The following is a 288358-nucleotide window of genomic DNA, read 5'->3' on the forward strand; positions in this document are numbered from 1 at the left end:
GTGCTATGCATTGTTTACTCAAAAAGGTGCGTCGAAGCAGAATAATACAAGTAGTGCGATAAGCAAAAAGTAGGACTATTTGACATGTCCCATCCAAGGGCAAGCCGAGGAATGGTATTTAAAGCAGGTATTTCCCTCGTTATCAGAGACCACCTGGGAATTCCATGATGCGACGTAGTGCCTCCTTGGTTGTTTTATCGTGTGTCCGGCAATCGTACTACCGGACGGGGTTTCCAGAGAGTAAAGTCCTGAAAGAGAGAAAAAATAATAAGGCGGGAAGCCCCTAGTGCGGTTGAGCCGCGTTTTGGGGCGTGCCGTAGTCGTGCCCCCAACCTATGCCCATGGTATTTTCAATGTGTAATTATGTACGCATGGCACGGATTTTGCCGTTTGCCGGGGACTGGGGTGGGGGCCGCATTGCTATGCGAGCTCGGAGTGTGCCAGGCAGTCTTGTTGCAGATTACTCCGGGCGCGCTTGACGGTGTCTTGGTGTTTAATCACCGAACTGGTGGATTGCCTGGAGAGGCTGCTTTATGCTTCTGCTGCGAGGGCCGCAGTGTGCTCCTCCGTGCGGAAAGAGCGCTCTATGTTTCCATTGACTGTGATGACCCCCTGAGGTCCTGGCATCTTGAGCTTGAGGTACGCATAATGCGGTACCGCATTGAATATCGCAAATGCGGTTCGCCCGAGCAGTGCGTGATAACAACTGCGGAACGGGACTATATCGAAGATTAACTCATCACTTCGGAAGTTATCCAGGGATCCGAAGACCACTCCCAGTGTGACTGAGCCTGTGCAATGGGCATCTACACCTGGTATGACGCCTTTGAAGGTCGTTTTTGCGGGTTTGATCCTTGAGGGGTCTATACCCATTTTGTGCATTGTGTCCTATAATAAAGCAGGTTCAGGCTGCTTCCGCCGTCCATAAGGACTCGGGTGAGGTGAAATCCGTCTATGATTGGGTCTAGGACCAGTGCGGCGAATCCGCCATGACGGATACTAGTGGGGTGGTCCCTGCGATTGAAGGTGATCGGACAGGAGGACCATGGGTTGAACTTTGGGGCGACTGGCTCCAACGCTTATACGTCCCTTAGCGCACGCTTCCGCTCCCTCTTGGTTGATGTGGGTTGCGTATATCATGTTCACCGTCCGCACTTGTGGGGAAAACCTCTTCGTCCTCCGGTGTGTGGCTGCCGGCTCCTCCTCGTCATTGTTATGTGGCCCCCTTCCTTGTTCGGGCAATTAACTTGCCGCCTGCTTGAACACCCAACAATCCCTGTGGGTGTGATTGGCTGGCTTTTCTGGGTGCCGTGTATTGACATTGAGCGATCGAGTATATGGTCCAAGCTGGACGGGACCTGGCGTACTTTGTTTGAATGGCTTTTTCAGTTGACCGGTTTAGAGCCTTGGATCCGGCATTAACCGTCGTATCTTCAGCTGTCGTTGTTAATGTGGCGCTTGTTTTGTTGCGTCACGCCCTGCCATTGCTGTCCTTGGTATCCGATTTACCAGGGCTTTGGTATGTTATTGCTACGAGCCAGCCAGCTGTCTTCTCCCGCGCAAAAGCGGGTCATGAGTGTCGTGAGGGCTGCCAATAGATTTCGGCTTTTCCTATCCAAGGTGCCGGGCAAGCCACTCGTCACGGATGTTGTGCTTAAAAGCTGCTAGGGCCTCTGCATCCGGACAGTCGATGATTTGATTTTTCTTTGTCAGGAACCGTGTCCAGAATTGCCTGGCTGATTCCTCTGGCTGCTGAATTATGTGGCTCAAGTCATCGGCATCTGGTGGTCGCACATAAGTGCCCTGGAAGTTGTCGAGGAATGCGGCTTCCAGATCTTCCCAACAGCCAATGGATTCTGCTGGCAGGCTGTTGAGCCAATGCCGAGCTGGTCCTTTGAGTTTGAGTGGGAGGTATTTGATGGCGTGTAGATTGTCACCGCGGGCCATGTGGATATGCAGGAGGAAGTCCTTGATCCATACCGCAGGATCTGTTGTACCATCGTATGATTCGATATTTATGGGTTTGAAACCCTTTGGGATTTGGTGATCCATTACTTCGTCTGTGAAGCATAGGGGGTGTGCGGCGCCTCTGTACTGGGCTATATCACGACGCAGCTCAAATGAGTCTTGTCCGCCATGTTTGGCCCGGCCGGATTTACTCTTACTGTATCCGGCGTGACGGTTATCATCTCGCGTAGTGGTGCGCCCTCGTGATCCGTAGATCGATCTTGCGTGTTTTGCTTTGTCCTCCAATATGTCTCGCAGATCTGGCATATTTCCCCATGCCATGACATTTTTATTTGAGTGGTGTCGGGGTGCGGGCTGAGCTTTTGGCTGAAATGCCTCTCTGTCGCGGCAACGAGGTGGCCGATTAGCCGCATCATATGCTGGAGATGTAGGTTTTAGTGCTTCCTCCTCCAGTCGGGGTAGCAACCTGCGCTTTGGGTAACTCTTGGAGGGGCGTTCGAGTTTATATTCCTCGGCCGCAAGGACTTCAGTCCATCTGTCAGCTAGCAAATCTTGATCAGCTTGAAGCTGTTGTTGCTTTTTCTTAAGGCTATTTACCGTGGCTATAAGCCGGCGTTTGAAGCGCTCTTGCTCGACAGGATCCTTAGGCATGACAAATTCGTCATCGTCGAGGCTTGCCTCGTCTTCGAGGGGAGGCATGTAATTATCATCCTCCGTCTCTCCATCTGCCGCTCTCTCGGGAGGGCTGGCTTCTCCATCCTCCTGCTCTAAATCTTGCTGGAGGGGATTGTCGTCATCTTCGGCACCTGTCCAGAGTGCTATTATCCTGATGTGCCGGTATCACGCTTTTGCTTTGGCGAGACTTAGAGCGGCGCCGCTGTCGTTGGCGCTTGGTTTGCTTCTTGGAGGGGTCATCCTCCGCTGTCCCGTCGCCATTGCCTTCTTTGTGTGTGTCCACCACATATATATCATATGATGAGGTGGATATCCAGTGCCCTGTGGGCAGTGGTTCTTGTTCGTCTCCTGCATCGTCGTCCATACTGTCAATGTCTTCGGAGTCGAAGTCGAGCATGTCGGTCAAATCGTCGACAGTGGCTACTAAGTGGGTGGTGGGTGGGGGCGAATTTCTTCGTCATCCGCATCCTAATCCTGCCGGACATAGTTCGGCCAGGACTCTCCTGACAAGGAGAGAGACCTTAATGAGTTCAGTATGTCGCCGAAGGGCGAGTGCTGAAAGATATTTGCGGAGGCGAACTCCATGATCGGAGCCCAGTTGGATTCGATAGGCACGGGCGCAGGCGGTTCGGAGTCCGTGGCCAGGGAAGAATCCAGCAGTTTGGCGTCATGACTCTCGTGAAGGGTAAGGTCGATACTCGGCTCGATCGCCGCTGAAGTGGCCTCATGGTGGGTCTATCACCCATCCATGGATGGCGCAATTGGCTCCGAATTGAGGGTCGGAGCGGTTGCCGGTGCAGTCTCCCGAACACTGTCCGATGGTAGAGCTAAATCATGCTCATCCTGACAGTACGGCGCACTCGGCAGGGGCTCGAATCCGTCGAAGATCAAGTCTCCGCGGATATCGGCCGTGTAGTTTAAGCTTCCAAACCTGACCTGGTGGCCAGGGGCGTAACTCTCGATCTGCTCCAGATGGCCAAGCGAGTTGGCCCGTAGTGCGAAGCCGCCGAATACAAAGATCTGTCCGGGGAGACAGGTCTCACCCTGGACTGCATAGCTATCGATGATGGAAGGAGCCATCAAGCCTAACAATGACGACACAGAGGAACTCTCGATGAAAGCACCAATGTCGGTGTCAAAACCGGCGGATCTCGGGTAGGGGGTCCCGAACTGTGCGTCTAAGGTGGACGGTAACAGGAGGCAGGGGACACGATGTTTACCCAGATTCGGGCCCTCTTGATGGAGGTAAAACCCTATGTCCTACTTGATTGTTCTTGATGATATGAGTATTACAAGAGTTGATCTACCACGAGATCAGAGAAGCTAAACCCTAGAAGATAGCCTATGGTATGATTGTTCTTGTTGGTCCTATGGACTAAACCCTCCGGTTTATATAGACACCGGAGGGGGCTAGGGTTACACAGAGTCGGTTACAAGGAAGGAAATCTACATATCCGTCCTTCCAAGCGTGCCTTCCACGCCAAGGAGAGTCCCATTGTCGGTGTCAAAACCGGTGGATCTCGGGTAGGGGGTCCCGAACTGTGCGTCTAGGCCAGATGGTAACAGGAGGCAAGGGACACGAAGTTTTACCCAGGTTCGGGCCCTCTTGATGGAGGTAAAACCCTACGTCCTGCTTGATTAATATTGATGATATGGGTAGTACAAGAGTAGATCTATCACGAGATCGGAGAGGCTAAACCCTAGAAGCTAGCCTATGGTATGATTGTTGTTCTGTATGTTGTCCTACGGACTAAAACCCTTCAGTTTATATAGACACCGGAGAGGGTTAGGGTTACACAAAGTCGGTTACAATGGTAGGAGATCTACATATCCGTATTGCCAAGCTTGCCTTCCACGCCAAGGAAAGTCCCTTCCGGACACGGGACGAAGTCTTCAATCTTGTATCTTCATAGTCCAGGAGTCCGGCTGAAGGTATAGTCCGGCCATCCGGAAACCCCCTAATCCAGGACTCCCTCAGTAGCCCCCGAACCAGGCTTCAATGACGATGAGTCTGGCGCGCAGATTGTCTTCGGCATTGCAAGGCGGGTTCTCCTCCAAATTCCGTGTACCTGTTGAATAAAGTCCGGTTTCTTGTAAATGTTGCGCTCCTTGGCTTCTACGCCCAATAATGGCCGTCTCCCACGTGTCAAACGAATATGAAAAGTCTGAGTGTTTTTACATCCACACCCCTAGCCGCGTAAATGAGCCGCCCATTTAAGGGGACGAGGATTTAGATCCAAACCACACCTTCTCCCCTTCGCGAGTGTTCATCAGAGCGCATCCGACAAAGGTCCATTCCACCATGGCCAGCCGTCGCAACTCCTCCTTTCGCCCTTCCAGCCCTCAGCCTGGATATTGGGAGAGATGCTCCATCCCGCATAGCGAGCTAGTGACGCTCCAGACCAAGGGATTTCTCCCCCCGGCCTATATGGTCCCGGTTCGAGCCGGTCTTGCCATCTATAATGGCGGAGAGCAAGCGGAGAGTGCCCCTAATCCCTCCAAAGGAGAGCGGGTATGCCTTGTCCCTTATTTAATAAGAGGGCTCGGATTTCCAATCCATCCGTTTCTCCGGGGGCTCCTGGAGTTCTATGGCCTCCAGCTACACAATCTTACGCCTGCCTCCGTATTGCATATCGCGGGCTTCGTAGCCCTCTGCGAGCTGTTTTTGGGTGTTGAGGCTCATTTCGGGCTGTGGAAAGAGCTATTCTGCCTTGTGCCCCGTTCTCAGAAGGGGTCAATATATCAAGTGGGCGGAGCCGAAGTGTGGCGCATCGCCGGGACCGGATATCTATCCGGAACCCCAAAGAAGGCGTCCGAGGACTGGCCTTCGGAATGGTTTTACATAGAGGACGTCCCGCTGCCGGATCCTGTCCGGATCGGCCTCCCTGAGTTCGACAGTGCTCCACTAAAGAAGCGCCTAAGTTGGCGTCCACGGAGCCCTCAGAGGGAAAGTGACAAGGACGTCCTTACCTGATGGGCCGGATAAGATTGTTAGCTCATTCCGGACTGACCATGATCGGGGTCATGGCCGCATGCATCATGCGAGGGGTGCAGCCGCTACAGTATAGAGGCCACCCCATGTGGGATTTCAACGGGGAGGACGACGCCACCCGCTACGGCCGTAAGGGACCGGATTCGGCTGCGGCTCTAACAAAGACCTTGTCCGCTTTGTACAAGGGAGAAGAGGAGGAATTTCTCCGCGTCAACCCACAGGGTGGATTTTCTATGTACAATCCCCCAAGCTGGGTAAGTGGTCCATTACTTGCCCATCCGTTTTATATTCCCATTGTTAAATATTCAGTCTAACGACTTCAACGCAGGAACTGCGCCAGGCTGTTAAAGAAATAAACAGCCCTCCTCCACAACCCGAGGACCCAGGACGGTCCCTCGACCCGGCCTCTCAAGAGGATCCGGACTTATCTGTGGAGCTGATTGATGGAGTGTTCCATCAATTGAGCAAGGACAACGCCTTGGTGGCCATTACGGCCGATTACCCAGGGCTAATCCCGGCCTCCCAGGTAACTGAGATCGAAGTCCCAGTACCCCGAATAGGGGTCCGCCCTCTCGTGTTTTCAGTTTCCTGATTACAACCGAGCTTTGCAGGGGAGGTTTTTGAGACGGGAGGCCGAACCTGCGGCGACAAGCCAACGAGGGGCCGCAGGGCCCCGTGGGCAGAAAAGAGGTGCAGTCCGGACCGAGGCGTCAGCGCAAAGGTATGGCGCGCCCCCTTATCCCAGGTGTTATACCTTCAAGGCATATTAACACTCGTGCTCTCTTCAGGACAAAGAGACCTCGCCGGACTATATCCGGAGAGGCTGCCAATCGCGCCTCCACCAGCCAGGCTCCAAAGCCTGGTCCGGAGGCGGAGGCGAACACAAGGCGCGCACCGGACGCTCCTCCGACGGAGGATGTGGACAGGTTGTCTGCCACCAACTCTGAGGTGGAGAGTGCCATGAACCACAGGCGTCGCCGGACAATTCTTCGCGACGCTTGTTTCTCCCGAGAGGCATTAGATGCCTTCAATTCGGGAGATGCGTACCTCCGTGCCGCTCAAAATGGTCTAGCCAGAGCCACGGAGCAATATGTAAAAGACATACGGGTAAGAAAATTTTGGTAATTATATATATATACCAGTAGCCCCCGAGACTTGAAACAGTTAGAATAACTGATTTAAGGATCATTTGTTATGCAGGTTCTTACAGAAAAGAATTCCCTACTGTCCCAGGAGCTGGAAGAGTGCAAAGCCCAACTTGAGGCCGCACTAGCCGCGGCAGGGGAGCCCAAGGAGACCCCCTCTGGTAATATACACTTCGAAAGATAAGTATTTTGCGAAGCACGGCATGGGTGCGAATCTGACAAATGAAATTGCAGATGGCGCCGGATTGAGTCCGGAAAGGCAACACTCCTACGCCAGCTGAAGGCTGGTGAGAAGGTGCTGACAAAGGTGAGGCGGGAGAAGAACGATCTCCAAGATGCCAACACCAAGCTGGGCGTCGACCTGAAAGATGTTCGTGCCCAGCTGTCAGACTCCGTTAAGGAGAATCAGCGGCTTCGGCGCGGCATATTTAGTAAGTGCTTGAACGAACCTTTGAAAAAAAGTTCGGCGGGGAAGTCGACTAACAGAGTAATGTCTGTAGGTGTGCTAACAGGTCGTCCTGCAGAGGAGATGCCCGGTTCTACGGGTGACCTTCTTCCCGAGCTCTCGCAACTGCTCGAGCGAGTTCGGCAGGCGATGCAAGGCGTCGCCCAGGCCTTGTGGCCATCCATCTCCATGCCCGAAGGTCTTGGAGAGCTTGCGGAGAAGCTAAAGGGAGCACGGCGGCGCTTCCGATTGTGGAAGATATCGGCCTGCCGTCAAGGCGCTAGGGAGGCCTGGGCCATGGTGAAGACGCGGTACACAAAGGCTGACCCCAACCACATGGCCGAGGTCGGTCCTGTGGGGCCCGATGGGAAGGAGATCCCTGTAAGCTTAGTATACGGCCAAGTAGAATTGGCCGCAAAGTATTCCCAGCAGGACTGTAAATTAGACAGCCTGTTAGATGGTATTGAAGAGGAATACAATCAGTCAGAATGACTATGTAATTTAATTGACATTTATAATGCCTTCTAGCCGGATTGTAGATCGTTTGTCATGGCCGACCTTTTCGCTTCAGCCTCGGGACCTGACGGTCCGGAGTGTGTCCGAATTCCCATGCGGTTATATAAGAACCGGGGAATGCATGGAGACCAGGCGTAGGGGTCATTAGTGCGTGAACAGACAAGTGCCCGACTAGTTATGTTATATTACATGGTTAGTAAGAAACATCTTCCAGGGAGAATAGTTCCGTTAGGGGTTCCTTTCCCTGGGAGGCATGCCCTAAAGTGCATGCCCATTCTGCGAAAAAGACGCGGGAAAAAGCATCTGGGGGCGCATAAATAAATAAGTGAAAAGATCATCTTTTAGGTCACCGACCGAATATTCCCTTAAGAACGCTAGCTTTCGGCTTCACCCAGTCTGAGGTACACATCCGGCTGATCCGGCAGTAACAATCGCAGAGGTGCTCCCTTTACCGCCTAGCCGAATAATCGGGAACGTAGGGGTAAGCACAGGAGCCAGGCAACCCAGCTTGGCCAAAACTTAAGTCATATCGATGCATATAATGGTGAAATAAAAGGTACATGCGGAAGTGTAACACATGTGTTGGGCATGAAGCCCGTATAAATAAGCTTCTGTTAAAAGAAGCCCCCAGGTTTAATGAGTGCGAATAGCACGTCATTTGATGAGCCTTTAAAGGCTATAAGAGAAAGGAAGGGGAGAAGGAGAGAAATGTAAGACAGACAGTATATAAAAAATGGACAGAGGAAGGAGACGAACACAGAGTCCGGCGCTAGGCATAGAATCTTCGGAGACGGGCTGCGTTCCATGGGTTCGGCTCGAGTCGGTTATCCGATGCATCTCGCAGGCGGTACGCTCCACCAGTCAGGACTTGGTCAATTATGAAGGGACCTTCCCACTTGGGCTTGAGTTTGTCCTTTTTCTTGTCCGGCAGGCGTAGAACTAATTCGCCAACGTTGTAATTTTTGGCCCGTACTTCTCTGCTTTGGTATCTTCGAGCCTGCTGTTGATAGAATGCGGAACGGGCTTTTGCCACGTCACGCTCCTCCTCCAATGCGTCCAAACTGTCCTGCCGATCGAGCTCGGCTTCTCTTTCTTCGTACATGCGCACTCGAGGTGAGTCATGAATTATGTCGCAAGGCAAAACTGCCTCTGCGCCGTACACCATAAAGAATGGTGTGTATCCGGTGGTGCGATTCGGCGTGGTCCGCAGCCCCCAGAGTACGGAGTCGAGCTCCTCTACCCAGTGCGTGTTAGATTCCTTGAGGGACCGCACTAATCTGGGTTTGATGCCGCTCATGATAAGACCATTTGCACGTTCGACCTGGCCGTTAGTTTGTGGGTGATAGACGGAAGCATAATCGAGCTTGATGCCCATGTTTTTGCACCAGAGTTTTACCTCGTCGGCCGTAAAGTTCGTGCCGTTATCAGTGATGATGCTGTGGGGGACGCCGTAACGGTGTACAACCCCGGATATAAAGTCTATCACCGGTCCGGATTCGGCCGTCTTAACAGGCTTGGCTTCTATCCATTTGGTGAACTTATCCACCATGACCAGTAAGTATTTTTGCTTGTGGGTTCCGCCTTTAAGGGGTCCAACCATGTCAAGCCCCCAGACCGCGAAGGGCCAAGTGATGGGGATAGTTTGGAGGGCGGTGGGTGGCATATGGCTTTGGTTTGCAAAGAGCTGGCAACCGACGCATCGTTGGACTAAGTCCTGGGCGTCTGCCCGGGCCGTCGGCCAATAAAAGCCTGTACGGAAGGCCTTGCTTACAAGGGACCGAGCTGCAGCGTGATGACCGCCGAGTCCGGCATGAATTTCAGCCAGGAGGTTCCGCCCTTCCTCTTCGGAGATGCACCTTTGAAGGACTCCGGTAGTGCTTTTCTTATAAAGCTCTCCCTCGTGGACTTTGTAGGCTTTGGATCGCCGCACTATGCAGCGTGCCTCATTTTGGTCCTCGGGGAGTTCCTGCCTAGTAAGGTAGGCGAGGAATGGTTCTGTCCACGGGGCGATGACGGCCATTATTACGTGGGCTGAAGGTGTTATTTCATTGGCAGAGCCTCCGATTGTGTCAGAATGTTCGGTGTCGGGCAGTGCGGTTGGGTCCGGGCTGTTATTGTTCGGCTCCCCTTCCCATACTACGGATGGCTTGAACAGCCTTTCCAAGAAGATGTTGGGGGGGACTACATCGCGTTTTGCGCCGATGCGTGCCAGGACATCTGCCGCCTGATTATTTTCCCGGGCTATATGGTGAAATTCAAGCCCTTCGAACCGAGCTGACATTTTTAGGACGGCGTTGCGGTAAGCTGCCATTTTTGGATCCTTGGCATCGAAGTCTCCATTTATTTGGGATATTGCGAGGTTCGAGTCCCCGCGCACCTCTAGGCGTTGAATGCCCATGGATACTGCCATCCGGAGACCATGTAAAAGGGCCTCATATTCGGCTGCATTGTTGGAGTCTGTGTACATAATCTGGAGTACGTATTGAACTGTGTCTCCTGTGGGGGACGTCAAAACGACGCCAGCCCCTAGTCCGGCCAACATCTTGGAGCCGTCGAAATGCATGATCCAATTTGAATATGTGCCGTACTCTTTAGGGAGTTCGGCCTCCGTCCATTCTGCGACGAAGTCGGCCAAAACTTGCGACTTGATGGCTCGCCGTGGCTTATAAGTTATGTCGAACGGGAGGAGCTCAATGGCCCATTTTGCAATCCGGCCCGTTGCGTCACGGTTGTTTATAATATCGTTAAGTGGTACTTCCGAGGCTACTGTTATTGAACACTCTTGAAAGTAGTGTCGTAGCTTCCGGGATGCCATGAATACCGCGTAAGCAATCTTTTGATAATGCGGGTACCGTGATTTGCACGGAGTGAGGACAGTGGACACATAATAGACCGGCTTTTGAAGGGGGAATTTGTGTCCGTCCGTTTCTCGTTCGACGACGAGCACTGCGCTTACAACCTGATGTGTTGCTGCAATGTACAATAGCATTGGTTCGCCAATGTTTGGCGCGGCCAGGACTGGGTTTGTTGCCAATATGGCTTTTATTTCGTCGAGTCCGGCCGTGGCTGCATCCGTCCATTCGAAGTGTTCGGTGCGCCGAAGGAGGCGGTAAAGGGGTAGGGCCTTTTCTCCCAAGCGGGAGATAAAGCGGCTTAGAGCCGCCACGCATCCGGTTAACTTTTGTATTTGTTTGAGGTCCTTTGGGATATCCAATTGTGACAGAGCTCGGATCTTGGCTGGATTTGCTTCAATTCCTCTACCGGATACAATGAAGCCCAAGAGCTTTCCGGCTGGGACGCCGAAAACGCATTTTTCCGGGTTGAGCTTGATGTCGTATGTTCGGAGGTTATCAAATGTGAGCCTCAAGTCGTCTACTAGAGATTCGACATGTCTTGTTTTGACGACCACATCATCTACATATGCCTCCACTGTTTTGCCGATCTGGTTTGCCAGACATGTCTGAATCATGCGCTGATATGTTGCGCCGGCGTTTTTGAGCCCGAAGGGCATTGTGTTGAAGCAGAATGGGCCGTATGGTGTGATAAATGCCGTTGCGGCTTGGTCTGATTCTGCCATCTTGATTTGATGGTAGCCGGAATATGCGTCGAGGAAACACAACGAATCGTGTCCTGCGGTAGCGTCGATAATTTGATCGATGCGGGGGAGGGGGAAGGGATCCTTTGGGCAAGCCTTGTTAAGGTCTTTAAAATCAACGCACAGGCGCCAGGATTTGTCCTTCTTTGGTACCATCACCAGGTTTGCTAGCCAGTCCGGATGTTTTATATCTCTGATGAATCCGGCCTCCAATAGCTTTGCTAGCTCCTCTCCCATGGCCTGTCTCTTAGGTTCGGAAAAACGCCGAAGAGCTTGTTTGACAGGTTTGAATCCTTTTAGGATATTTAAGCTGTGCTCGGCCAGCCTGCGTGGGATTCCTGGCATGTCTGAAGGGTGCCAGGCGAAAATGTCCCAGTTCTCTCGTAGGAACTCTCGCAGTGCGGCGTCTACATCAGGGTTTAACTGTGCCCCGATGGAAGCTGTTTTATTGGGGTCCGTTGGATGGACCTGGAATTTGACTATTTCGTCCGCCGGTTTAAAGGAGGTGGACTTGGATCTTTTGTCGAGTACCACATCGTCCCTATTCACCGTGGAGCGCAGCGCAGTCAGTTCCTCAGCCGCTAGGGCTTCGGATAGTGCCTCGAGGGCCAGTGCGGCTGTCTTGTTTTCGGCGCGGAGTGCTATGTCCGGATCACTAGCGAGAGTGATGATCCCGTTAGGCCCGGGCATCTTGAGCTTCATGTACCCGTAATGGGGTATTGCTTGGAAGATTGTAAACGCTTCCCGCCCTAGCAGAGCGTGATAACCGCTGCTGAACGGAGCCACATGGAACGTGACCTCTTCGGACCTGTAATTATCCGGCGTGCCGAACACCACATCTAGTGTGATTTTTCCTGTACAGCGCGCTTCCCGACTGGGGATTATTCCTCTAAAGGTTGTGCTGCTTCGCTCAATGCGGTTCCAGTCTATTTCCATTTTTTGAAGGGTTTCCTCATAAATGAGGTTCAATCCGCTGCCGCCGTCCATGAGTACCTTGGTAAGACGAAAGCCGTCCACTATTGGACTGAGGACCAATGCGGCTGGTGCTCGGGCTGTTCGGAATTTAGGTTCATCACTGGCGTTAAAGGTAATAGCCGTGTCACTCCATGGGTTTATTGTTGCTACTTGGTAGACTTCGGCAAGGCTGCGGAGTGTCCTTTTTCGCATATTATTTGATGCGAAAGTCTCGAAGACTGTTAATACCGTATTGGTGTCTCTGGGGTGGCTTTCTGTGGCCTCCGGAATTAGGAGATCTTCGCCAATTTTGGCCACCTGCCGGAGTATCCAACATGCTCTAAGGCTGTGAGTTGGTGTGGCGTCCTCTGTACTGTGAATTTTACAGGGTCCATTAAGCCATCCTTCCAGTACGGTTCCATGCCCTGTAGAGGGTTTTTGCTTTTTGGTGTTTGACCCGGGTGTCTGGCGATGATGCACCCTTTTATTTCGGACTGGGTTTGTATTCAGGGCCGGATCGTCCCAAAATTTTATTTCGGTTTTCCAGGCGCTTTCCATCGCACAGTACTTTCGTACAATGGACGCTAAGTCAGCGAAGCGTGTAATATCACGGCGACTTATGGCGTTGAGGATTCCCTTGTCCGTGCAATTATTGCAGAAGATTGAGATTGCGTCTTCCTCGCGGCAGTCCCTTATCCTGTTCCTAACCAGGAGGAATCTGGCCCAGTAATGATGTACTGTTTCATCGGGCTCTTGCCTGATTTGGGATAGATCGCTTATGTTCGGGTGGGTGGGTGGAATTAAATCCGAAGCCTCACCCAATCTGAGGCTCAGAGGCCGAGGAATTTCCGAACTCGAAAATTTGGATTCCTGGATGTTGTCAATGAATCCAGCCCGTCGCCTGACTCTAAGTTCAGGTCTTGAGTGATATCCTCCCCTCCGCGAGTATCCGGCTTGGAGGGATCGGGAATCCGGACGTAGCTAGTCCTTAAGATAGATGAAGGGTCGCCGCACTGTCCCTCTACCACGACAACATGATGGGTGACTTGGGGAGAGTTAATCTCTCTCAGATCGGGTTTAGGCCCAATCTGGTCGTAATCCGTAGGGACTCCCAGGGCGGCGATGCGATCCAAGAGCTTGTTTATGGAGGAGAGCTCCATTGGATCTAACTGCTCGGCGAGTTCCGAGCTGACATGAAGATTGTTTTCGATGGCTCGAGAGGTCATCATCGACGCAGAAGCCGAACAGGCGGTCATAAAAAAACCACCTAGCCGGAGGGTTTGGCCGACAGCCAAAGCTCCCTTAGCAATAGTGCCGTCTTTAAAGACGGGGCAAGGCATCCTTCCTGATGGCAACGACATGGAGGAACTCTCAATGAAAGCACCAATGTCGGTGTCAAAACCGGCGGATCTCGGGTAGGGGGTCCCAAACTGTGCGTCTAGGACGGATGGTAACAGGAGGCAAGGGACACGAAGTTTTACCCAGGTTCGGGCCCTCTTGATGGAGGTAATACCCTACGTCCTGCTTGATTAATATTGATGATATGGGTAGTACAAGAGTAGATCTACCACGAGATCGGAGAGGCTAAACCCTAGAAGCTAGCCTATGGTATGATTGTTGTTCTGTATGTTGTCCTACGTACTAAAACCCTCCGGTTTATATAGACACCGGAGAGGGTTAGGATTACAAAAAGTCGGTTACAATGGTAGGAGATCTACATATCCGTATCGCCAAGCTTGCCTTCCACGCCAAGGAAAGTCCCTTCCGGACACGGGACGAAGTCTTCAATCTTGTATCTTCATAGTCCAGGAGTCCGGCTGAAGGTATAGTCCGGCCATCCGGACACCCCCTAATCCAGGACTCCCTCACCCATCCATACACGGGACGAAGTGTTCAATCTTGTATCTTCACAGTCCAACAGTCCGGCCAAAGGATATAGTCCGGCTGTCCGGATACCCCCTAATCTAGGACTCCCTCAACGGTCATCACCGGTAAGTATCCCGATTATTGTCACTTCGGGGTTAACATGTCATAACACAAAATAGGTGATTATAGACTTGCAAGATAGGATCAAGAACTCACATATATTCATGAAAGCATAATAGGTTCAGATCTGAAATCATGGCAGTCGGGCCCTAGTGACAAGCATTAAGCATAGCAAAGTCATAGCAACATCAATCTCAGAACATAATGGATACTAGGGATCAAACCCTAATAAAACTAACTTTATTACATGATAAATCTCATCCAACCCATCATAGTCCAGCAAGCCTACGATGGAAATACTCACGCACGAAAGTGAGCATCATGAAATTGGTGATGGAGCAAGGTTGATGATGATGATGGCGACGGATTCCCCTCTCCGGAGCCCCGAATGGACTCCAGATCAGCCCTCCCGAGAGAGATTAGGGCTTGGTGGCAGCTCCGAATCGTAAAACGCGATGAATCCTTCTCTCTGATTTTTTCTCCCCGAACGTGAATATATAGAGTTGGAGTTGAGGTTGGTGGAGCATCAGGGGGCCCATGAGGCAGGGGGCGCGCCCTCACCCTCGTGGACAAGGTGCTGGCCCCCTGACGTAGATTCTTTCGCGAGTATTTTTTATATATTCCAAAAATATTCTCCGTTGATTTTCAGGTCATTCCGAGAACTTTTATTTCTGCACAAAAATAACACCATGGCAATTCTGCTGAAAATAGCGTTAGTCCGGGTTAGTTCCATTCAAATCATGCAAGTTAGATTCCAAAACAAGGTCAAAAGTGTTTAGAAAAGTAGATACAATGGAGACATATCAAAAAAATTATTCTAAATAACAGCAAGCAAATTCTAGAAAAATAAAATGACGCTCCAAGCAAAACACATATCATGTGACGAATGAGAATATAGCTCCAAGTGAGGTTATCGATAATGTTGAAGACGAAAGAGGGGAGGCCTTCCGGGGCATCCCCAAGCTTAGTTGCTTGGATCTTTATTGAATTTTACATTGGGGTGCCTTGGGAATCCCCAAGCTTAGGGTCTTGTCACTCCTTATTCTCCTCATATAGATATCTCACCCAAACTTGAAAACTTCAATCACACAAAACTTAACGGAACTTCGTGAGATAGGTTAGTATGATAAATTAAAGACAAATCATCCACTTTGGTTCTGTCAAAGACAAGATTCATAATTGTTCTCACACAATGCCTACCGTAGCATATCTTTTCTACAATTTATATTGATCAATATAAGCCATAGAAACTAGAAAACAAGCGAACTATGCATTGAAAATAGAATCTGTCAAAAACAGAACAGTCTATAATGATCTGGACAACAACCATACTTCTGCTACTAAATATATTCTGAAAATTTAGGAAAACATAGGGAATTTGTCTATATATCACCTGTAAAAAATTCAGATCAAAATCACGTTCCATTGAATTTTTAAAATCCTGGACTGATCACAAAAGTTTCTATTTTTGCATAGAATCAAATCAACTACCATCCACACTATCCCAAAGGCTTTACTTGGGACTTCATTGAAACAAAAGCTATAAAACATGATTACTACAGTAGTTTAATCATGTGAACACACAAAAACAGTAGGTATAAATATTGGGTTGTCTCCCAACAAGCGCTTTTCTTTAATGCCTTTTAGCTAGGCAGGATGATTTCAATCATGCTCACATAAAAGATAAGAATTGAAACATAAAGAGAGCATCATGAATCATAAGTTCCTCTCTCATAATAGTTTTCATTAGCATCATGAATAGATTCATCAATATAACCATCACATAAAGCATTCTTTTCATGATCCAAAAGCATAGAAAATTTATTACGCTCCATATAAGTAATTTTTTCTCATTCACAATAGTGGGGGTATCATATGAAACTCGAATACTATAAATTGTTTCCACATTAAAGGAGTATTTTTCAGTAAAAGGATATTCAAAATTATGACAATAATTATCACTACTTTTGTAACATAAATATCATCACTATAATCATCATAAGTAGCAACTTTGTTCTCAACATAGTCAATTGAAACCTCTTCCGGAATAGTGGAATCATTACTAAATAAAGTCACGACCTCTCCGAATCCACTTTTATCACTACAATAGGATTCAACACCCTCCAAAATAGTGGGATAAATATTATCTAAAGTTAACACCCTTCCGAACCCACTTTCATAAATATTGCAATCATCATAAATAGGAGGCATGCAATCATCATAGCAAATTTGATCTTTCGAAGTAGGCGGACTAAAAAGGTCATCTTCATTAAGCATAGCATCCCCAAGCTTGAAACAAACATTAATTGCAGCAAATAAATTCTCAAACATGTCATTCTCATCAAACATAGCATCCCCAAGCTTGTGGCTTGGCATATCATAAGCATAATCACTCTCATCATTAATAGTACGAATATCACCAATGGTATAACAATTACTATCATCATAATTTCCGAAGTTGGTGCCAAAAAGTTTTCCAATATTATAGAAGTATCATTATATTCCCAATCATAATTATCACAACAAGCAATAGGCATAACAAAATCATCATCAATAGTGCTCTCGAACATTGTGCCATGAGACAAATAAGCAATATCATCATCAAGTGTATCATCTTCCACAATTATTTTTGATACATTTTCATGAGGCACAACAATAATAGGAGCAACATTATTTGAGAGATACCTTTTTATCTCTATTATTTCTTCTTTTCTTCTTCTTCACGACATCATGTGTGGGTTTAATTAATTATTTCGAGCTTCTTATTGATGAGATTGGTTGAATAGGGAGCTCCTCCTCGTCACCTATTTCATCATGAAAGACAATAGGAGGGAAAGTGGAAATATTTACCCTTTCATTAGTATTCCTTTTATATTCTATTGGTTTTCCCATCTTTCTATAGTTGGCAATATAAACATTCTCATTGCAATTTACCATGCAAATAATATAGATATTTTTTAGATTAGTTTCAATATAGTCCGTGAGAATGAATACTTAAAACCAACTATTTTGATGTGTTAATTCTTTACTCCCCCAAAATAGACAAAGCTCATTATAAAGTTCAAGGGTGATCAAGTTATTACAATAATTGGACACGATTCGATCATGAAAAAGCATGCATTGGAAATTAAGGTGACCAACTTTATGGCAAAGTTCACAAGTAACAGGACAAAGAGAGCATAATTTTGTAGCAAATTCATCTATCACTTTGAGCAAAAAATTGGTTCTATCATGCTTATGCTTCTTACAAAATCTATCTTCCCTATAAGGCACGTCTTCACAAAGTCTTTCCACTCCACAAAAATTGACATGCCTATAAGAAACATTTTTCTCATGACTAGTGCAATAATCATTAGCATTTTGGATTCAAAGAATTCATACTGACAACATTGCAATCAGGCTCATCATTTAGGCCAAACATTTTATTGAAATCTTCTTCTATCAATTGAGCACAATTTTTCTTTCCATAATTTTCACGAAAGACATTATAAAGATGAATAATATGATGCAACCTCAATTCCATTTTTTGTAGTTTTCTTTTTATAAACCAAACTAGTGATAAAACAAGAAACTAAAAGATTCAATTGCATGATCTAAAGATATACCTTCAAGCACTCACCTCCCCGGCAACGGCGCCAGAAAAGAGTTCGATGTCAACTATGCAACTTTATTCTTGTAGACTCGTGTTGGGCCTCCAAGCGCGGAGTTCTGTAGGACAGTACCATTTTCCCCTCAAGTGGATGACCTAAGGTTCATCAATCTGTGGGAGGCGTAGGATGAAGATGGTATCTCTCAAACAACCCTGCAACCAAATAACAAAAAGTCTCTTGTGTCCCCAACACACCAAATACAATGGTAATTTGTATAGGTGCACTAGTTCGGTGAAGAGATGGTGATGCAAGTGTAGTAATGATAGTAGATATTGATTTTTGTGATAGTGACAATAAAAAATAGCAAGGTAGCATGTCACAAAAGTGAGCACAATCGGTATTGAAATGCTTGAAAACAAGGCCTAGGGTCCGTACTTTCGCTAGTGCAATCCCTCAACTGTGCTAATCTAATTGGATCATATAACCATCCCTCAAAGTGCGATGAAGAATCACTCCACAATTCCAATCTAGCGGAGAACATAAAAAGAAATTGTTTGTAGCTATTCTTTGTGATTGATCTATCCAAGAGTTCGTACTAAAATAACACCAAGTTATTCTTTCCAATCGGTCTATCAAGAGTTCATACTAAAATAACACCAAGTTATTCTTTCTGATCGATCTATCAAGAGTTTGTACTAAAATAACGCCAAAGCAAATTCAGGTTCATAATAGTCAATCCAACACAAATAACCTCAAAGAGTGCCCCAAGATTTCTACCGGAGAAACAAAAGACGAGAACGTGCATCAACCCCTATGCATAGATTACCGCAATGTCACATCGGGAATCCGTGAGTTGGGTGCCAAAACATATCTCAAGTGAATCAATATAATACCCCATTGTCACCACGGGTATTCATATACAATGAATATATCAAGTGCTCCCAAATCCATAAAACTATTCAATCTGATAAAATGAAATCTCAAAGGGAAAACTCAATTTATTACAGGAGAGGGGAAAACACCATATGATCCAACTATATTACCTAAGACCGTGACATCAAGATCATGACTGATGACCAACAAGTATATGGGATCAATCGTAGTCCTTTCGATAAGTAAGAGTGTCGAACCCAACGAGGAGCAGAAGGAAATGATAAGTGGTTTTCAGCAACGTATTCTCTGCAAGCACTGAAATTATAAGTAACGAGTAGTTTGAAAACAAGATAACTTGTAACGAGCAAGTAACGATAGTAGTAACAAAGGTGCAACAAGGAAGCCCAATCCTTTTGAGGCAAAGGACAGGCCAAAACGGTCTCTTATGATAAGCAAAGCGTTCTTGAGGGTACACAGGAATTTCATCTAGTCACTTTCATCATGTTGGTTTGATTTGTGTTCTCTACTTTGATAATTTGATATGTGGGTGGACTGGTGCTTAGGTGTTGTTCTTACTTGAACAAACCTCCTACTTATGATTAACCCCCTCGCAAGCATCCACAACTATGAGAAAAGTATTAAGAATAAATTCTAACCATAGCATTAAGCTTTTGGGTCCAAATCAGTCCCTTACGGAATAACGCATAAACTATGGTTTGAACTTCTATCACTCTCGCAACCCATCATCTAATAACTACTCCACAATGCATTCACTTAGGCCCAAATGGTGAATTGTCATGTAGTCGACATTCACATCACACCACTAAGGGAATCACAACATACATACCATCAAAATATCGAACACATATAAAATTCACATGATTACTTGCAACAAGATTTCTCCCGTGACCTCAAGAACAAAAGCAACTACTCACAAATGATAATCATGCTCAAGATCAGAGGGGTATTAAATAGCTTAATGGATCTGAACATATAATCTTCCACCAAATAAGCCATATAGTAATCAACTACAAGATGTAATCAACACTACTAGTCACCCACAAGTACCAATCTATAGTTCCGGTAGAAAGATTGAACACAAGAGATGAACTAGGATTTGAGAGGAGATGGTGTTGTTGAAGATATTGATGGAGATTGCCCTCCCCAAGATTGGAGAGTTGTTGGTGATGATGATGATGATGATTTCCCCCTCCAGGAGGGAAGTTCCCCTGGCGGAATCGCTCCGCTGGAGGGCAAAAGTGCCCCTGCCCAAGTTTCGCCTCGAGATGGCGGTGTGATACTCTCCAACGTATCTATAATTTTTGATTGTTCCATGCTATTATATTATCTATTTTAGATGTTCAATGGGCTTTATTATACACTTTTATATTATTTTTGGGACTAACTGTCGGGGAAACTGATCCACGAACACCTATGGGGCCGGCGGACCGGGCCCCTTTCGGTTCAGCGAGGGGCGGAGATCGCATGAAGAGCAGATCGAGGCGAAGCACACGAGCGGTTTACCCAGCTTCAGAGCTCTCCGGAGAGATAACACTCCTACTGCTGCTTGTCTAGTTGTATTATGTTCTTGCTCTAGAGAGAGAGAGCGTAGTGTTTTTCTGGGTTACGAATGAGTTGAAACGAACCGAACCCCCTCTACGTTGCACATGGGCCTCCATTTATACGCTAAAGGGGTCACCGACAGGTGGCAACGCAGAGAGGGGTACAAATGTAAAAAGCGAGGTGGTTGGTACAGTTATTTGTACAATGCACCCTACCTAACCCTGACGGCAGGGGACAAGGGCATTAAATGCCCGTCTGGGTCGCCCAAATAGTGCAGAAAAGGACCGTTAGGGGTGCCACCGTTCGCCACGATGGCGATCTTGTCAGCTTCGCATGCCACTGCGCACCGCTGGCTGCACAGCCTCCCGCCACGCGCGCCTGGAGAGGCCCCCAGAGAGACACGTTGGTGGATGCGCTGGAGCGTGGGCACAGAGTGGCCGCCTGCCGCGGCAAGCGCCTTGCCGCTGCTGTTATCTTGTCGGGCCCAAGCTTGTCGCTCATCGGGCCTCGAGGTACCTTGGTTGGTCTTCCCGGCAAGCTCCTCTTGCCAGGGCCTTGTTTCCTTGCCAGAGCGCGTGGCGCGTCGCGACAAGTTCCTTGACGTGCCTTGGTTGGTCTTCCCGGCAAGCTCCTCTTGTCGGGGCCTTGTTGCCTTGCCGGAGCGCGTGGCGCGTTGCAGCAAGTTCCTTGACGTGCCTTGGTTGGCCTTCCCGGCAAGCTCCTCTTGCCGGGGCCTTGTCTCCTGAGCTTAAATACTTTGTTCTTGAATGGCTCCAAGGGAACCACGGAGGATCTTGGCGTTCTCCCGGCAAGCCTTGCCGCGGGGTGCTGCAACTGCCCGTGCACAAGTTCGGGGTACTAGGGTACCCTTATTCTAGTACATCGACAGGAGCCCCCGGGCCTGGGCCAAACACGGTGCCGAGCGCTGTTGGGCCAGGCCCAAGACAGGGCACGGGCACACGCGGATTGGGCCACACCGAATCTCGCTCCGTATCCACCGCGCTCTCCCCTAACGGCACGCTTTGAACGCGGCGTCGTGGGAGAGATCGTGGGTGGTTCTTTATTTAGAAGGGCGAAACGTCCGCCCCGTCCCTCTTTATAAGCAGAGTAAACAGGGGCAGTTCGTTCCCCTTGCTGGTTGCTTCTACTCCATCTTCACGAACCTCCGGCACTCCCCCCCTTCTTCTCGAAGCCGAGAGAGCAGCGCTCCGCCCCCCATTGCCACCAGCATCACCAACACCGTCGACCTCGCCCACCACCTCCGCCATGGCTCCGAAAGCCGACAAGGGAAAGGGCGTGAAGTCGGCCGAGGCGCAACGGCTCGCGGTGCTGCGGAAGGAGCGGGCGATCTTCTCCCCCCAACTCGGCGTGCAGGAGCTGAGGGAGTACTTCTACCTCTTCTGGGCGACGGAGACGCGGGCGCATCCGCGCATGAGGGTACTCCCGGCCACTGCTTCGGAGCTGGCTCCAAACGGGTACCCCTTCTTCGCGCTATTCTTCTATTGCGGGCTCTGCCTGCCCTTCTCGGAGTTCTTCTGCGATATCATGAACACCTACGACTTCCGCCTCCTTGACTTCACCCCCAACGCCGTTCTGACCATGGTAGTTTTCGCACATTTGTGCGAAAACTTTGTCGGAGTCCACCCCAATGTTGCCCTTTTCCACCACTTCTTCATACCTCGGGTAGAGAGAGGAGAGCCGCTTGCCGGAGGGATCGCCTGGATCTCGAGAGTCGGCAAGAAGGAGGCGTACTTGGAGGGGGAGCTCCGCAGCAAGTGGGATGAGTGGAGAGCGGAGTGGTGCTGGATCGTCGAGGAGAATCTGCAGCCCTTCACCGCCGTGCGCCAAGCTCCAATAGTGCGCGGCAATGACTGGAGCAACGTGGCCCTGGAAGACGAGAGGCTGAAGATCGCCATCACTAGGATTCTTCGTCTTAAGCTTGCCGAGCTCACTGTAGGTGCTGTAGGCGCAGATTTCCTCCGCCGCCGCATCGCCCCCTGCAGGAGAGGGGGAGGCCCGCCTGGGAATTCAAGAACTCGGCGGACATCATGAGGCTGCGACCGGGCCTCAACTACAACTTCACCATCTTGGAGCTGGATGCAATGCTCCTGGAGTTGTTCAAACGCGACCCCCAGCACCCATTCACTCTGCCGAGGGGCGTTGTTCCATTGTGCAATAACTCTTCGCTTGACCGGATCCGCGCCATGATGCCGTTGTGCGATTCACACGGAATCGTTCCAACTTGGCAAGAGCCTGCGGATGATGTCGTGCAAGCGTTCTTTGATAATTTGGAAGAAGTGCCGGTTCACGCTAACGAGCAGAAGAGCCTCACCCGTGACACCACCGACGAGGAGCTGCAGCGCATCGCCACTAGGGCGGAAGAAGTTGCGGCCGCAGCTGCCGCGGGCGTGTTCGGGTTCACTGTGGAGGAGGCGGAGGCGGCAGAAGCGGCAAACCTTGCCGAGCGCGTGGAGTTCATTGGCGAGGAAGAGCCTGCCGGTTCTGAAGCCGAGCCGAGCGAGGCCGGCGAGGAAGAACCCAAGCCTTCAGAAAACTTGCCGCAGGCGGAGCCCCCGGCCCCGCCAAGGAGGCGTCTTCGCAGGGCCGGGGACGCAGCAGGGCGGCAGCCGGGTCAACAGCCGCCAAGCCGCGCGACACGCTCTACCGCGGCAAGCAATGTTGCCGCGGGAGCGCCCCACGCAGCAGCGGCAACTGGAGCGGGATCTTCCCGGGCTGCTGCCACCGCCCCCGCCAAGCGGGCAAGGGATCCTACTCCTCCGCCTCGCCGCACCAGAGGGGAGACGGACTTCGATCTTTCCGCGCTCAGCTCCGACGAGGAGGAAGAAGAGTAAGTTTCTTTGGTGCTCTTGTAGTTCTTCAATTTTGTTGTTTTTATCTTGTATCTGACTTGCTTCAATCTGGACTCCTTTCTTTTCAGGACGCTGGCCCAGAGAGCGGCGAAGAGGGCCAAGGCCGCGGTGATCGTCATCGAAGATGACCCCACCGTGTCAGCAGGGGGTGGGTCCAAGACCACCTTGACGGACCCGGCAACCACTCCTCAAAGCAGCCCCCAGCGCAGCTCCCAGCGTAAGTTCATAGTTATCTTTCTGCTGTCGGGCGCGCATGAGTGCTTTTTCCTTTGTTGATATCTTGCTTGTTGATTTGTGTAGGAGCAGAGCAGCCACATCAGGAGCGCCCAGAAGCTGGTCCTGAAGTGCCATCTGCTTCGACTACACCGCCAAGGGAGGGGTTCCCGGTAAGGGAGCGCTCTCCGGCAAGGGAGAACTCTCCGACGAGGGGCAGCACTGTCGATCCTGCGGCGGCCAAGACCGCAACTGCAGATCTTGGCGCAGGTAATTCCCTTGTCCAAAAACTTTCCCTTGGGTTCTTCTTCTTCTGATTTTCTTCTCTTGGATTTTTGATTGATTTTTCTCCCTTCTTCGTTCTTCAGACCCATCTGCGGCTGAGCCAATGGAGACAGAGGGCGCCGGCGAGGAAGGGGCTGGTGCTGATGAGGCCGCCGGCGAGGGGTCGGGCGATCGTACTGACGACCCTGAGGCCGCAGGAGCGCCAGGCGCTGCACCAACCGCCGATCCTTCTGCCACTTCTGCTGAGTCGGGCTCTGAGGAGCCCCAGCCCGGCGCCTACTTGAAGGCCGGCGACGGTATCTTCATCAAGCTACCCTGGGCGTCGAGCTCCAGGGCGTCGGTCGAGGGGGAAACTTTTGATGAGGAGGTGCTCGCCTCCACTGGGCTGTCGTTGGTCGAAGAGCCCGGCAGCAGCAGTGGCGAGCCTGAGGAGGAGCAGCTGCTGCGGAAGCTGTTGTCACTCTACCGCACCCGGCAAGCCAAGCTGGCTTCCCGGGAAGCGCTTGTCGCGAAGGCGGGAGTTGACATGGAGAAGCGCGTGGAGGAGCTCCGGGGCCAAAATCAAAAAGCTCTCCGGTCCCTGGCACAAGAGCGGGAGCGACTCGACGAGGAGCGCACGGCCTTCCTTCTCGAGAAGGCCGAAGCTGAGGAGGATCAAAGGCTGGCTGCCGAGAAGCAGTCCGCGCGAGAAGGAGAATTGGTGCAGCGGAAGGCCAACCTCGACAGCTATGAGGAGGAGCTCGCCGAGCGCGAGCAAGCACTTGGCTGGGCGCTCAAGGAAGCAAAGGACGCTACGGCAATCACGGAGGCCACCAAGAAAGAGCTGGAGGAGAAGGTGGCGCAGCTGGAGGCCAACATTGGGAAGAGCAGCGAGGAGCTTGCCGCGCTCAAGCGTGAGCGCGAGAAGGATGCTGCCGCCCACGGTGAGCTGCAAGGTCTTCTCGCTGAGAGGGGCAAGGAGCTCAGCGCCGCCAAGGATTCCAATGCAGACCTGGAGCTGAAGCTGGCCACGCTGATGCAGACGCTGGAGGCCGCCAAGGAGCGGGAGAAGACCTTGTCGGAGAAGGTCAAGGCTGACAAGGCACTGCTGGAGAGCATCGCAGTTACCCAGAACTCGTTCAGAGACGTTGTGGAGCACTGGACCGAGGGTCTGGTGAATATCGCTGCAGTTATCAACGAGGAGCTGGCGCAGCTAGGGATGGAAGACTTTGGGTATCCCTCCGACGAGAATCTCCAACCCAGCGCCAAGCTTAGCCTGTTCTTCAAGGGCGTGGCGACGGCACTCCAGCGGCTCTGGGAAAGGATCCCAAAGCAGCTGGCCGACGAGTCGCGCAAAATCTGCGTCGGGGTTCTCCAGAAGGTGCTGATGAAGGTGGCCTTCCGCAATCGAGGCCTCAGCTTCACCAACGTCCTCAAGTCCTTGCCGCCAGACGCCGATCGGGACGCACTCAAGGCCCTTGTCGCACCCATTGTGGAGAAGGTGAGCGAGATCAAGAGGGTCGAGGGCGGACGCGTAGACTAGGCCGCCCATTTCTTCTTTTCCCTTGTCGCTGCTAATCATGTTATGAAAACAGTCTGTTAGAGCTGCGACAAGTTATCTTGTAATATAACTTTATTTCTGTTATCAATTGCTATGTTATTTCCTCTACTAGATTCCTTCCTCTGTATGTTTTTACCCTACGCTTCTAGGGAACTTGTCGGCGCAGGCGCCCGAGCCGCGAGCACTGAGTGCGGAACTTCAGCAGCCTGGTGGCGGCGCTGCTTCCGACAAGAAACCTTGTCGCGACTAGATGCAGCACACTTAAGTTGTTGAGCAGACTCGAAACAAAGTAAGGGCGCAACTAGCCACGAGTTGGTTCCTCCGCGCACAGGTTTTCCATACAAAGCAGGGTCGTTCGAGGAAGATAACTTAAAAATTTAAAAATTGATTGCTCAAACTTTGGCAACTTAGCTTTTCTGTCGTTTGCTTCCCGCCAAGGCCAAACTTTGCTTGAACGATGCCTGGTCCATACCACAATCTTCTCCTCCCCCCCGGCAAACTTGTGTGCGAGGGAACCTTCTTTTCCTTTGTTGAAAAAGAAGAAAGAAGAGAAAATAATAATATGGAGCCTTTCGGCTCGTTATTGCTTACCGGATGTAGGTGCTGCACAAAGTGTCAGATAACACATGCAAGAAAGAAACTAATGCATGAAATGGACAAGTTGTGCGGAGCACATGGGGTTCTATTTATGCGCGGGATCTGCGCCCGGCTTTGTACAAAGGATTACATGCAACAGCGGCAAGACTTGTACAAAAGGTGGTTGCCGGAACGGGTTCCGGCAACCGCGCCCTACGGGAAAAACTTACGAAGATGTTCTATGTTCCAGGAGTTGCTCACTGGAATGCCATCTTCGGTCTCAAGGCGGACAGCACCGGGCCTTGTGACTCGTTTCACCCGATAAGGGCCTTCCCACTTCGGCGTCAACTTGTTGGAATTTTTGGCGGACTGAACGCGCTGAAGAACAAGGTCGCCTTCCTTGAAGCTTCTGGCTTTAACTCTGCGTCTATGGTAGCGGCGCAAAGTTTGCTGGTATCGAGCAGCTCGTACAGCAGCCTGAAGACGATCTTCCTCAAGGAGCATCGCATCGTCTTGTCGCAGCTATTCTTGCTCAAGCTCATCATAAGCGAGCACTCGAGGCGATCCGTATACGAGTTCCGTGGGGAGAACTGCCTCTGCTCCATAGACTAGAGCGAAAGGTGTCTGGCCAGTGGCTCGATTTGGCGTCGTTCTGATCGACCAAAGAACCACCGGCAGCTCCTCGATCCAGTTTCTTTCGCACTTGCGCAGCCTGTCAAAAGTTCTGGTCTTGAGCCTGTGCAGCACTTCAGCATTTTCCCTTTCTGCTTGACCGTTGCTTCTCGGATGAGCAACAGAAGCGAAGCAGACCTTGGCGCCAAGGTCTTGGACGTACTGCATGAAGGTGCGGCTCGTGAATTGCGTGCCGTTGTCGGCGATGATCCTGTTTGGGATCCCGAAACGGCAAACAATCGACCTGAAGAACTTGACTGCTGACTGTGCTGTCACCTTCCTCACTGGCTGCACTTCCGGCCACTTTGTGAACTTGTCGATTGTGATGTACAAGTACTCAAAGCCCCCGACAGCTCGGGGGAAGGGGACGAGGATATCGAGCCCCCAGACCGAAAATGGCCAGGATAAAGGGATCGTCTGGAGAGCTTGAGCTGGCTGGTGTATCTGTTTGGAGTGGAACTGGCACGCTTCACACTTGGTTACTTGTGCAGTTGCATCCTGGAGGGCTGTCGGCCAAAAGAAACCTTGCCGGAAAGCTTTGCCGGCAAGTGCTCTTGCGCCAATGTGGTGGCCACATATGCCTCCATGTATCTCTGCCAACAACTTTTGTCCATCTTCCCGGCAAATACACTTCAATTTCACACCGTTGAGTCTTCTTCTATACAGTACGCTATTGACAAATTGGTACATACTTGACTGCCGGGCTACTCTGTCCGCTTCTTCTTGCTCTTCGAGAAGTTCTCCTGTCTGAAGGAAATGGACAATCTGCTGTGCCCATGCTGGAGCTTGTAGCTCGACAACAAGGACTAAAGGCACTTCTGCTGCTGCGGGAACATCCGCTTCTACGGCAAGGACTTGCGGCCCTGCCGGAGCTTGATGTTCCCTGGCAAGTTTGCCGGAGCAAAACTTGTCAGGAGCGTTTGCTTCAACAGAACAAACCACAAGGCTTGCCGGAGCAGACTGCCCCTCAGCAACCTTGGTGTTGATCTTGGGGACTTTCTTGGCGGCGGCTTCGGGGAGCTCTGCCGGAAAGTAGTCACCAGAAATCAACTTCCTCTTCTTGCTTTGTCCAGTTGATGGTGTTACGGATGGTTGAGTCAACTTGAGCACAAAGATCCCTGGTTCCACAGGTAACTTTAGTGCGGCGCACTTTGACAGGCCATCAGCAATGTCATTCTGAGCTCTTGGGATATGCTCCATCTGTAGGCCGTCAAAGTGCTCTTCTAGCTTCCTCACTTCATCAACATATGCTTCCATCAATGGACTCTGGTAGTTCTTGTTCACTTGGCAGACGACAAGCTGTGAGTCACCCCTGACAATGAGCTTCTTGATCCCAAGGTCTGCTGCGATTCTGAGACCGGCAAGCAATCCTTCATACTCTGCAGTATTGTTGGTTGCTTGCTCCTTGGGAAAGTGCATCTGGACTACGTACTTGAGGTGCTCTCCGGTGGGCGCGACAAGCAGCACGCCCGCACCGGCGCCTTGCAGCGAGAAGGCACCATCAAAGTACATCAGCCACTCTTTGCTTGCCTCTTTGACGGGGATGCTCATCTCTGGAATTTCTTCATCTGGGGTTGGCGTCCATTCTTCTATGAACTCTGCCAATGCTCTGCTTTGGATAGTTGAAGTGCTCTCAAACTTGAGGCAAAAGCTTGACAGTTCCAGCGCCCACTCGACAATCCTGCCTATTGCTTCTGGATTTTGAAGTATCCTCTTCAGCGGAAAGCGAGTGACGACTGTGATCTCATGTGCTTGGAAGTAATGGCGCAACTTTCTCGAGGCCATGAGGAGGCCGAAAAGCAACTTCTGCACACCAGAGTACCTTGATCTAGCCCCCTGTAGAAGGGAACTGACAAAGTAAACTGGACGCTGCACCATTCTCTTCTGCATCTTATCATGCTCCTGCGCAGATCCATCTTTGTCGGGACCAGAGCTTGTCGGCGAAGCCCCCTGCTTGTCGCTAGATGCATCTGCCGTGGTTGCTGGCTCATCATCTGCCTCCCTCTCCGCCACTAACGCAGCACTAACCACTTGATTGGTTGCCGCTATATACAGCAGCAACTTCTCTTGCGGTTTAGGTGTGACAAGTGTTGGAGTGGAGGACAGGTATCTCTTCAAGTCCTGCAGCGCAGCCTCCGCCTCCGGAGTCCATTTCATTGGACCTTCCTTTTTCAAAATTTTGAAAAATGGCAGGGCGCGCTCAGCAGATCTAGAGATAAACCTGCTGAGAGCAGCCACGCAACCGGCAAGCCTTCGTACATCCTTGATGCGCTTTGGTGCTTCGATCTGCTCAATGGCCTTGATCTTGTCGGGATTAGCTTCAATTCCCCGCTGAGACACGAAGAACCCGAGAAGCTTAACGGATGGGACTCCAAACACGCACTTCTCGGGATTAAGCTTGAGGTTGATCTTGCGCAGATTTGCAAATGTCTCGTCTAAATCTTGAATCAGGGTCGCCCTGTTCTTGCTCTTGACCACTATGTCATCCATGTAGGCTTCCACATTTCTGTGCATCTGCGGCTCAAAAGTGTGGTGGACTACCCTTGCGAATGTTGAACCAGCATTCTTCAAACCGAAAGGCATCCGTACGAAGTAGTACGTGCCACACGGGGTGATAAATGCGGTTTTCTCTTCATCCTCTTCTGCCATGAAGATCTGATGGTATCCTGAGTATGCATCAAGAAATGAAAGCAAATCACATCCGGCTGTGGAGTCAACAATCTGGTTAATGCGTGGCAAGGGAAATGGGTCTTTGGGACAAGCTTTATTAACATCAGTGAAGTTAATACAAAGCCTCCATTTCCCATTAGCCTTGCGCACGACAACAGGATTGGCCAACCACGTGGGATGGAGCACTCCTCTGACAAGGCCTGCTGCTTCCAACTTCTTGATTTCTTCTGCGATGAATTCTTGGCGCTCCACTGCCTGTTTCCTGACTTTCTGCTTGACGGGCCGCGCATGAGGACAAACGGCAAGGTGGTGCTCAATTACTTTCCTGGGAACACCGGGGATATCAGACGGTTGCCATGCAAACACGTCGACATTCGCCCGCAGGAAAGCAATGAGCGCTTTCCTATTTGGGGTCAAGAGTGGCGCTGATGGTGAAGGTACCACCAGTGCCGTCCTCCTTGGTGGACACCTTCTTGGTCTCAGGTGGAGCTGCCATTGCCTTCTTACACTTGCCGGTGGAGCTCGATGGTGCGTCCTCGACGGTAGCGCAGCACTCCGAAGAGGTGCGCTTGCCGGAGTGGGCATCAGAGCTCTTGCCGGACTTGGTCTTCTTCTTCCCCCCAGGAGCTTCAGCGGCAAGTGTCTTGCGTTCTGCTGTGACTGCTGCTTCCCGGTAGATCTTGTCGGCACATATAAGAGCATCCTTCTTGTCGCCAGGGACAGAGATGACGCTTATCGGGCCTGGCATTTTTAGTACGTTGTACGCATAGTGATAGGCTGCCATGAACTTGGCGAGTGCCGGACGGCCAAGGATTCCATTGTAAGGTAATGGAAAGTCAGCAACGTCAAACGTGACCCTCTTAGTCCTGAAGTTCAGCTCGCTGCCAAACGTTACCGACAACGTGATCTTTCCCTTCGGCTTGCTTCTTCCCGGGTTGATTCCTTGGAATGTACCGGTCTCTTCGAGCTCGTTGTCAGGGATCTAGAGTTTCTGGAGCACCGCGGAGGAGATCAGGTTCAAGCCGGCCCCGCCGTCAACTAGCATCTTAGTGACCTTGAGGTTGCGGATTGTTGGTGAAACCAACATCGGCAAGCACCCGACCGCAGTTATGCGATCAGGGTGGTCTCAATATCAAAAATGATAGGCGCGCTGGACCATTTCAGAGGCTTGCGTGACTCGACGGGCGGTTCTGCTGCATTAACTTCCCGCACCCACTGCTTGAGCTGACGGTGCGAGGTATGCACAGAAGCACCACCGTCAATGCACAGGACCTCTGTGGCTTTCTGGAACTCCTGCTCATCAGTCTCCTCATCATCCATGTCTTCATCGTCGTCGTCATCTTCATCCTTGTCGCAGCCGCGAGGAGGTCTGTCTCCTTGCCGCTGCTTGGCCTTGCCGCGGCGTCCTCCTCGGCCGGGACGTTTCTTGCCGGATCACCCAGCACCTTCCTGGGCCTTCTCCTTGTCGCGCCGCTCGTATTCAGCTTTCTGTTGCTCAACAAGCTGCTCGACTTTCTTACAATTCTAGAGATCATGGCCCTTGGTGTGGTGGATCTTGCAATACTGCTTGTTGGTGCCGTCCTGCTTGTCGGCGACCGCCACCTCCGCGGCAACCTCCTTGCCGGAGTCACCAGCTTTGGCTTCCTTGGCGCTACCACCGTTGCCGGACTGCTCAACAACTAGCACTTCTTTGCTTTTCCTCCTTCTGTTGTTCCGCCGCCGGTTTTTCCTTGCCGGGGCAGCATCTTCACTGTCAGATCCTCCCGCTCCTACATTCTCTCTAGGGAGTCTCCTCCCTTCCTCAGCACGTGCACACTTGTCGGCCAGTGCATATAACTCACTGACGTCCCTGATCTTGCGCATCGCCATTTCCTCCCGCATCCTGCGGTTTTGCACGTTCTGATGGAACGCGCTGATCACCGCGGCAGGGTGGATGTCTGGGATGTTGTGCTGCACACTACTGAATCTCTGAATGTACTTGCGCAGGGGCTCTCCTTCCTTCTGGGCGAGCAGATGAAGATCACAATCCTGGCCATGAGGCTTGTGGCCGCCTGTGAAGGCGCCGACAAACTGATGGCACAGATCAGCCCAAGAGGATGTCGAGTTGTCCGGCAAGTGCATGAGCCAGGATCTGACGTTGGGCTTGAGCACCAGTGGGAAGTAGTTGGCAAGGATCTTGTCGTCCCATCCCCCGGCAGCCTGCACCGCAATGGTGTAGATGCTGAGGAACTCCGACGGATGCGTCTTGCCGTCGTACTTCTCTGGTACGTCTGGCTTGAAGTTCTTTGTGCTGGGCCACTGGACTTGCCGCAGCTCACGAGTGAACGCAGGGCAACCTACCGCGTACGGCAGATCGCCTGGTTCCCCTGGCGCATGCATGTCAACAGAGGGCCCAGCGCGCTTGTCAGATTGACGTCGCGCTTCTCTTCGGCGCTCGATGCGAGTTCGAGCGTCTTCTTGTTGTCGATCATGAAGAACTTGGTGCTGATCGCGACGAGCTTGTGGATCCGAAGATGCGGTGGAGTCGCTGTCGAGGTGGATCCGGCGAGTCGGTGATCTTGGCCTTCGTGGTGGTGATTGCATGGTAGTTGCACCTCCACCCGTTTCGTCGCCACCGGCTCGCGCCCGACAACCCTGCCGCGGTGGCGACGCGCTCGGCCGCCGTGGAGAGTCGCCGTTGGCGTAGCCGATGAGACTCTGAATGGTGGCCCTCCATTCGTCGATCTTGTCCGTCGTCGGAGGGTAATCTAGGAGAAGTTGAGCTCGCGCCAAAGCTTCTGCTGGAGTGGTGGGTGGCAGTGGCGGACGGCGTGAGGAGCGGGACGTGCTCGGACTTCTAACTATGTTAGAAGGAGCAGTATCCCGTCCAGGCAACCGTGCCCCGCTCGTGCCAGCATGCTGGCGTGCATACTGGTCTTGAGCGCCCCGAGATCCACCAGCTTGGTCTTGGCCTATCATGCGTATGGCACTGCAAGTGCCATGACGCTGTTGGTCTTGCGCCTCCTAAGAGTGGCGTGGAACATGTACAGTCGCCGAGGTTTGTGCAGCCTTGTTCTTGGACCTGGCAGCATCATGAGCTTCCTCGTCGACGTCCATTCTTCCGCCAGCGTCCATTCCACCACCCGCTTGCTCCAACGGTGGCGGAAGTGACGTGGACGGAGCGGCTGCCGCCGAAGTCTTCTTCTTCGGTGGCATGATGATGAAGGGAATGAAGATCTAGCTCGTGTGAACACCGGATCAGGTTCACACAATCTCGACGCCCCCTACCTGGCGCGCCAAATGTCAGGGAAACTGATCCACGAACACCTATGGGGCTGGCGGACCGGGCCCCTTTCGGTTCGGCGGGGGGCGGAGATCGCACGAAGAGCAGATCGAGGCGAAGCACACGAGCGGTTTACCCAGCTTCGGAGCTCTCCGGAGAGATAACACTCCTACTGCTGCTTGTCTGGTTGTATTATGTTCTTGCTCTAGAGAGAGAGCGTAGTGTTTTTCTGGGTTACGAATGAGTCGAAACGAACCGAACCCCCTCTAAGTTGCGCATGGGCCTCCTTTTATATGCTAAAGGGGTCACCGACAGGTGGCAACGCAGAGAGGGGTACAAATGTAAAAAGCGAGGTGGTTAGTACAGTTATTTGTACAGTGCACCCTACCTAACCCTGACGGCAGGGGACAAGGGCATTAAATGCCCGTCTGGGTCGCCCAAATAGTGCAGAAGAGGACTGTTAGGGGCGCCACCGTTCGCCATGATGGCGATCTTGTCAGCTTCGCATGCCACTGCACACCGCTGGCTGCACAGCCTCCCGCCACGCGCGCCCGGAGAGGCCCCCAGAGCGACACGTTGGTGGATGCGCTGGAGCGTGGGCACAGAGTGGCCGCCTGCCACGGCAAGTGCCTTGCCGCTGCTATTATCTTGTCGGGCCCAAGCTTGTCGCTCATCGGGCCTCGAGGTACCTTGGTTGGTCTTCCCGGCAAGCTGCTCTTGCCGGGGCCTTGTTGCCTTGCCGGAGCGCGTGGCGCATCGCGGCAAGTTCCTTGACCTGCCTTGGTTGGTCTTCCCGGCAAGCTCCCCTTGTCGGGGCCTTGTTGCCTTGCCGGAGCGCGTGGCGCGTCGTGGCAAGTTCCTTGACGTGCCTTGGTTGGCCTTCCCAGCAAGCTCCTCTTGCCGGGGCCTTGTCTCCTGAGCTTAAATACGTTGTTCTTGAATGGCTCCAAGGGAACCACGGAGGATCTTGGCGTTCTCCCGGCAAGCCTTGCCGCGGGGTGCTGTAACTGCCCGTGCACAAGTTCAGGGTACTAGGGTACCCTTATTCTAGTACACCGACACTAACCTATTAACCGGAGGCCCAGCCCAAATTGTTGTTTTTTTGCCTATTTTAGTGTTTCAAAGAAAAGGAATATCAAACAGAGTCCAAACGGAATGAAACCTTCAGGAATGTGATTTTCTGAACAAATGTGATCTAGAGGACTTGGAGTGGACGTCAAGCAATCAACGAGGAGGCCACGAGGCAGGGGGCGTGCCTACCCCGTGGGCACGCCCTCCACCCTCATGGCCCCTCGTAGCTCCACCGACCTACTTCTTCCTCCTATATATACCTACGTACTCCGAAAACATCATAAGAGGAGCCAAAACCCTATTTCCACTACCGCAACCTTCTGTACCCATGAGAACCCATCTTGGGGCCTTTTTCGGCGCTCCGCCAAAGGGGCATCGATCACGGAGGGCTTCTACATCAACACCATAGCCTCTTCGATGATGTGTGAGTAGTTTACCTCAGACCTCCGGGTCCATAGTTATTAGCTCGATGGCTTCTTCTCTCTCTTTGGATCTCAATACAAAGTTCTCCTCGATTCTCTTGGAGATCTATTCAATGCAGTCTTCTTTTGTGGTGTGTTTGTCGAGATACGATGAATTGTGGGTTTATGATCAAGATTATCTATGAACAATATTTGAATCTCCTCTGAATTCTTTTATGTATGATTGGTTATCTTTGCAAGTCTCTTCAAATTATCAGTTTGGTTTGGCCTACTAAATTGATCTTTCTTACAATGGCAGAAGTGCTTAGCTTTGGGCTCAATCTTGCGGTGCTCGATCCCAGTGATAGTAGGGGAAAATACATGTATTGTATTGTTGCCATCGAGGATAAAAATATGGGGTTTATATCATATTGCATGAGTTTATCCCTCTACATCATGTCATCTTGCTTAAAGCGTTACTCCGTTCTTATGAACTTAATACTCTAGATGCATGCTGGATAGCGGTCGAGGTATGGAGTAATAGTAGTAGATGCAGGCAGGATACGGTCTACTTGTCACAGATCTGATGCCTATATACATGATCCTACCTAGATATTCTCATAACTATGCTCAATTCTATCAATTGCTCGACAGTTATTTGTTCACCCACCGTAATACTTATGCTATCTCAAGAGAAGCCACTAGTGAAACCTATGGCCCCCGGGTCTATTCTCTATCATATTAATCCACCGTTACTTCTATTACTGTTTATTTTGCTTTCTTTACTTTTAGTCTTTATCATAAAAATACCAAAAATATTATCTTATCATCTCCATCAGATCTCACTCTTGTAAGTGACCGAGAAGGGATTGACAACCCCTTTATCGCGTTGGTTTCGATGTTCTTATTTGTTTGTGTAGGTACGAGGGACTTGAGCGTGGTCTCCTACTGGATTGATACCTTGGTTCTCAAAAACTGAGGGAAATACTTACGCTACTTTACTGCATCACCCTTTCCTCTTCAAGGGAAAACGAACACAGTGCTCAACAGGTAGCAAGAAGGATTTCTGGCGCCGTTGCCGGGGAGTCTACGCACAAGTCAAGACATACCAAGTACCCATCACAAACTCTTATCCCTCGCATTACATTATTTGCCATTTGCCTCTCGTTTTCCTCTCCCCCACTTCACCTTTGCCGTTTTCTTCGTCTTCTTCCCGTATGTATCTTTGTTTGTGTTTCCATGTGCCGTCTATTTACTTGCATCTTTGCTTGCTAAAAATCTATTGATATGGATCCACTTAAAGTGTTCTACTTGAATCATCTTTGATCCTTATGAGCTCGTGCTGAAAGCCCAACTAGCCTAGTTGATGGGAAATCTTTAGATGAGCATGCTCATTTTGTGCGTCACCGTTTGTCTGAAAAAGGGAGACTCTTATGGGATCAAATAAACAGATTGTTGTGTCATGCTTGGAATCTTTGTGAAATTTTTGATTTTACTTGTTGCTCTAAGAACCCTAAAAAACACCTCCCATACCTATGTGAGTTTAATGATAATGAAATCTTATCTTCTTATGCAAAGGGTGTTTATAGTTACTACAATATCGAACAAATTGAAGAATTTGTTGATTTTAAGGGTGGTTATGAAGTTGCTTCTTTGATTGAAAAGTATGATATTACTCTCTACGAATGTGAAATTTTTGACATACTTAAATATTTCTATGAAAACTATGCTCATAATGTCTATGTCAAAGAATTTATTGAAAGAATGACCGTTGCTTCGGAAGAAAATAATGATATGCATGAATCTATAGATAATTATGATTCTGATGATTTGATTGAAATATCCCTTGATGAACATGATGCTTGCTATTCTTGTGGCCATGATGCCAATATTTATGAATATGAATTTGCTATAGTTCCTTATGTTAAACTTGAGATCGTTGCTATTGCACCCATACTTGATAGTTCCTTCGATGAAAAGCATGATTGCAATGATGTTATCATAAATTCTCTTAATGTAAATTGTGTTAATGATATGCAAAACCTCAATCTTGGGGATGCTAGTTTTGCTATGAATACTATTTGTTGCAATGATCATGATTGGGGTGATTCATCTTATGATCTTGAAAATTTATTTAAGCCCCATGATGAATATGAGATTGATAATAGTGTTTGCAATAATATTGAAAGTGTGTTTGGAAGAGTGTCAACTTTAGGTCCCACATATTTGTAGAATGTTCAATCTTATGAAGTTTTTGATAAAAGTGGGTTTGGAGAGGTCATGACTTTAGTTAATGTTAATCCTACTATTTTGGAAGAGTGTCAACTTTGCACGCATGTGGGTCATGTTGAGAATATTTTATGTGATAGTTTTATTGTTGAATTTGATTATGATCCTACATGTAATTATTATGAGAGAGGGAAATATGGTTGTAGGAATTTTCATGTTGCAAAGTTACCTCTCGTTATGTTGAAATTGCTATGGTTTCTTTCCTCTTCCTTGCATATGCTAGTTTTTGTTTGCTATGATAATTTGTTTTCCTATAAGATGCCTATGCATAGGAAGTATGTTAGACATAGATGTGTTTTTCACATGCTATATGATGCTATCTTTGTGTTTCAATTCCTATGTTTCATGTGAGCATCATTAAAATTATCAATGCCTAGCTAGGGGCGTTAAACAATAGCGCTTGTTGGGAGGCAACCCAATTTTATTTTTTATTTTTTGTTTCTTGATTTTTGATTCTGTTTAGTAATAAATAATTCATATATCCTATGTTTATATGTGGTTTTATGCTTTTAATTAGTGTTTGAGCCAAGTAGAACCTTTGGGAAGACTTGGGGAAAGTCTTTGCAATCATGCTGTAAAAAACAGAAACTTTAGCGCTCACGAGATTTGCTGCCATTTTTTATTGGAGAGTGATATTTAGTTAATTATTTTTGAATATGATTAATAGATATATTCCTCACGTCCAGCTATTTATTTTAGAATTTTTGGAGTTCCAGAAGTTTGCGTTAGATACAGATTACTACAGACTATTCTGTTTTTCGTGTGTTGTTTGCTTATTTTGATGAATCTATGGCTAGTAAAAGAGTTTATAAACCATAGAGAAGTTGTAATACAGTAGGTTTAACACCAATACAAATAAATAATGAGTTCATTACAGTATATTGAAGTGGTGTTTTCTTTTCTTTCGCTAACGGAGCTCACAATAATTTCTGTTAAGTTTGTGTTGTGAAGTTCTCAAGTTTTGGGTAAAGATTTGATGGATTATGGAACAAGGATTGCCAAGAACCTAAACTTGGGGATGCACAAGGCACCCCAAGGTAAAATTCAAGGACAAGCAAAAGCTTAAGCTTGGGGATGCCCTGGAAGGCATCCCCTCTTTCGTCTTCGTCTATCGGTAACTTTACTTGGGGCTATATTTTTATTCACCACATGATATGTGTTTTTCTTGGAGCGTCTTGTATGATTTGAGTCTTTGCTTTTTATTTTACCACAATCATCCTTTATGTACACACCTTTTGAGAGAGACACACATGATTCGGAATTTGTTAGAATACTCTATGTGATTCACTTATATCTTTTGAGCTATATAGTTTTTTGCTCTAGTGCTTCACTTATATCTTTTAGAGCATGGTGGTGGTTTTATTTTATAGAAATTATTGATCTCTCATGCTTCACTTATATTATTTTTAGAGTCTTGAACAGCACGGTAACTTGCTTTAATTGTGAAAATTAGTCCTAATATGATAGGCCTCCAAGTTGAAAACTTTAAAGTGCATTGAATACTAAGAGAAGTTTGATACTTGATAATTGTTTTGAGATATGAAGATGGTGATATTAGAGTCATGCTAGTTGAGTAGTTGTGAATTTGAGAAATTCTTGTTCTAAAGTTTGTGACTCTCGTAGCATGCACGTATGGTGAACTGTTATGTGATGAAGTTGGAGCATGATTTATTTATTGATTGTCTTCCTTATGAGTGGCGGTCGGGGACGAGCGATGGTATTTTCCTGCCAATCTATCCCCCTAGGAGCATGCGCATAGTACTTCGTTTTCATAACTAATAGATTTTTTCAATAAGTATGTGAGTTCTTTATGACTAATGTTGAGTCCATGGATTATGCGCACTCTCACCCATCCACCATTGCTAGCCACTCTTGTATCGCACAACTTTCGCCGGTACCATACACCCACCATATACCTTCCTCAAAACAGCCACCATACCTACCTATTATGGCATTTCCATGGCCATTCCAAGATATATTGCCATGCAACTTACCACCGTTCCGTATATTATGACACGCTTCATCATTGTCATATTGCTTTCCATGATCATGTAGTTGACATCGTATTTGTGGCAAAGCCACCGTTCATAATTTTTTATACATGTCACTCTTGATTCCTTGCATATCCCGGTACTCTGCCACAGGCATTCACATAGAGTCACATTTTATTCTAAGTATTGAGTTGTAATTCTGGAGTTGTAAGAAAATAAAAGTGTGATGATCATCATTATTAGAGCATTGTCCCATGTGAGGAAAGGATGATGGAGGCTATGATTCCCCCACAAGTCGGGATAAGAATCCGTACTAAATAAAAAAAGAGAAGGCCCAACAAAAAAAGAAAAAAGGAAAAAAGAAAAAAAGAGAGAGAAAAAGAGAGAAGGGACAATGTTACTATCCTTTTACCACACTTGTGCTCCAAAGTACCACCATGATCTTCATAATAGAGAGGCTCTTATATTGTCACTTTCATATACTACTGGGAATTTTACATTATAGAACTTGGCTTGTATATTCCAATGATGGGCTTCCTCAAAATGCCCTAGGTCTTCGTGAGCAAGAGAGTTGGATGCACACCCACTTAGTTTATTTTGTTGAGCTTTCATACACTTATAGCTCTAGTGCATCCATTGCATGGCAATCCCTACTCACTCACATTGATATCTATTAATGGGCATCTCCATAGCCCGTTGATACGCCTAGTTGATGTGGGACTTTCTTCTCCTTTTTGTCTTCTCCACAACTACCATTCTATTCCACATATAGGGTTATGTCCATGGCTCACGTTCATGTATTGCGTGAAGATTGAAAAAGTTTGAGAACATTGAAATTATGAAAGAATTGCTTGGCTTGTCATCGGGGTTGTGAATGATTAAATACTTTGTGTGATGAAGATAGAGCATAGCCAGACTATGTGATTTTATAGGGATAACTTTCTTTGGCCATGTTATTTTGAGAAGACATGATTGCTTTGTTAGTATGCTTGAAGTATTATTATTTTTATGTCAATATTAAACTTTTATCTTGAATCTTTCGGATCTGAACGTTCATGCCACGATAAAGAAAATTACATTGAAGAATATGCTAGGTAGCATTCCACATCAAAAATTCTATTTTTATCATTTACCTACTTGAGGACGACCAGGAATTAAGCTTGGGGATGCTTGATGTGTCTCCAACGTATCTATAATTTTTTATTGTTCCATGCTATTATATTATCTATTTTAGATGTTCAATGGGCTTTATTATACACTTTTATATTATTTTTGGGACTAACCTATTAACCGGAGGCCCAGCTCAAATTGTTGTTTTTGTTGCCTATTTCAGTGTTTCAAAGAAAAGGAATATCAAACGGAGTCCAAACGGAATGAAACCTTCGGGAACGTGATTTTCTGAACAAACGTGATCCAGAGGACTTGGAGTGGATGTCAAGCAATCAACAAGGAGGCCACAAGATAGGGGGCACGCCCTCCACCCTTGTGGGCCCCTCGTAGCTCCACCGACCTACTTCTTCCTCCTATAGATACCTACGTACCCCGAAAACATCAGAAGAGGAGCCAAAACCCTATTTCCGCCGCCGCAACCTTCTGTACCCGTGAGATCCCATCTTGGGGCCTTTTCCGGTGCTCCACCAGAGGGGGCATCGACCACGGAGGGCTTCTACATGAGCACCATAGCCTCTCCGATGATGTGTGAGTAGTTTACCTCGGAACTTCAGGTCCAAAGTTATTAGCTAGATCGCTTCTTCTCTCTCTCTTTGGATCTCAATACAAAGTTCTCCTTGATTCTCTTGGAGATCTATTTGATGTAATCTTCTTTTGCGGTGTGTTTATCGAGATCCGATGAATTTTGGGTTTATGATCAAGATTATCTATGAACAATATTTGAATCGCCTCTGAATTCTTTTATGTATGATCGGTTATCTTTGCAAGTCTCTTCAAATTATCAGTTTGGTTTGGCCTACTAAATTGATCTTTCTTGCAATGGGAGAAGTGCTTAGCTTTGGGTTCAATCTTGCGGTGCTCGATCCCAGTGACAGTAGGGGAAAAGACACATATTGTATTGTTGCCATCAAGGATAAAAATATGGGGTTTATATCATATTGCATGAGTTTATCCCTCTACATCATGTCATCTTGCTTAAAGCGTTACTCCATTCTTATGAACTTAATACTCTAGATGCATGCTGGATAGTGGTCGATGTGTGGAGTAATAGTAGTAGATGCAGGCTGGAGTCGGACTACTTGTCACGGATGTGATGCCTATATACATGATCATACCTAGATATTCTCATAACTATGCTCAATCCTATCAATTGCTCGACAGTAATTTGTTCACCCACCGTAATACTTATGCTATCTTGAGAGAAGCCACTAGTGAAACCTATGGCCCCCGGGTCTATTCTCTATCACATTAATCTATTGTTATTTCTATTACTGTTTATTTTGCTTTCTCTACTTTTAGTCTGTATCATAAGAATACCAAAAATATTATCTTATTATCTCTATCAGATCTCACTTTCGTAAGTGACCGAGAAGGGATTGACAACCCCTTTTATCACGTTGGTTGCGAGGTTCTTATTTGTTTTTGTAGGTACGAGGGACTTGAGCGTGGTCTCCTACTGGATTGATATCTTGGTTCTCAAAAACTGAGGGAAATCCTTACGCTATTTTACTGCATCACCCTTTCCTCTTCAAGGGAAAACCAACGCAGTGCTCAAGAGGTAGCACGGTGCTTCATCCCGAAAGTCCTCTTCTTATTTTGTTAGTTCAAAATGACTTATATACCAGAAGAGGGGCATCAGAGGTGGGCCAAGGAGGGCACAACCCACCAGGGCGCGCCTGGGCTCCCTAGCATGCCCAGATGGGTTGTGCCCACCTGGTGGGACCCCTCTGGTACTTATTGGCTCCAATATTTCTTATATATTCCATGAAAAATCTTTGTAAAGTTCTAGCTCATTTGGAGTTGTGCGGAATAGGTAGCCTGATGTAGCTTTTTTAGGTCCAGATTTCCAGCTGCAGGAATTCTCCCTCTTTGTGTGAACCTTGCATATTATGAGAGAAAAGGCATTAGAATTACTCCAAAAGGCATTATTATACATAAAAATATAAATAACAGTAGGTAAAGATGATGTAAAATGGATGTACCAACTCCCCCAAGCTTAGACCTCGCTTGTCCTCAAGCGAAAACCGAAATCAAAAAACATGTCCACATGCTTAGAGAGAGAGAGAGAGGTGTCGATAAAAACAAAATACGGACATAGAAGCATCATGTAAGTTATTATGACAACAACAAACTTTAACATAACACTTTTATCAGAGAACTTTTATCATAGACTTCTCATGAATAAGTAACAATTCATCACAACATCGAAGTATAAAGCATAAACTCTATTGAAAACCAACAAACTATGTTCTCAATCAACTTTGCAACTAAAATTCATCATCTTTTAAGGAAGGGTCATGTATCAGAGCCTTTAGGCAGGTCCACATACTCAACCATCATTTAGTCTTCTATGATTGCTAACACTCACCACATACACATGAGCAAAACGTTTCAACCAAACACATAGAAATATAGGGGCTTATAGTTTCGCCTCCTAACGTATTTTGTCGGAGTAAATGACCACGGGTAGCCTCATCAGCCCCCATGGTATTTCAAGACATCGGGGCTGACTGCGCCCCTCACACCTCCTGGATGAACGACTGCCATCTTGGGCCGGCTGGTCCAAGCGGCCAGCTGCTAGAAGGCGGTAGAATACTAGAAGGCGGCTACGAGGCGGCCGGCTTCTAGCAGGCAGCCCCTCCTGCCCTCAAAGTTTGCATCCACATAACCGCGACAGGACGGGGCATGGCTACAGTGCAAACTGCCACCCCCAAATCCAGGGATGAGTGCGGCTATAGTACGGGCGTACCTGGCGGACGCCCCCCACCCAGCGGGGTACTGTAGCCACGCTGCCCATGACATCACCTACTACATAGGGGGCTGCGCTCCCACGACGGTGTGTCGGTACGGCCCACAGGCGGCGGGGCCTACCTGTTGGCAAGCCCTAGAAGGCGGCAAAACCCCAGCAAGCGGCAACGGGGGTGGGCCGCCTCCTAGCAGGCGGCCCCCTTCCTCCCTCAAAGTATGTGCGCCATTAACCAGAAGAGACGGGAATGGCTATAGTGAACGCCCACCAGGAGACGGTACTGTACCCGTGCTTCCCTCAACAAAGCATCCATCATCAGTAGCAAGGCAATAGTGCGGAATGATTAACCAGACCCACAAGCGGCAGACACGGCCTATCGGCCCAGTACACGACAGCTGACGGGACCCACCAAGTGGTGGGCCCCAGCAGCCGGCAGAGAAGCCGGCGTCCAGAGAGACTGACAGCCGGGTCCCACACCCGGCCAGATTACCATTGTACCCCTGGAGGGTAGGCCTATATAAACCCATAGGTTACCCATGCAAAGGGTTCAGAACCTTAGTAGACACACACACACACATAGAGAGAGTGAAGCGGGGCTAGCCTTGTTATTCTTCCTCCTCTGGCCAAACAGCTCAAGGAGCAAACTTGTAGCTACCTTGTTGATATAGTGATCATGCGGAGACCCCGTAGAGTAGGACTACGGGTGTTATCTCCTAGGAGATCCCCGAACCTTTGTAAGATTCGCAGGCGTATACGGTCTCGCTCACTCCCGCTTCTAGAGCCCGACGACGTACTCTTGACCCTCTCCATGATTAGCCATCCCTTGGCATATGTCGCTCCACAACCCCGACATTTGTCGCCCACCATGGGGCAAGGTGCACCGTCATCCGGAAACACATTCTGGACGGGAACCCTTTTCCTTCCCAGCGAACGCAGCCAGCCCGGCACGCCAGATGGCGTCTGCATTGACATGCCGTGTGGCGCAGAAGCCGCTTGTGCCGCAAGCAGTCTTGTCGACCTCGTCAGCGGGATCCGTCTCTCCGACAATCCTGCGCCCGACGTGGGAGCAGCTCTCTCCGAAAGCTGCCTCGTTGACCTCCTTGGCAAGATCGACATCGCCAATGAGCCCGCCTTCGACATAGAGTCTGTTGGCTCCACCGACCCGATGCTCGTTGACTTCAACGTGGCATCTCCTGATTCCTTCCCCGCCAATGTGGTGGTCATCGATGACCCGCTCCCTCCTGCGATCAGCGATGCCAGCACCAGCACCATCACAGAGGTGATGATCATCAGCATGATGGAGCCTCCGATGGGGCTGCTCGCGACCCGCTGCAGGCGGCAGTGCGGGGCTTATCCGCACCTGTTGTGGAGAATGCAGACGGAGCGACGTTGGAAGCCTTCCGCGTCTCACTCCTCGAGAGCGCCCAGAAGCTGGCGGCCATGAGGCACCTTAGCGAAGCCTACCAGCGCGAGATCAATCGCGCTGTCTGCGGCATGCCATCTGCCGGCGAACCGAGCCGGATGGGCACCGTTCGACAGTGTGGCGCGGCCATCACCAGCATGCTGGGAGCTGACCACCCTATCTGCGCCATGCCTTTGGAGAATCTACGTGCTTCCCAGGTGGCAACATACGAACTGGTTCACATGGAGGGTGACGAGCGACGCTGCATGACGGAGCGCATCCAGCAGCTCCTCGATGCGGCCGCACAACCAGAAGTTGGACGCCGTGTGGCAGAACCTGGCCTGCATGCCGAGGACCTCCCCCCCACCGAGAACATAGCGCGACCTCCCGGACACCGACAGGCGGCTGATACGTCCATTTTGCATCATGCTTTTATATCGATATTTATTGCATTATGGGCTGTTATTTCACATTATATCACAATACTTATGGCTATTCTCTCATATTTTACAAGGTTTAAATAAGGAGGGAGAATGCCGGCAGCTGGAATTCTGGGCTGGAAAAGGAGCAAATATTAGAGACCTATTCTACACAACTCCAAAAGTCCTGAAACTCCACAGAATACCTTATAATAAATAATGAAAAATCCTCGCCAAAGATGAAGACCAGGGGGCCCACACCCTTCCCACGAGGGTGGGGGGCACCCCCCCTAGGGCGCGCCCCCTACCTCGTGGGCCCCCTGGTGGCTCTCCGATGACCAACTTCTCCTATATGAAGTCTTTTGTCGAGAAAAAAATAGGAAGCAACCTTCGGGACGAAACTCTGCCGCCACAAGGCGGAACCTTGGCGGAACCAATCTAGGGCTCCGGCAGAGCTGTTCTATCGGGGAAACTTCCCTCCCGGAGGGGGAAATCATCGCCATCGTCATCACCAACGCTCCTCTCATCGGGAGAGGGCTATCTCCATCAACATCTTCATCAGCACCATCTCATCTCAAAACCCTAGTTCATCTCTTGTATCCAATTCTTGTCTCCAAGTCCGGGATTGGTGCTAGTAGGTTGCTAGTAGTGTTAATTACTCCTTGTAGTTGATGCTAGTTGGTTTAATTGGTGGAAGATCATATGTTCATATCCTTTATGCATATTATTACCCCTCTGATTATGAACATGAATATGCTTTGTGAGTAGTTACGTTTGTTCCTGAGGACAAGGGAGAAGTCTTGCTATTAGTAGTCATGTGAATTTGGTATTCGTTCGATATTTTGATGAGATGTATGTTGTCTAGCCTCTAGTGGTGTTATGTGAACGTCGACTACATAACACTTTGCCATTATTTGGGCCTAGAGGAAGGCATTGGGAAGTAATAAGTAGATGATGGGTTGCTAGAGTGACAGAAGCTTAAACCCTAGTTTATGTGTTGCTTCGTAAGGGGCTGATTTGGATCCATATGTTTCATGCTATGGTTAGGTTTACCTTAATACTTTTTTTGTAGTTGTGGATGCTTGCAATAGAGGTTAATCATAAGTGGGATGTTTGTTCAAGTAAGAACAACACCCAAGCACTGGTCCGCCCACATGTCAAATTATCAGAGTACCGAACGTGAATCATGTGAACGTGATGAAAACTAGCTTGACGATATTCCCATGTGTTCTCGGGAGCGCTTTTCCTTATATAAGAGTTTGTCCAGGCTTGTCCTTTGCTACAAAAAAGGATTGGGCCGCCTTGCTGCACTTTATTTACTTTTGTTACTTGTTGCTCATTACAAATTATCTTATCAGAAAACTATCTGTTACCACTTATTTCAGTACTTGCAGAGAATACCTTGCTGAAAACCGCTTATCATTTCCTTATGCTCCTCGTTGGGTTCGACACTCTTACTTATCGAAAGGACTACGATAGATCCCCTATACTTGTGGGTCATCAGCGGCGCCCGCGACCGAAGAGACCAAGAGCCGGCTGCTAGCCGCAGCCAGACACGCATCACCATCGAGCGCGACCAAGACGGCCGCCGTCGAGCAGTCGAACAGCGGGGCGATCGTCTGCCTCCCCGTGCAGGGAGAGGCCCGTGTCCCCGCTGGCTGTTGAGCACCTGACTCTGGGAGACTGGCTAGGCCCCCGTGAAGGAGTTGGAGAGAACGACGCCCGCCATCGGATTGACCGACTGGCTCGATCCCTGACGGTAGAAGAAGAATATGCAATCGACCCGCCTTGTTTCAGCCCCCACGTTCGCGACGAGCCCTTCCCCAGAGGGTTCTCGCTCCCTCGAGACACTCCCAAGTACAATGGTTCCGTGAAGCCGGAATATTGGTTGGTTGACTACTCCATTGCCGTCAACATAGCAAATGACAACAAGTGTGTTGCTGTGAAGTATGTTCCGCTCATGCTCCAGGGCACGACCCGGACATGGCTGAATAACCTCAAGCCCTACAGCGTCAACAGCTGGCTGGACTTCACCGAAGTCTTCATCCGCAACTTCACCAGCACCTACAAGTGGCCGCCCAATCCCCTCCGGCTCTCTCTGTGCATCCAAGGCCCAAACGAGTCCACCCGCGAGTACTTGACGCGGTGGGCCGAACTGCGCAACTCCTATGAAGGGGTGCACGAGGTGCAAGCCATAGAGTATTTCAGTACTAGGTGCCGAGAGGCCACCCTACTCAAGCACCGACTCTTTTGTGATGAGCCAGCTACACTCGACGAACTACTGATCATAGAAGACAAATACGCCACTGCCGACTCCTCCATGAAGTATGAGCTCCGAGTGGACGCGTCTGGGAAAGTGCTCCCTCCGGCTCCTCAGACGCCGGCTGGTGACAACGGTCGGAGATAGCAACAGAATGACAACAAGTGCAAGGCCCATCAGCCGGCTTCCACCAGCTGGAAATTGGCACTAGTTGAAGATTAGCAGCCAGAGGGTTAGCCCGGCCCAAGCGTCATAAGGGCGGCAATCCCGCTTGGTTGCCCTCCTTCTCCTATGAGCAAACCCTTGATTCTCCCTGCAAGTTCCACAGCAGCTTGAAGCCATCCAACCACACCACCGGAAGTGCCACTGGCTCACCCGAATTGCCAATGGCAAAGGACTGCCGCCTCCACCCGCCGGCCAGCCGGCTCTGTGTCCTCAGCAGCTGGCGGTCCGCCCTATTGCCGCTATCCAAGATGAGTTCCTCAAAGAACATGGAGCTTACATCGTCTTCACCAGTGTGGCCGACGACAAGCACGACCGGCGTCAGCAGCACCATGAGGTGTATGCTGTCACTTCCGAAGCCCCAGAGTTCATGCACTGGTCCGAAAGGCCCATCAGCTAGAGCCGCGCTGCCCACCCGGAGGTGATGCCTTCTCCGGGTTCCTACGCCCTGGTGTTGGATACCACCTTTTCAATGGATAGGCGAGTTGCTCGCTTCTCCCGAGTCCTGATGGACGGCGGTAGCGACATCAACATCCTCTACCACGACACCATGGAGAAGTTGTGCGTCAAAGAGAGACAACTCCAGCCCAGTTGGACTGTCTTCCATGGCATTGTACCTGGCCTTTCCTACTGACCAATCGGCAGGATCAAGATATATGTCCTCTTCGAAGACAAAGAACACTTCCGCCGCGAGCCAATTTGGTTTGAGGTAGTTGACCTAGAGAGCCCTTACCATGCGCTCCTAGGTCTGCCGGCTCTAGCCAAGTTCATGGCGGTGCCGCACTATGCCTACCTCAAGATGAAGATGCCAGGTTCTAAGGGCAATATCACCATAGCCGGCGGCTACAAGAAGTCGGCCGCCTGTTCTACTGCTAGCCGCCAGCTGGCCGAGTCCCTTTTGATTGCTGTCGAAAAGAAGCTCCTGGATTGGGTTGTGGCCATGGCTAGCAAGCAGCCGGCATCAGCGGATACTTTGATGGGTGCGAGTTCCTTCACGTGCCATGGGCCGACAACGAGCAAGCTGATGCCCTGGCACGGATCGGCTCCACCCGCCAAGAAATACCAGCCGGCATCTTCCTCCAGTGCCTCCACAAGTCGTCTATCAAGCCTTCGCTGGAATCGGAGTCCATCTTCGTACCAGCTACTCCCAGAACAGTCGGATCCGACTCGGGGGCTGCAGCAGTCGGCCCGGGGACTTCGGCAAGCGGCTCGGGGAATGCAGCAGTCGCACCCGCCTTGGGGACTTCAGAACCCGGCCCAGGGGCTGCAGTAGGCGGCCCGGGGACTTTGGTAGGCGGCTCGGGGACTGCAGCACTCGCACCCGGCCCGGGGACTTCAAAACCCGGCCCGGGGACTGCAGCAGTTGGCCTGGGGACTTCAACAACACAGCAAGTGGCGGCCGGCTCCAACCTGCCGCCTCCCAACCCAACCGCCCTGGTACCAGTGGTCGTGATGTCAGTGCTGTTGGGGAACACAGTAATTTCAAAAATTTCCTATGCACACGCAAGATCATGGTGATGCATAGCAACGAGAGGGGAGAGTGTCGTCCACGTACCCTCGTAGACGGTAAGGGGAAGCGTTATGACAACGTGGTTGATGTAGTGGTACGTCTTCACGATCGACCGATCCTAGTATCGAATGTACGACACCTCCGTGATCTGCACACATTCAGGTCGGTGACATCCCACGAACTCACGATCCAGTAGAACTTCAAGGGAGAGTTCCTGTCGGCGTTCTGGGAACGGGGGTCCCCAGACTTGCCTGCCTGCGGCCTGCGGCATGGCTCAAGGGGGGCCCAGCACGGCCCATCTTCACCAACACAAACCCAAGACCCTCGCGAGGGGCCAAGCCTCGCGGGGCGGACGACGCGGAGCTTCCTCAAGCACGGCCTTGTTAGGCTGGCTCACGAGGAGGCGGAGAGATCAAGGCGGGGTACCTCACGAGGTGCCCGTGACGCAAGCCATGACGACTCAGGGCGCCAGGCGGGTGCCAGCCCGCGTAGCGTCCTCCTTTCCTCTTCGGTGCAAAGGGGGCAAGCGCAGCCGCGGAGTACCGAGGCATCAGGCAAAGGTTGACATTTCGGTGCAACGAGACCAAGACCAGGAGGACTACGAGACGGAGGTCATCATGGAGCCCAAGACGGCGTCATCACCAGAGCTTTGCGCAAGCGAAGACTACTTTTGTCACGATAGCTGATACTTGCTGTCCCCCTTCAAATTAGCCCACCATTGTTGGCTCCCTTCCCGCTCGATATTTGGGAAGAGGACCAGGGCCTCTATAAATAGGACCAGCCACCCACAAAGCAAGGGACTCCTCGAGAAGAAAGGGGTTCCGTCGGTTGGCTAGAGAGAGAGAGAGAAAGGTGACTGAACTCCTCCGAGCAGTTCATCGCCCCAGCCAAGAACAGACCCTCGCAAGGCTGTTCTTCCTTGTATTGTTCATCATCATCAGCCCAAGAGGCAATCCACCACACCACACACTGGAGTAGGGTATTACACCACAACGGTGGCCCGAACCACTATAAACCCTGTGTCTCTTGTGTTGTTCTTTCCTTAGTTTTAGATACTAGCATGGCGGAGGGGTGCAGGTAGGTAGGAGGCGAAATCTCCATGCGCACCCCAGTGTTCGAACCTCAAGGGTCTGCCGGAACCCGAAATCCGACATTTGGCGCGCCAGGTAGGGGTGCGCCGGAATTCGTCTTCCACCACCCCGTTCTCCTCCGACCATCACGCCCATGTCTGACGCTCGTCGGGCCCACGCCGAGCGCCGGGCCGCACTCGCTTCCCGCGTCGCCCATCCCCTGTCGGCGGGCAGCCACGCCGTTCCCTGTCACCTGTCGTCAACACCGCCACCAGCCCAGCGGGGGACGAGCGGCAAGCATCGTCCCAGCATCCATCTATGCGGCAGGACGGCCGCACCGCCACTCCCTCGCTCGCCCCGGCTGGATCTTCGTCCCGCGCGCTTCGCGTGCCCACGGAGGCTCGGGCCGCGCTCATCGCGGCAAACGAGCTCCTGCGCTACCGTCCCGTCGACGACGTCTACGAAGAATGGCTCGACCACGTCGCCGAGCTCGTCCTTGCCGCAGGGGGATCTCCTACGCCATCCGTTCCACTGCACCGCACCCCGCCCCGCGCGGGCGACGAGGCTCCGGTGGCGCCCCGGCCGCCTCCTCCTCAAGAAGACGCCATGGATCCAAGGCGCGTGGCCCCTAGGTGGAACCCGCTCCGTGAGGCGCCAGCGCGGCAAGACCAGAGCTGCCAAGAAGTCCCACGCCCGCCAGAAGCTGCCCGGGCGCTCCCTGCTCCAGCATGTCGCGACCATGCTCCTGCTCCCGCGCTGCTCCCAGCTGCTGCGCGTGGGGACATGCAAGACCAAGCTCTCCGTCACCCAAGGCCTCCCGTGACCACAGCAGGCTGACGCGCCTTCGCCACCGAACTACGCAGCGTCGCGTGGCCCGGCAAGTTCAAGCCAGACTTGCCTCCTCGCTACGATGGCACGGCCGACCCGCAGAGTTCCTCCAGCTCTACGAGCTGGGCATCGAAGCTGCCAACGGAGACGAGAAGGTCATGGCGAACTGGTTTCCCATGGCGCTCAAGGACGGGGCCCGCACCTGGCTCCTGAACCTGGCCCCAGGCACAATCTCCTCCTGGGAGGAGATGCGCACCCACTTCATCGCCAACTTCCAAGGCACTCGCGACCGGCCACCCGCCGTGAGCAACATGCGCCGCATCAAGCAACAGCCCGGGGAAATCCTACAGAAGTACATCCAGCGCTTCAACAACGCACGCCTCAAGATTCCTAAGGTGACTAAGGAGGCCATCATCTCGGCCTTCTCCGACGGCGTGCGCGACGTCAAAATGAAGGAGGAGCTGGCAATGCATGAAGACCTGTGCACTTCCTTGGAGTTGTTCAACTTGGCAAACAAGTGCGCCGGGGCTGAGGAAGGGCATCTCTCCCTCCTCGAGCTGCCTGCCGCAGACCCAGAAGAGAAGAAGCTCAAGGCAAAGGATGTAAAGCGCAAGGGGGCTGCCGTGCTCGTGGCAGAACCAGACACCAAGCGGGGCAGAGATCAGCCCGAATCTTCCAAGGGCAGCCGGTACTGTGTGTACCACGACCTCCACACCCACAACACCAACGAATGTCAAGACTCCGAGCCGTGCGAGAAGGAAGGATCGGCCGTCGCCCCGACCGCGGTGACCGGGGCTACGATCGAGGAGGAGGAAGGAACGCAGGACGCTGGGAAGACCGTGGCCCACGCCAAGGGTGGCGCGACCAACATCGCGAGGATCGCTGGCAGGACCCGCCTCGCGAGAGAGGATGGAGGGGTCAGCCTCGCGAGGGAGACTGGAGGGATCAGCCTCGCGAGGATCGCCCGCAAGGCAACGCAGGCCTCCCACCGCTGCCGTTGCAGCCAAGGAGAAACGAGGACCGCCACCAGGACGAGGAGGCTGGGGGCTTCCAGGAGCCGCGCGCGATCGCCTGCATCTTGGGCGGAGCACAAGCCCCTGCCTCTCAGCGCATCTTCAAGTAGTTCGCCCGCAAAGTGAACGCAGTCCTCCCTAGGCTCGAAGCCACGCGCCCTCTCAGGTGGTCGGCGTGCGCCATCACGTTTCAGCAGATCAGCTCAAGTGTGCGGCTACAGCCGGAGTTCTCCCGATGCTTTGCTCCCCAATCATCAGCAACATGGTGGTCACCAAGACCCTCATCGATGGCGGGGCAGGGCTCAACGTCCTGTCCGTGGAAACATTCAACAACCTCCAAGTGCCCTACAGCCAACTTCAGCCAACCAAGCCCTTTCCGGTATCACCGACGGCTCCACGGTCCCGATTGGGCAGGTCCGCCTCCCTGTCACCTTCGGGGCACGCGACAACTACCGCACCGAGCTCATCGACTTCGACGTTGCCCACATTCTCCTATCGTACAACACCATCCTTGGGTACCCAGCGCTGGCCAAGTTCATGGCCGTAACTCACCACGGCTACAACGTCCTCAAGATGCCAGGAAGCGGCGGAGTCATCACGGTGCCATGTGAAGAGAAGGACGCGGTGTGTTCCCTAGAACGAGCCTTTCAGGCCGCGTCACTGGAAGACCCGGATCATGGAAGCAGGAGGCCTCCCGAGTCCGCCCCTAAGAAGAAGAAGACATCGTCCGGCCCAACCACTCAGGAGGCAGGCCCCTCTGGGCCCACGCCTGCCCAGGGGGAACCTCCCTCCATCGCATAGGAAAGCGCACCCGGCGCCCTCCTCAGGCAGGGCTTGGGGGCTCCCCCCTGGAGGGCCACCGACCTAGCTAGGGTCATGAGGGAGGCGCTTGGGCACCACATGGAGGCGTGTTTTGAAGCACATTTCCCTCGAGAAGGAGCAAGGCAAGGAGATCCAGACCCTCAGGAGTTCGTCAGCAAGGCCATTCAGGAGCTACAGGAGTCAAGAGTCATGAGAGGCGACCGTCGCCTACCAGCAGTGTCCCCCCATCCAGGCGAGGATGGCGGGCTGCGCGTTTGCATCGATGTACCAGGGCTCAACCAAGTCGCCTCCCTAGAGCACCTTTGGCCCTCGCGAGTGGGGCGCTGCGGAGGTCCACCCCACAGCTACGTTCGCATGCCTTATGGCTTGCCGAGCGCGGCTGACATGTACCAGCGCCTCATGAGGGGCATCGCGGAGGCACGAGAGGCCAGGCGTTCCGTAGCCCTGGCAGAGATGGAGATGGCCCGCGAGGAGCCTCCAGTGCCTCCGGAGCCTCCCGAGGCCCCTGGGCCTGGGGGCTCGTGAGGATCGGCTCCCGCAGCCCACCGAGTCTACTACACCAACACCCCTTCGTCCTCAACATCATCAGGTGACATCCCTCTAGTTTCACTTCCAGCTGAGAGCGCCGCCCCCAGGGCTGCATTATTCCCAGGCCTCGTGGGTCCGTCCCTGCGGCGTGTATCCCTTTTTATTCCATGTCGTTAGCTTACCTTGTTGGGGGCGCCCCTCGGGCCGCATGATCCCCAAGCCGCTCGGGCCAGGCCTAGCGGCATGTATCTCATTTGCATTTATTTCCGATTATACCTAAAACCCACCATGCATGATTATTCGATGCCAGTCCACGGCACCTCTTCTTCTCCATGCCGACCACTTGCACGTTAAAGGGGGCGTACCTGAGCATCGCGACTCAGGGCTCTTACTGGCTCTCCAGCCCTCACCCTCTGGCCTTGTCCATGGCATCCCAACCTGGCATACCAGCGACGGCTGAGACCAGCTCGAGGGCCGGGACCCGAGGACGTAGAGTGCAGGCATCTAACCATATTTGCAGGGACACATCACAAGATAAGGCCCAGTGTCAGGGGCAACTTTTCTAGAGGTAGGGCCCCGTGAGTCCCGCGCTGGCTCACGGGTGCCCAGATACACCTCGCCAGGCCCTACCGTGCCAGCCACATGTCAGGGCGGGGTTGTACATGCCCCGGGGGCTCCTCCCGGAGGGGCCCCCCCTCCCACGTACCAGTGGAAGCAACATGCTCCGCGCTGGCTGACGACACTGCCGAGGAGCGGCTATGCCCGTACACATACGGTAGCATTATGCTCCGCGCTGGTGATAAACAACTGAGGGTGGCCCCCGGGCCGCATCAACCTCAGGGAGCCCAGAGCTTAGTGTCTAGCCTCATTGTAACGCCTCCCCTCGGGAGTGCTGCGCGAGGGGGCTAGGCACGGGGGCTACGCCTGGGTCACACCTAGACGCACGCCGCCCAGTCAGGTCCCCCCAGGCTTGGTTCATCGCGCGTCTCTCCCCGAGCGGAGCCAAGGTACGAAGGCCGTTTGAGCGTCAAGGGGGACTCCTGAGCATCGTGACTCAGGAGCCTAACTGGTCACGTAGCCCCTCACTCCGTGGCCCCGTCCTGGTTTCCGATCGGGACCATCGCTGGGTGAGGCACGCGCGCGGCCGGGCTCTGCAGACGTAAAACGGTAGATCCACCCGCATCACACCTCCCTACTTGTTGTTCGTGCGCCAAGAGGGACTCCTAAGCATCGCGACTCAGGAGCCTAACTTGTCACGTAGCCCCTCACTCCTTGGTCCCGTCCTGGTTTCCGGTCGGGACTATTGCTGGGTGAGGTACGCGCGGGGCCGGGCTCTGCCGGCCTAGAACATAAGAAGGTAGGAAGGAAAAAGCGCAAATTTCAAGGAGTTCAAAAGCAAATATTACAGTCCACACTGTTATCTCAATGCCAAACGCAAGTTTAAACGCCTCCCCGAGGCATGACACATGTGCAGGAACTAAAAGCAGGACAGGAGCCGCGACGGAGTGACTTATCGACGGTGGAGCAGCGCGGATCGGGTTCGCCTCACGGAGCAGCAGGGTCGGCAGCGCCTTGCTCCGGCTTGGTGCTGAAGGCCCGGAACTTCCCCAGCAGAGCCTCCACGTGACCCTTCACGGCCTCGGCAGCGGTAGCGGCACGCTCACCACTCACTGGCTCCAGCATGCCGTCGAGGTCGACACCGGGATCGCGAAGGTAGATGTGGGTGAGGACCCGCGTCAGTGCTGCAGAAGACAGGACACACGCCTCGGCCTCGGCCGTGGGGCCAAGGCCAAGGGCGACATCTTCAAGAGCGTGAACCAGGAAGGGAAGAAGCTTGGCGGGGCCGTCCTCGACGCCAGCCAGCGGGCTCTCCAGGCCGCTGTCGTAAAGCATCCTCAGCGAGGAGCGAGCCTTCGCCTCCAACTCCGTGAAGGCCGCGCGGTCCTCGGCGAGAACCAGGGCCTTGCTGTCCAGCTCGGCCTTCCTCGCCCCCAACTCCTGCTCCAGCGCGCCTAGGCGGTCGCGGCGCTTCCTGAGCTTGGCCTCCCGGCCCTTGATGGCTGCCTCGCGAGCCTTCACGCCTTCTTCCTGCTCTTGGCGAAGGCGGACCTCTTTCGCGAGCTGATCTCGCAGGCCTTGCAGCTCGTCCTCCAGCACCTTGCAGCGACCACGGACGTCGACCACCTCCCCCAGGGCTGCATCACGAGCAGCCTTCGCCTCCAGGACGGCCTGCTTCTCCTCGTCGCATGCCGTCGAGGCCTGCACCAGCGCCGCCCGAATCGAAGCGTCGGAGCGAACCCATCCAGAAGCCAGCTCCAGGCGCCCGGCCACCAAGCGAGGGTCGGCGCCAAGAAGATCCTACCGCAGTCGGTCCAGCTCGGCAACAGCAAGATCCAGAACGGCAGAAGGAGTCAGAGAGATAGCGGCCAGTGGAGTAGGAGGAGAAGGTGGCAGTGCAGCCGCGACATCCTGAGGCGGAGTCTGCCGCGCCCCGACAGCTGTAGTGGCGGCGGCAGGCAAGAGCACCTCGGGAGCCACTTGGGCCGTGGGGGCTGACCTTGCCCCAGCCGGCTCAGCCAGGCCTCGCGAGGACAACCGGGCAGGAGAAGCCTGTGCGTCACGGTCACCCTCCTTCGCAGGCAGAAGCGCCACCACGGATGGAACCTCGGGAGCCCCCTTCGGCTTCTTTGCTGTGGGCGCCAGCCTATCCAAAAGAATGCAAACGTCAAGCCTCAGAAGTAGAGCAAGAGATAAAGACAAGAATCGAATGCTTACGGGTCGTCGCCAGTGAGCTCAAGCGGCCTCCGGCCAAATTTGAAGCCTGAAAGCCGACTGAAAGGGTCAACCTCGGGAAGCTTGGAGGCGGAAGGCGCGCTGCGGTTCGCCCCGGGGCCGGGGGAGACCCGCGGGAGATCAGCCCGGTCCTGTCCTTCTTCGGGATTGGGGGCGAGCTCCCGCTGCCCTGCCCATCGTTGTCCTCGTCGTCATCTTCATCGTCATCCTCATCGTCATCGCTCGGAGAGAGGCGGAGAGTGCGGGACCCGCGCCGGGGGAGGGGAGCCCTCGACTCTCCGTCAGTCGCCTCGGAGTCAGGCCCTTTTCCCCGCTCCCCTCCCTCCTCCTCCTCGCTGGAGTCGTCGGAGGGCACGTCCACCGGTCCCTCGGGAGGTTCCAGGGGCACGGGCCCCTTCCCGTTGAAGACGGGCATGGACTTCACCACCCGCTCCCAGTCGTCAAGGAGGAACAGGGGCGTAGGAGCACCCTCCAACCTCGCCACATTGCCCCCAACTAGAGATTGGAGAACCGCAGCCAGGTCTCCGTCGGCCAAGGCCGCGGGGCTCGGACGGGGCCTCCACATTGGAAGTGAGTACTACCGAAGCAGAGCCAGCCGGTGCTCCAGGAACTCCCGCAGCAGCGACGCACCGGTCAGCTTCGCCGCCACCATGTCGGTCAGCCTCAGATCTGCGTCCATCTTCTCCAACACCATCTTCGCGTGGGGATCCGCGAGCTCCGCTCGACCCCAGTCGCTGGAGCTCGTGGGCTGCTCCGTGGGCAAGATCAGCCGAGGGTGGATGCGCCCAGCATCCACCAAGATCCACTTGCTCCTGAAGCCCTCAATCCTCTTCCCAGAGTTTGAGATGGCAATGGCGCCGCCGTACGCGACGAAGCTTGCGCACGTGGAAGCAGTCCCGCGAGAGGTCTGGAGGTAGAAGTAGTGGCGCAGCAAGGCCACTGAGGGCTGCACCCCAACATGGGCCTCGCAATAATAAGCAAAGATTGCCAGGAGAAGGATGGAGTTGGGATGGAGATGCAGAGCCTATAGCTTGTAATGGCAGAGGACAGAGAAGAAGAACTCGGAGAAGGGAGGCACCAGGCCAGCAACAATGGCACTTACGAAGAGCGGATAGAAGGTGCTCCTTTGACCCTCAGGGGTGGCGCGGCCGGCCTTGAACACCTTTTCCCCGTCGATGCCCCATGCCATCGCCATCCGGCGCAACCAGGCAAGGCTCGCCTCCAACATGTTCGGCGAGTCCAGGGCAGACGAGTACCAAGCTGCGGCCAGGGGCTGACGAGGTGCCATGGCTCCCTAGGTCGCACGGTCAGAGCAGATCTGGAAATTTCGGAGGAAGGAAGGAGAGGCGCAAGAAAGGGGATCTGAGCAGCAACTGGGGAAAGCAGGAAGCAGGGCCTAGGCGGATGCCACTCCCTGATCAACCCGTGCGGTTGCTAAGGCGCCCACGACCAGTCAACCGCCACGTGGCGCCCAAGGCCGCAGGCTGTTAGGGCCCTCGACGCTTCGCTCTTGCCCTTCCACCTCCCTGCACAGCCAAGTCCGGGCGCGCCTTGGGCCCGGGGGCTACTTTCGGCGTTCTGGGAACGGGGGTCCCCAGACTTGCCTGCCTGCGGCCTGCGGCGTGGCTCAATGGGGGGCCCAGCATGGCCCATCTTCACCAACACAAACCCAAGACCCTCGCGAGGGGCCAAGCCTCGTAGGGCGGACGACGCAGAGCTTCCTCAGGCACAGCCTCGTCAGGCTGGCTACGAGGAGGCGGAGAGATCAAGGCGGGGTACCTCACGAGGTGCCCGTGACGCAAGCCATGACGACTCAGGGCGCCAAGCGGGTGCCAGCCCGCGCAGCGTCCTCCTTTCCTGTTTGGTGCAAAGGGGGCAAGCGCAGCCGCGGAGTACCGAGGCATCAGGCAAAGGTTGCCATTTCGGTGCAACGAGACCAAGACCAGGAGGACTACGAGACGGAGGTCATCGTGGAGCCCAAGACGGCGTCATCACCAGAGCTTTGCGCAGGCGAAGACTACTTTTGTCAGGATAGCTGATACTTGCTGCCCCCCTTCAAATTAGCCCGCCATTATTGGCTCCCTTCCCGCTCGATATTTGGCAAGAGGACCAGGGCCTCTATAAATAGGACCAACCACCCACAAAGCAAGGGACTCCTCCTCGAGAAGAAAGGGGTTCGGTCGGTTGGCTAGAGAGAGAGAGAGAGAAAGGTGACTGAACTCCTCCGAGCAGTTCATCGCCCCAGCCAAGAACAGACCCTCGCGAGGCTGTTCTTCCTTGTATTGTTCATCATCATCAGCCCAAGAGGCAATCCACCACACCACACACTGGAGTAGGGTATTACACCACAATGGTGGCCCGAACCAGTATAAACCCTGTGTCTCTTGTGTTGTTCTTTCCTTAGTTTTAGATCCTAGCATGGCGGAGGGGTGCAGGTAGGTAGGAGGCGAAATCTCCACGCGCACCCCAGTGTTCGAACCTCAAGGGTCTACCGGAACCCGAAATCCAACAATTCTGTCAGCACGACGGCGTGATGACGGTGTTGATGAAGCTACCGACGCAGGGCTTCGCCTAAGCACCGCTACGATATGACCGAGGTGGATTATGGTGGAGGGGGGCATCGCACACGGCTAAAAGATCAATGGTCAACTTGTGTGTCTATGGGGTGCACCCTCCCCCGTATATAAAGGAGTGGAGAAGGGGGAGGAGGCCGGCCTCCTAGGAGCACCCCAAGGGGAGTCCTACTCCCACCGGGAGTAGGACTCCAACCCATCCAAGAGTAGGGGTAGGAGGGAAGGAAGGAGGAGAGAGGGGGAAGGAAAAAGGGGGGCGCCGCCCCCCTTCCTTGTCCAATTCGTACTAGAGGGGGAGGGGGCGTGCGGCCTGCCCTAGCCGCCCCTCCTCTTCTCCACTAGGGCCCATGAGGCCCATTACACTCCCCGGGGGGGGGGGGGTTCCGGTAACCCCCCGGTACTCCAGCATTCATCCAAACTTGCCCGAAACCCTTTCGAAGTCCAAACATAGTCATCCAATATATCGATCTTTATGTCTTGACCATTTCGAGACTCCTTGTCATGTTCTTGATCATATCCGGGACTCCAAACTACCTTCGGTACATCAAAACACATAAGCTCATATTACCGATCGTCACCGAACGTTTAAGCGTACGGACCCTACGGGTTCGAGAACTATGTAGACATGACCGAGACTCATCTCCGGTCAATAACCAATAGCAGAACTTGGATGCTCATATTGGTTTCTACATATTTTACGAAGATCTTTATCAGTCAAACCGCATAACAACATACGTTGTTCCCTTTGTCATCGGTATGTTACTTGCCCGAGATTCAATCGTCGGTATCCCAATACCTAGTTCAATCTCGTTACCGGCAAGTCTCTTTATTTGTTCCGTAATGAATCATCCCGCAACTAACTCATTAGTTACATTGCTTGCAAGGCTTATAGTGATGTGCATTACCGAGAGGGCCCAGAGATACCTCTCCTGATAATCGGAGTGACAAATCCTAATCACGATCTATGCCAACTCAACAAGTACCATCGGAGACACCTGTAGAGCACCTTTATAATCACCCAGTTACGTTGTGACATTTGGTAGCACACAAAGTGTTCCTCTGGTACTCGGGAGTTGCATAATCTCATAGTCGTAGGAGCATGTATAAGTCATGAAGAAAGCAATAGCAATATACTAAACGATCAAATGCTAAGCTAACGGAATGGGTCAAGTCAATCACATCATTCTCTAATGATGTGATCCCGTTAATCAAATGACAACTCATGTCTATGTGATACATCTCCAACGTATCTATAATTTTTGATTGCTCCATGCTATATTATCTACTGTTTTGGACATTATTGGGCTTTATTATCTGCTTTTATATTATTTTTTGAGACTAACCTACTAATCGGAGGCCCAGCCCAGAATTGCTGTTTTTTGCCTATTTCAGAGTTTCGCAGAAAAGGAATATCAAACGGAGTCCAAACGGAATGAAACCTTCGGGAACGTGATTTTTGGAACAAACATGATCCATGAGACTTGGAACCTACGTCAAGAAACAAAGGAGGAAGCCATGAGGTAGGGGCGCCCCTACCCCCCCCCCAGGCGCGCCCTCCACCCTCGTGGCCCCCCTGTTGCTCCACCGACGTACTCCTTCCTCCTATATATACCTATGTACCCCCAAACGATCAGATACGGAGCCAAAAACCTAATACCACTGCCGCAACCTTCTGTATCCATGAGATCCCATCTTGGGGCCTGTTCTGGAGCTCCGCCGGAGGGGGCATCCATCACGGAGGGCTTCTACATCAACACCATAGCCTCTCCGATGAAGTGTGAGTAGTTTACTGTGGGGACCCCGACTCATAAGTCGTGATCACCGAATGTCTGTGTACAGTGATCCCAGAGATCAATGCTCACTGAACACACAGAAGCTGAATATCAAGAGTCTTACATGCATACATACTGTCTTACACAAATTGTGACCATTATGGCCAAGTCTTACATAGAAAAAAAAGAGATAAGGGCTGAGTACCAAATAATCTTAAGCAGCGGAAATCTTCGTCGATAAGTAGAACCCATGCCATCTGCCTTAACCCTACAGGCATTCTGATTGGGAAACGTCCTAGTTCGCATGTTCGTCTCCAAAGAACTCTTCTTCGAACTCCTGTTCTTCCATGCCTGGCTAATTAAATAACAGTGGCAAGCCAATGAGTACTTTGAATGTACTCGCAAGCAACCCATGATTGGAACAGGGCACAATAATGCAGTGATATATCACTAAGTAGGTAGTTTGCAGAAAGCAAGTTTTGAGTGCAAAGACATGATCTATCAACATGTAAAGTATGCATCATGAGAGTACGGATATATATCCGTATGAACAAGTTACAGACATCAACATAATCATCGTGTCAAGCCATCTGACTTACCCCAAATGGTTTATCAACACACACACACGGTCTGTAAAACTCTGGATGTAGTTTAAGCAGCACCGCCCAACTGTCCTTGACCGTGGACACGGCTATTCGAATAGTTTTACACTCTGCAAAGGTTGCACAGTTTACCCACAAGATCCGGGGAACTTCCGTGTCATCCAGGACCTGCGGTACCTCAAGTACCCGGGGTAAGCACCCGATCAATACCTTTCCCTAGACGACACTAACATAGAGTCCACTCAATCGGTAGCAACCCCCGTGCCCAACATTTCACATCTTAAGAATTTGGAGCCACGCTCCCATATTTCTCACATACCACTGGCACGGGGTACCAACGGTGTGTCCGGTGCCCCATAAAAATGTTCTTGGCCGCCCTACCTGGCATGACCCCGTCCCGAGAGAGCGCAACAACAAATCTCCCGTCACTAGTAATGCGGGCTCCAAGCTAGTATCGGCCTAGGTAATTAATAATGCCCTTTCCCATATAATGGTAGAGTGGTTGCGCATGTAAGGTTGGGACAGTCGACAAATCTTAAATCTAATCCATTTTCGAAAACAACACACACACACTTGCCTCGTTACTTCACTTCATCATCAAGTGGTTACCCAACTCATTATCTCCCTCGGGCATAAGTGGCACCTGACAGGGTTTTGAAAAGTCCTTGAAAACAACTTGGTTTCCTTCACCATGCATATACCCATCCCATTTGCGTAGCAGCTACTTAGCATCCTAACTACACCCACTCACATAACCCTCATAGAATGGTAGGGTCATTGAGGGAGTCCTGGATTAGGGGGTATCCGGACAGCCGGATTATATCCTTTGGCCGGACTATTGGACTATGAAGATACAAGATTGAAGACTTCATCTCGTGTCCGGATGGGACTCTACTTGGCGTGGAAGGCAAGCTAGGCAATACGGATATGTATATCTCCTCCTTTGTAACCGACCTTGTGTAACACTAGCCCCCTCCGGTGTCTATATAAACCGGAGGGTTTTTGGTCCGTAGGACAACATACAATCATACCATAGGCTAGCTTCTAGGGTTTAGCCTCTCCGATCTCATGGTAGATCAACTCTTGTAATACCCATATCATCAAGAATAAATCGAGCAGGACGTATGGTTTTACCTCCATCAAGAGGGCCCGAACCTGGGTAAAACATCTTGTTCCCTGCCTCCTGTTACCATCCGCCTTAGACGCACAATTCGGGACCCCCTACCCGAGATCCGCCGGTTTTGACAGCGACATTGGTGCTTTCATTGAGAGTTCCTCTGTGCCGTCGCCAGAAGGAAGGATGTCTCGTCTTGTCTCTAAAGACGGTACTACTGTTGGGGGAGCTTTGGCTGTCAGCCAAACTCTCCGGCTAGGCGGTTTCGTCATGACCGCCTGTTCAGTCGCCGCACCAACGATGACTTCTCGGGTCATCGAAAACAGCCTCCACGTCAAATCAGCACTCGAACAGATGGATCCAATGGAGCTCGCCTCCTTAAACGAGCTCTTGGATCGCATCGCCGCCTTGGGAGTCACTACGGACTATGATCGTATTGGGCTTAAACCCGATCAAAGGGAGATTAACTCTCCACCGGTCACCCATCATATTGCAGTGGTGGAGGAACAATGCGGCGACCTTTTCTCTATTTTGAGGACCAACTATGTCCGGATTCCCGAGCTCCCCGAGCCGGACGCCCATTCGCGGGAGGACAACATCCAATCCCTGAACTTAGAGTCAGGCAGCGGGCCAGGATTATCGGGTAACACCCCCAACCGGAACTTCCAAAATTGGAAACACCTCGGCCCCTGGATCCCATATCGGGTAAGGGTTCGGATTCTATTCCACCCACCCACCCAAACATAAGCGATCTTTCCCACATCAGGCAAGAGCCCCAGGAAACAGTACATCACTATTGGGCCAGATTCCTCCTTGCGATAAACAAGGTTAAGGACTGTCGCGAGGAAGACGCAATCCTATTTTTCGGCAATAATTGCACGGACAAGGGAATCCTTAATGCCTTAAGTCATCATGACATATCACGCTTCACCGACTTGGCGTCCATAGTACGAAAGTACTGTGCGATGGAAAGCGCCTGGAAAACCGAAATGAAATTTTGGGATAATCCGGCTCTGAATATACACCCAGTCCGAAGTAAAAGGGTGCACTATCATAAGACACCTGAGCTAGTTGTAAAGAAACAAAAACCTCTACAGGGCATGGAACCGTACTGAGGGATGGCTCAACGGACCCTGAAAAATTCATAGTACAGTGGATACAATACCAACGCATAGCCTTAGAGCATGTTGGATACTCCGACAGGTGGCCAAAAGTGGTGAGGATCTTCTTATCCCAAATACCACAGAGCACCATCCCGTGGATAACAATACGGTGTTAACAGTCTTTGAGACCTTCGCGTCAAATAATAGGCGCAAGAGAACACTCCGCAGCATGGCCGAAATCTGCCACGTAGCAGCAATAAATCCATGGAGTGACACGGCTATTACCTTCAATGCCAGTGACAAACCTAAATTCCGAACAGCCCGAGCACCAGCCGCACTGGTCCTCAGTCCAATCGTGGATGGCTTTCGACTTACCGAAGTACTCATGGACGGCGGCAGTGGATTATTCCTCATCTATGAGGAAACTCTTCAAAAGATGGAAATAGACTGGAACCGCATTGAGAAAAGTAGCACAACCTTTAGAGGAATCATCCCCAGTCGGGAAGCACGATGTGCTGGGGAAATCACACTAGATGTGGTATTCGGCATGCCGGATAATTACAGGTCTAAAGAAATTACATTCCAAGTGGCCCCATTCAGTAGTGGTTATCACGCTCTTTTAGGATGGGAGGCGTTCACAATCTTTCAAGCCGTACCCCATTACGGGTACATGAAGCTCAAAATGCCCGGGCCCAACGGAATCATCACTCTCGCCAGTGATCCGGACACAGCACTCCGCGCCAAAAACAAAACAGCCACACTGGCCCTCGAGGCATTATCTGAAGCCCTCTCGACCGAGGAATTAACCATGCTACGCTCCACAGTGGACAACGACGACGTGATACTCGACAAGAGATCCAAGTCCACCTCTTTTAAACCAGCGGATGAAATAGTCAAATTCCAAGTCCACCCAACGGACCCTACAAAAACAGCCTCCATCGGGGCATAGTTAAACCCCGCTGTGGACACCGCACTACGAGAGTTCCTGCGCAAGAACTGGGACATATTCGCCTGGCATCCCTCAGACATGCCAGGTATCCCACGCAGGCTGGCCAAGCATAGCCTCAATATCCTAAAGGGATTCAAGCCGGTCAAGCAAGCTCTTCGGCGTTTCTCCAAACCTAGGAGACAGGCCATGGGAGAGGAACTAGCCAAGTTATTGGAGGCCGGATTCATTAGAGAAATAAAACACCCAGACTGGCTAGCAAACCTGGTGATGGTACCAAAGAAGGACAAATCCTGGCGCCTTTCTGTCGATTTCAAAGACCTCAATAAAGCTTTCCCAAAGGATCCCTTCCCCCTCCCAAGCATCGATCAAATCATTGATGCTACCGCAGGACACGAGTCATTGTGTTTCCTCGACGCATACTTTGGTTACCACCAAATCAAGATGGCGGAGTCCGACCAAGCCACAACGGCATTCATCACACCATACGGTCCCTTCTGTTTTAACACAATGCCTTTTGGGCTCAAAAACACCGGCGCAACATATCAGCGCATGATCCAGACATGTCTGGAGAAAAAAATTGGCAAAACAGTAGAGGCATACGTAGACGATGTGGTCATCAAAACCAAACACGTCGACTCTTTGATAGACGACTTGAGGCTCACATTCGACAACCTCTGAACATACGACATCAAGCTCAATCCGGAAAAATGCATTTTCGGCGTACCAGCCAGAAAGCTCCTGGGTTTCATTGTCTCCAGTAGAGGTATCGAAGCTAATCCGGCCAAAATCTGAGCTTTGTCATAGTTGGCTACCCCAACAGACCTCAAACAAATCCAGAAGTTAACTGGATGCGTGGCGGCTCTAAGCCGCTTTATCTCCTGCTTAGGAGAAAAGGCTTTACCCCTTTATCGCCTCCTTCGGCGCACCGAACACTTCGAGTGGACGGACGCGGCCACAGCCGGATTGGAAGAAATAAAGGCCATCTTGGCAACCAACCCAATCCTGGCCGCGCCAAACATCACTGAACCAATGTTGTTGTACATTGCGGCAACTCGTCAAGTTGTAAGCACGGTGCTCGTTGCCGAACGGAAGCGGATGGACATAAATTCCCTCTTCAAAAGCCGGTATACTATGTATCCATTGTCCTCACTCCATGCAAATCACGGTACCCGCATTACCAAAAGATAGCATATGTGGTATTCATGGCATCGCGGAAGCTGTGACACTACTTTCAAGAGTGCTCGATTACAGTAGCCTCGGAAGTGCCACTTAATGATATTATAAACAACCGCGACGCTACGGGCCGGATTGCCAAATGGGCCATTGAGCTCCTCCCATTCGACATAACATACAAACCTCGATGAACTATCAAGTCGCAAGTATTGGCCGACTTCATTGCCGAATGGACGGATGCTGAACTCCCTAAGGAGTACGGTGCATACTCCAATTGGATCATAGACTCCGACGGTTCTAAAATGCTGGCTGGTCTAGGGGCTGGCGTTGTTCTGACGTCCCCAATCGGAGATACCGTTCAGTATGTATTGCAAATATTGTATGCAGACTCCAACAATGCAGCCGAATATGAAGCTCTGTTGCATGGTCTTTGGATGGCAGTCTCCATGGGCATTCAATGCCTGGAGGTGCATGGGGACTCAAACCTCGCAATATCCCAAATAAATGGAGACTTTGACACCAAGGATCCGAAAATGGCGGCCTATCGAAACGCCGTCCTAAAAATGTCGGCTCGGTTCGAGGGGCTCGAATTTCACCATGTGGCTCGGGAAAACAATCAGGCGGCGGATATCCTCGCCCGCATCGGTGCAAAACGTGATGTGGTCCCCCCAACATATTTTTGGAAAGGCTGTTCAAGCCATCCGTAGTATCGGAAGGGGACACCGGTAACAACAGTCCGGACCCGGCTAAAACACCCGATACCGAACTCTTTGACACAATCGGAGGCTCTGCCACCAAAATAACACCTTCAGCCCACGAAATAATGGTCATTATTGCCCCGTGGACAGAACCATTCCTGGCCTACCTAGGTAGACAGGAACTTTCGGAGAACCAAAATGAGGCACGCTGCATAGTGAGGCGATCCAAGGCCTACAGGGTCCATGAGGGAGAATTGTACAAGAAAAGCACGACCGGAGTCCTTCAAAGGTGCATCTCCGAAGAGGAAGGGCGGAATCTTTTGGTAGAAATTCACGCCGGACTCGGCGGTCATCACGCCGCAGCCAGTGCTCTTGTAAGCAAGGCCTTCCGTACAAGATTTTATTGGCCAACGGCCCGAGCAGATGCACAGGACCTGGTCCAACGATGCGCCGGTTGCCAGCTCTTTGCAAATCAAAGACACATGCCACCCACCGCCCTCCAAACAATCCCCATTACATGGCCCTTTGCGGTCTGGGGGCTTGACATGGTTGGACCCCTTAAAGGGGGAACCCACAAGAAAAAATACTTATTGGTCATGGTGGACAAATTCACCAAATGGATAGAGGACAAACCTGTTAAAACAGCCGAATCCGGACCGGTGATAGACGTCATATCCGGGGTTGTACACCATTATGGCGTCCCCCACAGCATCATCTTAATAATGGCATGAACTTCACGGCCGACGAGGTAAAACTCTGGTGCAGCAAAATGGGCATCAAGCTCGATTATGCTTCAGTCGATCACCCACAAACCAACGGTCAAGTCGAGCGAGCAAACGGTCTTATAATGAGCGGCATTAAACCCAGATTAGTGCGCTCCTTAACGGAGTCTAACACGCACTGGGTAGAGGAGCTCGACTCTGTACTCTGGGGGTTGTGGACCACGCCGAATCGTAGTACCGGATATACACCCTTCTTTATGGTGTATGGCGCAGAGGTAGTCTTGCCCTGTGACATAATTCATGACTCACCTCGAGTGCGCATGTATGAAGAAAGAGAAGCCGAGCTCGATCGGCAGGACAGTTTGGACACCCAGGAGGAGGAGCGCGACGTAGCCAAAGCCCGTTCCGCATTTTATCAGCAACAGGCTCGCAGATACCAAAGCAGAGAAGTACGGGCCAAAACTTATAACATTGGCGAACTAGTTCTACGCCTGCCGGATAAGAAAAAGAACAAACTCGAGCCCAAATGGGAAGGTCCCTTCATTATTGACCAAGTTCTGACCGGTGGAGCGTACCGACTACGGGATGCATCGACTAGTCGACTCAAGCCGAACCCATGGAACGCGGCCAGGCTCCGAAGATTCTACGCCTAGCACCGGACTCTATGTTAGTCCCCTCCCTTTGTCCATTTTCTGCATATATATTATCTGTCTTGTTTCTCTTTCTTTCTTTCTTTTATTATTTCTCTAGGCCTTCAAGGGTCATCTTGTGCCTCGCTTGCACATTATAGATGCGCTAGCCGCACTCTTCATACCTGGGGGCTTCTTTCACAGAAGCTTAAATTATTTATCTGGGCCTCATGCCCACACATGTGTTATACTTCCTCATGTACATTTTTTCACCATTATATGCATCGATATGACTTAAGTTTTGGCCAAGCTGGGTTGCCTGGCTCTTGTATTTATGCCCTACGTTCCCGTTAATTCGGCTAGGGCATAAGGGGAGCACCTCTGCGATTGTTACTGCCGAGTCAGCCGGATGTGTACCTCAGACTGGGTGAAGCCGAAAGCTAGCGTTCTTAAGGGAATATTTGGTTGGTGAACAAAAGCTGATTTTTATTTATTGTCCATATCTGCCCCCAGATGTTTTTCCTGCATTTCCTATCGCAGTCCGGACATGCACTTTAGGGCATGCTTACCCAGGGAAAGGAACCCTTAACGGAACTATTCTCCCTGGGAGATGTTTCTTACTACCCATGTAATATAACATAACTAGTTGGGCACTTGTCTGATAAAGCACTAATGACCCCTACGCCTGATCTCCACGCATACCCCGGTTCTTATATAACTGAGCGGGTATTTCGATACACTCCGGACTATTGGGCCCGGAGGTTGAAGCGAAAAGGTCTGCAACGACAAATGATCTACAATCCGGCTAGAAGGCATTATACATGTCACTTTAATTACATAGTCATGCAAAATGACTAAATTCCTCTTCTATACCATCCAACAGGCGGTCTAGCTTACAATCCTGTTGAGAATACTTTGTGGCTAATTCTACTTGCCCATAAACTAAGCTAACAGGGATCTCTTTCCCGTCGGGCCACACAGGTCCGACCTCGACCATGTGATTTGGGTCTGCCTTGGTATACCACGTCTTCACCATGGCCCAGGCTTCTCTGGCACCCTGTCGGCAGGCTGATATCTTCCATAATCGGAAGCCATGCCGTGCTCCCTTGAGCTTCTCCGCAAGCTCGGCAACACCCTCTGGCAGGGAGACACACGGCCACAAGGCCTGGGCAACACCCTGCATCACCTACCGAACTTGTTCGTGCAGATGTGACAGCTCGGACAGAAGATCACCCGCAGACCCGGGCATTTCCTCCGTGGGACGACCCGTCAGCATACCTACAGACATAACGCTGTTAGTCGGCTTCTTCGCCGAACTCCTTTAAAATGATTCGTTCAAGCACTTACTAAAAATGCTGCGCCGAAGCCGCTTATTCTCCTTCTCGGAGTCTGCAAGCTGGCCCCGAACGTCTTTTAGTTCCACGTTCAGCTTAATATTGGCGTCTTGGAGATTGTTTTTCTCCCGCCTAACCTTAGTCAGCACGCGTTTGCCGGCCTCTAGCTGTTGCATAACATTCTGGTTCTCCGGATTCTCTCCGGATTCATCTGCAACATCTGTTGTTAGATCTGCAGCCATGCCGCACGTTATATGGTAACCATCATTCTTTAAAGTAAATGTTACCAGCAGGTGACTTTTTCGGTTCCTGCAAGGCGGCCACAGGAGCCCGTAGTTGGGTCTTGCATTCCTCTAGCTCCTGTGACAGCCTAGTATTCTTCTCTGTAAGAACTTGCACAATGGAGATGATCCTTAAATCAGTTCTGCTAACTGTTTCAAGTCTCAGGGGCTACTGATACATATAAATCGTCAAATTTACTCACCCGTACATCCTTTACATTTTGATCCGTGGCTCTGGCTAGACCATCTTGAGCAGCACAAGGTACGCCTCTCCAAAATTGAAGGCATCAAACGCCTTTGGTGAGAAACAAGCGTCACAGAGTACGGCCCGGTGGCGCCTATGATTCATGGCGCTTTCCACTTCTGAGTTTGTAGCGGATAATCTATCTGCATCCTCTGTAGGGGGATTATCTGGCGCCTGCCCCATATCAGCTTCTGCCTCCATGTCCGGTCCTGGTGCCCGACTGGTGGAAGCGTGATTGGAAACATCACCGGACATATTCCGGCGAGTGTTTTTTCTGTTAAAGAAACACGGGCATCATTACATTTCGAGAAAGAGGACAACCATGGAGCGGGGTTTTTCTTATACCTTTGCGTTGGTGTCTCCGTCCTGACCGCCTTCCTTTTTAGCCTACCCGGCCTCGGTGCCTCTTGTTGGCGAGTTGCTGCGGGTTCGGCAGGGCGTCTCGAATGCCTTCCCTGTAAAAGATGCCATGTGTATATGGTGGGTGAAGTGCCTAAAAGGGGATCCTAGTTTTGGAGTTGGGATTTTTGCTTTTTCTTACTTGCGATGCAGGGAGCAGTCCGGGATAGTCGGCCGTAATGGCCACCATGGCATCGTCGCAGCTTAACTGATAGAACTGCTGGTCTATCAGCTCCACGAATATAACCGAATCTTCTTCAAGTCCGGAGTCGAGGGCCCGGTCAGGGTCCTCTGGTTGTGGAGAAGGGCTGCTGACCTCCTTTATGGCTTTTCGCAGTTCTTGCCGCAAGGTGAATACTTATGACAAAGAATGCGGGGAAAATGGGAGCAGGGAGATATAACTTACCCAGCTTGGAGGATTGTACATGGAGAATCCATCCCGTGGCTTGATGCGGGTGAACTCCTCTTCCTCGCCCTTGAACAGTTCGGACAGAATTTTCGCTAGAGCAGCAGCATTGTCCGGACCCTTACGCCCGCAGTGGGTGGCGTCATCCGCCCCGTTATAACACCACAAGGGGTGCCCACGACATTGAAGTGGCTGCACTCCCTGCATTATGCAAATCAACATAACTTCGATTATTGTCAATCCTGATTGAGCCAGTGCTTTGATCTGGTTCATCAGATAGAGGACTTCTCTGTTGTCTTCCGCCTGGGGGCTCCGTGGACGCCAACTTCGGCGCTTCTTCAGAGGAGCATTATTGAACTCAGGAAGATCCCGCCGAACAGGGTCCGGAAGGGGAACGTCCTCCATATAAAACCATTCTGAAGGCCAGCCTTCGGACAACTTCTTCGAGGTACCGGACAGGTATCCGCTATCGGTGATGCGCCATATTTCGGCTCTGCCCACTTGATAAAGTGACCCCCTCTGTGTGCGAGGGACGAGGCAAAATAGCCTCTTCCACATCTCGAAGTGAGCCTCGCAGCCCAGGAACAACTCGCAGAGAGCAACATAGCCGGCGATGTGTAGAAGGGAGGCAGGGGTGAAATTGTGTAATTGGAGGCCGTAGAACTCCAGGAGCCCGCGGAGGAACGGATGAATTGGAAATCCGAGTCCCCTTAGTAAATAAGGAACAAGGCAGACCCGTTCCCCCATAGAGGTATAGGGAAAGCTCTCCGCTTGCTCCCCGCCATTGTAGGTGGCAAGCCTGGCTCGAACGGGCACCATATACGCCGGAGGGAGAAATCCCCTAGTCTGCAGTTCGACAAATTGACTGTACGGGACTGAACACCTCTCCGAATCACCGAGGTTAGGGCTATGGGGGCAGGAGGAGGAGCTGCGGAGGTCGTCCATGCTGGAATGGATCTTCCCGAAACGCGCTCTGATGGATTCTCGCTGCGGGAGGATGGTAGGGATTGGATCTAAGGATCCCCATCCCTTTAATAGACAATTTATTTATCTGGCTAGGGGAGCAAATGTAAAAATGCCCTGGCGCCTCGTATTCATTCGACGCATGGGAGATAGCCCTTATTGGTCACAGAAGCCAAGAGGTTCAACATTTATGGGGCCGGACACTACTTACAAACACTTGAAATTGGAGAAGAACCCGCCTTGCAATGCCGAAGACAATACTGCGCGCCGGACTCATCGTCATTGAAGCCTGGTTCGGGGGCTACTGAGGGAGTCCTGGATTAGGGGCTATCCGGACAGTCGGATTATATCCTTTGGCCGGACTGTTGGACTATGAAGATACAAGATTGAAGACTTCGTCTCATGTCCGGATGGGACTCTACTTGGCGTGGAAGGCAAGCTAGGCAGTACGGATATGTATATCTCCTCCTTTGTAACCGACCTTGTGTAACCCTAGCTCCCTCCGGTGTCTATATAAACCGGAGGGTTTTTGGTCCATAGGACAACATATAATCATACCATAGGCTAGCTTCTAGGGTTTAGCCTCTCCGATCTCGTGGTAGATAAACTCTTGTAATACCCATATCATCAAGAATAAATCGAGCAGGACGTAGGGTTATACCTCCATCAAGAGGGCCCGAACCTGGGTAAAACATCGTGTTCCCTGCCTCCTGTTAGGATCCGCCTTAGACGCACAGTTCGGGACCCCCTACCCGAGATTCACCGGTTTTGACACCGACATTCATGCATCATGCAAGTGTCAACGAGAAAAAGCAACGAAGGCAATCCACCTTAAGTGGTCACCACATTATCATGACTTTGATGCAAGCAATAAAAGTGCCATATGACATGCATAAAAAGGGTTTCATAGACATGGTCAAAGGGCTGCTTACCTAGCTCAACAAAGTCTTCTGGGTCTTCAAAGTCTTCTGGTCCAACTCCCTCGTCAGCAACACAATCTATCGTCGCAAAATAATAACGACAAAATAAGGCAATAATAAAACAGAAAAACCAAAGTGCTCAGAAAAATGTCAACTCATTTTTGTTAAATACTAGGGTTAAAACTAGGAAGGAGAAAATTCTTATTTCTGGATTTGGAGCAACAGAGACAGAGCAATGGATTTTCATACAAGGATTTAATTGCTCAAATTTGAATTTAAATTTGAACAGCACATAAAAGTTGGTTGGGCATGTATGAAAGTTACACCATTAAATAGGTGGGATTTTTACAGGATTTCAGGAACTGGAATTATTGCATTTGGATTAATATTTAATCCTGTGGAATTTTTGGAAAAGGAATAGAAAAATAAAAATAAAAAGGGCACTGTGCCCGCTGGGCCAGAACAGCTGCAATGCAGCAGGCCTAGAGGGGAAAAGGCCCAGGCGAGCCAGCGCGCGCGCGTCAGATTTTCAAACCTGACGGGCGGGGCCCGGGCGTCAGCGAGAGAGAGAGAGAGAGGGGCGAGGGAGAGGTGAGGATGACAGGTGGGCTCCACCTGTCATCTCTAACCTCGTGACAGAGAGGTCGGCGAGCTCACCAGCGACTCTATAGGGTACGGCAGGTCGAGCGGGTGGCACCATTGGACTCAGGGGGATGTCGTCGTTCGGGTGGTAGTGGAGGTGGTCGACGGGTCAGCCTAGTTCATCGGCGACGAGGTCACGCGGCGGAGGCGCTTCGGGCGTCGGTGGTTCCGGCCGTTACTAGCTGCAAAAATAGTGGGGAAGAGAGGGGAAAGGGTCAGTGATGTCGCACGGTTCCAGATCGAGAGAGAACAGGGGCGGAGGAGGCCTGTACCGCGCGAACGCCGATGAGCTGAGGCGGCGGAGCTCGAGCTTGATCTCGAGCTCAGGCGGCTATGGATGCAAAAGGGTGGTGCGGGAGGTTGATTAGGAGTGTGGGCGAGCGACAAGGAGTGAGAGACAGGCTCGGGGTCGTCTTATATAGGATGGACGAGGTCCACCATAGGTGCGGCCTACAAGCATCTGCAGGACCGGCTCGGGTGGCCATTAGAGAGGAAATGGAGGGCTCGGGGGTGTTCATTGGAGTGGTTTAGGGTGCTAGGGAGAGAGAGGAGGAGCGGGACGAGCTGTGGGCGGGCCACGGGAGCGGCGCGAGCATTGGCCGAGAAGGGCGTCGCTCTGGCGTGAGCTGTAGGAGGGAGAGGAGGACGCGGGATCAAGTGGGCGGCCTGCTGGCATGGAGCGGACGTTGAGGGGCATCGACTGGCGCGCGGGGAGGCTCGAGGCGGTCGGGGGTGCAGCGTCAACGGTCGGGTGCTCTGCCAGGCGCTCCAGAGCGCGACTTTGGCTGGCATCCACGGTTTTCCCGCGTCCTCGCGCGTCCACTTGTGCCTGGAAACTACAGGGAGCATGGGCAAAAGCTGGAGAGAGCCCTAGATGCTCTGGAAAGCTGAGGGGAGAGAAGGAGGCTGAGAGAGAGGGAGGAATCCACTGTCCAGAGAAGAAAAATGGGGTTCTCCCTGCTTCATCACTGCTTCCTTGGGCAGAAAAGCACACGGGTGTTAGAGCGGGACTAGGAGGGGTCGTGGTAGAAAGTTGAGCTTACGAAGATTAGTGGAAGAGGCCAAAAATGGGATTTTGGTAAAGTGGCAGAAGGTGTTTGATGCTGGTTTGGGCAAGTAGCTGATTTTCATTTGCCATGAGACTCCACAGGGTGAAATGTCACATATAATTAGGGCCTTCCACCAATTTTGAGCTCATTTGGGCAAAGTTGCCAATGCAACTTTTGTAAACCCTAGAAATTAGCAGAAATGAACTTCTGCAGATCTAGTTGAGCACATAACTTCCCCTTGATGTTCAAATTTTAATCTGGACAGAGATGGTTTTGGGACACTTTTGTGAACCAAAACAGTTTGGATTGATCTGAAACTCTGAAATGTCATCATATTATGTATATGTGACTTGATAGAATTTTCTTGGATTTTTATGAAAATATTTCCTGTAGAAATATTTCAAATCCTTGAAATGGGAAGAAATGGTTTTGGGAGGTTTTGTCCAATATTTTGAACATGACCATGTGTTGAAACTTTTATATATGGAAAGTATATGTCCACAGAGTTTCCCTGATTTTTGTCAAATATTTTTGAAACAATAAAATAATTTTTCCCTATTAAAGACCATTTCTGGCCTTAAGAAAAAGCTTTTAAATAAAATAGGGAAATAACTTTTAAAATTATATTTTTGTGGTTTATGGGAATCCTATATCTATTAGGTTTCAAATATACTCTTTGAAATATTTTTCATTCCCTAAATCAAGTACTTGTAGTGCAAGCCTCAATTCAGGGGTTTTTGGAAAACTAAATTTTGAAAATACTTTTTGGCCAATTTATTTTTGTAAGAAAATACTATATTGCATTATAAACATGGCATGATCATTGGGCAGAAGTTTGGGGCAGGGATATGAAGTACATAAAGTGGAGTACTTGACTTTAAAGAGCACTTGAAATTCACAGAGAGAAAACCAACTCCAAATAAAAGCCAAATAATGCAAAAGTTTTTGTTGGCCCAAATTTTCATGCCTTATTAATGCAAATGACATGTTACAAAATGCAGGGTGTGACAGACCTACCCCCCTTACAAGAATCTTGTCCCCGAGATTCCCAAACTAGGCTTTAAAAGAGATCGGGAAAGTCGGATCTAAGGTAGTCTTCACGTTCCCAGGTTGCTTTTGCTTCAGTGTGGTTGCTCCACTGGACCTTGAAATACTTAATGGTGCGGCTTCGAATGCTTCGTTCGGCCTCGTCCAAAATGCAGATTGGCCTCTCATGGTAGGTCAAATTAGGCTGAAGGTCAACGGCTTTGTGATTGACGTCCTTGTAAAGATCAGGCTTGTCTGGAACTTGGAGACACTTCCGAAGTTGTGACACGTGGAATACGTTGTGCACATCGGATAGTTTAGGTGGCAGTTCCAACTGGTAAGCCACTTCTTCGCGTCATGCGGTGATCTCGAAGGGGCCGATAAATCTTGGTGCGAGCTTTCCCTTAACGTGGAAACACTTTGTTCCCTTAAGAGGAGTTACTCGCAGGTATACATGGTCTCCGACTTGGAAGTCTACTTGTCAGTGACGAGTGTTAGCATAGCTCTTCTGTCTTGACTTGGCGGTCTTTAGTCGCTCTCTGACTAGCTGAACTTGCTCTTCCACTTCACGGAGGATATCAAGCCCAAATACTAGTCCTTCTCCGGTTTCTGACCAACTGAGGGGCGTGCGGCACTTCCGTCCGTATAACACCTCAAATGGTGCCATCCGAAGGCTTGACTGATAACTGTTGTTATAGGAGAACTCGGCAAAAGGGAGGCATTCTTCCCACTTAGCTCCATATGCTAGGACACAGGCTCGGAGCATGTCTTCGAGTATCTGATTCACTCGCTCTGTCTGACCCCCGGTCTGTGGGTGGAAAGCAGTGCTGAAGGACAACTTGGTTCCCATAGCCTCTTGGAACTTCTTCCAGAACCTTGAGGTAAACTGGGTCCCTCAATCGGACACAATCTCCTTAGGAACACCATGAAGGTTTACAATTCTGTTGATGTAAAGGGTTGCCAGCTGGTTGCCATCATAGGTAGTCTTGACAGGAATGAAATGGGCTACTTTGGTCAAATGATCGACTATGACCCAGATGGAGTCATGTCCCTTGTTTGACCTAGGTAGTCCAGTGATGAAATCCATTCCGACTTTATCCCATTTCCACTCGGGGACCTTGAGTGGTTGCAGCAATCCAGCAGGTCACTGATATTCAGCCTTGACCCTTTGGCATACATCACACTTTGCAACATAGGTGGCAATCTCTCTTTTCATCACGTGCCACCAAAATCTTTCCTTCAGTTATTGATACATCTTGGTCCCTCCAGGATGGATGGAATACAGGGTGTCATGAGTTTCTTGCAAGATCAAGTTCTTGAGCTCAACCTTGTTGGGTACGCAAATGCGATTCCTGAACCACAAAATTCCTTGCTCATCCTCTGAGAATCTTGGGGCCTTGCCTGCCTTGATCTTCCTCTTGATGCCTTCAATACTCTCGTGTCCCTTCTGAGCTTCCTTAACATCATCCATCAGGGTAGGCTTGACTTCGAGGTTGGCCAAGAATCCTGGTGCAACCAGTTCCAACCCGAAGCTTTCAAGTTCCTTATACAAGGCAGGTAGCTTTTCCTTAAGCATAGCATTCAAGGAACAAGCCTTTCTGCTTAATGCATCTGCTACCACATTAGCCTTTCCAGGGTGGTATTGAACACTGAGATCATAATCCTTGATCAATTCTAGCCATCTTCTCTGCCTCATGTTCAATTCCTTCTGAGTGAAAATATACTTCAGACTTTTGTGATCCGTGTATATCTCACACCGCTTCCCTAGGAGGTAATGTCGCCATGTCTTCAGGGCATGAACCACTGCTGATAACTCAAGATCATGAGTAGCATAGTTCTCTTCTTGAGGACGTAGCTGTCTGGATAGATATGCTACGACTCTGCCTTCTTGCATAAGAACACCTCCAAGTCCAGTTCGCGAGGCATCACAATATATCACAAATTCCTTGTGAATATCAGGTGTAGCCAGAACTGGGACAGTGGTCAGTCTCTTCTTCAGCTCCTGGAAGCTCTCTTCGCACTTCGGTGTCCACTCAAACTTCTTGTCCTTCTTCAAGAGTTGGGTCATGGGTCGGGCAATGCTTGAGAATCCTTCAACGAACTTGCGGTAATATCCCGCGAGTCTGAGGAAGCTTCTGACTTATTTCACATTGCTCGGGGTTTTCCATTCAGTCGTGGTTTGAATTTTTGTGGGATCCACTAACAACCCTTCAGCAGTCAATTTATGACCCAAGAATCCAACTTCATGCAACCAAAATTCACACTTGCTGAACTTGGCGTACAGTTGGTGCTCTCGAAGCTTGTTTAGGACCATCCTCAAGTGTTGCTCGTGCTCTTCTTCCGTCTTCGAGAAGACAAGAATGTCATCAATGAAGACGACAACAAACTTGTCCAAATATTCCATGAAGACCTTATTCATGAGATACATGAAGTAAGCTGGGGCATTGGTCAATCCAAAGGACATGACTATGCACTCATACAGGCCATATCTGGTTACAAATGCCGTTTTCAGAATATCTGGTTACCCAGATCTGAGGTCGATCTTGGAGAACACCTTGGCCCCATTGAGTTGATCGAACAGATCTTCAATCTTGGGAAGTGGATACTTGTTCTTGATTGTAACTTCATTGAGGGCGCAATAGTCAATGCACAAGCGGATGGTACCGTCCTTCTTTGCCACAAATAGGACAAGTGATCCCTAAGGGGAGGCACTAGGGCGGATAAATCCCTTCCTCAACTGCTCTTCTAGTTGCTTTTTCAATTCTGCTAACTCTTCCGATCCCATTCTATAAGGCTTCTTATAGATGGGTCCTACTCCGGGTATGAGCTCGATGATGAACTCAATATCTCGGTCAGGAGGCATTCCTGGTAGCTCATCAGGAAAGACATCGGGGTATTCGCACACTACCGGCACTTGCTCCAATCCAACTTCAGTCAGACAGTTGACTTGGGTGGCTTGAGTAGAGGAGGGGTTGGAGGCAAATTTAACTTCGACACCTTGGTCATTGGTCACAGTGACAATTCGGTTGGCACAATCTAACAAGCCTTGGTGCTTGATGAGCCAATCCATTCCTAAGATCACATCCAAGCCTTGCGATCTTAAGATGATAAGGTCTGCTAGGAAGTCTACCCCATTAATGACAATCCCGATTCCTTTACATCCTATCTTGGCTCTCATCTCTGCTCCGGGGGTTTGTACCACCATAGGGTTATTTAGGGGTGTAGGGGTCATGCCACTTTTTAATGCAAACTTTTGGGTGACAAATGAATGCGTGGCTCCAGAATCAAACAAGACAGTTGCAGGTGTTGAGTTGACAAGGAACGTACCCAGCACGACGTCCGGTTCTTCCTGGGCTTCTTCTGCAGTGACATGATTCACACGACCCTTGCCATTGTTGGGTGGGTTGCGGGGAGCTTGGTTCCTTGGTGGCATCCCACGGCCTTGGCCTTGGTTCTGCGTATTGGGGCGCGGGGCATCGGGCTTCTTGTTGGGGCAATACTTGGAGTAGTGTCATGCCTGACCACATCCGAAGCAAGTGACTTGATTGGGGTTGCTGCTCTTCCCGGCATTGTTACTGGGGTTATTGAAAGCTGGCCTGGGGTTGGCATACTGCTGAGGCTGATAGTTGGTGCGGGGTGCAGGGGCTCTTGGCTGCTGATAGGTTGGCTTGACCGAGGCTGGCTGCCATGGGCGAGGCTTCTGGTTGCTCATGCTACCCTTTCTGATCATCTTGCGCTTACGAGTATCATTCAAAGCATGTCGCTTGTCCTCAAGCATGAGTGCCTTGTTCACCAGATCAGGAAAGGTTGGGCAGTCACACACAACAAGCGAGTACTGCATAGTCTGGTTAAGGCCTTCCATGAAGCGCTCTCTTTTGGCAGCATTAGTGCTGACATCTTCAGGAGCATATCTTGACAGGACACTGAACTTCTGCATGTATTCCTTGACAGTGCTACTACCTTGCTTCAGGGCTCGGATTCACGCTTCTTGATGGCCATGATTCCAGAAGGAATGTGGGCCTTGCGGAATTCTGCCTTGAAGTCATTCCAAGTGATGTTTTGCTCAGCATGCATGGCCTTGAATCCATCCCACCAAGCTCTGGCAGTTCCCCCGAGACAGTGAGCAGCATACGCCACCTTCTCACGGTCCTCAGTGCATCCCACTAGTTCCAGTAGATCCTCAATGGTGCGAACCCAGTAGTCTGCATCCAGGGGTTCAGCAGTCTCAGTGAAGGTGGGCGGTGCATGCTTCTTGAACTCCGCCAACGTGGAACATCCATTGCCGTTCGCCGCCGGCTGGCGATTGACAGCTTGAGCAATCATCTGGAGGGCTGCAGTGTTGGCTTGGTCTTCCTCTCGGAAGGCTTGGAGAAGCTGAGCCATGTCCATGTTTGGAGGCGGTGGTAGTGGTGGATCTTGTCCTTGGGTTTGGTCCTGACTGGCTCCTACTCCGGCTTCTTGCTGCTGGGTAGAGGTACCAGTACGTGTTACAACAGGCATCCTGTTGGAGCGGTCAAGGTCTCATGATTGGGAAAGATGAGGGAAAGCAATATAGATGGGATGCCTAGTAAGGGGGTCGGTATGACACTAATTGTTTTCATGCAAGGGCCAAAAGGCCAAACACATTCATTAAAATCCAAATGGGTGATATAGTCGCTTACAAGTTCCCGAAGGAAGGTACGACGTTCACCAAACACGTCAAAAACGAACAAAACACTACATGGTTTCATATGAACCATTACAAGGAATCGACTTCGCATAGGGGGTACACGACCTATCCTACCTTAAGGGTTACGAACTGGCCTATCCTAGTCCCGAATGGTGTCTAAGTGGGGGAATGCTCGGTCGCGTATTTCGGTTCCTCTGGGTCTTCCACCTCATCTTTATCTGTCTCAGTTTCTTCGTCACTTGAGGGAGTGGGGGAGTGGAGGAGCTAAACACGGCACTGCTTCGCCGGTGGCACCATGAAGAGGTTGCGATATTCCTTCACCGTCATACGGTGTGGCTGAGATGATCCCTTGGCATGCGTAACCTGTGGGGATCGCCCGCCTTGATAGGCAACAACGGACTGTCCAGGGGGTGCACCATCCTTCTAGATCTTGTTCGCCTTTGCCTGATCTAGGCAAAGGAGTTCCTTAATCTCGTGGAGTTCCTTCCGGAGCTCCATCGACTCCGAGGCCAGATGTTGTGCCAGACTGTCAGCACACAAGCTAAAGTAGGTCTGGAAACGGAGGGGAAGCCCCTCGTCCATGGGTGGAGCTGGTGCGCTGCTCTCATCATCACCCTCCTTACGATAAGGCAGGTAACGAGTGGATGGCTCACTTGCCATCTCTGGTAGAAGACCCCGAAGGCGAGTCAGCGCCTTAAGTGCAGCAGTCTCAACGGCAAGGAGCAGGGTCGCCATCTGGGGTCCTTCAAAGAACCAGCTTGTCAGAGAGTCGTTCACCCTCACGACTACCTCCATGTGATACTCCTTCTTGGCGCTATTGATCTAGTGCTCGTGATAGGAGAAGGTGGGGGCTCGAGTGAACTGGCACTTCTTGAGGCTGTCCTCAAGAAGCACGGGAAATCCAGTGGTCAGGAAGCCCTCGAGTACGACGGACATCTACAAAAGTGGAAGGGGAAGGGTCAATAGAGGGGATATGACCCATGTTTGGGATATTTTCAGATAACGTAGGTATATAGGTAATTTTGTAGATAGTCTCGCTCTAACTAACGTCCATGCTAACTAAGGCTTCCTACAGTCAGGATGGCTCTGATACCAGCTCTGTGGGGACCCCGACTCATAAGTCGTGATCACCGAATGCCTGTGTACAGTGATCCCAGAGATCAATGCTCACTGAACACACAGAAGCTGAATAACAAGAGTCTTACATCCATACATATTGTCTTACAAAAATTGTGACCATTATGGTCAAGTCTTACATAGAAAAAAAAGCCATAAGGGATGAGTACCAAATAATCTTAAGCAACGGAAATCTTTGTCGATAAGTAGAACCCATGCCATCTGCCTTAACCCTACAGGCATTCTGACTGGGAAACGTCCTAGTTCGCATGTTCGTCTCCAAAGAACTCTTCTTCGAACTCATGTTCTTCCATGCCTGGCCAATTAAATAACCAGTGGCAAGCCAATGAGTACTTTGAATGTACTCGCAAGCAACCCATGATTGGAACAGGGCACAACAATGCAGTGATATAGCACTAAGTAGGTAGTTTGCAGAAAGCTAGTTTTGAGTGCAAAGACATGATCTATCAACATGTAAAGTATGCATCACGAGAGTACGGATATATATCCGTATGAACAAGTTACAGATATCAACATAAGCGGAGTTGGACACCAATCCAACTTGATCATCGTGTCAAGCCATCTGACTTACCCCAAATGGTTTATCAACACACACATGGTCTGTAAAACTCTGGACGTAGTTTAAGCAGCACCGCCGAACTATCCTTTACTGTGGACACGGCTATTCGAATAGTTTTACACTCTGCAGAGGTTGCACACTTTACCCACAAGATCCGGGGAACTTCCATGTCATCCACGACCCGCGGTACCTCAAGTACCCGGGGTAAGCACCCGATCATTACCTTTCCCTAGACGACACTAACATAGAGTCCACTCGATTGGTAGCAACTCCCGTGCCCAACATTTCTCATCTTAAGAATTTGGAGCCATGCTCCCATATTTGTCACATACCACTAGCACGGGGTACCAACGGTGTGTTCGGTGCCCCATAAAAATGTTCTTGGCCGCCCTACCTGGCACGACCCCGTCTCGAGAGAGCGCAACAATGAATCTCCCCGTCACTAGTAATGCGGGCTCCAAGCTAGTATCGGCCTAGGTAATCAATAATGCCCTTTCCCATATAAGGGTAGAGTGGTTGCGCATGTAAGGTTGGGACAGTCGACGAATCTTAAATCTAACCCGTTTTCGAAAACAATACACACACTTGCCTCGGTACTCCACTTTGTCATCAAGTGGTTACCCAACTCATTATCTCCCTTGGGCATAAGTGGCACCCGACAGGGTTTTGAAAAGTCCTTGAAAACAACTTGGTTTCCTTCACCATGCATATACCCATCCCATTTGTGTAGCAGCTACTTAGCATCCTAACTACACCCACTCGCATAACCCTCATATAATGGTAGGGTCATGCATCATGCAAGTGTCAACGAGAAAAAGCAACGGAGGCAATCCACCTTAAGTGGTCACCACATTATCATGACTTCGATGCAAGCAATAAAAGTGCCATATGACATGCATAAAAAGGGTTTCATAGACATGGACAAAGGGCTGCTTGACTGGCTCAGCAAAGTCTTCTGGGTCATTAAAGTCTTTTGGTCCAACTCCCTCGTCAGCAACACAATCTATCGTTGCAAAATAATAACGACAAAATAAGGCAATAATAAAACAGAAAAACCAAAGTGCTCAGAAAAATGTCAACTCATTTTTGTTAAATACTAGGGTTAAAACTAAGAAGGGGAAATTCTTATTTCTGGATTTGGAGCAACAGAGACAGAGCAATGGATTTTCAAACAAGGATTTGATTGCTCAAATTTGAATTTAAATTTGAACAACACAGAAAAGTTGGTTGGGCATGTATGAAAGTTACACCATTAAAAATGTGGGATTTTTACAGGATTTTAGGAATTGGAATTATTGCATTTGGATTAATATTTAATCCTGTGGAATTTTTGGAAAAGGAATAGAAAAAGAAAAAGAAAAAGGGCACTGTGCCCGCTGGGCCAGAACAGCTGCAGTGCAGCAGGCCCATAGGGGAAAAGGCCCAAGCGAGAGAGAGAGGGGCGAGGGAGAGTTGAGGATAACAGGTGGGATCCACCTATCATCTCTAACCTCGCGACAGACAGGTCGGCGAGCTCGCCGGCGACGCTACAGGGCACGGCAGGTCGAGCGGGTGGCACTGTTGGACTCAGGGGGATGTCGCCATTCGGGTGCTGGTGGAGGTGGTCGCCGGGGCAGCCTGGTTCGCCGGCGATGAGGTCATGCGGCGGAGGCGCTTCGGGTGTCAGTGGTTCCGGCTGTTACCGGCTGCAAATAGAGTGGGGAAGAGAGGGGAAAGGGTTAGTGATGTCGTGCGGTTCTAGATCGAGTGAGAACAGGGGCGGAGGAGGCCTGTACCGCGTGAACGCCGACGAGCCGAGGCGGCGGAGCTCGAGCTCGATCTCGAGCTCAGGCGGCTCTGGAGGCAAAAGGGTGGTACGAGAGGTTGATTAGGAGTGTGGGGGAGCAATAGGGAGTGAGAGAGAGGCTCGGGGTTGTCTTATATAGGCTGACCGAGGTCCACCATAGGCGCGGCCTACGAGCGTCCGCGGGACCGGCTCGGGTGGCCATTAGAGAGGAAATGGAGGGCTCGGGGCTGTTCGTGGGAGTGGTTTAGGGTGCCAGGGAGAGAGAGGAGGAGTGGGACGAGCTGTGGGCGGGCCACGGGAGCGGCGCAAGCATTGGCCGAGCGGGGCGGCGCTCTGGCGCGAGCTGTAGGAGAGAGAGGAGGGCGCGGGAGCAAGTGGGTGGCCTGCTGGCGTGGAGCGAACGTCGAGGGGCATCGACTAGCACGCGGGGGAGGCTCGAGGTAGTCGGGGGACGCGGCGTCAACGGTCGGGTGCTCTGCCAGGCGCTCCAGAGCACGACTTTGGCCGGCATCCGCGGTTTTCCCGCGTCCACTTGTGTTTGGCAACTGTAGAGAGCATGGGCAAAAGCTGGGGAGAGCCTTGGATGCTTTGGAAAGCTGAGGGGAGAGAAGGAGGCTGAGAGAGAGAGGGAGGAATCCACTGTCTAGAGAAGAAAAAAGGGGTTCTCCCCGCTTCATCATTGCTTCCTCGGGCAGAAAAGCATACAGGTGCTAGAGGGGGACTAGGAGGGGTCGTGGTAGAAAGTTAAGCCTACGGAGATTAGTGGAAGAGGCCAAAAATGGGATTTTGGTAAAGTGGCAGAAGGTGTTTAATGCTGGTTTGGGCAAGTAGATGATTTTCATTTGCCATGAGACTCCACAGGATAAAATATCACATATAATTACGGCCTTCCACCAATTTTGAGCTCATTTGGGCAAAGTTGCCAATGCAACTTTTGTAAACCCTAGAAATTAGCAGAAATGAACTTCTGCAGATCTAGTTGAGCACATAACTTCCCCTTGATGCACCACTTAGTGTAGTGGCTTCATTTGGTCATGTGAACATGCTCACAAAAGTTGGGGTCAAGGAGAGAAAGTTGGTAGTACAAAGTTGTTCAAATTTTAATCTAGACAGAGATGGTCTTGGGGCACTTTTGTGAACCAAAACAGTTTGGATTGATCTGAAACTCTGAAATGTCATCATATTATGTATATGTGACTTGATAGAATTTTCTTGGATTTTTATGAAAATATTTCCTGTAGAAATATTTCAAATCCTTGAAATGGGAAGAAAGGGTTTTGGGAAGTTTTGTCCAATATTTTGAACATGACCATGTGTTGAAACTTTTATATATGGAAAGTATATGTCCATAGAGTTTCCCTCGTTTTTTTTTCAAATATTTTTGAAACAATAAAATAATTTTTCCCTATTAACGACCATTTCTGGCCTTAAGAAAAAGCTTTCAAATAAAATAGGAGAATAACTTTTAAAATTATATATTTGTGGTTTATGGGAATCCTATATCTATTAGGTTTCAAATATACTCTTTGAAATATTTTTCATTCCCTAAATCAAGTACTTGTAGTGCAAGCCTCAATTCAGGGGTTTTTGGAAAACTAAATTTTGAAAATACTTTTTGGCCAATTTATTTTTGTAAGAAAATACTAGATTGCACTATAAACATGGCATGATCATTGGGCAGAAGTTTGGGGCAGGGAGATGAAGTACATAAAGTGGAGTAGTTGACTTTAAAGAGCACTTGAAATTCACAGAGAGAAACCCAACTCCAAATAAAAGCCAAATAATGCAAAAGTTTTTGTTGGTCCAAATTTTCATGCCTTATTAATGCAAATGACATGTTACAAAATGCAGGGTGTGACATTTACCTCAGACCTTTGGGTCCATAGTTATTAGCTAGATGGCTTCTTCTCTCTTTTTGGATCTCAATACAATGTTCTCCCCCTCTCTTGTGGAGATCTATTCAATGTAATCTTCTGTTTGCGGTGTGTTTGTTGAGACTGATGAATTGTGGGTTTATGATCAAGATTATCTATGAACAATATTTGAATCTTCTCTGAATTATTTTATGTATGATTGGTTATCTTTGCAAGTCTCTTCGAATTATCAGTTTGGTTTGGCCTACTAGATTGATCTTTCTTGCAATGGGAGAAGTGTTTAGCTTTGGGTTCAATCTTGCAGTGTCCTTTCCAGTGACAGTAGGGGCAGCAAGGCATGTATTGTATTGTTTCCATCGAGGATAACAAGATGGGGTTTTTATCATATTGCGTGAATTTATCCCTCTACATCATGTCATCTTGCTTAAGGCGTTACTCTGTTTTCATGAACTTAATACTCTAGATGCATGCTGGATAGCGGTCAATGAGTGGAGTAATAGTAGTAGATGCAGGCAGGAGTAGGTATAATTGTCTCGGACGTGATGCCTATATACATGATCATACCTAGATATTCTCATAACTATGCTCAATTCTATCAATTGCTCAAGAGTAATTCGTTCACCCACCGTAAAATACTTATACTCTTGAGAGAAGCTACTTGTGAAACATATGGCCGCCTGGTCTATCTTCATCATATTAATCTTCCAATACTTTGTTCTTTCCTTTGCTTCTTACTTCGCTTTTTTTTACTTTGCATCTTTATCATAAAAATACCAAAAATATTATCTTATCATATCTATCAGATCTCACTCTCGTAAGTGATCGTGAAGGGATTGACAACCCCTTATCTCATTGGTTGCGAGGAGTTATTTGTTTTGTGCAGGTACGAGGGACCCGCGCAAAGCCTCCTATTGGATTGATACCCTGGTTCACAAAAACTGAGGGAAATACTTACACTACTTTGCTGCATCATCCTTTCCTCTTCAGGGAAATCCAACGCAGTGCTCAAGAGGTAGCACTATGGCTAGGAAACTTAACCATCTTTGATTCAACGAGCTAGTCTGGTAGAGGCATACTAGTGACACTTTGTTTGTCTATGTTTTCACACATGTACTAAGTTTCCAGTTAATACAATTCTAGCATGAATAATAAACATTTATCATGATATAAGGAAATATAAATAACAACTTTATTATTGCCTCTAGGGCATATTTCCTTCAGTCTCCCACTTGCACTAGAGTTAATAATGTAGATTACATAGTAATGATTCTAACACCCATGGAGTCTTGCTGCTGATCATGTTTTGCTCGTGAGAGAGGCTTAGTCAACGGGTCTACAACATTCAGATCTGTATGTATCTTGCAAATATCTATGTCTCCCTCCTTGACTTGATCGCAGATGGAATTGAAGCGTCTCTTGATGTGCTTGGTTCTTTTGTGAAACCTCTATTCCTTTGCCAAGGCAATTGCACCAGTATTGTCACAACAGATTTTCATTGGACCCGATGCACTAGATATGACACCTCGATCGGATATGAACTCCTTCATCCAGACTCCTTCATTTGCTGCTTCTGAAGCAGCTATGTACTCCGCTTCGCATGTAGATCCCGCCACAACGCTTTGCTTAGAACTGCACCAACTGACAGCTCCACTATTCAATATAAACACGTATCCGGTTTGTGACCTAGAGTCATCCGGATCAGTGTCAAAGCTTGCATCGACGCAACCATTTACGACGAGCTCTTTGTCACCTCCATAAACGAGAAACATATCCTTAGTCCTTTTCAGGTATTTCAGGATGTTCTTGACCGCTGTCCAGTGATCCACTCCTGGATTACTTTGGTACCTCCCTGCTAAACTAATAGCAAGGCACACATCAGGTCTGGTACACAGCATTGCATACATGATATAGCCTATGGCTGAAGCATAGGGAACACCTTTAATTTTCTCTCTATCTTATGAAGTGGTCGGGCATTGAGTCTGACTCAACTTCAAACCTTGTAACACAGGCAAGAACCCTTTATTTGCTTGATCCATTTTGAATTTCTCCAAACTTTATCAAGGTATGTGCTTTGTGAAAGTCCAATTAAGCGTCTTGATCTATCTCTATAGATCTTAATGCCCAATATATAAGCAGCTTCACCGCGGTCTTTCTTTGAAAAACTCTTATTCAAGTATCCTTATATGCTATCCAGAAATTCTATATCATTTCCAATCAACAATATGTCATCCACATATAATATTAGAAGTGCTATAGAGCTCCCACTCACTTTCTTGTAAATACAGGCTTCTCCAAAAGTCTGTATAAAACCATATGCTTTGATCACACAATCAAAATGTTTATTCCAACTCTGAGATGCTTGCACCAGTCCATAGATGGATCGCTGGAGCTTGCACAATTTGTTAGCGCCCTTTGGATCTATAAAACCATCAGCTTGCATCATATATAACTCTTCTTCCAGAAATCCATTCAGGAATGCAGTCTTTACATCCATTTGCCAAATTTCATAAAATGCGATAATTGCTAACATGATTCGGACGGACTTAAGCATCGCTACGGGTGAGAAGGTCTCATCGTAGTCAACTCCTTGAACTTGTCGAAAACCTTTCGCAACAAGTCGAGCTTGGTAGACAGTAACATTATTGTCAGTGTCAGTCTTCTTCTTGAAGATCCATTTATTGTTGATGGCTTCCCGATCATCGGGCAAGTCAACCAAAGTCCACAGTTTGTTCTAATGCATGGATCCCATCTCAGATTTCATGGCCTCAAGCCATTTTGTGGAATCTGGGCTCATCATCGCTTCCTCGTAGTTCGTAGGTTCGTCATGGTCAAGTAACATGACATCCAGAATAGGATTACCGTACCACTCTGGTGCGGATCTTACTCTGGTATACCTACGAGGTTCGGTAGTAACTTGATCTGAAGTTATATGATCATCGTCATTAGCTTCCTCACTAATTGGTGTAGGAGTCACATGAACAAATTTCTGTGATGAACTACTTTCCAATAAGGGAGCCGATACAGTTACCTCATCAAGTTCTACTTTCCTCCCACTCACTTCTTTCGAGAGAAACTCCTTCTCTAGAAAGGATCCATTCTTAGCAATGAATGTCTTGCCTTCGGATCTGTGATAGAAGGTGTACCCAACAGTCTCCTTTGGGTATCCTATGAAGACACATTACTCCGATTTGGGTTCGAGCTTATCAGGTTGAAGCTTTTTCACATAAGCATCGCAGCCCCAAACTTTAAGAAACGACAACTTTGGTTTCTTGCCAAACCACAGTTCATAAGGCGTCGTCTCAACGGATTTAGATGGTGCCCTACTTAACGTGAATGCAGCCGTCGCTAAAGCATATCCCAAAACGATAGCGGTAAATCAGTAAGAGACATCATAGATTGCACCATATCTAGTAAAGTAAAATTACCACGTTCGTACACACCATTATGTTGTGGTGTTCCGGGTGGTGTGAGTTGTGAAACTATTCCGCATTGTTTCAAATGAAGACCAAACTCGTAACTCAAATATTCTCCTCCATGTTCAGATTGTAGAAACTTTATTTTCTTGTTACAATGATTTTCCACTTCACTCTGAAATTCTTTGAACTTTTCAAATGTTTCAGACTTATGTTTCATCAAGTAGATATACCCATATCTGCTCAAATCATCTGTGAAGGTGAGAAAATAAAGATACCTGCCGCCAGCCTCTATATTCATTGGACCACATACATCATTATGTATGATTTCCAACAAATCTGTTGCTCGCTCCATTGTTCCAGAGAACGGCATTTTAGTCATCTTGCCCATGAGGCATGGTTCGCAAGTACCAAGTGATTCATAGTCAAGTGATTCCAAAAGTCAATCAGAATGGAGTTTCTTCATGCGCTTTACACCAATATGACCTAAAGGCAGTGCCACAAATAAGTTGCACTATCATTATCAACTCTGCATCTTTTGGCTTCAATCTTATGAATATGTGTATCACTACTATCGAGATTCATCAAGAATAGACCACTCTTCAAGGGTGCATGACCATAAAAGATATTACTCATATAAATAGAACAACCGTTATTCTCAGATTTAAATGAATAACCGTCTCGCATCAAACAAGATCTAGATATAATGTTTATGCTCAACGCTGGCACCAAATAACAATTATTTAGGTCTAAAACTAATCTCGAAGGTAGATGTAGAGGTAGCGTGCCGACCGTGATCACATCGACTTTGGAACCATTTCCCACGCGCATCATCACCTCGTCCTTAGCCAATCTTTGCTTAATCCATAGTCCCTGTTTCGAGTTGCAAATATTAGCAACAGAACCAGTATCAAATACCCAGGTACTACTGCGAGCATCAGTAAGGTACACATCAATAACATGTATATCACATATACCTTTGTTCACCTTGCCATTCTTCTTATCCGCCAAATACTTGGGCCAGTTCTGCTTCCAGTGACCAGTCCCTTTGCAGTAGAAGCACTCAGTCTCAGGCTTAGGTCCAGACTTGGGCTTCTTCACTTGAGCAGCAACTTTCTTGCCGTTCTTCTTAAAGTCCCCCTTCTTCCCTTTACCCTTTTTCTTGAAACTAGTGGTCTTGTTAACCATCAACACTTGATGCTCCTTTTTGATTTCTACCTCCGCAACCTTTAGCATCACGAAGAGCTCGGGAATAGTCTTATACATCCCTTGCATATTATAGTTCATCATGAAGCTCTTGTAGCTTGCTGGCTGTGATTGAAGAATTCTGTCAATGACACTATCATCCGGAAGATTAACTCCTAGTTGAATCAAGTGATTATTATACCCAGACATTTTGAGTAATGTTCACTGTCAGAACTATTCTCCTCCATCTTGCAGCTGTAGAACTTATTGGAGACTTCATATCTCTCAATCCGGGCATTTGCTTGAAATATCAACTTCAACTCCTGGAACATCTGATATGCTGCATGACGTTCAAAACATCGTTGAAGTCCTAGTTCTAAGCCGTAAAGCACGGTACACTGAACTATCGAGTAGTCATCAACTTTGCTCTACCAGACGTTCATAACATCTGCTGTTGCTCCTGAAGTGGGTTTGGCACCTAGCGGTGCTTCAAGGACGTAATTCTTCTGTGCAGCATGAGGATAATCCTCAAGTTACGGACCCAGTCCGTGTAATTGCTATCATCATCTTTCAACTTTGGTTTCTCAAGGAACACATTAAAATTCAACGGAAAAACATCACGGGCCATCTATCTACAACGACATAGACATGCAAAATACTATCAGGTACTAAGTTCATTATAAATTAAAGTTCAATTAATCAAATCACTTAAGAACTCCCACATAGATAGACATCCCTCTAATCATCTAAGTGATCACATGATCCACATCAACTAAATCATGTCCGATCATCACGTGAGATGGAGTAGTTTTCAATGGTGAACATCACTATGTTGATCATATCTACTATATGATTCATGATTGACCTTTCGGTCTCAGTGTTCCAAGGCCATATCTGCATATGCTAGGCTCGTCAAGTTTAACCTGAGTATTCTGCGTGTGCAAAACTGGCTTGCACCAGTTGTATGTGAATGTAGAGCTTATCACACCCGATCATCACATGGTGTCTCGGCATGACGAACTATAGCAACAGTGCATACTCAAGGAGAACACTTATACCTTGAAATTTAGTGAGAGATCATCTTATAATGCTACCGTCGAACTAAGCAAAATAAGATGCATAAAGGATAAACATCACATGCAATCAATATAAGTGATATGATAGGGCCATCATCATCTTGTGCATGTGATCTCCATCTCCAAAGCACCATCATGATCACCATCATCACCGGCTTGACACCTTCATCTCCATCGAAGCATCGTTGTTGTCTCGCCAACTATTGCCTTCACGACTATCGCTACCACTTAGTGATAAAGTAAAGCAATTACATGGCGATTGCATTTCATACAATAAAGCGACAACCATATGGCTCCTACCAGTTGTCGATAATTGTGTTACAAAACATGATCATCTCATACAATAAAATTTAGCATCATGTCTTGGCCATATCACATCACAACATGCCCTGCAAAAACAAGTTAAACGTCCTCTACTTTATTGTTGCAAGTTTTATGTGGCTGCTACGGGCTCAGCAAGAACCATTATTACCTATGCATTAGAAACTACAACGCAGTATAGGGATTGCTTTTTTATCTTCCGAAAGAACCATGTTCATTGAATCAGATTCAACTAAAGCTGGAGAAACAGACACCCACTAGCCACCTGTGTGCGAAGCACGTTAGTAGAACTAGTCTCACGTAAGCATACGCGTAATGTCGGTCTGCGCTGCTTCATCCAACAATGCCGCTGAATCAAGAATCAACTAGTGACGGCAGGCAATATGTATATACCCACGCCCACAACTCCTTTGTGTTCTACTCATGCATATGACAGCTACGCATAAACCTGGCTCAGATGCCACTGTTGGGGAACGCAGTAATTTCAAAAATTTCCTACGCACACGCAAGATCATGGTGATGCATAGCAACGAGAGGGGAGAATGTCGTCCACGTACCCTCGTAGACCGTAAGCGGAAGCGTTATGACAACACAGTTGATGTAGTTGTACGTCTTCATGATCGACCGATCCTAGTACCGAACATACGACACCTCCGCGATCTGCACACGTTCAGCTCGGTAACATCCCACGAACTCATGATCCAGTAGAGCTTCGAGGGAGAGTTCCGTCAGCACGACGGCGTGATGATGGTGTTGATGAAGCTACCAACGCAGGGCTTCGCCTAAGCTCTGCTACGATATGACCGAGGTGGATTATGGTGGAGGGGAGCACCGCACACGGTTAAAAGATCAATGATCAACTTGTGTGTCTATCGGGTGTCCGCTCCCCGTATATAAAGGAGTGGAGAAGGGGGAGGAGGCCGACCTCCTAGGCGCCCCCAAGAGGAGTCCTACGCCCATCGGGAGTAGGACTCCAACCCTTCCAAGAGTAGGAGTAGGAGGGAAGGAAGGAGGAGAGACGGGGAAGGAAAAAGGGCCCCCCTTCCTTGTCCAATTCAGACTAGAGGGGGAGGTGGTGTGCGGCCTACCCTGGCCGCCCCTCCTCTTCTCCACTAAGGCCCATGAGGCCCATTACACTCCCTGGGGGTTCCGGTAACCCCCGGTACTTCAGTATTCATCCAAACTTGCCTGGAACCCTTCCGAAGTCCAAACATAGTCATCCAATATATCGATCTTTATGTCTCGACCATTTCGAGACTCCTTGTCATGTTCGTGATCATATCTTGGACTCCGAACTACCTTCAGTACATCAAAACACATAAACTCTTATTACCGATTGTCATCGAACGTTTAAGCATGCGGACCCTACGGGTTCGAGAACTATGTAGACATGACCGAGACTCATCTTCGATCAATAACCAATAGAGGAACGTGGATGCACATATTGGTTCCTACATATTCTACGAAGATCTTTATCGGTCAAACCGCATAACAACGTATGTTGTTCCCTTTCTCATCGGTATGTTACTTTCCCGAGATTCGATCGTCGTTATCTCAATACCTAGTTCAATCTCGTTACTGGCAAGTCTCTTTGCTCATTCCATTATGCATCATCCCATAACTAACTCATTAGTTACATTGCTTGCAAGGCTTATAGTGATGTGCATTACCGAGAGGGCCCAGAGATACCTCTCCTGACAATCAGAGTGACAAATCCTAATCTCGATCTATGCCAACTCAACAAGTACCATCGGAGACACCTTTAGACACTACAAAAAAAAAGACACATCCGTGACATTTTGGGCCGAACAAGAAAAAATTTGTCATACATATGACACTTCTATGACGATAATTGTGACAAAACCCGGTATCATCATAGATGTGGTGGGCTCTTGCAAGTGCTAGTCATCGACTAGAGGGGGGTGAATAGGCGATTTTTATGAAAGTCTTCAAAACATGGAAGTTTCGAAGACAAACGATAGAAATAAACCTATTACCGTGCAGCGAAAGGTAGACTACACTAAGCAAGCCATAGTCAAGTATTCAATGAAGTGAAAGCACTATGCCTAATAGCAACTAGGCAGTATAGATCAAATAGGAAGATAGTGTGAAGCCAATCAGAACAAGCAGTCACTCAGTGAAGACAAAAAGATAATGCAATCGTACAATGACTTCACCAGGATCAACAGTAAGTAAAGGGATGGGAAGGATGAAACCAGTGACTTGTTGAAGACAATGATTTGTTGGACCAGTTCCAGTTGTTGTGACAACTGTACGTCTGGTTAGGGAGGCTGAGATTTAACTCAGAAGACCGCGTCTTCACCTTATTCCCCTTGAGCTAAGGACACCCAGTCCTCACCCAATCACTCTGGTAAGTCTTCAAGGTAGACTTCCAAACCTTCACAGACTTCGTTCACCTCTATCCACAAAGACTCTTGGATGCTCAGAACGCGATGCCTAGCCGGCTGGAGGATTCACAGTCCTCAAGTGTAATAAGTCTTCAGATCACACAGATAGGAAGACTGCAGTGATGCCTAACACTCTTTGGCTCTGGGTGTTTAGGGCTTTGTCCTCACAAGGAATTCTCTCTCAAAGGCTTCGAGGTGGGTTGCTCTTAGACGACAAAAGCCATACACTAACTCTGAGTGGCCAACCGTTTATGGTTGTAGGGGTGGGCTATTTATAGCCACTAGGAAACCCGACCTGATTTGTCCGAAATGACCCTGGGTCACTAAGGAACTGACACGTGTTCCAACGGTCAGATTTCAAACACACAAGGCAACTTTACTTGAGCTTCAAGCAAAGCTGACTCACCCAGCTCTGGATAAGATTTGCTCTCATTGTCTTCGCTCGAAGACATAGGATTTTGGTTAAGCATCACTTCTTTCATTCTGACTGGTTCACTTGGACCCCACTTAACAGTACGGTGGTTCATATGACTCAACAAAGAAGAAAAAGAACGACGAAACAACTAAGGCTTCGCCCTCCATAGTCTTCACACGTTGTCTTCTCTTGTCATAGTCTTCAATGTGAATGTCTTCACATCCCACCTCTGACTTCAATGTCTTCATACATTTTTAGGGGTCATCTCCGGTAGGACAACCGAATCAATGAGGGACTTCTACCTGTGTTATCCTGCAATTCTCACAAACACATTAGACCCTCAACCAGGTTTGTCGTCAATACTCCAAAACCAACTAGGGGTGGCACTAGATGCACTTACAATCTCCCCCTTTTTGGTGATTGATGACAAACTGGTTGAAGTTTTCAACGGGGAATAAAATATGTGAAATTGTAAAGGATAGGGTATTGTCTTCATAAGTTGCAAAGGCTCCCCTTGAAGATGTGCATATAAGTAATTTGATCTTGGAATGCAAATGCACATGGCAGGTTGTACTTGTGGAGATCCTCTTCAACCTATGATGACAATTCATCATGCATGATATGATGTAAAGAAGATAATGACATGCATAAAGAAAAATGGGCGTCTGCAAAATGATCTAAGTGCGGAATTTATCATCGCACATGCGGAAATTATCATTGCATCACAGAATAGCAAATAAGTAGCAGACGACCATCGAGTTTAAGTGTTACAACTCAAAGAACCAAATGTATCGAAAACAAGAGTTGTAAGAACTTGGAAAAAGTAGCAAAAAGTAAAGCAACCACCCATATGGACCCGCTTGAAGACTATCAACTCATATGCTTCTCCCCCTTTTGTCAGTAAGGACCAAAAAGGTTTGAAGACATAGAGCGCCTACTCGTTCCCATGAGGTGCAGGTGAGGCAGCAGGGTCGTCGTTGAGGTCCGATGGTGTAGAAGAACTTGGTGCAGTGTCGACACGCGCTGAAGTTGGAGGAGGTGAAGTTGCATCATCTTGGTCATCGATGACTCTAGCATTCATTGTCGCAGCTGAGGACGAGTAGTCAGAGTCTTCAAGGGAGGGTGTCCGACGCAAGTGAGCATTCTGGGAGGAGTTGAGTCAAACTTGAACCGCTCGGTGAAGCCATCGTTTTGTAGATCAGCTTCAGCACTAAGTAAGGTCAAACTCTTCCACAACCTCTGACAGGTTTCATGAGTGACAAATGAATTCTTGGTGGCAAGATTGCGAATGCAGTTGACATCCACCAAGAGGCTTTGCATCTGACGCTTAAGCCAGTCGTGATGTTTGTCCTGTGTCTGATGCAGCACAACAAGAAGCTCTCGGTCATTTAGGACACGAGACCGTCTTCGAGGCCTTTGCGCAATGGTGCTACCAGTGGCGTCAGTCTGAGTGCGAGGGGCACGTGTGTTACCAGCAAGAGGATAAACACGTGAAACTGCTGGAACTCCTTCAATAGGCTAGGTGAAGCTTTGGTGATCAACATTGTGAAGATAAAGGGGATCCTTAGCCGGCTCTGGGTAAATAGCTTCAACTGACAGATCAACCTCTGGCAAGAATATGAGATGATTGCGTGCAGACGGCTGATAGTTGAAGGCAGAGTGACGCTTGATAAGACGCATGACCCGTGGAGCATAGAATTTAAACCCAAAGATGTCGGAGCTAGATGCAGCCAACTTCCTGATGAAGAAGTCTTGAGCATTGAAGCTGATGCCATTGAAGATATAGAAAACCAAAGTCTTCATTGCTCCTTCAAGCTTCGCTGCAGATGAATGTCATTTGACAGGCCATAGAGTCTTCCTGATGATATGGTAAATGGTGCGAGGCAGGTACTCTAGGTCTTCAACAAAGAACTCGGATGGGTATTCAACATCGTGAGGCAGAGGCTTCATCATGCTCAGCATTTGACTCATGTTGGGTTCTGGCTTCTAAAAGATGCTTTCCAAGGCATTTGGTGTTGTTGACAACCTGGTTCATAGTGGACAGGCCTGTGAGCTCAATGATATCAAGAGCTTTAGCTTCATGATGGACATTGCATGTCATCCACTCAAGGACCCAAGTCTTTGGATCCCTGTTGTAGCCTCGAATGTGAAGAGTTGCATAGAACTATAGCAGAAGCTCTTCATTCCAATGTTCCATATCTATGACAAACTGCAACAGTCTAGCATCTCTGAAGCAATCCAACGCTTCTTCAAGGCAGGGCAGGCCAGCTATAGCTTCAGAGTCGAGGCGCATATGTGGAAATATGTGCTCTTGATTGTATAGGACGTAGGAATAGTAGCTGCGCTGCTGATAGCTCCAGAACCGATCTGATGAAATGCAAGGTCTGGTATAAGGGTTCTTGGAGCTGTTGAAGAAGGTGTTATGTGCCACGAACCATTAACATTGAAGAACCCAGGTGAAGTGGCAGGGCCTGGGAATCATGGAAGTCTTGGCTTGGGCTTTTGGACTTGAGGTCTGTGCTCGACATGATACTCAAATTGGGGACCCGCAGCAGGTGGAGGAACCAGAACGGGCCAGCGGACCATAACAGGCTGACCACGATCAAATGCCAGCTCAATTGTATGAGGTCTTGGAAGGGGAACAGGAGCGTTGGCATTGTCTTCATGGGCTTTAGGGGCCACATTGGGTTCAGGTGCTTGTACCTCAGGTGCTTCAGCACTGACTTCGGGTGCAGCAGTGGCTTCAGATGCTTGGACTTCTGGCACCGCAGTAGCTTCAGGCACCGTATTAGCTTCAGCCATGACGACGTCATTGGCTTCAACGATGATGTTGGTGGCCGCCATAGGGTTGTTAACCTCCACTTCAGGAGCTGGAGGGTCGGACACGTTCTCCTCGAGAACAACATCTTTGTGGGGCGGGGGTGTAGCAACTCTTTCAACTCTTGGTGCTTCTTCTTCATCGGCTGATGCAGCTGGAATATCTTCAGCCATTTTGGCTTTGGACTCAGACACGTGCATAGTGGGACTGACTTGGGGCCTTGGTCCTTTGTGAAGCCTGCGTAATGCTGGCGACGCTTGTGGAGATGGAGTGCGCTGGGCCTCAAAGTCATCGTCTTCTTGCACTGGTGGGAGAGCTTGGAGTGTCTTGTCGTTGTGGGTGATCAGCCCATGATGCATCCCGAGCAGTTGGCGTCAGAGGACAACCAATGCTGATGAGTTCACTGTGCGTGAGCACAGGCGATGATACCAATTGGTGCTCGATCTGAGGAAGGACTTCATCATCTTCAACATTGTTGTGAGGACCAATGTCTTCAGCTGCGGTGGGGTTAACAGCTGGATTGTCTTCAGCTTTAGGAGCCTCTAGAGAAGCAGGCTCATGAAGTACCACTTGGCGTTCTTGATTTTCAGACGCAGGACGAGCCACTGAGATTGGCTCAACCTCAAGGGGCTCTGTGGGAGCAGCCCAATTTCTCTTCTTGGTTTTGCGTTTCTTGGTTGGAGGAGCATCATTAGTGGTGCCCTTGGTTTTGTGTTTTCTGGCTTCAGCTTCAGCAGCCCTTGTTTTCTTCAGTTTAGAAGCCACTGTGGGGAGCTTAGGCTTCGAGCCTGTCATACTAGCTGGGAAGACAATTGGATGTACTTCATGCCTTGGTGCGTCAGGTTCTGTCACAGCTGGCTTCTTCTTTTTCTTAGCCGCCATTCAGGGGTTGATCCCTGGTCGCCCCAAGGCCTTGCGCTTTTCAGCCTCATTGTATCCTTGGACACATTTAGCGGCAAGATCCTTCATGCGCTCACGAGAACCCTTGGCTTCTTCGTGTTTGGTTTGGAAAGCTTCCTTAAGCTCATGCATCATGGTCTGGAAGTTCTGAATGTCTTCAACGTTGAGCTTGGCCATGTGCTTCTTGAACTGAGCCTTTTCATAATTGATCTTATGCTTCAGTTCAACAATCTTCTGAGCTAGAGCCAGCTCAATAGCAATGGCTCCGTGGAAGGTGACGCTTAGGCCAATCGGAAGCTGAAGATCATCAAAGCTGACATTTGGGCTGTCAAACCACTCATCAATGAATGTGTTGATGATTTCAACATCAAAGAGAGGAAGGTCATTGAAGATTTCTGCCTCTTGCTTGCTCTTGATCAGCTGCTCAAGAGCATCATCTCCAAGATCGTCGTCGCTGGACAGATCAATGGCGTCATTGCGCAGAATAGCAGCAGCGGTCAGTTCTTGGCTAGTGGGTTGCAAGGGCATCTTCACTCTGTAGGGCTTGGAGATGCGTGACAAATATTCAGACTGCACACTGTGTTCAGGAGGTGCAGTGGCCAGAGGCTTCTCTCGTGAGGCCTTTGCTGCTGGGGAAGGCTTCGAAGCTTGAGGTTTCTTCAGCTTCTTTGGCTTCGGTGGTGCAGGCGCTTCGTCAGTATCAGCGTCGTATGAAGGCTCATCCACGGCTGTCCCTTGAACCATGATATGAGTGATGAGACCTTCCAGGTTGTAGAAGGGCCCAACAAGATTGGGTTCAGCTTCGCGTGTGCCATCGGCAAGAGGAGCAGAGGGGCCTAGATTGAAGTCTAGTCCCCATGACTTCTTGTTTTCTTTGGCCGAATTCTTGGCAAATTGGAAGTTGCACTTGAACAGATTATCGTCAAGCACCACAATAATGAAGATGGGTCTGCATCTGCAGGCTGTGGTCCACGGACCATGCAAGGATAGAAGCCTTGTTCAATAGCTTCAGCTCTGGACCTGGGTTGAAGATTTCTGTATAGAATGTCTCCCCATGGTCGTTTGATGGCATTCTTCTCAGCATACTTCTGGGTCATGAACCTATACTTGAACCACTGTTCTGCCCAATATCTTCGAATCCATTGGATTTAGGTTTTTCGCTGATTGTAGTCCTCCTCTGGATCTGTCTTGTACAGCTCATAGAGGTCAGGAGGCAAATCTCTTGAGGTGTTTCCACGACACTGTCTGCCACCCTTCCTTGCAGATTTCTCTAGTGCCATGAAATTTAAACTAAAAGGCTTCAAAGCTGTCAAAGTCTTCCGTCTACTGGTTAGACAAGAACTGGCTTCAGGAGAATTTATATGATGCTGTAAGAATTCTGCAAATGAATGCAGACTATGAGAACCAAGGGATTCTCCCATGAACATGTACCTATGATAGCATTAAGGTGCAAGGGAAGGGGAAGAGGTCATATGCATTCTCAGAAGATTTTGAAGATAAATCAGTTTAGAAGACATTGACCTCATAGTGCAAAGACATTCACTCGTAGATAGAGAGTTGGTTCCAGATTTGTACGAATCCACGAATAAGTACAAGTGAGGAATCTAACTACTTTGTGAAGCATAAGTGAACATACTAGGCATATTATGAGATGCAGTATGCAATAGATTCAACTTGTGTGAATAGAAACTGCTTGTGGTAGAAAATGATGAATCTATAGGATCAAAAGGGCCGTAAAAAGAAGATTTTATTTACCACACAAAGAACTACTAGACGGAGTGAAGAGGAGGCCGAGCAGTTCGAATCTTCCGTTCCCTAACTTGGCGACGGATGACACCTACGGCGACGGCGGAGAAGACGATGTCCGCGGCCGGCGTGAAGACGGCGTCGGTGAGGTCGCGGCAGCGAAGCGCTTCGTCGCCGGCGTCATCGAGGGCTAGCGGTGGCACTAGGGTTTGTGCGGGAGTGGAAGAAAGGATAATGACTATGGTGAGGCGTGTATATATAGGGATAGGGATGGCACAGTGTTATTACACAGGTGCCCCTGGCGATTCACATCTGAAGGACACGTGGCTATCATGCAACCCATCAGAGGTTGTTCCATGTTCCCACGCACGCCTGGATTGTCGGGTGGTCGTTCCCACTTCTTCGGGTTTCAGGTGAAAGGATTTAGCATTGAAAACGGATTAATGTTTGTCTTTGTGTCTTCTGCTGACAAGGATGCAGAGAAGACATTTTGACAGTGTCAATAGAATGCATATGATTTGGATAGATAGACTTAGGGAAGAAGCATGTAGGGGTTTGGGTCCGATCACATTCACTTAGTTCAAAAGATTCAGTAAGAAACCATAGCTATAAGTGAATGCTGTAGAGGACGGAAACCAAATCAGTATGTTGAAGATAATCATGAGGACATTTTAACATTGAAGACAAACAAAATGCAAAGACTTTGCAAATGTAACGCCGTTGAGAAAAACACTTCAAAGGGAAAAAAATTGGTGGTGGCGTTACCCACCGTATAGGAAATATTAGACAGGGACACGGCGCACAATTATCATGGCGCTCCGAAGTCAAATTCCATGTTAATATATTCACACTCAGAATGTAAGTCTTCATTGATTGAAGATATACTTTTCTTCGTGTGTTGCACATCTAAGTCATCAACATGCTAAAGTGTTAGGATGTGTGCCTGATCACAGGACATTTGAGGATTCCAAGATATTTAGCTCACACCGTAACTTGCAAAACCTCTTCTCATCCAAGGGCTTGGTGAAGATATCTGCCAATTGCTCTTCAGTGTTGATGTGTATGATATCAATATCTTCCGTCATAACATGATCTCTGAGAAAGTGATGACGAATTTCAATGTGCTTTGTCTTCGAGTGCTGAACTGGGTTGTTGGCAATCTTGATGGCGCTTTCGCTGTCGCAGTAGAGTGGCACTTGCTTCAGATGAATGCCATAGTCTTTGAGTGTTTGCTTCATCTAGAGAAGCTGAGCGCAGCAAGATCCAGCAGCAATGTATTCAGATTCAGTAGTGGAGAGAGATACATAGTTCTGCTTCTTTGAAGACCAACATACAAGTGATCGTCCTAGAAAATGGCATGTGCCTGATGTAGACTTGCGATCCACCTTGTCACTAGCATAATCAGCATCCGAGAATCCAACTAGATCAAATTTTGAGCCCTTTGGATACCATAATCCTAGTGTTGGGGTGTGAGCCAAATATCTGAGAATTCACTTCACAGCTAAGTGATGCGATTCCTTTGGTGTCGCTTGGAACCGGGCACACATGCAAACACTAAGCATGATATCTGGCCTAGATGCACATAAATAAAGCAAGGAACCAATCATGGAGCAGTATACCTTTTGATCGAAATCTTTACCATTGTCGTCGGGACCCAGATGGTGTTTGGCTGGCATTGGCGTCATGTAGCCTTTGCAGTCTTGCATTCCAAATTTCTTCATGCAATCTTTGAGGTATTTCTCTTGAGATATGAAGATGCCGTTGCGTTGCTGTCTTATTTGAAGACCAAGGAAGAACTTCAACTCTCCCATCATAGACATCTAATATTGCTCTTGCATCATGTATCCAAACTCATCATTGTATTTCTGATTCGTGCAGCCGAAGATAATGTCATCCACATATATTTGGCACACAAACAGTTCACCATCATAGGTCTTCGTGAAGAGTGTGGGATCTAGGGAACCAGGTTTGAAGCCTTTGCTCTTCAGGAAGTCTTTGAGCGTGTCATACCAAGCACGAGGAGCTTGCTTGAGACCATACAGTGCCTTGTTGAGCTTATACACCATGTCAGGATGTTTTGGATCTTCAAAGCCAGGCGGTTGTGCAACATACACTTCTTCTTCAATCTTGCCATTGAGAAAAGCGCTCTTCACATCCATTTGATACAGAAGAATGTTATGATGATTTGCATAGGCCAGTAGTATGCGTATGGCTTCAAGCCTAGCCACGGGAGCAAATGTTTCATCGAAGTCAATCCCTTCAACTTGAGTGTATCCTTGAGCAATGAGACGAGCTTTGTTTCTGAGAACTTGACCATGCTCATCTTGCTTGTTGCGATATATCCATTTAGTGCCTATTATATTGTGCTTACGAGGATCAGGATGCTTAACCAGTTCCCAAACATTATTCAGCTCAAACTGCTGGAGCTCTTCTTGCATGGCTTGAATCCATTCAGGTTCCATGAAGGCTTCACCAACTTTCTTGGGTTCAGTTATTGAGACGAATGGGAAGTGCCCACAGAAGTTAGCTAGCTGTGTTGCCCTTGAACGAGTGAGTGGACCTGGTGCATTGATGCTATCAATTATCCTTTCAATCTGTACTTTATTTGCAACAAGAGGATGGACATGACGGAGATTTTGCTCTTGCTGATCATTGTCATCGTTAGAAGGATGTCTTCAGGCTGAGCATTGTCTTTAGGTTGATCAGGTGCAGAGATGATAAGTTCCTCTTCAGGCTGAGCTTCAGATGGTATGATTTCTCCAGTTCTCATAAGTGTGATGTGGATCCTTGATCCAGCACCTGGCGCCAAATACTCTGAAGTAACTGACATTTGGCTTCTTGCCAGTAAGGAGCTCATAGGATGTCTTGTTCAGAAGCTTGTGAAGATAAACACGGTTGATGATATGGCATGCAGTATCAATGGCTTCAGGCCAGAACTTTCTTGGAGTCTTGTATTCATCAAGCATCGTCCGGGCCATCTCAATAAGTGTTCTATTCTTGCGTTCCACGACGCCATTCTGCTGCGGCGTGTACGGAGCTGAGAATTCATGTGTGATGCCCAAAGTATCAAGATAAGTATCTAGGCCAGTGTTCTTGAATTCAGTGCCATTGTCACTTCTGATGTGCTTGATCTTGACGCCATAGTTGTTCATGGCTCGATTGGCGAAGCATCTGAAGACATCCTTAGCACCGCGTTCCATGAAGCAGTAGGTGGGAGTGGAGTAGTCCTTGTCATTTGCATCTGTGTCGGTGATGAAGTCATTATCTTCAGTGTTGAAGATGGACTTGGCAACGTATGCTATAGCCAGACTCGCAATGCCAGAATCGGACTCCTCCTCAGACTCCACCTCCGCCTCCTCAGAAGCGGACTCCTCCTCTGAATCCATTTCCTTGCCAACAAACACATGAGCCATGCCAGATGAGCTCTTCTTGTGTGATGAAGACTTTGAGGAAGACTTGGAAGAATACTTTGAGTATTTCTTCTTCTTCTTGTCGTCAGAATCATACTCCTTGCTCTTCTTTTTCTTCTTGTTCTCATTGTCCCACTACGGACACTCAGAGATGTAGTGGCCAGGTTTCTTGCACTTGTGGCATGTTCTCTTCTTGTACTCATGAGCAGAAGCTTCATCATTCCTTGAGCTTGATCGTGAAGACTTTCTGAAGCCTTTCTTCTTGGTGAATTTTTGGAACTTCTTCACAAGCATAGCAAGCTCCTTTCCAATGTCTTCAGGATCATCAGAACTGCTGTTAGATTATTCTTCAGATGAGGAGACAGCTTTTGCCTTCAAGGCACGAGTTCGCCCATAGTTGGGATCATAGATGTCTCTTTTCTCAGAAAGCTGAAACTCATGTGTGTTGAGCCTCTCAAGTATGTCAGATGGATCTAGTGTCTTGAAGTCAGGACGTTCTTGAATCATCAGGGCTAGGGTGTCAAACGAGCTGTCAAGTGATCTCAGGAGTGTCTTGACGACTTCATGCTTGGTGATATCAGTAGTGCCGAGGGCTTGAAGCTCATTTGTGATGTCAGTGAGTCGATCAAACATGAGCTGGACATTCTCATTGTCATTTCTCTTGAAGCGGTTGAAGAGGTTGCGAAGGACACTGATTCTCTGATCTCTCTGGGTTGAGACACCTTCGTTGACCTTGGAGAGCCAGTCCCAGACTAGCTTTGATGTTTCCAAAGCACTCACACGGCCATACTATCCTTTGGTCAGATGTCCACAGATGATGTTCTTGGCAGTGGAGTCTAGTTGAACGAACTTCTTGACATCAGCAACGGTCGACATCAATGGCTTCAAGATGCATGCGCATCTTATTCTTCCAATAGGGATATTCAGTTCCATCGAAGACTGGGCACGCAGCGGAGACTTTGATTATCCCTGCGGTCGACATAGCTAAAACTCCAGGTGGTTAAACCGAATCACACAGAACAAGGGAGTACCTTGCTCTGATACCAATTGAAAGTGCTAGTGATCGACTAGAGGGGGGGTGAATAGGCGATTTTTATGGAAGTCTTCAAAACATGGAAGTTTCGAAGACAAATGATAGAAATAAACCTATTACTGTGCAGCGAAAGGTAGACTACACTAAGCAAGCCATAGTCAAGTATTCAATGAAGTGAAAGCACTATGACTAATAGCAACTAGGCAGTATAGATCAGATAGGAAGATAGTGTGAAGCCAATCAGAACAAGCAGTCACTCAGTGAAGACAAAAGATAATGCAATCGTACAATGACTTCACTAGGATCAACAGTAAGTAAAGGGATGGGAAGGATGAAACCAGTGACTTGTTGAAGACAATGATTTGTTGGACCAGTTCCAGTTGCTGTGACAACTGTATGTCTGGTTAGGGAGGCTGAGATTTAACTCAGAAGACCGCGTCTTCACCTCATTCCCCTTGAGCTAAGGACACCCAGTCCTCCCCCAATCACTCTGGTAAGTCTTCAAGGTAGACTTCCAAACCTTCACAGACTTCGTTCACCGGCGATCCACAATGACACTTGGATGCTCATAACGCGATGCCTAACCAACTAGAGGATTCACAATCCTCAAGTGTAATAAGTCTTCAGATCACACAGACAAGAAGACTTCAGTGATGCCTAACACTCTTTGGCTCTGGGTGTTTAGGGCTTTGTCCTCGCAAGGAATTCTCTCTCAAAGGCTTCGAGGTGGGTTGCTCTCAAACGACAAAAGCCGTACACTAACTCTGAGCAGCCAACCGTTTATGGTTGTAGGGGGTGGGCTATTTATAGCCACTAGGCAACCCGACCTGATTTGTCCGAAATGACCCTGGGTGACTAAGGAACTGACACGTGTTCCAATGGTCAGATTTCAAACACACAAGGCAACTTTACTTGAGCTTCAAGCAAAGCTGACTCACCCAGCTCTGGATAAGATTTGCTCTCATTGTCTTTGCTCGAAGACATAGGATTTTGGTTAAGCATCACTTCTTTCATTCTGACTGGTTCACTTGGACCCCACTTAACAGTACGGTGGTTCATATGACTCAACAAAGAAGAAACAGAACGACAAAACAACTAAGTCTTCACGCTCCATAGTCTTCACACGTTGACTTCTCTTGTCATAGTCTTCAATGTGAATGTCTTCACACCCCACCTCTGACTTCAATGTCTTCATACATTTTTAGGGGCCATCTCCGGTAGGAAAACCGAATCAATGAGGGACTTCTACCTGTGTTATCATGAAATTCTCACAAACACATTAGTCCCTCAACCAGGTTTGTCGTCAATACTCCAAAACCAACTAGGGGTGGCACTAGATGCACTTACAGCTCCTACTTCTATGACAAAAAATCATGACAGAAAATGGGCTTTTCATCCTGGGCGGGCCGGAGACGCAGCTGCATGACATTCTTTGGGCCATCCATGACGGAAAAACCGTGGTAGAAGCGAGGGGGCGGAAAATTTCGGGGAGTTCCCGGTTACGGTGGGAGGTCGGGGGCCGAGCGATGCGTGTTTCTCTTGTACACGTACGTGTGTGTGTGCGAGGCGTTGGCTCGAACTGAACCCGAGCGAGGAGTTGGTCTCTAACTGAACCCGAGCGATTGCACTGCAGGATACACGTTACTGAACCCGATGGCACTGCGGGGGGAGGGGGGTTGGATGAACAGTGAGCGGTGGCGTTGCCTCTGGATGAACAGGACCCTGTGGTGTGGAGGGTTGGATGAACAGTAGACGGTGGAGGGGTGCCCATGGAGGGGTGGTCGAACAGGACCCCGTGCTGTGGATGGCTGGATGAACAGTAGACGGTGGAGGGGTACCCGTGGAGGGGTGGTTGAACAGTAGCCGGTGGAGTAGCGCGCGGTGGAGGCTGGATGAACAGGAGCCCGTGGAGGCTGGAGGAGGTCGATGGTAGCCCGTGAAGGCTGGAGGAGGTCGACGATGGAGATGAACAATATCCCGTGGAGTCCCGTTTTGCGGTACGCCACACCCCTCCCGATCAACAGGACCCCCGTTTCGACCGTAGCACTCCAACACAAGTTCATTTCCTCTGTTTTGCGGTACGCCACACCCCTCCCGATCAACAAGACCCCCGTTTCGACCGTAGGAGGTCCGTTTCCTCCGTTTTGCGGTACGCCAGACCCCTCCCGATGAACAGGATCCCGTTTCAAATGTGGCCAGTCGAACACAAGGCCGTTTCCTCCATTTTGTGGTATGCCAGGCCTCGTTTCCATCGCCTGTTCTGTCCAAGCCCTCCCAATGAACATGACCACGCATTACGTTCCGACCCAGCCGGTTGGCTCCCACGCGTTCCGATGCCTCCCGATGAACACGACGCATTTCGTTGCCTCCCCATGAACACGACGCATTGCGTTGCCTCCCCATGAACACGACGCATTCCATTGCCTCCCCATGAACACGAGGACAACGCTTTTTCTCTGTTTCGACCCAGCCATGTACACGAGCCCTGGCTGTACGTATGTACGAGTAGGCGTTCGAGACCCTGCCTGTATGTACGTACGTGGCCGTATTTTCTTTCTTGCACCCTGGCCGCTGTACGTACATGTACATGCTACGTGTGCGCCTCTACTACGACACGTACGCGCCTCTACTACGACACGTGCGCGCCTCTACATCGACCAGTATATATGTATGTACACGTTCGTGACCAGAATGACAACGCTATGTACGCTTCGACCAGGTGGGTCCCGACTGTCAGGCACTTCCTTGCCTGCGAAGATGTAGCTGGTGGGTCCAAGCAGTCAGGGGGGTGAATCGTTTTGTTTTTGTTTTTTTGCCTGGGTGCACTTCCTTGCGTGCGAAGGTGTAGCTGCTGGGTCCCAGCAGTCAGGGGGGAACCGTTTTGTTTTTTGTTTTTGCCCGTACGCACTTCCTTGCGTGCGAAGATGTAGCTGGTGGGTCCCAGCAGTCAGGGGGGCAAATCATTTTTTTTTGGACGCACTTCCTTGCGTGCGAAGATGTAGCTGGTGGGTCCCAGCAGTCAGGGGGCGAATCGTTTTTTGGACGCACTTCCTTGCGTGCGAAGATGTAGCTGGTGGGTCCCAGCAGTAAGGGGGAAACATTTTTTTTGCGAAATACGGTGGCCCGTCCGGTGGGTCCCCGTTGTCAGGTGGAGGAATAGTTATTTTGTGCGTAATAAGGAGGCACTTCCTTGCTGCAGCCGTGGACCCAGCTGTCAGTCTCTCCACGTACAGTCCACGTCCGATGGAAGCCATTCCTTGACCACGTTGACCACGCCGCGCCAAGAGCACCAGGGCGGTGGACGACGGCGAGGCCTAGGAAGGGGACGACGCGGAGCTGGGGAAGACGCGGCAGTGGATACCCACGCGTAGAGGAGTATGAGGGTTCACTAGTTCGGCTGCGGTGTGAGGCTGCCGTCGCCGCAGAATAACAGGGGGTGTGGGTGCGTATAGGGATGACCTGGCGGTGGGAGTAGTAGGGGCGATGAGGCCTCCGCGGCATCACAGCCGGCCACGGGCGGCAGGAGCAGGCGGCACGACCGGCGCTGCTTTGGGCGGCTGGAGCAAGAAGACCAGAGGTTGAAGAAACACTACGGCCGTTGGATGGACATCGTACGGTCACTGGAGCTAGAATCGTTCATATATTGACTAAAGTTGACAAAGGCCTCTGTCCCAGTCAGCTTAGTAGGCCCACAAGTCAGCCTCCCACCAAGGTGGGTCCCAGCTAGCAGGGGGTATTCATTTTTTTGTGCGTAATAAGGAGGCACTTCCGGTGGGTCCGAGCTGACAGTGGGGGAATGTTTTTTTTCGCGAAATACGGTGGCCCGTCATGTGGGTCCCAGCAGTCAGGGGGATACGTTTTTGTCGCAAAATACTAGTGGCCCGTCCAGTGGGTCCCTGCTGTCAGGTGGAGGAATAACTATTTTCCGCGTAATAAGGAGGCACTTCCATGCGGCTGCCGTGGACCCAGCTGTCAGCCTCTCCACGTACAGTACTCTTCCGATGGAAGTTGGTCCTTGACCACATTGACCATGCCGTGCCGAGAGCACCACGGCGGTGGACGACGGCGAGGCTTAGGAAGGGGACGACACAGAGCCGGGGAAGACGCGGCAGTGGAAGCCTGCGCGAAGAGGAGTACGAGGGTTCACCGGTTCGGCTGCGGTGTGAGGCTGCCGTTGCCGCAGAATAACAGGGGGTGTGGGTGAGTAGAGGGATGCCCTGGCCAGCGGTGGGAGTAGTAGGGGGCGCTGAGGCCTACGCGGCAGCACAGCCGGCCATGGGAGGCGGGAGTAGGCGGTCCCGCTGGCGCTGCTTTGGCGGCTGGAGCAAGAAGATCAGAGATTGAAGAAACACTATGGCCGTTGGATTGACATCCAATGGTTACGTCTGCTAGAATTGTTTGTTGACGTATATAATAACTAAAAAATCTTGCATACGCGTCAACTAAACAGGCCCACAAGTCAGACCACTCCCTCTTTTTTTAATAATTTATATATAGCTCATGGCAACTTCTTATGCAATTTATTGCAGTCGTTTTTTTGTTTGGCCAGGGCCAATTTCGCATATTTCTGTGGGTTCCAAACTATTTTTAATACTGAAATGTCGAGCCAGATTTAAAGTACTTTGAAGATATATTTAAATTAGGTTAATGCCCAGTGAAATAGGACTCTGAAAATGTGAAAAAAAATCAGAAATTATAAAGTAATTGCCAATTTGTCATCTGTTTTTATATTTACAACCCATTTCATATTACTTTCAAGATTTGCAGGCGTCTTGAAAGAGTTGCAGCCCATCAGGGCGTAGAAAAATAAGTAGTCCTGGATTGGATATTCTTCAGAAAAAATAAACTAGGCTCATTTTCACAAAGAAAAAATAGCTGGGCTGGTCACATGGTGAACATAAAATATAAGCCTGGGCTAGACGGGCCACAGCCCAGTTCAAACCCTGCTCCGTCTCAACAATACCAAACAAAAAAAAATACTGCTCGAGTAGCTACGTCCCAGGTGTTAGCCGATCTTGTGTTGTTCTCTTGTCTATTGACTATATACGCTCATAATGTCGTGGGTCCCAGATGTCAGGAATACACTAGGAGGAAGCATTTTATTTTTCCATACGCTGGCATGGTGGTCCACTACTGTCATCCTCTCCACGTACTTCTGCCAATTCCTGTTGTTTGTTGACCATGTTGACAAAGCGAGAGGGTGGCACCGCGGCGAGTGCACCAAAGCGCGTGGAGGACGTCGCCGTTAACGATTTAGGAGACGGTGGGGCGGCGATGCGTGCGCTGAGGCGCAGCCAGCCGTGGGAGGCGGAAGCAGGTGGCCCTGCCAACGCTGGTTTGGTTTTGGCGGCTGGAGGAAGACATGACTAAAGAAACACGACAGACTGTAAAAGCAGCAGGAGTACTTAACAACCTTAACTGAAACCAGCAGGGGCACTTAACAACCAAAGTTGAAAGCAGTATGAGTACTTATACAGGTTCAACCGTACAAAGCACGCCTCGAATAGTGCTACTTTGTCTACAGTTAACCAAGGGTGAGGCCGCCAAGCCCCAGGACAAGGCCCATGCGCCACCGCGCGCATCCACAACCTTCTGAAAGCGGCTTCATCTCGCAATGTGGTCAATAAACAGGATATTCCCTTTAGACCATGGAAAAGCATGAACATAATCTTTTGTCCTATTCTCCAAGATGGACGGGCCTTCATTATTTGACACCACCCATGAATAAGTATCTTTTCACCTCCAAGGGGAATTGAGTAGGTCGACATAAACATCATGTTGTGACCAAGCGCAAGTCTGCCCGACCATGGTCAGGCATCTGTATAGGAACAATAGAACTCAGCAGTTCCTGTTTCAAGAAGATCACAGGTGTAAAACTGTGTATAAGCAATAGTTTATGAACAACATATATAACAGAAAACAACTTGTACCATAAGTTTCTCGACACAGTTGGACCTATTCAACGAGTGCAGCAGTGGCACACATATCCCATGTGGCCTTCCACCATTGAAACACCCCACAAGGACCTCAAGACGATCAATAAAGTGTAGGAACTTGTGGATGTCGATCCAGTCAACTTCAGTGCCATTAGTAACAGCCAAGTTATTACAGAGTAACAAACGAGCATACTGCTTAACTCTAAAAAAACCTACACGTGCCACCAATTATAAGAAAATAATAGTTAGAAGTAGCATCTTCGTGAGAGATTCGTTGCTACTTCTAAAGTTAAATTGTGCTTAGTTAGACAGAATAGGTGGATTAAGAAGTAATCGAGGCAACAAGCAAGAACCAGATACAAAACTAACATGGATGAACAATTGGAACGACGTCGGGGTGGAAGATCATAGTGAAGATGAGACCAGGTTCTGCTATTTCCATCAACATTCGTGCGCCAACTTTCAGTCCATAACACTTGAGAAAGTTTACCCAAGTTTGGCCATAAAAAATCAGCGATCTTCTTGGTTCATGACCCTAACTCGGAACTTATATCCATGGCTTGTCTTCACTGTGACCATTAAACCAGTGTATTCAGTTATGGCAAGGCCGAGCATCTTGAGTACAGGTGTTCTGGTAGAGCAAATAATACACTGCAGGAAAAATAATATGAGAACACAGCATGTTCAAAAAAAACCCACCCTCCCGGATAGAAAAGAGGATTCTAGGAACATACTATGCGCGTTTCAAAATGTTGTGTTAGGATGAGAAGGAAAAAGTGTGGCGTCTCGCCGAGGGCGCAGAAACCTGTAGGGTACTCGCACTTTGAGCACTGCAAATGAAACACACTAGATTCAGTAGGAAGGAAAATGCATCAATGGCGGCGGCTGCCATCCTAGCATTACCTGCGACCAGGGGACTTGGATTTATCAGGGATGGATGAAGAATTCGTACCTGGTTCTCCATGAGAAAACCCTATGCAATCGCCGAGAGGGGGTTTTCTCTGAACAAGCAGATGAGGGAGAAGGGGATTCAGGCCCAATGAAATATTACCGCTTCGTCCGTCCAGCTTACTGCTAAAGCTGGAAAGGGGGGTTGTGATTTGACGGCTCATTGGGCATTACTGCGGCGCTACGACCGGGGTGTGTCTACCGTGAAGTTGTGCACTCTAATTTGTGCATATGGCATGTGGACCCCGTTGCCGGTTGCCCCACATATCAGCGAAAGGAAGTAGAAAGACATGAGTAACTAGTTACACATAAATATATTTTTTGACAGAGAGATACTCCCTCTGTAAAGAAATATACAAATCTTTTATATCACAGGCTCACCTTGCTGAGAAATATATTCCCTCTGCAACGCACGGGCATTATGGGGGTTCAGCTTTTTTTATGGGGGTTCAGCTGAGAATATAATACTCAGATAGGCTCATGGTTCTGGACTTTGGGCCGCAGGCCGACCCTGCATGTTTGGGGGCCCATGTGTTCTACCTCAACGCTTTTCATATTGCAAGCGATCGGTACGGCGCTGGTTTTAGATGCTGTCGCAAGGCGAATACAGAAAATTGAATAAAGCACGACAGTTGTTGGATTGAAATCGAACGATAGTTCCTAACCATCAATCAGAGTTGTAATTCTATCAACGATATACCATGTGATAAATAATACTGTCGTACTACTTATACACACAGGACACTTGTTTCACCATGCCAGATTATTACATCAAAATCTCTCGGAGGATAGATCAGTTCGGCAGTTGCGTGCTGCTACTGAAGAATTGCAAAGTTGATTTGGACCAGCTCTCCTTGCCGAGAAAGTTCGATTTTGACATCATCCCCTACCGCAAGATATGATTTAGATTTGAACCTTGACCATCCTTTAGCATCAATCATCATGCGACCATCCTTTGTACTTATGGTATATTGAGCAGGTTTATTCACACCAAGGCTGCGCATGGTAAGAGAAACATGGCCGCGGTCGCCCGGATTGTTAAACGACTCCCTCGTTGCTCTAGGAATTCTCTATTTGCAAACAAGAAGACATACCCAAACAGTTAGATCAACATAGTGAATCATGTGAAACAACATGGGAAGAAAAAAGAACGAAGCACTTGGGCGGCCAATGCTTACCAAGAAGGTGGACATGTCGGTTTTTGTAAGGACTTTGGTATATGAAGTGCGAACTGCAGCCCAGTCTGTTGCAGGGGCAACTGCATGGGCCGGAGCAGATGCAAGTGCAAGTGTTGGTGCAGGTGCCGAAGCCGCCGCTGCTTCCGGAGATGGTGCTCCTTGTAGAGCTGGTGCCGGTGTCGGAGCAGGTGCCGGTGTCGATGCCCGAACCTCTGGTAGATCAGACTGATCCGCTGACGCGGTCGGTGCCCAATCCTCAGCTGGATCAGACTAAGCTGATGTCGTTGTTAGTGCTAGAGCAACTGTCGGTGCTCGATCTATGCGAGGCAGCAGCGATCGTGTCTGGTCTGCTATGATCAGCTTTCTAACTTGACTAGGATCCATGACCGTGATCCAGTTTTTTTCTTCATTTCTTTTAAATGCGAGAAGGACTAATTGTGGCGTTTTTGTTAAACCAAACTGTAGTCCATCATAGGGATTCAGCTTGTACTCAGACAACAGACTGATCCAATTTTTCCAGTAATATAAGTGATGGACAGTGCCTTCATTACTGACACGACATAAGAAGTGAAACCTGCAAAAATATCCATCGTAGAGCAAACCAAACGGTTTATTCTGTGATGAATGTCACATGGCAAAACCTGCATCGTAAAATTGTAGGAAAAGAAAGAAAACATGACATTAAATCAATAAGATTTAGACAGGAAATCAATAAGATTTACTTGATGTGACACGGTTGAATCCTTACCTGGAAATTACTATGTTGAAGTACTAAACAGAAGATTGATCGTCCAACTACGCGTGGCATGCAGGGGCCCCACCTACTCCCACAAGCAGGACAGCCCAAAGGTCGTGACAAATCGTATGGACCGAACATCCATGGGACTAGAAATCCTGGTGGGTGCGATAAACCCTGCAATGCATACAGATATTGGAGTGTAACCATAATTGATAAACCATCCTCACAAAAAATATGATTTGGATACTTCAAAATATACAGACTAAATTGATTGGACAGACATTAACATAGACCATTCTCAGGACTGACCACACACCAAAAGCGGCAGTACAAATAAACAATACAGGGTTCACAAACACAAATCAAGTACTGAACAATAGTACTTACTATAGACAAGCAAAGTTGCACTAATTAAACTCTGCAGATTATTTCTTGCCACCGACCTACGGGATGAACCCCGCATAACTGACTAGGCCATGGAGTTCGTGTGAGATGTCTACACGCACCATCACCATCTTGTCAACCTTGGAGAACCTAACAGAGTGGTCTTTCCACTCATAAACATGATGATGAAGACATGCCGCATCAGATTTGTTGGGAAGCTTTACAAGAACCACACCCTTCGTAATCGAAGGCACAGCCAGGAAATTGTTGTGGTCAAGTACAGCCTCGAGAACACGCCTGACAACAATGCTACAGGAAAACACTAGTTTAGGACACATGGCGACAAGGACACAGCAGCTGGATAGTTCAGCAGTAGAACTCATCATCAGGTCTTCCAGTTCACATGGCATGACTTTGAGAATTTCATCTCCACCGCGGACCTGGTTCTAATTCAAACAGAAACCATATTTTATTACTACCTCCGTTCAGAAATATAAGATGATTTTTTATATTATACTCCATATATGACTACATATACACACAGAAATGAGTGAACAAAGACACTAGAACATGTCTTCAAAGGCATGAGAGCAGAGGGATTACATGCAATATCCATAACACAAGTTACTGAGGCAAATATACCCTCTTAAAAGGTAGCATTGATGTTCATAAAGTACTCCCTCCGTCCCAAAATTCTTGTCTTAGATTTGTCTAGATACGGATGTATCAAGTCACATTTTAGTATTAGATACATCCGTATCTAGACAAATCTAAGACAAGAAATTTGGGACAGAGGGAGTAGTTGAAAGTAATCTATAAGAAATCAGTGTCAACCTCTCGCATGTTTTGGTCAAAAGAGGAATTTAGAACCGTCATTTGGCACACTAAAATCACATGCAAGATCACCCATAAAGTTGTACTACCAGTACTAGTACTGAGTGTTAGATGAAAAAACACGATCAAGATTGTGAAAAAGATCGTCAACAAGAGACATTACCTGTACTTTCTTAATGAGGGATCCCAGAGAGGAGGGCTTGGACAGGGCTATGGCTTTGAGCTTGTCTGCGGTAGTCTCGGCGGGGTGCTTGCGCTTCTTCATACCATGAGCCTCGACAGTTTTGGCCAGAGCCATAGACATCACGTCGGCCGGTGCTCCGGCGTCCATCTAAGAGAGGAAGCTGAGAGAGAAGAGTGAAAGAAGGAACGAGATGAGGGAGAAGCGAAGCGAGTGGGGGTTTTCTTCAAGAGAGGAAGCTGAGAGAGAAGAGTGAAATGATGGTTGCTTCGTCCATCCAACTTACTGCTGGAAAGGAGGGTGTTTTGTGATTTGACGGCTCATTGGGCATTACTGCGGCGGTTCAATCGGGGTAGTCTACCTTCACTCTACTACGGAGTAATTTAGTGCATGGCTGGTGGACCCAGGTGCTGGCTGTCCCACACGTCGGCGAAAGTGAGTAATTTAGTGCATGGCTGGAGGAGGATCCGCATGGTAGAGCGTGTCCACTGTTTTTCTGAAGAAAAAAATGATTACAGCAAGTGTTTCCACTCTTACAACGGAGGAGTGCGAAACACGGCAGCCACATGAACATACACAGTGCTCCTACTACTAGGCATGTGCAGTGGTTCATACGTCAGTACTACACAATCTTGTTGCTAGTGTAGTAAGATATGACGACAACAAATGATGTTGTGCGCATGTCAACTACTCCTATATGTAACATGGTACCGCTTTTTCGACTGTCTGGTCGAGAATGAACGGTGAGATCAATGTTAACAGAACTAGGTCCACAGTGCACGGAGAGGACGGTGCTACAATACTCCAAGAAACATGAACCATATGAAGCACGAATAGTGTTAGGCAGGGTGTATGAAGGGTGCACGGGATGGGAGCAAAAGTTCCCTTCTCAACCCACTTTTGGGTGTTTGGCAGAGTGCATGAAGGGTGCATGAGTCCACACTAGTAGGTTGACAAAAATACACGAAGAGGAAACAACTATATTGAGATGAGAATGCAACCAAACACACCCACACGCTTTGTGCTACAGTGACTGATCTGCACCATCTGAGTTTGATCCAACGGTCATGTTGCGCCAAGACATGGACATGCCCATGCAGAGGGCGCCTAAACACCACCAAAGTCCCTCTGCTTCTCTAGGTGCACGACGTTGGTGATGCAGGGTGCAACCGCCCACAGAGCCCGCTCCCGGTCGACGGGAGCCAGTGTCAGGCGCCTCACCTCGGACTCCATGATCTGTTGCGCCGCCATGGCACCAGGTAGAAGCAATGGGGAGAGGAAGCAAAGGGGGGCGAAACGGCTGAAAGGCAATGCAATCTACGGGAAGGCGGAGGGAGCGGGGAATCTTTTGGTTTTCACCACGGTAAAACACCAGTCGACGACTTCTCACATCAGGGAGCAGTGGCTTTTATAGGCGGAGTCATCGTGACCAATTGCTGCCACACCTGCTCCCGTCAATCAAAAAATTAAAAATCCTGCCGCACCCAAACAACAGAGCAATGTCGCAGTGGATATTTAAATTTACATGCAGGCAAGTAGATAAAAAGGGGTGAAAAAACAAATGTGGTGGCGGCCTAGCTAATCGGTCGAACTAGATGTACTCGGCGGGAAAGGTGGTCTTTCGTGATTTGACGACTCATTTACTTGCTTCAGCGCTACGACCGAGGAGGACCCAGAAAACGCGCGGTAGGGCGTCCCACGTTAGGAAGAATATATGCGTGCACCACCCGGGAGGACCCCGAAACCGCGCAGTAGGGTGTGCCACGTCTCGGCACGGAGGAAAAATGTGCGTGTAAAAATATACTGTATCCGATGTAGTACCTATGGTTCGACCTCGGGACCCAGCCAGTCGGTCGAAAACACCCCACTAGCCACACAGCTTCATCATGCAAACGTGGCATGAAGGATAGATGTGGTTAGCTCCGTCTCGACCAGCCACAACGTCTCTTGTTCTAGGCGATTCTTCTATTTTCCAAGCTTTTTTAGTTGTAATAACACCACGGCAAGCTAGCGCCGCTCTTCATGTGTGCCCGTGCAAAGGTTAGATGATGGAGAGAAGAGAGATTGAGATCGCAGACCTGGGACCCACCAGTAAGTGAGACAACGATCATGCACGTGTTGACGAGGCACTCCCTCTACTCTACTCAACGCAAGTACTGTATAAAATCCAGTTATGGGACAAAGCCAACAACCGTTCGTTTTTCAGGCTATCGACTTACGCTTTGTAGTCCAGGTTGCTAGTTTGAATCTTGTCTTTCAGATTTGTTAGTTTTAGGTCCAAATTTGACTAATGACAAGTCGGACCCCCGTCTGTTGTTCCGATATTTCAATGTAGGATGGTTTTTTTTGAACAAACACTTAGCGTGGTTAGACAAGTAACGGCACCAGTTACACATATTTTGCAAGTTTATGAACAAAAATGACAGCGGCATAGAATATCACATCCACCCCGCAGCTTAGATACTATGGTGATATGAGTTTTTACACCGTTGGAAGTGAGATCCAATGGCTTGGGAGTAGTCTTTGTAATTATGCGCAATTTCCAAACTCTCCAAAGGTTTTTTTGCAAATAAAACATTCAGGCCTCGTGTGTGCCGCTGCATCTTCGATCCAACGGCTCCCCGGTGCTCATATTAGGTGCTCCCCGTAGCTTAATTACCCGCTATGGTGATATGAGCATCCAGGTTGTATGATTAGTGATCAGATGGTACATGCGTAGTACTTGTACTTTCTGCGCATTTCCCAAACTCTATTAGTCGTATATTGCAAAAGCATTCAAACCTCCTACTGTGGGCCGTTAGATCTCAGTGAACTCGTATCACCATAGAATCTACGGTGCGGGAGCACCTCATACTCTCCCATGCAAGAAAACATAAGGTGCTATCGCAGCTTGGATGCTACGGTGATACGAGCTTGGAGGTCGTTTGATCTGAGATCCAATGGCATCTGAGCAGTCTTTGTGCTTTTAAGCAGTGGTCGAACTCTTTTGGGGATTTTCTGCAAAAAACCATTCGAACCACCAAGGAGGTGTTGGGTCACAAATCCAACGCCTCTGAAGAGCTTGTATCACCAAAGCATCCAAGGTGTGGTAGCACATGATATTCTTACATACCTGAGAATATGATGTCCTCCTTCATCTTAGATGCTACGGTGATACGAGCTTCGAGGTCGTTGGATATGGGATCAAAGGGCATCTAAGTAGTTTTTGTACAAATTGTGTGCAATTCTCAAACTCATCAAGGTTTCCGCAAAAATATTAAGACACATCATGTGAGCTGCTATATCTCAGATCTACAAGCTCCAAGCAACTCATATCGGCATATAGCATCTAAGGTATGGGGGCACATGATATTCTCCCGTGGAGGAGGGGTGGGGGTGCACAACCAATCGGTGGTTGGGAGGGTGGGGACAAATATAATCTAAGCAACCCTAAATAGAGCTCCACAATGTTATCGAAGGTCGAGGGGTTGACCCCCGACAATCATAGCTCCGCGTAAACACAACATTTGCATGTACTGCGGTACTAGACTTAATATTCATGTTTAAGTTTCATGTTCATTTTAAACATTGAACTGAGGACCATGGATGTCTTACATTTTACTCCCTTCGTTCCTAAATATTAGTCTTTTAGAGGCTTCAAATGGACTGGCACATACGGATGTATATAGACATATTTTAGAGTCTAGATTCACTCATTTTGCTCCGTATGTAGTCACTTGTTGAACTCTCTAAAAGACTAATATTTAGGAATAGAAGGAGTATTTTTGAATTCGTGTCATACATGCATGGTTTGGAAAAATAGATGCACTATACTTATTGGATTGTTGTTGTGTTCGTGCGTGTGTGTCTCTGTGTGTGTGTGGTCATATGCTTGATACATACAAAGTTTTCTCACCTCCATATTGTTCATCTTTTAAATTTGAATTTGCATTGGAAAACTTACTAGGGATACCATGAAATGTGAAATCCACGTTGAGATCACTATATCACAAACTCACTCTAATTCAACAACTCGTCATAAATCAATTACCACGTTGAGATTAGTATTTGCAAGGAAAATACGGGTATTGTAATACACATAGATTTGTTCGGCAATTTAAAAGGTTCCTTTCATATTCTCGAATGGTAGGACCCAACGGCGTACCAGCCAGACCTTGGCTCATGTTGATCCTAAAAAAACCGAGCTCGTGTCCTTCAGTGGCGTGCGTGGTACGCACATTAGGCAACCCCAACCAGTCGAGCCTCGGCGTTTCAAGTCGAAATATCTGGCGGCCAGAACTCCAGCCCTAGTAAATTCCCGTCATGTACCTGGTCCATAATGACTACCGATGAACAACGGAGGGATGCTTTAGTAACTGGACAACATTACCTACCGTGCCGAGCACAGTTCAATTCCCTCGGTCGCCGCTCGTCAAGGTCACCCGTCAACTGCATTGCCTAGAACTACTACTACTACTGCACCAGGATGAGCATAGAATTGAGCCCTTTTGTTTGTGCCTAGTACTTGAGTTAATATATCAGGCAATGCACTGGTACAGAGGGATTATCCTTTTACTCTACATATATAACTTGTCTGAAGTCTAACTAAGGAAAATGTTTGACCAAATCCATTCTTAAGAAATACAACAGGACAGATCTATGGCTTGAAAATTTATTGCATGATGCAGGTTATGATATTGTTTCAAATCCTTGATCTTAAATTTCAAAAAATCCAAAAGTGAGCATAAATTCTTGAAACTAAGCATGGTCACGTGATATGGCACAAATATTACTTCATAAGTTTTTTCTTCAATTTGAGACAAGTTGCTTATGACAAGTTGCACAAATGAAGAGCCAAGATATTTTGGAACAAAGACCTGTCACGTTAAGGCAAAGGCTTTCACTATTGAAACCGTGGGCGTTTACGTGCCGTCACGAGTCCCCGCTTCTCATTGGCAGGTGCCGTCCAAGCAAGCGTGTGAGTCGACGGGAGGCGTGCGAGCAGACTGCTGCACCGGCTGTCAGGGAGGCGTGCGAGTAGACCGCTGTGCAGGCTCACCAGGAGGTGAGCCCTTTGACCAGGCTCCGCCGCCCACCGTCGTCCCAACTGCTCCCACTTTTAATGCCACTGGCGCCGCAGTTTAAAATCAACCCCGCACTACCCAGTATCGCTACAATCCTCTCTCTTACTCTCCGATTCTCCTGTCGTCTACCTCCAACTAGCCTGACCTAAACGTACTCCATGCCGCATCACGATGGTCTGCCCTTAGTGTTCTAGTTTCCTGAGGAAGACACCCAGTCGGAGTCTCAAGAACATAAGGCGCTTTGGGACGATCTTGAACTGGCCTTGCGGAAAGGCGTGGCGCCTGTCCCCGCTCCCGTTCCGGCTCCCGTCGCCCCGACTGCGCTAGCACCCATCCCCGTGGCATTGATGGGCTGGGAGCCGTACATTGTCGCCGAGCTTGATCCCACGAGGTCCCTGCCGACTTTCACGCGCCCGTGCACCTACCAGCGCATGCGCCTGCGCGTGCACTGACGCGCACGCCCGTGCCGGTGCCCGTGCACCTGCTAGCGCATGCACCTGCACGTGCATTGACATGTGCGCCCGTGCCGATGCCCGTGCACACGAATGTCTTCGCCGCGCCGTTGACAGCGCCTGTCCCCGCGCGGGTGCCAGTGCCCCCCTCAGCGGCATGGATGGCCGCCGTCGACCGCTTCCTTGCACCAACGCCAGTCGCCTCCTCCCACCAGTTGACTCGCTCCGAAGTCTAGAACATTTTGGCCTTCCTTGAAGCTAGGCCAACGTCCAGGAGTACGCCAACAACGGCGCAAGACGCCGCCATCGCCGTCGGTCAGTGGCCCGACGACACAAAGAGCACGACAGCGGAGCCGCTTACCACCGCAAGACGCCCCCCCCCCCCCCCGCCGCCGCGTAATCTCAATTTGCCATGAAAAATGTTCGGATTGCCATGCTTAAAATCCGAACGTTTATCATTTCTATTTATTTTATATCGATCGTCGTATAATTTAAAGTCGGAGTCAGACTGAACGAAATGTATGGTTTGATCGATTGAATGTTCTGCTAGAGCCGTATCAAATTAAATATAAAATGTCTTCAAGCCACATGTATTCCTTGTCATCAAACGACCTAGACTGCTTCAATGTCGAGCGCTCAACACATTTAGCATGCAGTTAATTTCATGCCAAAAATAGTGCTAATCACATGACAACACGCAAATAATATCCTAGTAGTTAATATCCGCATGCACTTAATATACTTCCAAATTAACGTGCATTGCACGTACACACTGACTAGTGCTGCTAGTACGTGAAACTAGTGTCGTGACTTGTGAACACGTCCAGGTATGGTCAACGGCAACATCGCCCATGAGTTCTTCCTCTTTGCCCGTGCGTCTAAACGCAGAAGGGGAGGAGAGAGAGTACACATGGAGCCCACCAGTAAGTGAAGGCGAATAGTACTAAAAATAATATTACATGTTATCCATTAATTAGGCTGTGGTAATATAAAAACATTATGTGAAGAAAGGGGGTACAACAAACATTGCTATTCAACGTATGTTGCCTATTGACGTGCGGCTTGAAGGCCCGGTCGCATGTTCGATCCTCGTCCTTTATTTTTTAATTTGTATATGGGTCCAAATTTGTTTCATGACATGTGGGCCCCTCGGTGTGTAGTTTGTAGCACTTTTATTTGTGGGTTGAAATTTGTTCCATTCCAAGTGGACTATCGGTGTGTAGTTTTGTAGCTTATTTATAATAATTAAAGAGAACAACATAGTTTTTTCAATAATACCATGGTGCGACGTTGAAGGCGAGAAAGGACGTGTGAAAGAGCGATGACCGAGCCAGACGGAAATCAACTAGGGGAGTTGCATGGGTTGCAACGGTGTTTGGAGTAGTTGTGGGCCGAATGCTACGAAAATATAATCTAAACCGACCGGAATAAATGCCTACACAAATTAATCCAAGGTTGGAGTGCCCCTCGCAATGTAAATAGCTCCGGCTTTGCGAGGGATGGAGAGGTAGTAGTTTCAATGCATGGAAGATACGGTGTGAGAAAGCGAGGTTAATCGAGAGACATATAGATAGAGAGACAAAGTGAGTGTGGTCCGACATTCATTGAACAAATATATATGCTCTGGAGAGATATTGTCCGATTGAGCTTTTTGGCAAGGGTGAGGGCTGTAAGATAGAGCTTCAGAGATGATCTAGTCACATACGTGTAGATATATTTTGTGCGTGGGAGGAAGCAAGGTCAACCGATCACATAGGGTCACCGTGCGATCGAAAGAGTGAGACGGGTTGGAGAGAGTGACCTAGATAGACGATGTGCGTGAGAGAGTATACAATGCGAATAGGTCGAATTGGGCTCAAACATGGTGATATGTCGTTTTTGTCCGAGAAAGAGCGAGGTCAATCGAGACATACACACACACACACACACACACAGAGAGATTGAGTGAGCATGGCCCACCATGAGGTCGAAAGAGTGGCGGCGGCTTGGATGGACTGACCTAGATAGACAATCTGAGTGAGAGAGTATAGAGTGTGTCGATCGAGGCCCAAACAGGGAGATATATCATTTGTGTGTGAAAGAAAACAAGGTTAAACGAGACTCAGATAAAGAGAGCGAGATTGAGCGAGTGTGGCCCGCCGTGCAGAAGAAAGAGTGAGACAGTCTCGAGGGAGTGACCTAGATATACAACGTGCGTGCGTGCGCACGAGAGGTTGGGGGCTAGATAGGCAATGCATGTATTTAGCACGAGAGGGTGAGAGGGAGAGGGGGGAGAGAGAGCTCGGCATGGGGTGCAATGGCGGGTGTGTGAGGTAAATACATTTGGTAACAAAGTGGAAAAAGGGGTTGTGTAGTTGAGATACTTAGAGATCGAAACATGGAGAGAAAGAATGAACGTGTGTTGGAAACTGATAGCTTTCTAAGGTGGCTAGGAGACGAAGATTGACCGATACTGGAAGTATGTAGTGTTTGTGCGGGGGGGGGGGGGCTAAAAACAACATTTGAATGTACATAGTATGAGACTTAATATCGATGTTTCAATTCGGTGTACATTGTAAGATTTGAACCGAGGACCAGGCATACGGGTAATTATTTCAAATTCGTGCCATACTAAGTTTCGAAAAGTTGACATTGACTCAGTTTGTTGTGCTATTTTGTAGGTCATATGTTTGAATCCATCCAAAAAATTTCTCACTACCATGGTGTTCATCATATACATATGAATTTGTATTAAAAAGTAGCGTGGATACACTGAAATGCGAAATCCACGTTAGAATTGGAGATCGCTACATGACACACACTCTAATTCAAATAACTAACTACGTGACACACAATCTAATTAAAATAACTAATTATGTGACACACACTCTAATCCACGTTAGCGTGGGTACCGTTTTGATTTTTTTTCAAATAACTCCTCATTAATTAATTTATGGTACTCCCTCTGTTCACTTTTATAAGACCTTGAAGACATTTCAGACAATGTGCAAAACAGTTCATTTTAAGTTGTCTGAAACAACTTACAAAAGTGAACTGATGGAGTATCTCGTTTCGAATGACTAATTATTGCAAGGAAAACACGGGCATGGTAATACATACAGATTCGTTTGCAAATGAAAGAAGATTCGTTTGCATTCTCAAATGTAGGCGCACCAGGCAGTCCAGGGTCATGTCGGGGTGGACGCTGCTTCGGTGCCTTAAAGGCAACTGCCTTTGGGTCACTGACATGTGGGCCAGCCACCTGTTGGGCCCACATGTCATGGACATAAAGGCAGGTGCCTTAAGGCACCGAAGCATAGTCCTGTCGGGGTGGTGGCGTGTGTCGAACGGACGCGTAGCACCCAGCCACCCACCCCCCTCCCCCCAAAAAAGGACGACGACAATATAAGTTTGCGCTTCCACGTTTCGGATTGAAATATCTGGCGGCCCCAATTCCAGCACTGCAAAATCTCTCCTCTCCATCGTCCCCTTCCGCGCCCAGATTGCTCAAATCCCAAATTCGCCACCAACCCTCGAATCGCCCCTCATCTCGTCTCTTTCCCCACCGTTCCCCACCTTTGTGCCGGACGATGACGACGAAGATGACGGTCGCGCTTCACCAGTGCACCGGAGCTACCTCAGCTACGCCCTCGTCCACCGCACCAGGTGGTCCACCGACAACGTCGGCCGCCGCAACCGACGTGCCTCATAGACACCGAGTTCCACCGCATCAGGTGCGCTTCACCGACGTCATCTCCCAGCTCACCGAGGCTACTTCACCGAGCACATCATCGCACCTCCGCCCCCCGAGGCCGTTGGGGCTTCACCAATGGTCTCGTCCACCGCATCGTAGCGCTCTGCTGCCACTCAAGATATGCATACGTGCGCGGCCAGCCAACGCCAGCGCATCACCCTCAACGGCTCTGAAGTGACCCGCACTCTAGTTAGGCGAGCATGCCCAAACGCCGGCCCGAATAAGGTATCCACATATCACTCCCTTGTGCACTATTCCGATGATGTTTGGATATCCTTTCACTACTCTCTTAGCTTACACACCTATGCAACTCTGGCTTTAACTCTTATTTCTTCTGGAGATATCATATGAAACAAGCAAATCCATTTTTTAGCAAAGCATGACGGCGCTACGGGATCTAGTACACATCATGCACACCTGTATAACCTTGTAAGTATCTGTCCTCCGATACAACATCAAGGTTGATTCCTCTTATTTGATCAACCATTCGTCGTGTCAAAAATGTAGAGGGGGATGCAAGGAGCACAAGGCCTGCACATCCAAGCAAGTGGTAACATGGACTTGTACATGGAACATCCCAAGCACAAGCAGAGCTGCAGTGAGCCTATACAACAAGCTAGTGTAAGTCCCTGCATTTCATTTAATTCGTATTGGCATTCGTGTATGATTTGTGTGCAGTGGCTGATCCACCAATTCAAGTTACCAGGGGCGAACATTTAACTTAAAAAATACGAAGGCACTTGCACTCCGGAAATCAACATAACTTGAGAAATGTGAAGCTACATGCACTTTGAAAACCAGCTAACGATCCAAAGTAGTTCAGATTATAAACACTAAATGATGCAAGCACCAAAAAACACAAAATGCAACATGGTGTACAAGGACTACAAACATGGTTTGTACCTGCTTGAATTATTCATTCTCTGGCTGAAAATATCGAAGTGTAATTGCACGTATAACTAGTGCGCAAACTGCATATCAATATATCTATCCTGCACAAGTATGCCAATAGTTTCAAACAACAGATTAGAAAAGTATTTATGCTATGTTGTCATGATACATGGACTTTCTGGTAGATGGCCTCGACGTTTCCTCAAGCTATGAAAATGCACTATAATTTGCTTGTCATCAATGCCTGCAAATCTCTGTCTCTCTCAATATAGTAGATCATCATTAGACACTAAATCCTTCAATGAGCTTGCAAAATGCTTGCATTAGATCCCACATTAGACACTATATGTTCATCACCAGGAGCATGTAAAATGTTTGCATCAAATCCTTCATTAGCAGTCTGTTCATTAGACACTTCAGGCTCAAGAACAACATGATCTTGTATGTTTGCACCGGAAACTTGATTAGATACATCAGATTTAGTCTGTTCAGTATTGATTGTGGGAGTTATAAAATAAGTAGAAATTGGTTTCATTTTCTCATAGATACCCTACGTACAAGCAGTTTTACAACACCGTAAGGTTTAACTATTGGCCAGAAATTGAAGAGTTGAATTAGATATAATCAGGGATGTGATGTACCTGCTCGTTGCGCATGCTACTCTTGCAAGTTGCGACTGTCCGTTTGCGCAAGCTCGATGCCATGCCTGTGCTGCCGCCGCTGCCTCCCACGTAGGCTACACCCAGGGTTGGATCTTCATCTTCTTGTCCTTCCATTCGCTTGAAGCCCGGCGACCGCCCTCCAACAAGGGCACGAGGAAGTGTTGTGTCGGTCTGTCCAGCGGCGGCTAGGTTAGGAGCGAACCATGCTGGAGGCTGGAGTGAATGAATTGGGATTTTTCCTGCTGTCGATCGATATGGGAGGCGCTTGTTTGGGTCGCGAGCCTGCTATAGGGCCTGCCTTGCACTTATGTTATTAGCCCATCCAAATTGAAACATTTTTCTTCATTTTTTACTTTGCCTGCTCGTGCGTTGGGACGAACAAAACTAGCATGGGCCAACCTGGACGACTCAAACTAGGTGCACACTTTCCAGCCACCTGAGGCGGCCGCCCATACCAGCCCCTATGGTGGCGTCGCCCCTTTTTGCGTGTATGATTGGATAGTGAAAAATATTCTAGTGGCGCTTTTGATTTACCGACAGAATGGTTGAATTGCTTGTTTCTATGAACTGAGTTCGCCAATAATGTGAAGGATGCTAGTATTTTCATCCTATTGTAGATTGCTTAGATCTCGATATGCCAAAAGTAATCGCATGAAATATACAGTAAAAGCCAGTGTGATGTGTTTGGCTACAACTAGTCTGACTACACGTCCTCATATAACATATCAAGGACGCACCATCTTACCAGCTTAACCATTCGACTTACCCATGTAGTGTGGGAAGAAAGAAGTATTGGGACTGCGTATCCAAGCAATTGATGCCATGGACTCCTTCGTACAACCTTGTAAGTGAAAAAGAAGTTCTAGTGTGCCTGTACAAAGAACTAGTGTAAGTTCAGTTACCTGCTTCTCGGTATTTTAGTTAGCCACTTATTGCAAAATTGTTCTATTATGTTGCTTGGCTTAATTTAGTTTGCTACTGATTACATAATGGCACAGCCTGTTAATCATATTGTAGATTGCGCCTATCTATGTGTTTGATACTTACTGTTAAGAATTACTTGTTTGCCTTAACTTAAATATCTACTTGTTTGTTTAACTGCTTTGCTGCTGCAACAACGGGTTACAATGATGTTAATAACTACTTTTCAGCATCCAATTGAAACTCTTTAATTCCTTGTTTGTTTAACTGGTTTGCTGTTATAACTCCCAGTTGAGATGTTTTGCTAACTTCAACTTCTCTGAATCCAGTCGGAACTTTAATGGCAAAACAGGTTAGCCCAAGATCAAAGAGCGTGGTCCCCATGGACGTTGCATCATCCCACAGCAGTGGCATCGGCCCAATCGTGCATTATGAATTGCCAACTGTTGATGCTCTAGAGGCTAAACTAGTGGTAGAAAGAGATTTTGCTTCTGCACTTAGAGATGAAGTTGACATGTTGAGGAAGCAAACAGCACAATCACAAGCAGTACTCAAGACAACCATTAAATATTTGGTGGATTCAAAACGAGGCAAGCTGAGACTGACCAGATTGTTAAGGTCCTGAAGGAAAAAAGGAAATTAAATTCCTACTTGGTAAATCATAGGTGAATTGTGCTTTCCATAGTTGAATAACCTTTGTGTTGTCTGTTCATGTAATCAATCAAACCATTTGTTTTAGATATCATGTAATAATTGTTTTTTTGGTTTGTAATTTTATTTGAGCACAAGTCTATATTAATAGATAAGACTCGGAGACATTTCACTTGGATTGCTGTGCCAGACCTACAAATATGCCAATCGGGCTGAATGTGCATTCAGCAATAGTAGTACTATAGATGGACCATAAGTGTCATGCATCGGAAAGGGCCAAGATGCTGGCTAAAAAAGGATGTTGTTGTAGCCAAAAAAAGTACAACGGCCTGGCTTATGTATGTTAGTTGATATTATTGATCCATATACTCTATAAGTGTTTATATGTCTGTTAGTTTTGTACATTCTTGGTTGATTGACTCGGTATTTGAATCTTGATACATCGCTTGTGTACATATCTAAATGGGAGTACACATTATGCTGCTTGTGACATTTGAGTTGGACATGAACTGTTCCAAATATTCGAATTCACCTTAAACTGGATTCTAGTTTCTAAATTTGAGTATCAGCATTTGTAAACCATATTCATATATGACAGTGGAATACATCTTTGTCGTCCTTTTGAAGATATATAAAAACACATAGAATGATTTCTAAGATTCATATATGAATACAAAATGGATTCGAATTTAGTTGCCAGGGTAAACGTGGATGCTTATTGTCCCAAAATTTGAAAGAAGCAGCAAAATGTCCACTCCCACGTCGGCTGCCCGAAGCCAAGTGTTTGTGTGATGGAAATTACTGTCTACCCATTACACGGACAATCCATCGGCCCGATTTCCACTGCTCTAAAGGGGTAGGTTCGTAACTTCAATTAGACATGACACGACCGCCTCTGAGCCCATTCCGACACGGTGGGCGTCAAACATGCGTGGCAAAACTCATTTGATTCAAGCTCGTCCGAAAGACCTCTGTTTCTCCCTCCATTCCCCATTCATACAAGGTGGGCGGCAAAACAAACTCGACTTGGCCAAAATCGATGTAGGCAAATATTTTCCATAGGGGCAGGTTTGTAACTTCACTCAGACATGACACAACCACCCTACCTGTTAGCCCCGTTCATACACCGTGGGCGCCAACCACCCTCTCCTCGCCCGAAATCGCTCTGGGCAAATATTGGCGAGATGCGAGATTACCGTCCTATCCCCAACCGACGAGACGTCCAAATTTTAAGCGGGGGCTAAGTTCGTAACTTTCCCATATTTCAGACAGGCGCGTCCCAAAAACATGGTTCCCCGTACCTCTCCCTCCATTTTCCCATTCATACACCGTTCGCGCTAGAACACCCCATCCCCACACCAGCCTCCGTCCGCCACCCCATCCATCACCGCTGTCCTCCACCACATCCATCGCCACCGTCCTCCACCATGCCGGAGCACCTACCAAGACCGCGTTGTCCACTGCTAGAGATGGATGTTTCTCATCCATGTTGATGGACCAATAGCCTTGCATCGCGTCCTCTCGCTTCATCGGCGCCGTCGTCCTCTTTGCCGGGGCCACTCACACGACCTTCTCTTCCACCGCAATGGGACTTATCCCCCGATGCACCCTTCTACCGTCGCAGATCTGCTTCAATGCCACCGACAGCCATCGCACGCCCGATGCCTACACGGCGCTGCAAGAGAGGTGGTACTTCATATCTCCTCAACTTTTGATCTCAACCAGGAAATAGATCTTAACTTGGTTACTCTACTTTCTTTTCAGCTCTTAGAATTTAGTTCTTAGTTCGAAGCAAACAATGGATGCTAAATATCATTTCTCCGATTTGCAGCTTCAAATCCGCCATGGCACAGCCATAATACGGTTTAATTGATCATGCTTAGGGTTTAATTGACCATGTTGGTTCCATGGTGGTTTCTTTAATAGAAATCGAAGGGGAAACCCTCTTTTGCTAAAAAAAATATGCTTAGAGTTTCCCCCTTTTGTGATCACTATACGATCAGAATACGTGCTTCGTGTCATAATAACACTGCTCCACCCATCAAGCTAAACAAGCTTAGTTGTTCAAATACAAATCTGATATTATTAAAATAGAGTTGTTTAATTGGTCAGCTAAATGTTCCTAAATTAGTTTCGAAAATGCATGTTCACCGCTCGGGTGTGTATCTCTACAGGGTGCCCACAGTGGGCCGGCCCACCCTGGGATTTTGGGTCGTCCCAGGCCCCGATTCCCCTCCGTTCTGCTACGCGCTTCCGATCTCTACTCGCCCCCAACAGCCTACCTCGCCGGTGACTTTCCGTCCCCAGACGGCATGACTCTAGGAGGAGACGCCGGACTAACATGAGGCCAGGAGCCGCTCGCCCAACAGCGTCACCGCCGCCCAGGCACACCGTCGTGCCTACCTCATCACCCAGCAACCACTCCTCATCACCCATTTTCTAATTGATTCATTACTAATTAGGAAGGACTGTCATTAGGGTTTGTTGTGTGCTTAGTGCTACCTACACTTAATTGTTTAGATGTATTTCGGTAATCTTTAGTACCTCTAAAGTTCACAAGGTTTTCAAAATTCCGGCCCTCGGAACAGAAACTAGTCATTTTGGATTGTTGGTCGTAGTGACATTGACCAAGATTACTACTGCAAGCCAGGTTTGTTGACAATTTTACTTGTCTTTCTTACTCATTCGATATAATATCCAATTTTTCACGTCGATTAGTTGCAAACAATAAGTGCTAGACAAACTACTTCATTCAGATTTTGGATGGTCTCTTACTCCAGTTACAATTCTGCATACTTGTCCTAGTAAGCTCACAAGTAAATGCTTGATTCACTAAATCTATGCTTGCCTTGTCATATTTGTTGTCAATATTCTTTTAGGGTGGACCACCCTATTTCTAAATACTGGAACCGTAGACATGAGTGAATAGTATTTCTCTATGTGATCTCTTCCATCATGTGTGGGTAATGAACACTGCATTGTATAGAAAGAAAGTGCCATTTCCAGCTTTTACATAGGTTTCGATCTTTTACATGGAATACAATCTGCCTACTTGCTTTGTGTCGCACTACCAACACTCCACCCTTGAAGCTAAACATTACGCCACTCATAATTGCTTAGTTTATTTGTTCAAATACGAATTTCATATGATTCTAATGTTCCTACTTCAGTTTTGAAATGTGTGCCTGCCTGTTATAGAGACATAAGGGGTTTGTATTTCTGTGTGTGGTCTGGTCAGCACGGTTGGGGAGGTGAACTTTGCATATGCAGGTGTTTATAGGGAGACACTCTCAATGTATTCCATAGATAATCTGACTACTTTTTATGTTTTCATGAATCTCAGATTCTGAATAGCATCATAATGATTATGAGCTTGTGCGCATGAAAAGAATAAAGCAGAACCATGCCATGGCTGTCAAACTTGGCATTAACGGACTGAAATCAAGTCTGCATGCAATGCATTGCAAACACTCTCCACCTATAGATTCATGCTCAGAATATGATCCTAACAATGATTCTGAGCTAGAGGGAGATCTAAGTCAATGTAGCTCCCTAGTGGAGGAGTCAGAGGAAGATGCCCTATCTTATTCACCCATCAAGGTACTTGCTCTAACTTTCCAAGGTTACATTGCTCGCACATATCTTGCAACTGATGCTTTGCATTGCTTCTACTTTGTTGAACTGTCATTAGCTTAGTTTACACATCGTGTATGTGAATACGCCCTGCCTATCCATTTTCAGTACATATTCCATCTGTCATCATACCATATTTATCCATTCAAATGTTGTTCTTGTGTATCAGACGTTCAAAAGGAAGAGGGCGATTGCTAATTGTGGAGGATCACAAGAAAAGTATTTGGAAAAGGTAGTGGCACCTGATAAATCAAATAGCCCATTAGGTGTAGTTGCAATATCACCTGACCCACAAAATACCCCAACTCTAGCAGACTCTAGCCCTACTACACTGGTCATTTCTGATGCCCCAACTCAGCAGACCCCAACTGCAGCAAACAGTATGATTATGCCAGTTGACATAGCACCATCTGTACAACGCAAAAAACCCATTCCAACAAAGAGTACACCAAATCCAGTTGCCAAATCCCTTTTCGAACCAGAGAGAGCCCCAATTGCAGCAAATAGGACCCCTGTTCCATTTCTTCCCAGTTTAGAAGACGAAGCTTATGTTGTTGTTAGGAACTTTGTGCGCATCTTTCCTTCATGGAAAGATTATACCGCAGACACAGAACAATTCCCAGTCTTCCTCCGCAACTTACGCGTAAGTAATGTACTAATGTTATTCATGGTCATTACTGCAGATGTTTCTGCTGACAGAAGACACAAGATTTCACTCTTTTAAATAGGCGAGGAGCAAACTGGATTGTGATGATGAGCAAGGGTTGGTTGCGCTTTTCAAGCACTCCTTGATGAAGTATCATTCCTACCTAAGGCAAGCGCACTTCGATGGCAAGCCTCTAAATGAAATTTCTGTAAAGTCTCCGGTGCTACATTTATCCGACGGTGACTGGAATAATCTTGTTACACATTGGTCTCGGCTGTAGCATAAGGTACTGTCTATGATATCACATCACAATTTGAACTACATTTCTGCATTTGCCTTAATGTCTCATTTGTACGAAAACAGTTAGCAGAATAACATTCATTCTCAAGGGACCACAGAATCTCGCAACCATACTGCACACTGCATTGCTCTTGTGAGTACCTCTTGCCCTGTATGACCATACTTACTTTCATAGATGTTTGATTATGTAGGATCACTTCACATGTTAGCCTCGTGATCGTCCATTTGCTGGACATTATAAGATCCGTATGGACTCTTACATAAATTTAGAATCAACCCAATGCTTTTGAAGAGGTTTAGCTCTGCAGTCCACTTGTAAGGACTGAATGTGGTCTATCACTATACTTACATTAACAGCTACTCCCTCTGTCCCACAATATACGTTTTGTACAGTACACCAGTGTTCAAAACACTCTTGTATTATGGGAAGAGGGATTGGTTCATTTTGTAGCATTCTGCATCTTATCTCCCTCGCCCACCATTTACCAACAAGTAGAATACGTAGACAATGCCAATGTTGTCGGTGTTCTGGGAACGGGGGTCCCCAGACTTGCCTACCTGCGGCCTGCGGCGTGGCTCAAGCGGGGGCCCAGCGCGGCCCATCTTCATCAGCTCAAGCTCAAAGACCCTCGCGAGGGGCCAAGCCTCGCGGGGCGGACGACAGGAAGCTTCCTCAGAGGCAGCCTCATCAGGCAGGCTCGCGAGGAGGCGGAGAGATCAAGGCAGGGGTACCTCGCGAGGAACCCCTGACGCAAGCCATGACGATCGGGACCAGGCGAGCGCCGGCCTGCGCAGTGTCCTTGTTTCCCCTTTGGTGCAAAGTGGGCAAGCACAGGCCAAGGCATCAGGCAAAGGTTACCATTCCGGTGCAATGAGACCAAGACCAGCTGGACGGCAGGACGGAGGTCACCGTGGAGCCCAAGACGGCGTCATCACCAGTGCTTTTGGAAGCCGAAGACCACCTTTGGTCAGGATAACTTGTACTAGATGTTCCCCTTCAAAATGGACAATTGTTGGCGCCATTCCCGCTCATTATTTGGGGAGAGGCCTAGGGCCTCTATAAATAGAGCTAGCCACCATAGAGTAGAGACATCTAGACACCCCAAGAGACCCCGGAGAGATCTGGTAGAACCCCAGCAGAGAGAGAGAGAGGCGACTGAACTCACTTTAGCAGTTCATCGCACTAGCTCAAGAACACCTCTCGCGAGGCTGTTCTTCCCTTGTACTGTCCATCATCAGCCCCAGAGGCAATCCACCACACCACCCACTGGAGTAGGGTATTACACCACAACGGTGGCCCGAACCAGTATAAACATCGTGTCTCTTGTGTTGTTCATCATTTTCATCTTAGTTCGCACGAGAGGATCGGACGTAGATAGGTAGGGGAGAGATCTCCGCGCGCACCCCAGTGTTCGAACCTCAAGGGTCTGCCGGAACCTGAAACCCGACATTTGGCGCGCCAGGTAGGGGTGCGCCGGAGTCCTCCTTCCTAACGACCCGCTCTGCCCCGACATCGCATCCCGCCCTCATGGTGGACAATGCGCCGCCCGCTCCAGCAACGGATGCCGACACTGGGGCCAGGGGGCTCCGAGCCTTGGCCCTCGCCTTGCGGCAAGTGTAGTGGCCGCGCAAGTTCAGGCCCGAGATGCCGCCGCGCTACGACGGCGCGACGGACCCGATGATTTTCCTGCTGGCATACGAGGAGGCCGTCCTTGGAGCCGGGGGCAACGATCGGGTGATGGCCAACTGGTTACCCATGGCCCTCACCGGCATCCCGCGCGCGTGGCTCCTCGACCTGCCGACGGCCTCTGTCACCTCCTGGGAGGAGCTGCGCAACCTCTTCCTCACCTGGTTCGCCGCACCAGTGCCGCCCGTCGTCGCAGCTCTCTTGGGTGGCTCCCAGGCACGACCCTCGAGTCATCACATCAAGCCGTTCGCCCGCCGGATCAGCACCGCCTCCAGGCGCCAAGAAGCCCCCCCGGGCTGGGTGGCGCCCGAGGCCGATCTAACCTTCGACTCGGAGGACCACCCCTTCAACCCCATTGGTTCGGGCGCGCTCCCGATGCTGTGCACCCCCACCATCTGCCAGGTAGCCGTCACCAGGACCCTTATCGATGGTGGTGCCGGCCTCAACGTGCTCTCGGTGGAGGCCTTCAGCCTACTCCACGTGCTGCCGGAGCGGCTCCAACCCAGCAGGCCTTTCTCGGGCGTCGGAGCCGGTTCCACCGCCTCCTTGGGACAGATCCACCTCCCAGTGACCTTCGGCACCTCCGACAACTTCCGCACGGAGCTGATCAACTTCGACATCGCCCCTATCGGCCTCCCCTACAACGCCATCCTGGGCTATCCGGCCTTGGCTTGGTTCATGGCAGCAACTCACCCGGCGTACAACCTCATGGAGATGCCCGGGAGCAGTGGTGTCCTCATTGTGTCAGGAGACACAAGGGATGCGCTGCAGGTGCTCCGGCTTGTTTTCAGTGCGGCTGCGGTGGTGCAGCCCACTAGCACCGACGCCCTTGAACCCAAGGGGGCTGCGCCAGCTAAAAAGAAGCAGTTGTTCACCCAAGACAAGGCGGAAACCAAGCAGGTACCAGCCGATGAGGATGGGTCCACTGGCGCCACCTTCACCATAGGGGCCAACCACGAGCCCGAGCAGGAGAAGGCCCTAATCAGGTTCCTGCGTGCGAACAAGAAGGTGTTCGCGTGGGAACCAGATCAGTTAGCGGGGGTCCTAAGGGAAGTGATTGAGCATCACCTCAACGTGTGCCCCAATGTACGCCCCGTGAAGCAGAAGGCAAGGTGGCAGTCTACTGAGAAACAGGCTTTCATCATTCAAGAGACCCGAAAGCTGGAGGCGGCAGGGGTTATCCGCGAGGTCCGCTACCCCGATTGGCTAGCTAATCATGTTGTCGTGTCGAAGAAGGGGGGAAAGAGCGCATGTGCGTCGACTTCACCAACCTCAACAAGGCCTGCCCGTAGGATCCATTTCCGCTCCCCCGCATCGACCAAATAGTCGACTCCACCGCAGAGTGTGACCTATTGTGCTTCCTAGATGCCTTCTCGGGCTATCACTAGATCAAGATGGCGGTAGAAGACATGGAGAAGACGGCCTTCCTGACCCCGTGTGGAGTGTACTGCTATACGTGCATGCCGTTTGGGTTGCGCAACGCAGGCGCGACCTTTCAGTGGCTGATACACATCGCCTTAGGCCGGCAGCTCGGGACGAACACAGAAGCTTACGTCGATGACATTGTGGTGAAGTCTCATGAGGCAAGGACCCTGATACAGGACCTGGAAGAAACCTTCGCGAGCCTCAACGAGGTGGACCTATGGCTCAACCCGGAGAAGTGCGTGTTTGGAGTCCCCTCAGGCAAGCTCCTGGGTTTCCTCGTATCCCACAGGGGCATCGAGGCCAACCCGAAGAAGGTCAAGGCAGTCGAAGACATGAGCCCACCAAGGACCCTCAGAGAAACGCAGAAGCTCACCGGGCGTGTAACTGCGCTGGGGCGTTTCATCTCCAAGCTGGGGGAACGAGCACTGCCCTTCTTCAAGCTGATAAAGAAAAAGGGCCCCTTCAGTGGACTAAAGAGGCCGACAAGGCATTCCAAGACCTCAGGAGGTACCTTACCAGTCCACCAGTGATGGTAGCTCCGCGTCCTCGGGAGCCCCTGGTGCTCTACCTTGCGGCCACCCCCTACTCCACTAGCGCAGCTCTGGTAGAGGTCAGGGAGGAGCGTTGTGCCAAGGCCGCATCAACCGTCCGAACTGAAGCGAAACAGAGCTAGGAGGGCCTCGCGAAGGCCGCAACCACAGACGGAAAGGAACAACCGCGGCAGGAGAACGCACCCGGAGCAGGAGAGGCCCCCTCAGGCGACCAAGCACTGGGAGCTCCGTCGTCTCAAGAGACGCCTCGACCTCTGGAGGACACAAGTAGTGCCAGCACCCTCAACCTCGTCGAGCACCCCGTATATTTCATCAGCACAGTGCTAGGGATGCGAGGGCATGGTACCCCATGCCTCAAAAGCTCCTCCTCGCACTATTGGTGGCCTCACGCAAGCTGCGGCACTACTTCCAAGGCCACCCCATCAAGGTCGTCTCGGCATACCCCTTGGAGATGGTACTCAGGAGCCCCAACTCGGCTGGAAGGGTTGCTGAATGGAACATCGAGTTGTAGGCATTTCAGCTAGAATTCAGTACAACCAGAGTCATCAATGGAGCCGCGTTAGCAGATTTCGTGGCAGAATGGGCAGAAGCACCGGGTCTTGAGGCAGGCGAAGACCAGTCACTTTCCTCGGGAAGTGAAGCACCAGATGGCTAGGTCATGTACTTTGATGAGGCGTTCTCCCGACACGGTGCGGGAGCTGGCGCAGTGCTCGTATCTCCTACCTAGGACAAACTCTACTACGCCGTGCAACTTTGCTTCCAGCATGGAGAAAAGATCTCCAACAACATAGCGGAGTACGAAGGCCTAATAGCAGGCTTGAAGGCCATAGCCGCTTTAGGGGTGAAGCGCCTCATCATCAAGGGCGATTCGCAGCTCCTCGTCAACTTCTCCAACAAGATATACGAGCCAAAGGATGAGAACATGGAGGCCTACCTCGCTGAGGTCCGCAAGATGGAGAAACAGCTTTGGGGACTGGAGTTGCAACATGTGCCTCACGGCACCAATCAGGAGGCTGACGACATTGCCAAGAGGGCATCTAGGCGGCTGCCTCAGGAGCCCGACGTCTTTGAGGAATGGCTCTTCGAACCCTCGGTGGTGTCGTTGCTGTCTAGCACGGCACAACCAAAGGAGGAGCTCCCTCAACCGCCTGCCTTGGGAGCTCCGGTCTGCGGCCCGGCATCAGGGGCACGCCTGCTCCTGGCGTTGGAGCCTCAGGAGGGATGTTGGATCCCAAAGCTCAAGGACTACCTGATGCAAGGGATTCTGCCGGAGAACAAGGAGGAGGCGGAGCGTGTGGCACGGCAGGCCACGGCTTATTGCATCCAGGATGGCGAGCTCTATAGGAAGTGGCCAAATGACGTGTCCCTACATTGCATTTCCAAGGAACAAGGAAAGGAACTGTTGGCGAACATACACAGCGGAGACTGCGGACACCACTCATCGTCACGAACCCTCGTCGGCAAGGCGTTCCGCAGCAGGTTCTACTGGCCCACAGCACTCGGCGACGCCGTTGAGCTGGTGAAGGCTTGCGAGGCCTTCCAGTTTCACGCTAAACAGATCCATCAGCCTGCGGGGGGTCTGCAGACCATACCCCTCTCCTAGTCATTCGTAGTTTGGGGGTTGGACATTCTGGGCCCGTTCCCTCGGGCGCCAGGGGGCTATCTCTACCTCTACATCACCGTGGACAAGTTCACCAAGTGGGCCGAGGTGGAAGCTGTCCGCACAATCCCAACAGGCTCGGCAGTCAAGTTCATCAAGGGCCTCATGAGCCGGTTTGGGGTGCCTAACTGCATCATCACTGACAATGGTTTACAATTCACCAGTAATCTCTTCAAAACGTACTGTGCTAACCTTGGAACGCAGATATGCTACGCTTTGGTAGCACACCCCCGGAGCAATGGCCAGGCTGAACGAGCCAATGCGGAGGTCCTGAGGGGCCTCAAGGCTAGGACCTTCAAGAAGAAGCTGGAGGCCTGTGGCAGGGGCTGGCACGACAAGCTCCAGTCCGCGCTATGGTCAATCCGCACGACAGCGACCAAGCCGACTGGCGAGACCCCGTTCTTCCTCATCTACGAAGCGGAGGCTGTTCTCCCTCACGAGGTCAGACGTCGCTCCACACGGGTCCTGGCATTCGACGAGGCTCAGCAGGACGCCATGCGGGGGACGGATCTCGTGCTGGGGGAGGAACACCGTCAGGAAGCCGCACTGCGAGCGGCAAGGTATCAACAGGCGCTACGACGATACCACAGCCGCAACATCTGCCCCAGGACCCTTGAGGTAGGGGATCTCGTACTCAGAAGGGTTCTCTCCAGGGAGGGGCTGCACAAGCTCTCTCCCATGTGGGAGGGCCCGTTCAAGGTTGTTCATGTTTCCAGGCCTGGCTCCGCACGCTTGGAGACTCCGGAGGGGAGTGCCCATCCAAAACCCATGGAACATTCAACATCTCCGGAGGTTCTACCCCTGAGTGAAGCCGCTGCGTTTTGGAAAAGGCCCGATGCCTGTGAAGAAGGCAAATGCCTGTGAAGCCGCTGTGTTTTGGAAAAGGCCCGGTGCCTGTGAAGAAGGCGAATGCCTGTGAAGCCGCTGCATTTTGGAAAAGGCCCGGTGCCTGTGAAGATGCATTTTGGAAAAGGCCCGATGCCTGTGAAGAAGGCGAATGCATGTGAAGCCGTTGCGTTTTGGAAAAGGCCCAGTGCCTGTGAAGAAGGCGAATGCCTGTGAAGCTGTCGCATTTCAAGAAAGGCCCGATGCCTATGAAGAAGGCCAACGCCTGTGAAGCTCGCCGCCCGTGACACTCTCATGTAATAATGAGTGGGGCTGTACATGCCCCAGAGTCGTCGGAGTGCCGCCCTCGGGCCTCGGGGGCTCCTGCCCATGCCCAATGGCAGCACTTAGCTCCGCGCTGGTGAGAAGACATCGAAGACTAGAATAGGCGCCAGACGTGACTTTCCCGTTTGCTTTCTACAGTTGGCTTGTTTATTCCCGTTTGAAGTTTTTATTGGAGTTGCTGACGTTCCTGGCTTGTGGCTCTTTGTCTTTCTTGCTCGCTCACCTCGTTTTCTCTCGCGAAGTCTCGCGAGGGAGGATCGCAAGCGCCCTCGCGAGTGTTTTCCTCCCCGATCGTTTGGAGCTTTCCTATCCGAGTGCTCTGCGGGAGCACCCCTCCCAGTCCGTGCCCCATGGGCGTCGCGACACGAGCGTAGGACCTGGGCCGATCGCCCCCACAGCTAAGACCATAAGTTACCCCTACTACTGATCCTTGCAGGGCACGAAGCGCACGAGGAGGCCACGGCCTCGGGAGGCGAGGACCGTGCCAAGCCCCATCGAGCTAAAATAGTTCCCACACATGGGAGCGCGGCGCGAGAACACGGCGCAGAAATAGCGAAAATGACGCGATGGTTAAACAGCAATAGTTCTAATACGCCCCCGCGGGGCCCTACATTACTTACTATTTTTGCGCAGGATAAGAAAGAAAACAAAACGGGCGTGATTCGTCATGCGCCAACCCACAGTGAAGACTCGAGCTGCTCCTGGGACTCAGGCGGATCCCTCCTCTCGCTTCACCGGGGCGCGACGGCGGGCTGACCCGCTACCTTCACCCAAGCGAGCGCAGCGGCGAGGAGGCTGGTCGGGGCCACCGCTGGAGGAGCTGCTGCCTGAGCGGGGATTGCTGAAGCTCGGTGAACCCCGAGCACCGCCGCCTGTACGCCAGTCGCCATCTTCATCCTGGTCAGAGCCAGGGCTGGGCAGGCGGCCACGGTCGTCGTCTTCAGGGCAACACCCGGCACGGCGACCGTCTTCCCCGAACACCCTCACGTAGAGGGTGGCATCACCATCAAACTTGAAGTACAAGGTGCACCACTGGCTCAGCACACGCATGCGGGCAAACGTTTGCCAGCCGCATGTCAGAGCCCCGTTCCCAGAAACGGAGACCTCCAGCGACGCCCAGGAGGCCCTGCTGCAGCACCCGTCTTCCTGGAGCCAGAAGCCGCACCGGGCGCTGGCCGGTAGTTCATCTACGAAGAAACGGGGGAGCTGGACCTAGTGTTGGATGGGTCTGCCGACCACACGACGAACTCCGGCATCACCTCCGCCGAGCAAAAGTGTGGCCTAGGGAGCGCACACCCATGGCGTGCCCCCTGTCGGCAACCTGGCGCTCACCACCGCGCCGGGAACCACCTCCATGGCCGCGGGAGGCCACAACGGGGACCGTGGTATACTTGCGAGGGCGGCCTCGGCCATGCTTGGCCAGGGGGGAGTCAGGCCCAGCCTAGGGGGCCTTTCCTTTCTCCGCGGCCGAGAATCTCTTTGGAGCCATGGGAGCGACGAGTAATCGAGAAGAAGGAATGGAGCAGCAAGGAGGGACGGGCCGAAGGGGGTCGCCCAGCCCCGTACTTATAGCCGGAGGAGGCCAACCACCATGCACCACGATCGCAGGTAATCATGACCGGTTTCTCTGCATGCAGGGACTTACCAAGTCATGCGGTCGCCGAGGTGTCGTGGGGAAGCGCAGTCGCCCACGTCCAATCAATCGACATGCGGTGCCCAAGGCCACAGGCTATTAGAGCCCGCGGCGCTTCATGCTTGCCCCTTCGCTTCTCTGCTAAGCCAAGCCCGCGCGCGCCTTGGGCCCGGGGGCTACTGTCGGTGTTATGGGAACGTGGCTCAAGCGGGGGCCCAGCGCCGCCCATCTTCATTAGCTCAAGCTCAAATACCCTCGCGAGGGGCCAAGCCTCGCGTGGCGGACGACAGGAAGCTTCCTTAGAGGCAGCCTCATCAGGCAGGCTCGCGAGGAGGCGGAGAGATCAAGGCAGGGGTACCTCGTGAGGAACCAGTGACGCAAGCCATGACGGTCGAGACCAGGCGGGCGCCGGCCTGCGCAATATCCGTGTTTCCCCTTTGGTGCAAAGGGGACAAGCACAGGCCAAGGCATCAGGCAAAGGTTACCATTCCGGTGCAACGAGACCAAGACCAGCCGGACGGCAGGACGGAGGTCACCGTGGAGCCCAAGACGATGTCATCGCTAGTGCTTTTGGCAGCCGAAGACCACCTTTGGTCAGGATAACTTGTACTAGATGTTCCCCTTTCAAATGGCCAATTGTTGGCGCCCTTCCCGCTCATTATTTGGGGAGAGGCCCAGGGCCTCTATAAATAGAGCTAGCCACCACAGAGTAGAGACATCTAGACACCCCAAGAGACCCCGGAGAGATCTGGTAGAACCCCAGCAGAGAGAGAGAGGCGACTGAACTCACCCTAGCAGTTCATCGCACCAGCTCAAGAACACCTCTCGCGAGGCTGTTCTTCCCTTGTAATGTCCATCATCAGCCCCAGAGGCAATCCACCACACCACCCACTGGAGTAGGGTATTACACCACAACGGTGGCCCGAACCAGTATAAACATCGTGTCTCTTGTGTTGTTCATCATTTTCATCTTAGTTTGCACGAGAGGATCAGACGTAGATCGGTAGGGGAGAGATCTCCGCGTGCACCCCAGTATTCGAACCTCAAGGGTCTGCCGAAACCCGAAACCCGACAAGTGTAGAAGTGTAGCCAATTGCTCTTGTCAGTACATTTTGTCCTGTAATGCTTGTACTTCCAGGGATTGGTAGTTGATTATGTAGCATCAATCTGCAGCTTATCTTCATTATCCTCTATCCCTTCCAGTATTATCATATCTATAATTACTCTCTACAAAATGTAGAGTACAGGCAATGCTTATGAAGATTCTATGCTGAAATTCTTGAGTTATCCTTCCCTTGACATGGAGAAGGGCATTATAAAGCCGGTGTTAACTGTTAATGTAAGTCGGTCCTTCTAAAGCCTTTATCCTCAACTGCTGTTTAATTTGCTCATACTCCCTATCATTTACTGCTATTTAGTTTGCTGTTTCTACCAAAATGCATGTTCGTAAGAACCGTAAGTTCTAAGTTTTACTTGTAAAACCAAATTCCTTATTCATACCATGCACATTACTTAATACTCCCTATATGTATGCTTGTTTTTGTGGATCTACAATCCAGTGTGTGGTGAAGCAGCCCACGTTTGCACCTTGTCATCTCCTGTTTTATCTTACTGATGTGGCTGATGATATGAACAACATGTCATGCACATTATCCAAAATAGATGCAATAATTTTCTTTGCCCTTCATCTATGCTTGTTATGTTGACATGGTAATCCAGTAGTGTGGTGAAGCTCCCCGCATTATGAACAATGCCAAATTATGCTATTGATATTTTGAACTTACTCTTTATTTTCTAATTTGAAATTGGATAGAATTGACATAACAGTTATCATCTTTGTTTATACACATGCAAAACATGTCATCTCTCTGCTTTGTTTCAAGGTGATATGCCTGATGGCATGTACAAGTCTGCTGAAGGCTATGAGACAAACCCAACATATATTGCAGCAAAGAAGGCAAAACATCTTGAAGATAGTGAGACAACCCCAAAGTCTTGTCTTGATGCAGTGTTCAAGTTACTTGAGACTAACAGTCAAACAAGCTCACAGAATTCGTTGTCTGAATCAGTTCGACTTCTTCAGTCCCAAGTTCTAGCAGAAAGGCATTTTGCAACTCAACTTTGACTTGAAGTCCTATCTCTAAGAAAGATTGCGGAGAACACCAATGAGAACCTCATCGCTAAACAGCTACACCTAGAAGCTATGACCGACATGCTAGGCAAGTCTCACAGCCTTGCTCAGCAACTTGCGCAGCAGTTCCCCCGCAAGGCTAACCTTTCTTGAACTATCTTGGGAGTGGTCTTGGTTTAGTATTATTTTGTTACGCTGCAATGGTGCCTAGTTTTTGTAATTTGTTTCTTCGTTGCGCTTTATGATCACTGGTGGCGAACTTCGATGCCTAGTGGATGTAATATACCTTAAATCCTTTATTGTATAGTGTAGGTTTATTCTAAGTTACTATGTCGTAATTTCTTTATTGTATAGAGTAGGTTTGTTCTTAATTCCTACTAGTTACTACCATCATTCACTATCTAAAAAAATCAGATGTAGTCGACCGGACCGAAACATTCGACTCTAACAGGCCAGGTTTTTAGCGGCCCACAATTGGGCCGGCATGCGTCTTTCTCGGGCCCGAATGATTGGGGCCTTCACACATTGCACCAGGCCCAAACTTACACTGGCCTATATTTTAGTTGGGCCTTTTGTCGACCCGGTGCTTAGTTTGGCCCAGGTAGCATTGGGCCATTAATAGGCTAAATATTGTACTGCCCTATTACGGCCGAGATGAAACCACGGGCCTTTAGCAGGCCAAAATGCATGTTGGGCCTCAATTTTCACTAGTCGTCGACGGGCCTTCAGCGGGCTGAAATGTAGACCGGGCCGTTTTGGGCCCAGTTAGCTCACGGGCCGTTACCAGTCCAAAACATATTTCGGGCCTTAGTTGGCCCACTGATATCATGGGCCTTTAAGAGGTCGAAAGCTTAGCAAAGGCATCAACGGGCCGAATTACGCGACAAGCCTTTAACAGGCCCAAAGTCACGTTGGGCTTAACTGTAGCCACCTTTAGCACGGGCCGTTAGTGGGCCCGATGTCCCGTCGGACCATATATGGCCTATGGGCAGCATGGGCCATTCCTAGGCCGAAAGTTACACCGGGCTGAAATGGGCCCATGTCTACATCAGGCCTCTAACAAGCCGAAAGTCACTGGGTTGTAGTTGGGCCCAAATATTCGGTGAACAATTAACGGGCCAGATCTGGCTTCGGGCCGCAAATGGGCCCAAATATTGGGCAAACAATTAACGGGCCAGATCTGGCTTCAGGCCGTAAATGGGCCCAAATATTGGGTGAACAATTAATGGGCCAGATCTAGCTTCGGGCCGTAAATGGGCCGTTATTGGGCTGGCCCACTAGTACCTGATTAAGTTCTACGGGCCTTTGATTGGGCCGGCCTTTTTAACCTATATGGGCCTCTGTTGGGCCCAGCCACGTGTCGACGTATCATAGGCATGTCTCCTCCAATGGACGGGCGACATCTGGCCCACTGACGAGCTGACAGGTGTTCCCTTCGGCCAATTAGAATTTTACACGTGGAAATTTCCCATTGGTCAGGGCTGTTAACGGGTTATCGGATCCAAAATCCGACCCGATAGCTTAACGGTGTTCCGTTACGGTGGATGCCACGTGTCGGACACCCTTGACGAAAGCACTTCCGTGACGCGTGATTTATCGTCATGGAAGTGGACACTTTCCGTGATGATAATTTTGGTAATGTCATGGAACACTTCTATGACAGCACAAGTATGACTATCTTGATTCTGTCATAAAATCGTCATGGATGTACATGCATGACAAAAAACGCGACCTACTGTGACAAACACGTATCATCACGGAAGTGTATTTTTTGTAGTGAGAGCACCTTTATAATCACCCAATTACGTTGTGACATTTGGTAGCACACAAAGTGTTCCTCCGGTACTCGGGAGTTGCATAATCTCATAGTCATAGGAACATGTATAAGTCATGAAGAAAGCAATAGCAATATACTAAACGATCAAATGCTAAGCTAACGGAATGGGTCATGTCAATCACATCATTCTCTAATGATGTGATCCTGTTAATCAAATGACAACTCATGTCTATGGCTAGGAAACTTAACCATATTTGATTCAACGAGCTAGCCTGGTAGAGGCATACTAGTGATACTTTGTTTGTCTATGTATTCACACATGCACTAAGTTTCCGGTTAATACAATTCTAGCATGAATAATAAACATTTATCATGATATAAGGAAATATAAATAACAACTTTATTATTGCCTCTAGGGCATATTTCCTTCAAGTGGTCGACTAGTGTATTCCAGCTGATGAGATCCTGGCCTGGCAAGTGCAACGCCGGGCAGCGGCATACATGATAGTAAACAAAGAGCTCGTCCGGCGTAGTGTGACTAGTGTATTCCAGCACTGCGTAGAGCCAGAGAAGGGCAGAGCAATACTCAAAGATATTCATCAAGGCGAGTGCGGCCACCTTGCGGCCTCCAAATCCCTTGTCGCCAAAGCTTTCCACCACGATTTGTTCTGGCCGATTGCTTTGGATGACGCCAAGGATTTGGTCAAGAAGTGCACCGGATGCCAACGTTTTAGTTCCAAGCAACACATGCCGGCTTTTGCACTCAAGACCATCCCCCTCACTTGGCCATTTGCTGTCTGGGGACTGGACATGGTGGGCCCATTCAAAACAGCACGCGGCGGCATGACCCATTTGCTAGTCGCCATGGACAAATTCACCAAATGGATTGAAGCGAAGCCAATCAAGAAACTGAATGGTCCGACTGATGTGCCTTCATTGCAGACATCACCGTTCGGTACGGTGTACCACACAACATCATCACTGACAACGGCACCTACTTTGCCAAAGGAGCATTGGCCCGTTTCTGCGCGACGCAGGGCATCCGGCTGGACTTAGCGTCCGTTGCCCATCCGTAGTCAAACGACCAAGTGGAGCGGGCAAACAGCCTCATCTTGTCCGGCATCAAGCCCCGACTGGTCGAGTCACTGGAGCGCTCAGCCGGCTGCTGGATCGACGAGCTGCCGACCATCCTTTAGAGTCACCGGACCATGCTAAACAAATCAACCGGCTTCCTCCTTTCTTCCTTGTGTATGAGGCCGAGGCCGTCATCCCAACTGACATCGAGTTTGACTCACCTCGTGTCGCCATGTACACGGAGGTGGAAGCAAAGGAAGCACGAGAAGACAGCGTCGACCAGCTATAAGAGGGCCGACGCTAGCACTCAGCCGGTCCGCCATCTACTAGTAGGGTCTGCGCCGCTACCACAACCGGAAGGTCAGGCCTCGATCTTTCTGAGAGGGAGACCTTGTGCTCCGACTGATCCAGTGAACAGCCAACCAGCACAAGCTTTCAGCCCCATGGGAGGGCCCTTTTGTCATCAGCAAAGCCTTGGGCAACGACTCCTACTACCTCATTGACGCGCGGAAGCCTAGGGCATGCAAGAGGGGAGATTCTGGCAAGGAAACGGAGTGTCCATGGAACGCAAATCTCCTTTGAAGATTTTACAGTTAATGCAGTATGTACCACACTACCTTTTGTATTAAGAGTAAAGACATCGGGTCCCTCGAGGAGCACTCGGGGGCTACCCTTTTATCTATATGATAAGATTATTCCTATGATTGTGCTATTCTTTTCTTCTTTCCGCTTGGCACCGGGTCCGACCAGTCGGCCCGGGGGCTCGCCGCCTTGCCCTATGTTGATAATACCTACAGCCGGACAAGTAGTGTGACGACATCTAAGCCCTCTCTTGCCATAAGCCGCAGCTCGCAGAGCGACTGTCCAGCTGGCAAGAGCTAAAGGTGGGAAAATGTGTCCACACAAAAAATGACTAAGGAAAAAATCGGCATAGGCCAAGCCGGCTCCTTACCTCATCATATGGCTGCTGAGCAGCCAGCCGGCCGGCTTCTCACTTGAATTGCTACGTTCTAGGAGGCCAAAGCACTTGTCTATCCTAAAAAACTGCCAAGTCCCCGACCTAGCCACAGACCGCAGAGTAGCTGTCCGGCTGACAGGGCAGCAGCCAAAGGGAAGACGGCAAAGGAAAAAGCCAAGACAGAATAGAAGAGCAAGGCAAAGTGGAACCCGGCAAAGCACAAACTTGTGTGAATAAATTAATTTACATAAGGCCCTCGGCCAGCATTCAACAGAGTTTGAGAATACACCCCCAGCGGGTGGAATTGCGTAAAACTAACTTGTTCAAAAGATTACAAGAACATGAAAAGATAAGATAAATTGGCCCTCTAGGCCAAGGGAGCAGCAGGCGGGTCCGACATGTTGGCGGAGGCAACGGCGCCGGATGGTGGAGCGGCTGACTATGAGGTCTTAGCCTGACCAGCTCCGGCAGCAGTCAGCACGGTAACGTGTGGCTCATTGGTTGAGACTTGGTCAGGTTGAGTCCGGTTGTCTGCTCCGTCGTCTGGTGCATTGTCTTCGCCGTCCTCATCCTCCTCGTCTTCACCCTCGTCGCTAGAGGCGATCTCCTCCACCGAGTCCTCCCCGTACTCTGTGTTCAGCCTGAACCAGTTGGGAGGCACTTTAGCACCCTCCTCGTCCAGCTTAGGGATGAACATGGTGGTGTCGGCATAGTCGGCGATTGCCGCCGCATGTTGAGCAAGGTCACGGCTCGCCGCTGCCAGCTCTAGGGCGGCCTCTTACCGGAAGGTGGCCAGCTGGGCCAGGTCCAGGCCCGGGTACCACGCCTTGGTGAATTCCAAGGCCCTCCGGGCGCTAGCCCGAACCGCGGCGCCCTTCCAAGCCTCGAAGCAGCCGACTGCTACCTCCAGCCAGTTGGCGGTCCGGCTAGGGGTGCGTGGGATCTAGGCATCTGGACAGAGGGCAGTCAGCACCTGAGCCCCGATGCACTTTAGACGGTGGAGCATCTGATGTGCCGGCTACAGGCGCGCCTGGACGGCGAGAAGCTACTCATCGAGAGTCCGGGGCATGTTGGGTGCGATTTCTGCACTAGCCCTTCTTCGCCCGTCGCGGCGCGCCTCGATGGCCTGGCTGACGGTGACGGATTGACCGGGATAGAATTCTGCACAAGAAAAAAGAAGTTAGAAGCCAGAAGCCGGCTCTTACAACAGTCGGCAGCTTAACGAAAGGAAGAAGCAACTCACCATCGATCATATCCTCGATCTTGCCGTAGCCGGCGAACAGGGCCTTCTCCTTCTCGGCCCAGTTCGAGCGAGAAGTCTCGAACTCGGCCTGAAGGTTGGCTTCGCTCTCCTTCAGCCTCTGGAGCTCTGCCCTGTGCCGCTCCGCCTGGTCCGCCAGCTCCTTGGCCAAGCGGTCGCATTCCCTGGCCGCCTGGCTGCGCTCCTCCTCCTTGGCACGAAGCGCGGTTTAGGCCGCACCCAGGTGCTTCTGCAGATCTGCAGCAGCCTCTGCCAAGACAGAGAAGAATAAGAACATCAACACCAAAGACAGATTGTTGCCGGAAGATCCGACATGACTGCTCAGTAGTCGGCTCGAATCTCGGGGGCTACACCCAGCGGGTGCGCTGACGCGCCCCCATGGGGAGAGAAATAGAGTACTTACTACGGCTGGTGTTGAGGTCGGCGGTCCGTGTGGCCAGCTCATGGACTTGGGAGTTGTAGGCCGCCACGCGAACATTGTGATAATCCTGCAGCAAAAGCAACAAAAAGAAAAACAAGTCAGCACTCAGAACTAACTTAAAGTTTCGAGCCGCCTGCTCAGCAGCCAGGTCGGAACTCGGAGGCTACACCCAGTGGGTGCGCTGGCGCGTCCCCATGGAAGATTACAAGGAATCAAAGCAAAAAAGCAAGAAACCTACCCGGACGGCTTCTCGCGTCACCAGAAACTCCTGTGTGTACTGCTGGAGGGTGGCGCCTTGGGTGTTGAAGTAGGCCTAGATGTCTTGTGCAGCCAAGTTCAAGACAGCGGTGCCGCCCCCAGGCGTCCAACCCGGTGGGGCGACACTGGTGGCCTCAGTGTTAGGGGCCGACGAGCTGGCAGCCCTGGCCTCCAGTGGCCGCGGCGCTGAGACCGCCTTCTTCGGATGCCGGCGCACTGGAGAGCGGGCCACAGGAGTCGACCCCACTACAAGTTCGCCGCCAGATGGCTGCACCGGCGGCGCCTCAGGCCGACTGCCCACCGCGTCGGCAGTCGGCGTGTGCGGGGGCACCTCCGCCCCCAAGACAACGGGGTCTCCCCCTTCATTCTCCAAGACCGGTTGGTCGGTGCCAGCTTCTCCTGTAGGCGCCTGGCCCTCCGGCACCGGTGGGTCCGCGTGTTGCGGGCCGGTGGGCTCCGGAGCTTGGCTGCAAGACGCCTCCTCTGCCTGCGCCTTGGCGGTCGCGTCCTCCTGCGCCATGGCTGCTGCGTCGGCTTGGGTCTTGGCCGCGGCATCAGCCTTTGCTTGTGCCGCCTTGGCCGCCTCAGCTTTCGCCCGCTCCACCTCCTCCCGCTCCTCTCCGTCGCCTCCCAAAGATTGGTGAGCGGGTCCACCCGGCAGGGTTCCTCAGAGCCGCTTGCCGCCCCAATCACCGAGCCAGATGGGGCCCACGAGAGAGAGAGCGGGGCCCTGCTCGACAAGATAAGGGAAAGAGAAATAAGAAGTTTTGCATGGAGAAGAAAAGCAAGTGCAAAGCAGAAACACAAAAAAGACCGAGACACTTACCCAGACACGAGTGGGAGCCGCCTTGGGGCCTTCTAGAATTGGGCCGCCTTCACGGCGACCTCCTACCGCTTGGTCGCGGCAGCCGTGTTCTTGGGCTTCTTGGGCCGTCTGCCATACAACCTGGCGTCGGTCCGACGCTTCAGTGCGCTGCCTACGGCAGTCAGCGCGCCAAAGAACCTGCACCCGCCCTGTCGGCGCCGCGGCTGTGCCACGGCTCGTTGTCCTCCTCCTCGTCGTCCGGCCATTCCCCAAGGCCGCCTCCTGAGGAGCCGCCTCCTCCATCGCCACCACCGCCTGTGGTGTCGTCCTCTTCCATGGCGGCCGCCCCCAAGTCAGGGTCGGCCACGTCGCTCTCTGACCGGTCCGGCAGGTGCTGACGACTTGGCTCCAGGGCATCGACTGTCGGTTGGCTCAAAAAGATCTCAACCATGGCCGACTGGTCAGGCGGCAAGAAAGAACCCAGACAAATGAAGGGAAAAAGAATTTTAAAACTCACCGAAAGCGGCAGGTGTGCGTGGCTGTACAGTAGCTTGCCGAACCGCCACTCCTTCTCCAAGAGCTTGTAATTGGAGAAGTAATTCACTGGACAGACCACATCCATGTCCGGCAACTCCTTGGTGCACATCCGTCATGGGTCCCGGTGCCCGCTCATGCGGCTGATGATGTGGGGCCGGGCTTGGAGGGGAAGCACTCGGCACGCCATGAAGGCGGTCAGCAGATCCGAGGCCTTGAGGCCTTCCGACTCCGTCCTCTCCTGAAGTCGGGTGAGGGCGGCGGAGGAGGTGGCCAACGGGTTCTTCAGTCTGATTGCCAATTGGTGCGGGGCTCGACCGGCGGGCTGGCTGTATAAGCCGGTAGGTTGATGTAGTCCATCGTTGGATGGATGTTCTTGATGTAGAAATAAGATCTCTGCCACAGCTTGGCCGACTATAGTAGGGAGAGGTCTGGGAAGCGGACCCTGGAACCCGAACGCCGCACTGCGACGCAGGCTCCGCACTGGGCCGCCTTGTCTTGGCGGCAGTTCCAAGCTTGAGGTGGAAGAACTCCCCCAAAGCTCAAGGGTGGGGAGTGTGCCGAGGTAGCCTTCGCGGAGGGTGACGAAGGTGGCCAGCAGCACCACCGTATTCGGCATGAGGTGGTCCAGCTGCACTTTGTAGAAAGAGAGGAAGGAGCGGAAGAAGCCGCTCGTCGGCAGACCGAAGCCGCGAAGAAAATGCGACCCGAAGATGACGTGTTCGCCATCCTCCGGCACCGGTGATATCTCGGCCTCGGGAGGAACACGCACCTTTACGTGTGTGTTGCGAGGCGGCCGCCGCGTCTGGTGAAGGAAGGTGAGGTGGTCTTGATGGATGTTGGAGCCATCCCAATCGCCGGCTCGTTCGCGCGCCATGGATATGGGTGCTCGACGGAGGCGTGGCGCGATGACGAATGGGCAAATCCGCGGTGAAGCAAGAAAGTCGCGGTGCGAGGAGGCCCGACGACGGCAAGCTGCTGCAGCGCCTCGGCAAGAGGAAGGGGCGTGGCGGCAGCAAGGTGAAAGACAGAGATGAAGGGAGAGGAGGGCGCACGCGCGTCTGCCGCCCCCTAGCGGCGGAGGCGAGGAGGCGAGATGTGGGGGTCGTGGGATTAACTGCGCCCACTCCCTCCACGACCCTGCATCTTCTACGCCTCAGTGACATGCGGTTAATGCACCACAGAAGCCCAACCGCCTGCCTCGGCCGCAGCGGATCCGCGCGTGCCGAGGCCCTGTAGTGGCGGGACTCGGCCTGTGGCAATGTCCTGTCGCGTGCGTGGGCTGACAGGCCCGTCTGGCCTACTGGCGCCATGTGGTGGGCGAGCAACGGGCGGCAAGCCTGTCATTTGGCTGGTATACCACCCAGCCCCCATCACGACGTTTCGAATTCACCAGGCGGCCAACCTGGTCCCGGCCGGCTCCTCCTAGCTATCAGCGTCCCCAGAAGACGGATGAAGCAATGCTACCCAACAACTCAGAGTAGGAAGCTACTGAGGCTCCTCGCTTCTTCAGCCACGATGCCCCACCAGCTTTGGGGACTACTATCGGAGTAAATTACCACGGGTAGCCTCATCAGCCCCCATGGTATTTCAAGACATCGGGGCCAACTGCACCCCTCACACCTCTCGGGCGAATGACTGCCTTCTTGGGCCGGCTGGTCCAAGCGGCCGGCTGCTAGAAGGCGGCAGAATACCAGAAGGCGGCTACGAGGCGGCCGACTTCTAGCAGGCGCCCCTTGTTCCCTCAAAGTTTGCACCCACATAACCGCGACAGGACGGGGCGTGGCTACAGTGCAACCTGCCACCCCCGAATCAAGGGATGAGTGTGGCTACAATACGGGCGAACCTGGCGGACGCCCCCACCTGGTGGGGTACTTTAGCCACGCTACCCATGACATCACCTGCTACATAGGGGGCTGCGCTCCCCTGACAGCCTGTCGGTATGGCCCACAGGCGGTGGGGCCTACCGGTTGGCGAGCACAAGAAGGTGGCAAAACTCCAGCAGGCAGCGACGAGGGCGGGCCGCCTCCTAGTAGGCGGCCCCTTCCCCCCTCAAAGTCGGTGCGCCATTAACCAGAAGAGACGGGGAATGGCTACAGTGAATGCCCACCAGGCGACGGTACTGTAGCCATGCTTCCCCCGACAAAGCATCCATCATCAGTAGCAAGGCAACAGTGCGGAATGATTAACTAGACCCGCTAGCAGCGGACACGGCCTGTCGGCCGAGTACACGATAGCCGGCGGGACCCACCAAGCAGCGGGCCCTAGTAGCCGGTGGAGAAGCCGGCGTCCAGAGAGACTGACGGCCGGGTCCCACACTCGGCCGGATTACATTGTACCACTGGGGGTAGGCCTATATAAACCCCCAGGTCACCCATGCAAAGGGTTCAAAACCTTAGTAGATACACACACGTAGAGAGAGTGAAGCAGCGCTAGCCTTGTTCTTCTTCCTCCTCTAGCCAAACAACTCAAGGAGCAAACTTGTAGCTACCTTGTTGATATAGTGATCATGTGGAGACCCTGCAGAGCAGGACTAGGGGTGTTATCTCCTAGGAGAGCCCTGAACCTGGGTAAGATTCGCAGGCGTATGCGGTCTCGCTCACTCCCACTTCTGGGGCCCGGCGACGTACTCTTGACCCTCTCCATGATTAGCCATCCCTTGGCATATGTCGATTCACAAGCCCGACATATTTGATGTTGCTTGAAGTTACGTCTGTATTTCCCCAAAGAGGAAGGGGTGATGTAGTAGCGGCGGTAGGTATTTCCCTAAGATATGAAACCAAGGTTATGGAACTAGTTGGAGAACCAAGCAACACAACGTAAACAACCCCTGCACACAAATAACAACTTCTCGCAACCCGACGTGTTAAAGGGGTTGTCAATCCCTTTCGGGTAATGGTGCCAGAAATTGGCAAACAGACGTGATATAAAATTGCAGATATTGATAGATCGAATGCCAAATAAAATAAATAAGAATAAATTGTAGATGGTATTTTTGTATTTTTGGATTAATAGATCTGAAAATAAATGGCAAAAAAAGTAGATCACAAAGGCAAATATATGAGAAAGAGACCCGGGGGCCGTTGATTTCACTAGTGGCTTCTCTCGAGAAAAATAGCAAATGCCGGGTAAACAAATTACTGTTGGGCAATTAATGAAGGAAATATGCCCTAGAGGCAATAATAAAGTTGTTATTTATATTTCCTTATATCATGATAAATGTTTATTATTCATGCTAGAATTGTTTTAACTGGAAACTTAATACATGTGTGAATACATAGACAAACAGAGTGTCACTAGTATGCCTCTACTTGACTAGATCGTTGAATCAATGATGGTTATGTTTCCTAACCATAGAAATGAGTTGTCATTTGATTAACGGGATCACATCATTAGAGAATGATGTGATTGACTTGACCCATCCGTTAGCTTAGCACAATGATCGTTTAGTTTGTTGCTATTGCTTTCTCCGTAACTTATACATGTTCCTATGACTATGAGATCATGCAACTCCCGAATACCGGAGGAACACCTAGTGTGCTATCAAACTTCACAATGTAACTGGGTGACTATAAAGATGCTCTACAGGTGTCTCCGATGGTGTTTGTTGAGTTGGCATAGATCGAGATTAGGATTTGTCACTCCGAGTATCGGAGAGGTGTCTTTGGGCCCTCTCAGTAATGCGCGTCACTATAAGCCTTGCGAACAATGTTACTAATGAGTTAGTTGCGGGATGATGCATTATGGATCGAGTAAAGAGACTTGTCGGTAATGAGATTGAACTAGGTATTGAGATACCGACGATCTAATCTCGGGCAAGTAACATACCGATGACAAAGGGAACAACGTATATTGTTTTGCGATTTAACCAATAAAGATCTCCATAGAATATGTGGGAGGCAATATGAACATCCAGGTTCTGCTATTGGTTATTGACCAGAGACGTGTCTCAGTCATGTCTACATAGTTCTCGAACCCGTAGGGTCCGCACGCTTAACGTTCAGTGATGATCGGTATTATGAGTTTATGTGTTTTGATGTACCGAAGATAGTTCGGAGTCCCGGATGTGATCACGAACATGACGAGGAGTCTCGAAATGGTCGAGGCATAAAGATTGATATATTGGATGACTATATTCGGACACCGGATGAGTTCCGGGGGTCACCGGATAATTATCGGAGTGCCGGGGGTGTCGGTGTCAAACCCGGCGGATCTCGGGTAGGGGTTCCCGAACTGTGCGTCTAAGGCGGATGGTAACAGGAGGCAGGGGACACGAAGTTTTACCCAGGTTCGGGCCCTCTTGATGGAGGTAAAACCCTACATCCTGCTTGATTTATTCTTGATGATATGAGTATTACTAGAGTTGATCTACCACGAGATCGAAGAGGCTAAACCCTAGAAGCTAGCCTATGGTATGATTGTATGTTGTCCTACGGACTAAAACCCTCCGGTTTATATAGACACCGGAGGGGGCTAGGGTTACACAAGGTCGGTTACAAAGGAGGAGATATACATATCCGTATTGCCTAGCTTGCCTTCCACGCCAAGTAGAGTCCCATCCGGACACGAGACGAAGTCTTCAATCTTCTATCTTCATAGTCTAATAGTCCGGCCAAAGGATATAGTCCGGTTGTCCGGACACCCCCTAATCTAGGACTCCCTCAGTAGCCACTGAACCAGGCTTCAATGACGATCAGTCCGGCACGCAGTGTTGTCTTCGGCATTGCAAGGCGGGTTCGTCCTCCGAACACATCACAAAAGAGTTTGAATACCAGGATAGTGTCCGACCCTGCAAAATAAATTCCACATACCACCGTAGAGAGAATAATATTTCCACAAATTTAATCTGCTGACACATTTTGGCAACATGACGTTATGTCATGGCCCGGTGATTATTCCAACCGTTTCCTTTAACTAACTCCGCACATAACGCGAGGCAGTTTAATGACACGTCTTGTCAAAGCAGGGATCGTGCCCCCCTTATTACGGGATTCTCATCAATACGGGCGTGGGTAACCCAACCGTGCCATCGATTACTCCGCTTGGGGAATAAGCGAGTTTTACCAGGCTAGTTGGGGCACATGGCTTCGGCCGCCCTTATAAAGGGATAAGGTTTAACCTTTTTCTACCCACGCCTTCTTCCTCCTTGCTCATCCTCTCTTGCGCACTCGAGCTCCAACGCCCAAGCCTACATCCTTCCCTTCAACCTTCTCCAATCATGTCCGGAGCGGGAGGCAGGTGGATGGCTTCCTCCGTTACAGAGGAACACATCAAAAAGTTGCGCGAAGTCGGATACTTAGCCGTGAATATCGCGCATCGGCTGCCCGCTGCGGGGCAGATCGTCCCTATCCCAGAACCCCATGAGAGGGTAGTTTTCCTCCACCACTTCCTCCATGGACTGGGGTTTCCCCTTCATCCATTCATCCGCGGTCTCATGTTCTACTACGGGCTGGACTTCCATGATCTGGCCCCGAACTTCATCCTCAACATTTCGGCGTTCATCGTCGTCTGTGAGGCTTTCCTCCGCATCCACCCCCACTTCGGCCTATGGCTAAAGACCTTAAATATCAAGCCGAAGGTGGTGGGCGACCAACAATCAGAATGCGGCGGAGCCATGGTGGGCAAGATGTCCAACGTTATATGGCTTGAAGGCTTGAAGGCTCCTTCATGGAGACCATAAAGGGGTGCAATCGGCGTGGTTCTACATCACCGAGCCGCGCAACACCAGATGGGTGGCTGCCCCCAAGTTTAGATCCGGATTCCCTACACGGCTCACTTCCTGGAAAGAGAAGGGCTCGTCGTGGGGTTCATCGGTGGAGCTGGACGGACTCCAAAAATGTATCCTGAACATGACAAGCAAGAAGCTCAAGCTTGTTAACATAGTCCAGGTCATGCTCATCCGCCAGATCCTCCCGTGCCAACAATGGGACTTCAACTTGTGGGAGTTCGACCCGGCCCAGCACCAGACTCTGAGCGAGCTCTTCGACACGATGCATAAGGACGTCTGGAAGGTGCTGTTCAAGGGCGCCGAGGTCCCTCCCTCTCTCACAGAGGACCGCGGGCTAAGCGCGAAGCACCGAGCGCATTCGGTGAGTTCTATACATCCGGTAGGATATTTATTTCCCATAGCTTAACCATGTGCGGGTTCTGATCTCCATGCCTTTGACAAGACTGGGTGGAGACGTCAGGGTAGATTAACTATCCGACCCCTCTGCCCGAAGACACTGCGGACGCTCTCCTGACAGAGATGCTGACTCCGGCTCCTTACAAGGTGCCGGAGAAAACCAAGAAGGCCAAGGGAACCCGGCGCCAGGTGTTATCGGACTCATCGTCCAATAACTCCACGACGCACTCCTCCCCCGAAGACGAGGAGGAAGATGAAGATGTTCCCCCTCCAGTCGGGGGAGACAAGAAAAGGAAGGTCGCCCCTACTGGGGGGGCCGAAGGGTCCAAGAAGGGAAGGACTCTCCTTCCGGACTACTCCACCACCGCCGCCGAAGGCGAAGACGAGTGGCTGCTCAGGGCCAAGCCCCTAGCGAAGCCGTAAGTATTCGGATACCAGAGTGACTCTTAGCATTCCTTTGTCGCACCGCTTCTCCTAACGCCGAATTATGATTATGCAGACCGCCACGAGCCTGTATCGATGTATCGTCGGATGGCTCCCTGGGCTCGTCGGATATGGATAGCGATCCACTTCCGACCGCCACCTCCCCTTGCCCTATGGAAAATGCTGAGGTATTGTCTCAAGAGGCACCGGGTCGAGGGGAGACAGTCCCGGAGGCGCCTCAAGGCGACCTTCCGGACTCCGGGAGCAGAGGGAGCAAGGCTCCCGAGGGCTCCGAGTTCGGCCCTCAGCCGAACACCGCGCCGGAACCTCCAATGGTTCCGGACTCAGGCAGGCGGCCTCCTTCCAAAAGGGGCAAGACGCCTGTGCCGGTGACCTCTGTCCATCCAGAGGCACCGGACAATCTGCTGGGAGCGCTTCGCAGCGCTTCCATCGACGAAGAGCACCGCACTATTATGAGTGCGGTGGTCCAGAAGGTTCAGTCCGCCAAGAGCGGATTGACTGAAGCCTGTGCCAGCCTTCTAACAGGCTTTGAGGTAAGTGTTTGAAATATAGGAAAAATATTACCACATAGACAGTAGCCCCTGATGCTCTATTCGGTGTTCAAAAAGAAAAGCCGAATAGAGGATCAAACAATATCGCAGGAGTCTAACATAAGTATGTCTATATGCGTATGCAGGCTTCGCTGCTAGCCTCTGCCGCACAGACTGCGGAGGTTGCCGCATTGAAGCAGGACCTCGAGGGGTCCAAGAAAGAGCTCGGCCTTGCCAAGAGGCAGCTCGAGGAAAACAAGGGTAAGTAATACCCTGTCTATAGATATGTATATATAAAAGAAGACGCGATTGCAAAATGATAGGATCATCGTAAATTTACCAAGGACCAGGACCGAGGTGGCGACCCTGAAGCAAGCGCTATCCGAGGTTGAAGACAAAGCGGCCAAGGAGCGCACTGAGCGGGAAAGGCAGGAGGCACGGGTGGGCGAGGTGCAGCAAGAGTTCCAAGCTCTCGTGTCGAAGCATGAGGCGTTGGAGCGTGACTCGAAGACGCGAGAGTCCGAGCTTACCGCGGCCCTCGAAAGCGCGAAAAATGCCAAGGCTGAAGCCCAAAGTGCCCTCCAGGAGATTGAGGCGATGAAGAAAATAGCGGCGGGTAAGGCATTCCTTATGCAGAGCAAGCATGTGAAAGTAAATTAGGTGTTACTTACCTGAATCCGGAGCTCTCCAGGAGCGTTCGCAGATTTGCCCCGCAGCATGTCGGATGCCGCACAGTTTTACCAGGCCGAGGAGGGAAGCTTAACGGAGAAGTTGTTCTGGTTTCAGTATACTGGGGTTGAACACCCGGTGCCCATGAGCGACCAGCTAAAGCAGCTGGTCGAGCTACACAAGGCGGCCGAATAGGCCATGAAGGGCGTTATAGTCCGGATGTGGCCTGGCGACGCCCTTCCCAATAGCTACTTCAGCCTGGTGAGGCAGCTTGTGGATGCCTGCCCATGGCTGGAAGTCGTCAAGCGGTCCATCTGCATCGAAGGTGCACGCTGGGCTTTCGCCCATGTGAAGGTGCAATGGGCCAAGCTGGATGCAGTGAAGCTGATTAAGGAAGGGCCACCGGTGGGCAAGGAGCATCGCCACCCCGAGATGTACTATGAGGGTGTCCTGAAGGGTGCCCGTCTCATAGTGGACAAGTGTACGAAAGGTGTAATATTTGAGTAAACTCGCTCGTGTAATCCTGTAGTTATGAAAACTTGTTCATATGCGCTATGCAACGCTTGTTTGAATTTAAAATATTACCTTCTGTTTGGTTGTTTATCAAATCTGAGAGATGGCTAGTCGTCGGCTTCTGCCCCCATGCCACGAGTGCTGGGGTGTTCGGGATAAACCTGAGCACTCTTGTTCCCATTGTTGGGTCCTTCAAGGGAGGTGCTCAGCACAACGAACAAGGCAATCGGACTACAATGCGTTATCACTCTCACTTAGCCATAGAATTCTATAATTTTAAATTTCGGTGAAGCCCCTAGTATTCGAAAGGCCGAATTCGGGGCGCGATACACGCCTTAAGCCGGACTGGGCCGACTCCTCGCTCTAAGCGGCATAAGTCTTTAGGGACTCGAAAACCTCTCGAACAGCGACCAGTCTCTCGCCTTATCATGACAGTCAGTTTTAGCTTTCTCTACTGAGGTGCTTAGCCCAGCTGAACCGGGGCACAATCGCAGTAGTTCTCCCAGTGCTACCTTAGCCGATATAGTGGAACGTAAGGTACCAAAACATGGGAGCCGGGCAAACCCAACTATTGACCAAAGACATGATTCGGAGCTGATGCATATAATGCTATAAGTTCGGGGTGCCGCACTTGTGAAAGTGTTCGGACTTCTCACGCCGTATTACGGGTATGCTTAAGCCCCTAGCGTATTGGCCGTACCAGAGTGTACGGGTGCTGGATGTCATGAATGAACATATATATATATATAAAGAAAGAATGCAATAATAGTCTTAATGTTATGCATTGTTTATTCAAAAAGGTGCGTTAAAGCAGAATGATACAGGTAGTGCGATAAGCAAAAAGTAGGACTATTTGACATGTCCCCTCCAAGGGCAAGCTGAGGAATAGTATTAAAGCAAGTATTTCACTCGTTATCGTAATCCACCTGGGAGTTTTGTGGTGTGACGTAGCTTTCTGCCTCCTTGAGTGCTGCATCATGTGTTCGGCAATCATGCTGCCGGACAGGGTTTCCAGAGATTAAAGTCCTGAAAGAGAAAAATAACAAGGCGGGAAGCCCCTAGTGCGGTTTAAGCCGCGTCTTGGAGAGTGTCGTAGTCGTGCCCCCCTCCCTACCTGTGCCCATGGTATTTTCAATGCGTAATTATGTACGCGTGGCACGGATTTCGCCGTTTGGCTTGGGCCGGGGTGGGGGCCGCATTGCTATGCGAGCTCGGAATGTGCCAGTCGGTCCTATTGCCGATTACTCCAGGCGCGCTTGAAGGTGTTCGAGTCCTTAATCACCGAACTAGTGGATTGCCTTAAGAGGCTGCTTTGCGCTTCTGCTGCAAGGGCCGCAGTGTGCTCCTCCATTCGGAGAGAGCGCTCTATATTTCCATTAACTGTAATGACCCCCCGAGGTCCTGGCATCTTGAGCTTGAGGTATGCATAATGCGGTACCGCATTGAATCTCGCAAATGCGGTTCTCCCGAGCAGTGCATGATAGCCACTGTGAAACGGGACTATATCAAAGATTAACTCTTCTCTTCGGAAGTTATCCGGGGATCCGAAGACCACTTCCAGTGTGACTGAGCCTGAGAAATGGGCCTCTACACCTGGTATGACGCCTTTAAAGGTCGTTTTTGTGGGTTTGATCCTTGAGGGGTCTATACCCATTTTGTGCATTGTGTCCTAATAAAGCAGGTTCAGGCTGCTGCCACCATCCATAAGGACTCGAGTGAGGTGAAATCCATCAATGATTGGGTCTAGGACCAGTGCGGTGAATCCGCCATGACGGATACTAGTGGGGTGGTCCTTGCGATCGAAGGTGATCGGACAGGAGGACCATGAGTTGAACTTTGGGGCGACTGGCTCCAACGCATATACGTCCCTGAGTGCACGCTTCCGCTCCCTCTTGGGGATGTGGGTTGCGTATATCATGTTCACCGTCCGCACTTGTGGGGGGAACCTCTTCTGTCCTCAGGTGTTCGGCTGCGGGGCTCCTCCTCGTCATTGCTATGTGGCCCCTTATCTTTGTTTTCGGCATTTAACTTGCCGGCCTACTTGAACACCCAACAATCCCTGTTGGTGTGGTTGGCTGGCTTGTCGGGGGTGCCGTGTATTTGACACGAGCGATCGAGTATATGGTCCAAACTGGACGGGCCCGGAGTGCTTCTTTTGAATGGCTTTTTCGGCTGACCGGGTTTAGAGCCTTTGAATCCAGCATTAACTGTCGTATCCTCAGTATTTTCGTTGTTAATGTGGCGCTTATGTTTGTTGCGATGTGACCTGCCGTTGCCGTCCTTGGTATCCAAAGTACCATGTTTCTTTGATATGTTATTGCTGCGAGCCAGCCAGCTGTCCTCTCCCGCACAAAAGCGGGTCATGAGTGTCGTGAGGGCTACCATAGATTTCGGCTTTTCCTGGCCAAGGTGTCGGGCAAGCCATTCGTCGTGGATGTTGTGCTTAAAAGCTGCTAGGGCCTCTGCATCTGGACAGTCGACGATTTGATTTTTCTTTGTTAGGAACCGTGTCCAGAATTGCCTGGCCGATTCCTCTGGCTGCTGAATTATATGGCTCAGGTCATCGACATCTGGTGGTCGCACATAAGTGCCCTGAAAGTTGTCAAGGAATGCGGCTTCCAGATCTTCCCAACAGCCAATGGACTCTGCTGGCAAGCTGTTGAGCCAATGCTGAGCTGGTCCTTTGAGTTTGAGTGGGAGGTATTTGATTGCGTGTAGATCATCACCGCGGGACATGTGAATGTGCAGGAGGAAATCCTCGATCCATACCGCAGGATCTGTTGTGTCGTCGTATGATTCTATATTTACGGGTTTGAAACCCTCTAGGATTTGATGATCCATTACTTCGTCTGTGAAGCATAAGGGGTGTGTGGCGCCTTTGTACTGGGCTATATCGCGACGCAGCTCAAATGAGTCTTGCCCGCTGTATTCGGCCCGGCCGGATTTACTTTTACTGTATCTGGCATGACGATTATCGTCTCGCCTAGTGGCGCGCCCTCGTGATCCGTAGGTCGATCTTGCATGTTCTGCTTTGTCCTCCAATACGTCTCGCAGGTCTGGCGTATTTCCCCATGCCTTTTTATTTGAATGGCGTCAGGGTGCAGGCTGGGCTTTTGGCTGGAATGCCTCTCTGTCGCGGCCACGAGGTGGCCGATCAGCTGCGTCATACGCTTCCTCCTCCAGTCGGGGTAGCAACCTGCATTTTGGGTAACTCTTGGAGGGGCGTTCGAGTTTATATTCCTCGGCCGCGAGGACTTCAGTCCATCTGTCAGCTAGCAGATCTTGATCAGCTTGAAGCTGCTGCTACTTTTTCTTAAGGCTATTTGCCATGGCTATAAGCCGGCGCTTGAAGCGCTCTTGTTCGACGGGATCCTCTGGCACGACGAATTCGCCATCGTCGAGGCTTGCCTCGTCTTCGGAGGGGGCATGTAATTATCATCCTCCGCCTCTCCATCTGCCGCTCTCTCTGGAGGGCTGGCCTCTCCATCCTCCTGTCCTAGATCGTGCTGGAGGGGATTGTTGCATCTTCGGCACTATCCGGAGTGTTATTATCTCCTATGCCGGTATCACCACTTTTGCTTTGGCGGGAATTAGAGCGGCGCCGCTGACATCGGCGCTTGGGTTGCTTCTTGGAGGGGTCATCCTCCGATGTCTCGTCGCCATTGCCTTCTTTGGGTGTGTCCACCATGTATATATCGTATGATGAGGTGGCTGTCTAGTGCCCTGTGGGCAGTGGTTCCTCTTCGTCTCCCGCATCGTCGTCCATACCGTCGATGTCTTCGGAGTCGAAGTTGAACATGTCGGTTAAGTCGTCGACAGTGGCTACTAAGTGGGTGGTGGGTGGGCAGCGAATTTCTTTGTCATCCGCATCCCAATCCTGCCGGACATAGTTTGGCCAGGATCCTCCTGACAAGGAGAGAGACCTTAATGAGTTCAGTATGTCGCCGAAGTGCGAGTGCTGAAAAATATCCGCGGAGGTAAACTCCATGATCGGCGCCCAATCAGATTCAATAGGGACGGGCGCAGGCGGTTCGGAGTCCGTGGCCGGAGAAGGATCCGGCAGTTTGACAACACGGCTCCCGTGAAGGGTAAGGTCGATATTCGGCTCGATCACCGCTGAGGGTAAGGCCTCCGTGGCGGGGTCCATCCACCCGTCCATGGACGGTGCAACTGGCCCCGAATTGAGGGTCGGAGCGGCCGCCGGTGCGATCTCCTGAACACTGTCTGATGGTAGAGCTAAATCATACTCATCGCGACTGCATGACGCACAAGGCAGAGGCTCGAATCCGTCGAAGATCAAGTCTCCATGGATATCGGCCGTGTGGTTTAAGCTTCCAAACCTGACCTGGTGGCCAGGGGCGTAACTTTCGATCTGCTCCAGATGGCCAAGGGAGTTGGCCCATAGTGCGAAGCCGCCGAACACAAAGACCTGTCCGAGAAGAAAAGTCTCACCCCGGACTTCATCACTATCGATGATCGTAGGAGCCATCAAGACTAACAGCAACGACACAGAGGAACTCTCAATGAAAGCACCAATGTCGGTGTCAAAACTGGCGGATCTCGGGTAGGGGGTCCCGAACTGTGCGTCTAAGGCGGATGGTAACAGGAGGTAGGGGACACGAAGTTTTACCCAGGTTCGGGCCCTCTTGATGGAGGTAAAACCCTACGTCCTACTTGATTTATTCTTGATGATATGAGTATTACAAGAGTTGATCTACAACGAGATCGGAGAGGCTAAACCCTAGAAGCTAGCCTATGGTATGATTGTATGTTGTCCTACGGACTAAAACCCTCCAGTTTATATAGACACCGGAGGGGGCTAGGGCTACACAAGGTCGGTTACAAAGGAGGAGATATACATATCTGTATTGCCTCGCTTGCCTTCCACGCCAAGTAGAGTCCCATCCGGACACGAGAAGAAGTCTTCGATCTTGTATCTTCATAGTCTAACAGTCCGGCCAAAGGATATAGTCTGGCTGTCCGGAGATCCCCTAATCCAGGACTCCCTCAGGGGGGTTATCGGAAACCCCGGGGGAACTAATGGGCCAACATGGGCCTTGTGAGAGAGATAAGAGGGGCCATAGGGCTGGCCACCCCCCTTGGGAGTCCGAATTGGACAAGGAAGGGGGGTGGCGCCCCCTCTTTCCTTCCCTCTCTCCCTCTCTTTCCTTCCCCCTCCTTCTTCCTAGTTGGACTAGGAAAAGGGGAGTCATACTCCTACTAGGAGGAGGACTCCTCCCACTCCTTGGCTCACCCCAAGGCTAGCCTCCCCCCTTGCTCCTTTATATACGGGGGCAGGGGGCACCCTAGAACACACAAGTTGATTGTTTCCAGCCATGTGCGGTGCCCCCTCCACCATAATCCACCTCGGTCATATCATCATAGTGTTTAGGCGAAGCGCTGCGCCGGTAGCTTCATCATCACCGTCATCACACCGTCGTGCTGAGGAAGCTCTCCCTCGACACTCAGCTGGATCAAGAGTTCATGGGATGTCACCGAGCCGAACGTGTGTAGATCGCGGAGGTGCCATACTTTCGGTACTAGGATCGGTCGGATCATGAAGACGTACGACTACATCAACTGCGTTGTCATAACGCTTCCGCTTACGGTCTACGAGGGTACGTGGAGAACACTCTTCCCCTCTTGTTGCTATGCATCACCATGATCTTAAGTGTGCGTAGGAATTTTTTTGAAATTACTGTGTTCCCCAACAGTGGTATCGGAGCCAGGTCTATGCGTAGATGTTATATGCACGAGTAGAACACAAAGGAGTTGTGGGTGTGGGTATATGCATATTGCTTGCCGTCACTAGTTGATTCTTGATTCAGCAGTATTGTTGGATGAAGCGGCCCAGACCGAGATTACGCGTAAGCTTACACGAGACTGGTTCTACCGACATGCTTTGCACATAGGTGGCTGGTGAGTGTCAGTTTCTCCAACTTTAGTTGAATCGGATTCAATGAACATGGTTCTTTCTAAAGATCAAAAAGCAATCACTGTACCATGTTGTGGTTTTTGATGCGTAGATAAGAACGGTTCTTGCTCAGCCCGTAGCAGCCACGTAAAACTTGTAACAACAAAGTATAGGACGTCTAACCTATTTTTGCAGGGCATGTTGTTATGTGATATGGTCAAGACATGATGCTAAATTTTATTGTATGAGATGATCATGTTTTGTAACGGAGTTATCGTCAACTGGCAGGAGCCATATGGTTGTCGCTTTATTGTATGAAATGCAATCGCCATGTAATTGCTTTACTTATCACTAAGCGGTAGCGATAGTCGTAGAAGCAATAGTTGACGAGACGACAATGATGCTTGGATGGAGATCAAGGTGTCAAGCCGGTGACGATGGAGATCATGACGGTGCTTTGGAGATGGAGATCAAAGGCACAAGATGATGATGGCCATATCATATCACTTATATTGATTGCATGTGATGTTTATCCTTTATGCATCTTATTTTGCTTAGTTCGGCGGTAGCATTATAAGATGATCTCTCACTAAATTTCAAGGTACAAGTGTTCTCCCTGAGTATGCACTGTTGCTACAATTCGTCGTGCCGACACACCACGTGATGATCAGGTGTAATAAGCTCTACGTTCACATACAATGGGTGCAAGCCAGTTTTGCACACGCAGAATACTCGGGTTAAACTTGACGAGCCTAGCATATGCAGATATGGCCTCGAAACACTGAGACCGAAAGGTCGAGTGTGAATCATATAGTAGATATGATCAACATAGTGATGTTCACCATTGAAAACTACTCCATCTCACGTGATGATCGGACATGGTTTAGTTGATATGGATCATGTGATCACTTAGACGATTAGAGAGATATCTATCTAAGTGGGATTTCTTAAGTAATTTGATTAATTGAACTATAATTTATCATGAACTTAGTACCTGATAGTATTTTGCATGTCTATGTTGTTGTAGATAGATGGCCCGTGTTGTTGTTCCGTTGAATTTTAATGCGTTCCTAGAGAAAGCTAAGTTGAAAGATGATGGCAGCAACTACACGGACTGGGTCCGTAACTTGAGGATTATCCTCATTGCTGCACAGAAAAATTACGTCCTGGAAGCACCACTAGGTGACAACCCCACTACAGGAGCAACGCCATATGTTGTGAACACCTGGCAGAGCAAAGCTGATGACTACTCGATAGTTCAGTGTGCCATGCTTTACGGCTTAGAACCAGGACTTCAGTGACGTTTTGAACGTCATGGAGCATATGAGATGTTCTAGGAGTTGAAGTTAATATTTCAAGCAAATCACCGAATTGAGAGATATGAAGTCTCCAATAAGTTCTACAACTGCAAGATGGAGGAGAATAGTTTTGTCAGTGAACATATACTCAGAATGTATGGGTACCACAACCACTTGACTCGGCTGGGAGTTAATCTTCCTTATGATAGTGTCATTGGCAGAGTTCTTCAATCACTGCCACCAAGCTACAAGAGCTTCGTGATGAACTATAATATGCAAGGGATGGATAAGACTATTCCCAAGCTCTTTGCAATGCTAAAGGCTGCGGAGGTATAAATCAAGAAGGAGCATCAAGTGTTGATGGTCAACAAGACCACTAGTTTCAAGAAAAAGGGTAAAGGGAAGAAGGGGAACTTCAAGAATAACATCAAGCCAGTTGCTGCTCAAGTGAAGAAACCCAAGTCTGGATCTAAGCCTGAAACTGAGTGCTTCTACTTCAAAGGGACTGGTTACTGGAAGCGGAACTGCCCCAAGTATTTGGCGGAGAAGAAGGATGGCAAAGTGAAAGGTATATTTGATATACATGTTATTGATGTGTACCTTACTAATGCTCGCAGTAGTGCCTGGGTATTTGATACTGGTTCAGTAGCAAACATTTGCAACTCGAAACAGGGGCTACGGATTAAGCGAAGATCGGCTAAGGACGAGGTGACGATGCGCGTCGGAAATGGTTCCAAAGTCGATGTGATCGCCATCGGCACGCTACCTCTACATATACCTTCGGGATTAGTTTTAGACCTAAATAATTGTTATTTGGTGCCACCGTTGAGCATGAACATTATATCTGGATCTTGTTTGATGTGAGACGGTTATTCATTTAAATCAGAGAATAATGGTTGTTCTATTTATATGAGTAATATCTTTTATGGTCATGCACCCTTGATGAGTGGTCTATTTTTACTAAATCTTGATAGTAGTGATACACATGTTCATAGTGTTGAAGCCAAAAGATGCAGAGTTGATAATTATAGTGCAACTTATTTGTGGCACTGCCGTTTAGCTCATATTGGTGTAAAGCGCATGAAGAAACTCCATTCTGATGGACTTCTGGAATCACTTGATTATGAAATCACTTGGTACTTGCGAACCAAGCCTCATGGGAAAGATGACTAAAACTCCGTTCTCCGGAACAATGGAGCGAGCAATAGAGTTATTGGAAATCATACAAACTGATGTATGTGGTCCAATGAACATTGAAGCTCGCGGCAGATATCGTTATTTTATCACATTCACAGATGATTTAAGAAGATATGGGCATATCTACTTAATGAAACATAAGGCTGAAACATTTGAAAAGTTCAAAGAATTTCAGAGTGAAGTGGAAAACCATCGTAACAAAGAAAATGAAGTTTCTGCGATCTGATCATGGAGGTGAATATTTGAGTTATGAGTTTGGACTTCATTTGAAACAATGCGGAATAGTTTCGCAACTCACGCCACCTGGAACACCACAACGTAATGGTGTGTCCGAACATCGTAACCGCACTTTATTAGATATGGTGTGATCTATGACGTCTCTCACTGATTTACCGCTCACGTTTTGGGGTTATGCTTTAGAGACGGCTGCATTCACATTAAATAGGGCACCATCTAAATCCGTTCAAACGACACCTTATGAACTGTGGTTTGGCAATAAACCCAAGTTGTCGTTTCTTAAAGTTTGGGGCTGCGATGCTTATGTGAAAAAGCTTCAACCTGATAAGCTCGAACCCAAATCAGAGAAATGTGTCTTCATAGGATACCCAAAGGATATTGTTGGGTACTCCTTCTATCACAGATCCGAAGGCAAGATATTCATTGCTAAAAATGGATCATTTCTAGAGAAGGAGTTTCTCTCGAAAGAAGTGACTGGGAGGAAAGTAGAACTTGACGAGGTAATTGTACCTTCTCCCTTATTGGAAAGTAGTTCATCACTGAAATCAGTTCCAGTGATTCCTACACAAGTAAGTGAGGAAGTTAATGATGATGATCATGAAACTTCTGATCAAGTTACTACCGAACCTTGTAGGTTAACCAGAGTAAGATCCGCACCAGAGTGGTATGGTAATCCTGTTCTGGAGGTCATGTTACTTGACCATGACGAACCTACGAACTATGAGGAAGCGATGATGAGCCCAGATTCCGCAAAATGGCTTGAGGCCATGAAATCCGAGATGGGATCCATGTATGAGAACAAAGTGTGGACTTTGGTTGACTTGCCCGATGATCGGCAGGCCATAGAGAATAAATGGATCTTCAAGAAGAAGACTGACGCTAACGGTAATATTACTATCTACAAAGCTCGGCTTGTTGCAAAAGGTTTTCAACAAGTTCAAGGAGCTGACTACGATGAGACCTTCTCATCCGTAGCGATGCTTAAGTCCGTCCGAATCATGTTAGCAATTGCCGCATTTTATGATTATGAAATTTGGCAAATGGATGTCAAAACTGCATTCCTTAATGGATATCTTAAAGAAGAGTTGCATATGATGCAACCAGAAGGTTTTGTCGATCCAAAAGGTGCTAACAAAGTGTGTAACCTCTAGCGGTCCATTTATGGACTGGTGCAAGCCTCTCGGAGTTGGAATATACGCTTTGATAGTGTGATCAAAGCATATGGTTTTATACATACTTTTGGAGAAGCCTGTATTTACAAGAAAGTGAGTGGGAGCTCTGTAGCATTTCTGATATTATATGTAGATGGCATATTATTGATCAGAAATGATACTGAATTTCTGAATAGCATAGAAGGATACTTGAATAAGAATTTTTCAATGAAAGACCTCGGTGAAGCTCCTTATATATTGGGCATCAAGATCTATAGATATAGATTCAGACACTTAATTGGACTTTCACAAAGCACATATCTTGATAAAGTTTTGAAAAAGTTCAAATTGGTTCAAGCAAAGAAAGGGTTCTTGCTTGTGTTACAAGGTGTGAAGTTGAGTCAGACTCAATGCCCGACCACTGTAGAAGATAGAGAGAAAATGAAAGGTGTTCCCTATGCTTCAACCATAGGCCCTATCATGTATGCAATGCTGTGTACCAGACTTGATGTGTGCCTTGCTATCAGTTTATCAGGGAGGTACCAAAGTAATCCAGGAGTGGATCACTGGACAGCGTTCAAGAACATCCTGAAATACCTGAAAGGGACTAAGGATATGTTTCTCGTATATGGAGGTGACAAAGAGCTCATCGTAAACGGTTATGTCGATGCAAGCTTTGACACTGATCCGGATGACCCTAAGTCACAAATCGGATACGTGTTTTTATTAAATGGTGGACCTGTCAATTGGTGCAGTTCCAAGCAGAGCGTCGTGGCGGGATATACACGTGAAGCGGAGTACATAGTTGCTTCGGAAGCAGCGCATGAAGGAGTCTGGATGAAGGAGTTCATATCCGATCTAGGTGTCAGGACCCCGACTCAATGCCACATCGATCTAGCATGTAACACCTCATATCACTTTGCGGCCTCACGCACGGTATTCCCACGGGTGTCGCCTTACCTTTGCCCGGGACCGTTTGCGCCTTTTGGCACATGTATATGACAGTGTCGCTAGCATCCATCTGATAAGGAGCCCGGGCTGACATGGCTAGTCGTAAACCCAAAGTGGCACAGACTTACAGGGACAGGCATCCATGACCCAGCATCGAACGTGTCGGTCAGCAGCGAGTGAATCCAGGCTGTAGCACTGGGCTAGCAGGACTCCGGTGAACCGGGCTGTAGCGGGCTAACAGGACTCCGGTATTCATCGCGTGATATTTCCCCGAAGGGACAGACACAGGAACGAAGAAGGACACATGCCGGCCAGCCTAAGTGTTCCGGAGCAGTAGCAAGCTACCATGGCTCAGTGGAAACACTAGGAGACATTTCCCGGTAAGAGAGGCTACTAAAGATAAACAACTAGATAGTCAGATCCCACACATACCAAGCATTTCAATAACATACACACAATATGCTCGATATGTGCAAATACAACATGGCATCACAACATGACTCTACAACTCAAGTATTTAATTAGGCTCCAAGGAGCGAGATATTACAAACAGGGGTTTCATGACCCAACAATCCGAGCATACAAATTAAGCACAAGCGGAAGCTATCATGTATGAGTACAGACAACTCTAAATGAAAAAGGCTGAGAAGCCTGACTATCTACCAGATACTGCCGAGGGCACAAGATCGTAGCTGAGGTATCAAGCTAAACGTCAAAGACCACGCGGAATTACTAGTGAGACTGAAGTCTCTCTGCAAAAACATAAAATAGGCAAACGTGAGTACAAATGTACCCAGCAAGACTTACATCAGAACTAACTACATATGCTTCATTATCAACAAAGGGGATGGTGGGGTTTAACTGCAGCAAGCCAGCTTTGACTCGGTGGCTATCCTGAACTACGACTGCAATGTAACTCTTTTGAGGTGGCGCACACGAGTCCACATATTCACCAACCAATACACCACTATGGAACCGCTCTCGTCTCCCTACGAGAACGCCATCCATAGCACTCATGCTTATCTTGCGTATTTTAGGGTATCCACTTTCACTTGTCTATGAACTGATATAAGCAACCCAGAAGTCCTTTACCGCGGACACGGCTATTCGAATAGATGATATTAACCCTGCAGGGGTGTACTTCTTCATACATGTTTCCACCACTTAGCGTCTGCACACGACATGTGCTCGGCAGACTTCAAGCGAAAGCCGACGTGGGTGTAGACCACGACCTACCTAAACACTCAAGTCTCTAGTCCAGGTTTATCGCCTATTCGGGTTCCATCCATGAGGAGATCCGGCCGGAGTTTCGCTCACAGCCCCAAACGATGTGAACAGGGTTCCGTGACACCAAACGGGCGCCCGGTATACCCGGCCACGTGCCTACCGCATCACAGCCCACCCCTACGGTCAGCGCTGTCCACGGCCTCCAGCATACTACAAACACCAGAAACTACTTGCAACTCCTGGAAAGAGGACTTGGGTGAATAAGAAGTCGAGCGGGGCCATATTTCAGGGCCCAATGTATGGTAGTAGCTGAATCATGGATCACAAACACAGAACTCAGTTCCTGAGGACGGCTTCAATGAGACAACCCACCATGTACTCCTACATGGCCTCTCACCGATACCTTTTACCAAATCGTGTTCACACACTTAGCTCACACATAGTAGGACATGTTCACACACCTCTGATTCATCCCCGATGAATCAGACCTGACTCAACTCTAAGCAGTAGCAGGCATGACAAACAAACATGAATGAGTAGGAACAACAGGGCTCAAACAACTCCTACTCATACTAGTGGGTTTCATCTATTTACTGTGGAATGACAGGTCATGCAAAGGATAAAGGGGTTCAGCTACCGCAGCAAGTAACAGATGAATCGGTGTTGTCCTAATGCAGTAAAAGAGAGCAGGAGCGAGAGAGTGGGATTGTATCGGAATGAACAAGGGGGTTTTGCTTGCCTGGCACTTCTGAAGATAACATTGAGTCTTCATCAGTGTCAACGATCACATCATCGGTACAACGTCTACCGAGGGAGAACAACACCGGCAAACATAGAAGAAACACGATCAATGCAATGCACAATATGATGCATGCTATGACATGGCAATATGAATGTGTTTTGGGCTAATGCATCTAGCAACAAATTAAATGGGGTTGGTTTGAATACAAGATTCAAATTCAAACTCCATATGTGATTATTTAAATGCCATTCACTTCATTTGTCCTAAACAGTAGTGATAAGTTGTTCTAACATGCATGGAAATGGTACAGATGGATTCCTTGAATTTTTCTGATAATTTTTCATATATAATTTATTTAATTTGGAGTTACGGTTGAATTTCTATGAATTTTAGAAGTTTATACAATTTTCTGGAATTTCAGAATATTAATAATTCCAGTAATTCATTATTGCGTCAGCCTGACGTCAGTGTGACGTCAGCAGGTCAACAGGTCACTGTCCAGTCAAACCTGACAGTGGGTCCCGCGTGTCAGTGAAATTAGTTTAGTAAGAATTTAATTAAACTAAACTGGGTTAATTAACAGGGCTGGGCCCCACCTGTCAGTGAGTCAGTGGGTTAGCTAAAATTTAATTAGCATCTAAACTAAATTAGCAGGGCCTCAGGCCCACATGTTAATGACCCAGGGGGGTCAAATCCCTGGTCAACCGGGGCTAATCCACCGGCGTCTAGCCGCCGGCAACGACCAGACGCGGCGGTGGCTCGCCGGAGTTGCGCCAGAGACGACGGATCGACGCGCCAAGGGCACCAGGAGGTAGCCCGTGCCCGTGCGCATCTAGGGGGACCAACGGGAGGTGCGGGGGTGGCCGGGGTTCGCCGGAGTGAAGCCCGAGGCGGCAGCCGGAGCTCGGGGGTTCGCGGGACCAGCGCTGCGGTGCACGGGAGGACGAGTGGTTAGGTGCTTTGGGTTCCTAAGGTTGCGGTGAGCACGCTGGTGGGCTCGGAAGCGAGCTGCGGTGGTTGTGGCCACGGCCACGCCATGGCCGGCGGCGAGGAGCAATCGGCTCCGGTGAAAGGGGCAGCTAGAGTACGGGAACGAGCGCGAGGAGGAGGGGGAATGGAAGAGTAGCTCACAGCGGATCCGGTGGAGGCAACGGCGAGGCCGAGGAGGGGCTGGAGCTCGCGAATCCTCGAAAGTTCGTCGGCGGCCAAAGGTTGGGGGCGAGCTTGAGGGCGACGCTGCAGGGCTTCCGGAGGGCCGTGGATCGGTGGGGAGGAAGAGGGGGTCAGGGCGGAGCTTCCTGGGGCGTCGGTGAGGCGTGGGGTGGCCGGTGGCCACGGTGGTTCTCGTCGGCGGTGGCGGGCGCGTTCGGTGAGGAGAACAGAGGAGGGGGAGAGTGTTCCGGGGAGAGAGAGGAGAGGGGCACGGGGAGAGTAGGAGAGGGTCGAGGGGGCCGCGTGGCGTCACCGGGGCGTCGAGGAGGAGCCAAGCAGGCTGGGAGGGAGGAGGTGGCCGGGGCGCATGGCCGCGCGCGCCGGGCGCGTGCCCGTCCTCCTGGCAGAGGAGGAAGGCGACAGGGGGGGTAGCGGTGGCGGGCTGGGCCGCACAGGAGCTGGGCCGGCTGGGCTGAGAGGTGAGCGCCAGGTAAGTCCAGGTGGGTTCTCTCTCTCTTTTCTTATTTCTGTTCTTTTTTTGTATTTTGTTCTGTGTTGTTTTAGTTTAGTAAAATACTAAACCATTTAATAAAATCCTGAAAATAGTTATGTGGCTAGAACTAAAATATACCAAACCACATAAAATGTTCCAGTAGTATTGGACATATATTATTTATATGTCAAATATATATCCAATGCCAATAGTTATTTATTTAATTCAAAGGCCCAAAATAATTAACTCTGAGATACCAAAAATATTGTTTTGAGTTTTACCTCTTTGCAATATTTTCAGAGACTGAGAGGAACATTTTCTTGGACTTCTTTGAGAAGATTTTAATGCTGATCATTTTTAGAAGGTTTCTGAGGCTTTGAAAATCCCTCAATTCAAATTTCATTTGAATTAAAACATGATGCTCACATGAAGCTAGCCTAGAGCACTACCAGCAGCTAGGGATGTGACAACTCACCCCCACTAAACAAGAATCTCGACCCAAGATTCAAGTGTAGGGTAAGACGAAGGGGAAACGCAAACTAGTAAAATCTTCACGATCCAGGGTGCATTTCAAATGAACGTTGATTCAAACACCATCATTGTCTCGAAGTCTTGCCTTGAGAACTCCAACTATCATGACAATGAGGGGAAAGGAAAGACCCTAAAAGAATTGTTCTTCTCGAAGGTCGAACAACTCAGGATTAACTCTCGGAATGAGACATAGCAACATCTCTCGAGCTGAGAGAGGAAGCACACCTCTAGCGGAATGGAGTGGAACAGATGACGAGGGTTCACTAGGTAGACTACAATTCCTCACCTAAGAGGGTGGTGAACGGTTGTCAACGTAGCGAGGAGTTAAGTTGACATGACACCATAATGATGCACCTTAGGGAAGGTGACTCGAAGATATATCCCCTTAAGTGGCAAAAAGAATTACCTTTGATTCAGAGATCATTGAAACTCTTTAAACCAGCCTAAGGCAATTCTCGAGCGATCGTTTGGAGGGGGTCGGTAGAATGGCATACTCGGACTTGGATAACGTGGATTACCTTGTTGAAGACAACGTAATGGATGAATTTGCTTATCACCGGAAATGGAAGAGACCCATGGTAGAATGGCCCATTGGCGGTGCAAGCTGGGAACAAAATGCAAATGCTAGGAATGATTCTGGTAACTGGGGAAGGACCCAACAATAGAGAGTGAATTCACTGTTTGAAAGGTCATAGCATTGCCGAGGAAACTGAGAGGAATCCCAGTTAGAGCCGATGATAACACGTAGCGCTTGTGCGTGCTCTCAAGAACTTGAGCATTTCCACAATCATCAAGGTTTTATCAACAACCGCGTCAAGGGTGCTGACAACACAACATACTACCATGATGAATAGCGATGGACGATGCAGATGCAAAGGAAGATAACACTTCCTCAGATTTCACTTTAGCGAGGCCAAGGGGACAAAATCTGGATGATCGACCGAGAGACATTTAGCACTCCGCTTCTAATGTTCTCCTTGATGTGCTAGCGTAACCCATTCATAGATATGGTTTGATATCTAGAACATCAAGTAAAAAGGTCGAACTTCGGAACACAGAAATCCATAGGGGCAACTAGGGAGTAAATCCTACGAAATCCCTATGGGGAGGTGGCCAACTTCCTCAAACAAGATATTACAATAACAGGTCTTCCGGCTGGGTGTGTTGGCCACGACATCCACTTTACCGGTTATAGAGGGACCAATATTGTAGTTCTTGGGAAACATTCCAACCATCATATCTGCCTGAGATTCAGATCCGGTTGGTGTCAGAATATTCTAGACTCATCGAGTCTAGGAAGAGAAATGAAAGTTTGCAACACAAATCGAAGAGACAATGTTGCGAGATTCTCGGGAGATGAACTACGATAGCAAGCTCCAAAACATGAGCTGGTTCTGCTACAAACATGTGATCACGTTGTCCCAGACAAGCATGGCCACGTAGTAGTCTTATAATTAAACACTACCGAGTTCAGGTGGGGAACCATAATCGAGGATATCGAAGTCTTTACGCAAGTCCATGGATTAGATCCCAAGCATAGACTTCTTTTCCTTGAACAAGTCAATCAGTGGCTTAGTGTGCTAGGGACACATATAGAATGAAGGTTGCAAGTCTCCAGACTACAGAATACTTCGCACGTGTGCATGACTGATTTGGGATGATTCCAAAGGAAACAAAACAATCTTCCTCGAATTCACGACGGCAACTTACATCAAATGCACGTGAATCAAAGGAAGTCACTTCTTTCATCCAAACATATACTTCATGATCGGGGCATGAAGAAAATGCTTACACAAGTTTCCAACACTAGGTTGATGTTCAACATGATTCATGGGGGGGGACAAAATGCTACTGATGGGCTCAACAACAACTCATCGGAATTTCCATATCACTAGACTTCCACCATCATGTGAACACGGTGATAGCATTGGTCAGACCAAAGATGTAATGGTGTATGCTCGAGGGATCAACCACGAGTAAGACAACATTACGAGCATCGTTGGTACTGATTTGATTTGACGATAGCCCACACTCAAATCAAAGGATTGATAAGACAATAGGTCCAGCAACTGATCACAGGGACCAATCGATGAAGATATCATCTTTCTTCAACACACACTACACAAGAATAACCCTTTGGGACGAACTAAGTCAGGCAAGCTTTTATCTTCCAACTCTCCAAGTTGTTGTCTAGCTTAACCAACTAGCTCAGGGATATTTAACACCGATTCTTGGAGAGAGGGTGGTTCACAAGAAACCAACTTGATCACGAGCTCAACACAGCGGTCAGGTGACAACCTGGCAATACTTCCTAGAAGATCTTCGGAAAATCACGAACCACCGATATGTTACTATGATCGAGAACAATCTTGCTTTTCAGGGCAAGACGATATGATCAAATGAGCGAGGACTTGACAAAATCCTAACTCATCAATCGAAATGTGCACCAGGAAGATGGACAAGGTAGCACGATCAATCTTAGAATGATGATTCAAGAACCAACACGTTAAAAATGAGGTTATTGACCATTTAACTACCAAGCAACAAGGTTGCTAGGAGTATTTATTTCACACGCCATGATTCACTTGTCGGCATTCCGGTTACAATAACACAGGAACCGAGAAATGAATAATGATGGAGAGAAATATCACTGTGTCAAGAATTCATAAGAGGGTGTGCAATTCTCACGATACTCTTGTGATGAAAGAGGGTGATACTCCGAGGTGGAACAGAACAAAAATTGGATTGGCATTTTGATCTGTGGAATACAACTGCTTTGACCAAATCCTAGATATGGATGAGGTACTGGAGTTTGTTTCTCCTAGTCGTTCCGGAATAGAATGGCTTGACGGACCACAAGAGTAATAGGTATCGATGAACGATTGCACGCATACTCTTGACTATCAATTGATAGGCGAGGGTCAGAGGACAACTAAAGAGGGACAACTCAAAGGAACATACGATTTTCTGAGTTGTTGATGCATGGATTAGCATGTCGAACGAGTTCAACATATTTCTTCCGGACAATCCATGCGGAAAGGTAGAACTGGCAGAGTCACAATATATAATGGAGAACTCATCGAGAGCACTCTGGTTGTGATCTTTTGATCCAATAATATCTGCCCTAAAGGGGTTCATAGTATTTGGAAGAAGGAAATACCACGAACTTCGAGGACTATCGCAAAGTTACTAATATCCTAAAGGCACTAGCAATTACTATCAACATGAAGTAGGTAGAGTGAATCTCGGGTTCAAGAACCCAGGAACAGAATACCTATTACTAAGTAGCATCACGGGATGCTTTCGAGAATGATGGCCAGAATCATCACACTGGGTACACAAATCATGGCTAAATTACTAGATGATCCCCTAAGACACCTAGGGTCATAATAATATCTCCAACATATATGTCAAGGTAACAAAGTACCTCAACTCACTGATTAGTGTGGTTAATCTGGCCCAAAGGAACATTGAAACGGGAGGAAGGAATTTGCAAGTGCATCAGACTGTTTAGAGACCTGAGATGACTCGGACAGCATAACGGCTGTAAATGCTCAAAAAGATTTGAGACATGCTACAAAATGGTGGCATAACCACTCAGAAGCACAATATCAAGGTTTCGAGATCAACAGTTAACATACAGAAGTAGTAGGAACTGAACTCAAGCTTAAATCCAACAATCTTATAAGTCTACGGATTAGTAACACGTGATCCTGATAGAAAGAAGAGATAGCCTAGTTCCTTAATCCCCGTAGGAAAGATAAGATGACTCAGATCAGAAGGGCATAAGTATAAGGAGTAAAAAGAGCCTTACGTTCCATCCCACAATCAATTCCCTTATATAACTAAAGAATTTCTAGACTCAACTTCGACCAGTTTGGCTTGGTAATCCTACAGGCAGTCAAGCTCTGATACCAACGCTGTCAGGACCCCGACTCAATGCCACATCGATCTAGCATGTAACACCTCATATCACTTTGCGGCCTCACGCACGGTATTCCCACGGGTGTCGCCTTACCTTTGCCCGGGACCGTTTGCGCCTTTTGGCACACGTATATGACAGTGTCGCTAGCATCCATATGATAAGGAGCCCGGGCTGACATGGCTAGTCGTAAACCCAAAGTGGCACAGACTTACAGGGACAGGCATCCATGACCCAGCATCGAACGTGTCGGTCATCAGCGAGTGAATCCAGGCTGTAGCACTGGGCTAGCAGGACTCCGGTGAACCGGGCTGTAGCGGGCTAACAGGACTCCGGTATTCATCGCGTGACATTTCCCTGAAGGGACAGACACAGGAACGAAGAAGGACACATGTCGGCCAGCCTAAGTGTTCCGGAGCAGTAGCAAGCTACCATGGCTCAGTGGAAACACTAGGAGACATTTCCCGGTAAGAGAGGCTACTAAGATAAACAACTAGATAGTCAGATCCCACACATACCAAGCATTTCAATAACATACACACAATATGCTCGATATGTGCAAATACAACATGGCATCACAACATGACTCTACAACTCAAGTATTTAATTAGGCTCCGAGGAGTGAGATATTACAAACAGGGGTCTCATGACCCAACAATCAGAGCATACAAATTAAGCACAAGCGGAAGCTATCATGTCTGAGTACAGACAACTATAAATGAAAAAGGCTGAGAAGCCTGACTATCTACCAGATACTGCCGAGGGCACAAGATCGTAGCTGAGGTATCAAGCTAAACGTCGAAGACCACGCGGAATTACTAGTGAGACTGAAGTCTCTCTGCAAAAACATAAAATAGGCAAACGTGAGTACAAATGTACCCAGCAAGACTTACATCAGAACTAACTAATATGCTTCATTATCAACAAAGGGGATGGTGGGGTTTAACTGCAGCAAGCCAGCTTTGACTCGGTGGCTATCCTGAACTACGACTGCAATGTAACTCTTTTGAGGTGGCGCACACGAGTCCACATATTCACCAACCAATACACCACTATGGAACCGCTCTCGTCTCCCTACGAGAACGCCATCCATAGCACTCACGCTTATCTTGCGTATTTTAGGGTATCCACTTTCACTTGTCTATGAACTGATATAAGCAACCCAGAAGTCCTTTACCGCAGACACGGCTATTCGAATAGATGATATTAACCCTGCAGGGGTGTACTTCTTCATACATGTTTCCACCACTTAGCGTCTGCACACGACATGTGCTCGGCAGACTTCAAGCGAAAGCCGACGTGGGTGTAGACCACGACCTACCTAAACACTCAAGTCTCTAGTCCAGGTTTATCGCCTATTCGGGTTCCATCCATGAGGAGATCCGGCCGGAGTTTCGCTCACAGCCCCAAACAATGTGAACAGGGTTCCGTGACACCAAACGGGCGCCCGGTATACCCGGCCACGTGCCTACCGCATCACAGCCCACCCCTCCGGTCAGCGCTGTGCACGGCCTCCAGCATACTACAAACACCAAAAACTACTTGCAACTCCTGGACAGAGGACTTGGATGAATAAGAAGTCGAGCGGGGTCATATTTCAGGGCCCAATGTATGGTAGTAGCTGAATCATGGATCACAAACACAGAACTCAGTTCCTGAGGATGGCTTCAATGAGACAACCCACCATGTACTCCTACATGGCCTCTCACCGATACCTTTTACCAAATCATGTTCACACACTTAGCTCACACATAGTAGGACATGTTCACACACCTCTGATTCATCCCCAATGAATCAGACCTGACTCAACTCTAAGCAGTAGCAGGCATGACAAACAAACATGAATGAGTAGGAACAACAGGGCTCAAACAACTCCTACTCATACTAGTGGGTTTCATCTATTTACTGTGGAATGACAGGTCATGCAAAGGATAAAGGGGTTCAGCTACCGCAGCAAGTAACAGATGAATCGGTGTTGTCCTAATGCAGTAAAAGAGAGCAGGAGCGAGAGAGTGGGATTGTATCGGAATGAACAAGGGGGTTTTGCTTGCCTGGCACTTCTGAAGATAACATTGAGTCTTCATCAGTGTCAACGATCACATCGTCGGTACACGTCTACCGAGGGGAACAACACCGGCAACATAGAAGAAACACGATCAATGCAATGCACAATATGATGCATGCTATGACATGGCAATATGAATGTGTTTTGGGCTAATGCATCTAGCAACAAATTAAATGGGGTTGGTTTGAATACAAGATTCAAATTCAAACTCCATATGTGATTATTTAAATGCCATTCACTTCATTTGTCCTAAACAGTAGTGATAAGTTGTTCTAACATGCATGGAAATGGTACAGATGGATTCCTTGAATTTTTTTGATAATTTTTCATATATAATTTATTTAATTTGGAGTTACGGTTGAATTTCTATGAATTTTAGAAGTTTATACAATTTTCTGGAATTTCAGAATATTAATAATTCCAGTAATTCATTATTTCGTCAGCCTGACGTCAGTGTGACGTCAGCAGGTCAACAGGTCACTGTCCAGTCAAACCTGACAGTGGGTCCCGCGTGTCAGTGAAATTAGTTTAGTTAGAATTTAATTAAACTAAACTGGGTTAATTAACAGGGCTGGGCCCCACCTGTCAGTGAGTCAGTGGGTTAGCTAAAATTTAATTAGCATCTAAACTAAATTAGCAGGGCCTCAGGCCCACATGTTAATGACCCAGGGGGGTCAAATCCCTGGTCAACCGGGGCTAATCCACCGGCGTCTAGCCGCCGGCAACGACCAGACGCGGCGGTGGCTCGCCGGAGTTGCGCCAGAGACGACGGATCGACGCGCCAAGGGCACCAGGAGGTAGCTCGTGCCCGTGCGCATCTAGGGGGACCAACAGGAGGTGCGGGGGTGGCCGGGGTTCGCCGGAGTGAAGCCCGAGGCGGCGGCCGGAGCTCGGGGGTTCGCGGGACCGGCGCTGCGGTGCACGGGAGGACGAGTGGTTAGGTGCTTTGGGTTCCTAAGGTTGCGGTGAGCACGCTGGTGGGCTCGGAAGCGAGCTGCGGTGGCTGTGGCCACGGCCACGCCATGGCCGGCGGCGAGGAGCAATCGGCTCCGGTGAAAGGGGCGGCTAGAGTACGGGAACGAGCGCGAGGAGGAGGGGGAATGGAAGAGTAGCTCACAGTGGATCCGGTAGAGGCAACGGCGAGGCCGGGGAGGGGCTGGAGCTCGCGAATCCTCGAAAGTTTGCCGGCGGCCGAAGGTTGGGGGCGAGCTTGAGGGCGACGCTGCAGGGCTTCCGGAGGGCCGTGGATCGGTGGGAAGGAAGAGGGGGTCGGGGCGGAGCTTCCTGGGGCGTCAGTGAGGCGTGGGGTGGCCGGTGGCCACGGTGGTTCTCGTCGGCGGCGGCGGGCGCGTTCGGTGAGGAGAACAGAGGAGGGGGAGAGTGTTCCGGGGAGAGAGAGGAGAGGGGCACGGGGAGAGTAGGAGAGGGTCGAGGGGGCCGCGTGGCGTCACCGGGGCGTCGAGGAGGAGCCAAGCAGGCTGGGAGGGAGGAGGTGGCCGGGGCGGGTGGGCGCGCGCCGGGCACGTGCCCGTCCTCCTAGCAGAGGAGGAAGGCGACATGGGGGGTAGCGGTGGCGGGCTGGGCCGCACAGGAGCTGGGCCGGCTGGGCTGAGAGGTGAGCGCCAGGTAAGTCCAGGTGGGTTCTCTCTCTCTTTTCCTATTTCTGTTCTTTTTTGTATTTTGTTCTGTGTTGTTTTAGTTTAGTAAAATACTAAACCATTTAATAAAATCCTGAAAATAGTTATGTGGCTAGAACTAAAATATACCAAACCACATAAAATGTTCCAGTATTATTGGACATATATTATTTATATATCAAATATATATCCAATGCAAATAGTTATTTATTTAATTCAAAGGCCCAAAATAATTAACTCTGAGATACCAAAAATATTGTTTTGAGTTTTACCTCTTTGCAATATTTTCAGAGACTGAGAGGAACATTTTCTTGGACTTCTTTGAGAAGATTTTAATGTTGATCATTTTTAGAAGGTTTCTGAGGCTTTGAAAATCCCTCAATTCAAATTTCATTTGAATTAAAACATGATGCTCACATGAAGCTAGCCTAGAGCACTACCAGCAGCTAGGGATGTGACACTAGGTGTCATACCTAGTGCATCGGGTCCAATGAAAATCTTTTGTGACAATACTGGTGCAATTGCCTTGGCAAAGGAATCCAGATTTCACAAGAGAACCAAGCACATCAGGAGACACTTCAATTCCATCCACGATCAAGTCAAGGAGGGAGACATAGAGATTTGCAAGATACATATGGATCTGATGTTGCAGACCAGTTGACTAAGCCTCTCTCACGAGCAAAACATGATCAGCACCAAGACTCCATGGGTGTTAGAATCATTACAATGTAATCTAGATTATTGACTCTAGTGCAAGTGGGAGACTGAAGGAAATATGCCCTAGAGGCAATAATAAAGTTGTTATTTATATTTCCTTATATCATGATAAATATTTATATTCATGCTAGAATTGTATTAACCGGAAACTTAGTACATGTGTGAATACATAGACAAACAGAGTGTCACTAGTATGCCTCAACTTGACTAGCTCGTTGAATCAATGATGGTTATGTTTCCTAACCATAGACATGAGTTGTCATTTTATTAACGGGATCACATCATTAGAGAATGATGTGATTGACTTGACCCATCCGTTAGCTTAGCACGATGATCGTTTAGTTTGTTGCTATTGCTTTCTCCATAACTTATACATGTTCCTATGACTATGAGATCATGCAACTCCCGAATACCGGAGGAACACTTGGTGTGCTATCAAACGTCACAACGTAACTGGGTGACTATAAAGATGCTCTAGAGGTGTCTCCGATGGTGTTTGTTGAGTTGGCATAGACCAAGATTAGGATTTGTCACTCCGAGTATCGGAGAGGTATCTTTGGGCCCTCTCGGTAATGCACATCACTATAAGCCTTGCAAGCTATGTGACTAATGAGTTAGTTGTGGGATGATGCATTACGAAACGAGTAAAGAGACTTGCCGGTAACGAGATTGATCTAGGTATTGAGATACCGACGATCGAATCTCGGGCAAGTAACATACCGATGACAAAGGGAACAACGTATATCGTTATGCGGTTTGACCGATAAAGATCTTCGTAGAATATGTGGGAGCCAATATGAACATCCAGGTTCCGCTATTAGTTATTGACCGGAGACGTTTCTCGGTCATGTCTACATAGTTCTCGAACCCGTAGGGTCCGCACGCTTAACGTTCGATGATAATCGGTATTATGAGTTAAACGTGTTTTGATGTACCGAAGATAGTTCGGAGTCCCGGATGTGATCACAGACATGACGAGGAGTCTTGAAATGGTCGAGACATAAAGATTGATATATTGGATGACTATATTCAGACACCGGATGAGTTCCGGGGGTCACCGGATAATTATCGGAGTGTCGGGGGGTTATCGGAACCCCCGGGGGAACTAATGGGCCAACATGGGCCTTGTGAGAGAGAAGAGGGATCATAGGGATGGCCGCATGCCCCCCCCCCCCCCTTGGGAGTCCGAATTGGACAAGGAAGGGGGGCGGGGCCCCCTCTTTCCCTCCCTCTCTCCCTCTCTTTCCTCCCCCTCCTTCTTCCTAGTTGGACTAGGAAAAGGGGAGTCCTACTCCTACTAGGAGGAGGACTCCTCCCTCTCCTTGGCGCGCCCCAACGCCATCCAGCCACCCCCTTGCTCCTTTATATATGGGGGCAGGGGCACCCTAGAATACACAAGTTGATTGTTTCCAGCCGTGTGCGGTGCCCCCTCCACCATAATCCACCTCGGTCATATCGTCGTAGTGCTTAGGCGAACCCTACGCTAGTAGCTTCATCATCACCGTCATCACGCCGTCGTGCTGATGAAGCTCTCCCTCGACACTCAGTTGGATCTAGAGTTCGAGGGACGTCACTGAGCCGAACGAGTGCAGATCGCGGAGGTGTCGTACTTTCGGTACTAGGATCGGTCGGATCATGAAGACGTACGACTACATCAACCGCGTTGTCATAACGCTTCTGCTTATGGTCTATGAGGGTACATGGACAACACTCTTCCCCTCTTGTTGCTATGCATCACCATGATCTTGCATGTGCGTAGGATTTTTTTTGAAATTACTGTGTTCCCTAACAATTGATAGAAATTCAAATAATCATGACGATATCCACGCAATGATCGTTACATAGGCATCACGTCCAAGATTAGTAGACCGACTCCTGCCTGCATCTACTACTATTACTCCACACATCAACCGCTATCCAGCATGCATCTACTGTATTAAATTCATGGAGAAACGGAGTAATGCAATAAGAATGATGACATGATGCAGACAAGATCTATCTATGTAGAGATAGACCCCATCATTTTATCCTTAGTTGCAACGATACATAACGTGCCAGTTCCCCTTCTGTCACTGGGATCAAGCACCGTAAGATCGAACCCACTACAAAGCACCTCTTCCCATTGCAAGATAAATAGATCAAGTTGGCCAAACAAAACCCAAATATCAAAGAAGAAATACGAGGCTATAAGAGATCATGCATAAAAGAGATTAAACAAAGTCAAATACTTTCATGTATATAAAAAGATAGATTTGATCATAAACTCAAAGTTCTTCGATCCCAACAAACACACTGCAAAAGAGTTACATCATATGGATCTCCAAGAGACCATTGTATTGAGAATCAGCGAGAGAGAGAGAGGAAGCCATCTAGCTACTAACTACGGACCCAAAGGTCTACAAAGAACTACTCACGCATCATCGGAGAGCACCAATGGAGGTGGTGAACCCCATCCGAGATGGTGTCTAGGTTGGATCTGGTGGTTCTGGACTCTGAGTGGCTGGATCAATATTTCGTCGACTCCCCTAGGTTTTTCGGAATATTGGGGTATTTATAGAGCAAATAGGCGGTCCAGGGGGCACCCGAGGTGGGCACAACCCACCAGGGCGCGCCTGGGCCTCCTGGTGTGCCCTGGTAGGTTGTGCTCTCCTCGGAGCACCCTGCAGGTGCAGCCAGGGCCCATTAGATGTCTTATGTTCCATAAAAAAATCTCCGTAAAGTTTCGTGGCATTTGGACTCCATTTGGTATTGATTTTCTACGACGTCAAAAACATGGAAAACAACAACTGTCACTTGGCACTATGTCAATAGGTTAGCACCAAAAAATGATACAAAATGAGTACAAAATGATTATAAAACATCCAAGATTGATAATACAACAGCATGGAACAATAAAAAATTATAGATATGTTGGAGACGTATCAGTATTCACCTGAAGGGTGATGTCAACAATAATAACTCATGCCACCCATATCCAACTGGGTATATGTGCCTAGATCTTGATACATCTCCAACGTATCTATAATTTTACATTGTTCCATGCTATTATATTATCTATTTTGGATGTTTTATATGCATTATTATGCTATTTTATATTATTTTGGGACTAACCTATTAACCTAGAGCCCAGTGCCAGTTCCTGTTTTTTCCTTGTTTTAGAGTTTCGCGGAAAAGTAATATCAAACGGAGTCCAAATAGAATGAAACTTCCACAATGATTTTTCTTGGACCGGAAGACATCCAGAGGACTTGGAGTACATGTCCGGAAAGCCACGAGGTAGCCACAAGGACAGAGGGTGCATCCAGGGGGTAGGGCGCGCCCCCACCATTGTGGGCCCCTCGTGACTCCACCGACCTATTTCTTCCGCCTATATATTCTCAAATATTCCCAAACCAATGAGGAGAGCCATAATAACACTTTTCCACCGCCGCAGTCTTCTGTACCCGTGAGATCCCATCTAGGGGCCTTATCCGGTGTCCTGCTGGAGGGGGATTCGATCACCGAGGGTTTCTACATCAACACCATTGCCTCTTCGATGAAGCGTGAGTAGTTTACCACAGATCTACGGGTCCATAGCTAGTAGCTAGATGGCTTATTCTCTCTCTTTGATTCTCAATACCATGTTCTCCTCGATGTTCTTGGAGATCTATTCAATGTAATACTTTTTTGCGGTGTGTTTACCGAGATCCGATGAATTATGGATTTATGATTAGCTTATCTATGAATAATATTTGAATCTTCTCTGAATTCTTATATGCATGATTTGATATCTTTGCAAGTCTCTTTGAACTATCGATTTGGTTTGTCCAACTAGATTGTTTTTTCTTGCAATGGGAGAAGTGCTTAGCTTTGGGTTCAATCTTGCGGTGCTTGATCCTTGCGACAGAAGGGGAACTGACATGTATTGTATTGTTGCCATCGAGGATACCAAGATGGGGTTTTCATCATACTGCTTGAGTTTATCACTCTACATCATGTCATCTTAGTTAATGTGTTACTATGTTCTTCATGAACTTAATACTCTAGAAGCAAGCATGAGTTGGTCTACTTGATACAGACGTCATGCCTATATTCATGATCATTGCCTTAGATATAATCATAACTTTGCGCTTTTCTATCAATTGCTCGGCAGTAATTTGTTCACCCACCATAATATTTTCTATCTTGAGAGAAGCTTCTAGTGAAACCTATGGCCTCCGGGTCTATTTTCCATCATATAATCTTCTACTTTCCATCATACAAGTTTCCGATCTACTATTTTAGTTTCCTATTTATTTCCTTTGCAATCTTTTACTTCCAGTTCCATAAACCAAAAATACAAAAATATTACTTTACCGTTTATCCATCTCTATCAGATCTCACTTTACCAAAAATATGACAACCCCTTTATCGCGTTGGGTGCAAGTTGGTGTTTGTTTGTGCAGGTATTCGGTGACTTGTGCGTTATCTCCTACTAGATTGATACATTTGTTCTCAAAACTGAGGGAAATACTTACTCTACTTTGCCGCATCACCCTTTCCTCTTCAAGGGAAAAACAAATGCAAGCTCAAGAAGTAGCAGGTCTTTCCTCACCACATGATGCTTGCAAAATAGAAAATGAAAAGGAATAGAGATAAATGTTTTGACTCTTTCATGAAAGTAAATACATAAAAGCAAAAGATAGGCCCTTCGCAGAGGGAAGCAAAGGTTTCCATGCGCTTTTTTTGTATGCTCAATCCCTTAGTGCAAAAGAACGTCACGTTATATTGCCCCTTATGATAGCAACCTTTATTATGCAGCATGTCGCTTTTATTCTTTGCCATCACAAGTTCGTACAACGCTCAGTTTTCCCTTACACTAAATGATCTAACACTTTTAGAAGCAATTTTTATTGCCTTATGATACATCTCCAACATATCTATAATTCCTGAAGTATTCATGCCATGTTTACAAAAAAATTATATGGTTTTGGTATGATTTGCATGGAACTAATTCGGACTGACGCTATTTTCAGCAGAACTACCATGGTGTTGTTTTTTGTGCAGAAATGAAAGTTCTCCAAATGAGGTGTTGTTTTGGGATTATGTTTGGTGATAGTTGATTTGATCTTGCTGAAAAATAGAAACTTTTTCGCCCACTAAAATAATTTTAGTTTTTTACAGAAGCATGATAAAATCCTGATTCTTTCTGCACAAGATAGATACACAAATTCCCAATGTTGTCCTAATTTTTCAAAAAAAACTGGAGGAGCAGAAGTATGGTTGGAGTACAGATTACTACAGACTATTCTGTTTTTGACAGATTCTGTTTTCAATGCATAGTTCACTTGTTTTCTAGTTTCCATGGCTTATATTGATCAATATAAATTGTAGAAATGATATGCTACAGTAGGCATTGTGTGATAACAATTTTGAATCTTGTCCTTGACAGTGCCAAAGTGGATGATTTGTCTTTAATTTATCATACTAACTTATCTCACGAAGTTCCGTTAAGTTTTGTGTGATTGAAGTTTTCAAGTTTTGGGTGAGATATCGGTATGACGAGAATAAGGAGTGACAAGAACCTAAGCTTGGAGGTGCAAAAGGCCCCCCCAAGGTAATATTCAAGGAAGATCCAAGAAACTAAGCTTGGGGATGCCCCGGAAGGCATCCCCTCTTTCGTCTCCAACATTATCGGTGACCTCATCGAGCTATATTTTTATTCGTCACATGATATGAGTTTTTCTCGGAGCGTCATTTTATTTTGTTTTTAATTTCTTGCTGATATCTATAATAATGTTTTGTATATTTTTATTTCAATGAAAATGTCAAGTATAGCCTTTACCACGCTTATTTTGCAAGTCTACATGTTGTTGTTTGAAAACAGAAAGTTTATCGCTGTTGCAAAAATTCCCGAGAAAATTCAGAATGTGATAAAATGTTGAAACTTTTTGAAGAATAAGCTATGATAAATTTTATACAGTTTGCCAAAATTTCAGAATTTTTGGAGTTAAAGAAGTATTGATATTCATGCATTCTTTACATACTATACTGTTTTGACAGATTGTTGTTATGTTTGCATTGTTTACATATGTTTGCTTGTTTAATGATTCTATTTGAGGATAGGACTATTAATATGAATAGGCATTTAGTATGCAATGTTAAATAATAATTTTAGTGATTTTCTACATTAGATAATGATAACGTGTTGCATTGATTTATACTAACGTATCTCACGAGTTCTTGTTGAGTTTTGTGTGGATGAAGTTTTTAAGAATTAGGGAAACCATAATATAAAAGGAATTAAGGAGACACAAAAGCTCAGGCTTGGGGATGTCCAACGCATCCCAAGACAACATTCCAAGAAGTCTCAAGCATCTAAGCTTGGGGGCATCCCACCTTTCTTCATCAACAATTATCGGTTAGCCTTGGCTGCGCCTAAGTTTTTACTTCTTCACATGAGTTGTGCTATTCTTGGAATGTCATTTTGCTTTGTTTTGCTTGCTGTTTTAATAAAGGACTATCTGAAAGTTTTTAAATAAGAGAGAGTCCACAACTAGCTATGTATTTACTTAACTACTCGCTTGATCTTCACTTATATCTTTTTGGAGTAGCTTGTCATTTACTCTTGTGCTTCACTTATATCCTATGAGTAAATTGTTGAATGAATTGAATATCATGAAGTTGAAATTATATGTTCATATCATGCCTAGTGGTAGCTTCACATTGGGTTTAGAAAGGGAAATCTTTTGAAGCTTGACAAACACAATATTGGTCATAAAAGCAATTCATGAATGATTACTATAAGGAAGAGAACTTTCACATGCAAATATATTATCTTGGACATCTTCTATGATTGTGAATACCCATTAATTATCTTAAAACTTGAGAAAATTAGTTGAAGTTGGATAAGGAAGACAACGTAATGAGTTATGGTTGTGTATATTTGCATAGAAGTTATATTGGCATGGATCCTCCAACATGTGGTGTTTGCTTAGGATTTTTTGCTAGCCTAAAAATTCATACTATGTAGAGATACTACTTGTGCATCCAAAACCCCCTTAAACCCAGTTTCTTGCCATGAGTGTCCACCATACCTACCTATGGATTGAATAAGATCCCTCAAGTAAGTTGTCATCGGTGCATAAAGCAATAAAAAATGCTCATAAATATGTTTGATCTTTTATTGTAAGGGAAAATTGAGCGTTGTATGAACTTGTGATGGCAAAGTAATAAAAGCGACGGACTGCATAATACAGGTTGCTATCATAAGGGGGAATAGAACATGACGTTCCTTTGCATTAAGAGCTTGGGCATCCAAATAAAAAGTGCATGACAACCTCTGCTTCCCTCTATGAAGGGCCTATCTTTTACTTTTTAGTATTTACTTTTATGCAAGAGTCAATAGTATGCATTCCCATTTCAACCTCAATTACTCTCTAGTTGGCAAGCATAATCTGGTGGGGAAAGATCTAGGCACATATGACCAGTCAAATATATTTGATCATGGTTTATTATTGTTGACAATTATCTCTATGATAAATGAGTTGGGAGGCAAAATATTAAGCCCCTATCTTTCTCTGTGTTCGATGGATGCCATTTTTTCTAAGAATATGCTTTGAGTAGTAGCAATCATGGAAGACTATATGATGATTGAGTATGTTGAGCTCTTACTTAGACTCTGTTGAATAAGTTGAATTGGAATTGTTTGGTGACTAAGAATATAGGTTGTTGAGTTTCAAGAGAATTAATGGTTTGAATCTTAACATGTGAATAGGTTGCTACTTTATCATGACGAGTTTTATGAGAAAGAGTTATTGTTATGATGCTAGGAAAAGTGATTGAAATTATCATTGATCAAACTTATGCACTATGCTAGCATTCACACTTCATAAATTATCTCCTTTATCATTTACCTACTCGAGGATGAGTAGGAATTAAGCTTGGGGATGCTGATACGTCTCTAGCGTATCTAAAATTTATGAAGTATTCATGCCATGTTTACAACATTTTTATATGGTTTTGATATGATCTGCATGGAACTAGCCCGGACTGACGTTGTTTTTAGCAGAACTACCGTGGTGTTGTTTTTTGTGCAGAAATGAAAGTTCTCCAAAAGAGCTGAAACTTTTTGACACTTTTTTTGAACAAAAGAGACCCCGAAGCTTCGTGGAAGGACCATAAGGTGAAGGAGTAGGGCACAAGACACCGGGGCGTGCCACAGGGCCCAGGCGCGTCCCGGTGGGTCGTGCTCACCTCGAGGCCCATCTTTGTGTGAAACCGATGCCAAAAATCCTATAAATAGAGAAACCATTAAAAATAACCCTAGATCAGAAGTTCCACCGCAGGAAGCCTCTGTAGCCACAAGAAACCAATCTAGACCCTGTTCCGGCACTCCACCGGAGGGGGAAATCATCACCGGCCATCTTCATCATCCCGGAGCCCACCATGATGAGGAGGGAGTAGTCCACCCTCGGGGTTGCGGGTTTATATTAGTAGCTATGTGTTTAATGTCTCTCTCTCTCTCGTGTTCTTGAGATGTCACGATCTTGATGTATCGCGGAATTTTTTAATATAGTTGGATCATATGGTGTTTTACCCTCTCTATCTTGTTGTGAACTCAGTTTTCCCTTTGAGATTTAGTTCTTATCGGATTTAATACTTTATGGGTTTGAGAACACTAGATGTATCATATTGATTCACTTGATATGTGTTTTGGCACTCAACTCGCGGATTCCTGAGGTGACATTGGGGTAATCTATGCATAGTGGTTGATGCACGTTCTTGTCTTTTGTTTCTCTAGTAGAAATCTTGGGGCACTCTTTGAGGTTCTTTGTGTTGGATTGAGTATTATGGATCTGAATTTGCTTTGGTGTTCTTTTAGTACGAACTCTTGATACATCGATTGGAAAGAATAGCTACATGTTATTTTAGTATGAACTCTTGATAGATCAATCGGAAAGAATAACTTTGTGTTATTTTAGTACGAACTCTTGGATAGATCGATCGGAAAGAAGAGCTACAAACAATTTCTTCTGATGTTCTCCACTAGATAGGAACTTTGGAGTGATTCTTCATCGCACTTTGAGGGGTGGTTATATGATCCAATTAGATTTGCATTGTTGAGAGATTGCACTAGTGAAAGTACGGACCCTAGGCCTCATTTGCAAGCATTGCAATACCATTTGTGCTCCGTTTTATCAGTTGCTACCTTGCTGTTTTTATTGTTCTTCTTACAAAAATCAGTATCTACTATCCATATTACACTTGTATCACCATCTCTTTGCCGAAGTAGAGTGCACGTATACAAATTACCATTGTAGTTGGTGTGTTGGGGACACAAGAGAGTTTTTATTATTTGGTTGTAGGGTTGTTTGAGAGAGACCATCTTCATCCTACACCCCCACGGGTTGATAAACCTTAGGTCATCCACTTGAGGGAAAATTGCTACTGTCCTACAAAATTCCGCGCTTGGAGGCCCAACACGTGTCTACAAGAATAAAGTTGCGTAGTAGACATAACCTTATTGCACCGATGACAACTTACTTGAAGGACCTTACTCAATCCATAGGTAGGCATGGTGGACTCTCAAAATAAGATTTGGGTTTAAGGGTTTTTGGATGCACAAGTAGTATCTCTACTTAGTGCGGAATATTTGGCTAGCAATGATAGGGGCAAGCACCATATGTTAAAGGATCTATGACAATATAACTTGTATGTGGATATGAATCAACATAAATCATTATGTTGTCTTCCTTGTCCAACGTCAACAATTTTGGCATATAATAATTTGATGGGGGCTCACAATCACAAAAGATGTCCAAGATTGTGTATTTGCATGTGAATATTCTGTTCCCTTATTAATTCTTTCATGAATTGCATCATTAACCAATGCTATGTTTGTAAATCTCCAATAAACTTTTCTACTTATACTCTTCCTTATGTGATGTCATTACTTACCATAAGATTAGCATATGATCTTTTTCATTTATTTCCTTTTTATTGAACATGAAAGTAAACAAAACAAAACTCAAACTAAACTTTATTATATATCATATATATCACACATGATTACAAGGATACATCACTAAGCAAACTCTCAGAAAGAAAGGATCGAACTAAAATTTTATTCATCTAAAGCAAAAGATAACTATGGGTCAAACTAAGATAAGTAAAGGCAAAAGATAGTGGAGGTGATACGATACCGGGGCACCTCCCCCAAGCTTGGCACAAGCCAAGGGGGAGTGCCCATACCCGATACTCAAGTTTCTTTCGGTGATGAAGAAGGTGTTGAGGAACACAGTATTTCAAAAAAATTCCTATGATCACGCAAGATCTATCTAGGAGATGCATAGCAATGAGAGGGAAGAGTGTGTCTATGTACCCTCGTAGACCAAAAGCGAAAGCATTAAGTAACGCGGTTGATGTAGTCGAACATCTTCCCGATCCAACCGATCAAGTACCAAACGCACGGCACCTCCGCGATCTGCACACATCCAGCTCGGTGACGTACCTCAAACTCTAGATCCAGTTAAGGCCGAGGGAGAGTTTCATCAGCACGACGGCATGTTGACAGTGATGATGAAGTTACCGACGCAGGATTGTGCCTAAGCACCAACAATATGACCGAGGTGGAAATCTGTGGAGGGGGGCACCGCACACGGGTAAGAAATCAACTTGTGTGTCTATGGGGTGCCCCCTCCCCCCTATATAAAGGAGTGGACGAGGGGGTCGGCCGGCCTCATAGGGCGCGCCCCAAGGGGGAATCCTACTCCTACTAGGAGTAGGTTCCCCCCTTTCCAAGACCAGCTAGGAGGGGGAAGGAAAGGGAAGAGGGGAAGAATGAAAGGGGGGCCGGCCCCCTCCCCAATTTGGATTGGGCTTGGGGGGCATGCCCCTCCTCTTGGCCACCTCCTCTCTCTTCCACTAAAGTCGATGAAGGCCCATTAACCCCATGGGGGTTCTGGTAACCCCCCGGTACTCCGAAAAATGCCCGAACCTATCTGAAACCTTTCCGGTGTCCAAACATAACCTTCCAATATATCAATCTTCATGTCTCAGCCATTTCAAGACTCCTCGTCATGTCCGTGATCGCATCCGGGACTCCGAACAACCTTCGGTACATCAAATCACATAACTAACAATACATATCATCATCGAACGTTAAGCGTGCGGACCCTACGGGTTCGAGAACTATGTAGACATGACCGAGACTCATCTCCGGTCAATAACCAATAGTGGAACCTACATGCTCATATTGGTTCCTGCATATCCTACGAAGATCTTTATCGGTCAAACCGCATAACAACATACGTTGTTCCCTTTGTCATCGGTATGTTACTTGCCCGAGATTCGATCGTCGGTATCATCATACCTAGTTCAATCTCGTTACCAGCAAGTCTCTTTACTCGTTCCATAATGCAACATCCTGTAACTAACTCATTAGTCACATTGCTTGCAAGGCTTATAGTGATGTGCATTACCGAGAGGGCCTAGAGATACCTCTCCGACAATTGGAGTGACAAATCCTAATCTCAATCTATGCCAACTCAACAGACACCATCGGAGACACCTGTAGATCATCTTTATAATCACCCAGTTACGTTGTGATGTTTGATAGCACACTAAGTGTTCCTCCGATATTCGGGAGTTGCATAATCTCATAGTCATAGGAACATGTATAAGTTATGGATAAAGCGATAGCAATGAACTAAACGATCATAGTGCTAAGCTAATGAATGGGTCATGTCAATCACATCATTCTCTAATGATATGATCCCGTTTATAAAATGACAACTCATGTCTATGGTTAGGAAACTTAACCATCTTTGATTAACGAGCTAGTCAAGTAGAGGCATACTAGTGACACTCTGTTTGTCTATGTATTCACACATGTACTAAGTTTCTCGTTAATACAATTCTAGCATGAATAACAAACATTTATAATGATATAAGGAAATATAAATAACAACTTTATTATTGGCTCTAGGGCATATTTCCTTCAGAAGGTGGTGGTGATGAAGTAGCGATCTTATTCTTCATGATCAAAAGATTCTCCAATCTACGGATAACGCTCTGGAGGGCAATGATATGCTCTTGCAACAGAATATTTTCACGAGTGAGATATTTATTTTGCACACGAACCGTTTCAATGATCCAAAAAGCTTCAATCTCAGTAGGATAAAGATGAGCATAGTAAGGTTAAATGATATCTTCTTCTTCCTCCTCGGCCGGCAGGGCTTGCTCGACCACTAGCGCTTGATCTCCGATGACCTCCTTGCCCTTGCCCCCTTCGAGAGGTTCTTCAGGCTCCTCTCGCTTCAGCTCGATCTTCATCAACCAAGCATCCTCTTCTATGTTGTTGGAGGAGGGAGAAGACATGATGCCTGGCTTAAACAGATTTGACTGAAAACAACAAGAAAAGAAAACAGAAGATTTCTCCATGATACGGTGGTCAATAGGTTCGGGGGGGAGTATGTAAATATTTTTTATCTTGGGAAACAAGGAAATGAAAAACGGAGTCCGCAAGGTACCCGAGGTGGGCACAACCCAACTGGGCGCGCTTGGCTCTTGTGCCCACCAGGGTGACCTTCCTGGTTGTTTCTTATTTTCCTAATTTTTTAAATATTCCAAAACTGACAAAAAATATTTTTGCGGATTTTTCGGAGTCCGTTTACTTACTGTATCACGTGCCTCCTCTTTTTTCACGATTCTGGAGTGTTCTAGAAGATGTCCTTTATGTGTTCTGGAGTGATAGTAGCACTTAAATTGTGGTTAGTCTAGCCACGGGTGAGTAAGTATCAAAGAAGTCTTCACCTTCTTAATGTGTTTTCATAATATACTTGCAACAAGATTAATTTCTCCGTGACCTCAAGAACAAAATTAACTACTCATAGATGATAATCATGCTCAATATCAACGGGTTATTAAATAGCATAATGGATCTGAACATATAATCTTCCACCAAATAAACCATATAGTAATCAACTACAAGATGTAATCAACACTACTAGTCACCCACGGGTACCAATCTGAGGTTTATGTACAAAGATTGAACACAAGAGATGAACTAGGGTTTGAGAGGAGATGGTGTTGTTAAAGATTTTGATGGAGATTTCCCTCCCCGAGATGGGAGAGTTGTTGGCGATGATGATGACGATGATTCCCCCCTCCGAGAGGGAAGTTCCCCCGACGGAATCGCTCCGCCGAAGGGTAAAAGTGCTCCTTCCCAAGTTCCGCCTCGAGACGGCGGTACTCCGTCGTGAAAGTCCTCCCCTTATTTTTTTTCTAGGTCAAAATGACTTATATACTAGAAGAGGGGAACCGGAGGTGGGCCGAGGAGGGCACAACTCACTAGGGCGTGCCTGGGCTCCCTGGCGCTCCTAGGTGGGTTGTGCCCACCCGGTGGGCCCCCTCTGGTAGTTGTTTGCTCCAATATTAATCATATATTCCAAAACAATTCTCCGTAAATTTTTAGCTCATTTGGAGATGTGCAGAATAGGTAACTCTGACGTAACTTTTTCAGGTCTAGAATTCCAGTTGCCGGCATTCTCCCTCTTTGTGCAAACCTTGCATATTATGAGAGAAAAGGCATTAGAATTACTCCATAAAGCATTATTATACAAAAAATATTATAAAAAGCAGTAGGAAAACATGATGTAAAATGGACGTATTATTACCCCCTTGGGGGCGGCGTCTTGGAGCCATTGTCCACTTTTGGCTGCTTTCTCATCTCAGCTCAAGCATGGTTGGTCAAACAGGAGGCGTGGTGGTGTCTGGTGGTGGCGGTGGAAGTGATCTATGGAGGCGGTCATTGCTTGGGTCATCCTAGTGTTGATGGTCGACCCCTTGATACGTCTCCAACGTATCTATAATTTTTTATTGTTCCAGGCTATTATTTTATCTATTCTGGATGTTTTATATGCATTAATATGCTATTTTATATTATTTTTGGGACTAACCTATTAACCTCGAGCCCAGTGCCAGTTTATGTTTCCTTATTTTTGAGTTTTACACAAAAGGAATATCAAATGGAGTCCAAACGAGCTAAAAATTTACGGTGATTTTTTATAGATCAGAAGAGACCCACGGAGCATCGTAGTTGGGCCAGAAGAGTCCCGAGGAGACCACAAGCCTAGGGGCGCCACCTAGGGCGCGCCCCTGGCTTTTCGGCCCCTCGGGACCCCCCCCCCAACTTGTTTCCGACGCCAAAAATTCTTATAAATATAGAAACCTCTTAAAAGAACCATAGATTGGAAGTTCCGCCGCTAAAAGCCTCTGTAGCCATGAAAAAACAATCGGGAGCCCGTTCCGGCACCCTGTCGGAGGGGGAAACCATCACCGGAGGACATCTTCATCGCCGTGACGATCTCCATGACGAGGAGGGAGTAGTTCACCCTCAAGACTGAGGGTACGTACTAGTAGCTATGTGTTTGATCTCTCTCTCCCTCGTGTTCTTGATTTGGCATGATCTTGATGTACCGCGAGCTTTGTTACTATAGTTGGATCTCATGGTGTTCTTCCCCCTCTACCTTCCTGTGATGAATTGAGTCTTCCTCTTTAAGGTTTTGTTATGCTGGATTGAGTATTGGATTTGAGAACACTTGATGTATGTCTTGCGATGGGATACCTGTGGTGACAATGGGATGTTCTATTGATTCACTTGATGTATGTTTTGGCACTCAACTGATGGATTCCCGAGGTGACATTGGGGTATAATGTCTACTACGCAACCTTCTTCTTGTAGACTCGTGTTGGGCCTACAAGCGCAGAGTTTTGTAGGACAATAGCAAATTTCCCTCAAGTGGATGACCTAAGGTTTATCAATCCGTGGGAGGCATAGGATGAAGATGGTCTATCTCAAACAACCCTGCAACGAAATAACAATGAGTCTCTTGTGTCCCTGATACATCTCCGTCGTATCTATAATTTTTGATGGTTCCATCCCAATAGTCTACAACTTTTATATACTACTTTTGGGACTAACATATTGATCCAGTGCCCAGTGCAAGTTCCTGTTTGTTGCATGTTTTTTTTGTTTTGTAGTAAATCCATATCAAACGGAGTCCAAACGGGATAAAAACTGACGGAGATATTTTTGAAATATATGTGATTTTTGGGAAGAAAAATCAACGCGAGACGATGCCTAAGGGGGCCACGAGGCAGGGGGCGTGCCCTGGGCCCTCGTGGCCACCTCGTAAGGCGGTTGATGCCCTTCTTTCACTGCAAGAAAGCTAATATCCGGATAGAGATCGTGTTAAAATTTCAGCCCAATTGGAGTTACGGATCTCCGGGAATTTAAGAAATTGTGAAAGGGCAGAATCAGGGAACGCAGAAACAGAGAGAGATAGAGAGACAGATTCAATCTCGGAGGGGCTCATGCCCCTCCCATTCCATGGATACCAAGGACCAGAGGGGAAACCCTTTTGCCATCTAGGGAGAAGGTCAAGGAAGAAGAAGAAGAAGAAGAAGGGGGCTCTCTCCCCCTCTCTCCCGGTGGCACCGGAACACCACCGGGGCCATCATCATCACCGCAATCTAGCACCAACAACTTCACTGCCATCATCACCAACTCTTCCCCCTCTAAGCAGTACGTGTAACCCTCTCTTTACCCACTGTAATCTCTACTTAAACATGGTGCTCAATGCTATATATTATTTCCCAATTATGTATGGCTATCCTATAATGTTTGAGTAGATCCGTTTTGTCCTATGGGTTAATTGATGATCGTGATTGGTTTGAGTTGCATGTTTTATTATTGGTGCTATCCTATAGTGCTCTCCATGTCACGCAAGCGTGAGGGATCCCCGCTGTAGGGTGTTGCTATATGTTCTTGATTTGCTTATGGTGGGTGGCGTGAGTGACAGAAACACAGACCTGAGTAAGTAGGTTGTTTGCGTATGGGATAAAGAGGACTTGATACTTTAATGCTATGGTTGGGGTTTACCTTAATGATCTTTAGTAGTTGCGGATGCTTGCTAGAGTTCCACTCATAAGTGCATAGGATCCAAGAAGAGAAAGTATGTTAGCTTATGCCTCTCCCTCAAATAAAATTGCAATAGTGATTACCGGTCTAGGTATCGATTACCTGGGGACAAATAACTTTCTCGTGACAAAATCTCTCTACTAAAACTAATTTAGTTGTGTCTTTATCTAAACAACTCCTACTTTTTATTTACACGCTCTTTATTATCTTGAAAACCTATCCAACAACACCTACAAAGTACTTCTAGTTTCATACTTGTTCTAGGTAAAGCAACGTTAAGCGTGCGTAGAGTTGTATAGATGGTCGATAGAACTTGACGGAATATTTGTTCTACCTTTAGCTCCTCGTTGGTTTCGACACTCTTACTTATTGAAAGAGGCTACAATTGATCCACTATACTTGTGGGTTATCAAGACCTTTTTCTGGCGCCATTGCCAGGGAGTTATAGCGTGGGGTGAATATTCTTGTGTGTGCTTGTTTGCTTTATCACTAAGTAATTTTTATTTGATGTTCTAAGTTGTTCTATATCTTTAGTTCTGGATATGGAACACGAAATACCAAAAAAATAGGTTTACTTGCTACTCATGGAGATGGGGAACCTCCTAAAACCCTCGATGCTCATTATGTGAAAGATATTATGTACTACTTTGATAATCCTGAGAAAACCCCATTCTACTTTATTATGGGAGTAACGTTGGATTAGCGTGAATACTTTAGGGATTATCGCTTGACTCAAAAGGGAAACTATTATGGGATAAATTTTATATGTTGCATTGGTATGATCGGCAACTATGCTTGAGATATGATTATACTTGTTGCTCTAGAATGAAGGTTCCACACCTTCCCTTTTCAGGTGAATTTAATGATGATGAAACCTTGGCTTCTTATGCTAATGGTATATATGATTATTATGATGTGGAACAAATAGAAGAATTTGTTGCTTTTCTGGGTGCTTATGAAATTGAATCTTTGTTTAAAGAGTGTGAAAGTCTTGATGATGTTGTTTACAGACCTAAATTTTTTGCTATACTTAAATATTGCTATGAAAATTATGAATTCAATTCCTATATTTATGATTTTATTGAGAAAGTCTCCGCTGTCCGAGAAGAGACTAATATTTTGTAGGAGTCTATGGAAGAAGAAATTGATGAAACTGTGAGCTCCTCGGATGAAAATGATGATGAGGAGAGCGAAGAACAAAAGGAGGAAGAGCGGATTAGCTACCCATGCCCACCTTCTAATGAGAGTAACTCTTCAACTCATACATTGTTTAATTTCCCTTTGTGCTTACCGAAGGATGATTGGTATGATGATTGTTATGATCCTGTTGATTCTTTTGAAATACCCCTTTTTGATGATGCTTGCTATGCTTGTGGCCAAGATGCCAATATGAATTATGCTTATGGAGATGAACTTGCTATAGTTCCTTATGTTAAACATGAAATTGTTGCTATTGCACCCACGCACGGTAGTCCTATTATCTATTTGAATTCTCCCGACTACACTATATCGGAGAAGTTTGCCCTTATTAAGGATTATATTGATGGGTTGCATTTTACCGTTGCACACGATAATTTTGATAGATATAATATGCATGTGCTTTATGCTCCTAGTTTTAATTATTATGAGAGAGGAACTACATCTCCGCCTTTCCATGTTTCCAATATGATAAAATTGCAAGAAACTGTTTATTCTATGCATTGGTCTTTACTATGTGTCCATGAATTGTTCTCTTATGACATGCCGATGCATATGAAGAGAGTTAGACTTTGTTGTTTCTTTATATATGTTACTTTGTGCTAACTGAGGGAGTCCTGGATTAGGGGGTCTCCGGACAGCCGGACTATATCCTTTGGCCGGACTGTTGGACTATGAAGATACGAGATTGAAGACTTCGTCCCGTGTCCGGATGGGACTCTACTTGGCGTGGAAGGCAAGCTAGGCAATACAGATATGTATATCTCCTCCTTTGTAACCGACCTTGTGTAACCCTAGCCCCCTCCGGTGTCTATATAAACCGGAGGGTTTTAGTCCATAGGACAACATACAATCATACCATAGGCTAGCTTCTAGGGTTTAGCCTCTTTGATCTCGTGGTAGATCAACTCTTGTAATACTCATATCATCAAGAACAATCAAGCAGGACGTAGGGTATTACCTCCATCAAGAGGGCCCGAACCTGGGTAAACATCGTGTCCCCTGCCTCCTGTTACCATCCGCCTTAGACGCACAGTTCGGGACCCCCTACCCGAGATCCGCCGGTTTTGACACCGACATTGGTGCTTTCATTGAGAGTTCCACTGTGTCATCACCATAAGGCTTGATGGCTCCTTCGATCATCGCTAGCGATGCGGTCCAGGGTGAGGCTTTCCTCCCCGGACAGATCTTCGTATTCGGCGGCTTCACACTGCGGGCCAATTCGCTTGGCCATCTAGAGCAGATCGAGAGCTACGCCCCTGGCCATCAGGTCAGATTTGGAAACTTGAACTACACGGCCAACATCCGCGGAGACTTGATCTTCGACGGATTCGAGCCCATGTCGGACGCGCCGCACAGTCGTGACGAGCATGACGTAACTCTGCCGTCGGACAATGTTCGGGAGATCGCATCCGCAACTACTCCGGCCATCAATCCGGAGCAAGTTGCGCCATCCGAGAGCGGAGGGATGGACCCCACCATGGAGGCCGCACTCTCAGTGGCGATAGAGCCGGATACTGACTTCACCCCTTACGAGAGCCGTGTCGCCGAACCACTGGATTCATCTCCGGCCACGGACTCCGAGCCGCTCACATCCGTGCCCGTCGAGTCCGACTGGGCGCCGATCATGGAGTTCACCTCCGCGGATATCTTTCAGCACTCACCTTTCGGAGATGTGCTAAACTCATTAAGGTCTCTCTCCCTGTCGGGAGAACCTTGGCCGAACTATGTCCGGCTAGAATGGGATGCGGACGACGAAGAAATTCGCTGCCCACCCACCACCCACTTAGTAGCCACTGTCGACGACTTAACCGACATGCTCGACTTCGACTCCGAAGACTTCGACGGTATGGACGACGAAGCCAGATACGAATAGGAACCACCGCCCTCAGGGCGCTGGACCGCCACCTCATCATATGATATATACATGGTGGACACCCCCAAAGAAGGCAATGGCGACGAGACAGCGGAGGATGACCCCTCCAAGAAGCAACCCAAGCGCCGACGTCAGCGGCGCCGCTCTAAGTCCCGCCACAGCAAGAGCAGTGATACCGGCACAGGAGATAATAACACTCCGGATAGCACCGAAGACAACAACAATCCCCTCCAGCACGGTGTACAGCTAGAGGACGAACAAGCTAGCCCTCGAGAGCAGGCATCAGATGGAGAACCGGGGGAGGACAATTACATGCCTCTCTCCAAAGACGAGGCGAGCCTCGGCAACGACGAGGTTTATCATGCCTGAGGACCCCGTCGAGCAAGAGCGCTTCAAGCGCCGGCTTATGGCCATGGCAAATAGCCTAAAGAAAAAACAGCAACAGCTTCAAGGTGATCAAGAATTGCTAGCAGACAGGTGGACCGAAGTCCTTGTGACCGAGGAGCATGAACTCGAGCGCCCACCCAAGAGTTACCCAAAACGCAGGTTGCTACCTCACCTCGAGGAGGAAGCATTGAAACCTCATTCACCAGTGTACGATGCGGCTGACCGACCATTACGCGGCCGAGCCAGAGAGGCGTTTCAGCCTAAAGTTCAGACCGCACCCCGTCGCCACTCAATCAAAAATACTAAGGCCCGGGGCAACACAGAGGACCTGCGAGACATCTTGGACAGTAAGGCAAAAATCGCAAGGTCAATATACAGGACACGGGCATGTGCGTCCACACGGGACGATGATCGTCGCGTCAGATACACCAAGAGTAAATCCGGCCGGGCCGAATACAGCAGACAAGACTCATACGAACTACGTTGGGATATAGCCCGGCACAGAGGTGTCGCACACCCCCTTTGCTTCACTGATGAAGTTATGAATCATGAATTCCCGGAGGGTTTCAAACCCGTAAATATCGAATCATATGATGGCACAACAGGTACCGCTGTATGGATTGAGGATTTCCTCCTTCACATCCACATGGCTCGTGGTGACGATCTACATGCCATCAAGTACCTCCCACTAAAACTCAAAGGACCAGCTCGGCATTAGCCGAATAGCTTGCCAACAGATTCCGTCGGCAGTTGGGAGGATCTGGAAGATGCATTTCTTGACAACTTCCAAGGCACTTATGTGCGGCCACTGGATGTTGATGACTTGAGCCACATAACCCAGCAGCCAGGGGAATCGGCCAGACAATTCTGGACACAGTTCCTGACTAAGAAAAATCAAATTGTAGATTGTCCGGATGCAGAGGCCCTAGTGGCATTTAAGCATAACATCCGCGATGAGTGGCGCGCCCGCCACCTCGGCCAGGAGAAGCCAAAATCTATGGCAGCCCTCACGACACTCATGACCCGCTTTTGCGCGGGCAAGGACAGCTGGCTGGCTCGCAGCAACAACACATCGAGGAATCCGGATACCTCGGATACCAAAGATGTTATCGGTAGGCAGCATCCTAATAGACCAAAGCGCCGCAATAACGGCGATAACACCGAAGATACGGCAGTCAATGCCGGATTCAGAGGCTCTAGATCCAGTCAGCGGAAAAAGCCATTTAAAAGAAATACTCTGGCTCCGTCCAGTCTGGATCGCATACTGGATCGCTCGTGTCAAATCCACGACACCCCCGACAAGCCAGCCAATCACACCAATAGAGAATACTGGGTGTTCAAGCAGGCTGGCAAGTTAAATGCCGAGAACAAGGACAAGGGACCGCATAGCGATGACGAGGAAGAGCCCCGACCGCCGAACACAGGAGGACAGAAGGGGTTTCCCCCACAAGTGAAGACGGTGAACATGATATACGCAACACACATTCCCAAGAGGGAGCGGAAGCGTGCACTAAGGGACATCTATGCGATGGAGCCCGTCGCCCGAAAGTTCAACCCATGGTCTGCTTGTCTGATCACCTTCGATCGCAGGGACCACCCCACTAGCATCCGTCATGGCGGATCCGCTGCACTGGTCCTAGACCCCATCATTGACGGATTTCACCTCACTCGAGTCCTTATGGACGGCGGCGGCAGCCTGAACCTACTTTATCATGATACAATGCAAAAAATGGGTATCGATCCCTCGAGGATCAAACCCAGCAAAACCACCTTTAAAGGCGTCATCCTAGGTGTAGAGGCCCATTGCATAGGCTCAATCACACTGGAAGTGGTCTTCGGATCACCGGATAACTTCCAAAGCGAAGAGTTAATCTTCGCCACTGTCCCATTTCGCAGTGGCCATCATGCACTGCTTGGACAAACAACATTTTCAAAATTCAATGCAGTGCCGCATTACGCATACCTCAAGCTCAAGATGCTAGGACCTCACGGGGTCATAATAGTAAATGGACACACAGAACGCTCGCTCCGTACGGAAGAGCACACTCCGGCCCTTGTAGCAGAAGCACAAAGCAGCCTGTTCAGGCAGACCACTCATTCAGCGTCACGGCCCCGGGACACCTTCAAGCGAGTCCGGAACAGGCTGCAACAGGATCGCCTGGCATGATCAGAGCTCGCCTAGCAATTTGGCCCCCGTCCCAGTCCCAGTGAAGCGACGAAATCCGTGTCGTGCGTACATAACTACACATTGAAAATACCATGGACATAGGCGGGGGCACGATCAGGACACACCCTGCATTGTGGCTTAACCACACTAGGGGTTGTATACCTTTGACATTACTTTTCTCTTTCAGGGCCTAACTCTCTGGAAGCCCTTTCTGGCAGTACGATTGTCGGACACATTCCGGAAGCAACAACCAAGGCGGCAAGAAGCTAAGATGAACATGGGAACCGCCGGGTGGTCTCTAGTAATAATTGATATACCCGCTTTTCACTATTTATGCGTAGCTTGCCCTGGGATAGGACATTTCGAATTGTCCTACTTTATGCTTATTGCACTACTTGTACCAAGTACGCTTCAACGTATCATTTAAATAACAATGCATATCATTAATCTGTCATTGCATTATTTAAGTTGTTCTCTTTCTCTTATATGTCCATTTACGACAATCCGCACCCGCACGTGCGGGTACGGTCAGTTCGCCAGGGGTCCTCGTTTACCCCATAATACGGCGCAAGAAGTCCGAACACTTTCGACAGTGCAGCACCCCGAACTTATAGCATTATATGCATCAGTTCCGAATCATGTCTTTGGTCAAATGTTGGGTCGCCCGGCTCCCATGCTTTGGTACCTTACGTTCCACTATATCGGCTAAGGTAGCGGTGGGAGAACTACTGCGATTGTGTCCCGGTTCTTCCGGACGAGCACCTCAGTAGAGAAAGCTAAAAACTGACTGTCATGATAAGGCGAGAGACTGGTCGCTATTCGAGAGGTCTCAAGTCCTTAAAGACTTATTCCGCTTCGCGCGAGGAGTCAGCCTTGTCCGGCTTAGGCGTGTATAGCGCCCCAAATTCGGCCTTCCGAATACCAGGGGCTTCGCCAAAAATTTAAAATCATAGACTTCTATGGCTAAGTGAGAGTGATAAAGCATTATAGTCCGATTGCCTGGTTCGTTGCGCTGAACACCTCCCTTGAAGGACCCAAAATTGGGGTAAAGAGTGTTCAGGTTTATCCCGAACACCCCAGTACTTGTTACATGGGGATAGAAGCCGACGACTGGCCAACTCTCAGATTTTATAAACGGCCGCATAGAAGGTAATATTTTAAATTAAGAAAGCGTCGCATGGCGCAAACAAACTCGTTTCATATTACAGGATCACATGGGCATCTTCATTCAAAAATTACATCCTTGGCACACTCATCTGCCACTAAGCGGGAACCCTTCAGGACACTCTCATAGTAATTCTCGGGGCAGCGATGCTCCTTGCCCTCCAGTAGCCCCTCCTTCACCAACTTCACGGCGTCCAGCTTCGCCCAGTGCACCTTCGCCTGGGCAAAAGCCCTACGTGCACCCTCGATGCAGACGGACCGCTTGATGACTTCAAGCCGTGGGCAAGCTTCCACAAGCCGCCTCGCCAGACCGAAGTAGCTACCGAACAGGGGCTCGCCAGGCCACATCCGGACTATAAGGCCCCTCATGGCCTGTTCGGCCGCCTTGTGAAGTTTGACCAACTGCTTCAGCTGGTCGCTCAAGGGCACGGGGTGTTCGGTCCTAGTATACTTAGACCAGAACAACTTCTCTGTTGAGCTCCCCTCCTCAGCCCGGTAAAACTCCGCGGCATCCAGTACACTGCGGGGAAGATCTACAAACGCTCCTGGAGAGCTTCGAACTCGGGTAAGAAAAAGGAAAGTCTCTTTCATGTGCTTGCTTTGCATAATGAATGCCTTACACGCTGCTATCTTCTTCACCGCGTCAATCTCCTCGAGGGCCTTGTGGGCTTCGGCCTTGGCGCTTCGGACGCTTTCAAGCGCCTACGCGAGCTCGGACTCTCGCGTCTTACAGTCAAGCTCGAAGGACTCATGCTTTTTGGCGAGAGACTCGAGCTCTTGCTGCACCTCGCCTACTCGGGCTTCTTGTTTCTCCCGTTCAATGTGTTCTTTGGCCGCTTTGTCTTCGGCCTCAGACAATGCCTTCCTCAGGGTCGCCACCTCGGTCGTGGCCCCTGACAAATCCATGATGATCCTATTACTTTACACCCGAACTTCTTTTTAACTATATAGACAGGGGTATTTCTTACCTTTGCTCTCTTCGAGCTGCCTCTTGGTAAGGCCGAGCTTGTCCTCGGACCGCTTCAGGTCCTGCTTCAGCGCAGAGACCTCCATAGTACGTCCGGCGGTAGCCAGCAGTGAAGCCTGGACATACACATAGACATAATCTAATTAGACTCCTGAGTCATCATTTGATCCTCTATTCGGATTTTCTTCATGAACGCCGAACTGAGCATCAAGGGCTACTATCTATGCGGTAATATTTTCTTATATTTTGATTGCTTACCTCAAAGCCTATTAGGAGGCTGGCGCAAGCTTCGGTCAGTCCGTTTTTGGCGGACTGAACCTTCTCGACCACCGCACTCATGATACTGCGGTGCTCTTCTTCGATGGAAGCGCTGCGAAGCGCTTCCAGTAGGTTGTCCGGTGCCTCTGGTTGGACAGAGGACACCGGCACGGATGGTTGGCCCCCCTGGACGGGGAACCGCCTGCCGGAGTCCGGAACCATCGAAGGTTCTGGCGTAGTGTCCGACTGGGGCCCGAACTCGAAGCCCATAGGAGCCTCGCTCCCTTGGTATCCAGGGTCCGGGAAGTCGCCTCGAGGCGCCCCCAGGACCACCTCCCCTTGGCTTGGTGCCTTTTGAGACAACACCTCGGCGTTGTCCATAGGACGAGGGGTGGGAGCGGTCGGAAGAGAACCACTGTTCATATCCAACGAGTCCAAAGAGCCGCTCGACGAGGGTACGTCGAGATGAGCTCGGGCCGGACAGCATAATCATGTTCGGCATGAGGAGAGGTAGTGCAATAAAACATACCATGAAGTACTATGGTGTCCGGACACTTACAACTTCGACAGGGGCTTGTCCCTGGGTAGCCACTCGTCGCCGCTGTCGGCGGCCGTCGTGGCACAGTCCGGAGGGAGGGTCCTTCCCTTCTTGGACCCTTCGGCCTCCCCGGATGGGTCGGCCTTCCTTTTCTTGTCTCCCCCGGCTGGGGGAGAACTTTTCTCCTCCTCCTCCTTGTTTCCGTGGGAGGAGTGCGCGTCGGATTCATCGGACGATGAGTCTGATACAACCTTGCGCCGAAGACCCTTTCGGGTCCCCGTGACCTTCTTTCCCGGCACCTCGTAAGGTGCCGGAGTCAGCATCTTCGTTAGAAGAGCGTCTGCAGGATCTTCAGGCAGGGGGGCTGGGCAATCAAGCTGCTCCGATGTCTCTATCCAGTCCTGTTAATGACATGGAAGCTTAGATCCAGCACATAACTAAACCAGGGCAAATAAATACCCTGAGAGATATAAAAGCCTACCGGGTTGGCGCGGCGCTTTGCGCTGAGTCTGCGGTCCTCGGTGAGGGAGGGAGGAATCTCGGCGCTCTTGAACAGCACCCTCTAGACGTCCTCGTGCGTCGTGTCATAGAGCTCTCGCGGCGTCTGGTGCTTGGCCGAGTCGAACTCCCACAAAACAAATGCCCGTCGTTGACATGGAAGGATCCGGCGGAAGAGCATAACCTGGACCACGTTAACAAGCTTGATTTTCTTGTTCGTCATGTTCTGGATGCAGTTCTGGAGTCCGGTCAGCTCTACCGAAGAACCCGAGGACATGCCCTTCTTTTTCCAGGAGGTGAGCCGCGTGGGGATTCCGGATCGAAATTTGGGGGCCGCCACCCAGTTGGAGTTGCGCGGCTCGGTGATGTAGAACCACCCCGATTGCCACCCCTTTATGGTATCCACATAGGTGCCCTCGAGCCAGGTGACATTAGGCATCTTTCCCACCATGGAGCCTCCGCACTCTGTTTGCTGGCCACCCACCACCTTCGGTTTGACATTGAAGGTTTTCAGCCATAGGCCGAAGTGGGGCCTGATGCAGAGAAAGGCCTCACACACGACGATAAACGCCGAGATGTTGAGGACAAAATTGGGGGCCAGATCATGAAAATCTATCCCATAGTAGAAAATGAGCCCGCGGACAAATGGGTGGAGAGGAAATCCCAGTCCGCGGACGAAATGGGTAAGAAAAACTACCCTCTCATGGGGTTCGGGCGTTGGGATGATCTGCCCCGCATTTGACAGCCGGTGCGCGATATCCGCAGCCAGGTATCCGGCTTCCCGTAACTTTTTGATGTTCTCCTCCGTGACGGAGGATACCATCCACTTGCCTCCTGCTCCGGACATGCTTGGAGTGGTTTGAGAAAAAGAACGCCAGCTTGGTAGCTAGAGCTCGAGTGTACGGGAATGGGTAAGCAAGGAGGAAGAAGGCGTGGGTGAAAAAAGTAAATCTTTGTCCCTTTATAAGGGCGGAAGAGGCGATGTGTCTCCCCACTTGCCTGGCAAAACCGCTTATTCCCCAGGCACCGTAATTGATGGCACGGTTGGGTTACCCATGTCCGTATTGATGAGAATCCCGTGATAAGGGGAACACGATCTCTGCTTTGACAAGACGTGTCAAGAAAACCGCCTCGCGATATGTGTGGAGCTAGTTGAGAAAAGCCGTTCGAATAATAACCAGGCCATGGCATGATGTCATGCTGTCAAAATGTGTCAACATATTAGATTTGTGGGAATATTATTCTCTCTACGGTGGTATGTGGAACTTATTTTGTAGGGTCGGACACTATCCTTGTATTCAAACTCTTCCATGGTGTATTTGGAGGAGGAACCCGCCTTGCAATGCCGAAGACAACACTGCATGACGGACTCGTCGTCATTGAAGCCTGGTTTAGGGGCTACTGAGGGAGTCCTGGATTAGGGGGTCTCCGGATAGCCGGACTGTTGGACTATGAAGATACGAGATTGAAGACTTCGTCCCGTGTCCGGATGGGACTCTACTTGGCGTGGAAGGCAAGCTAGGCAATGCGGATATGTATATATCCTCCTTTGTAACCGACCTTGTGTAACCCTAGCCCCCTCCGGTGTCTATATAAACCGGAGAGTTTTAGTCCATAAGACAACATACAATCATACCATAGGCTAGCTTCTAGGGTTTAGCCTCTTTGATCTCGTGGTAGATCAACTCTTGTAATACTCATATCATCAAGAACAATCAAGAAGGACGTAGGGTATTACCTCCATCAAGAGGGCCCGAACCTGGGTAAAAATCGTGTCCCCTGCCTCCTGTTACCATCTGCCTTAGACGCATAGTTCGGGACCCCCTACCAGAGATCCGCCGGTTTTCACACCGACAGTTTCCATTGCACCCATGCATGATAGTCCTATTATCTATTTGAGTTCTCCCGACTACACTATATCGGAGAAGTTTGCCCTTATTAAGGATTATATTGATGGGTTGCGTTTCACTACTACACATGATGATTTTGATAGATTTAATATGCATGTGGTTCCTGCTCCTACATGCAATTATTATGAGAGAGGAACTACATCTCCGCCTCTCCATGTTTCCAATATGATAAATTGCAAGAAACTTCTTATACTATGCATTGGCCTTTACTATGTGTGCATGAATTGTTCTTTTATGACATGCCGACGCATAGGAAGAGAGTTAGACTTCCTTGTTGCATGATATATGTTACTTTGTGCTCACTGCTAAATCACAAATCATTGTTAATTAAAATTGGCTTTGATATACCTTGGGATCGAGGTGGATTCATTACTTGAGCACTATATGCCTAGCTTAATGGCTTTAAAGAAAGCGCTACCAGGGAGACAACCCGGAAATTTTAGAGAGTCATTTATTTCTATTGAGTGCTTTTTTATAGTTTAAAAACAAAAAAATAAAGAGGGGAACCCAAAACTTTTCAAAAAGGAAAGTGAAAGTGAGAGAGACAAGCATTATTGAAGTGGTGGAGCTCCTTGAACTTTGTTCATGCTCATGGAAACTTTGTGAATCTTGATTACAGAAACTTCTCAACAAAAATAATTATCCCCTTGTACAATTCCATTGTATTATAAAAATAATGTGCCCAAATTTTCCCTTAGGATGTTTACATTGCTTGTTGGTTTGTGCGGTGCAGAACAGAAACTTTGGCTGTAGTACGTGATTTTACTTTTTTTTTACTGGAACATCGGACGGTTCTGAAACTTTTTGCACTGTCTTTATATACAAATTGTTTATTTTTCCTACTTTTTTCATAATTTTTGGAGTACCAGAAGTATGGTGAATGTTCAGATTACTACAGACTGTCATGTTTAAGATAGATTCTGTTTTTGATGCATAGTTTGCTTGTTTTGATGAAACTATCAATTTCTATCAGTGGATTAAGCCATGGAAAAGTTATATTACAGTAGCTACAATGCAAAAACAAAATATGAATTGGCTTGCAACAATACTTAGAGTAGTGATTTGCTTTATTATACTAACGGATCTTACCAAACTTTCTGTTAAGTTTTGTGTGATTGAAGTTTTCAAGTTTTGGGAGAAATCACGATGGATGAAGGAATAATGAGTGGCAAGAGCCTAAGCTTGGGGATGCCCGAGGCACCCCAAGGTAATATTCAAGGACTCCCAAGCAACCAAGCTTGGGGATGCCCCGGAAGGCATCCCCTCTTTCTTCTAATGATCATCGGTAATTTTACTTGGAGCTATATTTTTATTCATCACATGATATGCGTAAATCTTGGAGCGTCTTTTGCATTTAGTTTTCACTTTTCTTTGATGCACCATGGTGGTATGAGATAGTCCTTGGTTGATTTATAGAATTCTCATTGCACTTCACTTATATCTTCTGAGTATGGCTTTATAGAATGCTTCATGTGCTTCACTTATATCATTTGAACTTTGGATTGCCTGTTTCCCTTCGCATAGAAAACCACCATTTGTAGAATGCTCTTTTTCTTCACTTATATTTTGATAGAGCATGGGCATATCTTTTGTATAAAGAATTAAACTCTCTTGCTTCACTTATATCTATTTAGAGAGATGACAGGAATTGGTCATTCACATGGTTAGTCATAAAATCCTACATAAAAGTTGTAGAGCACTGAATATGATATGTTTGATTCCTTGCAATAGTTTTGCGATATAAATATGGTGATATTAGAGTCATGCTAGTGGGTAGTTGTGGATTGTAGAAATACTTGTGTTGAATTTTGTGATTCCTGTAGCATGCACGTATGGTGAACCGTTATGTAACGAAGTTGGAGCATGAGGTATTTATTGATTGTCTTCCTTATGAGTGGAGGTTGGGGACGAGCGATGGTCTTTTCCTACCAATCTATCCCCCTAGGAGCATGCATGTAGTACTTTGTTTCAATGACTAATAGAATTTTGCAATAAGTATGTGAGTTATTTATGACTAATGTTGAGTCCATGGATTACACGCACTCTCACCCTTCTATCATTGCTAGCCTCTTCGGTATCATGCATTGCCCTTTCTCACCTTGAGAGTCAGTGCAAACTTCGACGGTGCATCCAAACCCCGTGATATGATACGCTCTATCACACATAAGCCTCATTATATCTTCCTCAAAAGAGCCACCATACCTACCTATCATGGCATTTCCATAGCCATTCCGAGATATATTGCCATGCAACTTCCATCATCATCATATACATGACTTGAGCATTTATTGTCATATTGCTTTGCATGATCGTAAGATATCTAGCATGATGTTTTCATGGCTTGTCCATTTTTGATGTCATTGCTATGCTAGATCATTGCACATCCCAGTACACCGCCGGAGGCATTCATATAGAATCATATCTTTGTTCTAGTATCGAGTTGTAATATTGAGTTGTAAGTAAATAAAAGTGTGATTATCATCATTATTAGAACATTGTCCCTTGTGAGGTTATCAAAATAAAAGTGGCCAAAGAAGCCCCCCAAAAAAGAGAGAGAGGCCAAACAAGCCTAAAAATAAAAAAAATAAAAAGAGAGAAAAAGAGAGAAGGGGCAATTTTACTATACTTTTACCACACTTGTGCTTCAGAGTAGCACCATGTTCTTAATATAGAGAGTCCCTTGAGTTATCACTTTCATATACTAGTGGGAATTTTCATTATAGAACTTGGCTTGTATATTCCGATGATGGACTTCCTCAAATGCCCGAGGTCTTCATGAGCAAGCAAGTTGGATGCACACCCACTTAGTTTCTAGTTTGAGATTTCATACACTTATAGCTCTTAGTGCATCTGTTGCATGGCAATCCCTACTCCTTGCATTGACATCAATTGATGGGCATCTCCATAGCCCGTTGATTAGCCGCATTGAAGTGAGACTTTCTCCCTTTCTGTTTTCTCCACTCAACCTCCACCATCATATTCTATTCCACCTATAGTGCCATATCCATGGCTCACACTCATGTATTGCGTGAAAGTTGAGAAGGTTTGAGAACGTCAAAAGTATGAAACAATTGTTTGGCTTGTCATCGGGGTTGTGCATGATTTGAATATTTTGTATGGTGAATATGGAGTATAGCCAGACCATATGATTTTGTAGGGATAACTTTCTTTGGCCATGTTATTTTCAAAAGACATGATTGCTTTATTAGTATGCTTGAAGTATTATTGTCTTAATGTCAAATGATAGACTATTGCTTTGAATCACTTGTGTCTTAATATTCATGCCATGATTAGATTACGTGATCAAGATTATGCTAGGTAGCATTCCACATCAAAAATTATCCTTTTTATCATTTACCTACTCGAGGACGAGCATGAATTAAGCTTGGGGATGCTGATACGTCTCTGTCGTATCTATAATTTTTGATGGTTCCATGCCAATATTCTACAACTTATATATACTTTTGGCAACTTTTTATACTATCTTTGGGACTAACATATTGATCCAGTGCCCAGTGCGAGTTCCTGTTTGTTGCATGTTTTTTTGTTTCGCAGTAAATCCATATCAAACGGGGTCCAAACGGGATAAAAACTGACGGAGATTTTTTTGGAATATATGTGATTTTTGGAAAGAAAAGTCAACGCGGGACGATGCCCAAGGGGGGCATGAGGCAGGGGAGCGCGCCCCAGGGGGTCAGGCGCACCCTGGGCCCTCGTGGCCACCCCATAAGGCAGTTGATGCCCTTCCTTCGCTGCAAGAAAGCTAATATCCGGATAGAGATCGTGTTAAAATTTCAGCCCAATCGGAGTTACGGATCTGTGGGAATTTAAGAAACGGTGAAAGGGCAGAATCAGGGAACGTGGAAACAGAGAGAGACAGAGAGACAGATCCAATCTCGAAAGGGCTCTCGCCCCTCCCATGCCAAGGAGACCAGGACTAGAGGGGAAACCCTCCTCCCATCTAGGGATAAGGTCAAGGAAGAAGGGGGCTCTCTCCCCCTCTCTCCCAGTGGTGCCGGAACGCCGCCGGGGCCATCATCATCACCGCAATCTTCACCAACAACTTCACCGCCCTCATCACCAACTCTTCCCCCCTCTATGCAGCAGTGTAACCCTTCTTTTACCCGCTGTAATCTCTACTTAAACATGGTGCTCAACGCTATATATTATTTCCCTATGATGTATGGCTATCCTATGATGTTTGAGTAGATATGTTTTGTCCTATGGGTTAATTGATGATCATGATTGGTTTGAGTTGCATGTTTTATTATTGGTGTTGTCCTATGGTGCTCTCCATGTCGCACAAGCGTGAGGGATTCTCGTTGTAGGGTGTTGCAATATATTCATGATTTGCTTATGGTGGGTGGCGTGAGTGACTGAAACACGAACCCGAGTAAGTAGGTTGTTGCGTATGTGATAAAGGGGACTTGATACTTTAATGCTATGGTTGGGTTTTACCTTAATGATCTTTAGTAGTTGCGGATGCTTGCTAGAGTTCCAATCATAAGTGCATATGATCCAAGAAGAGAAAGTATGTTAGGTTATGCCTCTCCCTCAAATAAAGTTGCAATAATGATTACCGGTCTAGTTATCGATTGCCTAGGGATAAATAACTTTCTTGTGTGACAACAAGCTCTCCACTAAAGCTAACTTAGTTGTGTCTTCATCTAAACAGCCCCTACTTTTTATTTACATGCTCTTTATTATCTTGCAAACCTATCCAACAACACCTACAAAGTACTTCTAGTTTCATACTTGTTCCAGGTAAAGCGAACGTTAAGCGTGCGTAGAGTTGTATCGGTGGTCAATAGAACTTGAGGGAATATTTGTTCTACCTTTAGCTCCTCGTTTGGTTCGACACTCGTACTTTTCTAAAGAGGCTACAATTGATCCCCTATACTTGTGGGTTATCAGTCCCCAACACACCCAATACAATGGTAAATTGTATAAGTGCACTAGTTCGGCAAAGAGATGGTGATAGAAGTGCAATATGGATGGTAGATATAGGTTTTTGTAATATGGAAATATGAAAACAGGAAGGTAACTAGAACCAAAAATGAGCGAAAACGGTATTTCAATGCTTGGAAACAAGGCCTAGGGTTCATACTTTCACTAGTGCAAGTTATCTCAACAATGATAACATAATTAGATCATATAACAATCCCTCAACGTGCAACAAATAGTCACTCCAAAGTCACTAATAGCGAAGAACAAATGAAGAGATTATTGTAGGGTACGAGACCACCTCAAAGTTATTCTTTCTGATCGATCTATTGGGCTATTCCTATATGTGTCACAAACAGCCCCAGAGTTCGTACTAAAATAACACCTTAAGACACACATCAACCAAAAACCCCAATGTCACCTAGATACTCGAATGTCACCACAAGTATCTACCGGTATGATTACACGATATGCATTACACAATCTCAGATTCATCTATTCAAACCAACACAAAGAACTTCAAAGAGTGCCCCGAAGTTTCTACAAGAGAGTCAAGACGAAACATGTGCCAACCCCTATGCATAAGTTCACAAGGTCACAGAACCTGCAAGTTGATCACCAAAACATACATCAAGTAGATCATGTGAATATCCCATTGTCACCACAGATAAACACATGCAAGACATAAATCTAGTGTTCTCAAATCCTTAAAGACTCAATCTGATAAGATAACTTCAAAGGGAAAACTCAATCCATTACAAGAAGGTAGAGGGGGAGAAACATCATAAGATCCAAATATAATAGCAAATCTCGTGGTACATCAAGATCGGGCCAAATCAAGAACACGAGAGAGAGAGAGAGAGAGAGAGAGAGAGAGAGATCAAACACATAGCTACTGGTACATACCCTCAGCCCCGAGGGTGAACTACTCCCTCCTCGTCATGGAGAGCGTCGGGATGATGAAGATGGCGACCGGTGATGATTCCCCCCTTCGGCAGGGTGCTGGAACAGGGTCCCGATTGGTTTTTGGTGGCTACATAGGCTTGCCGCGGCGGAACTCCCGATATAGGTTCTGTTTGGGGGTTTTGGGACTTATAAGAGGTGTTGGCATCGGGAACAAGTCAGGGGGACCCACGAGGCAGCCATAAGGTCGGGGCGGGCCCTAAGGGGGGCTCCACCCTTGTGGTGGCCTCGGGACTCTTCTCCGGTATCTTTTCGTTCCAGTATTTTCTATATTTTCCAAAATTAATCTCCGTAAAACTTCAGGTCAATTGGACTTCGTTTGATATTGCTTTTCTGCGAAACTCAAAAACAAGAAAAAACAGAAACTGGCACTAGGCTCTAGGTTAATAGGTTAGTCCCAAAAATCATATAAAATAGCATATAATACATCCAAGATAGATAATATAATAGCATGGAACAATAAAAAATTATAGATACGTTGGAGACGTATCAAGGTAATCTATGCATAGGGGTTGATGCACGTTTTCGTCCTATGTTCTCCAATAGAAACTTTGGAGTGATTCTTTGTTGCAATTGAGGGATTGCTATACGATCCAATTATGGTATCATTGTTGAGAGAATTTGTACTAGTGAAAGTATGAACCCTGGGCCTTGTTTTCAAGCATTGCAATACCATTTTTCTCACTTTTAATACTTGTTACCTTGTTATTTCTATATTTTAATATTACAAAAACCAATATCTACTATCCATATTACACTTGTATCACCATCTCTTCGCTGAACTAGTGCACCTATACAATTTATCATTCTATTGGGTGTGTTGGGGACACAAGAGACTCTTTGTTATTTGGTTGCAGGGTTGTTTGAGAGAGACCATCTTCATCCTACGCCTACCATGGATTGATAAACCTTAGGTCATCCACTTGAGGGAAAATTGCTACTGTTCTACAAAACTCTGCGCTTAGAGGCCCAACACGAGTCTACAAGAAGAAGGTTGCGTAGTAGACATCAAGATCTTTTCTAGAGCCGTTGCCGGGGAGGTGAGTGCTTGAAGGTATATCTTTAGATCTTGCAATTGAATATTTTATTTTCTTGTTTTATCACTAGTTTGGTTTATAAAAGAAAAGTAAAAAAATGGAATTCAAGTTGCCTCATATGCTTCATCTTTTTAATGTCTTTCGTGAAAATGATGGAAAGGAAAATTGTGCCAAAGTGTTAGAAGAAGAATTCAATAAAATGTTTGGCACTAAATCTTCGAATGATGAGCATGATTGCAATGTTGTTAGTATGAATTCTTTGAATATACATGATGCTAATGATATGCAAAGCCATAAGCTTGGGGATGCTATGTTTGATGAGGATGATATTTTTAGTCCCCCAAGTTTTGATGAGCAAATTTATTATCATGAAAACATGCCTCCTATTTATGATGATTATTGTGATGACATGTATGCTATAAAGTGTAATGATAACCATGAAACTTGTCATCATGATTTTAACCAAGTATCTAATGATAGCTATTTTGTTGAATTTGCTCCTCCCACTACTATGAATGAGAAGAATTTTGCTTATGTGGAGTAGTAAAATTTCTATGCGTGTGGATCATGAACAGAATGCTTTATTTGATAGTTATATTGTTGAATTCATTCATGATGCTACTAAAAATTATTATGAGAGAGGAACATATGCTTTTACATATCTCAATAATATCAAGTTTCCTCTCTATGTGTTGAAAATCTTGAAGTTTTGCTTGTTTTACCTTCCTATGATAGTTTATTATTACTCCCATAAATTGTTTGCTCACAAAATCCATATTCATAGGAAGTGTGTTAAGATTAAATGTGCTTGCCATGTGATTCATGATGCTCTATTTGTGTTTCGATTCTTTACTTCTTTGTGAACATCATTGAAATTATCATGCCTAGCTAAAAGGCAATAAAGAAAAGCGCTTGTTGGGAGACAAACCAATATTTACCCATACGTTTTTATGTGTTCACATGATTAGGATACTGTAGTAATCATGTTTTATAGCTTTTGTTTCAATAAAGTTCCAAGTAAGACCTTTGGGATGGTCTATGGTGATAGTTGATTTGATGTTGCTGAAAAACAGAAACTTTTGCGCTCATTGCCAGAATTTTAGAAATTTATAGAAGAGTGATTTGGATCTGAATTTTTTACACAAGATTATTATAAAAATTTCCTATATCTTCCTGATTTTTCAGAATTTGTGGAGTTACAGAAGTATACAAAGTTTCCATATTACTACAGACTGTTCTATTTTTGATAGATTCTGTTTTCTATGTGTTGTTTGCTAATTTTGATGAATCTATGAGTAGTATCAGAGGGTATGAACCATGGATAAGTTGGAATACAGTAAATATACACTAATATATATTTAGAATGAGTTCACAATAGTACCTAAGTGGTGATTTGCTTTATCATACTAACGGAGCTTACGAGTTTTCTGTTGAGTTTTGTGTTGTGAAGTTTTCAAGTTTTGGGTAAAGATTTGATGGACAACGGAATAAGGAATGGAAAGAGCCTAATATTGGGGATACCCAAGGCATCCCAAGGTAATATTCAAGGACAACCAAGCATCTAAGCTTGGGGATGCCCCGGATGGCATCCCCTCTTTCGTCTTCAATCCATCGGTAAATTTACTTGAGACTATATTTTTATTCACCGCATGATATGTGTTTTGCTTGGAGTGTCATTTCATGTTGTTGAGATTTTCTTTCTTCTATTTAGAATAATGTTTTTCATCTTTTAGTTCAACAAAAAGGTCAAGTATAGCCTTTACTATGCTTATTTTGCAAGTCCATATGCTGCTGTTTTGAGAACAAAAGGTTTTCTATCATTGTCTAGATTCTTTTGGAAAGTCAGAACATGATAAAATCTCGAAATTTTTACACATTGAGAAATAACAAATTTTCTACAATGTGGTAATTTTTCGGAATTTTGGGAGTTAGAGAAGTATGACTCCTCTTGCATTCTTTACATATTGTTCTATTTACATAGATTGTTGTTATGTTTGCATATGTTTGCTTGTTTAATGATTCTATTTGAGGATATGAGTATTAAATATGCAGAGGCATTTAGTATGCAATGTTAAATAATAATTTTTCTGATTTGCTACATTAGAGAATGATAAGGTTATTGCATTGATTTATACTAACTTATCTCACGAGTTCTTGTTGAGTTTTGTGTGGATGAAGTTTTTAAGATTTAGGGAAACCGTAATATAAAAGGAATTAAAGAGACACAAAAGATCAAGCTTGGAGATGCCCAAGGCATCCCTAATTAATATTTCAAGAAGTCTCAAGCAGCTAAGCTTGGGGCTGCACCAGTTGGCATCCCACCTTTCTTCTTCAACGATGATCAGTCAGTTTGGTTGAACCTAAGTTTTTGCTCCTTCACATGATATGTGATATCCTTGGAATGTCATTTTATTATGTTTTGCTTGATATTTGAATAAAATAATTAAGATATGAAATTTTTAAATGAGAGAGAGTCTTCACATAGCTACATAATTATTCAACTACTCATTGATCTTCACTCAGACCTTTTGGAGTAGTTTGTCATTTACTCTCATGCTTCACTTCTATTATTTTGAGAGTCTTATAAATAGTATGGAAATTTCTTAGGTTATGAATTTAGTCCTAATATGATGGGTATTCAAGAGGGATATAATAAAAACTTTCATGAAGAGCATTGAATATACGAGAAGTTTGATTCCTTGTAATTGTTTTGAGATATAAAGAAGGTGATATTAGAGTCATGCTAGTGACTAATTGTGGATTGGTATAAATACTTGTGTTAAAGTTTGTGATTTCCATAGCATGCACGTATGGTGAACCGTTATGTGATGAAGTCGGAGCATGATTTATCTTTTGATTGTATTCCTTACGAGTGGTGGTCGGGGACAAGCAATGGTCTTTTCCTACAAATCTATCCCCCTAGGAGCATGTGTGTAGCACTTTGTTTTGATGACTAATATTTTTTGCAACAAGAATGTCAGTTCTTTATGACTAATGTTGAGTCCATGGATTATACGCTCTCTCACCCTTCCACCATTGCTAGCCTCTCTAGTACCGCGCAACTTTTGCCGGTGTATTAAACCCACCATTTACCCTTCCTCAAAATAACCACCATACCTACCTATTGTGGCATTTCCATAGCCATTCCGAGATATATTACCATGCAACTTCCACCATTTCATTTATTAATTATGACACGCACCATCATTGTCATATTGCTTTGCATGATCATGTAGTTGACATAGTATTTGTGGAAAGGCCACCGTTCCTAATTTTTATACATGTCACTCTTGATCATTCACTGGTATGCATTGGTGCTATACAAACGGTTTTTAACCCCCTTCCGCGACGACATTTGGAACCGTCGCCTAGTGAGTGACGGCGATAGGGGGTCCTTCCCACATGACCTAGAAACTGTCGGGGATATGCCCTCTTGGCACACTCGCTCGGCAAAATGAGGTCGTGTGCGACCGGCGAGCGCTCAAATACGGAAATATGTACAATAGAGCTAAAAAATACAATTATACAGGCGAAATTGTTTCCGGTCGCAAGTACATCCCACACGGTCAGTCCCCGCTAAACGTTTCCATTTGTATGTACATCCCACACAGTCGCTCCAAGGAAAACGTTTCCGTTCACATGTACACCACACACAATTTTCCCCGTTAAATCATTTGTGATAGTGTTGTCATTGCATACGATATTAACAATTTTATCATTTGCATTATTGAATGCATCACACACGGCTATCCATCACACACAATTTTTTTGTCGTAAACGTTTGTGCAAGGTGGCCTAACGCAAACAGTTTTCAAGAGGATGTTGTGCGTGAAGTGGAGATTGATCGCACGCATAGTGGATCCTAGAAACATTTCTGATCTCCACGTCTATCGTAGACGTTTCGCTTTTGCAAACTGTGTGTAGTGTAATCCCTAATTAATCCCTAATTTGAAAATCACATGTTTTGAATTTGAAAGTAGGCAATCACTTATTTCATATCCAACCATGTTTATTACAAATATAGGTTCAAGCACGAATGCATAATTCCATGCACAAGTACATATACTGAAGAACTACAGAAGCACCAAGTAAAGAATGATGAACCACAGTGTACTAAAGACTATAAAGAGAGAGGCGAAAGACATCCTGGTCGTTGGAGAAGGTGAAGCAAAATGCCCATATTGTGCCCTCCTCCATGCGTAATGCGCGCACGACTCTAGGCCAATCTCTTCTGATGGCTGCCCATCCATCCTTCACTGTCTTCATTACGAAATCTCGATGCTCATTGTAGTCTGGATGATATACTTTAACCTTCATTGCGTGTCCACCAATCATGTACTTTGTGAGGTAATCTTGAGTGAACTGCTTCGGGAACCACTACGAACGAAAAAGATTCAGACATTGTTGTCTAACAACTCATTATGGGCAGTAAAAAGAGAAGGCTGCAAAGTTTGTAGTTACCATCCTACAGCTCACTGTTGTGTTGGATAGAGCATAAACAAATAATTTGCTTGCCACCATTCGTATCTTTTTGCTAATAATCCTTATCAGTTTCCTCACTTGATGCTTGTTCATGAATTCTCATTGCCCCATACGCAAAAAGGGTCGATGTGTGGATCCTTGCCAAGGGCATATGTACCTCCAAGCAATAAGTCAATATTAGATGCTAACAAGTGTCCAGGCCTGGATCTATATGCACTACATTATGGAACGACGGGGGGAAGCCGATGGATGAAGCTAACCTCGGGGGAAAATGGTGGCCACTCCTGTTGTTGTCCTACATAAGTAGTGGAAAGGCATGATAAGTACAGCAACCTTAACATCAAACAAATATAGTAAAGGTAAACAACATCATATCCAAATGATAGCTTGAATGTGTTGGTTTCAGCATGTTGTTAAAGCGGATATAAAATGAAAGGCAATGTTATCGACAGCAGGCTTAACAACCATCAAATATTGCAATTCAAACTGGTATTGTTGAAAATGAATAGAACATAGGTAATGCTTAAACATCACACTAGATAAATGTGTAAAACTAAAATAAAGGGCATGTGTTAACTACACCAGGAATAACTGGAACCAAATATAGCCGTTCAAACTGGTATTGATGTAGTCGAGCGGCACAGTTCTGACTTGCACATAATGAACAACACATTGTGAATGACTAAAATAAACAAGACATAATGACTAGTATAACAACCAAATATAGCCATTGAAAACTAGACAGAGTCTCACTGCAACCAACCTAAGCAAATATAGATAAACAAGGCATATGCTTGAAAACTGGACAAATGCTCACTTCAACCAACCTAACAAGCAGATACAGATAAACAAGGCATCTGCTTGATAACTGGACAAATGCTCACTGCAACCAAACTAAGAACCAAATACATATAAACAAGGCATCTGCTCGATAACTGGAAAAATGCTCACTCCGACCAACCTAACAATTAAATACAGATAAACAAGGCATCTACTCACTATAAACAACCAAATATAGCCATTCGTGAAACTGAAGTGGACAATTCATACTTAAACATCACATAGCCCTATTGAACAATACATTTTTGCATAACTGAAATAATTAAACACGTCACGGTTAAAGCACCGCACGACAAATGCTACTACAACAAAGGGTACGGGTTGGCAAGCTAGAAAAGGTAAGATTTGCTGATAGAATGTTGTCTCACATTTCATGGATGGGATCCTTCCAGTTAGAAGAGCACATACCCATGGTGCACTCTTTGATGTTACAGATGGGCTGTTTCACCTTCGAAGAACCTTCGTGGGTGCCCTCCTCATGGTCGTGGTCGTGGTCGATGAGAGCTGACTTGGCAATTGAGGATCCCAAGCCGCCGCCGTAGAACGTGTCCTTCAGAAATGACAAAATGGGCTCGATGGCGTGTAAAGCTCGCAAATCCTTGACCGCTTGGCGGAGGAGATCAGCGGCAGGGCCGTCGAAGAGATCGATGACGGTTGAACCAGAGGGGTTGGTGATGGACCACTTAACCTGTGACATGGCCCGCGTGAAGTCATCGTTGTGGACGAGCTTGATGTCGTAGCCAGCTTTTCCGAGATACAGTAATACGCTAGCCCGCTGACATGAAGCCTTCGGCATGGCTACATAGTCAACGTGTTCGCCGGCTTCCGCGGCGACATGTTGCTCCGGGATCGACAGGTCGGGGCGAAAAGCGGCCACCTTGCCAATGTCCACCGGAGAGGCCATGATAAACCTCTTCTTGGTCGAACGCTCATCGGGCTCCCCGAGATACGTGTTCGAGCTTAGGCTGCGACATTCTGGAGCAGGGGATGTGGATCTGGCGGGAGGGACACCGCAGGCCCCATCTAAAAACTCAGGGGAGTGGGGCGATGGTATGGGAATCGCTGGGTAACCTGAACTTTATTGTCTAAGCTAGGAGGAACGAGCAGACCGACAGGGGTTGGCGGCGGCACCGGCGGCGGCCACGAGCTAGGGTTTGAGGGGGAGGGGTGGGTGGGGGACTGGGGAGGGGGTGTTTGAGGATACGCCACGGCTACTAAAAATTTTAGTAATGGTGGGTGGAGATGGTGGTGGACAAGGGAGGGCGACGGTTCAAATGCCTAGGTTATTGCAATTTTACTCTAAGGTCGGTGCTGGAGGAGTGTGGGCAACGGTTGAAGTACGACGGCTACTAAAATTTGGGTAAAGGAATTGATGCGGGGCAGGAGTGCCCAAGATCGCGCACGGTCCAATAACAATATAAGTGTATGATAATAAGGAAAAGTGGCGCGGAACCGCCGATTTTTGCAACGCTCAAGGCGGGTAGTTTGTTTTTATATTTCTAGATAGCCGGTCTATCGCACATGATTCGTCCTAATTTCCAAATAAACTTACCCGCCTTTAGCTTGCACGGGTGGTGGTTTTACAGCGCACTTGCATCGCACACGGTTAAGCTAGTACCTCCACCCTTTTCTCGCACTTGCGCGGTCGTGGTGATTTTACAGCGCACTTGCATCACACACAGTTGAGCCAGTACCTCCACCTTTGCTCATTCTTGCGCAGGCATGGTGATTCACAGCGCACTTGTATCGCACACAGTTGAGATATTATACCCGTGTCCGTTGAGCGTCATCAGAGTCTTTGCAGCAAAAAATAACATTAGAGAGGGTCAGAAGACAGCCACACTAGCATGTGGCCCAAATATATATGAGTGAAAAGGGTGGTCTATGATGTTCAAAATTCCAATGCACAACTTTGACCATACGGGCCCACGGTTGGGTGCATCGTCGAAGATCGATGAGAGGGGCCAAAAGTCAAGAACCACTTGGAAGTGGCCAAATATATGTAGGAATATTGGGGATGTTTAAAACTTTAAATACACAATGCATAACTTTGGTGGCACATGCCTCGCAAACCCGAAAGCATCCTTGGATATATATATATATATATATATATATATATATATGTCTATAATGACATAATGGCATACCTAGCTAGGATGCTTGGCCACCACCTCCCACTTCGTGTCAGCGGGGCGGATGCACATAATGATCGATACTTTGGTCATACGTGCATGTCGCCATGACCTACCATAAGACGGATCAATGAATCTATCATTTGGTCAAACGACAGTTGTTGTTGTCGATAAACCGCTTGGGCCAATAGATTGAACCATCATAAAAATCACACGGGAGGGGCCACAAAACCAGCACCTCTTGCATGCGGCCCAAAATGATGTACGTTAGGAAGGGGTGATGTGTGTTTCCAATATAGAATAATGTACAATTTAGATGTGGTGCCTACCTCTCGATACACACAACAACCATGAACCAAGGTAGTTAAGGACGAGATACGCAGGGTATGATTTAGGTCGAACCCAGCAATTCGATCATGTAGGAGAGAATCCTAACAACACATGAGCTCAAGCTTTGGTTGAGCGACATGTGATGGTGACTAGCCCTAACATGAACTAGGAGGAATCCATTCATGGCCAACACATACCCCTCATTATCGGTCAAAGGGATGATATATATACACTCGGGGAGCCCATAGATATGTGTGTCATCACAAAAACCGCACAAGGGAGACGTGGACGATCAAAAGACCACGTATACACTGCATGTGGCCTGAAAATATGTATGATACGGTGGTGTGTGATGTGTTTAAATCCCAAATTCACAACTTTGATGGGCACCAACTACATGACAAACCGAACACCGTACCCGACTCCAAGCCTGGTTCAATACGTATGATGTCAGTTTCCCAACTTTGAGGCGGCGGACTTTGAAAGTTGGTCATTGGATGAAGCCAATCCGATGGTACAAAGATGGCAAATCCGAGCACTACTGGCCGTTGGATATCATCTACATTCCACTAGATTGTGCCATGTGTACAATCTAGAAGACTCCATGGTTGAACTTAAGCATAATGCACAAACCTCAAAACACAAGCACTTCTCCTTTGTTCTCTAGAATCTTCCATATCTTAATTGCCCAAACTTTTTTTCTAAATGAATTGTCACTTTTGAATTTACTTTATGCTTTACAACGCACAATTCCATGAAAATAGATTTTTTTATAAAACTAATTGATTTTGGATGAGATAAACTATAAAAATTAAACGAACATCTACATCATGCATATATGACTCAAAGCTTACATGCTATAGTGTGGTATTTATTCATAAATTGGTTACTAAATCTCATCCGTGCAATGCACATGTACCTTACTAGTATCAATAGGAAACCATCATGGTCAAACCCTTCTCGTTGTTGGGTCAAAGGGATAGGTTGTGTGGCCCCCCTAATTGTGGGTAAAGGATAGTATATGTACCTCGGGGAGCCCACAGATATGTGCGGCTTCTATAAGCCGCACAAGGGAGAGATGCTCGAGAAGAACACCCTGCCCCCTATAACATGCATGCAACCTGAAAAAGGTTTATATAATCACCATAACAGGTCAAGTCAATCATTCTTTAATTTTTTAGAGGAAAAATGGTGGGTCACCCATCCTTGAACTACACCAGCCCGAGCACGCTTAACTTCTGCGTTCTATTCGACTAGGCTAGCAGATGGGAAGCCGGCCCTTGCTGATAAGAATTGCCTCCTTGCCATTAAGGTGTTTCACACTGGTCACCCTATGGGACCTACTCCCTCCAATCACACACATTTGTGCTTTTAGAAACTGTGTGGGATATTTACATGGCCGGTGTGTCGCTGCTACCTCTTGAGCATGTGTTGGTTTTCCCTTGAAGAGGAAAGGGTGATGCAGCAAAGTAGCGTAAGTATTTCCCTCAGTTTTTGAGAACCAAGGTATCAATCCAGTAGGAGACTACATGCAAGTCGCCTAGTACCTGCACAAACAAACAAGAACCTCGCAACCAACGCGATAAAGGGGTTGTCAATCCCTTCACAGTCACTTACGAGAGTGAGATCTGATAGAGATAGTAAGATAAATATTTTTGGTATTTTTGTGGTATAGATTGGAAAATAAAGATTGGAAAATAAACGGCGGCAGAAGTAGCTAGTTGATGGGAAACTAATATGATGTAAAGTAGACCTGGGGGGCATAGGTTTCACTAGTGGATTCTCTCAAGATAGCATGTATTACGGTGGGTGAACAAATTACTGCTGAGCAATTGATAGAAAAGCGCATAATTATGATGATATCTAAGGCAATGATCATGAATATAGGCATCATGTCCATGACAAGTAGACCAAAACGATTCTGCATCTACTACTATTACTCTACACATCGACCGCTATCCAGCATGCATCTAGAGTATTAAGTTCATAAGAGTGGAGTAACGCGTTAGGCAAGATGGCATGATGTAGAGGGATAACTCAAGCAATATGATATAAACCCCATCTTTTTATCCTCGATGGCAACAATACAATACGTGTCGGTTCCCTTTCTGTCACTAGGATCGAGCACCGCAAGATTGAACCCAAAGCTAAGCACTTCTCCCATTGCAAGAAAGATCAATCTAATAGGCCAAACCAAACTGATAATTCGAAGAGACTTGCAAAGATATCAAATCAAGCATATAAGAATTCAGAGAAGAATCAAATAATATGCATAGATAATCAAGTTCATAAACCCACAATTCATCGAATCTCGGCAAACACACCGCAAAAAGAGTTACATCAAATAGATCTACAAGACGATCAAGGAGAACTTTGTATTGAGAATCAAAGAGAGAGAAGAAGCCATCTAGCTAATAACTATGGACCCGAAGGTCTGTGGTAAACTACTCACACATCATCGGAGAGGCTATGGTGTTGATGTAGAAGCCCGCCATGATCGAATCCCCCTCGGCGAAGAGCCGGAAAAGGCCCCAACATGGATCTCACGGGTACAGAAGGTTGCGGCGGTGGAAAAGGTATTTTGTGGCTCTCCCCAAAGGTTTCAGGGTATAAGAGTGTATATATAGGCGAAAGAAGTAGGTCGGTGGAGCTGCAAGGGGCCCACGAGGGTGGGGGCGCTCCCTCCTGCCTTGTGGCTTCCTCGCTGCTTCCTTGACGTCCACTCCAAGTCTCATGGATCACGTTTGTTCCAAAAAAGATCCTCACGAAGGATTCATTCCATTTGATATTCATTTTCTGCGAAACACTTAAATAGGCAAAAAAACAGCAATTTGCACTGGGCTTTCGGTTAATAGGTTAGTCCCAAAAATAATATAAAAAGGCATAGTAAAGTCCATTAAACATCCAAAACAGATAATGTAATAGCATGGAACAATCAAAAATTATAGATACGTTGGAGACGTATCAAGCATACTAACCCGAAAATTTATTGTGGCATGAATGTTCAAATCCAAAAGATTCAAGACAAAATTTTAATATTGACATAAAAATAATAATACTTCAAGCATACTAACTAAGCAATTATGTCTACTCAAAATAACATGGCCAAAGAAAGCTATCCCTACAAAATCATATAGTCTGGCTATGCTCTATCTTCACCACACAAAGTATTTAAATCATGCACAACCCCGATGACAAGCCAAGAAATTGTTTCATACTTTTGTTGTTCTCAAACTTCTTCAATCTTCACGCAATACATGAGCGTGAGCCATGGATATAGCACTATAGGCGGAATAGAATGGTGGTTGTGGAGAAGACAAAATGGAGAAGATAGTCTCACATCAACTAGGCGTATCAACAGGCTATGGAGATGCCCATCAATAGATATTAATGTGAGTGAGTGTCAGGACCCCGATTCCAAGTCACATCGATCTAGCCGGTAACACCTCATATCACTTTGCGGCCTCACGCACGGTATTCCCACGGGTGTCGCCTTACCATGGCCCGGGACCGTTTGCGCCTTTTGGCTCACATATATGATAGTGTCGCTAGCATCCATATGACAGAGAACCCGAGCCGACATGGCTAGTCGTGAACCCAAAGCGGCACCAACCTATGGGGACAGGCATACATGAATCACATCGAGCATGTTGGTCAGCAGCGTGTGAATCCGGGCTATAGCACTGGGCTAACAGGACTCCAGGAACCTGGGCTGTAGCAGGCTAGGCAGGACTCCGGATGTCACCGCGTGACATTTCCCCGAAGGGACAGACACAGGAACGAAGTGAAACACATGCCAGCCAGTCAAGTGTCCTGAGCGGTAGTGCTGGGCTAGCAGGACTCCGGTGAACCGGGCTGTAGCAGACTACTATGGCTCATGGAAGCACTAGACTACATTTCCCCATAAGAGAGGCTGCCAAGGATAAACAACTAGATTGTCGGATCCCACACATACCAAGCATTTCAATCATACACACAATATGCTCGATATGTGTAAATACAACATGGCATCACAACATAACTCTACGACTCAAGTATTTATTCATTAGGCTCCAAAGAGCCAGATAAAACAAACATGGGTCTCATGACCCAACATTCAGAGCATACAAGTTAAAGCACATGCGGGAGCTTAACATGTCTGAGTACAGACTTCTACAAATGAAAAAGGCTGAGAAGCCTGACAATCCACCAGATCCTGCCGAGGGCACAAGATCGTAGCTGAGGTAACAAGCTAAACTTCGAAGTCCACACGGAACTACTAGCGAGACTGAAGTCTCTCTGCAAAACATAAAATAACCAAACGTGAGTACAAATGTACCCAGCAAGACTTACATCAGAACTAACTACATATGCATCGGTATCAAAAAAAGGGGTGGTGGAGTTTGACTACAGCAAGCCAGCTTTGACTCAGTGGCTATCCTATACTACGACTACGAGTAACTCTTTTGGGGTGGCGCACACGAGTCCACATATTCACCATATCAATACACCACTATGGATCCGCTCCCGTCTCCCTACGCGAAGGCCATCCATAGCACTCACGCTTATCTTGCGCATTTTAGAGTATCCACTTTCACTTGTCTATGAACTATGCAAGGGGTCCAAGATTCCATATCCGAGGAATCCGGCTATTCGAATAGATAATGATAACCCTGCAGGGGTGTGCTTCTTCACACACGCTCTCGCCACTTACCACCATGTACACGTTGTGTATCTCGGCAACCTTCAAGCGGAAGCCTGGCGAGGGAGTCGGCCACGACCTGACTAACCAACAAGTCTCTAGTCCAGGTTTATCGCCTATTCGGGTTCCATCCGCAAGGAGATCCGGCCGGGGTGTCGCTCACGGCCCCAAACGATGTGAGCAGGGTTCCCAAGCCCACCATCCGGGTGCCACTTGGTACACCGGGCCACTATGCCTAGTCTGTCCCAAGCCCACCTGTACCGGGTGCCACCTGGTAGACTACTAACACTACCTACAAATACCAAAAACTAGTTGCAATTCCTGGACAGAGATCGGGTTGATTAATAAGTCGAGAGAGCTTGAGCGCCCGGAGCCCAATATGGGGTAGTAACTATTCATGGATCACAAACACAGAACTCAGTTCCTGAGGACGGCTGCAATGAGACAACCCACCATGTACTCCAACATGGCCTCTCACCGCTACCTTTACCAAATCGTGTTCACACACTTAGCTCTCAATGGTAGGACATGTTCACCACATTCCAATTCATCCCCGATGAATCGGACCTGACTCAAATCTAAGCAGTAGCAGGCATGACAAACAAGCATGAATGAGTAGGCACATGAGGGCTCAAACAACTCCTACTCATGCTAGTGGCTTTCATCTATTTACTGTGGCAATGACAGGTCATGCAGAGGAAAGGGGTTCAACTACCGCAACATGTAACAGTTGAATCGTTGTTGTCCTAATGCAGTAAAAGAGAGCAAGAGCGAGAGAGTGGGATTGCATAGGAATGAACAAGGGGGTTTTGCTTGCCTGGCACTTCTGAAGATAGTATAGTTCTTCATCAGTGTCATCGATCACATCGTCGAAACCACGTCTATCGAGAGGGGACAAACACCGGCAACTGCGAAAGAACACAATCAATGCAATGCCACAATATGATGCATGATCATGACATGGCAATATACTGTGATTTGAGCTAATGCATCTAGCCATGATTTAAATGAAGTTGGTTTGAATACATGATTCAAATTCCAACTCCATATATGATTATTTAAATGCCTTTTATTTGTTTTGTCCAAAACAGAGGACAAACATTGTTCAAACATGCATGAAAATGGTACAGATGGATTCCTTGAATTTTTCTGATAATTTTCCATATTTAATTTATATAATTCTGAGCTACGGTTGATTTTCTATGATTTTTAGAAGTTTGGGGTATTTTCTGAAATTTATAAATCATTTCTGATTTATTTTAATTCCAGAAAACTTTACTGCGTCAGCACTACGTCATCATGACCTCAGCAGGTCAACAAGGCGCGGTCCAGGTCAAACATGACAAGTGGGACCCGCACGTTAGTGTAATAGGGCAGGGACAGAGGCTGACCAGTGGGTCCGGGTCAACGTACACGTCAGCATAGTCAAAGCTGACGCGTGGGCCCGCTGCAATTAGATTAACCTTAATCTATTATTGTTAGTCGATTAGTTAGGCAGTGGGGCCCGGCTGTCATTGACTCAGGTGGTAGTTAGTGGGGTAATTAGCCCCTAACAGCCGGGTTAGGTCGGCGGTTAGTCGCCGGCTATGTCCAGAGATGGCGGCGTTGCTCGGGTTTTGCCCTCCGGCGACCAAATGGACGGCGGAGGGGCTCTACGTGCAGCTGTGACTCGTCCGCATCCAACGGTGCAGTTAGCTCGAGCCGGGGTGAACCAGAACGACGGCGGGGAGCACATCCGCGGCGGCGCCCGCACGGGGTTGGCCGGGGCGGCGTTGTGGTGTGCGGGAAGAAGAGTTGGTGGAAGTTATCGGCTCCTAGGAGTGTGAGGAGCATGACGACGCCCTCGTACGGGAGCTACAGCAGCTGTGGCCGCGGCGGCGCCATGGCCGGCGGTGAGGAGCACTCGGGCTCAACGGAGCCCGCGGTTAGAGGATGAAATCGGCAGAGGGAACAGAGGGGTTCGGTGCGGAGGCTCACAGCGAGGCTAACGAGCGCGAGGGGAAGGTCGGGGATGCACTGACGACGACGAATTGTGTGACGGCGGCCGTCAGTGCAGAGGACGAAGATGGCGTCGATGACGGCGTTCCAGGGCGTCCGGCGCCGTGTGTCTCGGAGGAGATGGCGTAGAGTTCGACGACAGAGCTTTCTGGCACGATGGGGAGGCCATTAGAGCTCGGTTGGCGCGGTGGTAGCGGGCGGCAGCGACGGGCGCGCTCGGGTGCGAGTAGAGGAACGAGGAAGAGAGAGCCAGAGGAGGGGATGAACTCGAGGGAGAGTGAGAGAGGGTCGAGGGGGCGGCGTGGTACGCGTGGAGGCGACCAGGCAGTCGAGGGGCACGCAGGCAGGGAGGAGCTGGCGCGGCTCGCCTGTGCACCGGGCACGCAGCTGCTTCTCCTCCTGGCAGGAGGAAGAAGACAGTGCTGCCCTGGTGGGCTGGGATGGCTTCGGCCAGTAGGCTGCTACAGTGGTGGGATGTGCAGGTAGGTTCTCTGTCCCTCTTTCTTTCTATTTTAGTTTCTGTTTTCCTATTTATTTTAACTCTATTTTGATTTAGTCTCTGCACTAAATAATTTTATATGCTTCTGATAAATTTTTGTAGGGACTATTTGGATTATTCCAGAGCCCCTCACATTCACCCAGAATTATTGGACATATATAAAATATATAACATATATATATCCAATGCAAATAATTATTGCATTAGTTCCAAATGCCCAAAATAAATATTTATGAGCTCTTGAAAATATTGGTTTGAATTTTAGTTCTAGCCAATATTTTCAAAGAGAAACATGAACATTTTCTTGGACCCATTTGAAAAGATTTTAATGTTGATTATTTCTGAAGTGACTTCTGAGGGTTTCAACTAACCTTAATTCAACTTTCAGAATTTAGACATGATGCATGATGCTCTTAGATGCAACTAATTACAAACAAATTCTAGGGCTGTGACAACTCACCCCTACTAAACAAGAATCTCGTCCTGAGATTCATGACGTGAGGTAAGAAGACAGAGGGGACACGGAAACTGACACAGTCTTCACGATCCATGTTGCACTTCATAAGAACGTTGGTTCGATCATCATCTTTGATTATGACATCCTCTCCTTCGAGAACTTCATCCAACATGGCGACAAGAGAGCAAGACAACCTCACAAGAATAGATCATCTGTCTTAATGAACACAAGATCAACTCACAGAATGAGACATAGAAACATCCCTTGAGCTAAGACGCAAAACACGCATCAGAGATGATGGATGAGAAACATATGACAAAGGTTCAGATTGGTAGGCGACAATTCCATGCTGGAGTAGGATAGTGCATGGTTTTCAAGGTAGTGAGGAGATAATTGCCATGATTTCATAACAGGACACCTCGGGGAAGGTGACTCGTAAAATTATTCCCTTAAGTGGCAAAAAGATTACTTTTGATACAAAGATCATTGAAACTCTCTATACCAGCCTAACGAAAATCACAATTGATCGTTTGAATGAATTCGAAAGAATGGCATACTCAGTTTGGAGAGGAAACTAGGGTTATAGGACAACTCGGCAACAAAAGGCACATTCCAATTGATACTGAGGATATAACCCAGTGACTGAGCGTGCTCTCAAGAACTTGAGCATTTCCGTATTCATCAAGGTTTTACCAACATCCGTGCCGAGGATCCTGGCAACACATCATACTACCATGATAAACGGTGATGGAGGATGCAGATGCAAGGAGGACATCACTTTCTCAGATTTTTCCTTAGCAATGCCAAAGAAGCAAATCTAGATGATCGACCGAGAGACATTTAGCACTCCGCTTCTAATGTTCTCCTTGATGTACTAGGTACCACGGTCAATGCTTAAAAGCATCAACATGGCCATCAAGTAAAGGTCGGACTTAGGGAGCACAAAATCCACAAGGAACAACTTGTGGAATAGGTCATACCAAATCCTCATGGAGAAGATGGTCGAATTGCTCATTCAAGATACTACCATAATAGATCTTCCGACTAGGTGTGTCGGCCAGAACATCAACCTCGTCGGGACCTACATCATAGATCTTGGAAATGTTCCAGCCATCATATCTGCCTGAGATTCAGATCTGGCTGGTAACAGGATTTTTTTTCCAGACAACATGTCTCGAAAAGAAAGGTTGCAACACAAGTCAACGGGATAACGTTGCGAGACTCTCGGGAGATAACTATGATAGCAAGCTCCAAAACATGAGCTGGTTCTGCTACACACATGTGAACATGTTGTCCAAGACAAGCATGACCACATAGTAGTCATACAATAAAACACTACCAAAGTTCAGGTGAGGAACCATCATCGAGGATATCGAAGTCCTTACGCAATTCTGGATTAGCTCTTAGGAAGGAACTTCTTCTCCTTGAACAATCAATCAGTGGCTTGGTGTGCTAGGGAATACATATGGAGTGGAGGTAATTAATCTACCAAACCATAGAATACTTCGCACGTATGCATGACTGATTTGGGATGATTCCAGAGGAAACAAAACAAACCTTTCTCAAATTCACGGCGGTAACTTACACCTAATGCACGTGAACTTGGAGAAAGTCACTTCTTTCACCAAAACATATACTTCATGAACGGGAGATGAAGAAATGCTTGCAAAAGTTTCCAACACTAACTTAGATGTTCAACATGAATCATGGACAAGATAAGGATGTTGTCGATGGGCTCAACAACAATTCATCCAGGTTCCCATGAAGATGGAATTCCATGACTATGTGAACAAGGTGATAGCATTGGTCAGACCAAAGGATGTAATGGTGTGTGCCCGAGGAATCAACCTCGAGTAAGACAACATTACGAACATCGTTGGTTCTGATTTGATTTGAGGATAGCCCACACTCAAATCAAAGTTTGGACAAGACAATAGATCCAACAACTGATCACGAGGACCAATCAATGAATATATCATCTTTCTTCAACACACACACACACACACACAAAAGATATCCCTTAACACGAACTAAGTCAGACAAGCTTTTATCTTCCAACTCTCCAGGTTGTTGTTTAGTTTAACCAACTAGCTCAGGGGTATCCAACCAGATTCTTGGAGAAGGGGTGGTTACAAGAAACCAACTTGATCACAAACTCAACATAGCGGTCAGGTGACAACCTGGTAACACTTCGGAGAAGACATTCAGAAAATCACGAACCACCGATATGTTACTAAGCTCGAGAACAATCTTGTTTTTCAAGGCAAGACGATATGATCAAAAGAGTGAGGGATTGACACAATCATAACTCATTGATCGAAGAGTGCACCTGAAATAAGGACTAGGTAGCATGATCAATCTTAGGATGGTGATTCAACAACTAGCATGCTAAGAATGAGAGTATTGTCCATTTACTACCAAGCAACGAGTTGCTCAGAGTATTGATTTCGCACATCACAGTACACTTGTCGGCATTCTGGTTACAATAACACGGAACCGAGGAATGAACAATGATGACAAGAAGTATTATTGCGTCAAGAATTCATAAGATGTGGTGCAATTCTCATGACACTCCTGACATAAAGATGGTAACACTCCAAGGTAGAGCAGAGCAAAAGCTGGATTGGCATTTTGATCTGCGGAATACAATTGTTTTGACCCAATCCTAGATATGGATGAGGTTCTGGAGTTTTTTTCTCCTAGTCATTCTGGAATAGGATGGCTTGATGGACCACAAGAATAATAAGCATCGATAACGCGAATGCTCAACTAGTCCTGACTATCAATTGATAGATGAAGGTCGAAATATAACTGAAGGGGGACAACTCAAAGGAACATATAACTTTGTGAGTTGTGGATGCATAGATTAGTATGTCGAACCAAGTTCAACATGTTTCTTCCGGATAACCCATGCAGAGAGGTAGGACTGGCAAAGTCACAATTATGAATGGAGAACTCCTCAAGAGTACTCTGATTGTGATCTTTTGGTTCAAATAACTTCTGCCATATTGGTTCATGGTATTTGGAAGAAGGAAATACCACGGGCCTCGAGGACTATCGCAAAGGTTACTAATATCCTAAAGGAACAAGCAAACACTATCAACATGAGGTAAGTAGGGTGAATCTTGGGTTCAAAACCCATGAGTAGAATACCTACTACTAAATGGCATCACGGGATGCTTTCAAGAATGATGGCCAGAATCATCACACTGGGGATACGAAAGCATTGCTAAATTCTCGAGGACACCTAGGGTCATAATACTAACTCCAACATACATGTCGAGGCAATGGATTACCTCAACTTACCGAGTAGTGTGATTAATCTGGCTCAAGGGAACACCGGGAACGGGAAGGAAGGATTTGCAAATGGATCAGACTATTTAAAGACCTGGGATGACTCGGACAACATAACGGGTGTAAATGCTCAAAAAGATTTGAGACATCCTGCAAAATGGTGGCATAACCACTCAACATCACAATATCAAGATTCTGAGGCCAGCTATGAACATATGGAAGTAGTAGGAACTAAACTGAGGTTTGAACTCAACAATCCTACGCAACTACGGTTTAGTAACACGTCATCCTGAGAGATAGAAGAGAAGCCTAGTTCTTAACCCCCGTAGAAGAGAGAGGATGACTCAGATCAGAAGGACATAAGGTAAAGGAGTAAAAAGAGCCTTACGTTCCCTTCCACAATCAATTCCCTTATATAACTAAAGCATTTCTAGACACGACTTCGACCAGTTTGGCTTGGTAATCCTACAGGCAGTCAGGCTCTGATACCAAAGCTGTCAGGACCCCGATTCCAAGTCACATCGATCTAGCCGGTAACACCTCATATCACTTTGCGGCCTCACGCACGGTATTCCCACGGGTGTCGCCTTACCATGGCCCGGGACCGTTTGCGCCTTTTGGCTCACGTATATGATAGTGTCGCTAGCATCCATATGACAGAGAACCCGGGCCGACATGGCTAGTCGTGAACCCAAAGCGGCACTAACTATGGGGACAGGCATACATGAATCAACATCGAGCATGTCGGTCAGCAGCGTGTGAATCCGGGCTGTAGCACTGGGCTAACAGGACTCCGGGAACCCGGGCTGTAGCAGGCTAGGCAGGACTCCGGATGTCACCGCGTGACATTTCCCCGAAGGGACAGACACAGGAACGAAGTGAACACATGCCGGCCAGTCAAGTGTCCTGAGCAGTAGTGCTGGGCTAGCAGGACTCCGGTGAACCGGGCTGTAGCGGACTACTATGGCTCATGGAAGCACAAGACTACATTTCCCCATAAGAGAGGCTACCAAGGATAAACAACTAGGTTGTCGGATCCCACACATACCAAGCATTTCAATCATACACACAATATGCTCGATATGTGTAAATACAACATGGCATCACAACATAACTCTACGACTCAAGTATTTATTCATTAGGCTCCGAGGAGCGAGATATTACAAACATGGGTCTCATGACCCAACATTCAGAGCATACAAGTCAAAGCACATGCGGAAGCTTAACATGTCTGAGTACAGACATCTACAAATGAAAAAGGCTGAGAAGCCTGACTATCTACCAGATCCTGCCGAGGGCACAAGATCGTAGCTGAGGTAACAAGCTAAACGTCGAAGTCCACGCGGAACTACTAGCGAGACTGAAGTCTCTCTGCAAAACATAAAATAAGCAAACGTGAGTACAAATGTACCCAGCAAGACTTACATCAGAACTAACTACATATGCATCGGTATCAACAAGGGGTAGTGGAGTTTAACTGCAGCAAGCCAGCTTTGACTCAGTGGCTATCCTGAAATACGACTGCAAGTAACTCTTTTGAGGTGGCGCACACGAGTCCACATATTCACCATATCAATACACCACTATGGATCCGCTCCCGTCTCCCTACGAGAACGCCATCCATAGCACTCACGCTTATCTTGCGCATTTTAGAGTATCCACTTTCACTTGTCTATGAACTATGCAAGGGGTCCAAGTTTCCATATCCGAGGAATCCGGCTATTCGAATAGATAATGATAACCCTGCAGGGGTGTACTTCTTCACACACGCTCTCGCCACTTACCACCATGTACACGTCGTGTATCTCGGCAACCTTCAAGCGGAAGCCTGGCGAGGGAGTCGGCCACGACCTGACTAACCAACAAGTCTCTAGTCCAGGTTTATCGCCTATTCGGGTTCCATCCGCAAGGAGATCCGGCCGGGGTGTCGCTCACGGCCCCAAACGATGTGAGCAGGGTTCCCAAGCCCACCATCCGGGTGCCACTTGGTACACCGGGCCACTGTGCCTAGTCTGTCCCAAGCCCACCTGTACCGGGTGCCACTTGGTAGACTACTAACACTACCTACAAACACCAGAAACTAGTTGCAACTCCTGGACAGAGATCGGGTTGATTAATAAGTCGAGAGAGCTTGGAGCGCCGGAGCCCAATGTGTGGTAGTAACTGTTCATGGATCACAAACACAGAACTCAGTTCCTGAGGACGGCTGCAATGAGACAACCCACCATGTACTCCTACATGGCCTCTCACCGCTACCTTTACCAAATCGTGTTCACACACTTAGCTCTCAACGGTAGGACATGTTCACCACATTCCAATTCATCCCCGATGAATCAGACCTGACTCAACTCTAAGCAGTAGCAGGCATGACAAACAAGCATGAATGAGTAGGCACATCAGGGCTCAAACAACTCCTACTCATGCTAGTGGTTTCATCTATTTACTGTGGCAATGACAGGTCATGCAGAGGAAAGGGGTTCAACTACCGCAACATGTAACAGTTGAATCGTTGTTGTCCTAATGCAGTAAAAGAGAGCAAGAGCGAGAGAGTGGGATTGTATAGGAATGAACAAGGGGGTTTTGCTTGCCTGGCACTTCTGAAGATAGTATAGTTCTTCATCAGTGTCATCGATCACATCGTCGAAACCACGTCTATCGAGAGGGGACAAACACCGGCAACTGCGAAAGAACACAATCAATGCAATGCCACAATATGATGCATGATCATGACATGGCAATATACTGTGATTTGAGCTAATGCATCTAGCCATGATTTAAATGAAGTTGGTTTGAATACATGATTCAAATTCCAACTCCATATATGATTATTTAAATGCCCTTTTATTTGTTTTGTCCAAAACAGAGGACAAACATTGTTCAAACATGCATGAAAATGGTACAGATGGATTCCTTGAATTTTTCTGATAATTTTCCATATTTAATTTATATAATTCTGAGCTACGGTTGATTTTCTATGATTTTTAGAAGTTTGGGGTATTTTCTGAAATTTATAAATCATTTCTGATTTATTTTAATTCCAGAAAACTTTACGGCGTCAGCACTACATCATCATGACCTCAGCAGGTCAACAAGGCGCGGTCCAGGTCAAACATGACAAGTGGGACCCGCACGTTAGTGTAATAGGGCAGGGACAGAGGCTGACCAGTGGGTCCGGGTCAACGTACACGTCAGCATAGTCAAAGCTGACGCGTGGGCCCGCTGCAATTAGATTAACCTTAATCTATTATTGTTAGTCGATTAGTTAGGCAGTGGGGCCCGGCTGTCATTGACTCAGGTGGTAGTTAGTGGGTAATTAGCCCCTAACAGCCGGTTAGGTCGGCGGTTAGTCGCCGGCTATGTCCAGAGATGGCGGCGTTGCTCGGGTTTTGCCCTCCGGCGACCAAATGGACGGCGGAGGGGCTCTACGTGCAGCTGTGACTCGTCCGCATCCAACGGTGCAGTTAGCTCGAGCCGGGGTGAACCAGAACGACGGCGGGGAGCACATCCGCGGCGGCGCCCGCACGGGGTTGGCCGGGGCGGCGTTGTGGTGTGCGGGAAGAAGAGTTGGTGGAAGTTATCGGCTCCTAGGAGTGTGAGGAGCATGACGACGCCCTCGTACGGGAGCTACAGCAGCTGTGGCCGCGGCGGCGCCATGGCCGGCGTGAGGAGCACTCGGGCTCAACGGAGCCCGCGGTTAGAGGATGAAATCGCAGAGGGAACAGAGGGGTTCGGTGCGGAGGCTCACAGCGAGGCTAACGAGCGCGAGGGAAGGTCGGGGATGCATTGACGACGACGAATTGTGTGACGGCGGCCGTCAGTGCAGAGGACGAAGATGGCGTCGATGACGGCGTTCCAGGGCGTCCGGCGCCGTGTGTCTCGGAGGAGATGGCGTAGAGTTCGACGACAGAGCTTTCTGGCACGATGGGGGCCATTAGAGCTCGGTTGGCGCGGTGGTAGCGGGCGGCAGCGACGGGCGCGCTCGGGTGCGAGTAGAGGAACGAGGAAGAGAGAGCCAGAGGAGGGGATGAACTCGAGGAGAGTGAGAGAGGGTCGGGGGCGGCGTGGTACGCGTGGAGGCGACCAGGCAGTCGAGGGGCACGCAGGCAGGGAGGAGCTGGCGCGGCTCGCCTGTGCACCGGGCACGCAGCTGCTTTCCTCCTGGCAGGAGGAAGAAGACAGTGCTGCCCCTGGTGGGCTGGGATGGCTTCGGCCAGTAGGCTGCTACAGTGGTGGGATGTGCAGGTAGGTTCTCTGTCCTCTTTCTTTCTATTTTAGTTTCTGTTTTCCTATTTATTTTAACTCTATTTTGATTTAGTCTCTGCACTAAATAATTTTATATGCTTCTGATAAATTTTTGTAGGGACTATTTGGATTATTCCAGAGCCCCTCACATTTACCCAGAATTATTGGACATATATAAAATATATAACATATATATATCCAATGCAAATAATTATTGCATTAGTTCCAAATGCCCAAAATAAATATTTATGAGCTCTTGAAAATATTGGTTTGAATTTTAGTTCTAGCCAATATTTTCAAAGAGAAACATGAACATTTTCTTGGACCCATTTGAAAAGATTTTAATGTTGATTATTTCTGAAGTGACTTCTGAGGGTTTCAACTAACCTTAATTCAACTTTCAGAATTTAGACATGATGCATGATGCTCTTAGATGCAACTAATTACAAACAAATTCTAGGGCTGTGACAACTCACCCCTACTAAACAAGAATCTCGTCCTGAGATTCATGACGTGAGGTAAGAAGACAGAGGGAACGGAAACTGACACAGTCTTCACGATCCATGTTGCACTTCATAAGAACGTTGGTTCGATCATCATCTTTGATTATGACATCCTCTCCTTCGAGAACTTCATCCAACATGGCGACAAGAGAGCAAGACAACCTCACAAGAATAGATCATCGTCTTAATGAACACAAGATCAACTCACAGAATGAGACATAGAAACATCCCTTGAGCTAAGACGCAAAACACACATCAGAGATGATGGATGAGAAACATATGACAAAGGTTCAAATTGGTAGGCGACAATTCCATGCTGGAGTAGGATAGTGCATGGTTTTCAAGGTAGTGAGGAGATAATTGCCATGATTCCATAACGGGACACCTCGGGGAAGGTGACTCGTAGAATTATTCCCTTAAGTGGCAAAAAGAATTACTTTTGATACAGAGATCATTGAAACTCTCTATACCAGCCTAAGGAAAATCACAATTGATCGTTTGAATGAATTCGAAAGAATGGCATACTCAGTTTGGAGAGGAAACTAGGGTTATAGGACAACTCGGCAACGGAAGGCACATTCCAATTGATACTGAGGATATAACCCAGTGACTGAGCGTGCTCTCAAGAACTTGAGCATTTCCGTATTCATCAAGGTTTTACCAACATCCGTGCCAAGGATCCTGGCAACACATCGTACTACCATGATAAATGGTGATGGAGGATGCAGATGCAAGGAGGACATCACTTTCTCAGATTTTTCCTTAGCAATGCCAAAGAAGCAAATCTGGATGATCGACCGAGAGACATTTAGCACTCCGCTTCTAATGTTCTCCTTGATGTACTAGGTACCACGGTCAATGCTTAAAAGCATCAACATGGCCATCAAGTAAAGGTCGGACTTCGGGAGCACAAAATCCATAAGGAACAACTTGTGGAATAAGTCATACCAAATCCTCATGGAGAAGATGGTCGAATTGCTCATTCAAGATACTACCATAATAGATCTTCCGACTAGGTGTGTCGGCCAGAACATCAACCTCGTCGGGACCTACATCATAGATCTTGGAAATGTTCCAGCCATCATATCTGCCTGAGATTCAGATCTGGCTGGTAACAGGATTTTTTTCAGACAACATGTCTAGAAAAGAAAGGTTGCAACACAAGTCGACGAGATAACGTTGCGAGACTCTCGGGAGATGAACTATGATAGCAAGCTCCAAAACATGAGCTGGTTCTGCTACACACATGTGAACATGTTGTCCAAGACAAGCATGACCACATAGTAGTCATACAATAAAACACTACCAAAGTTCAGGTGAGGAACCATCATCGAGGATATCGAAGTCCTTATGCAAGTCTGGATTAGCTCTTAGGAAGGAACTTCTTCTCCTTGAACAATCAATCAGTGGCTTGGTGTGCTAGGGAATACATATGGAGTGGAGGTAATTAATCTACCAAACCATAGAATACTTCGCACGTATGCATGACTGATTTGGGATGATTCCAGAGGAAACAAAACAAACCTTTCTCAAATTCACGGCGGCAACTTACACCTAATGCACGTGAACTTGGAGAAAGTCACTTCTTTCACCAAAACATATACTTCATGAACGGGAGATGAAGAAATGCTTACAAAAGTTTCCAACACTAACTTAGATGTTCAACATGAATCATGGACAAGATAAGGATGTTGTCGATGGGCCTCAACAACAATTCATCCAGGTTCCCATGAAGATGGAATTCCATGACTATGTGAACAAGGTGATAGCATTGGTCAGACCAAAGGATGTAATGGTGTGTGCCCGAGGAATCAACCTCGAGTAAGACAACATTACGAACATCGTTGGTTCTGATTTGATTTGAGGATAGCCCACACTCAAATCAAAGTTTGGACAAGACAATAGATCCAACAACTGATCACGAGGACCAATCAATGAATATATCATCTTTCTTCAACACACACACACACACACACAAAAGATATCCCTTAACACGAACTAAGTCAGACAAGCTTTTATCTTCCAACTCTCCAGGTTGTTGTTTAGTTTAACCAACTAGCTCAGGGGTATCCAACCAGATTCTTGGAGAAGGGGTGGTTACAAGAAACCAACTTGATCACAAACTCAAAATAGCGGTCAGGTGACAACCTGGTAACACTTCGGAGAAGACATTCAGAAAATCACGAACCACCGATATGTTACTAAGCTCGAGAACAATCTTGTTTTTCAAGGCAAGACGATATGATCAAAAGAGTGAGGGATCGACACAATCATAACTCATTGATCGAAGAGTGCACCTGAAATAAGGACTAGGTAGCATGATCAATCTTAGGATGGTGATTCAACAACTAGCATGCTAAGAATGAGAGTATTGTCCATTTACTACCAAGCAACGAGTTGCTCAGAGTATTGATTTCGCACATCACAGTACACTTGTCGGCATTCTGGTTACAATAACACGGAACCGAGGAATGAACAATGATGACAAGAAGTATTATTGCGTCAAGAATTCATAAGATGTGGTGCAATTCTCATGACACTCCTGACATAAAGATGGTAACACTCCAAGGTAGAGCAGAGCAAAAGCTGGATTGGCATTTTGATCTGCGGAATACAATTGTTTTGACCCAATCCTAGATATGGATGAGGTTCTGGAGTTTTTTTCTCCTAGTCATTCTGGAATAGGATGGCTTGATGGACCACAAGAATAATAAGCATCGATAACGCGAATGCTCAACTAGTCCTGACTATCAATTGATAGATGAAGGTCGAAATATAACTGAAGGGGGACAACTCAAAGGAACATATAACTTTGTGAGTTGTGGATGCATAGATTAGTATGTCGAACCAAGTTCAACATGTTTCTTCCGGATAACCCATGCAGAGAGGTAGGACTGGCAAAGTCACAATTATGAATGGAGAACTCCTCAAGAGTACTCTGATTGTGATCTTTTGGTTCAAATAACTTCTGCCGTATTGGTTCATGGTATTTGGAAGAAGGAAATACCACGGGCCTCGAGGACTATCGCAAAGGTTACTAATATCCTAAAGGAACAAGCAAACACTATCAACATGAGGTAAGTAGGGTGAATCTTGGGTTCAAAACCCATGAGTAGAATACCTACTACTAAATGGCATCACGGGATGCTTTCAAGAATGATGGCCAGAATCATCACACTGGGGATACGAAAGCATTGCTAAATTCTCGAGGACACCTAGGGTCATAATACTAACTCCAACATACATGTCGAGGCAATGGATTACCTCAACTTACCGAGTAGTGTGATTAATCTGGCTCAAGGGAACACCGGGAACGGGAAGGAAGGATTTGCAAATGGATCAGACTATTTAAAGACCTGGGATGACTCGGACAACATAACGGGTGTAAATGCTCAAAAAGATTTGAGACATCCTGCAAAATGGTGGCATAACCACTCAACATCACAATATCAAGATTCTGAGGCCAGCTATGAACATATGGAAGTAGTAGGAACTGAACTGAGGTTTGAACTCAACAATCCTACGCAACTACGGTTTAGTAACACGTCATCCTGAGAGATAGAAGAGAAGCCTAGTTCTTAACCCCCGTAGAAGAGAGAGGATGACTCAGATCAGAAGGACATAAGGTAAAGGAGTAAAAAGAGCCTTACGTTCCCTTCCACAATCAATTCCCTTATATAACTAAAGCATTTCTAGACACGACTTCGACCAGTTTGGCTTGGTAATCCTACAGGCAGTCAGGCTCTGATACCAAAGCTGTCAGGACCCCGATTCCAAGACACATCGATCTAGCCGGTAACACCTCATATCACTTTGCGGCCTCACGCACGGTATTCCCACGGGTGTCGCCTTACCATGGCCTGGGACCGTTTGCGCCTTTTGGCTCACGTATATGATAGTGTCGCTAGCATCCATATGACAGAGAACCCGGGCCGACATGGCTAGTCGTGAACCCAAAGCGGCACCAACCTATGGGGACAGGCATACATGAATCACATCGAGCATGTTGGTCAGCAGCGTGTGAATCTGGGCTATAGCACTGGGCTAACAGGACTCCGGGAACCCGGGCTGTAGCAGGCTAGGCAGGACTCCGGATGTCACCGCGTGACATTTCCCCGAAGGGACAGACACAGGAACGAAGTGAAACACATGCCGGCCAGTCAAGTGTCCTAAGCAGTAGTGTTGGGCTAGCAGGACTCCGGTGAACCGGGCTATAGCAGACTACTATGGCTCATGGAAGCACTAGACTACATTTCCCCATAAGAGAGGCTGCCAAGGATAAACAACTAGATTGTCGGATCCCACACATACCAAGCATTTCAATCATACACACAATATGCTCGATATGTGTAAATACAACATGGCATCACAACATAACTCTACGACTCAAGTATTTATTCATTAGGCTCCGAAGAGCCAAAAAACAAACATGGGTCTCATGACCCAACATTCAGAGCATACAAGTTAAAGCACATGCAGGAGCTTAACATGTCTGAGTACAGACTTCTACAAATGAAAAAGGCTGAGAAGCCTGACTATCCACCAGATCCTGCCGAGGGCAAAAATCGTAGTTGAGGTAACAAGCTAAACTTCGAAGTCCACGCGGAACTACTAGCGAGACTGAAGTCTCTCTGCAAAACATAAAATAACCAAACGTGAGTACAAATGTACCCAGCAAGACTTACATCAGAACTAACTACATATGCATCGGTATCAAAAAAGGGGTGGTGGAGTTTGACTGCAGCAAGCTAGCTTTGACTCAGTGGCTATCCTAACTACGACTGCGAGTAACTCTTTTGAGGTGGCGCACACGAGTCCACATATTCACCATATCAATACACCACTATGGATCCGCTCCCGTCTCCCTACGCGAAGGCCATCCAAAGCACTCACGCTTATCTTGCGCATTTTAGAGTATCCACTTTCACTTGTCTATGAACTATGCAAGGGGTCCAAGATTCCATATCCGAGGAATCCGGCTATTCGAATAGATAATGATAACCCTGCAGGGGTGTGCTTCTTCACACACGCTCTCGCCACTTACCACCATGTACACGTTGTGTATCTCGGCAACCTTCAAGCGGAAGCCTGGCGAGGGAGTCGGCCACGACCTGACTAACCAACAAGTCTCTAGTCCAGGTTTATCGCCTATTCGGGTTCCATCCGCAAGGAGATCCGGCCGGGGTGTCGCTCACGGCCCCAAACAATGTGAGCAGGGTTCCCAAGCCCACCATCCGGGTGCCACTTGGTACACCGGGCCACTATGCCTAGTCTGTCCCAAGCCCACCTGTACCGGGTGCCACCTGGTAGACTACTAACACTACCTACAAATACCAAAAACTAGTTGCAATTCCTGGACAGAGATCGGGTTGATTAATAAGTCGAGAGAGCTTGGAGCGCCCGGAGCCCAATATGGGGTAGTAACTATTCATGGATCACAAACACAGAACTCAGTTCCTGAGGACGGCTGCAATGAGACAACCCACCATGTACTCCAACATGGCCTCTCACCGCTACCTTTACCAAATCGTGTTCACACACTTAGCTCTCAATGGTAGGACATGTTCACCACATTCCAATTCATCCCCGATGAATCGGACCTGACTCAATCTAAGCAGTAGCAGGCATGACAAACAAGCATGAATGAGTAGGCACATGAGGGCTCAAACAACTCCTACTCATGCTAGTGGCTTTCATCTATTTACTGTGGCAATGACAGGTCATGCAGAGGAAAGGGGTTCAACTACCGCAACATGTAACAGTTGAATCGTTGTTGTCCTAATGCAGTAAAAGAGAGCAAGAGCGAGAGAGTGGGATTGCATAGGAATGAACAAGGGGGTTTTGCTTGCCTGGCACTTCTGAAGATAGTATAGTTCTTCATCAGTGTCATCGATCACATCGTCGAAACCACGTCTATCGAGAGGGGACAAACACCGGCAACTGCGAAAGAACACAATCAATGCAATGCCACAATATGATGCATGATCATGACATGGCAATATACTGTGATTTGAGCTAATGCATCTAGCCATGATTTAAATGAAGTTGGTTTGAATACATGATTCAAATTCCAACTCCATATATGATTATTTAAATGCCTTTTATTTGTTTTGTCCAAAACAGAGGACAAACATTGTTCAAACATGCATGAAAATGGTACAGATGGATTCCTTGAATTTTTCTGATAATTTTCCATATTTAATTTATATAATTCTGAGCTACGGTTGATTTTCTATGATTTTTAGAAGTTTGGGGTATTTTCTGAAATTTATAAATCATTTCTGATTTATTTTAATTCCAGAAAACTTTACTGCGTCAGCACTACGTCATCATGACCTCAGCAGGTCAACAAGGCGCGGTCCAGGTCAAACATGACAAGTGGGACCCGCACGTTAGTGTAATAGGGCAGGGACAGAGGCTGACCAGTGGGTCCGGGTCAACGTACACGTCAGCATAGTCAAAGCTGACGCGTGGGCCCGCTGCAATTAGATTAACCTTAATCTATTATTGTTAGTCGATTAGTTAGGCAGTGGGGCCCGGCTGTCATTGACTCAGGTGGTAGTTAGTGGGGTAATTAGCCCCTAACAGCCGGGTTAGGTCGGCGGTTAGTCGCCGGCTATGTCCAGAGATGGCGGCGTTGCTCGGGTTTTCCCCTCCGGCGACCAAATGGACGGCGGAGGGGCTCTACGTGCAGCTGTGACTCGTCCGCATCCAACGGTGCAGTTAGCTCGAGCCGGGGTGAACCAGAACGACGGCGGGGAGCACATCCGCGGCGGCGCCCGCACGGGGTTGGCCGGGGCGGCGTTGTGGTGTGCGGGAAGAAGAGTTGGTGGAAGTTATCGGCTCCTAGGAGTGTGAGGAGCATGACGACGCCCTCGTACGGGAGCTACAGCAGCTGTGGCCGCGGCGGCGCCATGGCCGGCGGTGAGGAGCACTCGGGCTCAACGGAGCCCGCGGTTAGAGGATGAAATCGGCAGAGGGAACAGAGGGGTTCGGTGCGGAGGCTCACAGCGAGGCTAACGAGCGCGAGGGGAAGGTCGGGGATGCACTGACGACGACGAATTGTGTGACGGCGGCCGTCAGTGCAGAGGACGAAGATGGCGTCGATGACGGCGTTCCAGGGCGTCCGGCGCCGTGTGTCTCGGAGGAGATGGCGTAGAGTTCGACGACAGAGCTTTCTGGCACAATGGGGAGGCCATTAGAGCTCGGTTGGCGCGGTGGTAGCGGGCGGCAGCGACGGGCGCGCTCGGGTGCGAGTAGAGGAACGAGGAAGAGAGAGCCAGAGGAGGGGATGAACTCGAGGGAGAGTGAGAGAGGGTCGAGGGGGCGGCGTGGTACGCGTGGAGGCGACCAGGCAGTCGAGGGGCACGCAGGCAGGGAGGAGCTGGCGCGGCTCGCCTGTGCACCGGGCACGCAGCTGCTTCTCCTCCTGGCAGGAGGAAGAAGACAGTGCTGCCCCTGGTGGGCTGGGATGGCTTCGGCCAGTAGGCTGCTACAGTGGTGGGATGTGCAGGTAGGTTCTCTGTCCCTCTTTCTTTCTATTTTAGTTTCTGTTTTCCTATTTATTTTAACTCTATTTTGATTTAGTCTCTGCACTAAATAATTTTATATGCTTCTGATAAATTTTTGTAGGGACTATTTGGATTATTCCAGAGCCCCTCACATTTACCCAGAATTATTGGACATATATAAAATATATAACATATATATATCCAATGCAAATAATTATTGCATTAGTTCCAAATGCCCAAAATAAATATTTATGAGCTCTTGAAAATATTGATTTGAATTTTAGTTCTAGCCAATATTTTCAAAGAGAAACATGAACATTTTCTTGGACCCATTTGAAAAGATTTTAATGTTGATTATTTCTGAAGTGACTTCTGAGGGTTTCAACTAACCTTAATTCAACTTTCAGAATTTAGACATGATGCATGATGCTCTTAGATGCAACTAATTACAAACAAATTCTAGGGCTGTGACAACTCACCCCTACTAAACAAGAATCTCGTCCTGAGATTCAGGACGTGAGGTAAGAAGACAGAGGGGACACGGAAACTGACAAAGTCTTCACGATCCATGTTGCACTTCATAAGAACGTTGGTTCGATCATCATCTTTGATTATGACATCCTCTCCTTCGAGAACTTCATCCAACATGGCGACAAGAGAGCAAGACAACCTCACAAGAATAGATCATCTGTCTTAATGAACACAAGATCAACTCACAGAATGAGACGTAGAAACATCCCTTGAGCTAAGACGCAAAACACGCATCAGAGATGATGGATGAGAAACATATGACAAAGGTTCAGATTGGTAGGCGACAATTCCATGCTGGAGTAGGATAGTGCATGGTTTTCAAGGTAGTGAGGAGATAATTGCCATGATTTCATAACAGGACACCTCGGGGAAGGTGACTCGTAAAATTATTCCCTTAAGTGGCAAAAAGAATTACTTTTGATACAAAGATCATTGAAACTCTCTATACCAGCCTAACGAAAATCACAATTGATCGTTTGAATGAATTCGAAAGAATGGCATACTCAGTTTGGAGAGGAAACTAGGGTTATAGGACAACTCGGCAACAAAAGGCACATTCCAATTGATACTGAGGATATAACCCAGTGACTGAGCGTGCTCTCAAGAACTTGAGCATTTCCGTATTCATCAAGGTTTTACCAACATCCGTGCCAAGGATCCTGGCAACACATCGTACTACCATGATAAATGGTGATGGAGGATGCAGATGCAAAGGAGGACATCACTTTCTCAGATTTTTCCTTAGCAATGCCAAAGAAGCAAATCTAGATGATCGACCGAGAGACATTTAGCACTCCGCTTCTAATGTTCTCCTTGATGTACTAGGTACCACGGTCAATGCTTAAAAGCATCAACATGGCCATCAAGTAAAGGTCGGACTTCGGGAGCACAAAAATCCATAAGGAACAACTTGTGGAATAAGTCATACCAAATCCTCATGGAGAAGATGGTCGAATTGCTCATTCAAGATACTACCATAATAGATCTTCCGACTAGGTGTGTCGGCCAGAACATCAACCTCGTCGGGACCTACATCATAGATCTTGGAAATGTTCCAGCCATCATATCTGCCTGAGATTCAGATCTGGCTGGTAACAGGATTTTTTTCAGACAACATGTCTAGAAAAGAAAGGTTGCAACACAAGTCAACGGGATAACGTTGCGAGACTCTCGGGAGATAACTATGATAGCAAGCTCCAAAACATGAGCTGGTTCTGCTACACACATGTGAACATGTTGTCCAAGACAAGCATGACCACATAGTAGTCATACAATAAAACACTACCAAAGTTCAGGTGAGGAACCATCATCGAGGATATCGAAGTCCTTACGCAATTCTGGATTAGCTCTTAGGAAGGAACTTCTTCTCCTTGAACAATCAATCAGTGGCTTGGTGTGCTAGGGAATACATATGGAGTGGAGGTAATTAATCTACCAAACCATAGAATACTTCGCACGTATGCATGACTGATTTGGGATGATTCCAGAGGAAACAAAACAAACCTTTCTCAAATTCATGGCGGTAACTTACACCTAATGCACGTGAACTTGGAGAAAGTCACTTCTTTCACCAAAACATATACTTCATGAACGGGAGATGAAGAAATGCTTACAAAAGTTTCCAACACTAACTTAGATGTTCAACATGAATCATGGACAAGATAAGGATGTTGTCGATGGGCTCAACAACAATTCATCCAGGTTCCCATGAAGATGGAATTCCATGACTATGTGAACAAGGTGATAGCATTGGTCAGACCAAAGGATGTAATGGTGTGTGCCCGAGGAATCAACCTCGAGTAAGACAACATTACGAACATCGTTGGTTCTGATTTGATTTGAGGATAGCCCACACTCAAATCAAAGTTTGGACAAGACAATAGATCCAACAACTGATCACGAGGACCAATCAATGAATATATCATCTTTCTTCAACACACACACACACACACACAAAAGATATCCCTTAACACGAACTAAGTCAGACAAGCTTTTATCTTCCAACTCTCCAGGTTGTTGTTTAGTTTAACCAACTAGCTCAGGGGTATCCAACCAGATTCTTGGAGAAGGGGTGGTTACAAGAAACCAACTTGATCACAAACTCAACATAGCGGTCAGGTGACAACCTGGTAACACTTCGGAGAAGACATTCAGAAAATCACGAACCACCGATATGTTACTAAGCTCGAGAACAATCTTGTTTTTCAAGGCAAGACGATATGATCAAAAGAGCGAGGGATTGACACAATCATAACTCATTGATCGAAGAGTGCACCTGAAATAAGGACTAGGTAGCATGATCAATCTTAGGATGGTGATTCAACAACTAGCATGCTAAGAATGAGAGTATTGTCCATTTACTACCAAGCAACGAGTTGCTCAGAGTATTGATTTCGCACATCACAGTACACTTGTCGGCATTCTGGTTACAATAACACGGAACCGAGGAATGAACAATGATGACAAGAAGTATTATTGCGTCAAGAATTCATAAGATGTGGTGCAATTCTCATGACACTCCTGACATAAAGATGGTAACACTCCAAGGTAGAGCAGAGCAAAAGCTGGATTGGCATTTTGATCTGCGGAATACAATTGTTTTGACCCAATCCTAGATATGGATGAGGTTCTGGAGTTTTTTTCTCCTAGTCATTCTGGAATAGGATGGCTTGATGGACCACAAGAATAATAAGCATCGATAACGCGAATGCTCAACTAGTCCTGACTATCAATTGATAGATGAAGGTCGAAATATAACTGAAGGGGGACAACTCAAAGGAACATATAACTTTGTGAGTTGTGGATGCATAGATTAGTATGTCGAACCAAGTTCAACATGTTTCTTCCGGATAACCCATGCAGAGAGGTAGGACTGGCAGAGTCACAATTATGAATGGAGAACTCCTCAAGAGTACTCTGATTGTGATCTTTTGGTTCAAATAACTTCTGCCGTATTGGTTCATGGTATTTGGAAGAAGGAAATACCACGGGCCTCGAGGACTATCGCAAAGGTTACTAATATCCTAAAGGAACAAGCAAACACTATCAACATGAGGTAAGTAGGGTGAATCTTGGGTTCAAAACCCATGAGTAGAATACCTACTACTAAATGGCATCACGGGATGCTTTCAAGAATGATGGCCAGAATCATCACACTGGGGATACGAAAGCATTGCTAAATTCTCGAGGACACCTAGGGTCATAATACTAACTCCAACATACATGTCGAGGCAATGGATTACCTCAACTTACCGAGTAGTGTGATTAATCTGGCTCAAGGGAACACCGGGAACGGGAAGGAAGGATTTGCAAATGCATCAGACTATTTAAAGACCTGGGATGACTCGGACAACATAACGGGTGTAAATGCTCAAAAAGATTTGAGACATCCTGCAAAATGGTGGCATAACCACTCAACATCACAATATCAAGATTCTGAGGCCAGCTATGAACATATGGAAGTAGTAGGAACTGAACTGAGGTTTGAACTCAACAATCCTACGCAACTACGGTTTAGTAACACGTCATCCTGAGAGATAGAAGAGAAGCCTAGTTCTTAACCCCCGTAGAAGAGAGAGGATGACTCAGATCAGAAGGACATAAGGTAAAGGAGTAAAAAGAGCCTTACGTTCCCTTCCACAATCAATTCCCTTATATAACTAAAGCATTTCTAGACACGACTTCGACCAGTTTAGCCTGGTAATCCTACAGGCAGTCAGGCTCTGATACCAAAGCTGTCAGGACCCCGATTCCAAGACACATCGATCTAGCCGGTAACACCTCATATCACTTTGCGGCCTCACGCACGGTATTCCCACGGGTGTCGCCTTACCATGGCCTGGGACCGTTTGCGCCTTTTGGCTCACATATATGATAGTGTCGCTAGCATCCATATGACAGAGAACCCGGGCCGACATGGCTAGTCGTGAACCCAAAGCGGCACCAACCTATGGGGACAGGCATACATGAATCACATCGAGCATGTTGGTCAGCAGCGTGTGAATCTGGGCTATAGCACTGGGCTAACAGGACTCCGGGAACCCGGGCTGTAGCAGGCTAGGCAGGACTCCGGATGTCACCGCATGACATTTCCCCGAAGGGACAGACACAGGAACGAAGTGAAACACATGCCGGCCAGTCAAGTGTCCTAAGCGGTAGTGTTGGGCTAGCAGGACTCCGGTGAACCGGGCTGTAGCAGACTACTATGGCTCATGGAAGCACTAGACTACATTTCCCCATAAGAGAGGCTGCCAAGGATAAACAACTAGATTGTCGGATCCCACACATACCAAGCATTTCAATCATACACACAATATGCTCGATATGTGTAAATACAACATGGCATCACAACATAACTCTACGACTCAAGTATTTATTCATTAGGCTCCGAAGAGCCAAAAAAACAAACATGGGTCTCATGACCCAACATTCAGAGCATACAAGTTAAAGCACATGCAGGAGCTTAACATGTCTGAGTACAGACTTCTACAAATGAAAAAGGCTGAGAAGCCTGACTATCCACCAGATCCTGCCGAGGGCAAAAATCGTAGTTGAGGTAACAAGCTAAACTTCGAAGTCCACGCGGAACTACTAGCGAGACTGAAGTCTCTCTGCAAAACATAAAATAACCAAACGTGAGTACAAATGTACCCAGCAAGACTTACATCAGAACTAACTACATATGCATCGGTATCAAAAAAAGGGGTGGTGGAGTTTGACTGCAGCAAGCTAGCTTTGACTCAGTGGCTATCCTATACTACGACTGCGAGTAACTCTTTTGGGGTGGCGCACACGAGTCCACATATTCACCATATCAATACACCACTATGGATCCGCTCCCGTCTCCCTACGCGAAGGCCATCCAAAGCACTCACGCTTATCTTGCGCATTTTAGAGTATCCACTTTCACTTGTCTATGAACTATGCAAGGGGTCCAAGATTCCATATCCGAGGAATCCGGCTATTCGAATAGATAATGATAACCCTGCAGGGGTGTGCTTCTTCACACACGCTCTCGCCACTTACCACCATGTACACGTTGTGTATCTCGGCAACCTTCAAGCGGAAGCCTGGCGAGGGAGTCGGCCACGACCTGACTAACCAACAAGTCTCTAGTCCAGGTTTATCGTGTTCACACACTTAGCTCTCAATGGTAGGACATGTTCACCACATTCCAATTCATCCCCGATGAATCGGACCTGACTCAAATCTAAGCAGTAGCAGGCATGACAAACAAGCTTGAATGAGTAGGCACATCAGGGCTCAAACAACTCCTACTCATGCTAGTGGCTTTCATCTATTTACTGTGGCAATGACATGTCATGCAGAGGAAAAGGGTTCAACTACCGCAGCATGTAACAGTTGAATCGATGTTGTCCTAATGCAGTAAAAGAGAGTAAGAGCGAGAGAGTGGGTTTGTATAGGAATGAACAAGGGGGTTTTGCTTGCCTGGCACTTCTGAAGATAGTATAGTTCTTCATCGGTGTCATCGATCACATCGTCGGAACCACGTCTATCGAGAGGGGACAAACACCGGCAACTAAGAAAGAACACAATCAGTGCAATGCCACAATATGATGCATGATCATGACATGGCAATATACTGTGATTTGAGCTAATGCATCTAGCTATGATTTAAATGAAGTTGGTTTGAATACATGATTCAAATTCCAACTCCATATATGATTATTTAAATGCCTTTTATTTGTTTTGTCCAAAACAGAGGACAAACATTGTTCAAACATGCATGAAAATGGTACAGATGGATTCCTTGAATTTTTCTGATAATTTTCCATATATAATTTATTTAATTCTGAGCTACGGTTGATTTTCTATGCTTTTTAGAAGTTTGGGGTATTTTCTGAAATTTATAAATCATTTCTGATTTATTTTAATTCCAGAAAACTTTACTGCATCATCATGACGTCAGCAGGTCAACAGGGCGCGGTCCAGGTCAAACATGACAAGTGGGACCCGCACGTCAGTGCAATAGGGCAGGGACAGAGGCTCACCAATGGGTCCGGGTCAACGTACACATCAGCATAGTCAAAGCTGACGCATGGGCCCGCCGCAATTAGATTAACCATAATCTATTATTGTTAGTTGATTAATTAGGCAGTGGGGCCTGGCTGTCATTGACTCAGGTGGTAGTTACTAGGGTTATTAGCCCCTAACAGTCGGCTTAGGTCGGTGGTTAGTCGCGGGCGATGTCCAGAGACGGCGGCGTTGCTCGGGTTTTGCCCTCCAGCGATCAAATGGGCGGCGGAGGGGCTCTACGTGCAGCTGCGACTCGTCCGCGTCCAACGGTGCGGTTAGCTCGAGCCAGGGTGAACCAGAATGACGGCGGGGAGCACATCCGCGGCGGCGCCCGCACGGGGTTGGCCGGGGCGGCGTTGTGGTGTGCGGGAAGAAGAGTTGGTGGAAGTTATCGGCTCCTGGGAGCATGAGGAGCATGATGACGCCCTCGTACGCGAGCTACAGCAGCTGTGACCGCGGCGGCACCATGGTCGGCGGCGAGGAGCACTCGGGCTCAACGGAGCCCGCGGTTAGAGGATGAAATCGGCAGAGGGAAGAGAGGGGTTCGGTGCGGAGGCTCACAGCGAGGCTAACGAGCGCGAGGGGAAGGTCGGGGATGCACTGATGACGACGAATTGTGCAACGGCAGCCGTCGGTGCAGAGGACGAAGATGGCATCGATGACGGTGTTCCAGGGTGTCCGGCGCCGTGTGTCTCAGCGGAGATGGCGTAGAGCTCGACGATGGAGCTTTCTAGCATGGTGGGGAGGCCATACGAGCTCGGTTGGCACGATGGTAGTGGGCGGCAGCGACGGGCGCGCTCGGGTGCGAGCAGAGGAACGAGGAAGAGAGAGCTAGAGGAGGGGATGAACTCGAGGGAGAGTGAGAGAGGGTCGAGGGGGCGGCGTGTTACGCGTGGAGGCGACCAGGCAGTCGAGGGGCACGCAGGCAGGGAGGAGCCGACGTGGCTCGTCTGCGCATCGGGCACGCAGCTGCTTCTCCTCCTGGCAGGAGGAAGAAGACAGTGCTGCTCCTGGTGGGCTGGGCTGGCTTCGGTTAGTAGGCTGCTACAGTGGTGGGCTGTGCAGGTAGGTTCTCTGTCCCTCTTTCTTTCTATTTTAGTTTCCGTTTTCCTATTTATTTTAACTCTGTTTTGATTTAGTCTCTGCACTAAATCATTTTATATGCTTCTGATAAACTTTTGTAGGGACTATTTGGATTATTCCAGAGCCCCTCACATTTACCCAGAATTATTGGACATATATAAAATATATAACATATATATATCCAATGCAAATAATTATTGCATTAGTCCAAAATGCCCAAAATAAATATTTATGAGCTCCTGAAAATATTGGTTTGAATTTTAGTTCTGGCCAATATTTTCAAAGAGAAACATGAACATTTTCTTGGACCCATTTGAAAAGATTTTAATGTTGATTATTTCTGAAGTGACTTCTTTCAACTAACCTCAATCCAACTTTCAGAATTTAGACATGATGCATGATGCTCTCAAACGCAACTAATTACAAACAAATTCTAGGGTTTTGACAGTGAGTAGGGATTGCCATGCAACAGATGCACTAGAGCTATAAATGTATGAAAGCTCAACAAAAGAAACTAAGTGGGTGTGCATCCAACTTGCTTGCTCACGAAGACCTAGGGCATTTTGAGGAAGCCCGTCATTGGAATATACAAGACAAGTTCTATAATGAAAAATTCCCACTAGTATATGAAAGTGACAACATAAGAGACTCTCTATCATGAAGATCATGGTGCTACTTCAAAGCACACGTGTGGAAAAGGATAGTAGCATTGTCCCTTCTCTCTTTTTCTCTCATTTTTTTATTTGGGCCTTTTCTCTTCCTTTTTTATGGCCATTTTTACTTTTCTTTTTTTTCTTTATTTTTTGTCCGGAGTCTCATCCCGACATGTGGGAGAATCATAGTCTCCATCATCCTTTCCTCACTATGACGACGCTCTAATAATGATGATCATCACACTTTTATTTACTTACAACTCAAGAATTACAATTCGATACTTAGAACAAAATATGACTCTACGTGAATGCCTCTGGTGGTGTACTGGGATGTGCAATGAATCAAGAGTGACATATATGGAAAATTATTAATGGTGGCTTTGCCACAAATATGATGTCAACTACATGATCATGCAAAGCAATATGACAATGATGGAGCGTGTCATAATAAACAAAACGGTGGAAAGTTGCATGGCAATATATCTTGGAATGGCTATGGAAATGCCATAATAGGTAGGTATGGTGGCTGTTTTGAGGAAGGTAAATGGTGGGTTTATGGTACCGGCGAAAGTTGCACGGTACTAGAGAGGCTAGCAATGCTGGAAGGGTGAGAGTGCGTATAATCCATGGAGTCAACATTAGTCATAAAGAACTCACATACTTATTGCAAAAATCTATTAGTTATCAAAATGAAGTATTACGCGCATGCTCCTAGGGGGATAGATTGGTAGGAAAAGACCATCGCTCGTCCCCGACCACCACTCATAAGGAAGACAATCAAAAAATAAATCATGTTCCGACTTCATCACATAACGGTTCACCATGCGTGCATGCTACGGGAATCACAAACTTTAACACAAGTATCTCTCAAATTCACAACTACTCAACTATCATGACTCTAGTATCACCATCTTCATATCTCAAAACAATCATAAAGAATCAAACTTCTCATAGTATTTAATACACTTTATTTGAAAGTTTTTTTATCATACCCATCTTGAATACCTATCATGTTAGGACTAATTTCTTAACCAAAGCAAATTACCATGCTGTTCTAAAAGACTCTCAAAATAATATAAGTGAAGCATGAGAGATCAATAATTTCTACAAAATAAAACCACCACTGTGCTCTAAAAAATATAAGTGAAGCACTAGAGCAAAATTATCTAGCTCAAAAGATATAAGTGAAGCACATAGAGTATTCTAATAAATTCCAATTCATGTGTGTCTCTCCCCAAAGGTGTATACAGCAAGGATGATTGTGGTAAACTAAAAAGCAAAGACTCAAATCATACAAGACGCTCCAAGCAAAACACATGGTGAATAAAAAAAATAGCCTCAAGTAAAGTTACACATAGACGAAGACGAAAGAGGGGATGCCTTCCGGGGCATCCCCCATCTTAGGCGTTTCGTTGTCCTTGGATTTTACCTTGGGGTGCCTTGGGCATCCCCAAGCTTAGGCTCTTGCCACTCCTTGTTCCAAAATCCATCAAATCTTTACCCAAAAACTTGAAAACTTCACAACACAAAACTCAACAGAAAATCTCATGAGCTCCCTTAGTATAAGAAAACAAATCACCATTTTAAGGTACTGTAATGAACTCATTCTTTGTTTATATTGGTGTTAAACCTACTGTATTCCAACTTCTCTATGGTTCATACCCCCCGATACTAGCCATAGATTCATCAAAATAAGCAAACAACACACGAAAATCAGAATCTGTCAAAAACAGAACAGTCTGTAGTTATCTGTAGGTTTCGAATACTTCTGCAACTCCAAAAATCCTACCAAATTAGGAAATCCTAAATAATTTTTATATTGATCTACTACAGTTGGAATTTGTATTTTATCGCTCTCTGGTTAAAATGAAAATTATTCTCGTGAGTGCATACTTTCTGTTTTTTTCAGCAAGATGAAATAACAATCACCCAAGAAGATCCTAAAGGCTTTACTTGGCCCAAACACTAATTAAAATATAAAAAACACAATCATAACAGAAGCTAGATGAATTATTTATTTCTAAACAAGAACAAAAATAAAATTGGGTTGCCTCCTGATGACCCACAAGTATAGGGGATCTATCGTAGTCCTTTCGATAAGTAAGAGTGTCGAGCCCAACAAGGAGCAAAAGGAAATGATAAGCGGTTTTCATCAAGGTATTCTCTGCAAGCACTGAAATTATAGGTAATAGATAGTTTTGTGATAAGATAATTTGTAACGAGCAACAAGTAACAAAAGTAAATAAAGTGTGGCCCAATCCTTTTTGTAGCAAAGGACAAGCCTGGACAAATTCTTATATAGAGAAAAGCGCTCCCGAGGACACATGGGAATTATCGTCAAGCTAGGTTTCATCACGATCATATGATTTGTGTTCGGTACTTTGATAATTTGGTATGTGGGTGGACCGGTGCTTGGGTGATGTCCTTACTTGGACAAGCATCCCACTTATGATTAACCTCTATTACAAGCATCCGCAACTACAACAAAAGTATTAAGGTAAACCTAACCATAGCATGAAACATATGGATCCAAATCAGCCCCTTACGAAGGAACGCATAAACTAGGGTTTAATCTTCTGTCACTCTAGCAACCCATAATCTACTTATTACTTCCCAATGCCTTCCTCTAGGCCCAAATAATGGTGAGCTGTCATGTAGTCGACGTTCACATAACACCACTAGAGGAGAGACAACATACATCTCATCAAAATATCGAACGGATACCAAATTCACATGACTACTCATAGCAAGACTTCTGCCATGTCCTCAGGAACAAATGTAACTACTCACAAAGCATATTCATGTTCATAATCAGAGGGGTATTAATATGCATAAAGGATCTGAACATATGATCTTCCACCAAATAAACCAACTAGCATCAACTACAAGGAGTAATTAACACTACTAGCAACCTACAAGTACCAATCCCAGACATATAGACAAGAATTGGATACAAGAGATGAACTAGGGTTTAAGAGGAGATGGTGCTGGTGAAGATGTTGATGGAGATTGAGCCCCTCTCGATGAGAGGATCGTTGGTGATGATGGTGGCGACGATTTCCCCCTCCCGTAGGGAAGTTTCCCCGGCAGAACAGCTCCGCCGGAGCCCTAGATTGGTACCGCCAAGGTTCCGCCTCGTGGCGGCGGAGTCTCGTCTGGAAAGATGGCTTATGATTTTTTTTCTCATCGAAAGACTCCATATAGCAGAAGATGGACATCGAAGGGGCACCAGGGGCCCCATGACGTAGGGGGCATGCCCAGGGGGTAGGGCGCGCCCCCCACCCTCGTGGGCAGGGTGTGGCCCCCTGGTGAACTTCTTGCGCTCAGTATTTTTTATATATTCTGAAAATGACTTCCGTGATGTTTCAGGACTTTTGGAGCTATGTAGAATAGGTCTCTAATATTTGCTCCTTTTCCAGCCCAGAATCCCAGCTGCCGGAATTCTCCCTCTTTATATAAACCTTGTAAAATAAAGAGAGAATAGGCATAAGTATTGTGACATAATCTATAATAATAGCCCATAATGCAATAAATATCGATATAAAAACATGATGCAAAATGGACGTATCAACTCCCCCAAGCTTAGACCTCGCTTGTCCTCAAGCGAAAGCCGAAATCAAAAAATATGTCCACATGTTTATACATAGAGGTGTCGATAAAAAATAAAATACGGACATGAGGGCATCATGATCAGTCTTAGAACAGCAACTTATATAATTCTTGTCATATGATCTCTTATGCTAGAGTAACAATTCAATCACAATTTCAAGTATGAACCATAAACTTCATTGAAAACTAACAAACTATAATCTCAGTCATTGGAGCAATTGCAATTTATCATAACATAGGAAAGATTCAATATATAAGAGCTTTTCAGCAAGTCCACATACTCAACTATCATATAGTCTTTCACAATTGCTAACACTCACGCAATACTTATGGGCATGGAGTTTTAATCGGACACAGAGAAAGATAGGGGCTTATAGTTTTGCCTCCCAACGTTTTACCTCAAGGGTAATGTCAACAATAATAGTTCATGAAAACTTATATACCAGGATCTTTCCAACATGTTGTGCTTGCTAAAAGATTAAATGTAAAAAGGAAGGGTGAAGATCACCATGACTCTTATGTAAGGTAGGAGATAAAAGTAAAAGATAGGCCCTTCGCAGAGGGAAGCAGAGGTTGTCATGCGCTTTTATGGTTGGATGCACAAAATCCTAATGCGAAAGAGCGTCACTTTATATTGCCACTTGTGATATGGACCTTTATTATGCAGTCTGTCGCTTTTATTTCTTCCATATCACACGATCGTATAAAGCTTATTTTCTCCCACATTAATAAGTCATACATATTTAGAGAGCAAATTTTTATTGCTTGCACCGATGACAACTTGCTTGGAGGATCTTACTCAATCCATAGGTAGGTATGGTGGACTCTCATGGCAAAACTGGTTTAAGGTTGTTTGGAAGCACAAGTAGTATCTCTACTTGGTGCGAAGAATTTGGCTAGCATGAGGGGGAAAGGCAAGCACAATCATGTTGGATGATCCATGATAATATAATTTATCTCAGATGTAAGAAAACATAACCCATTACGTTGTCTTCCTTGTCCAACGTCAACTCTTTAGCATGTCATATTTTAATGAGTGCTCACAACTCATAAAAGATGTCCAAGACAGTATATTTATATGTGACGACCTCTCTTTCTTTATTACTTCCAATTAATTACAACGATGAGCAAAACTATGTTTGTCAACTCTCAACTGAAGGAAATATGCCCTAGAGGCAATAATAAAGTTATTATTTATTTCCTTATTTCATGATAAATGTTTATTATTCATGCTAGAATTGTATTAACCGGAAACATAATACATGTGTGAATACATAGACAAACCGAGTGTCACTAGTATGCCTCTACTTGACTAGCTCGTTGATCAAAGATGGTTATGTTTCCTAACCATAGACATGAGTTGTCATTTGATTAATGGGATCACATCATTAGGAGAATGATGTGATTGACTTGACCCATTCCGTTAGCATAGCACTTGATCGTTTAGTTTGTTGCTATTGCTTTCTTCATAACTTATACATGTTCCTATGACTATGAGATTATGCAACTCCCGTTTACCGGAGGAACACTTTGTGTGCTACCAAACTTCACAACGTAACTGGGTGATTATAAAGGTGCTCTACAGGTGTCTCCGAAGGTACTTGTTGGGTTGGCGTATTTCGAGATTAGGATTTGTCACTCCGACTGTCGGTGAGGTATCTGTAGGCCCTCTCGGTAATGCACATCACTTAAGTCTTGCAAGCATTGCAACTAATGAGTTAGTTGCGGGATGATATATTACGAAATGAGTAAAGAGACTTGCCGATAACGAGATTGAACTAGGTATTGAGATACCGACGATCAAATCTCAGGCAAGTAACATACCGATGACAAAGGGAACAACGTATGTTGTTATGCGGTCTGACCGATAAAGATCTTCGTAGAATATGTGGGAGCTAATATGAGCGTCCAGGTTCCGCTATTGGTTATTGACCGGAGACGTGTCTCGGTCATGTCTACATTGTTCTCGAACCCGTAGGGTCTTACGCTTAAGGTTTCGATGACGGTTATATTATGAGTTTATGAGTTTTGATGTACCGAAGGAGTTCAGAGTCTCGGATGAGATCGGGGACATGACAAGGAGTCTCGAAATGGTTGAGACGTAAAGATCGATATATTGGACGACTATATTCCGAAATCGGAAAGGTTCCGAGTGATTCGGGTATTTATCGGAGTACCGGGGAGTTACGGGAATTCGTATTGGGCCTTAATGGGCCATACGGGAAAGGAGAGAAAGGCCTTCAAGGGTGGCCGCACCCCTCCCCATGGGCTGGTCCAAATTGGACTAGGGAGGGGGGCGCCCCCTTCCTTCCTTCTCCTTTTCCCTTCCCTTTCCTTCCCTCCTACTCCTACTACTTGGAAGGGCTCCTAGTTCTACTAGGAAAGAGGGAATCCTACTCCCGGTGGGAGTAGGACTCTCCTAGGGCGCGCCATAGAGAGGGCCGGCCCTCCCCCTCCTCCACTCCTTTATATACGGGGGCAGGGGCACCCCATAGACACAACAATTGATCATTGATCTCTTAGCCGTGTGCGGTGCCCCCCTCCACCATAATCCACCTCGATAATACTGTAGCGGTGCTTAGGCGAAGCCCTACGTCGGTAGAACATCAACATCGTCACCACGCTGTTGTGCTGACAAAACTCTCCCTCAATACTCGGCTGGATCGGAGTTTGAGGGACGCCATCGAGCTGAACGTGTGCTGAACTCGGAGGTGCCGTGCGTTCGGTACTTGATCGTTCGGATCGTGAAGACGTACGACTACATCAACCGCGTTGTGCTAACGCTTCCGCTTTCGGTCTACGAGGGTACGTGGACAACACTCTCCCCTCTTGTTGCTATGCATCACCATGATCTTGCATGTGCGTAGGAATTTTTTTGAAATTACTACGTTCCCCAACAGTGGCATCCGAGCCTGGTTTTATGCGTTGATGTTGTGCACGAGTAGAACACAAGTGAGTTGTGGGCGATATAAGTCATACTGCTTACCAGCATGTCATACTTTGGTTCGGCGGTATTGTTGGATGAAGCGGCCCAGACCGACATTACGCGTACGCTTACGCGAGACTGGTTCTACCGACGTGCTTTGCACACAGGTGGCTGGCGGGCGTCAGTTTCTCCAACTTTAGTTGAACCGAGTGTGGCTACGCCCGGTCCTTGCGAAGGTTAAAACAGCACCAACTTGACAAACTATCATTGTGGTTTTGATGCGTAGGTAAGAACGGTTCTTGCTAAAGCCCGTAGCAGCCACGTAAAACTTGCAACAACAAAGTAGAGGACGTCTAACTTGTTTTTGCAGGGCATGTTGTGATGTGATATGGTCAAGACATGATGCTAAATTTTATTGTATGAGATGATCATGTTTTGTAACCGAGTTATCGGCAACTGGCAGGAGCCATATGGTTGTCGCTTTATTGTATGCAATGCAATTGCGTTGTAATGCTTTACTTTATCACTAAGCGGTAGCGATAGTCGTGGAAGCATAAGATTGGTGAGACGACAACGATGCTACAATGGTGATCAAGGTGTCGTGCCAGTGACGATGGTGATCATGACGGTGCTTCGGAGATGGAGATCACAAGCACAAGATGATGATGGCCATATCATATCACTTATATTGATTGCATGTGATGTTTATCTTTTATGCATCTTATCTTGCTTTGATTGACGGTAGCATTATAAGATGATCCCTCACTAAATTATCAAAGTATAAGTGTTCTCCCTGAGTATGCACCGTTGTGAAAGTTCTTCGTGCTGAGACACCACGTGATGATCGGGTGTGATAGGTTCTATGTTCAAATACAACGGGTGCAAAACAGTTGCACATGCGGAATACTCAGGTTTAACTTGACGAGCCTAGCATATAACAGATATGGCCTTGGAACAGGGAGACCGAAAGGTCGAGCGTGAATCATATAGTAGATATGATCAACATATTGATGTTCACCATTGATACTACTCCATCTCACGTGATGATCGGACATGGTTTAGTTGATTTGGATCATGTGATCACTTAGAGGATTAGAGGGATGTCTTTCTAAGTGGGAGTTCTTAAGTAATATGATTAATTGAACTTTAATTTATCATGAACTTAGTCCTGGTAGTATTAGCATATCTATGTTGTAGACCAATAGCTCGCGTTTAGCTCCCCTGTTTTATTTTTGATATGGTCCTAGAGAAAACTAAGTTGAAAGATGTTAGTAGCAATGATGCGGATTGGATCCGTGATCTGAGGTTTATCCTCATTGCTGAACAGAAGAATTATGTCTTTGATGCACCGCTAGGTGACAAACCTATTGCAGGAGCAGATGTAGATGTTATGAACATTTGGCTAGCTCAATATGATGACTACTTAATAGTTTAGTGCACCATGCTTAAACGGCTTAGAATCGGGACTTCAAAGACGTTTTGAACGTCATGGACCATATGAGATGTTCCAGTAGTTGAAGTTAATATTTCAAGCAAATACCCGAGTTGAGAGATATGAAGTCTCCAACAAGTTCTATAGCTAAAAGATGGAGGAGAATAGCTCAAGCAGTGAGCATGTGCTCGGATTGTCTGGGTACTACAATCACTTGAATCAAGTGGGAGTTAATCTTCCAGATAAAATGTGATTGACATAATTCTCTAGTCACCATCACCAAGTTAGTAGAACTTCGTGATGAACTATGATATGCAAGGGATAACGGAAACGATTCCCAAGCTCTTCGTAATGCTGAAATCAATGAAGGTAGAAATCAAGAAAAATATCAAGTGTTGATGATAGACAAGACCACTAGTTTCAAAAAAAGGGCAAAGGGAAGAAGGGGAACTTCAAGTAGAACGGCAAGCAAGTTGTTGCTCAAGTGAAGAAGCCCAAGTCTGGACCTAAGCCTGAGACTAAGTGCTTCTACTGTAAAGGGACTAGTCACTGGAAGCGGAACTGCCCCAAGTATTTGGCGGATGAGAAGGATGGCAAAGTGAACAAAGGTATATTTGATATACAGATTATTGATGTGTATTTTACTAGTGTTGGTAGCAACCCCTCGGTATTTGATACTGGTTCAGTTGCTAAGTATAGTAACTCGAAACGGGAGTTGCAGAATGAACATAGACTAGTTAAGGGTGAAGTGACGATGTGTGTTGGAAGTGGTTCCAAGATTGATATGATCATCATCGCACACTCCCTATACTTTTGGGATTAGTGTTGAACCTAAATAAGTGTTATTTGGTGTTTGCATTGAGCATGGATATGATTTGATCATGTTTATTGCAATACGATTATTCATTTAAGTAAGAGAATAAATTGTTGTTCTGTTTACATGAATAAAACCTTATATGGTTACACACCCAATGAAAATGGTTCGTTGGATCTCGATCGTAGTGATACACATATTCATAATATTGAAACCAAAAGATGCAAAGTTAATAATGATGGTGCAACTTATTTGTGGCACTACCATTTAGGTCATATTAGTGTAAAGCGCATGAAGAAAATCCATGCTGATGGGCTTTTGGAATCACTTGATTATGAATCAGTTGATGCTTGCGAACCATGCCTCATGGGCAAGATGACTAAGACTCCGTTCTCCGGAACAATGGAGCAAGAAACAGATTTGTTGGAAATCATACATACTGATGTATGTGGTCCGATGAATATTGAGGCTCGTGGCAGGTATCATTATTTTCTGATCTTCACAGATGATTTGAGCAGATATGAGTATATCTACTTGATGAAACACAAGTCTGAAACATTTGAAAAGTTCAAAGAATTTCAGAGTGAAGTGGAGAATCATCGTAACAGAAATAAAAGTTTCTACAATATGATCGCAGAAGTAAAATATTTGAGTTACAAGTTTGGCCTTCAGTTAAAAACAATGTGAAATAGTTTCACTACTCACGCCACCTAGAACACCACAGTGTAATGGTGTGTCCGAACGTCATAACCATACTTTATTAGATATGGTGCGATCTATGATGTCTCTTACCGATCTACCACTATCGTTTTGGGGTTATACATTAGAGACAGCTGCATTCACGTTAAATAGGGCACCATCTAAATCCGTTGAGACGACATCGTATGAACTATGGTTTGGCAAGAAACCTAAGCTGTCGTTTCTTAAAGTTTGAGGTTGCAATGCTTATGTGAAAAAGTTTCAACCTGATAAGCTCAAACTCAAATAAGAGAAGTGCGTCTTCATAGGATACCCAAAATAAAATGTTGGGTACACCTTCTATCACAGATCCGAAGGCAAGATATTCGTTGATTTGAATGGATCCTTTCTAGAGAAGGAGTTTCTCTCAAAAGAAGTGAGTGGGAGGAAAGTAGAACTTGATGAGGTAACTGTACCTGCTCCCTTATTGGAAAGTAGTTCATCACATAAATCTGTTCCTGTGACTACTACACCAATTAGTGAGGAAGCTAATGATGATGATCATGTAACTTCAGATCAAGTTACTACCGAACCTCGTAGGTAAACCAGAGTGAGATCCGCACCAGAGAGGTCATGTTACTTGACCATGACGAGCCTACGAACTATGAGGAAGCGATGATGAGCCCAGATTCCACGAAATGGCTTGAGGCCATGAAATCTGAGATGAGATCCATGTATGAGAACAAAGTATGGACTTTGATTGACTTGCCCAATGATCGGCGAGCCATTGAGATTAAATGGATCTTCAAGAGGAAGACGGACGCTGATAGTAGTGTTACTATCTACAAAGCTAGAATTGTCGCAAAAGGTTTTCGACAAGTTCAAGGTGTTGACTACGATGAGAGTTTCTCACTCATATCTATGCTAAAGTCTGTCCGAATCATGTTAGCAATTGCCGCATTTTATGAAATCTGGCAAATGGATAAACAAAACCGCATTCTTTAATGGATTTATTAAAGAAGAGTTGTATATGATGCAACCAGAAGGTTTTGTCAATCCTAAAGGTACTAACAAAATATGCAAGCTCCAGCGATCCATCTATGGACTGGCGCAAGTATCTCGAAGTTGGAATATACGCTTTGATAAGTTGATCGAAGCATATAGTTTTATACAGACTTGCGGTGAAGCTTGTATTTACAACAAAGTGAGTGGGACCACTACAGCATTTCTGATAAGTATATGTGTATGACATATTGTTGATCGGAAATAATGTAGAATTATTCTGCAAAGCATAAAGGAGTGTTTGAAAGGAGTTTTTCAAAGAAAGACCTCAGTGAAGCTGCTTACATATTGAGCATCAAGATCTATAGAGATAGATCAAGACGCTTGATAAGTTTTCAATGAGTACATACCTTAACAAGTTTTTTGAAGTAGTTCAAAATGGAACAGTCAAAGAAAGAGTTCTTGCCTGTGTTACAAGGTGTGAAATTGAGTAAGACTCAAAACCCGACCACGGCAGAAGATAGAGAGAGAATGAAAGTCATTCCCTATGCCTCAGCCATAGGTTCTATAAAGTATGCCATGCTGTGTACCAGACCTATTGTATACCCTGCCCTGAGTTTGGCAAGGGAGTACAATAGTGATCTAGGAGTAGATCACTGGACATTGGTCAAAATTATCCGTAGTGGAATAAGGATATGTTTCTCGATTATGGAGGTGACAAAAGGTTCATCGTAAAGGGTTACGTCGATGCAAGTTTTGAGACTGATCCAGATGACTCAAAATATCAATTTGGATACATATTTAAAGTGGGAGCAATTAGCTAGAGTAGCTCCATGCAGAGCATTGTTGACATAGAAATTTGCAAAATACATGTGGATCTGAATGTGGCAGACCCGTTGACTAAACTTCTCTCACAAGCAAAACATGATCACACCGTAGTACTCTTCGGGTGTTAACCACATAGCGATGTGAACTAGATTATTGACTCTAGTAAACCCTTTGGGTGTTGGTCACATGACGATGTGAACTATTGGTGTTAAATCACATGGTGATATGAACTAGATTATTGACTCTAGTGCAAGTGGGAGACTGAAGGAAATATGCCCTAGAGGCAATAATAAAGTTATTATTTATTTCCTTATTTCATGATAAATGTTTATTATTCATGCTAGAATTGTATTAACCGGAAACATAATACATGTGTGAATACATAGACAAACCGAGTGTCACTAGTATGCCTCTACATGACTAGCTCGTTGATCAAAGATGGTTATGTTTCCTAACCATAGACATGAGTTGTCATTTGATTAACGGGATCACATCATTAGGAGAATGATGTGATTGACTTGACCCATTCCGTTAGCATAGCACTTGATCGTTTAGTTTGTTGCTATTGCTTTCTTCATAACTTATACATGTTCCTATGACTATGAGATTATGCAACTCCCGTTTACTGGAGGAACACTTTGTGTGCTACCAAACGTCACAACGTAACTGGGTGATTATAAAGGTGCTCTACAGGTGTCTCCGAAGGTACTTGTTGGGTTGGCGTATTTCGAGATTAGGATTTGTCACTCCGACTGTCGGTGAGGTATCTCTGGGCCCTCTCAGTAATGCACATCACTTAAGCCTTGCAAGCATTGCAACTAATGAGTTAGTTGCGGGATGATATATTACGAAACGAGTAAAGAGACTTGCCGATAACGAGATTGAACTAGGTATTGAGATACCGACGATCAAATCTCGGGCAAGTAACATACCGATGACAAAGGGAACAACGTATGTTGTTATGCGGTCTAACCGATAAAGATCTTTGTAGAATATGTGGGAGCCAATATGAGCATCCAGGTTCCGCTATTGGTTATTGACCGGAGACGTGTCTTGGTCATGTCTACATTGTTCTTGAACCCGTACGGTCCGCACGCTTAAGGTTTCGATGATAGTTATATTATGAGTTTATGAGTTTTGATGTACCGAAGGAGTTCGGAGTCCCGGATGAGATCGGGGACATGACGAGGAGTCTCGAAATGGTTGAGACGTAAAGGTTGATATATTGGACGACTATATTCGGACATCGGAAAGGTTCCGAGTGATTCGGGTATTTTTCAAAGTACCGGAGAGTTACAGGAATTCGTATTGGGCCTTAATGGGCCATACGGGAAAGGAGAGAAAGGCCTCAAAGGGTGGCCGCACCCCTCCCCATGGGCTGGTCCGAATTGGACTAGGGAGGGGGGCGCCCCCTTCCTTCCTTCTCCTTTTCCCTTCTCTTTCCTTCCCTCCTACTCCTACTACTTGGAAGGGCTCCTAGTTCTACTAGGAAAGAGGGAATCCTACTCCCGGTGGGAGTAGGACTCTCCTAGGGCGCGCCATAGAGAGGGCCGGCCCTCCCCCTCCTCCACTCCTTTATATACGGGGGCAGGGGAACCCCATAGACACAACAATTGATCATTGATCTCTTAGCCGTGTGCGGTGCCCCCCTCCACCATAATCCACCTCGATAATACTATAGCGGTGCTTAGGCGAAGCCCTGCGTCGGTAGAACATCAACATCGTCACCACGCCATCATGCTGACGAAACTCTCCCTCAACACTCGGCTAGATCGGAGTTCGAGGGACGTCATCAAGCTGAATGTGTGCTGAACTCGGAGGTGCCGTGCGTTCGGTACTTGATCGGTCGGATCGTGAAGACGTACGACTACATCAACCGTGTTGTGCTAACGCTTCCGCTTTCGGTCTACGAGGGTACGTGGACAACACTCTCCCCTCTCGTTGCTATGCATCACCATGATCTTGTGTGCGTAGGAAATTTTTTGAAATTACTACGTTCCCCAACATCAACAACTTTTATTCATCATACTCTTCATATGTGAGCTCATTACTCTCCATAAGATCCATATGATCTCTTTTATGTCCTTTTTATTCTTTCTCTTTTATTTTATTCACTCAATATCATGGCAAAATAATCAAGCCCTTGACTCATCACTAATCTTTATTATATATATATAGCTCATGGACTCAATTACATAGGAGGATCATAAAGCAAAACTCACAACTAGATCATACTAAAAACTTTTATTCTACTAGATCAAGATATTATCAGAAGGATCGAACTAAGAAAAATGGTAAAGATAAAAGTGATGGTGATACGATACCGGGGCACTCCCCCAAGCTTGGCAGTTGCCAAGGGGAGTGCCCATACCCATGTGATTATGTCTCCTTTGTTGGTGAAGAAGTTGATGGTTTGGTTGATGGCGTAGGCTTGTCGTCCTTCTTCCAAGGCATAGGCTCACCATCATAGAAGGATGATCGAGTCTCCTGAAACCTCAAATCTGCAGCCAAACTTATCCTCTTGAATCTATATTCATACTGATGGTTTTGATTTTGCAGGTCATAGATCTGGGCTTGGAGGTGCTTGATTTTCTCATGAAGCTTGAAGATGGCCTCCCAATGTCCTTGACGTCCAGCTTGTGGTTGTTGGTGAACTCCGTGATCATAATGTGATTGGAATCAAGTCCACGCTCCACCATCTCCTGAAACTTGAAAACTTCTTGCTACAATGCCTCGAGCCTTGCCTCCGTGCTTCCGGTCTTCCTTGGTCCCTCAACATCGCGGATGTGCAACAACCCCTCACGCATCTCAATGGTTTGAGGGTGTTGCAGCACTTCTGCGAGGTAGGGGTTGATGACCTTCTCGAAGAACTAGTCCTTGGGGGCACTTGAAGACGACATGACGACCTAGATCTGTTAGAAAAACAGCTCGAAACAAGAACATGAGATTTTCGCGTCATACGGTGGTCAAAACCTTCGGGAGGATATATAATGAATTTTTACTGACCAAAATATGTGACGTGTAAGAAAATGGAGTCCGAAGAGCACACGAGGTGCCCACGAGGTAGGGGGCGCGCCCTCCACCCTCGTGGAGCCCTCGTGTCCTTCCCGGACTGCTTCTTATTTTTCTATTTTTTCTAAATATTCCAAAATAGAAGAAAATTGCCATTAGAACTATTTTGGAGTCAGTTTACTTATCGTACCACATACCTATTCCTTTTCGGAGTCTGAAACATTCCGGAAAGTGTCCCTTATGTATTCCTCCGGGGTTACGGTTTCAATAACATTGGTTTCAACATTTATAGGATTACCTGAGATATAATGTTTGATTCTTTGACCATTCACCACCTTTGGATTCGTGCCTTCGAAGTTGTTGATTTTTATGACATCGGAGCGATAGACCTCCTCAATAACGTAAGGACCTTCCCATTTAGAGAGAAGTTTTCCGGCAAAGAATCTTAAACGAGAGTTGTATAGCAATACATAATCACCTACATTAAACTCACGCTTTTGTATTCTTTTGTCATGCCATCTTTTAACTTTTTCTTTAAATAATTTGGCATTCTCATAGGCTTGGGTTCTCCATTCATCAAGTGAACTAATGTCAAATAACCTCTTCTCACCGGCAAGTTTGAAATCATAATTGAGTTCTTTAATAGCCCAATAAGCTTTATGTTCTAGTTCGAGAGGTAAGTGACATGCTTTTCCATAAACCATTTTATACGGAGACATACCCATAGGATTTTTATATGAAGTTCTATAGGCCCATAATGCATCATCAAGTTTCTTGGACCAATTCTTTCTAGATCTATTAACAGTCTTTTGCAAAATTAATTTGAGTTCTCTATTGCTCAATTCTACTTGACCACTAGACTGAGGGTGATAAGGAGATGCAATTCTATGATTAACATCATATTTAGCAAGCATTTTACGGAAAGCACCATGAATAAAATGTGAACCACCATCAGTCATTAAATATCTAGGGACTCCAAACCTCGGAAAAATAACTTCTTTAAGCATCTTAATAGAAGTGTTATGATCAGCACTACTAGTTGGAATAGCTTCTACCCACATAGTAACGTAATCAACAGCAACTAAAATATGTGTATATCCATTAGTGGCAGGAAAAGGTCCCATATAATCAAAGCCCCAAACATCAAATGGTTAAATAACAAGTGAATAATTCATAGGCATTTCTTGACGTCTACTAATATTACCAATTCTTTAACATTCATCACAAGACAAAACAAACTTACAGGCATCCTTGAAGAGAGTAGGCCAACAAAAACCGGATTGCAATACCTTATGTGTAGTTCTATCTCCAGCGTGGTGTCCTCCATAAGCCCCGGAATGACACATGCGTAGGATCTGTTCCTGTTCATGCTCAGGTACACAACGTCTAATAACACCATCTACTCCTTCTTTATAAAGATGTGGGTCATCCCAAAAGTAATGCCTCAAATCATAGAAAAACTTTTTCTTTTGTTGGTACATGAAACTAGGTGGTATAAATTTAGCAACAATATAATTAGCAAAATCAGCATACCATGGAGTAGTACGAGAAGCATTTATGACATTTAATTGTTCATCGGGAAAGCTATCATCAATAGGTAGTGGGTCATCAAGCACATTTTCTAACCTAGACAAGTTGTCTGCAATGGGGTTCTCAGCTCCCTTTCTATCAACAATATGCAAATCAAATTCTTGTAGCAGGAGAACCCATCTAATAAGTATAGGTTTAGCATCTTTCTTTTCCATAAGATATTTAATAACAGCATGATCAGTGTGAATAGTTACTTTGGAATCAACAATATAAGGTCTGAACTTATCACAAGCAAATACAACTGCTAAGAATTCTTTTTCAGTAGTAACATAATTTCTCTGAGCATTGTCTAGAGTTTTACTAGCATATTGAATAACATTTAATTTCTTATCAACTCTTTGCCCCAGAACAACACCTACAGCATAATCACTAGCATCACACATAATTTCAAAGGGTAAATTTCAATCAAGTGGCTGAACAATTGGTGCAGAGATCAATGATTTCTTAAGTATTTCAAATGCTTCTCCACAATCATCATCAAAGACAAATGGTATATCTTTTTGTAATAAATTAGTCAGAGGCCGAGAAATTTTTGAGAAGTCCTTAATGAACCTCCTATAAAAACCGGCATGACCAAGGAAACTACTTATACCTTTGATGTCCTTGGGACATGGCATCTTTTCAATAGCATCAACCATGGCTTTATCAACTTCAATACCTCTTTCAGAAACTTTATGCCCCAAGACAATACCTTCATTAACCATAAAGTGGCACTTTTCCCAATTCAAGACAAGATTAGTTTCTTCACATCTCTGCAAAACTCAATCAAGCTTGCTCAAGTAATCATCAAAAGAGGATCCATCAACGGAGAAATCGTCCATGAAAACCTCACAAATCTTTTCACAAAAGTCAGAGAATATAGCCATCATGCATCTTTGGAAGGTAGCAGGTGCATTACATAAACCAAAAGGCATACATCTATAAGCAAAAGTACCGAATGGGCAAGTAAAAGTGGTCTTAGATTCATCATCAGCTGACACATGTATTTGAGAGAAACTAGAATAACCATCTAGAAAGCAAAAATGTGTATGTTTGGATAATCTTTCTAGCATTTGATCAATAAAAGGTAATGGGTAATGATCCTTTTTAGTAGCCTTATTTAATTTGCGGAAATCAATTACCATCCTATAACCTGTAATAATTCTTTGCGGAATCAATTCATCTTTATCATTAGGAACGACAGTAATAGCTCCCTTCTTAGGGGCACAATGGACAGGACTTACCCACTGACTATCAGCAACGGGATAAATAATACCTACCTCCAGAAGCTTTAGTATTTCCTTTCTTACCACTTCTTTCATCTTAGGATTCAGCCATTGTTGGTGATCACAAACTGGTTTGGCATCTTTCTCCAAATTTATTTTATGTTAACATAGAGTGGGACTAATGCCCTTAAGATCATCAAGAGTATATCCAATAGCAACACGGTGCTTCTTCAGAGTTTTCAATAATCTCTCTTCTTCATGCTCTGAAAGTTTAGCACTAATAATAACAGGATATATCTTCTTTTCATCAAGATAAGCATATTTAAGAGTATCAGGTAATGGTTTAAGCTCAAACACGGGATCACCCTTAGGTGGAGGAGGATCCCCTAGGATTTTAACAAGCAAATTGTTTTTCAGGATGGGTTCCTGTTTAAAGAATACTTCATCTATTTCCCTTCTTTCATTCATAAACATATCATTTTCATGGTCTAGCAAATACTTTTCTAAAGGATCACTAGGAGGCACGGCAATAGAAGCAAGACCAATAATTTCATCTTTACTAGGCAATTCCTCTTCACGGTGTTGTCTACGAAATTTAGAGAAATTAAACTCATGAGACATATCACCTAAACCAAGAGTAACAACATCCTTTTTGCAATCTATCTTAGCATTAACTGTGTTCAAGAAGGGTCTACCAAATATAATGGGACAAAAGCTATCTTGTGGGGAACCAAGAACAAGAAAATCAGCAGGATATTTAGTTTTCCCACACAAGACTTCAACATCTCTAACAATTCCAATTGGTGAAATAGTATCTCTATTGGGAAGTTTAATTGTGACATCAATATCTTCTATCTCAACAGGTGCAATATCGTGCATAATTTCTTTTGTATAAGTCATGAGGTATAGCACTAGCACTGGCACCCATATCACATAAGCCATGATAACAATGATCTCCTATTTTAACAGACATAACAGGCATGCCTACCACAGGTCTATGTTTATCTTTAGCACAAGGTTTGGCAATTCTAGCGGTTTCATTACAGAAATGAATAACATGCCCATCAATATTATCAGCCAAGAGATCTTTAACAATAGCAATATTAGGTTCAACTTTAATTTGCTCAGGAGGTGTATAAGTTCTAATATTGCTTTTACGAACCACAGTTGAAGCTTTAGCATGATCCTTTATCCTAACAGGGAAAGGTGGTTTCTCAACATAAGAAGTAGGAACAATAGGATCATTATAAGTGATAGTCTTTTCTTTAACTTTAATAGGTGCAGCTACTTTTACTTCTATGGGAGGATGATATTTAAACCACTTCTCCTTAGGGAGATCGATATGAGCAGCAAAAGATTCACAGAAAGAGGCTACTATCTTAGAGTCAAGTCCATATTTAGTGCTAAATTTACGGAAAACATCGGTATCCATAAAAGATTTAACACAATCATACTTAGGTGTCATACCTAACTCCTTACCTTCATCAAGGTCCCAATCTTCAGAGTTGCGTTTAATTCTTTCCAATAAATCCCATTTGAATTCAATAGTCTTCATCATAAAAGAGCCAGCACAAGAAGTATCAAGCATGGTGCGATTATTATCAGAAAGCCAAGCATAAAAAATTTGAATAATCATTTCTCTTGAGAGATCATGATTGGGGCATGAATATAACATTGATTTAAGCCTCCCCCAAGATTGAGCGATGCTTTCTCCTTCGCGAGGCCAAAAATTATATATATAATTGCGATCACGATGAACAAGATGCATAGGATAAAACTTCTGATGAAATTCCAATTTCAATCGTTTGTAGTTCCATGATCCCATATCATCACATAGCCTATACCATGTCAATGCATCTCTCTTCAAAGATAAAGGGAAGACCTTCTTCTTAATAACATCTCTGGGCACACCTGCAAGCTTAAATAATCGACAAACTTCATCCACATATATTAGGTGCTCATCAGGATGCTTTGTTCCATCTCCTGCAAAAGGATTAGCTAGCAGTTTTTCTAACATACCCGAAGGAATTTCAAAGCAGACATTTTCATTTTCAGTAGGTTCGGTAGGTTGAGGAGCAACTCTTTGCTCTACTGGTCGGGGTGAAGATACCCCGAACAAGCCCCTCAGAGGATTACTTTCCATAGTAACAAGTGATAGTAAATTTCAGCACACTATATAAATTTTTCCTTACCAAATTCCACCTGCCAAAGGCGCTTCACTCCCCGGCAACGGCGCCAGAAAAGAGTCTTGATGACCCACAAGTATAGGGGATCTATCGTATTCCTTTCGATAAGCGGTTTTCAGCAAGGTATTCTCTGCAAGCACTGAAATTTTAGGTAATAGATAGTTTTGTGATAAGATAATTAGTAACGAGCAACAAGTAAAAAAAGTAAATAAAGTGCAGCAAGGTGGCCCAATCCTTTTTGTAGCAAAGGACAAGCCTGGACAAATTCTTATACAGAGAAAAGCGCTCCCGAGGACACATGAGAATTATCGTCAAGCTAGGTTTCATCACGATCATATGATTCGCGTTCGGTACTTTGATAATTTGGTATGTGGGTGGACCGGTGTTTGGGTGTTGTCCTTACTTAGACAAGCATCCCACTTATGATTAACCTCTATTGCAAGCATCCGCAACTACAACAAAAGTATTAAGGTAAACCTAACCATAGCATGAAACATATGGATCCAAATCAGCCCCTTACGAAGCAACGCATAAACTAGGGTTTAAGCTTCTGTCACTCTAGCAACCCATCATCTACTTATTACTTCCCAATGCCTTCCTCTAGGCCCAAATAATGGTGAAGTTTCATGTAGTCGACGTTCACATAACACCACTAGAGGAGAGACAACATACATCTCATCAAAATATCGAACGAATACCAAATTCACATGACTACTAATAGCAAGACTTCTCCCATGTCCTCAGGAACAAACATAACTACTCACAAAGCATATGCATGTTCATAATCAGAGGGGTATTAATATGCATAAAGGATCTGAACATATGATCTTCCACCAAATAAACCAACTAGCATCAACTACAAGGAGTAATTAACACTACTAGCAACCTATAGGTACCAATCCTGGACTAAGAGATGAACTAGGGTTTGAGAGGAGATGGTGCTGGTGAAGATGTTGATGGAGATTGACCCCCTCCCAATGAGAGGATCGTTGGTGATGACAATGGCGATGATTTCCCCCTCCCGAAGGGAAGTTTCCCCGGCAGAACCGCTCCACCGGAGCCCTAGATTGGTTCCGCCTCGTGGCGGCGGAGTCTCGTCCGGAAAGATGGCTTATGATTTTTTTTCCTCATCAAAAGACTCCATATAACAGAAGATGGACATCGGAGGGCCACCAGGGGGCCCACGAGGTAGGGGGCGCGCCCAGGGGGGTAGGGCGCGCCCCCACCCTCGTGGGCAGGGTGTGCCCCCCTGGTGAACTTCTTGCGCTCAGTATTTTTTATATATTTTGAAAATGACTTCCGTGAAGTTTCAGGACTTTTGGAGCTGTGCAGAATAGGTCTCTAATATTTGCTCCTTTTCCAGCCCAGAATCCCAGTTGTCGGCATTCTCCCTCTTTATGTAAACCTTGTAAAATAAGAGAGAATAGGCATAAGTATTGTGACATAATGTGTAATAACAGCCCATAATGCAGTAAATATCAATATAAAAGCATGCTGCAAAATGGATGTATCACCTCCCAACAAGCACTATCGTTTAACTCCCTTAGCTAGGCATTGATAATTTTAATGATGCTCACATGAAAGACAAGAATGGAAGCACAAAAAGAGCATCATATAGCATGTGAAAAACACATCTAAGTCTAACATACTTCCTATGTATAGGCAGCTTATAAGCAAACAAATTATTAAGGTAAGCAAAAACTAGCATATGCAAGGAAGAAGTGAGAAACAATAACAATCTCAACATAACGAGAGGTAACTTAGTAACATGAAAATTTCTACAACCATATTTTCCTCTCTCATAATAATTACATGTGGAATAATATTAATATTCAACAATATAGCTCTCACATAAAATTTTCTCTACATGATACACATGCATGCAAAGTTGACACTCTTCCAAAATAGTGGGAATATCATTAACTAAAGTCATGACCTCTCCAAACCCACTTTTATCAAAAACTTCATAAGATTGAACATTATCCAAATATGTGGGATCTAAAGTTGACACCCTTCCAAACCCACTTTCAATAATATTGCAACCACTATTATCAATCTCATATTCATCATGCTGCTTAAATAAATTTTCAAGATCATAAGAAGAATCACCCCAATCATGATCATTGCAACAAGTAGCGGACATAGAAAAACTAGCATCCCCAAGCTTAGGGTTTTGCATACTATTAGCACAATTTACATCAATAGAATTTATAATAAAATCATTGCAATCATGCTTTTTATTCAAAGATCTATCATGAATCGCTTCATAAAGTAATTCATCACACTTTTCAGATTCACAAATTTCAAGCAAAACCTCATAAAGATAATCTAGTGCACTCAACTCACTAGTAATAGGTTCATCATAATTGGATCTCTTAAAGAGATTAGCAACTGGATGAGGATCCATAAACTTTTAGCAAGCAAAGATGCAAGCAAAAAGAAGGTACATGGTAACACAAGCAAACAAAAGACTGAACGGAAGAGGGGCGAATAAAACGGCAAAGGTGAAATGGGGGAGAGGAAAACGAGAGGCAAATGGAAAATAATGTAATGCGAGGGATAAGAGGTTGTGATGGGTACTTGGTATGTCTTGACTTGGCGTAGATCTCCCCGACGGCGCCAGAAATGGCTAGTTGACGGGAGATCAAATCTTGACTTGACTTGGTGCAAATCTCCCCGGCAACGGCACTAGAAATCCTTCTTGCTACCTCTTGAGCATGCGTTGGTTTTCCCTCGAAGAGGAAAGGGTGATGCAGCAAAGTAGCATAAGTATTTTCCCTTAGTTTTTGAGAACCAAGGTATCAATCCAGTAGGAGACTACACGCAAGTCACCTAGTACCTGCACAAACAAACAAGAACCTCGCAACCAACGCGATAAAGGGGTTGTCATCCCTTCACGATCACTTACGAGAGTGAGATCTAATAGAGATAATAAGATAAATATTTTTGGTATTTTTGTGGTATAGATTGAGTAATAAAGATTGCAAAATAAACGGCGATAGAAATAGCTAGTTGACGGGAAACTAATATGATGTAAAGTAGACCTGGGGGGCATAGGTTTCACAAGTGGATTCTCTCAAGATAGCATGTATTACGGTGGGTGAAGAAATTACTGCCGAGCAATTGATTGAAAAGCGCATAGTTATGATGATATCTAAGGCAATGATCATGAATATAGGCATCACGTCTGTGATAAGTAGACCGAAACGATTATGCATCTACTACTATTACTCCACACATCGACCGCTGTCCAGCATGCATCTAGAGTATTAAGTTCATAAGAACGGAGTAACGCATTAGGCAATATGACATGATGTAGAGGGATAAACTCAAGAAATATGATATAAACCCCATCTTTTTATCCTCGATGGCAACAATACAATACGTGTCGGTTCCGTTTCTGCCACTGGGATCGTGCACCGCAAGATTGAACCCAAAGCTAAGCACTTCTCCCATTGCAAGAAAGATCAATCTAGTAGGCCAGCCCAAACTGATAATTCGAAGAGACTTGCAAAGATATCAAATCATGCATATAAGAATTCAGAGAAGAATCAAATAATATTCATAGATAATCAAGTTCATAAACCCACAATTCATCGAATCTCGACAAACACACCCCAAAAAGAGTTACATCCAATAGATCTCCAAGAAGATCGAGGAGAACTTTGTATTGAGATCCAAAGAGAGAGAAGAAGCCATCTAGCTAATAACTATGGACTCGAAGGTCTGTGGTAAACTACTCACACATCATCGGAGAGGCTATGGTGTTGATGTAGAAGCCCTCCATGATCGAATCCCCCTCCGGCGGAGCGCCGGAAAAGGCCCCAAGATGGGATCTCATGGGTACAGAAGGTTGCGGCGGTGGAAAAGGTGTTTCGTGCCTCTCCCCGAAGGTTTCAGGGTATAAGAGTATATATAGGCGAAAGAAGTAGGTCGGTGGAGCTGCGAGGGGCCCACGAGGGTGGGGGCGCGCCCTCCTGCCTCGTGGCTTCCTCGCTACTTCCTTGATGTCCACTCCAAGTCTCATGGATCACGTTTGTTCCAAAAAAGATCCTCGCGAAGGTTTCATTCCGTTTGGATTCCGTTTGATATTCCTTTTGTGCGAAACACTGGAATAGGCAAAAAAACAGCAATTTGCACTAGGCTTTCGGTTAATAGGTTAGTCCCAAAAATAATATAAAAAAGCATAGTAAATCCCATTAAATATCCAAAACATATAATATAATAGCATGGAACAATCAAAAATTATAGATATGTTGGAGACGTATTAGTCGTCGCTAGCCTTCAATGAGCACTGACACTGGTAGCGGGAAAACGATGGGAGAAGAGGTGGGAAACTGATGAGAGGAGTGGTGAGAAACGGTGGCCTGTTTAGAAAACCTAGTAGAGAAGGAATCATGAGCTAGCACGACGCGTGCGCACAGTGCTTACCCATGCACTGCATGTGCTGTCAAAAGGGCTCAGGGCTGTCGTTCGATCTGGGAGCATCCAACGGTGCACACTTATGATCCGTGGGGTTTGGGTTCTGGCCAATCAGAACACACGACTCAGATCACGCACGCAGCAGGGGGAGGAGGGCATCGGCCACAGTTTGGTAGGCGCACGGCTTTCGTGAGTGAACCGTGTGCTATTTGAAACATTTCGTGAGAAGAATCTCGATTTTTAAATCCCCATAATCCAAAACTAACCCGAAAATCGTGAAACCTGGCATGGTGTCACGACATGGCACATATATGTCGAGGAATTTTTTTCGTCCATTTTGGCGCAAGTTTTATTACAAGCCTCTTACAAACTGGAGCTTCTCTCAAAGAAGCCTTGTGGTTCCGATAGGGAAATGTGTCCCCCTTGTGGGCGAAACGTAATCAATGCCTCTTTTCGCCTTGTATTTTCTTCTACAGGCAACATGGAACGACAGGATATCCATGCTGAAATTTAAACTTATTCAGGGTTCGTTTGGCATTTTATACACTAATTGAGTTTCCTAGGCATTTAATGTCCATAATTCAAATCTGAACTTCAAATACATGCTCCAGTTCACCAAAATGGCTAGAAAATTTATACATGTGTCCTTGGGTGCATGTTTAGGTCCCATGCCAGGAATGCGAACAAATTACAACCGTACCCGCGTCCTGGCTTGTCCTCAAACATTTGGAATCTCGGTTTTTAAATCCCCGTAAATCCTAAACTCACCAGAAAGTCATCAAAGGTGGCATGGTGTCATGTTATGGCACATATATGTCATGGTAAAAACATTGTCCAATTTTGGCCTAGCTTTATTACAAACCTCTTACAAACTGGAGCTTCTCTCAAAGAAGCCTCGTGGTTCCGATAGGGAAATGCGTTCCCCTTGTGGGTGAAACATAATCACTGCCTCTTTTCTCCTTCTATTTTCTTCCATGGGCAACATGGAACGACATGATATTCGTGCTGAAATTTAAACTTATTCAGGGTTCGTTTGGCCTTTTTATACACTAATTGAGTTTCCTAGGCATTTAATGTCCATAATTCAAATCTGAACTTCAAATACATGCTCCAGTTCACCAAAATGGTTAGAAAAATTATACATGTGTCCTTGGGTGCATGTTTAGGTCCCATGCCAGGAATGGGAACGAATTACAACCATACCGGTGTCCTAGCTCGTCCTCAAACATTTCGAATCTCGGTTTTTAAATCCCCATAAATCCAAAACTCACGAAAAAGTCATCAAAGGTAGCATGGTGTCACGTCATGGCACATATATGTCGTGGTAAAAACATTGCCAATTTGGGTCAAGCTTTATTACAAACCTCTTACAAACCGAAGCCTATCGCAAGAACCCTCGTGGTTTCGATAGGGAAACGTGTCCCCTTGTGGGTCAAACGATAATCGCTCCCTCTTCTAGCCTTGTAGTATTTTCTTCTACACGCGACACGGAACAACGGGAGATTTGCGCTGAACTTTGAAATTATGCAAGGTTTGTTTGCCCTTTTTTATTCATTAATTGAGTTTTCTAGGCATTTAATGTCCATAATTCAAATCCGAACTACAAATACATGCTCTAGTGCACCAAAATGGCTAGAAAAATCATACATGTTTCCTTGGGGTGCATGTTTAGGTCCCATGAACGAATGGGAATGAATTCAACCATCTCGTCGTCCTGGCTTGGCCACAAACATTGCGAATCTCGATTTTTAAATATCTGTAAATCCAAAACTCACCAGGAAATCATGAAACTTGGCATGGTGTCACTACATGGTACATATAATTTTCCAATTTGGGTGAAGCTATATTACAAGCCTCTTACAAACCGGAGTCTATCACAACCCTCATGGTTCCGGTAGGGAAACATGCCCCTCTTGTGGGCGAAACGATAATCGCTGCCTCTTCTCGCCTTGAACTTTGTTTTCTACAGGCAACATAGAATAACAGGAGTGTCGGGCTGAAATTTGAAACTGTTCAAGGTTCGTTTGGCCATTGTATATATTAGTAATTACTAAGTTTCTTATGCATTTAATGTAGTCCATAATTTAAATTTGAACTACAAGCACATGCTCCAGTGAAGCAAAATGGGTGGGAAATAGTACATGTGTCAATGGGTGCATGTTTAGGTCTCATTTAAGGAATGAGAATGAATTACAAACTTGTCGTCGTCCAGAAACATTAAGAATCTCGGTTTTTAAATCACAGTAAATCAAAAACTCACCCAAAAAACATGAAACTTGGCATGGTTTCATGACATGGCACATATATGTCGTGGTAAAAAAATTGTTCAGTTTGAGAAGAGGTGCACACATTAGTAGCCAACGAAGTCCTTTTTGAAACAAAAAGCTGACACCTTAATATAGCAAACGGTTGTATTATATTAACCGTGTCGAAGTTTAACCATACTCGGTGGCATGCGTGCAGTTGTTTGATTAGACGGGACGAGCGCAAGAAGTCGATCGTGCATGCTCGACGAGACGCGTGCAAGCAGTCTGCTGCGCAGGCTCGACGGGACGCGTGCATCCTGTCCATCTGTAGCGACCAGACCTCAAACAGTCTGATCTCTATGCTCCAGTGTCATCCCTGGATCAGTAATGCTGACACCACACAGTACTCAAAGGATTTATAAAAAAGTAGCAATCACACACTTATTACATCGAGTGTCTCAAAAGAGAACTTATTACAATAAATATGGCTTAAGGCCATCTAAATACGATAACAGCGGAAGGCTTGGAATATAAGTGAGTCCATCAACTCCAACGGCATCACTGAGTATAGAACCACGACCTAAAAACTCCTTAATCGTCGTCTGAAAAGTCTGCAACATTAACGTTGCAGCCCGAAATGGGTCAGCACATGGAATATGCTGGCAATGTAACACATAGAGAGTAATGGAATGAAACAGCTATACTATATGCATATTTGGCTGGTGGAAAGTTCTATGGTTACAGTTTTGTGTAAAGCCAATTTTTCCCTACTTCAAAGGAATAAAATTTATTTATCTATCATGGTAGTTGTTAAACATTGAGAATGGTTGACAGCATTCTCAATCCCAATTAAGCATCATCATTAAACAAAACCCAACAAAATTAATTTAGAGTAACATGTTGAGATTCACATGAAAATCCAGGTACTAGATACTCAAGATGTCCATAACCGGGGACACGGCTAATCATGATTAGTTTATTACACTCTGCAGAGGTTTGCGCACTTTTCCCCACAAGACTCGATCGCCTCCGTTTGGTTTCTCGCACTACAAGGTGTTTGAGAAGACGGATGACCGAGACATAGTCTTTCAGAAGCGCTAGCACCTTACGATCGGGTAGACCGTACCACCTACATCCCCTACATCTGCTAGTCTACCACTGTAAGAGTTCGCACGACTTAGTCAACTATGCTAGAGCCCATAATAGCTTGTGGCTGCACACGGAAGTTTCTAGCATGAATAATCTCATGATCCCTTTGAGCCTGGGTGGCGGTCCAAAAGAAAACAGGCACGTCCTGGAATACCCAGGTGCCTCAATCCACCCATATGTGTGTTTAAGTTGGCACCTTAGATAAACCATTAATTAACCAAACTCACATCTGTCATGGATATCACTCACCCAATCCGCGTCAACTAGCATAGCATGGCATAATAAGCAAACATAGAAGTAACTCCCAAAGGTTTGATAATAAATAGGTAATAGGTACTACCTCAACTACTTCCCATCCCACAATTTAATTAGATCCTAATCATGCAATGTGTGAGGATTGATCTAATGCAAACAAACTGGGTAGTAGGAAAGGTATGATCAAAGTGTTACTTGCCTTGCTGATGATCCGGGAAACCTAGAGATTCGAAGTAACAAGCGGAGCACTCCGGGTATTCTATCGCAGACAAACAAACAAGCAAACAATAAGTACTCATCTAATGCATGGGTAAATTCAAATAAGAGATCTAACCAGAAGGTTCAACTTAAGAACTCCGGTTGGCAAAAAGAATCAAATCGAACGAAACAAGGAAAGTCAAACGGCGAAAGAAAACAACTTCGTTCTACTAATCTGGATCTAAGGCAAATTTTATAGTATCAAAATCTTGTTTAAGTTGGTTAAACGGATAGAGAGTTTCGAGACGAAACTCCATGCGCTTGAATCGCCTGATTCCGATAAACGAGCGAAAAGAGATACTAAAACGAAAATCGGATCAGGAATCACGATCAGAAAAATCGCGGATTTAATCCGAGAAAAAGAAAAACGACGAACGTTCGCTAGAACGAACGGACGAACGCTCGCTATTTAAAGAAACCGGAAAAACCGATCTATTTAAAAAACTGAATCTAAAAAAACCGACGAAAAAACCGACGAAAACCGATCGGTTTTCTAAAAAAACCGGGCACGGATTTCGAGGCAGCGGCGAACCTCGGCGAGCATGCGGGCGGGGCGGCGGCTCCGGCGGGGCGGCGCGTGGGCAGCGGCAGCGGGGCAGGCGGCGGCGGCGGGGTCGGGCGGCTGGGGCGGCTCGGGGCTAGGGTTCCCCCGGGGCTGGGCCGGCTTATAAAGCCACCTCGGGCCGGAGTCCTAGCCGGACACGCCCCGCAGGTCGGTTCGTTTTTTTATTAACGCACAGAAGAAAAATTAAAAGAAATACTAAACGGACTCCAAAAATTTCGAAATAAATTTTCACGGGCTTCTAAAATCAAGCCGCACAAGGTGAACATTTATTTGGGAGCCAAATGTAACTTTGAAAAACGCACATTTTCCTAAATTCAAATAAAACACCGAAAAACTCCGAAATAAAATCTTATTTGATTTTATTATTTGATCCTCATATTTCTTTATTTTGGGAAAGTCATTTTATTCCCTCTCTCATATTTTTGTAATAGAAATAATTGATGATAAAATAAATAAAATCAAATGATCCTATTCTCAAATTTTGAGAAAACACAAATATGAAAATAACGAAACCCCCAACTCTCTCTGTGGGTCCTTGAGTTGCTTAGGATTTCTAGGATCAACCAAAATGCAAAATAAAATATGATATGCATAGATGATCTAATGTATAACATTCCAAATTAAAAATTTGGGATGTTACAAACCTACCCCCCTTAAGATGAATCTCGCCCTCGAGATTCTGGTTGGCTAGAAAATAGGTGAGGGTGGTCCTTGAGCAAATCTTCCTCTTGTTCCCAGGTGGCTTCATCCTCCGTGTGGTGGCTCCATTGAACCTTGCAAAACTTGATAACCTTGCTGCGAGTAACTCGGCTGGCAAACTCGAGAATCTTAACTGGTTTCTCCTCATAGGTCAAATTGTTATCCAACTGAATAGTTTCCAATGGCACTGTGTCTCTCAAAGGTATGTCAGCCATCTCCGCGTGGCACTTCTTTAACTGAGAAACGTGGAACACATCATGAACTCCTGACAATCCTTCGGGCAATTCCAACTTGTAGGCCACTTCTCCCATACGCTCCAAAACTCGATATGGTCCTACAAATCGTGGCGCTAACTTCCCTTTAACTCCAAAACGCTTTGTTCCCCGAAGTGGAGATACTCGAAGATAAGCTCTATCTCCGACTTCGTAAACTGTCTCCTTGCGTTTAGAATCTGCATAACTTTTCTGCCTGGACTGGGCTATCCTGAGCCTATCGCGAATCAACTTCACCTTCTGTTCAGACTCTTTAATCAAGTCAGGACCAAACAACTGGCGGTCTCCAACTTCGTCCCATGACAACGGTGTCCTGCACCTCCTTCCGTACAAAGCTTCGAAAGGGGCCATCTTCAAACTGGTTTGGTAACTGTTGTTGTAAGAGAACTCTGCATATGGCAAATTGTCGTCCCAACTAGATCCATAATCTAGCGCACAAGCTCTCAGCATATCCTCCAAAATCTGATTGACTCTCTCGGTCTGTCCATCTGTCTGTGGATGAAAAGCTGTACTGAATTCTAGCCTGGTTCCCAAGGTTTCGTGCAACTGCTTCCAGAACTTTGAGGTAAACTGGGTTCCTCTATCTGATACGATACTCCTTGGAACTCCATGCAAACATACGATCCTGGTCATGTATATCTTTGCCAACTTAGCACTGTTGTAAGTGGTCTTTACCGGGATGAAATGAGCTACTTTCGTCAATCGATCAACTACAACCCAAATTGAGTCATAGCCTGAACGAGTCCTGGGTAATCCCGTGATAAAATCCATGCCTAGCTTATCCCACTTCCATTCGGGTATCGGCAATGGTTGTAACAATCCTGCTGGCTTCTGATGCTCTGCCTTTACTCTCTGGCATACATCACAAACTGCTACGTACTCCGCAATATCCTTCTTCATTCCGGTCCACCAGAAAATATCCTTCAAATCCAAATACATCTTGGTATTTCCTGGGTGAATTGAATATGGTGAATCGTGTGCCTCTTGCAAAATCAACTTCCTGATCTCCGGGTCATTGGGCACGTAAACACGGTCTTCAAACCATAGGGTGTCGTGCTCATCCTCACGAAATCCTTTAGCTTTTCCTTTACTAAGTTTCTCCTTTATAGCGGCAATCTCTTTGTCAGTCCTTTGAGCTTCTCTGATTCTATCCATCAAAGTTGACTGAATCTCCAATGCGGCTACATAGCCTCTCGGAACTATTTCCAAACATAGTTCACGAAGATTTTCTGCTAACTCCTTGGGTATTTCTCCCGTCATTAACGTATTGACATGGCTCTTACGGCTTAAGGCGTCAGCTACTACATTAGCCTTTCCGGGATGGTAATGCAATTTCATATCATAATCCTTGATGAGCTCCAACCATCTCCTTTGCCTGAGATTCAACTCCTTCTGTGTGAAAATGTACTTCAAACTCTTATGATCCGTGTACACCTCACAATGGTTTCCAATGAGGAAATGCCTCCATGTTTTCAAAGCATGCACTACGGCTGCTAACTCCAAATCATGCGTGGCATAATTCAACTCATGAGGCTTCAGTTGTCTTGAGGCATATGAAACAACTCTCCCTTCCTGCATAAGCACTGCTCCAAGTCCTCGACGTGAAGCGTCGCAATACACCTCATAATCTTTGGTCTGGTCTGGCAAAATCAACACTGGTGAGGTAACCAAACGTTTCTTCAACTCTTGGAAACTAGCCTCACATTCCTCCGTCCATATGAACTTGGTATCTTTCTTTAACAACTCAGTCATAGGCTTCGCAATCTTTGAGAAATTCTCAATAAATCTCCGGTAGTACCCTGCGAGTCCAAGAAAACTCCGGATCTCCCCAACGGTAGTTGGTGCTTCCCACTTGGTCACGGTATCAACTTTAGTGGGATCAACTGCTATACCTTCTCCAGATATAACGTGTCCGAGGAATCCTACTTCCTTCAACCAAAACTCACATTTGCTGAACTTGGCATATAATTGATGTTCTCTGAGCTTTCCAAGTACCAAACGCAAATGTTCCTTATGTTCCTCTTCATTCTTTGAGTAAACCAGGATATCATCAATGAACACCACGACGAACTTATCCAGAAACTCCATAAACACTTTGTTCATCATGTTCATAAAATAGGCAGGTGCGTTAGTCAGACCAAATGACATAACGGTATACTCGTACAGCCCATACCTGGTGGTAAAAGCTGTCTTCGGAATATCCTGTTCTCGAATCTTCAACTGGTGGTATCCTGATCGCAGATCGATCTTGGAAAATACCTTAGCTCCTTGCAATCGATCGAACAGATCATTGATCATCGGTAGTGGGTACTTGTTCTTGATCGTTACTTCATTCAATCCTCGATAATCAACAACCATCCTTAACGATCCATCCTTCTTCTCCACTAGAAGTACTGGCGATCCCCAAGGTGAAGAACTTGGGCGAATATATCCCTTATCCAGTAACTCCTTAATCTGCTTCTTAATTTCCACCAAATCCTTTGCTGGCATCCTATATGGTCTCTTTGATATTGGCCCTGTGCCTGGCAATAGCTCAATCAAAAACTCAATATCTCTATCCGGTGGCATGCCTGGCAACTCCTCTGGAAATACTTCAGGGAAATCCCTTACCACTGGTACTTCCTCCTGCACAACTCCTGTTAGGCAATTTACTTGAGTCCTCTTTGGCACATGCCGGGATACATACTTGATCCTTCTCCCTTCTGGGGTGGTAAGCAAAATTGACTTACTAGCACATTCAATATTCCCTTCATACTTTGATAACCAATCCATGCCTAATATCACATCCAATCCTTGGGATTCCAATACTATTAGGTCTGAGGGAAAAACATAGTTACCAATCCTTAATGGTAACCGATCACACCATAGACTAGCCATATATTCTGCTCCAGGCGAGGTTACTAACATGGGTGACCTAAGGGCTTGGGTTGATAGGTTATACTTATCCACAAATCCCCTTGAGATATATGAATGCGATGCACCAGTATCAAAAAGAACGAGTGCAGTAAATGACTTAACCAAAAACTTACCTATTACTGCATCAGGCTGAGCTTCAACCTCCTCCACGCTAACGTGGTTCACCTGTCCCCTGTTGAAAGGGTTCGGCTTCTTCCCAGAACTTCCATTGCCATTTTGGCCTTCAGGACATTCATTGGCATAGTGTCCGGTCTTCTGACACTTAAAGCAAGTGACTTGGCTCAGGTCCTTCTTGGCTGGGGTTGATGGGTTGGTGCGATTCTGGCCGTTGCTTCCTCCATTGCCATTACCATTCTTGGTGCCATTGTGATTGTGCGAGCTACCTCCTCCATGGGTATGCTGAAAATGTCCTCCCGGTCTAGGGGTAAAACGTGGCTTCTGCTGAGCTCCTGAAGTGTACTTTCCTTGTCCATACTTCCTCTTGCGATTCTCAATTTGCTGCTGCTTCCCTTCAATCATAAGAGCACGATCTACCAACTCCTGGTAGTTGTTGAAGGTGGCTACCATCAACTGCATGCTCAACTCATCATTCAGTCCTTCCAGAAACTTCTCCTGCTTAGCTGCATCCGTAGCGACGTCATCTGGTGCATAACGTGCTAACTTACTAAAGTCCTCCACATACTGGCCAACTGTCCGTCCTCCTTGGCGCAAGTTGCGAAACTCACGCTTCTTCATGGCCATAGCTCCTGCTGAAACATGGGCAGTACGAAAAGCCTGCTGAAACTGGTCCCATGTGACAGTGTCGACAGGGAAAGTGGCTGTGAAATTCTCCCACCATGATGCTGCGGGTCCTTCAAGCTGATGTGCGGCAAACTTCACCTTCTCCGCATCTGTGCATCCTGCTGTGGTCAACTCCCTAGCTGTCTTGCGGAGCCAATCATCTGCTACTATCGGCTCGGTGCTACTGGAAAACACCGGCGGATTCAGCCTAAGAAAACGGGCTAAGTGGTCAACAGGTGGTGGTGGTGGTGGGTTGTTGTTGTTGTTCCCCTGATTCTGATTCTGGACTAGCAACTGCATCAATGTGTTCTGCTGCTGGATCAACTGGGTGAGCTCCGGTGGAAAGGCAAATCCGGGGTCACGTCTCGGAGGCATCTGAGGGGTTTAGAAAAGATGAGATGTAAGAATAGAGGGGGTCTAAAGAGAAAACACTACCCATATGCACATGAGGCAAAAACAAACAATTCACTTCATTCAATCAAACAAGGGCATACAATCGATCTATCTATCGCAAAAGTGCTCGGACTACTATATTTACATGGTGGACTACTACTACTGATGAGGTGGTCTACTAGAAATATTCTTCGGTTGCAGACTCCATGATATCAGCTCCAGCTTCATCAACATAGTCATCATCGCTACTATCTGGATCCGAGTCGGTGTCGTCGATGATGATGTAGTCTTCCGGGCTAATCTCCTTGGGTTCTTCGTCTTCCTCCACTGGTGTAGGGCCTCCCATAAATATTCCAATCTTCTTGATCAGGTCGTCATTCTTCTCCACCAATACTTCAATTTCCTCTTCATAATCTTCACGTGTAGCCTTGAGTTCTTCCTCCAGTTCCTTGATTCTAGTCTTAGCCTTCTTCAGATCTATCATGTCGGCACACATCTGGTTCTCCTGTCGTCGAATGTGCTGGTTTAACTCCTGGATAAAAGCTGCGATTGATCTATCCTTCCTGGTGCTGATCATCTCCCAGTGCTCATCTCGGCGCCCACAAATCTGGTAGATAGTATCCTTGAGATCCTTGCGGTAGACTTCTCCAATGCGTCCCATGGCGATGTGAGCTGCCATGCTCTTTCCTAGACTCCAAGTTGGTGCATCAAAAGAAAACTCTATGGGCTCAGTGACTGGCATGAACGTCCTTCCTGGAACTTGAACTTGAATCATCCAGCGCTCTTCTTCAGGTAAAGTGGCGTTGTAGGTTCCGGTGAAGCTTGGTACTCCTATATTCAGGTATCTAGTGACTTCCTTCAAGTGACGTCCAAAGGGTGTATCTTCATCCGGTTGCGTGAACTTGTTCCTTGCATCCGCCATCCTAAAGAGTAGAAAAGATGAGAAGTCAGAAGAGAAGAGAGTGAAAAGTGATCTAGGTCTTTTAGCTTAGTGGTCGTGTCCTACAGTCAGCGTGTGCTCTGATACCATCTCTGTAGCGACCAGACCTCAAACAGTCTGATCTCTGTGCTCCGGTGTCATCCCTGGATCAGTAATGCTGACACCACACAGTACTCGGAGGATTTATAACAGAGTAGCAATCACACACTTATTACATCGAGTGTCTCAAAAGAGAACTTATTACAATAAATATGGCTTAAGGCCATCTAAATACGATAACAGCGGAAGGCTTGGAAGATAAGTGAGTCCATCAACTCCAACGGCATCACTGAGTATAGAACCACGACCTAAAAACTCCTTAATCGTCGTCTGAAAAGTCTGCAACATTAACGTTGCAGCCCGAAACGGGTCAGCACATGGAATATGCTGGCAATGTAACACATAGAGAGTAATGGAATGAAACAGCTATACTATATGCATATTTGGCTGGTGGAAAGCTCTATGGTTACAGTTTTGCGTAAAGCCAATTTTTCCCTACTTCAAAGGAATAAAATTTATTTATCTATCATGGTAGTTGTTAAACATTGAGAATGGTTGACAGCATTCTCAATCCCAATTAAGCATCATCATTAAACAAAACCCAACAAAATTAATTTAGAGTAACATGTTGAGATTCACATGAAAATCCAGGTACTAGATACTCAAGATGTCCATAACCGGGGACACGGCTAATCATGATTAGTTTATTACACTCTGCAGAGGTTTGCGCACTTTTCCCCACAAGACTCGATCGCCTCCGTTTGGTTTCTCGCACTACAAGGTGTTTGAGAAGACGGATGACCGAGACATAGTCTTTCAGAAGCGCTAGCACCTTACGATCGGGTAGACCGTACCACCTACATCCCCTACATCTGCTAGTCTACCACTGTAAGAGTTCGCACGACTTAGTCAACTATGCTAGAGCCCATAATAGCTTGTGGCTGCACACGGAAGTTTCTAGCATGAATAATCTCATGATCCCTTTGAGCCTGGGTGGCGGTCCAAAAGAAAACAGGCAAGTCCTGGAATACCCAGGTGCCTCAATCCACCCAGATGTGTGTTTAAGTTGCCACCTTAGATAAACCATTAATTAACCAAACTCACATCTGTCATGGATATCACTCACCCAATCCACGTCTACTAGCATAGCATGGCATAATAAGCAAACGTAGAAGTAACTCCCAAAGGTTTGATAATAAACAGGTAATAGGTACTACCTCAACTACTTCCCATCCCACAATTTAATTAGATCCTAATCATGCAATGTGTGAGGATTGATCTAATGCAATAAAACTGGGTAGTAGGAAAGGTATGATCAAAGTGTTACTTGCCTTGCTGATGATCCGGGAAACCTAGCGATTCGAAGTAACAAGCGGCGCACTCCGGGTATTCTATCGCAGACAAACAAACAAGCATACAATAAGTACTCATCTAATGCACGGGTAAAACTCAAATAAGAGATCTAACCAGAAGGTTCAACTTAAGAACTCCGGTTGGCAAAAAGAATCAAATCGAACGAAGCAACGAAAGTCAAACGGCGAAAGAAAACAACTTCGTTCTACTAATCTGGATCTAAGGCAAATTTTATAGTAGAAAAATCTTGTTTAAGTTGGTTAAACGGATAGAGGGTTTCGAGACGAAACTCCAGGCGCTTGCATCGCCTGATTTTGATAAACGAGCGAAAAGTTATACTAAAACGAAAATCGGATCAGGAATCGCGATCAGAAAAATCGCGGATTTAATCCGAGAAAAAGAAAAACGACGAACGTTCGCTAGAACGAACGAACGGACGAACGCTTGCTATTTAAATAAACCAGAAAAACCGATCTATTTAAAAAAACTGAATCTAAAAAAATGACGAAAAAACCGACGGAAAACCGATCGGTTTTCTAAAAAAACGGGCACGGATTTCGAGGCGGCGGCGAACCCTGGCGAGCATACGGGCGGGGCGGTGGCTCCGGTGGGGCGGCGCGTGGGCGGCGGCGGCGGGGCAGGCGGCTCCGGCGGGGCGGCGGCGGCGGGGCAGGCGGCTCCAGCGGGGCGGCGGCGGCGGGGCAGGCGGCGGCGGCGGGGTCGGGCGGCTGGGGCGGCTCGGGGCTAGGGTTCCCCCGGCGCTGGGCCGGCTTATAAGCCACCTCGGGCCGGAGTCCTAGCCGGACACGGCCCGTAGGTTGGTTCGTTTTTTTTATTAACGCGCAGAAGAAAAATAAAAAGAAATACTAAACAGACTCCAAAAATTCCGAAATAAATTTTCACGGGCTTCTAAAATCATGCCACACAAGGTGAACTTTTATTTGGGACCTAAGTGCAATTTTGAAAAACACACATTTTTCCTAAATTCAAATAAAACACCGATAAACTCCGAAATAAAATCTTATTTGATTTTATTATTTGATCCTCAATATTTCTTTAAAGTCATTTTATTCCCTCTCTCATATTTTTGTAATAGAAATAATTGATGATAAAATAAATAAAATCAAATGATCCTAGTCTCAAAATTTGAGGAAACTCAAATATGAAAATAACGAAACCCCCAACTCTTTCCGTGGGTCCTTGAGTTGCTTAGGATTTCTTGGATCAACCAAAATGCAAAATAAAATATGATATGCATAGATGATCTAATGTATAACATTCCAAATTGAAAATTTGGGATGTTACACCACCTCGCGGGCTCGACGAGACACGTGCGAGCAGTAAGGCCACCCATGCTCACTGGGAAGCGAGCTCTTTGACCTC

Source organism: Triticum aestivum, chromosome 7A (genome assembly GCF_018294505.1).
Source record: "Triticum aestivum cultivar Chinese Spring chromosome 7A, IWGSC CS RefSeq v2.1, whole genome shotgun sequence".
NCBI lineage: Eukaryota > Viridiplantae > Streptophyta > Magnoliopsida > Poales > Poaceae > Triticum > Triticum aestivum.